This window comes from Haemaphysalis longicornis, unplaced genomic scaffold (assembly GCF_048455015.1).
Source record: "Haemaphysalis longicornis isolate Haplotype H1 unplaced genomic scaffold, Haemaphysalis longicornis Haplotype H1 scaffold_14, whole genome shotgun sequence".
NCBI classification, from domain to species: Eukaryota; Metazoa; Arthropoda; class Arachnida; order Ixodida; family Ixodidae; genus Haemaphysalis; species Haemaphysalis longicornis.
Window position 1 is genome coordinate 25,147,127 of NW_027526245.1, and position 288,358 is coordinate 25,435,484.

At 47.8% G+C, this 288,358-nt stretch overlaps 1 protein-coding gene across 1 annotated transcript; it reads left to right on the forward strand.

Annotated features, from left to right (window-relative positions):
* Positions 1 to 48,297: 48,297 nt before the first annotated feature.
* LOC144165208 (monocarboxylate transporter 9-like) lies at positions 48,298 to 226,861 on the forward strand. Its single transcript, XM_077695327.1, has 5 exons — positions 48,298 to 48,432; positions 142,459 to 142,744; positions 175,225 to 175,368; positions 210,093 to 211,382; positions 226,601 to 226,861. Exons 1-5 carry the CDS (start codon positions 48,406 to 48,408, stop codon positions 226,807 to 226,809), a joined length of 1,956 nt encoding a protein of 651 aa, XP_077551453.1. The 5' UTR covers positions 48,298 to 48,405; the 3' UTR covers positions 226,810 to 226,861.
* The last annotated feature ends 61,497 nt before the right edge of the window (positions 226,862 to 288,358 follow it).

The following is a 288,358-nucleotide window of genomic DNA, read 5'->3' on the forward strand; positions in this document are numbered from 1 at the left end:
TTGTATATGTATTCGGCGGGCGGCGTGTCACCGCGTTAGTGCGGTAACCACTGTCGACCTGTTCGTGCAGCCACCCACAGCACGCAGGAGGCATTGTGGCTGGCTGTAAGCTAGCCTACCGTCAGCATGGTGCTCAGCGCCGGGTCTCATGACAAACTGGTTTCCCCTAGGGATAACGGGCCCGAAGTAACGGACGGGGGCCAACTTAGTGCCACTGATTGCCTGGTTTGACCGTCAGGATCTTCCTGAATAGTTCACTCGTGGATATGACGTTGTGACGGTGGGAAATTTGACCTACTCCAACTAGTTGATTTCATTCATTGTTTCACTGAGCCCTGTTCAACGTGACTCGTATCCTGAAACAAAGTGCATGAAGTGCATTTTTCCCACTGCTTACGCTGAAGGTCACTCCGACTCGACAGGAAGGATTTCCACGAAATCCCTGCGCATGCTAGCACAAAACCCTCCTGAAAGAGCAGTGAAGATCATTTGACTTAACAAAACTTGTTGCTGAGCTAGTTGGTACATATTTTAAGAATGGAAAAAACGTGGCGCAAAATAGACATGGACGAAGAAAACAAGGTGAGACATATACACGCGCCATATACATGTGTGTATATGTCTGTTGGCGCATGTATATGTTTCACCTTGTTTTCTTCGTCCACGTCTAGTTTGCGCCACGTTTTCTTCCATTATTTGGACACCTGCCCACTCATCCCCTCGCGACAATGCAGGGGCTCACGCTCACGGCCGAGATCTTGCTCGCCGGCCACAGCAAGAAGATGACGAGAGGACCAGAGACTCACTTATTACATACAACGACATCATTCAACACCACATGCTCACACGACACACCTTCCCGCCACCGGCAGGAAAATTAACCAAAAAAACAAGTCACCCTCCGACAACTTCTAACAAACACATTTCCACATCCCACACGGCTACGCGCCATCTACCCCACATCATACTACTTCCTGTGCAGGCACTGCGGCAGCCCAGCAAAGCTCTTCCATGTGGTTTGGGCATGCCCTTCAAACCCAGATCTTGAACCAATTCCCTGTCCTACATACGAGCAGTTGAAGAGTGAACTTGCCAGCTCGGACCTAAATAAGCAGCTTTGGTTCGCTGAAAGGGTGAAGACTGCAGGCCACACTAACGGACTCCTGGCCTGAGGACCCCGCCCACTTACAAGCTCGATCTCACTGTGCAATAAACTTTTTTTTCCTACTCCTCCTCCTACCAGCCAAAGGACTTTTCCTGTCCGGGCCAGCAGACAGGCCCCAGGCTTAATAAAAGGACTTACTGGTACCGCCAGAAATCAAATCTGGACCCGAATAGAGTAACGGAGCGACCGCACCCGTCTCCTCATCTTCGAAGCTGCGCCCACTTTTTTTTCTTGATTGACAAATTGGGGTAAGCAACACATGTACAACCTCACCAGCCACAGTGACTGATAAAAAAGGAAGAAAAATGGTGGTCAAGATTTGGAATGTTATGCAGGCTTTGTATTGTGTTCGTATAAATTTTCAAAAGTTTTACGGCATTTTTGAGGTGTCTGTCTGGAATTGAACTTTTAAAATAACTAGTCGTAGCAACCTTTTTAGGAACCTCAAGGTAGGGGGACAAGCTTTGCCCCTATTCTTTCTGAGACAACTTGTGTCGCGTTTTTTTTTTATTGCGACACGAGTCGAACCCGTTTTCGCGCACCTTTATGCAGCTTTCTTTGGGTGATGCGTTACCTGATTTTCTGGTTACTTGTGCTGTTGTGGCCCGCTACAGTGTCAGTCCTTTTGTAAGGGCAGTTCTTTTTTCATATCGATTTCTCATGGCACGCTTTTCTCTTGATTTTCTTTCTTCCGTGGCACGCACGAAATTGACGGGAAGTGTGATCTAAAGGTTATGTCCCGAACCCCTGTGTTGCTCAACACAAGGGTTCGGGACAAGGGTCCTGACCTGGGCCCCATGCGGGCCCAGTGCCGAGGGGGGTGTCAAGACTGTTTCTTAAGATGCACACAGAAACTCCTGCGGATATGACGTGGGGGGCGCCCAAGGAGCTCCTTGCCCTGGGGCGCGGACTGTTTGCTCTGCAGGAAACCGCAGAATGTTGAACATACATTTCTAGACTGCTGGGGCGCAGTATTGTTTTTTGCCGGAGGGGAGTGGGAGGGGGTGTGGGGGGGGGGGGGGGAGAGCGGGAGGGATGTTTTGCAGCGCACACTGAAAGAAGTGTGCGCTGCAAACTTCTTTGAAGTGTGCGCTGCAGAAGTGTGCGCTGCAAACTGCAAGACACAACCCCTTTCCTCTTGTAATCAGCCGCCTATCTTCGGCTCCGTGAACGAGGCGCACCAGAAATCGCTGTGACCGCCCAGCAATGAAGATAGCCGGTTGATTACCAGCCGGAAGTGCTTGTGTCGTGACTGTGGGAAGAGGCTAGCAGACGACGGTTGCACTGGCGGGACCGTCCAGCGCATGCGAACTGTGGGATCTCTTCTCGCTCGTTTCGCCGCTTTCTACCAGGATAAAGCGGTCCCACGAGTATTGGGCCGACTGTAAGTAAAACATTCGGCGACTGTACGTATTGTAGATTCTAACGCACGTTCTGTATGTTTTGTATGTATTGAGTTATGCGGCGAGCCATTTACGCCCACTTCGGGTCATTTGTGTTCGAGGCCACTACGGCTGCCTATGACGGATATAACATTACTTTGAAGTTTTGAACTTTGAAATTGATTTTTAATTTAAATGGTGACATTTTCTCTGCTGACAGTTTTACATTTTTTTATCCCTTTGTTTCCCCGGACACTCGGAAAGAAATTCAGCGTACGCCATTGGCGCATATTTAAAACGCAGATGTTCGGGGCTATGCGACCTACGCACCAGTGCGTGCTCGATAAGTGTCCGGATAAAAGTGGTGGGACGATATATTTGCACCGTTGGGTAATAACAACCAGCTTCTAATAAAGGTGATGCTCACCCGAACAGAGTGGGCAATTTTAAGCCCTCGAGAAGCCAATAGCGTGGAGATCTACGGCGGACGAAGAACGGATGACTTTCCGGCGCACGGGAAAGCGTGTTATTTTCCCCTGGCGTTAATATCATTACCGTGCAACAAACCAAAACGAATTTGTTACCTCTCTCTTATTTTGCCTGTAAGTTACACGGACTTCTCAAATAACATCCCAAAAGGGGCTACTATGCCAGCTCGGGAAGCGGCGAATTCACTTCCGCGCGAGCGGCAAATTCGATGCGAAGCAGACGAGGCGCTGGCAGCGCTGGAGCGAAAATGGCAACACCCAAATGTTGCCCGCGCGTTGATCGCTGATGGCTATACTTTCCTATACTCGGGGACAACTTTCTCTGGCAAGGCAAACAAGGCTACAGATCCGAACCACGCCATTTTGCTGCGCAGCTGGAACTACTTTAACCGAAATAATTTGCTGGGTGTAACCTAAGCACTTCAAAAATATGATCAGAATATGTGAAGAAGACAGCATTATCTTTAGATTTTCAAGGATTTTTTGTTGTTGTTGCGGCGTTCGCAATTGGCGTTTCATAGCTTCTCTTAAAAACAAGCAAACAAAAAAAAAAGAACATGGAGTCCTTTCTTTCCCTCCCGCGCCACTTCATTCGCAGGATAGGATTTTCAAGAAGCTTGAAAACCAAAAGCGGTCAAACCATATGAAGCGAGGGGTCTGCAACTGAGACAGACGCAACCGGGACTCCGCCATTTCCGCATTTCGTTTGGTTAGCCGTCTCGCTAGTGTAGTCCAGCGTTCTGTCGCACGGTTCAAGGCGGAGTTTCTCACTGGTACACTGAAGTCCCCAAGACGTGAAACGGCTTCGTTTGGTGACTGGAAGACAGCCTGAATTTATGGAAGGAGAAGAGTGAAGTGGCGCGAAAGTTTCACCCTTCAACGCACTCAACGCAGTCCAAATGGGATTTTACTTACTTCGCGCCGTAGCGTGCGCCTCCTGCTCTTTCGGTATGCCGCACCCGCGCTATTACACCACGCTGCCCATTTCCGTCCTGCCCCCCAGTTTTCAGGTCCAGAAGACCTTACGTATATCCCCGCATACCCTCAAAACTGCACTACTGACAAAATTGGCGTCATTTGTGGAGGATATAGAGTTGGACGGTTTCACCTAGGCTGTATGTTATTAAGAAGCAAAGGTTATGGCTTGGGCGAGCTGGTGGATAATTTCAAAGAGGGGAACCGCGCAAAACACCAGAAGAAAGTGTGACAACCACCATTTTCGGTCCGTCGGATAGTTCAGCACGTGTTTGTGCCACATGGCGTCGGTGGAGCCACACTGCGTCGGTGCAGACCGGTTGAGTTATCTGCAGCTTTCATGATATTTATGCTTTTCTTGTATTTTTTTACTGACAGCGTAATATGTGACATGGCGAAAAATAAAGTCAGTTGTAAGTCAGCGCTCGTGGCTGTAACCTTCTTCGTGCGTTCCCTCTGTGTTACGTGGTTCCCCTCCTTGTAATTATACACCAGCTCGCCCAATCCTTAACCCTTGCAAGCTTTATTTCGAAAGCACAGGGCCCTTTCAATTGTTTTCTGGTGGATCGCTGCATCCTCGTCACTCTAGTCGCCATCGCTGTAATCAGGCGCCTTTTACACAACTGCATTATATAATATATACGTATGCAAATAAAACATCGCTGATGAATTGGTGTCCGTAAATGGTACACTCTAAACTTTTTTTCCACCCATATACTGCCTAGAGGTTCTTTTTCGCCTGTCCTCTAGTGATCCTCCTTGTAGGAGTTTTTTTACTACATGGAACAGGGAGGTTTTGTTTACCTCCTCAAAACAGGGTGTTTTTAGGTGATAGAAAGGAGGTAGTTAGGGAGTGTTAAGAAATGTTAGGGAGAATTTAAGGAGATCAAAATAGAGTATTCTTTACTTCCTCAAGGCGTTTTTAAGTGATGTTTATGGACTTTTTAGACGGTTGAATAGGAGCCTATTATGGCTCCCTTGGGAAGTACTTATGTTATTTTAGGGGCGTTTTGAGGAGGTTCAAGGGAAGCATTTACTTCTTTTGCATGGAGTTTTACGTTTTGTAGGCCTCGCGAGGGGAGTTTTTAGGAGGTTCAAGGGAAGCATATATTTCTTTTGAAAGGAGTTTTGCAAAGTTGGGGCTGTTTTGTAGGCCTTCCGAAAGGAGTTTTTTCAAGGCCACAAGGGAGAGTTTCTAGTTCCCTGCGGGAGTACTGATTTCACACGGTTTTTCTCGGTTTCAGGTTTATTTCAAACGAACTTTCGCATACAAGTTTACATGGTACATGGTGTACACAAGGAGGCTCCGAAATAAAAACTTAGGGCGACCTCCTATAAGAAAGCAAAAATGGTAAATTGCTAAAAACACGCCAGTTAGGAATGGAAGACAGCAATAGAATGCTAGTTGAACAAACGGTAGAGTTAATATTACTACAAGAACTGGAAATACGCGAAAAACAAAGATAGGCGCAAACACAACCACATGGTAAGTGAAATCATTATATAATAATAGCGGATCGAGAACGCGTCAGTACTTATCAGAACTTATCAGAACGCATCAGCACTCAGTACACAAAGTGAAAAAAATGGTTGCAGTGGTTTACAACAAAAAAATTTCAGTTGGTGGTGAAATGAGCGATCTGTGTGCTAGTTGAACAAACTGTAGAAACAATATTACTACAAGAACTGGAAATACGCGAAAAACATATAGGCACAAACACAACGGCATGGTAAGTGACATCATTATATAATAGTAGACGATTGAGAACGCGTGAGTACTTATCAGTACGCATCAGTACTCAGTACACAAAGTGAAAAAAATGGTTGCAGTGGTTTACAACAACAAAAATGTTTTTCGATTGGTGGTGAAATGAGCGAGAGCTGTGTAACGATTTGATATTGAAAGGTAACGAGCATTTTGTAGATGGTAAAGGCACAAGAGATAAATGATTTAGGAGACAGACAGCAATGAGATGGCTATGGATAAATGAGTAATATAAAGAACGAGAAATATGCTGCGGAAAATACCAGTGCGTTTTGATAAAGACACAAATGCGCCAAGAAAAGTGACCCAGTCTGAGGGGTTAATTGCAAGGATATAGAACAGAATAAGTGGTATCGCGACAGCTTCTTCAGAGTGAGAAGAAAAAGCCATGTAATTCGTGTTTTTCCGATAATTTTAAGTTGATTCATTTTGCACCAGTTGCCCACATTATTTAGATAATTGTTTCAAGTTATATTAGTTGGTTAATATTATTGCTTCACTAAAAGACAGCTGTATTATCAGCATACAGAAGGGCCCATCAAATATCCCCTGCTCAGTAAAAAAAAAAGAAAACGTCAGAAACATAATACGAAATTCTTTAAACTACTATCCAATGATTACAGGATTGAAAACAAATAAAATATTGGTGAGGGATATTGATGCGATAAAAGTTAATTAGTTCTAAATCCTTCACACGTGGTTTGGTGCTGGCAAGGTCCAAAAAGGCATGTTCCACAAACGTTAGAGCTCTGTGTGCCTTTTTGGGATATTGAATGTTGAAAATTCAGAACGATGCAAACAGAATACACAGTCCTCCCAGTAAAGATGATGCAGTCAAGACACTCTGGCCATCGATGCGGAGGCTAATTTTCCCGTTCGCGGAATGCAGGCAGGGAGTCAAAGGAACATCTACCTGAAAAAGCAAAAAAGAAAACAAAATGACCCACATGTAAAATTCAAAACAGACCCTATGGTAAAATGAACTTAATAATTCGGTACAGTAATAAAATTATTATGCCAGGTTCCCTGCGAAGATTCAGTACTTAAATTAGGAATGCAAAGGCTTCATAAAACCAAGTGCCAGTACATTAACCATCGTGGCTTTTGCAGCAATAAAAAAGATATTACTTCCGCACAATATACTCGAGCACAACTTTAAATGACAGTGAAGTTAAAATGCAAGTCTCTCTAGGTTGATAGATTAGTTCACGGAGAACACTATTATACCCCTCTTACACCTGGCATTTTTTTTTAAATAAGGTTGAAACTAGCAAAAACACGTTTTCACCGGAAGGGCTTAAGTGGCCTGACGCGCACAACTTCTTTCTTGGCTGCTGCTGGATGGTGCTACTCGTCCATACTTGGGGTGGCAGTGCCGCTTTCCAAGGGAGCATGCGAGCTACGCATGAGAAAATCGTTCGACGCCAAAACTTGCGGGGCCTCAAAAGGCCAATGTTTTTCTTCAGTGAAGCGTAAATACTGATCACAGGTCCAATGGAGAAACATTTTGCTTAGTGGTCTCGAACGGCAAATGACAGGGGAGTTTGGGGAAGCATGAGCGATTTGACCGGAACTGACCAAACTGCTTGGTACGTGGTAATGTTGTATTCAGTTGCTTGTATACTGCTATTAATCACCGCTGCTTCACTTGCTTCCGGTTTATCCTGATGCAAACAGCGACTGCAGTCGTGTTTGCGTCACGTTTGATGAGCATTTGAACAGCGATTTCTCAGCACTTAAGGCATCTTGGCACTAAATCAATGCTGAAATGGCTATGCGGAGGTCCGACTTCCGTTTGAAACCAACTTGCTGGTTGCCTTCAATGCCCCTTAAACAAACAAGTTACCCTTATGTCTCATCACTGCAACCGATTGTTCCTCCGTGTGGTGCAAAGTGTGTTACTATGAGTATTTTCAAAGTGAAACGAACCGTTTCTGTGATTTGTTGGACTGATTCTGCTATTAATTACTGCAGTGACAACAAGCTATGAAAGAAAATCCCGCCATCTCCACGAAGTGAATGATGATGAGAGGGGCGAATCTAAAATGCTTATCAGCAGACAATGTGACGCATTAAGTGCAAGCTGCTTTCATAGTGTGTGCATTGACATTAGGATATGGCCCCCTGGCAGAATGATGCGCTGCGCGAGATTTTGCCGTACCTAAAAGGACAGGCAACTCATTTTTACGGAGTATAGGATCTGTAAAAGGGTTGCGAGTTGGGCGAGTTGGTAATTATGCATTGCGAAAAATAAACTGCGCGCAAATTAACGAGGACAAGAACACATGAAGACAGCACAAGCGCACACTCGCAACTAGTTTATTATTGCACAATTCAAAGCTTTGTATGCCTAAGCGCCCAAGTGTCGCGCCCCCATTGCGTCACATTCTCGGCGCACTCAGCCGAAAATACTAAAAAACCGTAACAACAAAACCACAAAACGAACTTTGAGGCGCACGAAAGGCGAAAAATCAGCAAAGATAACCGCATCATACATGGATTAAGACCCCCCTCCCACCCCCAACACGCATTCCCAGAAGCACCGAAATAGCGCTCAATGTGCGTCTAAATATGCGACTTCTCGATTAAGCAGGGCGATAGAGGGATGACTGATACATTCGGAACGCAGCTTTTCTGATGTGGCTGGCTTCTACAATTTCTCGCGTTTGCTGGTTCTTATGTCGCAAAAGGATGGCTGTGCGCTCAAACACAGGGACACAATCAGGTCTGCATGCGCGGCAATGAGAAGATAAGTGGCTCAGGTTACGTTGAAAAATGAAAAAAAAAAATATACGGTACTTTTAGACGTCGTACGCTCGAGTTTGTGACAACGTACCCGTGTGCGGCTCTGTCCTGAAGTTTCGGAGAAATGCAGGCGGGTTGTGTTATATTTCTCGTCTTGCATTGCGCTTTCTTTTATATATTAGCGCCCTCTTTCCCGACCTCTCTACCTTCCTTCCCGCTTCCGTCTGACTGCGCTGATTTTCGCCAGCACGAAGTAACCGTCACGTTGCTTTGAAACGACGCCGCGCGCGACAAACGATTTTATCTCGAATGCCCTGTTACAAACCGGCTTACAAAACAATGCGAACGCATACCCCCAAACCCACAAACAAGTAAAATAATACGAGTGTGCACTTTTTTCTTTGCCCGTGCGTGTGAGCTGTGAGCGGCACGGGTACCCGGGTACTTCGCTGTTAACCCTATCCAAACGTTTGACAAACGCATCGACTGATGAAAGACCACTTACCAGCGAGCTTTCCACACCTGTCGCCGTATCCAAATGCTGTTTGCGGCCGTTCCTCGTGTGACAGGGGCACATGAAAATCTTTCCACCAAATGGCACTACTAGTCCTTCACAAATAAGAAAAAACGACGGCCCAAGGCGAGGCTTGAAGCTCCGGCCGCGCCGAGTCGCCGGCCGCGCTGCGTTGATAGCACAGAGGTTATTTACATCCGGGCAGCCAGTCGTGCCGCCAGGGCAAGTTGGGTCGCTGCAGTCGGGTGTGTTGGCGCGCTGGCACGAGAATTTAAATCGACTATGTATGCGCAAGCAAGCGAAGCAGATGAACATTGCAATTGTTTGCAACGGCGAGAACTGCCCCTTCGTTAGCAGCAGAGTTTGACAACACCTATCGCCAAAATAAACAGATTGAGACAACACGGCCGCGCTCTCTGCCTGTGATCGCGCTGGTTGAAGCATCTATACGGGTATACGTACGGTATTGGTTTTGTAGCTGCGTGCAACCGTCGCGTCCTAATTAGCATTAGGCCACGGTTGAAGTGCTTGTGCACGGAGACAACAGAAGACTAACATGGCGACCGCCCGCTTGAGATGATTACCTCAGATAGGGCGTTTATTGTGGACGTGGTAGTATACAAGGAACGGAACGCCATCTCACAAATGGTGTTAAGTCGTTCTAAATCCTCCCTTTTGCTACCCGGATGGGCAACGGTACTACCATGGAGGTTCGTCCACTTCTTTAGATCATGCCTAGGGAGTACATTTTTTGCTATAGGTACTTTTCAGGGCACATTACTTGATTAAAACTCCATTTCTGGCTAGTTTGCGTTTACAGTTTAGGAGTGAATCTCCATGCTAGCTTCCTCACTCGACAAGAATGAAATCCAATTTTAAAATTCCTACTGGAGAGAGGGAGACGATGCGCAGGTTTACTCTTCACGGGTTCGGGGGCGGAATTGGGGCTGCACTCCGCCCCACACGAGAAGAGTACGCGGTCAGTTTTGCTCTTCCTCCTTATGGCGAGCAAACATTGCATCCAACTCCCCGACGCTTTCGAAGGGAGGGCGCCAACGCTTACAAGTGTACAATGACTGTCGGACTCTTCAAATACCCCACCCCCTTCCGATTTCGTAGAGTGTAACGCTTAGCAGCGCAGAGGCGCGCCGGTGGCTTCCCTCGCTGCTGGCACGGCGAACTCTGCGACAGCTGTCATGGGGCGGCTTGGATGAAATTAGAAGGCGAATTCATCCCCGAAGACGATATTGACAAGGAATCGGCATAGAAGAAGGTCTCCAGCCAAAGAAAGAAAAAAAGCCCGCCATCTCTACGATGTGAGTGATGATGAGGGGGGCGGAGCTCCAATGGTTATCGGTAAAACCGTGAAACATTCGCCCACACATCATATAAATACTCGACGCGTTGTTGTAGGGGTGATTGTATATACATTTATATACACGATGTTTATTATTTACATATCGATGCAATTATCCCGCGCCCGCTCCGATTCGGAGGGTGCCTCAATTCACGCGCGTCCCCCGTACACGAAGGCGCCGGCATCAAGGCGCCAACTGTAGGCGCTCATTAGCGTCATGATGCGCTACTTCGCTTCGCCTCTTCTTAACGGCGCGCACCATCTGTATGACTGAAGGACATAAGGCGCGTTCATAGCACATGCTCCCGTCTCGGTTTGTAGCGCAGTGGGAAGAGCGCCACGTACCTCCCGCTGCGGCCAGAGAGTCGTGGGATAGAAACCTGGCGCCGTCGCGTCAATGGCACTTTAACTAGTGGACACGGCGACAGCGCGACGCGGGACTTGCCCCGAGCAAGAGGAGCTTCGCCCCTAATACGAGCGGCGGCGGCGGCGGCGCGGCGCGGGGGCGTGGCGCGGGAGCGCGGCGCGGCGGCGCACAGGTTACCTACGGCGCGATGCGGGACTTGGCTCGAGGAAGAGGATCCCAGCATCTAAAAAGTCAGCCGAGCGCACCGCGATATACACGATGGCGAAGAGAAGGTTAGTGCAGGCCGGCCGTATCCTGTCGTCGTGAATTGGGTGGTAAAGGCCTCATACATGCCTCCCATGAACCGAGAGCACATAAAGATTGTTATACGCCCCAGAGGAGGATTAAATTAGGAGAATATGGGCCCACCGTGGGTAAGGCGATTACCGAAGCTGCAAGCTTGAGCTTAGAGCAAACGCTGCTTGACGCAATCTGCCCCGACATTACGCAAAATATTAAATATTACGCAAACACAAAAATGCCGAAAACTACACTCCCATCAAATTCATAACGCTGGCCGGTAAGGCCTTCGAAGTCAACGCTTACGAGACTTCCCCAGCGATACGCGCCAGAGGATTATTAGAAACGTGGACTTCGCAGACGAGCCTGCAACCCTTGAAAGCAACATTTCGAAGCACCCTTGGTGCTCGCCGTCAAGAGAATCAAGAACTCCGGATCTGTTATTATCGTATTCGGCGGACTTCACGTACCGAACGTTTTGAGATATGGACCAAATCTAGTTCGCTGCTACTTATATCGGAAACAAGTGGACGTATGCTACGCTTACGGAAAGATCGGACACCGGAAGGACGTTTGCCCGACACACGGTGTTTCAGAAGAAAAGGTCTGCGGCGTGCGCAACCCAACTGACGCACATGTGTGCAACCCGAAATGGAGGCTGTGCGGGGGCTTGCATGTGACAGCGGACAAATCGCGCAAGAAAGGCTACTTGATTCCATACGTGGTGCGTACTTGATTCCTCTAGAGCGCGTGGAGGCACCGATGGTCAAGGAAGAGACGCAGATGGTGAGGGAAAGATCAGAATCCAGGGGGTCGAGCAAGCTCGCGCCGCTGCTCTCGGTCCCGACGTCGTGCGCCATGAAAACAGCGAAAAGCAAGAAGGAGGCCCCCGCTCCAGGGGGTCATTGCTCCCGCTCCAGGGGGTCGCAGGCGCATTTCTCGGCTGGCGGGGGTGCGGACTCCTGGGCCGACAAGGTTAAGGGCAAAGAGAAATGCGCGGATCAGCCAATGACCCAAGGGACTCGTAGTCTAGAAAGAGATAGGATTCTATCGATGAAAAAGGAGAACAACAGTGTCAGCGCGGCGGTAGGGAGGGTCACGCTGGAATTGGTCGAGCTGCGCAGGGAGATTACTCGTAACAAGTCCGAGTCATCCGAGCGTCCCTCGGATAGCGAGGTTTCGGGGAAGACGGAGGTTGTTTCGTCAGAGGGTGAACTCATGATGCTGCTGATGATGATTGATATTGGTTTCCCCTCTGTAGCGGGGTGATGACGTGTAATCTTACCAAAAAGATCTTATGTTTTATACTCTGGGTTTAATTCTAGCTCTGCTTAGGGCAGGCACAAAAAACGTATTAGGCACACAATACGTTTTCCTCTGTTACAGGTGGTAACTGGCCTAGCCAATATTCCCCTATCTGCTTTTCGTCCACCGACAGTCTAATCTTTTTGTAGCCTCGACAGCCTTGAAGTAAACTTCCTCTGTGCTACCCTTGAATTCAAGGGCTTCTCGAAGGCGGATATTTCCCTCATGTACATTTAGATGAATACCCTCGCATTCTAACACTGTGCCGCATAGTTTCTGCTTCTTTTCCGAAGACCACGCATACCCCTTCATTTTGTAAACACTTCCCCACAAAGCTCTTACTTCGGAAGCAACCTGCTCTAGCCTCAAAAAGCAAAGCACTGCTCTGAGAATTATCGTGGAAATTTTTTTTTCTGATGTCCAATTTCTCCGCCCTGTACACCTCTAGCGGCGTTTTAGCTTCCATTTTTTCGCTCCATTTATCCGTGTCTATCTGCCTTGCCTCGTTTTGGGTTACCATGGCTGTTTTCGGTTCTACACTGTTCTTTCCTTCTAGTTAGCCTTCTAGTCTTCCTTAACCACTGCGTGTCGACGCTTTCCTAGTATAGGTACCTAAACACCTTAGCTGCCCACCTACGTTGATTCATTGCTCTCAACCTCCTCTCAAAACATATTTTACTCCGCGCTTCTCCAACTTCAAACGACGCCCAACGCCTATCTCCCTGCACTGCATCGTTAGTTCTTTTTCCATGCTAACCTAAGGCCAAATGGCCTACTGTTCTTTTGTTCACTTCAAGGTCTGATAGAGCATCTGATTTTAAGTACAGCGTTCACAAATGTGAGACCCGGAACCATTACTCCTTTCCACATTCCTCTCTCTACTTCGTAGTTGTTATACCCTCACAGAGCTCTATGCGCTATGCTTCCTCAGATAGCAACGTTCCGAGGTCCATGCAGGTTGCTCCGTCAGAGGGTGAAGCCGCAGAGTGTCCAGTTCCCAAGAAGCGGGCCTTTACTCCGCCCAGTCAATTGCAGTTTTCTAGTAATTATATAAGCTACAGCAACAGTATACGCTCCTCAATTTGTATGGTAGCCTAGAATAATCGAGGCAGAGCTTGTGTTTATTCTCTGTGTCATCAGCTGGCCTGTCATAAAAGTACACTGCGGTGTTGCCACTATAAGCTCTCTAAGAGAATGCTGATCGCATCGCACGCCTGCTGCAATCTTTTGGCCGGTCTATTTACACGAGCAGAGATCGAAATAGTCAACGAGTTCTGTTTCCCCCCCTTTGGTATTCAGATGTGTGTTATTTAAAACATTGTTTTGTTTTGAAGAACACATATCTTGAAGACAAGTCTTTATGCTCTCACCTGCATCGCTTTGACAGCCAGCCATTGACATTCTCTGTATGACCTCAGCTTCCTGTGCATGCAATGTTGCGCTCATCAAAGGTTGCATTGCGATTCCATTGCTTCTTCTAAAGATAAGTTTGCGATCCTTATCGGAGAAGTAAGAACGTCATCCCTTGACTGCACATAGCTATCCTTTATTTAAAGCGATTGGTCCTAAGCTTGCTGCCTGTCGAAGCCGCCTATTACAACTTTGCTTTCCGGAAAGCACTCGTTCGAGCATTTCCTTCAGCTTGCTCTAGTCGACCATGGAGTATTGAGTACGGCAGTCGGTATTCCATCACCTGAAAATTTTATCGGTTTTAGGTATGCAGGTTTCTGTCTTGAACTGTGTTAGAGAAGCACAAAATAATAAGTATCCATGCGTTGCCTACAAAACGATCAAAGAAAGCGGCAATGCATATTTTTCGGTGTTAGTGGCATTGCGGCATGAAACATGTTTTATGCGGTATTTCTCACAAAAATATTCTTGTTTTTGCCAAGAGTACCACCACAACGTGAGCAGGATGTATTTCGCATATCCCCCCTGTTTTAGAAATTGCGAATTCGCTAGGTTGAGAAATTAGGGCAACACAACGTACTGGTGTATGATGTATACTCAAGCCATCCGGTTCAGAATTTGTGAATATTTCCACTGCCCCTGATAAGTGGAACTGGTCAGAATGCGCTTTCGTGTGGTTTTATGTCCGTTTTATAAAGCAGCGCTGCGGCGTTTTGTACGGTGCTCCAGACATGTTTTTTCTACTACTCCCTATAAAATTAATGTGTGCACTTCCGTTCATCTCTCGAACTCCTGAAGACCGTGTTTAAAGGTCGAAAAGGTGTCCAGGTTCTGCCATCTTTCAGTAAATCTGGTAAATATTCTTTCATGATGGTCTCCTGTGGATCGTCCTCCACATCGGGATCCTTGATTTTTAGGCAGCGTGAGTGAGTGAGGAAAACATATTTTAGGGGAAGAAAATCAACAAAACCAAGAAAGAAACGTGGGTGGCATTTTGTCATTTTAGAAAGCCGTGAGCTGTCGCTGCTCGGCTCTGGAATTTCATACTGCGATCTGCTCAGTCCACACTGCTTCGTAGATGGGGAAGGGAGGGAGGTGGGTGGTCTTTCACGAATTGGCATGTGGTGCAGAGAACTTCATAAGAGGGGCACTTGTAGGGGTGTTGGGTGGGGTAAATTGGGCATAGAATGTGGGTGTCGTGACAGCGGCCGCCGCCGTGAACGTTTGTAGGTGGGCGAATTAGAAGATATAGTAGAGGCGGCTATGAATGTCTGTGTAGCAAGAGGAAATGCGTTCGACGAAAAAGAATGTGACCGAGTCGTCCACCCTCGACAGGGACGGCCGGAAAAGTAACAGGCAGTTTTAGAATAGGGTAACCCAGCCTTAGGGGCCCCCAAGAAGTTAGGGGAACCCAAACTCAACGCACTCAGGCGCGGCGGGCTTTAGTACAGGAGCTTCCCCAACAGCTGACCACCGACTTGCGTTAATCGGATCGGCTCCAGTGTTGAAAAGTTTAGGCTTAGCATTTTGACAGATATTTGATTGCTTCTCTCAGTACAACTGCGAATGACAACGCCTAACACAACTTTTCACCACACTATCCTCCTTTACCACACTAACTTCATTTTTGCGGTGATTTCCATGTGAGCGATCGATGACGAAAACATCTCCCGTTCCCTATTTCGATTTTTCCTCTCAGGTAGTGCCATCCTTCGGCCGCTCGCCCCAACAGGAGGAGGCCTCTTAGCCTTCAACCCAGCGTGGGGTTATTCTGGTACTAGCGCCCCATCCTGCATGGTGCGCCTGTGCAAATATTAGTGCGTAGTAACTGCCACAGCAACACCGCCGTTAAGTTGGCCTTGGAAGCGTTTTAATTGTCATCACAACCATGCCAAGAGGTGCAGCGGATAAGGGAAGAGGTGATATTCTCGCCCTCTTTGGGCCTTTGATTCAGCTCCTCCCCCCTTTCCGTCCAGCCACCGCCGCAGTTGTTGTGGCCGAGCAACGCGCGGCTAACGCAGACAGGTCAGGATAGTGTACGCCGCTTGGGCAGTAGAGACACTAGCTCAAATCACACTTCAAAACTTGGTCCGCACTGAGAACGCGAACGCAACGGGCGGGAAGAAACACTGATGCACAATACAATATAGAGAGAGCGGTTTGAAATAGGTGCAGCAGTTTGAGATAGGTAGCGAGGCAGTGAAAGTGGTAAGCGAATATATAAGCGAATATATAAGCCAAGCAGTGGGGCCGCATCCCAGCCATGAGGCAGAGATAATTAGGAGGATAACAACGAAGTGCAGTGATTTCAGCAGCATTCTCAAGTAATGAATGGCAGCCTACCATTCTTCCTGAAAATGGAAGTGTATAACAGCTGCATCTTACCGGTACTCATCTACGGGCAGAAGCTTGGAGGCTCACCAAAAGGCTTTAACTAAATTGAGGACGACTCAGCGACAAGGTTTTGCAAGCTCCTCGATAACTATTTAAAAGGCGAAGGCTTCCATAAAGTGTTTTTGAGATGCTTTTTCGATGCTCAACAGTCCAATGCTACGCACCAAGCAGCGGGTCCTTACACGAACATCGCACAGCAGGAAATAAAACGGCTGTCTTTTATTTTTTTGTTGTTGACTTGTATCACAAGAATGTTATTGTCTGCGCCCAACGGATTATTTTTCTTCACCGCAACAGATGTCTTATTAGCAGGTTTGAGGATGTTTGGGAGGATCACAAAGTTTATGTGGATATTTTCGTCGGACTTCAACACATACAGTAGTTTCTTCAGAAATTGGCTTTCGCTGTGGCTGCATACAAGGAGGATCATTTCCGCAGCGTCGGTTGCTTATTCGCAGCAAATGGAATGAAAACGTTTGTACAATACTACCGCGAAACAGTGCAGACAACATTGTCCGGAATGCTGGAAGGCCGCTTTTGTGCCCCGAAATTCTATCGTAACCTTCGTTATCGTAAGCAACTTAACCTAACCCCTAGTAGTTATGAAATGATTTCGCTCTTGAAGGTTTGATATATTCGCTTTCTAACGCAATAAATAGTATACGTACGGGTTTTGAAACTCGGTTTCCGTCGAAATCGATGAATATGACCAAGCAGCTCTTTATTGTTTTGCAACCCCTTCAGGCGTAAAGAAGAAGTCGTGGCCTACTCTGGGTGCCGTTCGGTAAATTAAAAAAAATACCCTCACTCTCTTGTCCTTGACTAGGAAGCACTTCCACTAAACAGCTCGGTTTTACTATTAAATTGAAGTTTTCTTCTCATATTGATCCTCCTCTTCCCTTGAGAGCACTTTTGCTAAAACGCATATCTGAATATTAGGAAAATAAGGCTATGGAAAATCTACCGAAATGTCCATTCAGGTATAAACAAACACAATGTTAATGTATTTTTACCATACACGGGACTCGACTTGCTCAATAAGTCTCCTTACTGGTTAGAAGCCTGGTATAAACCCAGCAGGCGCCTATACACAAAGCAGGTTATTTAGAACTCAACCTGCATTTTTTGCTCCCCATAGTACGTGTCGGCATACGTTGATGCCATGGCAACGTAAAGGAATGTGAGGCAATACTTTACTTTCCAGTGTTCCGTGAGGCTGCAAAAACTGTTTTACCTTACATACGATTAACGGGAATCGTAATGCCTTTGCCAAAGCCGACAGCCCCTAAGGCCTGGCATTTGTTTTCGTCTTGCATTTTCGCTGTTTTCGGTTATTAGACTTGGTGTGCCCTTTGTTCGAAAGATTGCTGAACTGCGAAGCTGGCGCCTAGCCTCAACTCTTTGCGCGCCACACAAGACCGGCTTCGCGGGAATAGGGCAATGCCAGAAATGTTGTTTCGTCGGGAGCGGTATCACACAGTGTACATAAAATCACGCCTTGAGCAAGTGCATGCGATTTTAAGTGCTTTACTAGGATAAGAGGTGGCGCACTGTAAATATCTGCTGGAGACAAGCATCAACAGTCAACCGCCCGCAATTAAACAGCAGGGAGACCGAGCTCGAGTGCAGGAGACGACAAATGCGGGAGTCCTTAAGCCGACGTCACGGGGAGCGCTGCCCAGCGCCTCCCGCTCACCACCAATAGGTATCATGCCCTCATGGACGGACACGTCCGTTGTGCTGGCGGGAGGTTTACATATGTACGCCCACTGCCCAATGGGATCTGTCCAGTGCCCTTAGTGGTCGAGCGTATTGCTTTCGTGTGTTACAGACATGTGGTGGACCGCTGGCCCCTCCAGCTACGGTGCGATGCTCAGGAAGGGGAGCGATACGTCTTAATGCGATTAGGCTTTAATGGAATCTTAGAAAAAGTGGTGCAAGCCGACACGGCCATATCAGCATGCGGCTGCTCGTTACGAGCGTATAAATGAGGATGATGATTAGCGTCGTCTGCTACAAAGAGGAGGTCACAGCCGTCTACCCCGACGACAGAACCCTGACCTCCAAAGGGTTCTGTAGCAGCGCGGGACGCTTCACTGTAGTGCCGCAGGAAAAACAGACTGCTGGACCTGACGGCTCCGTCCCTTCCGCCGATCGACTCTTCTATCCATGTCAAGGTGTACAGATGTCTTGGACGCTACGTTTTTCCGTGTAGCATACTGTCCTTCAGTAAATCTTCGGAACTTTTCTTGCGTCAATCCTTTAACATCCACAGAGCGCTTGCTCCACCATGCGTGTTTATACCGTCGAACTTGTTGAACCTTAGAATGAGTCCCCAGCGTTTTGCAATCCAGGCTCATCTCGTGGAGTTCGGAGCGACAAGGGTTCCTGGACCAAGGAAGTTCGCTGCAAACGAAAACGTGTTTTCAGGTGTCGTATCCTCAGTAAATGTGGGGTTTCGGAGCCTGCGTTTTGGATTTTCCTCCGTGAAAGTGGCGTTTCAGCTGCTGTTCTCGTGTTGCACATCTGCTGGCCGGAAATTTTCTCTTGACACTTCACTCCGGGCTCGTTATGATGTCTGCTAGCTTGTGCTATCTTCGTTTTATGTTTGTGCCTTTTAGACTCAGGTGGTTTTATGCAAGTTCGCTAACGAAGAGTTCCAGTTTTCTTTCACTCCCCGAGGGAGTGACGAAGGTTCTGGGGCTTGGACGAAAAGGTATCCAAGTGCGCGTTTCAACGAGGTCCCAGCAATGTTGGGGTTCCAGGAAGCGAGCAGAAGATTTCTTCCGAAAAAGCCATTCCTTGTTCTGATGTAGGAACTACAACAGGGTCATTGCTGGCCGGTTTGCAAAAGTTCGACGAAGCTTCTTGGCTGATCTGTTTCCTTATTCTCCATCGTTTCTTCATTAATGTGGGCTCCTATGAGCGGATTGTTCGTAGACATCCAGTACTGCGGTGGTCGGTCTGCCTGTGGGTAGCGGTTTCTGGCGGCTTGGAAGTGGTGCTTCAAAGCAGCCGTGATGAGGACAGGATTCAAACTAGCTCCAAAAGTCACCCGAGTCATCCTCCAGACGTCTAGTTCTGGTAGTGGTTGAACTGCTCTAGATGATTTTCTGCACCACAAGAAGCGAAGCGCATCTCTGTCTGATTCCCGGAGGTCAATCTGGAGGAACGCTTTTTCAATGTCGGCAATCATAGCAACTTTGTACCGTAGGAAACGGAGCAGTATTCTTGCTACGTGCGGAAATTAGACTCGGGCCGGCTTCTAGGTTCTTGTTCAATGACTTCGCACCCGATTCGTGAGACAATGCGTCGAACACGATGCGTACTTTTGTTGTAGCTCGGTCCTCACGTATTACACCTCGATGCGGCATGTAATATGGCCTTTCTGAAGAGTGCCCTTTTGTTCGTGGCACTCTCTTTCGCAGATCCCTCCTCGAGGTATTCTCGAATAGTCGAGTCGTATCTTTCTAGGAGCTCAAGGGCTCTGTTGAGCTTCCTCATCAAACTGTGCAGACGCTTGTTTGCAACAGCGTAATTATAACACAGATCGACCTTTCCTTCCACGGTAACTCGACTTCGTATCGCTGGATTTTCTTCTTGATGTCTTCGAAATTCGTCAGCACTGAATCGTTGATCATCGCTAGTTCTTCTCGGCCTTGATTCCAATGCTTTCAAGGTCCCAGAAACGAGTCAAAAGTTTTGAGATATCTTGATCTTCAACGAATGTTCGAAGAACAACGTTGGCACACTGAATGATGTCGGCTGCAGCAGGCAGTGGACCTCGAAGAGACCATCCTAAATTGGTCTCTACGGCCTTCACCTTTTCATGCACAGGACTCACTGCGCCAGTCACTATCTCCCAATAATATTGTGACCCAATGAGGAGCGCAATATCTTTATCCTCCACTCCTTGTATAGCTCCAGAATTGTGTGATTGATTAAAGCTTCAGTGTATCCAATTTTCATTGGGATAAGTGCTAAGTGCTCAATCGCAAATTACAAACAAACGCGTTTAGTTTCATGGATGCCGTCAACTCCGTTCGTCTTCGCAGGTCATCCTTCTTCGCAGAATGGAAGGGCACTAATTTTTGCTCTGGGTGTGGATATTTTGCCAGCAGCCGGCATTTTATCCGTCGCTGATATTGTGCTGCAGCCGAAATTTTACCATTCCCGGAGATTGTGCCGGCTTTACTGCATTTAGTCATTAGGGTGTTTAAAAAGTTAATCAACTCGATCAACTCTATATCAAATTCATCAACTCTATATCAACCCTGCGAAAACCCATTTGGTGCTTTTTCATAGTACAACACCCGATATTGATGCTATACCTTCAATAACGTTGCGAAACGTTGTCATTCATGCATCACCCGCCGTCCTATTTCTGGGTGTACTGATAGACATTCAAATCAAATTGTATCAACCTATTAACTTGGTATCGAAAAAAATTGCTTTTTGGGTTACGAGTAATAACAAAAACAAGACGCTACTTTCCGCACGTCATTATACTATCCTTACATTACTGGTTCATACATAGCACGTACAGTATTGTCTTTTTTCATGGGGAAATACTTAACCCACGTGTACCATTTACAGCATCTTCAGAGACAGGCAGTAAGGCCAATTACCTTTGAGAGTCATTTTTCAGAAGCAAGTGCAATTTTCAGGACCCGCAATGTACTACCATTACACAACCTTCTCCAGCACAAGCTGACAATTCTTTACCGCGTAGTTAACAACGAAATATTGCATAACCTGAGCCCCACGAGATTCTCTGAAAAGAACAATCTGCTAGTACCCAAAGGTAAAACTAACTAAGGAAAATTTACGGTGTAGTTTATGGGAATTACGTTCTGGAATCAACTACCTACTAATATCAAAACCTCTACGTCATCTTAATCATTTATAAAACATGTCAAACACCACCTAGTTACCACACTTGATGACTCATCAATGGCATGAACTCTGCCTAAATAAGTACATATTGCTTATGTTGCTGTTCCATGTTAATGATGTATATGTTAGCAATTTGGTTTGATGATTCTTTGCGTTGCATAATTCTTTTTGCTGTACATTTATTTATTCGATATGTGTTTTCGTGTCTTATATTCTCACTCATGCTGTGTAAGCATGCTTTCAGTCTTGAAGTTATTCTGATTTACTAACGCATTATTTCCATTGCCAGTAAAATTGTACTGTTTCCTTTATTGCTGATTAGACATCCTCGTAGAAGCTGTCTAGGGCTTCATAATCATAGCTGGTTGTTGGAGCATAGGCCTGTACTATGTTTAGCTGTATAGCTAGTTTAGCTTGATCACAACCGCCATGAATCTCGCTGGCCCTGAAAAAATTTGTCACGTTTCCAGCTATTTCGCTCTGAAATAAAAATCCCACCCCGTGTTCTTTCTTTTAAAGGGTTCACTGGAGCGCATATTATCCCAGCTAGTGAGCTCTATGGAGCTTTCTCCTGTCCTTCTAGCTTTGCTCAACCCAGTAATAACCGACGTAACGTTTCAGAGCTCCTCTAGCAATATGGCTAAGCTTCCCTCGCTACACTTAGGAAGTGCGTTGAACGTTGCAAGGCTCAAGTTTTGATGGCGACCTCTCCGGACCTAGAGATTGTTGGCACCCTCCGCTGTATCGCTGTTCTGACCGCAGCAGGGATCCGCGGCGGGATCCACCAAGCCAGGATAAACCAAGATGTGACTGACGTCATATCCGTCACAGAAGTGACACAGCCAGAAAAAAGTTCCACTGACGTGGCTGCGCCACGATTCAAGCCGGAAACTCCATCGCCGCAACGGGAGGTGCCAGGCGCTTTACCAACTGGGGTATGAACTGAAGCGAACGCAACTGTATGAACTCGCCATATATCCATCCTATAGCCTCCTCCATTTAGATGGTGCTGCCTTCTGAGGGAGGTGAAGCGAAGTAGTGCATCACGATGCTAATTAGCACCGACAGTTGGCGCCAGCTGAGCTCGCCGCAACGCAACCGTCTGCCGTACACTCCACGTAACAGGAACGCAGTGGTCGCACATGTGCCAAAGCGACGCGCCATTAGGTCGTCGCTCGACAAGCACACCCACAAGAGAGCACCGCAAATCGTGCTCTTTCGCTGCGGCGGACCGTGACTTTACCAAACGATTCGCTGGCAGCCCGTTCGGTTCCGTTCGCGTGGTTTGCGGGCGCGTGCCGTTTCATTCGGGTTTGCGCAGTGTGCTCCTACGCGTGCAATCCAGTCCAAAATGTTAATGCGTCTGACGGTGTCATACCGACGAAATATAAATAGTTCACTTTTTAGTTTTTACCGAGTGATATGGAATAGAAATCAACCACATTTTTTATATATACGCGCGCTTCTGCAGGAATAATATGAGGAGCTAGCTTCCCCATGAGAGATCCACTGACATCTGGCCGTTGGAAAAGCGAGCCAGTGCTGCCCTCACGTGTATAGATACGATAAATGGCCAGTGCGAAGCTCAGCTGGGCAAAAAGGCCGCTGAAGGTGTATTATAGTCCTTCGTCGCCATTTGAACACTATTTGAGGCCCAAAAAGTGTTTACCGGAAGAACGGTGCCCGCTTCGTAAGGATGCGGGAAAGTTAGGCAACACTAACCTCTCTGAAGTTTGGAAGCCTTGGGACCGGACAGTGGTTCAAAAACTCTATTTCCACATTTTTTTACGTAAAAGCCGATCACATATATAGGTAACCCTTGGTCGGGCGGTCATAGCAAGTGGTTGTCCCTATTTGTGCGCCCGGAGGTTCGAGTTATTCAAATTTTAGCCATGTTACGTTTAAGACTCCGGATCATTTCCGTACTCGTAGCTCGGTATAGGCACGGTGGCTACGACAAAGCGCTGATCTTATTTTGACTTTTCAACTTCGTAACTTAGTGTCCGATGGTTCCGAATGTATTCTTTAGCTTTTTGAACAATCTTCAACCCTGCGTAGCTAATAATTTCCTCCTTTTTTCAAAATTAACTCCCCGGCTTGTTCGGTTAACCTTGTGGTTACTGCAATTTGTTTTCATAGCGTGTCCATGAGCGCTATTATTATTCGGTCTTTTCTTGTTTCTAATTGTCTGTCCGATGTAGTGGAAGCGTTTGTAAACCTATTTCAAGTGTTCAAAGGCCCCAGCGGTTGTATTACTTGCTTATTCTGTTAGTTGTACAGGCGGCACCGCTGATTAGGGTAACTGCGACTATGGTTTTCTTACATTTGGACCGGCTGTAACTTTGGCTGTAACTTTACCAATAATGTGCCTAGCGAGCTCCTTTTACATCCCGAACTATCGCAAAATACCCTCCATAACGCGAGTATGGCGTTTAAGGTGCCACCCTGTCACGGAAGTTAGCTAGGTTTGTTTTTCTGGCCTTGATACCTAACTCAACGCGGCCACCCCCACGCCGACAAAAAGAGAACGTTTGTACTTGTAAAAATAACAGTTCTAGGATGTTCAAGTTTGGCGTAGAGGCCCTCTGACACATTATAAAAGAAATGTGCGAAAGGATTGGAACTTACGTGACCGATTTACGGACAAAACTTTCAATTTTCGCCCAGCTTCATATAAACGCGTCCGTCCTGACGGAAAGCTTCTGGGGCTCAAAATAATAAGAATGATTCTTAGGAGATGAGCAACAAGCATCCCTAAAGTCTTCAGGTTAGAAAACAGAACGCTGGAATATGCAAAAAAATATAACTGAACAGATAATTAGTGCGGACGCCAGTCATGATGGAGAAATCCGGTGCATAATAGGGATGGCCTGGGGAGCAATCGGCAAGCACTCCCAAATAATTAAAATTAGGCTACCTAAAATATTCAACCAGTGCATACTGCCGGTGATACCATACAGGGCTGAAGCTGGCGCCTGACGAAACAACTGGAAAACAAACTCAGGGGCGCTATTCCAGAAGGCCCGAAATAGCTCGGTCCCGAGTTTACAGCTGCTCGAGTTAACAAAGTAGTGGTAGTACAGCATCCGATAAACCTCAAGCGACATCGGCGCGATCGCGCGGAGCATGCTTGGCATTATCAGCGCGCCCAGTTGAGCCCGCTCACGTTGAAAAATCACGGCTTGTACGACCATACGCGTGCAGCGCCTTCTAGAATCGAGATGCAATATTCACTGCGTTATGCAAAGTAGACGACCCAGCTATTCTTTTTAAAACTCCGGCCTGGCCCCAGCCTTCTGTTAAAGCTCCACACTCTAAAAGCGGCTCAGGGCAGCTCCGATTTTCTCGGTGTTCCGTGCTTCCACTGAAATGTGTTTGCTACGTGGTTTGATAGTGGCTCCAGTGCAGCTCAGCGCAAGCCCAAGCCAAGTAAGCGAAGCAGTTCACTGTAGCGAAAGTAACGCGCCCTTCTCCGGACTTTCACACGTGCCCGGCTTTGTTTACTTGAGGACGGCGGGCGTACCAACAGACATAGCCCCAATTTAGGTTGTCATGAGCGTATTTCAACGATTTACGAGGGCGTTTAAGACGTTGAAGGTGTGTCATCTGTCGTCGACGTCGCCTGCGTTTTTGCGGTGTATGAATACAGCTGCCGTGGAAAAATCTTGTCGTCTTGGCCGCTCCATTCATCCGGACTAGAGCTAGCACTTCGTTCGGTCCGAAACCATCCCCCCCCTTTTTGTGACTGCGGAAGCATTTGACTCAAGGTGGCCTGGGGACTTCATTCTTTCATTGTTTTCTGCTAAGCTTTTGCTACCGGAGCATCAAATGCAAGTGACTTCGTGGCTGCGACGCTACCCTACCGGCGATGTGGACGCCATGGGAGCCATAGTTGGGTGGGGCTTCGGTCGCTACGCCGCACCCACGAAGGGGCTGGTTTGTGTGATTGACTCGAGAACTCGGAGAAATCTCGGCAAAGATATTGCACGACCGAGTGGAACTCGTGACGCTCGTGTTGGCGGCTGCGGCGGCATGGCTCATTGTTCACGGTATATATCTATCCCGAAAGAGTTTCTTTCTTTAGGGGCGGAGTGATTTCAAGCCCTTTTTCGTCTCTCTAAAGTACTATGTACTGGCTGTGCAGCCGTCTGAGGCCCCTTCTGTGCAGCCATCTGAGGCCACTGCAGCCATCTGAGGTGAGCCTCACGCTTCCTGGAGAACACAAGGCAGTAGCTTTCTGCAGGACTCAATTTAAAACCATGCTTGTCTTCCCAGCCGGCAAGTTTCTTGACGCGGAGCTGGACCTGACATTCGTAGATTTACATACTACATGGTTTAAAGGAAATCTTGAAAAAGATTGTAGGTGGCAATGCCTTTCCAAGACAGTTCATCTTAACTATGAAAAGAGTGAAGCTCAACACTCTACCTTGTGGCACGCCATTTTCTTGCACATTAACCTTTGACAGTGCAGAACCAACTCTCACACGAAAGATTCTCTCCGACATATACCTACAAAGGATGTTCAACATTTGCCAGAGACAGGGATTGACTGCAGGTCACTAAGTATGCCGTAACGCCAAGCGGTGTCATAGGCCTTCTCGATGTCCAAAAACACCGTAACACAGAACTGCATGTGAACGACGGCATCCTTTATATATTATTCCAACCCAACCAGTTGATCGTTGGTGGATCTCCCCGCCCTGAAGTCAGCCTGGCAGCTCTCAAGAAGACCATTGTACTCTAAGACGTACATGAGCCTCCTGTTGATCATGTTGTTGAGAAGCTTGCACAGGCAGCTGGTTAGGGCAATGGGTCGATAGCTAGTATGAAAGGAGGGCTGCTTCCCTTCTTTCAAGATTGGTACATCTATGGCCTCCCTCCAAGACTTTGGAAGCTGCCCCGAAAGCCATATTTTGTTGTATAGATGTAGGAGTTCTTCAAGAGTGTCTGGGTGTAGGTGTTGTATCATGGTATATGTAATGTTATCTGCGCCTGGAGCTGAAGGTTTGCACGTGCTCAGGGCAGCCCTCAACTAATAGAGTGTGAATTCAGAGTTGTAAGAAGTTTTTAATTTGTCGTTGTCATGTAAGGGCTTTTTCTCTGCAGATGTTTTGTGCTGCATTAAAGTTTTAATGTAATGTGCTGAGCTGGACACGTGTTGGAAGTATTGTGCAAGCGTGTTAGCCTGGTCTTTCAGTGTGTCCACCGTTGTACTGATCAGGGACAGGCTGTGTGTCTGTCGTACTTTCAGTTTGCGTATTCGTGTCCAGAATTTGTGAGTGTCGGTGTATGAGGTTATGGATGTTATGAATCAGCGCCAACGTTTGCCTCACGGCGCACATGTTTTCTTATTGCCTTGGCCCTTTTGAACACTAAAAAGTTACGTGATGCGGGGTAGCGACGAAGGATACCCCACGACATGTTCTGGGCTTCTCACGCCCGCCTACAGTCCGCATTCCACTACGGCCTCTTGTGGTTGCGCGTGCCACCAGAGGCGTGGCGAATGGACTTTTCGGTGGCGTCGAGGATGTGCGCCGTGAGGAGTTGGTTAGCTTCTCCAACGTGTAGGTGCCCTATGGATGTGTGGTATAGTTTGTATGTCTCTGTAAATTTATTAGTTAGCACTAGCTTCATTGAACCTGTTTTGGGCAGATGGACTCCATGGGCCTTTACCTATATATGTTAGTGAGGTGGGGAAGTGGTCACTACCATATGGGTCCGTGCCCACGCCCCACTCGAGAAGAGGAAAGAGAACTGCGGAGCCAATAGCCAAGTCAAGATATGAGTATGTGTTGTGTCCTATGTTATGGTATGTAGGCTGTTTCTTGTTGAAAAGGGATTCTCCAGAGGATGCTAAAAACTTCTCTATCAGGCAACTTCGGGCATCCGCGCGACAAAAGCCCCAAATAGAATTGTGTGCATTAGGGTCGCCTGTTAGGATGAATGCTTCGGGCAGCTGGTCAACCAGCGCCTCGAAGTCAGAGCTGAAAAGTGCAAGATCACGAGGAATGTAAATGGAGCACACCGTTATCATCCCAATTAATATTCTTGTGTGGATGGCTACAGCCTTAAGGACAGTGTGCAAAGTGACAGGGTGGCATGCTAAGGATTTGCGGGTGATAATGGCCACAACAACCGAAGAGTGTGTGGAGCCAACCCTGTCCTTTCTGAATACCATATAGCTATTTAAGAAATTTGTTAGGAATTAAAATGTGTTTCCTGTACACACATTACACTTGGTTGATTCGCATGCAGGATCTCGTATACATCGTCAAGATTATTAAGAAGACTTCTGCAGTTCTATTGAACAATATTTTCTCTTCCCATTATCCAAGGCATCCTGGACTGCGAACGCCTCTCACTGGGCGCCCTAACATCGTGCCTGTTGTCTTGAATAAAGTTTATTCAATCAATCAATCAATCAATCAATCAATCAATCAATCAATCAATCAATCAATCAATCAATCAATCAATCAATAAATCAATCAATCAATCAATCCCAATATGATGTGTTACAGTTGCTGGAGTGTGACTATTTACGTAAGGTCTTTCGGGGATTACACTCTTTAAAGGGTTTTTTAACCTTCTCTGGAGGTTTAGATGTAGGGACCCGCTCCTTCCGCGGCGCGGCAAACAGAAAAGGTCCCACGTCCATCTCATCATGAGATTTGGAAGGGGTACCCGGCGGAACTCACCCCCCCAGACTTGGCCCCCTTTCTGGTGTCCTTAGTTCGAGCCCCGACCACGGAGGGCGTCAGGAGCGCCCCGAGTGGCACAGGCGGTGCTGCGGGGGTGGCACCTACAGCGGTTTCCTCCGACTCCTTCTGCTGCGTGCCCTCACGTGTGCGTCGGGCCGGTGGAGAGGAAACAGGAAATGCAGCGGCATCCCCAACGGACGAGCTTGCCACCACAGCCACTGCTGAGTGCGCAGGCGGTGTGGTGGCGGGTTGGGCCGCCGGAGGCAACCCGATGGGGGGCGTGGGCGGGACCAGGTCCGACTCGCAGCACTGGGTCCTCGCCGAAATCAGACGCCGCTCCTCCCCCCGGCGAGCCGCGTCGGCGTACCTCCAAAGTGGGAAAGAGGTGAACCTCTTTCGTGCTTCCTGGAAGGTGATGTTTTCTGTGACTTTTATGAATAATATTTTCTTCTCGAGTTGAAACTTCTCGCATTTTCTGGAGTACGCCAAGTGTGGGCCCTGACAGCTAATGTAGAAGAGGTGTTGTGAGCTACAAGTATCTGTGGGATTGTCATATTGGGCGCACTTGGCACAGGTTAGTTGGCCCCGACACGAGTTAGTACTATGCCCGAGCCGCTGGCACTTGAAACAGCGCCGCGGATTCGGGTTGTACGCTCGGACGGAGCACCGGATGAAACCAGCATTGATGTGGTCTGGAAGGATGAAATGATCAAATGTCAGGATGATATGCCTAGTGGGTACTACCTTATTGTCTCTTCTTATGGTTATGCTCCTAACAGCCGTGTCACCTTGACGTTTCAGGCTGTAGGCGGCCGATGAGGCGGTGAGGCCGAGCCCACATTTATTTAGGTTGCGCTGGCCGTGCAATGGTCAGGACGATGCGACTAGACACAGGGTGTCTATCCATTCGGAATGCCGAGTGCTGAGTGTCTTCTGTGCCAGCTGGCCAATCTACTGATGTTGATGGTGGCGCTGAAGAAGATGATGTTGGTGGCGCTACAGGGCTCCCCCCTAGCGCGGAACGCGATAGGGAAAACTCAGCTGGGTGTTGTTTTGTGCAGTACTGTACGTTAAAGCGGGGGGGGTGCGGTAGGAGAAGCACTTATTGAAGTGAAGTTCACAAGCACATGTATTGTTTGCCCGTAGCCAGAAAGAGTCCGCGGGCAGTCAGTGGCCTAGTGGCAGGGGTTGACTAGGGGACATTGTCCTGGTCGTCGGCGAGGTAGCGTCCCGGTAAGGGGCAACCTCTGGTGGTCGAGGCTGGGAGTGAGGCCACGGACGCGTTGCGGGGTGCGAAGCGGCTGCTGCAATTGATCTTGAAGCGAACGGCAGGGGTAACTCGAAGGACAGCGACAAGGTGAAGCGTGGTGCAGCACAATGACGACCGGTCTGTGGGATTGAGATTGTCCCGTTGTGGGCTCTGTGGATTCGTCGTTGTCTGGGCTGCTTTCGCAACCGCGGTGGTAGGCGGCATAGCGGAGCCTTGCAATGATGAGCTGCGCTTGAACTCCAATGACGTTGGATTCCCATCCTGAAAGCTGGTTTCTTCTGTTTGATTTGTAGACAGGCGGCTGAGCTCCGGCTACTGCGTCTACCGAACACTGTCCTGGAGCAGGGAATCAGTCGACGTCTGGGGACCAGCTTTTGACGCGTCTCTTGATTGCATGGGGTCATGGGATACTTCTTTCGGCGATGGTTGTTGGGAGGGGCGTCCCGCAATCTTTGCTCCGGTATCACCATCGTAGCCAGGGTGCGAAGGTTGTCAAAGCAAGACGATGTGCTTCGAAGGTAGCTTCGACTCCCTGAGTCCTCGATCTGTCATGGGTTGCTGGAGGATGTTCCACCTGTGGCGAGGAAGACGGCTGTCGCACACAGGGAGTACAGCGCTCATTAGGATCGCTCTCACTCGTGCCGTGCAGAGAAGTCTCGCAGCCACGAGTGGCAAATCAGTCTACACTTGTTGGGGTCGGTGAAGCCAACGCAACAACCAGTGGCGCTGCGGCATGGTATTGCACAGATTCGACTAAGCTAAAGGTCGACTCTGTAGTGCTGCAAGCCATAGCCGGCGCTGGCGTTTCCTGCCAAGGTGAGACTGAACCCTGCGGCGAAGTTGTAGGCACAGTTCGCGTTTGAAGGTGTGGTGGTGTAGAGAATGGCGTCGACATGGTCGTTACGGAGGTGGGCGTGTCATCACAACCATCGCTGTAGTATTGAAATATACTGTCTTAGACGCCATAGTGCTTAACAACAGCTTTCTTTAAGTCGTTGTACGTCTGTCGGCCAGGTGGTGGGAACCGGAGCTGCGCGAGGAGCCCGTCAAGTAGCCGTGTCGCTGCGAGGTGGTAGCGCAGCGGTTGGCTCCTTACGCTGTTGATGAAAAAGTGGCTCTCGAACAGAACAAACCATATGTCTCAGCGAGGTGTGTACACGCCCGGAAGACCACTGACGTCTAGGAGCTCGGGATACGCGCCCATGATCGCAGACCCGTCACCTAGTGAGGATTTGAGTACATGGGCCGCGGGCGGTAGCTGAGGAACACTGGGGGTGGTAACGGCTGCAGGTGCTGTTGGGATTGTCGTCGGCCTGGTTTTCATGTCGTAGTGGTTGAGGACAGTGTCTTTAGGGTCGTCATACGCACTGGGGCCTGGGGTCGGCTGCTGGATCTGCTCAATGAGGTCAGCAGGTAGCTTCTGTAAAGTCACGAGGTACCTGATTTCCGGGGACCAGATGTCATTTACATAAAAATGGCTCTCCAGGATAACGAAGCATGCAGCGTGGTTTGTGATGGAGTCAAACAGAATCAGCAAGGGATGGTCTCGGAGGGCGGGGAACGTTCTTCGCGTGCCGTCCTCCGTGTTGTGGCTGTGGAAGCAGCGTTGCCAAGCCATGGCGAAGCCGCTTGTTCGGGTCACCAAATTGTAGGCGGCCGATGATGCGGTGTGGCCGAGCCAACTTTTAATAAGGTTGCGCTGGCCGTGCCATGGCTAGGACCCTCGTCCTAGGACGAGGCTAGGACGAGGGTGCCTTTCCAGACAGGTTGCCCAGTGCTGAGTGTCTTCCGAGCCAGCTGGCCAATCTGCTGATAATGATGGTGGCAGTGAAGAAGATGATGATGGTGGCGCTACAAGGCCTTCAAGAAGATCGGCGCCTCTCTCGTTTGTAAGATCTGGCTCCGGGATCACGCCGTGTCAGCTGTTGAGGCGTCAGTGGGGCGTTACCTTGATGTCAAGATCCGCCATTCGGGTCTGTTTCAGGAGTTTTGTGACCTGCTGTTGACTGTGTACCTCGACCAAGATCTCGCCGGCTCATTGCTGCTTAGCTTTATAGGATTCCGCTGTAATTCTTTCTAGGAACGTCGAAATCAAGAACACGGACTGTGAAGCAATAGGCCTTGCTCGTTAAAGAGATTCAAATACCGAAAAGTGAGGGTAGTTATCAGGTTTTGGAATTGCCAAGGTCGGAAGGGGTGGAAAGGATACTTCGGTGCGGCCACGTTTAGGGGGCAGATCATTGCATTTGGAAAATTTAAAAAAAATCATTCAGCATGTATAAAAGCAGGGGATGGGGGTACCTTTTTAATCAGCCTTACCCTCACAGCTGAAAAAGTCGCGGAGGTCCCTGCCTGGTAAACAGACAGCGAGCCCATCCGCCGTAGCTTGATCAGGGCTCCGACGGCCACTGTTTGTGGTTTCTGGCCTTCGCCTTGCAACTCGTACCCACGGTAGATTACAGCTTATGGTATGGGGGCTCGGGGTCCACGGTGTCGCCAATACCGTCACCAAGATTGCCGAAGGTGCCCTTTGCGGGGGTTTGGCAAGAAGCGGATCATTGAAACCTTGTGAAGGGAAGATTGAAACCGAAGGAAACAGCGTGACGCCAGAATTAGGGTGAAGGTATAGAGTCCTTAAAAAAACAACTGTGGAGGGCTTCGTCGAACAAGAGCTGCGAAGAGCAAAGTGAAAATAAATGAAAAAAAAATTTTAAAAGCTGTGGTAGTTGCTATTTATTTCTTCAATAGAACATGCCCAATTGGGTGACGACCGAGTGGTTAGGACCGAATGGGCTAGGTTTTGATAGTTCACAACACTCTGAATTGGAAAAGTTTGGAAAAGTAAATGTTGTAGAATAATGCGTGACACGTGAACGTGATGGCGCATGAGGACAGGTGCACACCAGCTGCGCGGAACCCTGATTATAGGGTGACTGTGTGCCTGTCATCTTACGAGTGAAAAAACAGCCCTAAAAAGACAGGACAAGAAGGACACAGGACCACGGCGCTGACAAACAACCAAATGGGTTTTATTTCTTCAGTCAGCATATATACTTCACCACTATCACAAAGCAATGACAACAAATTGATTGGAATACTCAGCCTGCGCAGAGGCTAAGAGGCGATCAATCAGACATGAATTTGATCTCTTTTGGAAGGAGGGAAATCGAGGGGTGGCTAACACATGCCTTGCCACTGTTGTGGATGTGATAGGCTTCTGAAATGAGACGCGCGCATTCATCATGGTATTTTGACAAGAAAGTTGTATCTTCAAAAATTGGGTGGCACTTGCATTTCTTACAATTCTTACAATGAATAGATAACTGACTATCAGCAGCTTGTTTTTTAACCTTATTCGAATGTTCCCGCAAGCGGTCATTCGCGCACCGCCCCGTTTGACCGATATAATAATTCCCGCAAGAAAGAGGAATTTTGTAAACAACACCTTGGCGACATTCAACAAACTTCTGCTTATGTTTCTTAGTACATCCCCTTGTTTTTCCCCTCTCGATTCACTTTCTGGCAGAGACTACCGAGCTTATTTTGGGCAGAAAACAATAGCTTGACGGCTGCCCTGCCGACAACCTTCTTGAGATTGTGCGCCACCTTGTGCACATATAGGATGACGGCTATTTTTTGCGGCGAGTTTGTCTCCGATTGTATGGCAACTGAGCGTTTTTCCTTAAGGCCTGCTAAGAGGCTTTCAGGAATGTTAGCCAAAAGCGTTGCTGGAAAACCTGCAAGCTTCAGGCGTGCTACTTGCGACAGAAAACTTTCATCAACTTGGTGGTCACAAGACCTACTTAGCGCCGCCTTCATGCACGCTGTTGCAATGCCGCGTTTTACAATCTTCGAGTGGGCAGACGAAAAAGGAAGAAGGCTCCTTTGAGACCTTGGCGCATAACGCCAACAGACATGGCTATCTGAGAACGCGAGCTCCAAGTCTAAGAAGCGTAGTTTGTTATCTGAAGGGTGCTCAGTCGTCAGTTCAAAACAACTTAATTCTACGACAAACACGTCAAAGACAGCCTTATCAACAGGCTGGTCGTCAGAAGGGTTAGTGCTGTGAAATATTAAAAAGTCATCCACATATCGCATCACCTTAACCGCGCTCGTCTGACTTAGCTTGCTCTCAAGCTTACGGTCGTAGCTGGCTAATAAAATGTCACTAAGAACAGGGGCGATGCGAGATCCTATGCACACACCTTTCCGCTGTATAAAAAGCTTATCGTCCAGGCAGATGAAGGTGGATTGCATATAGAACTTTAAAAATTCTAAAAACCTGTCTACAGTGGTTGCACATGCGTTCTGAAACTTAATAGCCTCGTATCTGTCAATGCAATTGCTCACTTCGGTACATACTTCTTCCTGAGGCAGCGAATAATATAAGTCCTTAATGTCCACGGAAAACGCACTCACACCCACTGGACACTCCTCCTTTGACGTGTTTGTCGCACAATTAAGCTGTTTTGAACTGACGACTGAGTACCCTTCAGATAACAAACTACGCTTCTTAGACTTGGAGCTCGCGTTCTCAGATAGCCATGTCTGTTGGCGTTATGCGCCAAGGTCCCAAAAGAGCCTTCTTCCTTTTTCGTCTGCCCACTCGAAGATTGTAAAACGCGGCATTGCAACAGCGTGCATGAAGGCGGCGCTAAGTAGGTCTTGTGACCACCAAGTTGATGAAAGTTTTCTGCCGCAAGTAGCACGCCTGAAGCTTGCAGGTTTTCCAGCAACGCTTTTGGCTAACATTGCTGAAAGCCTCTTAGCAGGCCTTAATAAAGAACGCTCAGTTGCCATACAATCGGAGACAAACTCGCAGCAAAAAATAGCCGTCATCCCATATGTTCACAAGGTGGCGCACAATCTCAAGAAGGTTGTCGGCAGGGCAGGCGTCAAGATATTGGTTTCTGCCCAAAATAAGCTCGGTAGTCTGTGCCAGAAAGTGAATCGAGAGGGGAGGAGGAAAACAAGGGGATGTACTAGGAAACATAAGCAGAAGTTTGTTGAATGTCGCCAAGGTGTTGTTTACAAAATTCCTCTTTCCTGCGGGAATTGTCAAACGGGGCGGTGCGCGAATGACCGCTTGCGGGAACATTCGAATAAGGTTAAAGAACAAGCTGCTGATAGTCAGTTATCCATTCATTGTAAGAATTGTAAGAAATGCAAGTGCCACCCAATTTTTGAAGATACCACTTTCTTGTCCAAATACCATGATGAATGCGCGCGTCTCATTTCAGGAGCCTATCACATCCACAACAGTGGCGAGGCATGTGTTAGCCTCTCCTCGATTTCCCTCCTTCCAAAAGAGATAAAATTCATGTCTGATTGATCGCCTCTTAGCCTCTGCGCAGGCTGAGTATTCCAATTAATTTGTTTGTCATTGCTTTGTGATAATGGTGAAGTATATATGCTGACTGAAGAAATAAAACACATTTGGTTATTAGTCAGCGCCGTGCTCCTGTGTCCTTTCTTGTCCTGTCTTTTTGGCGCTGTTTTTTCACTAGTAATCATAAACCAACCAGCACAAATGCGTACCTTATTCCTGTCATCTTGTTGACGAGTACACTATGAGTACGCTACGAAATGAAAAAGAAAAAAACTGACGCTAACGCGGTATACCAGAAAGGAAGCCGGTCGAATGCCAAAATTCATGCCGAAAGACACAGAAATAAAAGCGAGGAAAAATACGCAAGTGCAATACATCAGTTAGGAATTATCCGAAGTACAATTATCAGTTGTTAATAAGTGTCACAAGTGCACTGTATCTGTTATTAGAATCGCCACGCTTTCGCTTTCAAATCACGTAAGCAGACTGACGTGCTTCTAGAAAATTGCGTATCTGAAAGCGGACGGAGGGTTTCGACAACACCCAGCAGCAATTACTTGGAATGTGGCGCGTGTCTATCAGCCTCTTCGTTTTTTTCTGCCAGTAGGCCTTTGTCACGTGGTTGTATTGTCTGCCACCGACGGCAGAAATGGGCGGAAACTGCTTCTTAGGACGACGAATTTTAAACTAAAAAGCTCGTAAGAACGCTTAAACTAAAAAAAAAAAAAAACAAGTGAACTTTGTAGTGAAATACAGATTAATAAAATAAAAGCGCGATAAAGTAACGTAGTTTGATTTGACTGCCCCCAGTAGCTACCAGTGCAGTAGTGGAACGAGAGACAGCAGGGGAAAACGCGCCACGCCCTAGTCCAGCCTCCTTGGAACGCGCTGCTTCGTACCGATTACATCACGAGAATAATCAGAAAATAGCGTGAATTGCATTTTTAAAGCGCTTGGACTAACCCTCGAATTATCATTACATTACGTGGGCTTCGCTAGAGCTCGTGTTTCCCGAGCTTCGCTTAACCTTGGGCCTTCTGGAATAGCACGCGAAATTAATTTCACGGGCGATGCAACACATAGTGATAGGAGTAACACTTACGTACGGGAAACGACCAGCTAGAGTAGCCCATATAATAATTCAAATAAAGAAAAAAATGGACTTAGGCTGCCCATGTAGTAAGACCAACCAAAAATCGTTGGGCAATTACGGTAACAAAATCGATACCAACAGATGGTTCTAGATGAAGGGGAAAGCCAATAACAGGATGAAGGAGTGAAATAGGTGAAATAGGCCAATAGTGAACTCGAGCGACACAGTACAGGAGTGATTAGGAGTCATTGGGAGAGGCTTTCACCCTGCATTGGACCAAAGTAGCCTGTTGTTGCTGCTGGTGACGATGATCTGCAGATAGGGACAGTTTCCTCCCCAATATTGAGAATTCAAGGATGGGTACACAAAGATCAAAATTAGTTCCTTTGCTTTTTTTAAGTTATGCCAAAGATATTTGCATGTATACCAAGATTTCCTGAACTTGTTATGTATGCAGATGTACAAACGTTTTGAGATGTACAAACGTTAGCCCAAACGTTAGCGTCACTGGGCGCGGCGGCACCGCAACAATGTGGTCACGCAGTCCATTCTTGCTTTTTCCACAGATATGGCCGATATTGCTCCTGCCTATCGCCAACGCATCAGCCAACTTCTCTGGCCACGCCAATGCTTCCGGAAGTGTCACGGACAGCCAAGCGCCGCGACTGCGGAATCTGCCTTGGATTCGGGACTCAGGACCAGCGACAGCATGCGGCGCTGACTGTGCACGTGCAAGCGCTTCACCGCCACCAGGGGCTTCGCCTATATACGGCACATCTTGGAGCAGCTCCTTCACTGGGCGCGGCGGCACCGCAACAATGTGGTCACGCAGTCCATTCTTGCTTTTTCCACAGATATGGCCGATATTGCTCCTGCCTATCGCCAACGCATCAGCCAACTTCTCTGGCCACGCCAATGCTTCCGGAAGTGTCACGGACAGCCAAGCGCCGCGACTGCGGAATCTGCCTTGGATTCGGGACTCAGGACCAGCGACAGCATGCGGCGCTGACTGTGCACGTGCAAGCGCTTCACCGCCACCAGGGGCTTCGCCTATATACGGCACATCTTGGAGCAGCTCCTTCACTGGGCGCGGCGGCACCGCAACAATGTGGTCACGCAGTCCATTCTTGCTTTTTCCACAGGTGAGAAAACGCTATGGAAAGTGTATTCGCTCTAGTGACCCGTTTTTGCTTGTGCTGCCGCGCCCACGGCTATGTTCTTTGGTGTTTGAGGTGCTTGCATTGTTGAAAGAATTGTTGTTGTTAAGCGGCGACATCGAGGCGAATCCTGGCCCTGACTTAGCGAAGATTGCCAAACAACTAAGCGAGATCGCTCTCGATATCAAAGATATAAAGGAAAAACGACTCACTGACATTGAAGCCAAACTAGATACCTTATCATCACTTGAAAGCAGGATTGTCTGTTACCAGGATCAGCTTGATTCCATGACCCAGACTATTCATGATCTACAAAGAAAGGTTGACGATTTAGAAAATCGTAGCAGAATGCCCAATTTAATTGTTTACGGGGTGCAGGAAGTCAATGAGGAGACTACAGAAGTCCTTGAACGAGCTGTTAATAAGAACATTTTTGAAGATATTCTCCAACTGCGCAACATTGCTATTGAAAAAATTCATCGTCTCGGCAGGCCAGCACCTAACAAAACCAGACCGATAATCTTGAAACTTCTGGATCTGCGACAAAAAGCGGATATACTGAAGAATGCGCACAAACTTAAAGACACCAACTTATCTATCGGCCAGGATTTTTCCCAAAGTGTACGCTTTATCAGAAAAAAGCTCTGGGACAGCGCTAAGTTGAATCGAGAAAGAAAAGAGAAGGTATCGCTATCCTTCACTACGTTATACATTAACAAAAAAGCTTACGTTTGGGACGAATCTCGGGACGAAAGAGTGCCACTTAAAAAAAACGAACCAGGCGACTCGGCAACTGCAGACCGGCCTTTGACGAGGATGCGCGCGCATTTGACAGCATCGTAAGCGTTTCCCAAAATGAAGAACGTGCAATACCTCCTATTAACACTTTGAGGCCTCAAAAATTGTTTAAGATTCCGAACTCTGCCTCGAAAAAAACGAAGCGGCTAAGAATTATAAATGTTAACGCGAGAAGTGTAGCCAATAAAGCCGAGCAGCTCGAAATCGCCCTCCTGCAATATGACCCACATGTTACAATCCTAACGGAAACATGGCTGCATCAGGATATTACGGACGACGTAGTTTTTCCACCATCATATAAAGTATTCCGCAAAGACAGACAGTCAAGAGGTGGTGGTGTTGCGGTTCTCGTGAAGGAGCAATTCCAAGCTTATGTTCTTGAAGACATTGTTGATCTAGAATGTATTTGCCTGAAACTAACTTGCTGGGGGAAATGCTTAATTCTTTACGCTCTCTATCGACCTCCTGATGTCTCGCCTGATTACTTACAACAGTTAGAAACTCATATGTCCCGACATACGAACAACAAGGTTTTCCTGATAGGAGATTTCAATCTGCCTGGCCTAAATTGGGACAACTTGAACCCTTGCACTACGGGCAACAACCACGTCAATTACTTATGTAATATCATGCTGTCACATGACCTGGTCCAGTTGGTGAAAGAACCGACTCGCGAGCAGGGTAAGAGTAGCTCGATCCTAGACCTGGTGTTCTTGCCGCGGAGTTTTCATGACTTCAGTTTGTCTATTGAGGAAGGGCTTTCTGATCATTATCTCGTAAACATTGAAATTAACATAGACTCCCCTGCTGACAGGTCTCAACAAGACGTGCGCTGTTTTAAAGACTTTTCCCGCTCTAATGACGCCTCTGTGATCGAACATCTAGAAACATGCGTTTTGAGCTTCGATAACCCTGACGCATGCGTACTCTGGGACCAGTTGAAGGCCATTTGCCACTTTTGTATAGATAAATTTGTACCAACAAAACCGAAAAAAGTACACAAGAACACTCCTTGGATGACGCGAGAGATCATTCAAATGAAGCGTAAGATCAAGCGATTAAAAAAAGCGCGTACTGCATCTGAAGTTACCAGGAAATTGAAAAAGGATCTTGCAAGCGCAGTGAAACGGTCTAAAGATTACTACTTCAACGTATCGCTGCCAAACTTTATCAGAAGCGACCCTACAAAATTTTGGAACTACATAAGTGAAAAGAAAAAGCCCATCTCCGAAATAAAAATTCGTGATGAAATAGTTACTGATCAGAGGGCCATTGCGCATCATTTTAATGACTACTTTCACAGTGTATACTCTTGCTCCCAACCCTGTAACCCAACAGCTGCAACTACTCAATCTTCAGATGCCGACTTTATTTCTTACCACGGTATTGTTTCTATGTTACTGAACTTGAAGACTAAGACATCATCAGGTCCTGATGATATTCCAAATGTATTCCTCCGCAGATATGCCGAGTCTTTGGCTAAATTTCTTGTTATTATATTCCGCATTTCGTTCTTAACTGGAAAAGTCCCAAGCGACTGGAAGATAGCAAGAGTCGTGCCCATTTATAAAAAAGGCTGCCGGTTTTCAATAGAAAACTACCGACCTATATCTTTATTATCTACGTGTTCGAAAATAATGGAGCACATTATTGCCAACCACATAAACGATTTTCTCCAACGTAACTCTGTACTAACCGGGCATCAGCATGGATTTAGGAAAGGATATTCCACATCCACACAATTAGTCTCTGTCATACACTCCTTCGCTTCGGTACTAGATTGCAATGGCCAAATTGACGCAATATTTTTGGATTTTAGTAAAGCCTTTGACAAGGTTCCCCATCACAGTTTAATCATAAAATTAAGGAATATTGGACTTTCTAATGTTATTGTCTCATGGATAGCGGACTACCTATGTAATCGTAAGCAATTTGTCTCGCTCGGCGATGAAAAATCTCACTTTCTTCCAGTTCGCTCTGGTGTTCCCCAAGGAAGCGTCTTGGGACCATTGCTTTTCTTACTTTTTGTGAATGATATCGTATATGAAGCTTGCCCTGGTGTGGAAATGCGGTTATTTGCGGACGACTGTGTCTTGTTTTGTAACATCAGCTCTCCAAGTGACCAAGAAAACCTGTCTAAAAGTCTCGGTAGAATTGGTGATTGGTGTTCCCGCTGGGGAATGGTTTTAAACACAGAAAAAAGTGTGATAATGCGCATTACACGCAAGAAAGCGCCTTTAAGCTTTAACTACAAGTTGGGATCATCGCCACTGAAAGAGGTCACTTCTGTAAAATATTTGGGTTTGACATTAACGAATACTTTATCATGGAACGAGCACATTGACAATGTATGTTCATCTGCGTTTCGTAAGCTGTGTTTTTTAAGACATAAACTTAAAGCCGCACCATCTAATGTTAAGCTGTTGAGTTATTATTCCTTGATTAGACCAAAACTCGAGTACGCATGTATAATTTGGGACCCGTTCACATCTTCAAACATCAGTAAGTTGGAAAAAATCCAAAGGAAGGCCACCAGGTTCATATATTCGAAATTTTCCCCTTACGATTCCCCCTCAGACTTACTGCGTGATAATAACATTCCATTACTTCAGGCACGTCGGAAGAAACTCCGTTTAGATTTCCTTTCTCTTGTCGTCAACAGAAAGCTTGCGCTAGACCCCAGTAACTATTTAATTCCTTTGTCAAGAAGGCCTACACGCCACTTTTACCCGGGTATGTTTACGCCATATTTCGCTCGCACAGACCTGTTCAAGTTCTCTTTTTTTCCCCAAACGATAAATGATTGGAACGCTGATATTCAATCCCGTTGTGTTAACTCCCTTACTTGATGTTCTCATGTTTATTGTGCATTGTTGTTTATGTTCTTCCTTTTTGCGTCTTGTTGTAAAGCGCCTGTCCTGCTTGGACCTATGAAAGGTCTGCAGTATGTACATAAATAAATAAATAAATAAATAAATATCACTATGCTGAGCTGATGGCTCGATGATGCCTTGTTAAATGAATTGTGTTTTGGTTATGTTTTGGTTTTGCTTTTGGTTATTCCTTCCTCAATTGTGACTCATGCATTCTTGTATTTTGCAGGTTTCTTGTCCACTCCTGCTTGGGCTGTCAAGCCTGCAGTATTGAATAAAAAAATCAATAATTAAAAATTTCTCCCTTTGGCGCAACTGAACTGAAATATGAGGCCAACAAATACTTCTTTTGTTTAAATGGTTATTGCAAAACAAGCTGGATTAAACGTAAAAAAGGCCCCCTAGGTAGTACAGCTCGTGACGAAAACATCGAAAGAAATTCCTCATTTGATTTTAATGGCGGCACAACAGAGCAAGTGAAGGAATAAAAATTCTTGGGAGACTGGTTTTCAGAAACTCTCACGTGGACTAAGCACATCACTTAGTTACATACGGAACTGTCTACATTTGTCAGTGTAATATTTAGAATTGCACACATGATACCGCTTCGCTGAAGCAAATGTTATATAGTACACTTTTCTATTCTAAGCTCGGCTACGGCGCGGTGGTGTGGGGCACCACAACAAAAACAAACTACTAAATTTTCTACAAAAAAGGATGCTTGGCGTGTATAGCAATTACCATGGTTGCCGCGAGGATCGGCGAACGGCTTCTTTGTTGGAGCGCTTTGCTAGTCTTCGAGCTAATAGGGTATAGTATTTGAAGCTATTGTGTACCCTACGTAGAGGTAACATACAAAATGCAATAGTCAGCACTAGTTCTCACTATTCTCTTAGGCCCATCTACCGAGAAAAACAAGGACTTATTACGTAAAGCAAACTGTCTTATTTCAGTCCACGGAAACAATAAAAATTCTTGTAACACTTCTAAAAAAACATTCGAAAACCAACTATATCTGTTACCTATTTAAGGTACTTAAACAACTATTTCTCACTGACAAAGTGCGGTTTTTTTAAATAGCTCAGACTTTTTTCTATGTTTTGTTTTCTTACTGAGGAAATATGCTGCCCCTGGCTTTGACTGCAAAAAAAGTACTTTTCGAGATGCCTAAAATTTTTCTTGTTTTTTCCGTTGTTTGGCTTGCAGTTAGTATTTGAACGCGTTTTGTTTCGTTGTAGAACGGCGTAGAAGTGCGTATTTGCACACGTAGAGAAATATCCATTTGCGCTGATTTCTATTGACTCAGAGTTCTCTGAACTTCTGTACTGTTTTTTCTTGTTCGTATTTCGGCTCACTTCATTTCTCATACTATCTTTATCATTGTTTTATTGTTCCCATATTGGTGAAAGCGATTTTGTTCTGTTCGAGTGTACGCATAAACAAGTGTACTCAGATATACTTTGCTGGCAGTGTGTAGGGGGCTGAGGACCTCCGTCAGCCCGTCTGAGCCTTTAGTACCAGTCTCCTGTCTCTCAGACGAGAAATAAAGATTTTTGAATTCGTTTGAATTGAAAAATGTTTACTTCTAGTCTGAGGATGTGCCAGACGTACCACGGAGTGCCAGTCTCCTCTCCCTCAGATGCGAAATAAAGATTTTTAAATTTATTCAAATTAGAAAAGGGTGACGTATTATTATATTCCACCTGGGGTGGGGCCCGAAGCTCTGAGCTGGGCAGGACCCTATAAGAAGGTACTCGCGTCTTCGCAAGATTGAATTGGAGTGTAATTTCCATTTTCTGTGACGTCTAAGATCGCAAACGGCGAGGGGCATGCACAGATTACGCCTGGATGTCGCATAAGGTTGTAGGTTTTTGTGTGAGATGGGCTCGGTAGAGTTCTCATTATGCTCACTGAGAAAGAGGATATTCAGATGTCTTGGTTTCCGGCTAGCGGTATAATGCAGAACAGGAAACTGCGATCGTGCGACTGAACGACGATTGATTGGCTGAAATAATTTTATCGCGTGAGGTAGGTCACATCCTAGAGTGGGGTAAAGAAGGAAAGGGAAAGAGAAAAGCGAAATAAGCAGCACTCGTTCACATTAAGGACTCTACGATGTGTTCAGGTAGTGACAGGACAGAATCTCAAAGATGTCCACGGGCGACGGTAACCCGCTTTCACAATAGTGGATCTTGTTGTTTATTGAAGATGTTAATATACAGCCATTCGTACGAGTAATCGTTTATCTAGTAGACGTGGGTGGAGTGGAGGGTGTGGAACGATAAAAAAAAGCGGTGGCGAATAAATGTGGGCCGTGCGCAGACCGAATGCCTGATGTCGGCCGGGTGGGTTGAACCACTATAGGGGCATCGGAACGGACGGTGAGGAGTGTACCATTCGAGATCTTTTCCTAGTGTACACACGGTGCTTGTGGCGACTTTGTTGATGGAGGTGTACAGGGTAAGGGAGGTAGGCGTTTCAGTTGTGTACGGAGGTCGACTCCGCAGCGATGGATACGGAAAGTCGGAGGTGTTATAGGCGAACTAGGAAGTTCCTCGCAGTGAACCGTGGATTTTGAGTTAAACTACGTCCACGTGAGGCGCTGGAATACCGAACACGTTAGCAGAGTAACATGACATCGTTGCTTTCACGCAACGCTGGGGACAAGCTCTCTTGGGTTTTCTAACTTCTGGGTCACAGAGGGTCTGTTCACCTTGAGGCTGCTCACTGTTTCGGCCATCGGTTGCGGCGTACACAAAAACACGTTGTGGCAAAGCGAACTTTATCTACGTGCTCTAATTACGACGACAACGAAGAAGAAGATGATGATCCTCTTGAAGTGTTTGGAACATATCCACTGGGGGGATCGGTCAAGGGATATTGTGTTGACTGTACCCCTGCTGGTGCTTGGACGAGCTCTCGGCAGCCGTCCGCACCTGGAGCGGGCATGCGCACACAAGTGTCACGCTATAGCACGCCACAATGGGACCTACAGAGCATCGTTACTCATTCCTTCATTCATTCCTTCTATCTTTATTTCCTTTTTTCCGCATTACGCCACCTAGCAGGTGCGGTGGCTCGCTCTCATCGGGTAGTAGACATTCTAGCGCGGCATGGGTAAGCCATTCGTGGAAGAGCGGCAAGCTGTTTCAGAACCTAAACGTTTCCTCGAATCGGTGAAGAATGATCTAAATAACGTATACCAAACATTTGCGTTTGTGTACAGCTTAGGGAAGTGAAAGGGTTTTGTTTTCGTCGATGGTCAATTAATTTCTTCGCGTTTTTCGTTGTCATTGTCTTTTGATTACGGCAGAAATGTTTTCGTTTTTGCTTTGCGGTCATTGCGTTTCCATTTCCTTGTTTTCGCTTTCACTAAGGTAAAGCTCCACACGCCCCGATTTCCAGGAGGGGTGGGGTTATAATTGTAATGGTCGAGCCCTTTTGCGCCCGGCACCTGGGTTTTGCTGCGGTGCTGACTCCGCGTAACCGAGTGAGCAAACGAGCCACTCCAGCAGAAATAAGAGGGATAGGAGCGTCTAGCGAGTGGGAGGGCGGCCGGCGATGTGAGGGAGCGGGAAACCCGTACGTGGCAGCAGCGCTGCTAAGGCATCGTATCCGCGATCGTCGTCACGGCTCACTATGTATCGTTGCCTCCCCCTCACACTCAAGAAAGCTACAGGCTCAGCAGTAACGGGCAGTCTAGATCGCAAACCAAAAGCCGCTTTTTATTCCGTACAAACACGAGCTCAGACTGAACCTAAAACGCATCGTTAAGCATGCGGTGGGAAATGATACATTCTCTGCACCTGACGAGGTGTCGAAACCCTGTCGCAAAAAGGAGAGAGTGGGTGTCGCACAACCACCAGAATTAGTTCGACGCCTCTGCGGTTGAAGTGCTTTACAAACTGCCTCTATAAATCGGCCACACCGCGACATGTAAAACGATGAGCATCGGGAACACGAGAATAATGTCACCAGTTCTACTGACGAGCATTTTGGCGTACAGTGCCGTGAATGCAAACGTAGTCCGGTCTTTATGAAAACTGATCTTCTAGTCTCCTGTAGCACCGCCCGGTATATGATGCTGAAATCTTCAATCTTGATTCTTCAGGCTTTCCTGGACGGGATGAATTATGGCCACGGTACGTTCCCGCTGCGCATCGTCCCGCTGCGCACCACTTCAAAGACAACAGCGGTGTTTCACCAGCCCGTGATTTCGGTCATCCTGGCGACAACGATGCCGAAAACGACACCTCCCGTTGGTGGCGTATCTTGGCCATCTCGACTCTTGGCCATCTGCTACTCACTATGTGGCCATCAGCCACATAGTGAGTAGCAGCATATCTATCAAATTGCACTCAGTACGTATCTCTAAACAAATCGGAATCTGACCGTCTTAATGTTTTTTTTTTCAGGTGTCCCGCAGGGTTCCGTACTGGGCCCTTTACTTTTTCTCGTATATGTTAATGATGTTGCTGATAGCGTTAAAGATGGAGTTACCGTGCGACTCTTTGCCGATGACTGTGTTGTGTACACTAGTGAGCATGGTGTTGCAGATCAAGTGAGGGTAAATTCTTCCCTCTTTAATTTAGCCCGTTACTGGGATTTGAAAATTAACACTAGCAAAACCAACTGTATCAGCATAACTAAGAACAGATCACTTCTCCAATTTAACTACATGTTGAAGGGCTCCCAAGTGTCCCGAACAAATTCCATAAACTATTTAGGCATAACAATCACGCATACATTGGAATGGGATGTTCACATTGAACATACCTGCACCAAGGCCTTCAAACAATTGCGCTTTATTCGTAGAAAACTGTCGGCAGCCCCACTTCATGTCAAGTTTACGGGTTACAAGACTCATGTGAGACCCATACATCAACAATATCTTGTACACAAATTAGAAAAAAATTATAAATAAGGCATTTCGTTTTATTTAGTCTAAATATTCTAGACACGGAATTGTAACTTCGTACGCATGCTAGCGCGCATTCCAACCTTGTCGCCACGTCGTAGGCTATATAGTTCATCTATCTTTTGTATCAGGAAGCTATAAACATAAACAAATGTGATTACCTTAAACCTCCTCACCGATACTCAACAACGACGAATCATGACAAACCTTTTTTTGTTAATTACATTTTCCACACATAATACAAGTCACGGATAAATTAAAAACCGCCTGCCAAACTTTGGCTGACGGAAGGACTTAAAATAAATATCAAAAGTACACAGCTCTTCCAAAACAGGAAGCCATTCAAGTTCGGGGTCCTGTAACTTGCACACTTCATACAACAGCCCGACATTTTGTGCAAAATACTTGCTTACAGTGAGCGCCTTCGGGTCCGCATGTCGCACAGCCATTCTGGACCTCCAAAAGGCATGTAACCCTAGCGCCATGATCAAATCATACCGGACTTCATCTTCGCGCTCAACCGGAAGGAACCGAATGCCATGCGCCGAAATGGGCAGGTCTTTCTTTAACGTTCTCTGTAAGACGTCTAAAAAAATACGGCGTCCCAGCACTCCGCGAAAACATGGTCCACTGTTTTGGCTTTCACACACAGCGTACAGCTGTTAGACCAGCCAATAAACAGCCCCTTCTCCTCTATCCATGTTTTAACTGGCAGCGTTCTTGTATGTAACTTGAAAAAGAAAGTTTTCACGGATGCTGGGACTGCCATTTTTTTCACACGGATTAACACATCCTGCCCAGGACCAGAACTAAACCTTTCACGATAACGTGGTACACGGAACAGCATCTTCCTAAAAATATTTGTAAGGGTTTTTCTCGAAACAGTGGCTAAATGCTCTACTGAAAATCTCACAGTAAGACAACAAAAGGACTCAACCACTTCCTTCATATAGCCTTTCACGGCACCACATCTATCACTTACAGAAGAAACAATATACATAGGCAAGGCATTTACTAATGTAATCTGCATTAAAGTGCAAAGAAATGGATGACGTGTATCACGCAGAAATATAAACCGGTTTGCAAGCTGACGAACAAATACATGACACAGGCCAACACCCCCATGCCTTACTCGGCGAAAAAGGTTACTCCGACTGGAACGCTCGCACAGCGATGACCAGATAAAGACTGCGAATACTCTGTGCATTCGCTGCACGTGTCCTCGTGAACAATGAAGCACCTGCAGCACATACCACAGCTTTGCCAAACGAAACAGGTTGCATACCGTAGCTTGTGCGAAAACAGACACTGCGCGACCGTCCCACTTCGTTGTTTTGTTCGCGCAGCTTCGCCGTCTCGGATTCCCAGTACTCGCCGCTATCCTGATAGCGATCCAGCGCAACTCCGAGATAACGCGCTGGTGTACGCGACCAAGACACGTTTTCAAATACAGATGGTGTTGACCCCCACTCCCCGTGAAAAAAACCTGCACACTTGGCCCAATTAACACAGCTGTTAGTAAGACTACAAAATTCCTTCGTTATCGATATGGCTGCGCTTACACTCTCCTTGTCTTAATCATGACAAACCTTTCATGCCATTTAGCAGCCGTACAAATACATTCAAGTATTCTTTTTTCCGCTGGAATGGATTACCTTCCGATGTTATCGACGCCACATCGGTTGATAGCTTTGTAAGGAACGCGGAATTGTGGTTCACTTCGTCTTTGGAACAGTAAAGGCGTATGGGAAAAAATTTTTCTTCATCTTGATTTTGTGCCAAACCTGAACAAAATTACATTGCAAGTGAGTTGTTACGTCTTCTTTGCGCATGTTTGAGTTTACCCTTTTGCGTTTTATTTTACCCTATCCCGTATTGCGTCTGTTTGCAGGTGTTATACTGCATTTTTTGTGTTAGATGTGACCTATTTATCTACACCGTCTTTGCTGCCGGTTCACTTAGTATTGTCTGTCAAACTTAAAACACAGCGAAGAGCGTTCTTGCCTGTCTAAATAGGCATTTCACTTGCACCTTAATTATATGTGTGCGGCAATATGGGTTTATGGTATCGCGGTAATTCATCCAGAATATTTCACGCTTTTCGGAGGATGGCCCGATGAACCGCTGCAAGGGATATCTGGGTTCGCTCGTGAATGCTTGTGACGCTGAATATCAGGAGTTCAATGGCCATAAATGATAGCTGATGTGCACAACTATTACTTTTCGCGGGATTTCTTAGCAATTATGCGAAAGTGAAAATGCCTGTCTGCCAAGTTATCGGCTGGTGTTAAAGATCCACAGGTCGTCCAAATAATTCCGAAGCCCTCCACTACGGCGCACCTCATAGTCCAGGCTCGTCGTAGTGGAGGGCATCATATGTGTTGCGTTTTCGTTCGGTCTCTAGTCATTGTGAATCTCGTTGTCCGTTTGGCAACTAAGGATGCCTTATTTCGTAACATAAGCCGTTATTTTGAAATAGGCAGTCACAGGGAGCATATAACAAGGTGGACTAACTTTCGGAGCAACCGGTGACAACCCATAGTGCAATGACAGGTCCACTCTCATAACAACGGCAACACACAGGTACACAGTCCTTGTCAAAGTGGTTCTTTTTCTTTGTTGAGTTTGGAGGAGTGTTAGTACTACTTTTCTAAAGTATCAACGTTAGATTGAGAGTTGCAGAGCATTCGGGAAAAATTTGGTTTCGTTGCAAAGCGTTTTCCATCACCAGGCAGAATTTTACCATTGAGGGATGGCGGTAGGCAGCTTGGATGTCGACGGCACGTGTCTGCGAGAATCGGGCGAATGGTGCGCACACAAAGGCTGGAGCGCACACAAAGAATGGAGCGCACACAAAGGTCAATAATGGGAAACGGCCCGCATCATGCAGGCCAGGCATGGCTCTGGTGCGCATGGCGTTCTTCCACTCTCGCACGTAAAGAACATTTCGTCTTCGGTGCTGCCTTTGTTCCTTCTAAAATCCTGATCGCTCTAACGTAGTTCGCCCGCTCCGGCTGTTATTGACGTCACGCATGCCATGTTAAATTCAAATCCAATCGCGAGACGGCTTGGGCTTCGTGACACCCACACACGGCTGCGTTTTCCGCCCAGCTGTTCATATCGAGTTGAAACGAGGTTCAAGGCGGCGGGCTCCTGTTCGAGCGCAGGGTCGTCGATTCACACGGCGGCCTCGGACGAGAGCAGCGTCTCCGCTGAAGAGCAGCGCTATGCGCAGGGGATCCAGCTGGAAGCCCGTATGTAAAGGCCGCCTTCATTGTTCTTTTTCACCGGCAGAGCGACGCATCGACACGAAGTAATCGTTCACGCACGCCTTGGCATTGGTCGCCATCAATGCATGCCTTCATGCACGTTTCTGGGGCGCTTAGTCCTGTTTCTCGCTTAATGGTACGCAGAAGGATAGAGGGCAGACGAATGAATGCCACTCTGACCTTTGCCTCAAAGCATTCTTCTAGCAAACTCTTCGGAGTCGCAGATTGGTTTAAGCCACCAGGGTTCGGTTGGAAACGTCCGATAAGTATATATGGGCGCCTATTTTACGCATTCGAGTTACCAGGCTGCCACCTCGTGGGACGTAATATTTTCAGTCAGAGGAAGCTTTGAAGACACAACAGAAATACTGTGTCGCCAACCGTGCGCTTCTCCCCCCAGACACAAAAAAAAGGAAGAAAAGAAAAGTCATTGTAGTTTTCTTATTGAATGCGCATGTTTTGTTTACGTCTAAATACTCTTTTTGAGCATATGAGCGGAGGCAGTTAGAAGGCTGGAGGGAGCCAATACGGGGAAGTCCGACTTGTTTGAACGTTATTAAAGTTTGGTTCAATTATTGTATAGTGAAACATCTCGCGGCTTCCTTCCTTGCTTATTGTGTGTTCGATTACACCTGGTTGAGTCGCCCGCGTTGTAAAAAATAATTACTGTTAGAAGGTTTTCTTTGCGTTGGTGCATTTTTCTAAGGCCAGGCATTTATTTGACACTGTCAATTCTTCTTACCCACCAAGCAAGGTTCGCGTATCACCTGAGTTTTCGATATGTGCTCTTGGCAACACTGAAAACCACCGTGAGAGCGCCCGCTATGTGTGCCCATGCACCCCATCTGGCCGAAAAACAAGAGGCCCCCGCGTTCAGCTTCTGCATCGTCACCACCCGTGCCTCGGCCGAGGCGGCAACAGATATGAATAACCGCAGTGACATTGTGTGGTGATGCTGCACTTTCCCTTGAGAATTACGCCCCTTCACCGAAGCACGGAGCCGAAGTTGGGAGAAAAAGCTGTACGACGCACGAAACGTCTACGCAAATGATTATCGACACGAGTGTGTCCGCGACTTGCCCACGGCACATTCTCCGCTCCTTTTATCTCAGGTAACGGCCGTATAATGCGTTGTTTAGAACTAAAGCCGTATAATGCTCCCGGAGAAATTGTGTGTTCATCCGCGTGCCGATTGAGATACGACGTCAGTGTACCAGTGAGTGCATGAATGAGAGACCGTAGTCATGCCACGCTCCCAGTACCCAACGGTGATATCGCAAGCTTCATTCGAACAAATTAGTTCAGTGAGGATCCCATAGAATTTTTCAATAATGCCTAGAGGGTGTACTCTCCCGGCAATCGTACGCGGCCATGGGAATTGTGGGTACCGGGAGAATCGGGTTGGCAGCAAGTTGCTAGTGCGAGGGGCTACCGAGTACACTTTCCGGCTCTGAAGTTTTATTTTTGTACTGCTTTGGTCATGCCGTTTCGTTTTCGGCATGCCACTTTCTGACATTCAGTGGCTATCACATATATATGCCTAAATAACAACGGGATTAGCCATTAGCGCATGGCTCTCGTTAACAGGGAAGGAAGGAATAAAGGTAAAGGAAAGGCAGAAGTGCCTACCAGGCTGTGGCCTAGTTCGCAGTTTCTCAACCTTAAAAGGGTGACCACCTACTGCAACGGCCACAAGCGATGCGGAAAACGTAACTTGACCGGTGCAACAAACACATATTGTGAACGACAGCGTCAAGCGAAAACAAAAGAATATACTGCTGCCGATATCCTGTCACCGTCGCTCGTCTCTACAGTTCACTGTAGTGTGGCTGCCGCCCGCTTGTGGGCTGCTTTTCTCTCTCTCTCTCTGACCCGCAAAAAACGAGCGAGGCTCCCGGCGGCCTGTCTATGCAGCTTGCCGCTTTCGCCCACACTATGCCTTCGCTGTACCCATTCAGTTACGATTTTTGCGTCGCTCATCGCCGTCGGCAAGCCGGTATTTTTTTTTACATTTAAAGCAATATTGCGATTTCATAATGCTTTGCCCGCGTGCTTGAAGACTTACTTGGGGTAATAGGCTTCGCTTAGAGCTTTATCTACTTGGGCGCAACAAATAAATTTAACGTGGCTTAATCACCTTTGCAACTCTAGCTGTTACATTAGCTTCGCCGGCCATAAGCGAAGCATATGATAATAACGCAGTTTTGAGAGGAAGCACGAATTTAATTCAAGGCAATCTAAATAATTTGTTTTCATCCCCAAAAATATTTCTCAAACTAAGCACTCCAACAGCAGTTTTAGGCGAATTAAAAATTATCAATCACGGCTCCTTTGCGGCATTGTAAACAAAAACTTCATTTGCGTAACCATGCCAGGCCGAACTTCTGGCCGGACTACCGGCTATGGCGGCGCCCATAGAGACATGGAGAGCTTTCTCAGAATCACGCAGGTAATAGCGCCAGATTGCTCTTAGGTAAGGTAGCCAGAAGCTCAATTGTGGATCCCGCTCTGCAAACTAGACTTAGAAAATAGTGTCGTTTTTATTGTGCCCTTGACGGTCACAAGCACTGCCGGCACGAATGCGATCACTTTTAAAAGAACCAGGTGCGCATACGAGTTGTCCAAGTACACAGGATCAGAAGGTTTACCGTGTTATTAGTCTCGGACGGCTGTGTATTGATGTTTTCATCAAAACAGTTACAAAGACAACAATCCGCTAGGCGGGGGGCGGTTGTGGTCAGACGCTGTATGCCTCGCACGTCGTATCTGTGTAAAAAACAAAAAAGAGTGTCATATGCTTTGTTCTGTTATTAGATCAGTCATGACGGTCACTTAACGGCTTTGCTTTCTGTTGGCGCGTGCTTTCACACGACGAAAGAGTTTGACTTTTTTTGCAATAGTATGCCCGTTGGCATAAATACTACGTCACAGGTATAGATTAATCCCCGTTTCGCGAAGCAACGCAAGGAGGGAGCGATGACGGGGTCCCCAAATCCACCAATGAAGGTGAGGTGGTCTGCCAGGGTGGAGGCCTGTGCCTCCGAGGTGTCTTGTTCTCGCCGCTTCCAATGAAGGGCAAGTCCACAGCAAATGTTCAGTTTCCGCATCTTCGGCAGGAGCCGGGCAAAAGGGGCAGTTCTGTGCGAACGGGGCATGGTAACGTGGTGGCCACTCCCGGGTAACAGCGGGAGAGAGGGCTACACCAACACGAAGTCTTCGCAGCGAGACCTCCTCCCTGTGTGCGAGTTTGCTAGGGAGGTTCGTTCCACACGGTGGAATTAGAGCTCGTGGGGCACGACGGAGATCGTCTTTCTTTTGGAGAAACTGTTTGGGGGGTGTCTAGTGGCAGTAAATGCAATGGTCGTTTAATAAATGCAGTGTGGCAGGCACCATCCGCCGCAATGTGAGCGGGGAGAGTATTTCGCCGGACCCACGAGAGCTTAAAGGTCACGAGTACGTGTCCAGTATGTCATGAACGTCTCTCAAGAGAATTGAGTTGTTATTTACTCGACGTAAATCACGTATGGCCGCCTTGGGGTCTGTATAAATTGGTAAAGTAGTACCTCCAGGGGCTTGATGAAGAGCAGCAGTTAGTGCTGCCAAGCCGTCCCAGATGACCGTAAACTCAGCCAGCATAGACGGCAGGGTGCGGCGTGTTTCGTAGAAGCACGTTGGACAGGACTCTGGTTGTGAAGGACATTACAGTGTTGTGGTCACCACGTCGCCCTTGGAATCAGCGTCCACAAATGCCTGCACCACTTGTGGTTGAGAATCAGCCGCCAGTTCTTGTGCGACCGTGAAAAGCGTGTCAGAATGTCTGTTGGGTCGATTGTGCAGTCGCGTTAGTGGCCTGTTGTCGGTCACCTGGTGGTGTAGCCAAGGTGGCCTCGTAACGGCGCAGGTTAGAAATGTGGGTAGCGAACGACCCATGTAGTTTCCTAACGCCGCTGTCTCAGCAACAAAGGTGAGTTTATGCATGCGGGCGGACCGACGCTGATGGACAAGCTCCTCCAAGGTGTTAACTTGAGCTTCAGCCTGAAGAGCAGGGATCGGTGTTATCCTAGGGAGGCAGGTAATTGTACGCATTGCGGCTCTGTTAATTGCCTCAAGTCGAACCCACACCGCCTGGTTCAGGTGTTGGAATTGGGCCTGGTAAACAAGCCGACGCTAGAGTACAGACCGCACCAATAGACGGGCCATTTTAGATCAGGAGCCACCAGACTTCTGTGAGATGCGTCTGATGAGGTGAAGCATCTGTCTCGCTTTTTGGCGAGCGGAACGTAACCACATAGACGCTGACCCAGACGCATAAATTTCTAATCCCAGCACGCGAAGTGAAATGGCAGTGCTTACAGGTCAGCCGCAGAATTGTAATCAGATTGGAGAAACCTCCAGTCGGCGACGGCCCCAAGCACTGGCTTCAGGCAGAATAGCTGTCTTTTTGGCAGAAAGTGTTAAGCCAGCACATTCACACCATTTCTGCGTGTCACACAAGGCTTGTCGAAGGCACGTGGTTTGCCGAGTCACGTCTGAGTGTGCAGTCCACACTGTGATGTCGTCCGCGTACATCAGAAAGTGCATGTCAGGTATAGAGCCGAGATGCCAGGCAATCGGCAACATAATACAGTAGAACCCTGCTGTTACGTTCCCGGGTGCTGCGTTTTCCTGCCTGTTACGTTGTTTTTGGCCGGTCCCGGCATACCTCCCATTGAATCCAATGTATTGAGAACCCCGCCGTTACGTCGCAAGTGTAGGACCGTTCCCGCGTGTTACGTTGCGAATTGGCGGTCGGAGCTGGCCACGGAGAGCGGCCATGTTGGCTTTTTCCGCTGCTTTGCCTGGCTTGGCTATAGGCTTAGCCGCAAATGTCGCCGGGGACTTGTTTTCGGTTGTCGCCTGCCTGTTGTCTTGGCGTAGACTCATTGTCATCGTCATTGTTGTCATCGTCAATCGCGATCGCCATCGCCAACCAGTGCAACTCGTGTGCTTTTTGCGAACTTCTCGCATGTGTTTTTCTTTGTGTACCTGTCGCGCCGGCCGTGGAAGCGTGCGTCTGCCAAGTGCTTCCTTTTACTCGTTTAACACAGGGTGGCGTCAAGAAAGCGGAAAGCGCTTTCGCTTCAAGAGAAGTTGGACATTATACGCGTCGTGAAAGAAAACCCTACGCGGAAAAGGGTAGACATAGCGAAGGAGCTAGGACTGACGCCCTCCACATTGAATTCCATTGTAGCAAAGAGAGGCGAAACTGAAGACAACGCCCGCGTCTTCGACGTAAAGTGCAAGCAAACCCGGATTTCAGAGTACACTCATCTTGATGAGGCCGTATTCACTTGGTTTCAGCAAGCCAGGGCAGGAGGAGTAATCTTCGACGGCACCATCCTGCGGGAAAAGGCTTTGGAGATCGCCGACAAGCTCGGCATCGATGGTTTTACTGCATCTAACGGCTGGATCAACCGTTTCAAAAACAGGCATGGCATAACTTACCGTACTGTGAACGGCGAGGCTGCAAGCGTCGACATAGCAACCGTCGACGCCTGGAAAAATCACCTGGCGTCTCTGATTGAAGGTTATGAACGAAGAGACGTGCTCAACGCCGATGAAGCGGGGCTTTTTTTTCAGGGTACAGCCGGCCAAAACACTGAGCCTTAAGGGCGAGGCTTGCCACGGCGGAAAGTGCACTAAAGAAAGACTGACAGTTTTGCTATGCTGCAACTCGGATGGTTCCGAGATGATGAAACCGTGGGTCATTGGAAAGTTAAAAAACCCGCGCTGTTTGAAGAACATCCACCACCTGCCCTGCCATTATAGAAATAATAGCAAGGCATGGATGACATGCTCGCTTTTTGAAGAGTTATTGAGCTACACGGACTCAAAGATGGGCTGTCGAAACAGGAAAGTCATTCTCTTCCCCGATAACTGCTCGGCGCATCCCAAGGAGACAACGTCGCTGCGCAACGTCAAGGTTGTGTTTCTTCCGGCGAATACCAGAAGTCACCTTCAGCCCTTGGACGCCGGAATAATTAAGAACATTAAACACTTCTACCGGAAGTGTATTGTGAAGCGATCTTTGGCGAGCGTGGAGAGTGGGGAGCAGCCGACTGGTGTCACGATTTTGGATGCTATGCATTATTTAGCATCGGCATGGAGTGCTGTTACCGCCGTCACGGTTAAAAACTGTTTCACGAAGTGTTTCGGAGTGTGCGGTGGTGATGCAGCAGAAGCTGGTGAAGTGTGTGGCTTCACGGACTGCGACGAAACTGAACTCCGCCATGGAGACGGTTGGCGCTAACGGAATCGCGTACAGTGATTACGCTAGTGTGGATGTTACCGCCGCAGTGTTATCCATCGACGACATCGTGGCAGAGTATGCCGGTGCGTGCTCCAGTGACGACGAAGTGGAGGAGGAGCAGCCGCCAGAGCCGGAGCAAACCTCGTCATCGGCTGTAGCGGCACTGGATTTATTAAGAAGGTACGCGCGGAGTGACGATGCCGAGACCCACATGGCGCTGCAGGAGCTTCAGAAGCGCCTTGTGCTGCTCGGACGTGACAAAACGCGCCAAGCGACGCTGCACGATTTTTTCGAGCGCAGGTAATGAAATAAAATTCTGCACACGCTTATTTCTTTCATTTTCCCATTTCTCGGCTCTTGCGTTTCCTGGTTGTTACGTTTGTTTTCCGCATTCCCGTGAAAAACGTATCAGTGGGGTTCTACTGTAATATTAAAAAGGAAGGGAGATTACCGATCCCTGAGGCACTCTGCGGACAGGTGTAAAGCGACCGTAACTTGTCTCACCAAAGCGAACAGAAAACGATCTTTTTGTGAGGAAGTTCCGGAGGAAAGAGGAAACGTTGTCCGGGAGCAGAGGGCTTTGGAGAATTTCCAAAATGGCTCCGTGGCTAACGTTGTCCGGTTGTCCTTTGTTTGTAACGTTGTTCGTTGTCTCCGTGGCTAACGTTGTCCGGACCGGTCCGGTATGCCTTTTGTATGTCAATGGAAAGCACTGTGCACACTTTGTGTGACCGGCCACCTAGTAACACCATTGACAAGAAGTGGCCAAGCCCATCCTCGGTACCAAGACCCGATCTGCGCCGGGTGATACCACCGGGAAGTGTCCATCCACCATTGAAGCCGGGTTGCAGCATGCGCTCCAACAGTTTGCACAGGGTGCACGTCAAGGCTATTGGACGCAAATTAGGGAGCTGATCGGGTGGCTTTCCAGGCTTCGGTATCGCGACTATATCAGCGAGGAACCAAGATTCTGGTATGTGACCAGAGAGCCACATCTCGTTAATGGAGTCAAGGAGAATGCTGAGGGCTGGATCGTCGAGGTTCTTTAAACCTCCTACGTAAGGCCATCTGGCACTGGAGCAGTCCGATGTTTGGCATGATCAATCGCTGCAAGGAACTCGGCCATGGTGAAAGGCGATTGCAACCCACGCACGGCGTCATCAGGAGGGGAGGTACCGACGTGACTCAGCAGGGGAAACGGACACGGGCTGCTGGCCGGAAGAATGTCGAGGGAGGGAAGAGGGCGCTGGCAACATCGGCGGCAAATTGAGCAGGATCCCTGTCCGATGCCGGACATGCACTGGCCACCGCACCTGGAGTCGGGCCTCCACTTTGCATCGCACGAAAGGTGCGCCACATGGATGAAGTAGTCGCCGATGGGCCGAGTGATTCACACCAGCTCAGCCATCGCTGCCTTGAAAGACGCTTCTCATGACGGCTGGCACCCGCAGTCACACGTTGCAAGCGTATTCGAGCCTCCACAGACGAGGGATCTCGGGAGGTAGCCACTTCAGCTTGTTTGCGCTCGGCCCACACCTGTAAGCGTCGAAGGTCAGGCTTCGGCCTGGATTCCTGTACCCATGTGTCCTCACAGGCGCTTCGCAGGGCTTCCTTAACGAGAGTGATGTGGTCCGGACTTCGCGCCTTGAGCATTGTGTTGATGTCGCAGTTTGTTATCCCAGTTTGTTACCGCACAGCGCCGTCGTAAGCGATGCGTCGACGCCTTCATGCGGTTTACCGCTAGACGAGGCATTCCATCGAAAATATACTCGGATAACGCCTCGGCCTTCCAGTACTGCGCATGCTTCCAGCGCTGCGCAAGACCCCATTCTTGGTCTTTGCAGCGGCCCCAACATTTCCTGGAAATTTAACGTCGGACGAGCTCCGTGGTGGGGTGGTTGGTGGGTACGAAAGAGTTGTGCAGACTTTACGACTGCGTCCAGCTTAATGTCCGCTGCCTCAACGTTCTGGACGTTCCAACGAGCAGTTTAGCTGCGATGCTCTACATTTTGCTCGAGGTCCTGCCGGGAGACATCGTTGTTGTACTTCATCATCACGTCCGCCTCCAGGAGAAAGCACCGTGCACGGCATAATCTTCTGGCGAAGAAAATGTTACGGTTTGCCGGCAACTAGAGCAACTCTTGAGGTACACGCAGATCGAGCACGAGGCGACAGAGCAATGCATTCCAGTAGGGATTTTACCGCATCGAGTGACCCCGTCCAACGTAACGGCCAGTCAACGTCGGATCTGCACGCCTCTCAAGCATCGATGCCTGAACGTAACGAATGCTTCTTTCGCAAATCGGCAAAGCACAACACTCAGGCATACAAGGCTTCCTTGAGCATCGAAGGCAAAAAGAAGTGGCTTGCAAATCAGAGGCAATGCTATAGATGCACGGTGGTGGGCCATCGATGAAACAAGTGCCGGTAAAATGTATCATGCAGTATATGCAAGAGAAGGCACGCAACCGTCATGTGCTACCCTGGCTACAAGGCTAGACAAATTGACGTCCAAAGCGAAACCCCCTCCAATTTCGTGGTGAAGATGCCGGCCACCAATTTGGCATCTCCTGCCCGCGCTAGCTGCCAGCAGGACGAAGAAGTCCACCTCCAGACATTAAGGTCATGTGCCATCGGTCCCAATGATGCAAGATACGCACGAGGCATTTTAGACGGTGGCAGCCAGCGAAGTTATATTGAAGAAGACCTCGTTGCAAAATAGAGACTAAAAGTCGCGGGAGAGACGAGCCTAGCTGTAAATTCATTTGCGTCGGCTGTTCCGCCACAAGTACGACGATTTCGAGTAGTTGAACTGGGACTACGTAGCCATTCTGGCGACGCAGAGCATGGTCTCCAGGCAATTTCTGTACCAACGATTTTCCCGACTGTCCCAAATAGAGAAATGAACAGTGATGTCGTCAAGCATCTACGAAATTTGGGCTACAGAATTGACGATGAACGATCCGTTCCTCAAGAATGTGAGAACCGAGGAATCGATCTACTGATAGGATCCGACCAGCTGTGGACGATAGTGAAAGGAGACGTCATTCAAAGCTAGCAAGTCCTAGTTTTCTAGTTTTCTGGTTCCCTTTCGTCACACTACACATTTTAAAGTGAAGCTTTAGTGTTCTCTCTGGTGGCGTCTTCAACGTGAAACTGGCCTGAAGGAAAGCAAACTTTCTCTGACGGTAATGATGAATGTGAATTGAAAGAAAAAAAAAACGCTTCAAACCTGGGTCCCCCGCGTTTTAAGGCCGGCGCCTATCGCACTGCGCTATTGCGACATGGTCAAAGCGGTCTGGAAAACTCGAACTCAACCGAAGAATCCGTTACGAGAAAGCTTCGTGTTGAACCATCGTAATGATTACACGGAGGGGCGCAGGAGTTTATTGCAATGAACAAAATATAAATAGGGATCGTAGCAAAATACACAGAAAAACCAGTAACTAAAAAACCTTCGTGTACTCTTGCACCCCTCCATGTAATTATTACGATGGTTCAACACGAAGCTTTCTCGTGACGGAAGCGGGAACATTCCTCACTCACTCCCCTGACCACCAATGTGTGTCCATCCGCGAAGCGACAAGATACCGCTTTTCAGCCTCTGCGAGAGCCACCTGCGGGTGGCTGACACAACAGTCATTGCTCCTGACAGAGAGAAGGAACGCCTTTACCATCTCCCGGGTCTGCACATCTCTGTTCCAGTACAGACTTGTGGCATCCGTAAACTTCGAATAACAGTGACACGTGCGCCAAAGCTGTCATATATACCGTATTTTTGTGATTCTAAGCACCCCCGATTCTAAGCACCCTCCCCTACTTTTGCGAAAAAAAAAACTGGAAAAAAAGTTTTCATGCGAATCTAAGCACCCCCTTTTCTAAGCAAGTATCGCCAGGTGAACTTAAAGGGGCCCTAAGGGGGGGGGGGGGAAGGAGGGTGAATGTTATAAAGCTTGGAGCTTTCCCCCTTTCCTCGCACCTCAAAGCGCTGTGGATGCTACGAGCTGATTAGTTCGAGCAAAACTACCTCGATGCACTTGTGTGGGCGCTTGCGCTCCGAGGTATGTGGAGCTATTGCCTGGGCTCGGTGGTTTGTTGGGATTTTAGGTTCGGAGTACCTTAGGACCACATAATGTACTCCCGCGTCCGTGCGCATAGCATTTACAATCGCAAAAAATCACAAAGGTGCCGGCAGGTCTGGAGCCCGTGTCTGGTAGACATGATAGAGAAAGTGTGAGCCGCCTTACCCATTGGGCTACGACCTCTTCTTCTTTTATTACCATTCTTCAACACACACGTACAACACAAAAGTAGCCGCACGCTGCATGGGGTACAACACACACTGACATAAACATAGCAGCCTTGCCTTCGCGTAGGCTTTGTCATTTAATCATCACTTTAGAGTAATTAACGGCTCTAGAAAATCCAACCGACCTGGCACTGGTTGCTGGACTCTCAAGCTCCTCAACGAACTGCGTGACACTCTCCCGCAGAAACTGCCGGGACAGTCGGGCATCCACGTCGCCATGGAGCCACGCTATGCGCGCTCGCCATATGCTATGAAGGCCCCGTAGCATTATTAAATCGTACGGGACTCCTTCGTTATTTTCTGTTGGTAAATGCCGTATATCATGAGGGTTAAGTGGGATGTCTTTGTGTAAAGTTCGTTGCATAACACCCCAAAAGTGGACCGCCATCCAACAGTGCATAAAAACGTGGTCTAGGTTATCCGGTTGTTTACAAATTGTGCAGTCACTACCCCTCGGTGAATCATGTCTTTTTCTTTTTAACCTTTTCTTTTAACCATATTTGCACAGTAAGTGTCTCCGAATGAAGTTTGTAAAAAAGGACTTCATCCCCGGTTTTACAGCCATACTGTTAACTCTAGTCAGTACACCCTGCACTGGGCCTTCATTGTACAGCTGTCTATATCGTGGTACCGGGAACAGACTGTCGCAAAAATCTTTATATAATTTTCTGTGTCACAGTATACTCAAATAGTCCATCGAAAGGCGACTTGACAGAAACCTGAGTGACATGAGAACTTCTGTAAAATATCTTGAAATCCGTCCCTGCATTTGCAAACTGGATACGACAAATTCAGGCATCGCTTGAGACAGCCGCACCCGGCAAACTGTTCGTAAAATAGGATCGCTTGTATCGCGGAGAAAAACGAACCTATTCACCAGCTGGCGGACAAATAGGTGCGCCAACCCGAGACCGCCCCCCTTGACGCGTCGAAGAAGGCTATCTCTACTGCACCTTTCCCAAGTTGATGACCAGACAAACACAGCAAATGCACGATGCATTTTCTGTATATTAAAACACGAGCAGTAGAACACTTGCATACGGTACCACATTTTGGCAATAAAAATAAATTACAAACGGTCGCCTTATCAAACATTGAAAGAAAAACCCCTTTCCACTTTTCTACCCTGTCGCGTATATCCTGCGTTCGGGCACGCCAATGCGGTTCGCTGTCCTGATAGCACTCCAGTGGCGGCCCTAGATACTTAACGGTACGGGTTTCTCAGCCCACGTTGGCGAAAAATTCCGGGGCCAAAGACCGGTCCCATGCCTGAAATCCAAACATTCCCCCCAGTTTACCCCACTACCTGTGATTGACCCAAAACGTTTAACAATGTCCACCGCTTCTGTAACACTTTCCTTGGTCGTACAGAAAACAGCAAGGTCGTCTGCGTAGGCCAGAAGCTTTACCTCTGCCTCGCATATCAGAAACCCGTGAATGTGTTCCCTTTGAAGTATATTCAAGCAGAATGTCTTGATATACAGACAGAAAAGAAGTGGGCTCAAACGGCAGCCCTGCCGCACCGACCGTTCCACGCTAACGGGGGCCTCCAGCGTGTCGTTTACAATTAATCTAGTGGTGCACTTCCGGTACGCCAGAGCCACCCCCTCCTTGATGACTGTTCCAACGTTCACATGATCATCAGCAGCAATAAATCATGGGATACACAATCCCAAGCTTTCTCCAAACCAAGCATGAGAACAGCCACGGGAGCTCGGGCAGCGTCGCAACACTCCAGCGCACATCTCACCTTGTGTGTGTTTGAAAAAATAGTGCGCCCGTTTATTCCACACGTCTGGTGTGGCCCTGCAATCTGCTTAATGATTGTTTGAATTCTTTGTGCCAGCACCTTCATAATAATTTTGTAATCGACATTTGTCAAGGATATAGGGCGATATGCTTTAATGTGTTTTCCCGTGTCCTCTGTTTTAGGAAAGAGTATCGTGTGCGCGTCTCCGCAAGGGGGTAGCAATGCCTTCAGATCGAAGGCCTCACTAAATAGTGCTGTCAAGAGTAGCGATAAATCGTTCTTGAATACCTTGTAAAAGGCTGCACATAACCTGTCTTGACCCGGTGACTGACCGTGGTTCAAACTATCGATCGCACATACAACTTCAGCAACTGCAATAGGCTGGCTTAAACTGTCTTTGTACTCTTCATGGATCCTTAGAAAAGCACTCATACACTCGGTTTTAAAGGCCTCTAACTCAAAGGAGCCATGAAGAGAAAACACAAGTTTGGTTCATTCAAAAGATTGTCTCGTTAGAATCATACTGACACCACGTTTAGCCTAAACTTCGCTCCAATAAGCTACATAATTAGGAAAAACGGGAATGGTCATGCGACCCACCAGCTCATTTCCCGCAACAGAACCTGTGATGTCACATGAGCTAAGCTCTGCGATTGGCGGAGGCTGGCAGAAGCAGACGCAAATTAGGTAGAGCTTACAAACTAGACGAACGAGCGATTTGCGCTTAAATTTAGGGCACATTCTTTACAAAGCAATAAGAATGATGGGACAAACAGTGGAAGGTACGAAAGCACATGTAAACATAGAAGTACTGATGCGTTCTGCTGTTCGTACTGCGCACAGCATGCTTGGTTTAGCTGCACAGCACTACGGGGCTTGGGGTTGTCTCAGACGACACTGGCCGATTGACGCAAGCAACGGTGTCTTACGTGACCCCATTTGTCGAGCGAGCACTGTTTCAGGGAACGAATATTTTCTCCCAGAACAAAAACAAGCCAGGTTTAAATGCGGGCAAAAACAAACCAAACGCTTGCCACAGTATGGTGGCGCCATCTAGGTTACGGAACGTAAAGAAACGCGGGAACAAACCAACACCGCTGTACAGGGTGGAGACAACCTTTGAACGGTCCCGTGCCGCCGCAATTGGGCCAGCGGGCTCAACGCGTTATTCTTTTCGTTTCCCACGAGACCTAGCAACGCTAAACAGACAATAGGATTCAAACTTCTTCAGTAAACCGCGTTGCGGCGATAATTTTAGCGCGGTTTTGACACAATGACTTGCTTCGGCGGCGAGCGAACAACCGAAAATGGCGGCGCCAGCGTATACGTGTCTCTACCCTGTACGGCGGATGCGTGAATGAAGGTATTCTAGGCTGCAGAGCGGTCGGTTCCTGTGGTGTCATTTGGGACCACGAAAACGCTCGATTGAGCGGGGAAATCAAAATTTTAACCTAAATTGTTTAATTTCTCAGTGAATAAAGCAGCGTTTGTATCCGGACAAGCGCTGGGGCACTATAAAACACGAAATCTTTCGAATAAAACCAATTTGCATTTTCTCTTCATGGCTCCTTTAACCCTCCGGAAGGCAAACAATTCTTTGTAGTAATGATGAAAAGCCCGTTCAATCTCTTGCTGATCGCCCGTCACCCGTCCTTCCCACTCTATCTCCCTTATATGATTACGTCGAGCGTTCGTGCGTTCTATACCCACAGCACGCTTGGTAGAGGCGTCTCCACCGGCTAATCGGTCCATTCACGGTCTCACGAGGGCTCCCCGATAGCGTTCATCGTCAAGCGCCACAATTTTCCATTCAATTTTTCTGATATCCTCACTAAACACCACAGGCGCATTGCACTCTTCACGGATAAGTTTTTCTAGGTTTGACCTCAGTGTCTTTTTTATAATTTTCTCTTCGTATCGGACGACGGTGCACCTCTCAATGGCCCTCATTTTTACCTCCTGCTTACACAACTCCCACTGTTCACCGATTTTATCCCCTGCTATTTTCCGAATCATACCACTCACTTTTTGTGCGCTTCAGTTTTACGAGAAGAAATAAGGCATAGCGATGCCATAACCATGACATTTCAATTTTATTCCAGGATAAAGAAAAACCAACTTTATAACACTGTACAAAATCAGAACGTATGGAAATAAGTACGAAATGCTCGTGGACACTACATACATTATTATTTTCTTTACGCGCCGGAAAAAGAAACCGATGATAGAAAATATGGTAGGCCCTGCATTTTGACGCACAAAACCGGTCCGCAGGAATGCCGATTCTCGCAACTGCAGCAAGCACACAACTCTGAACCGCAGCTGTGCTGCGTCTTATCGACTAGACATGGGTTTATACAGAACTTCACTTGGGATCATGCCTGCAGTTTCACGGTAGCATTGTTTAGGCAAGGGGTACAATAGATCAGTAGAAAGAGAAAAAACTGGATCAATGCAAAAGAAAGCGACGTCAGTCAGTAAAAACACTTAGCAGCAAAGATGTGGCAGCAGGGCAGCACAGGGCAGCACAACACACTACTGCGACGGAAAGATTGTTGCGCATGCAAGCGCGGGAAGCAAAGGTCACTACAAGCGTTGTAATGCAGTAGAGAAGGCAGTGCGGCAGACAAATAAAGCTGGGCGTTTGCATCCGAGTCGCGCACAATACTTGGCCTATTGTAATACGCTGAGAAGTCCTAGAATATTTGACACCACTTGTCCCGAGCCAACCCTGAGCTGAAACCAAGCGATAACTGTGACATACCATAAAGGTTTACACCATTTTTTTAAAGCAACATGACGTGCGCTTACACAACCCCCCGTGCACGTATTAACAGTACCATAGTTTTGCCTTACCTTGTGGAAATCACAGAAAAATGGTGCAGTGAAACGCCACGCGTGCGGGAGTTGCTGTTTCAACCTTGTACAGCACATCGTTTTCGTGGGTACCGAGGATAGCGCTCTGCGCCAACCATTGGCAGCAGCGCCCCGTAGGACACGCGCACCCGTCGGGCACGGTAATGAACGTGTTCACCAGCGATAGAACACACGCACAGCAAAAATTAAGTACACACCAAATTAATAAGAAAACACGAATGCAAATGCGCAACACCAAAACACTTGTGGGGCGTTTCTAGCAGACGAACTTTACGCGCGCCTTTCCAAATACAACAAGGACTGCATCGCGGAGCAATGACATCTGGCATTCTTAAGAGGCCGCTACAAAAAAGGTTCTGGAGAATAAAAAATGTTTTCATAAAATCTTTGCACACCGTGCCAAAATAAATGTGATTCAGAAATAAATCTCTTTCGTAAACATAAACAATTCTTTCATTGCTGAATAATACCTGTTTTTTTGTTATTAGTGTTTGTTCTCTCCACACCTAGTCCCGCTTCCAACGCCACTCCCATAACGCCCCGTGTTGATGACGCTGGCAATAGGTTCTGAACCGCTTTTCGCCCGAAGCTTCGCTAGCAGTTACATTTACCTTGGAGCAGACGCCGCGGAATTCTTTTTGCCGAGACTAACTGCTGCTTCGCCGCTTGCGTACTTTTTGAGTTGTTAGGGGAGCACAAACCCGATTCAATAAACTTGTTTTTCCTTCAAGCCAGCTGCGCCTCGGAGACTCGGCTAGAGTCTGGTTTGAAAATCTGGTTTGAAAATCACAAGAGATCGCTAATATGATAGACCATTTTCAAAACGAAATATTTGAAAACGTTCACAACTGTGCTGAGCTACTCGTATTGTTGCAGACGCGAGTCTATTTTCTTGCGGCTATTTTCTGGCTACAAAGACATCTCTATTCTAACAGCAAAGTTAACGAATGATCTTGAAAAGGTTAACTGCTGGTGCCAAAATAACCTGTTACAAGTTAACAGGCTAAAAAGCACTTTCATGTTCTTTCATTCCACTCGCAAAGAACTTAAAAACACACCATATATCATTTTTGAGAATCACGTCATCTATTTATCAGAATATACTACGTTTTTTGCAGTTATCCTAGACAAAAATATAAAATTTGACAAACACATAGGATCGGTTACATCTAAAATTGCATTCGGCATTCGTGTCCTCACTAAAGCCCGTTATTGTTTATAATTGTCCTTCTACGATCGTTATATTTCTCGTTCATTCACAGCCACCTTACGTATTGTTTGTCTTCTTGGGGCAACACGTATAATACCCATCTTGCACCACTATGTCGTCTTCAAAATCAAGCTGTTCGTCTGCATACATTTAGTGATTGCTGATCTACTGGAAAACCCATCTTCCACCACCTTGGCATCCTACCCCTCTCTTTCGAACTTGATCTTTAGCTATGTGTACTTATTTCGAGATAATACTGAATTTCTCCCGGCCTTTGCCAGAACATGTTTGCTTAACAAAAACAACACCAGGTTTTCAGTGCAACATAATATATTACTTCCTACTGAACCGTTCTAACTACGGAAAACAAACACTGTTATTTTCTGCTGCCATTATTTCGAATGCCTTACCCTCTTCTCTTAAATCGTACCCCTCCCAGTACTCTTCTTATAGGTCTGTAAAAAAATACATACTTGGTACACTCTCATTATCAAACTCTGATCGCCTGCTTCTGCCCCGCTTAACCTACGGTATAGTTGGTGCCTCGTGCTTACTGCACAAGAAAAAAAATATACATGATGACTTTTTGAACTACCTACTGCGCACATCCGAAGTACTCGAATTTACTACTTTACTACCAAGGAGTAACTGTTTGTATGAATTTGGTTCTGTGTGTTCTATTTTCACTGTTGTGTATACCGCCTCTCCAATTATATTGTTGTTTGCATTATGAAACGGGAGGTCCCCGTGTCGGATTTTTTACAAAAACCCTGTTTTTGTAAAAACGGTACAGAACTACTTAATAAAATAATGTCAATGTCAATGTAAATGTCAACGAAGGTGTTTTAGTGTTAGTTGAGGAAATGAAGATGCTGTTTCGACGAGCTGACCCCGAAATGGCAGAAGACAAGAAGTGGCGCTATCTGATGAGGGGTGTGAAACAAGAGCTCTTCGCGGGACTCATTCGCAACCAACCAAAAAGCATCGCTGAGTTCGTGACCGAGCCTTCCATGATCGATAGGACCCTTGAAATCTGTTCGAGGCAGTACGATCGACCACTCAACGCGCTTTTGGCGAACCCGGTCAACTCCCCTAAATTCGCAATGGAAGGCTTACAGGAAACAATCGGCGTCGTCGTTGGCGAAGAGCTGAGGAAAGGTTTCTCAACAACGCTGCAACCCCAAGTCGCCTCCCTGACGGACGTGTTCCGAGAAGTACAAAACGCACTGTGAACTTGTACCCCGTCGGAAGCACACCGCGAGCCCCAAGATACGGCCTACGCCGAAGCTGTTCATGGTACCCGCCTACCTCCAACCTGTTCGCAAGAGGCCCCGCCGTACCGCCGCCCACTGTCGCCCGCCCGACACCCTGCAGCCTGAAACGAGACGGCGAGGAAGACGGACGGTAGGCGAACCGCTGATAACAGTCCTCTGTGCTACCAGTGCGGAGAGGCCGACCACATCTATCGTCGCTGCCCATACAAGAAACTCCGACTGCGTGGTTTCCCCGTCGACGCTACTCCCCCTATCCCTGGCCAACACCCACGTGAGATTGAGGAATATCTATCTCAAACCAGCCGTGGCCCTCCCCGTTTCAACCGTTCGCTGTCGCCCTATTCATACCAGTCACCGAACCGCCGTAGCAATGCTGACTTTGCCCGTGGAAAGTCCCCCAGCTCACACGGAGGAAACTAAAAGCAGCCACTTCTGCCGGTGAAGTTGCGCATTGTGGGAAAACGAAAACCCACCCACGAGGCAAGGACGTACCGAACACCGTGATTTAGGACATGACCTCAGCCCGACGACCCGATCTAACCCTGACGTGACGCCCGAACGCCACGACAGCCACACGGTGCGACGCGTACCCGGCATGACCGAGCCTTCTCGAGAGAAGACGACGACAACTACGGCGCATAGTCTTCTACCGTCAACACGGACAACCCTAGATACGACGCTCAGATGCACCCGGAACTCGAGCAAGGCGGCGTCCAACGTGCAGTTGTTCATCGACGGATTTGATGTAGTCGCCCTCATAGACACGGGAGCCGACTACTCAGTAATGAGCGGTTTATTGGCGTCTAAACTGATGAAAGTTACGACCAGATGGGATGGCCCGCACATGCGCACATAAGGTGGCTATCTTGTTACGCCACGTGGAACGTGCACATCTCGCGTCCCCATAGACGGCACGACGTACCCAGTTGCGTTCGTAATTTGTACGAACTGCCCTCGCAAGGTAATTCTTCGAATGGACTTTTTGACTGATAATAGTGCAATAACTGACCTGCAGACTAAGTCGATAATTTTTTTCCGATCGCTCCATGACGCCGGAACCGAATCCCGAAAACCGTGCTGCTGTAAGGATCGCCGATGATCATGTCCACGTGCCACTCCACGCAAGCTTGACGATCACCGTATACTGTGAAGATGCTGCTCCTGACGTCGACTACTATCGTAGAAAGTGACTTCTTTCTTCTTCTTGACCATGGTGTCTCTGTCGCAAGAGACATTGCGCGCTTTAAGCAACACCAATCCCACGTTTTGGTCACAAATTTCCCCGAGGAGTACCAGAATTTAAACAAGGGCACTGTAATTGCGTTCCTCGAAGAAACGCAGGGAGCAAGTGACGGGATCGCGATCGCCGACTTTGAATGCGCACCTCAAGATAGCTTTAAGCTTCCGAATCCCTTCGACGTGAATCCGGGACAACAGCAAGAATACCGGGACAAATTATTGGATTTTCGGCGTCGCTACAGTGCATGTTTTCGTAAAACTCAAAATTACGTCAGACACCCATAGCAAAGGACCGAATTATAACTGAAGATGGAACCCGGCCTACCCGACAGTCACAGTGTCGCGTGTCTTCACACGAGCGGGAAGCCATCCGGACACAAGTCCAAGACATGCTCAGCGACCACAATATACAGCCATCGAAAAGTCCCTGGGCTGCTGCGCTCGTACTCGTGAAGAAAAAAGACGGCACATTGAGGTTCAGCGTTGACTACCGGCGATTCAATAAGGTCACCAAAAATGACGTTTACCCCCTGCCACGTATCGGCGACTCCCTCGAGCACCTCTACCATGCCAATTACTTCGCATCGCAGCACCTTCTACGAAAGCTGCTGCGAGCAAGCCGGTATAAGCGGCAATACATTCTGGTAGCTATTGATTTTAAAAAGGCTTACGACACCGTATCACACGCAGTGGCACTCGATGCCCTAGTAGAGGCGTATCCGGGTAGGTGGCTACGCAATTTTGTACGACGCTTCCTGGCTATCCCCACATACGAGATCCGATCGGGATGCCACGAAACCATTTCGTTCATCAATTGCTGCGAGGTGCCCAACGGGCTATCATCTCGTTTAGTGTTTTTAATTTGGCTCTGAGAAGTCGATTCATGGGGTGTCTGCTGTGGAAGGTGTTCCTGTCAGGGCCTATGCCGATGACATCACAATTTGGACTGAGGCAAGTGACCACCCCACAACCGACTCCGAGATGCGTCAATTACAGAAGGCCCTAGACACGTTCAACGCCTTCCTGGATCCCACTGGAATGAAAATATCCCAGGCGAAAACACATTTCCTGGCCATACGGGGCCCACCTGCAGGGCGCTCCCGGATTCATTTACACATTGAAGGCGTTTCGCTCCAGCCTGCTCCACAGGCTTCGGTACGTGTCCTCGGAGTGCCCGTTCACCAGAACGGTTGTGCTACAGAATGGATCAAGCAACTTCATTCGCCGAATCTTATTCAGATTCATTCTCTCAGATTCATTCGCCGGATCTCCAACATCTTTGGCGGGACATCTCAGGACGTAGCCCGGCGCTTAGTCCATGGTGTCCATGGCAGTCCAAAGCCGCATGTGGCGCCACGTTCTATTAACTAACCAAACACTGATCCGCCAAGTGGAAGTCCTTTACCAGGAAGCACTTCGAGCTAGAACTGTGCTGCCATGACACAGGCGAAGCGAAGAGCTCTATCAGTACGCTGGTCTTCCCACTCTCGAAAGCATAATCCAATCCGGGGCAGAGGGGGCCAAAGACCATCGCAATCTTACTCACCAGGGCCGCCGCTTTCTGTGCCATGCCGGTAAGGATTTCTACACATCTGTGCCTGCCATACATAAGCACATTCCCCCTTGGGAGGATGACCTCATTACTGAGCAACGGTCAGCACCCACTCCACGTCCTCAAGGAGTTTATCCGTCGCATAGAGATTTTCCTTCGGTGAACCGAACTCCCTTGGACAAAGAAGATTCAACAATACTTTCTGTATTCGTGGGTGCTTTGTGGCGGCGCCATTTCCAAACGGCGTCCCTCACCGCCGTTTCACACGTACTGGGCGTAGACACAACCCGCACCTTCAATATGAGCATACCACCTACCGCCACAGCGCTGGAGCTTCGCGACATCGAGGAATGGGTCCAGCTGGCTGTAAGCCTACTGGAGACTGATTCCGGCACGTACCGAAGCGTGAGCATATTTACAGACAGCGCAGAGGCTTTACGGGATCTCATTGAACAACCCGGGCGGCACTGTGTGGCTCGTAGCATTAAACGTTCCTCTGCAACGTTGCGACTGCGCACTGGCGTTACTGTGACCGTTCGCCTATCACCCGGGCACTCACAACACCTCGGTAGTGAGTGGGCCCATGAGAGGGTGAGCGAGGCTTGTCGGAATTTCCGAGCGCAGCTTGACGGCTCCCGCACTAATTAGTTCTGCTTTGATTCCGATTCCGAACGCCACTGCCGCAAACAGCGCCGCCATCAGGATATATTTTCAACAGTGCCCATCAACGTGGACCCAGTGCCTCCTGGGCTTCCCCGCACCGCACATGTCTTCCTTAACTAACGCTTTAACTAACGACGTCGTGGCCAGGTGGAGGCACACCTCGACCAGAACAATAAGGCGCGGCAATTTAACGGGAGCAGCTACCGTAGACCTTTCATGTTCCGCGGCATCACCATCCCACCCTTCGTACACACTAAACTTTTTTACACAAAAGGGTGTAGCATAAGTGCAAAAAGGGTGTTGGGAGGCCTTTAAACCCTTTTTTTTAATCTCAACACCCTTTTTGTGTGAAAAAAGGGCGTTCATCAACTTCAACACGCTCTGTTTTTCTTAGGGTGTTGACAGGGTGTGGAAAAGGTGTTCAGCTGTTCATTGAATAAGGCCATGCTCGGATGCATAATAGCACTGTAAAGAAGAAGACATCCCCTTACATACTCCTCTACTCGCCAGAAATTTTCAAACGCATGCAACAGAAAAATAATTGCTCGTATGCAATGATCGCTCGTTTCCATATGCGGCGCACCTCATGCCCCAAGTTTAACTTTGGCACGTGAAACACCAATTTGAACCTTCAAAATTAAAAAGACTATACAGTCGTGTGGCGAAAAGAGTGTTTACCGAATGCAACACGCTTGGCTTTCTGTAGGTTGTTGAAAAGGTGTAAAATAGGTGTTCAGTTGCAAAAAAGGAACAGCGGAGCTTGGGGTTGACCTAGTTTCTTCCGGTGTTGCTAAGTTTGGTTATGATTGCTAAGCTTTTCAACGTTCTTGCTAAGCTAGGATGACCACTCAGAGGTGAGGCCAAGTTTAACTGCATTTGACAAGGCTGTTCCAGTGCGCCTCCATCTCCCCACTGCCAGGAGATCCAAGGGGGAAACAAGCTCCCCAGCTATGCTGTTTCTCCAGCCTTGCACCAATATTGCAAGCATCTTCAATTTTTTTGCCTTTCTGAAGCCAAAAAAGACTAGTACCTTTGAAATAGTACAGTAAGAGGTTTTTTCATAACCGTTTTTTCCTTCTTTCATAAACGTTTTTTCTACAGCAAGAGTTGCGCAAGGGGCATACGCCCCTTGTGCTCACACTCTAACAAGCTCGAAAGCCGACTTCAGTGTTATAATACCCTATCTGCGGTGGTGCACCCTTTACAGGTGCCGCAGCTCGTTTTCTTTATATTTTTTTGGTGACGCCACCGAAACTAGCTCAAGCTTAAAGAGCTTCACTTGTAATAAATTATGTTAATTCTTATTGCTTTAAACAACGTGAGGTACAAAACACCCCCGCATCTACAAAATGTTGGTCCACCCGTGTAAACAGGTACAAATGCCTCCAAAGATGGAGGTCTCTTCACCTTTTTTCTTAGTTCGCAGTCTTTTCTGACACCCTTTTTCTTAAACCTTTTTTCTTTACGCCCTTTGCTTAGTTTCGAACCCCCTAATTTGTAGCTTTACACCCTTCTGGGAAAAAGGGTGTTGAAATAAGGAACAACCTCTTTGAAGGGTGTTGAGGTGGCGGGAACATTTGTTCGGTATTTAATAAAATTCTATAAGTTATGGAACACAAAAACTACCTCGTAATAAAAAAGTTTTTTTCAAACCCGCGTGTTGATTTGGACAATCTCATCTTAAAATGCATACTTTCAAAATTACCGTTGAGATATCTGTTTTTTGCGACAAGCCCACCGACTCGATCGGGGGGCTTTCCTTTGCTGGATATAAAAGCAAGAACAGCACATGTATTACTAAGTAAGTATTCACTCCGTGTACCGCTTGCATCCCGTTGGTTTTCTTGGTCAATTCATTTGTGTTCCACCTTTTACTTGTGCGTATTGACTGTTTGTGTTGAATGCTGAGCGCTCCGCCGATTCACATTGCCACCGCGCATGCCACTCCGCCCCCCCCCCCCAAAAAAAAAAAAAGATGAGGCTCAACATTTTTTTAAGGGTGTTAAGCTCAACACCCTTTTTTCATCGTTACTATTACGAGCGATGTGAAATGGAACACAGGAACGCGTCGAAAACAGCCTCAGACCCAGCTGTAAGTGATACGCAGCGGCCGCCGTCGGAAACAAAGTGGTAAAGGCGTTGCTGTTCTAACAACTGTTCCCATTCCCGCCGTTCGTCTTATCAACTGTCGGACGATACCATATTATCGGCGAAATGACGTAAGCTGCTGCTTTGTAGAAATGCCAGCGTGGTGGGAGTGCCAACAGTTAGTGTAAGAGCGCCCTCCTTTCCCCCTTTGGTTTTCACAGCGCCATCCGCGTATCGCTCCGAGTCTGTTTCGAGGCTGTTTGCCACGCGTTCCTGTGTTCCCTTTCATATTGCTCATAATAGTACATCCTTTTTTGCCAAAACACCTTTTAAGGGTGTTAGCCATGAGACAAAATATTTACACCCTTCTCGGCCAAAAAGGGTGTGAAAAAGTTTAGTGTGTACGTCTGCTACACGTGTGGGGAGTCGCTGAAGCCAGCCATTCATCACTTGTATGAGACTGCATAGGTCTGGTAGGGGCACGTGAGACGCATGTGGCTACCTGGGTACTTGCTTACAAAGACTGGATCCGTCCGAAGGGCTGCATCAAACAGATTTTATCCGCACTATGGCGGTTTGTTCTTGACTCCTCCATATTGGAACACTATTCAGGCCTCCATCTCCTCTCCCGCCCGCCCCTTTCCCATGCGGCCTTCAGCCATTCCTTTCAATAAATGTTCGTTTGTTGTTGTTACGTGTACGGTAGACAATTCAGGGTTGTGACAGACCACCATGTGTTGTGTTGGCTCGCCAATTTGAAGGACTCTCTGGACGTCTTGGGCGATGGAGCTTGCACCTGCTAGAGTTTGACGTTACGATCATCTATAAATCCGGCAGGCCGACTGCCTGTCCCGCCACCACCACAAGACTCTGATGAAGACAGCGTGTTCTTCGGGGTCGTGACGGAGAGCGACCTAGCCATGCAGCAGCCTGCTGACCCGGACTTACGCGTCATCATCGACTACCTCGAAGGACGCAACGTCACCGTGCCTAGGGTGTTCAAACGGAACTTACCAGTATTCACCCTGAAAAACTCCGTCCTCGTGAATAATATGTTCAGCCTGGGAACGAGAACGACTTATCTGTTTGTCATTTAAAGAGACCTTCGTAAAGAAATTTTGTAAGCATGGCACGATGACCCGTCTTCTGGACATCTCGGCACAGGTGCCACTATTGTAAAAATCAATACGGAGTACAGCTGGCCCCGCCTTACATCCGACGTCACTGAATGCGTACGGAGTTGCCGTGACTGCCAGCGACGAAAAATGCCGCCGACGAGACCCATCGCACTTCTGCAGCCGATCGCCGTCCCATCGAGGGCATCCCAACAGATTGGATCGGACCTTCTGGGCCCGTTCCCTGCATCACGATCCGAGAACAAGTGGATTGTAGCGACAGTTTACATGACGTGCTACGCAGAGACCGCCGCTTTTCAGAGGGGCACTGCACAAGATGTCGCGAAATTCTTCATAAACCAAACTTTGCTGCGACACGGAGCCCATGAAGTCCTAATCACGGACCGCGGAACGGCCTTCACTGCGGAGCTCATGCAAGAAATCTTACGCTAAAGCAACACGGATCACCGAAGAACAACGGCGTACCACCCCCAAATGAACGGAGTAACGGAACGTCTGAACCATACGACCGCGGGTATGCTGTCTATGTACGCCGACATTGAACACAGGACTTGGGACGAAGTACATCCGTATATCACGTGTGCGTACAACACGGCAATGCAGGAAACAACGCAGATGACACCGTTTCAGCTTGTCTACGGAAGACGGCCGACTGCAATGCTTGACGCGATGCTTCCGCACGTAGAAGACGACGACCTCACCACCGAAGCCGCGGTGGCTCAAGGGCTAAGGCGTCGTGCTGCTGCTGCCTCCACGCGTGCTTGCGCCCACGCGTGGAGGCCATACTTTGGATCTCATCTTAACTAACCAACCGGAGCTTGTCGAGACTACTCTAGTTATCCCGGGTTTGAGCGATCACAGTGCTGTTTTGTGCGAATTGAGCATCCAATATGTGAGAACTACAACTGGTGCTAGCAGACAGATTTACAATTACGAAAAAGCGAATCTAGCCGCCATCAGTGAAGCACTAGATGCGTACTTCGTAGTATTTGAAACCGAAGCAGAATGTAAAACAGTAAATGAGATGTGGCTATTGCTTAAGGAGAAACTGTTTGAACTGCGTCAGCAGTTTGTGCCCTCATGGGTGCTAACGCCGAGACAAAATAGAAGCAAGCCTTGGTTCTCAAAAACATTACGAAACCTATCAAATAAAAGGCAAAAGATGTATGGTACGTTTAAAAGGGCACCTACAAAGGAAAATCGCATAAAATTGGCAAAAATAACGCAGGAGGCCAAAGTGGCCATTCGCTCTGCCAAAGAGTACTTTTTCAGGACGATGCAATCGCGATTAATACAAAACCCAAAGGATTTTTGGAAACACGTTAAAAGAAATGGGAAAGACATTGTGTCCATTCCGTCCTTATCTGTAAATGGTATTGCCGTACATGACGATGTAGGAAAGGCACAGTGTCTTAATCAGTACTTCAGCTCTGTTTTCAGTAGCCCGTTATCAACCGGCGGTAAAAATAGGCATATTCCTTATAGTGGTCTAAGTGAAATGGGTGACATCGAGATCAGCACGCGTGGTATTGAAAAATTATTAGAAGGATTAAATATTTCCAAATCGGGTGGCTCTGATGGCTTATCCAATAGCTATCTGAAACTTTGCGCGCGATCACTTGCCCCATACTTGAAAATTATCTTTGAAAAATCGCTAGCTGAGTCCTCAATCCCACACGACTGGAAGCTTAACTGTATAGTCCCATTTCATAAATCGGGTCCTAGAGACAATGTTGAGAATTATCGACCGGTATCTTTGACGTGCGTTGCCTCTAAAATTCTTGAACATATCTTATATAAGAACATTGTACAGCACCTAAACGATAACTCCCTGCTTAACCCTGCACAACATGGTTTCCGCAAAGGTTTCTCCTGTGTAACTCAACTGACCGAATTCGCTCACGATATCGCTCAAGCTTTAGATAATAAATCAACTGTAGACTGCGTATTCTTGGACTTTAAGAAAGCTTTCGACACTGTGTCCCATAGTTTGCTTATTGACAAAATGACTACATATAATATTAATCCGCAGGTAGTAAACTGGGTAAGAGCGTATCTTGACTCAAGAAGGCAATTTGTCGTAATAAATGGAGTACAGTCAAACTTGGCGGACGTTACATCAGGCGTGCCACAGGGTTCAGTTTTGGCTCCGCTCTTATTCTTAATTTTCATAAATGATATGACCTGCGAAATTAATTCTAGAATAAGGCTTTTTGCAGACGACTGCGTGCTGTACAGAGAAATCAAAGCAGATGAAGATTTACATGCCCTTCAATGTGATCTTGACAAAATCAGTCAGTGGTGTTTAAAATGGAACATGACTTTGAATTTACGTAAAACAGTTCATATGAGGTTTACAAGGAAAAGAAGCCTAAATGAAATCTCCTATGTTATTAACAACGAACCGTTATGTCAAGTAATGGAATACAAATACTTAGGTGTTTATTTTACGTGCAACCTTACCTGGCAGCGCCAGGTTGACTATGTGGCAGCTCGAGCGGGTAGGGCATTGGGTTTCCTTCGTAGGAATGCAAAAGACTTCCCCTTAGAATCTAAAGACCTGCTCTACAAGGCAAACGTAAGGTCCATCATGGAATATGCATGCACAGTATGGGATCCGCCGACAGTCCGCGATAAACAGAAACTGGAAAGGTTACAAAATATAGCTGCGCCCTTTGTTTTCGGCAGATCGGGGGTTGGATTTAGTGCGACCGTAGCGAAAGACCAGCTAAACTGGGATTTGTTGGAAACCCGCCGCAAAAAATTTCGATTAAAACTTTTTAATGCAATTTATCATTGTCAAACAGGCATAGTACGTGAAAACTATCTCTTGCCTCCCCATTATACATCAAAACGTACCGATCACCCATTTAAGGTAAGGGAATACTTTTGCAAAACTCAATCGCTTCGGTCGTCCTTTTTCCCCCAGACTATTCGCGACTGGAACAAATTGCCCTATGACATTGTATCGGTTATACCAAATGATTCGTTCTTTTCGAAGTTGGTGTAACGCGTTTGGTTGTTTTGAGTGTTTTTCTATTTGCGTTGTATAAACGTAACGATTTTATAGGTGCTTATTTGTGGTGTATATCTGCATTGTACAGATGTTTTGTGCGCTTGCAATACTGTAAGGCCGGTGTGCGGCGAACTGCAACCCTGTGTTATTTTGTTGTGTTCTTCCCCCCCCCCCCCACTGTAATGCCCCTGGCGCTGTGGGTATTAGATAAATAAATAAATAAATAAATAAATAGAACGAGGTCACGGGTTCGATTCCCGGCCGCGGCGGCCACTTTTCTGATGGAGGCGAAAAGCGAAAATGCCCGTGTGTACGAGATTTCGGCGCACGTTAAAGATCACCAGTTGGTCAACATTAATCCGGAGCCCTCCATTACGGCGGGCCTCATCGCCTGCGTCACGTCGATGCGTTAAACATCACAACCAATCAACGCCGAAGTCAAAGGATAACTTCAGCATCCGGAGGAGGCCCGGCAGCTCGCTCGAGTTCGCACAACGGAGCAGCAGCTGGTGGATGCCGGACGCTAGACTTTCTGGCGCCGAGACGCCGAGTACCGCCCATGTGATCGTGCGAGGGTTTGGACTCCCATACGACGTTTTGGAATCAGTGAGAAGCGTCTTCAACGGTATTTCGTACCGTACCAGATTTTACAACATCTTGGCCAACTTGCCTACGAAGTGATCCACGATTGTGATTCCGGAACATCCCGACGACGCACGCGGCCCGAAGTCGTCCACGTGGTTCCGTCAAAACCTTTCTACGCGTGATGAGGGAGTTTATTTTTTTTTTCAGAGTGTCGCTTTATTTTCTCATCGGGGCGATGCACGTTTAGAGGGGGGTAATGCCGCGAACCATGTATTTACTTTGTGTACTTACGTTTTTGCTTTTACTTCACGGCTGCGCAGGCTTACGTTACCTGTGTCCCTGGTGGAGCGAATGCTCCATTCTTCCGTTCCTACACCGCATGGATTACCTCATTTGATAAAGAGAATGTTTCACTTTACTGCCACTAGCCCAGTCTACCGCCACTAGCCTAGTCATTTTATTTTATCTACAGTGTTCCCGATGTAATTCGGCGGTTCGAGACGCGCCCGCGCCGAAAGATAAATGCCCACGAGGCAGATGCCGCGGTGCTCTTTTCTCCGAGACTCGCCTGCGCACGTCACTTTGTTGACTGCTGATTCGCCGCCTGTGTATTTTTTTATTTGTTAGCATAGAAAAAGTTCGCTCCAATTAATTTGTTTTCCCTTCAAGCCAATTGCGTCGTCTTTGGCTTCGTGACAATATGTTAACCCCGTATCGCATTCCACTACCTTTGTTCTGTGTGATAGCACACTCTCTCCCTCCTGGTCGCCATCAGCTCTCGGACTAAACCGATTACCTTCCATAGAATACGCCTCAATGAGCTACTCGAGCGCCGAAACGCGTCCCCAGGTCCTGTAAACCATGCGACACTTCATTCACGTACGGGAGAACAACCGGCCCACCTTCTGCCGCCGAAGAGCGACCTGTACAAACGTTGCTACGCACGACCGCATTAGGCTTCTCGTTAGGCTTTTCAGGAGTTTCTTACGTGCTCAAGAAATCATGCGTTCTGGATACGCAGCCTTCCTAAGCGTAACCAACTTGCCCGCAACACTCTCACTTTATGTGTGGTGACACGACTTGCATAGAGAGGACCAGATGGACGACATGGTAAAGGCGTTGCGCACAGTCTTAAATTGACCAGACCCATTGTCTAATTGGAGTCTCTCCGAATGAAGTTCGTAAACGCAGCACACATTATCCTCCTGGAACCATAATCTCAAGGTCAAGGTCTCGTTAGACGTTGGAAGCTATAACTCAAAGTGAACACCCAACCTACACTCCCTGAACACTTTGAGCACGTCTACCCCCATTTTCGGAACACCGTGGTTACAGGTAAACACGACAGAATCGTCTACGTAACGCAGTATACTATACTAGCCAAAGCCTGCTCGAAAGCCCTGTCGACCCGAGCCAAAAAAATGGAGCTGCGCACAGGTGCCACCATGGACAAAATGCAGACCCCGGACGTCAAGGCCATAGAGCTCCCCTGCCATTTGACAACAGTGCACTTTAAGTAACAAGATATCAGTCCAAAAAACGCTGACCACGGTACACCACACCTGCTGACGAAAAAACTTTTCGTACAATCTAAAGAAATGCTGTATTCCACCTCTTCTGTGCATGCTTTAAAGCCACATTTGTGCTTTTTGTTGCCAGTGGCTTAGAAGATAGGCTTTGGTTTGTCAGTCTGGAAAGCTTGCTCAATTGATTTGATTCCGAAAGCACAACCTTTAGCCTTCATCGCGCAGCTAGCCTCCAGCGCATCTACAGAATCCGAGGGAGGCACGGACAGTGAGGACGATTCCGCCGTGGCTTGCAGCCGCTGCGGGAAGCGACCAACAGGAAGAGCAGACTATGGCCGGCCAGTGGATCTCGGCTGCCCTCGAAAAGCAGCCCCCGAGCGAAAGCGCCAGGTTCTCGCTACCACCCCAGCACAGGAGCAGGCGCGGGTGCTAGAAGAAGGCGGGAGTAGCGAGGGCTGCTCGCCGAGGAAAGGACGCCGCGCTGAGATGATGTTTGGCCGCATAGCGATGACCCACCCCTGGTAGGGCTAGGATGGTCGTCCGCCGGGTGATCAAATAACGTCTTTTCAGTCACTCACTCAATCACTCGTACCCTGGGCGCTTCGCTAGGGTTTCGCTTGGTATGACCTTCAGTTGAAGTTGCCAGAAGAACTCTGTCGTGTTATGCGCTAGGCGCAAATACTCCCACAAAAGCTGATAGACAAAAACGCTCTCTATAAATCCGGGCCTGCGTATCTACGAAGCCTACATGCAACAAAAAGCACAAAAATCGGAATGTATCATGTGCAGCAGGCATCGCGTACAGCCTTCCGTTAGATTGTGGGAAAAGCTACATGACCAAACCTGGGGGTGCCTTAATGAACACCTCAGAAGGAACAGCAACAATGTGAAGATCAGCACAGGGGGATGGCTGGCGCTTAGCGTTTCTTGCTAGAGAGGAACCTGGCGCTAGCGCCTATGCGGCTCACATCAAGGCCGTCTGTGTCGTCATGGGCCTTTTTTGTATGGAATGCGCCACGGACCACGCAGGCAGCGAGACGAACGCTCGTTAACACGCTGACGACTATATTTAACAGCATGAAGTAGGAGCTCAGGACGTGAGCATAATAACCGACGGGGCGTTAGAGATAGTACGGTTTATGGACAGCACAGGTAATAGTTTGAAACGCACAACGCAGTCTGACCGATGGGAAAGTCTGAGAACAGCTCGCGCAATAACCAATTAACAAACAGTCTCACGTTCCGTCGGGATGCGTTTCTAGCGGGCTGGACGAGTATACAAACGGCGACGAAGCTTCTAGTACACGTAAGGCTCGAGCACGGTCATGCTGACCCAGGAACGGCAGCACCCAATAGAAAAAACAGAGCGTCAGTTGTCGGCGCACCAGCGCCAGGATGACAGCACCCAAATACGCTCTCGAGCCGTGGCGACAGATATCGACGGTCTTGTTCAATGAAACCCGTGGGAGAGTCGTCCCACGGGGCCGTTTCCACGTAACCGTGCCCTCTTCCACAGCTTGGCTTCTGGCCGTCTTCGTTCCCGCTCGGACGATCACTTCGCTCACGCCCCCACTTCCTCGTTCGTTGTCGTCGCTGTCGTTCTCGCCTGCTCTATTGCACGGGTTATTCTATTAGGGCGCCATTCGTCACATTGATCGTGGTGTAAGCTCACCTCAGGTTCTATTTTTATTTGTGATAGAATGGTCGCTGGCCTAAAAATAAGCTATTTACAGGTATAGAGGTGGGCACCCATCTCTCTGAGGAAGGCAAGAAGGGAGCTTTTGGGGGGGTCCCCAATGGCCACAGCTGGAGGTTGGGACGTCTTCCAGGATCGAGGCCTCCACCTCTCAGGTGTCGCTTTCTGGCTCAGTTCAATGAATTATGCGGGCCATATTAGATGGTCCGCATCAGGTTGTTCGGCAGGAGCTGTGCAATAGGGGCAGGTGTCATCGAATGGGATGGTAGCGTGGTGGCAACGCCTGGATAACAGCAGGTGAAAGCGCCATTCCAACACGAACCCTGTTCAAGAAAACATCTTCCCAGCGACGAACTCTATTGGGGAGGTCCGTTCCACACGGTGGGATGAGGGCACATGTAGCGCGACACAGATCGTCCTTCGGGTGGAGGAAGTTTTCTATTGGACCGTGTTAAGTTCGGGCACCTAAATTGATTAATATCGCCTGGCAAATAGGTATCGTTCACTGGGGTTAGATTGTTTAACTATCTTGTGTTTGTTTTCACTACCGGCGTGCTGACTTGGGCGCGATGGACGTGGGGAGAAACCGCTGAAGCTTCTTTTTTGTTCGCCGCACTGTTGTGTTCACACGACGAGCGGGCCCGGACAGGACTTGTGCAGGCGCGTTGGTCACCTCAAACTAGTTGAAAGCGATGTTAGCTTTCAAAGAAAAATTTCCTTTCGTTCATTTGGAAACCCGGTGGAGGGGGACCGTTGACATGTTAACGACCGTGATTACGGCCATGAGAATGCGCGAACCGAACGGGAGCTGGAGGTCCCTCAATGGGTCAAAGATAGGAAGCGGGCACCAGACTTTCTGTCTACCGCAGTTGCACTGTTCAAAGCTACTGGGCGAAGTTTCCGTTCGTCACACGTCTGAACCTGCTGACTCGGCTAGGATGCATCAATGGGTAGGCAACCACAATTTGTTAGGTGCTCCACAAAGGAAAGTAATTTTTGCGGCGTACGACACAATTATGGGCGCACACAGTATGGACGATACTTATAGGCGAGCTACCCGACAACCGACGGCCGGCGCTAGGTTGGCGTTTATTTGGGTGATTTTCCGGAGAGTTATATTTGTGTTTTGCTGAACACCTCCGGGTTTCTGCCTGAGAGTGAGTTGGGTCAGGTCACTATCTTGAACCCACCTAGCTGTGTTTGTGCCTGTGGCCAATCGGTGGCCCAGTGGGGGCAATTTAAAGAGCCATCCTCACTCTCAAATTGTGACGTCTTGTAGGCGGAGTTTTAGTGGTAAAACCGAGGTGTTTGATGTTTTGTGGGGGAACAGGAGAGAAGAGCGCGGTGAGCCCCGCTCGATACGGGCCTGGCCCGACCTCTTCCATGCGATCATGAGCCTTGACACTAGTAAATACGTAATGTTAATAAAGTGTACATATTGAACCTTTACGGAACCCTGCTTGTTCTTTAGGTTGACTGAAATCTAAGGTTGCAGAGATTCGGTTACCGATTACCTTGGTAAATACCTTGTAGACGACTGACAGTAAGCTGATCGGCCTGTAATTTTTCAAGTCCTTCATGTCGCCTTTCTTATGGATTAGGATGATGTTCGCGTTCATCAAGATTCCGGTACCATTGCGGTCATTAGGCATTGCGTATACAGGTTTGCCAGTTTTTCAAGTACAATTTCTCCGCCATCCTTCAAGAGGTCTGCGGTTATCTGATCCTCACCAGGTGCTTTCCCCCTTTCATTTCTTTCAAAGCCTTCCTTACTTCTTCGGTCGTTTCTGGTGGGATGTCTATCTCCTCTGAACTACTGTATCGTTCGGCATTATCCTGTATGTCCCGGCTACTGTACAGATCCCTATAGAGCTCCTCGGCCACTGTGACTATTTTATCCCTATTTGTGATGACATTGCCTTGCTTATCCTTAAGTGCATACATCTGATTTTTCCCCACGCCAAGACATCTCTTCACTGCTTTCAGGCTACCTCCGTTCTTTGCAGCGTATTCGATCCTCTCCATATTATACTTCCGTATGTCAGCTGTCTTACGCTTATTGATTAACTTCGAGAGCTCGGCTAGTTCTATTCTGTCAGCTGCGGTGGAGATTCTCATGGTTTGCCGTTTTCTGATTAGATCTTTCGTCTCCTGAGAAAGTTTACCAGTATCCTGTCTAGCCATAGTGCCCCCGACTTCTACTGCACACTCCGTGAGAATGCGTGTAAGGTTGTCGCTGGCTTCCTGTGTCGTAAGCTCGGCTTCCTCGTTAAGGACGGAATATCGGTTCTGCAGCGCGATCCTGAATTCTTCTACTTTACATCTTGCTGTTAGCTCATTTCTCGGCTTCTTACGTACTAGCTTGTTGCGGTCCCTCCTCAAATCTAGCCTAATTCGAGATCTTACGATACGGTGGTCACTACACCTTACCCTTCCGAGCACTTCCACATCCTGCACGATGCCAGGGTTATCGCATAATATGAAGTCTATTTCATTTTTGTGCTCCCCATTCGGGCTCCTCCAGGTCCACTTCCGACTCTCCCGTTTACAGAGGAAGGTATTCATTATGCGTAGGTTATTCCGATCTGCAAACTCAACTAGTAGGTCCCCCCTGCTATTTCTACAGCCCAGACCATAGTTTCCAACTGCCTTGTCTCCAGCCTGATTCTTGCCTACTTTAGCATTGAGGTCCCCCATAACTATGGTATACTGCGTTTTTACTTTAGCCATTGCCGATTCCACATCTTCATAGAAGCGTTCCACTACTTGGTCGTCGTGGCTGGATGTGGGCGCGTAGCCCTGCACCACCTTGAGCTTGTACCTCTTATTTAGCCTAATTACAAGACCTGCTGCCCTTTCGTTAAAGCTATAGTATTCGTCTATGTTGCCAGCTATGCTTTCATTGACTAGAAATCCCACTCCCAGTTCTCTCCTGTCCTCTAGACCACGGTAACATAGGACGTGTCCATTTTTCAGCACCGTAAAGGCTTCGCCTGCCCTCCTAACCTCGCTAAGCCCTATTACATCCCATTTAATGCCCTTTAATTCCTCGAACAACGCCTCGAGACTGGGTTCGCTAGATAAGGTTCGCACGTTGAGCGTTGCCAGGTTCAGATTCCATTGACGGCCTGTCCGGATCCAGGGATTCTTAGCACCCTCTGCTGCGTCACAGGTCTGACCGCCGCCGTGGTCAGTTGCTTCGCAGCCGCTGGGGACTGAGGGCCGAGGGTTAATTGGTGTATTCATGGGAGGTTGTGGCCGTTGCTACACCAGGGTGGCCAATCCTGCTCTGGTGAGGGAGTGGATTACCGGCAATGGTCGCCGGGATCAGGCCGCACCCCAAGCCCCTTTTTGCAATTCCATCAATACGCGGATTTTTTTTTAAATCCGGTGGGAATTGTCTGGCATCGTGATTCGAACCACGGTCCTTTTGCACGTGAGGCGGGTGTTCTACCTCTACGCCATCGCCGCATCAACAATGGACCATATTCACACGATCAATCAGGTGATAGAGAAGTGCGCTGAGTATACTGAACCTCTATATAAAGCCTTCATAGATTATGAGAAAGCATTTCACTCGGTCGAAACCCTAGCAGTCATTCAGGCATTACGGAACCAGGGGGTAGATGAGCATTATGTAAGAATACTAGAGGATATCTATAATGGGTCTACAGCTACCATCATCCTCCATAGGGAGAGCAGTAAAATACCTATAAGGAAGGGTGTCAGACAAGGAGACACAATCTCTCCAATGTTACAGCATGCTTACAAGAATACAGCAAGCTTACAAGAAGTATTCAGAACGTTGGATTGGGAACAGGTGGGAGTAAGGGTTAATGGAGAATACCTCAGTAACCTCAGATTTGCTGATGACGTTGCCTTGCTAAGTAACTCGGGGGACGAATTGCAAAGCATGCTTTCCGCACTGGACGAACAGAGTAGAACCGTGGGCCTGAAAATTAATATGCAGAAAACTAAAGTAATGATCAATACCCTCGGGACAGCACAGCAGTTTGAGATAGATGGCGAGGCAGTGGAAGGGGTAAGCGAATATATATACTTAGGCTAAGTTGTGACCCCAGATCCCAACCATGCGGCGGAGATAATTAGAAGCATCAGAATGGGGTGGGGTGCATATGGCAGACATTATCAGATAATGAATAGCAGCCTACCATTGTCGTTGAAGAAGAAAGTGTATGACAGCTGCATCTTACCGGTACTCACCTACGGGGCAGAAACTTGGAGGCTCACTAAGAGGGTTCAACTTAAATTGAGAACGACTCAGCGGGCAATGGAGCGGAAAATGATAGGTGTAACATTAAGGGACAAGAAGAGAGCGGAGTGGGTTAGGGAGCAAACTGGTGTTAAAGACATATTAGTAGAAATTAAGAAGAAGAAATGGACGTGGGCAGGGCATGTAATGCGAAGGCAAGATAACCGCTGGTCATTAAGGGTAACAGAGTGGATTCCTAGAGAAGGCAAGCGTTGCAGGGGGCCGCAGAAAGTTAGATGGGCAGATGAGATCAAGAAGTTTGCGGGGATAAATTGGTCAGAGTTGGCACAGGACCGAGGTAATTGGAGAATAATGGGATAGGCCTTTGCCCTGCAGTGGGCGTAGATAGGCTGGTGATGATGATGACATATTGTACATCTTGTTTTGCTTGGAGTAGCTCATTGTTTGCCACGCGCTGTCGACCACGAGCCATGGTTTCTTCGGATCATCACTTCGATCAGCGACTTCGGCGACGGATCCAACCGAAGTGGGTTGCAGCTTCGGGAATTCAACTGGTGCCGTGACCACGATCGGTCGACATGGTTTTTGGTGGACGACTGGAGGCTACTCCAAGGCTGGGGCGACATTTTCGTGAGTGGCCCCAGGGAGCAGATGCTCCGGGCTGCAGCGGCAACACCAGGCTAGAGTCCGGGGTGACAGCTTGGTGGAAGACCCCGGAGGAGCAGAAACTCCTGGCCGCAACGGCGAGGGCGAGCTCGGACAACGGGAGAAAGCTGAGTTCTCAACGGCAGCACCCGGCGTCAACGACGTGAGGCGTTCGAGAGTCCGAGGCGAAGTTCGGAGGCTGGGGCGACATCTTGGTGACGGGCCCTGTTAAGTTCGGGCTCCTCATTTAATTAATGAAAGTCACCGAGGGCATTTCAAAGATAAAGACTGTATTCTTTCTAACGCAAATAAGCTGAGAAATACTACGTACAGCGTTTCGCAAGATTACTCTCCTAACACCCACTTGATACAAAAGCAGCTGATTGCGTTTGGCAAAGCCCAGTCACGAACCTATAAACTTGCATACCGAAAATTAACCATCGATAAGTTCACTTACATTCTTGATCCGACTACGCAAACGGTAGTCCTACGTGCCCCGTAGCTATCTACTACATTCCGTGCTGAGTCTTATGTAAACTATATTTCGCTCATCTACCCAGGCAGCACGAGCATGTGCGGCCAATCTTTGCCCAAAGAACATTGGCCAGCCCTTTTCCTCCCGGCCAATCTTCGGCCAAAGTGTTCGGCCCTTAGTCCAAAATGGTCCTTGGCCGTGTAAGGCTGTAGCTTGGCCGTCATTCATTGGCCAATCTACTCTGGCCGCTAATACCATTGGCTGACCGACCATTGGCCAAAGAAGTATGGCCTGCTATTGGCCAAGCATATATGGCCTACCATTGGCCGAGCATGTATAGCCTACCATTGGCCGAGCATGTATGGCCTACCATTGGCCTGATTCAGATTATTCTCTGCAGGCTAGAGGAAGCCCGCCCAAGGTGCTGCCATGCATGCCCTACAGCAGGCCGTTATCCTTGGATTAACATCGAAAATATATATTTAATGAATTTTAATTGCATTAAAAATTATCAGAAAATGTAATTTTAAATACGTCCAAAATGCATTAGTAATGCATTTTAAATGCACAGAAAATACTGCTTCAAATATACTCAAAATGTGTTACTAGTGTATAGAAAATAAAATCATGAATAGATTGAGACATGCCTTGCAATGTGTCTTTGGGGGAATTGTTAACGTTCAACTAGAAAATTTCATGTTGTGGTTTCGAAAAGATTAATAGGCTCTAGCCTCAAGATATGCTCCATTGTGAAAATATAAACCGGCCGTGCTCTGATTGCGGGCCAGCAAATGACTGAAAAGAACAGCATGTATGAGCAGGATTGGCAGTTTGAAATTTATTGTACACCTCAGCAAAGTGGACAATTTCGCCATTACTAAGCAGCAGGAATGAATGCCTTTCAGCTACCTCTGCAGCCAGTGCAGATGCAGCGTTGTGCATCAGAGGCCTCGTACTTCGGATTCTCCACGCGGCAAATTTCACCGGCACCTGCAGTGAAAAGAAAAGAAAACAGGCGAAAATATTAGGGAAACACCTCTTTTTAAAGCAAAGCTCTACCCCCCTCTACCTCTACCCCCCTCTACCTCTACCCCCCAAGGGTTTTTTCGCGACCGTTGGTGTCACCAAAAACCTCCAGCGAACAAATAAAACAATTTACTGCCAACGCCGGGAATCGAAGCTGGAACTAATAGACTAACAAAGCGAGAGCCCGTTGTCTTACGGATTTAGCTACGAGCCCACGCGAAGACTGGGAAGACAGGTGGTGTACTCACCAAGCACATCTACGTGTTTACCCCCTGCGTTTTTGCTGAATGCCACTTGAAAGCGTCACGCGACCACTCACGCCCGTCTAGAGGCCCTGTGCGCACCTTGCTCATGTGCTAAGAGTTACAAAAATAAAAGAAGCTCACACCAATGCATGGTATCTCACTTCTAGTACGCCAATGTGGCCTCCAGTGTTCACGTAAACAATCACAGCTCCTTGTCGTCCGCCCTCACGCCACACCAAGAAATACATTCAAATACCCCTTGATGGCCAGGCCATCACTCCAAGCCCCAGCATCAAGATCCTGGGCCTACATCTCGAGGCTAACACCAAGAGTTTGGTCTCCTTGCAGCGCCTCAAAAACAGCATTAATCAAATCATACACATGATCAGGCGAGTTGCCACCAAGAATCGAGGCCTAAAGGAATCCGGTACCTTTCGATTAATTGAAGCTTTTGTCCTCTTGAGAGTTACGTCAGCCCCCTGTCTTCTTCTCGGCAAGGAAGACATAGAGATGCTTTATATAATGATTAGAGAGGCGGTCGAGCAGGCCATTGGTGTTCTCATGAGTGCGTCCACACAGAGGCTGCTTAGCACAGGGCTCCACAACACGGTGGAAGAGCTGATAGAAGGCCATCTTTCTAACCAGAAGGTCCGACTCAGAACCGCGATGGGTAACCGCATGCTTCACCAGATTGGCTAGGCAGCCCAGAATGTCACTCCGCTTGACGTACTCCCAGACACTTTGCGGCTAAAACTAAAGATGCTCCCTTTGCTTAGAAATATGAACCCCTCACATTAGGAGGGCCACCGAAAAGCATGGGCTCAAGCGCTAAACACCATCATCGGTGGGGATCATGCAGTTATCTACACAGACGCCTCCAAACATCAAGGGCAGCAATACGTCATCATCGTGGCTACCTCCAGAACCAACCTCCTTGCGTGTACCTCACTGAGCACCCAAGAAATGACGGCAGCAGAAGAGGCAGCCATCACCTTGATTCTCGCTCAACCAGGGGTTCGGAGGGTAGTCATCGATTCCTAGCAAGCCTACTGGAATTACCAGTAGGGTTGGGTGACCTGACGTGAACTGCGCGTGCTAAAAAAAACCACTCCCCAAACGGTTCCATTCAGCTCATCTGGACACCCCCTCACGCGTCAATAGAGGGCAACAAATACGCCCACCCAACAAGCCTGCGCTTTTACCTGACGTCCTGGTGCAACTGCAGGAGCTCGTGATGAAGGAAACCACTCGGAGCTCGCCGCGCGGGATACTGGCCCTCGACTTAAAGGGGGCATTTGACAACGTGTCCCACGCGAGCGTTCTCGGTAACCTCAAGAAGACGGGATGTGGCCAGCGCACGTTCGGCTACGTTAAGGATTTCCTGAGCAAGCGCATGGCGGTCATACAGATTGGAGGAGAGAAGTCGGACCCGATACAACTGGGAGACTGCGGCACCTGTTATGACTCACTGGCGCCATGTTTGCGCGGGTCAGTCGCCCGCCGGTCGACCACCCCACCGCTTGTCGACGGAAACGAAGGGAGGCCGACCAGACGCGGCGGCGGCCACTGATTGACAGCGGCTTTTGAGCGGCGTTGAGTGTTGTTGCCCCAAAAGGGATTAAGGAGCCGCCGGTATTCCCCCGGCCTGAGCAACTGAACGCGTGTGCGCGTGAAAGCCCAGACGGCGACGACCGGACAATGGGACCCCGTGGCGGCGGCAGCACAGCGAAGAGGGCAGTGGCAATGGTCAAGCCATTAACCCGTCCCGGAGTGATTCCACGAACCTTGTTAGCTCCCTGGGAAGTATGTGTGAGAACCCCACCGTGGGAACGCAGCGCGCGGCGGACACCAAAAAGATACGAGGCGCTCGCGCGTCTTCCGTTCTTCCCCTCTACTACAGCAACACCGACTAGATGCTCCTGACGAGTGGAAAGGGTGTGTGAGTGTGTGTGTGTGCCGTGCATCTGTCGACATACCTGAAAGGCGTGTCCCTACCCGAGGGCGGTGCTTCACAGCGAGGAACTTACACATCACCATTGGTCCGCATTGTTTTGTATGGGGATCCCCAACCTAGGGAACTAGGGATCGGGGGTCAACAAAAAGGGCGTGCTGCGGCCCGCCAAGAGCTGTCTTCTGTCTTCATCTCGAAAACTCACTGTAAAAATGTAAATAAACCCGTTGAGTTTGCTCTAAGCTCTCCCCTAGTCCTGGCTCGACGGAGCGACGGCGACCGGCCCCGCTACCAGCAGACTGCGGTCGCTACAACTCGCAACAAGACGCAACAACTGGATGGCAAGCGGTTGGATCTGAGCCTGGAGGACGGAGAATGATCAACACGCCGAGATCACGGAGACTGACAGCTGTGAACTGGTGAGTGCTGGCTTTGGTTTTTTTGGTTGCCAGGCTGATAAGATAGAAGTGCAATCTTTTCGCTGGTAGAGGCTACCACAGAAGCAGTTGTTTCCGGAACTTCTGGGTAGAGAGTGAGCCGCACCACACTAGTTCTCTGTCAGGGATTGGAAGCGTTTGTTGAAGAATCAGCTGCTGATTCTGGGGGAGGAGCTGGGAGCAGAAGTAGATTCGGGGATGAAGAAAGACGCAATTGTTCGCGCTATCGAGGGCTTGAATCTGAGCAGTGAAGATATCAAAGAAACGTGGAACGAGATTCAAAAGCAAGAGGAACAGGAGCGCGAGAAAAAGCGTGAGGAACAGGAGCGTCAGGAAAGGCGAGAGCAACATGAACGCCAAGAAAAACGGGAGCAACAGGAGTACCAGTTAAAGCAAAAAGAACTGGAGGTAGAACAGTTGCGCCTGGAAGTGGAAGCGAGGAAGATGGCTGAGGTTCAAGGAGTGGAGGTAGCAGGCAGACAAAATCTTTGTGATTTATCTAAGCTAATGCAACCCTTCAAAGTAGGGCAAGATGTGGGCCTCTTTCTTGTGAACTTCGAGAGAACCTGTGAAAAAGCGAAGCTTGGCCGTAGCACATGGGCTCGAAACTTGTTAAGTTTGCTGCCATGTGAAGCAGCGGATGTGATCGCGCGGCTTCCGGTGGAGGATTCGGACAATTATGACAAAGTGAAGGAAAGCCTTCTAAAGAGGTTCCGACTTTCGTCAGATGCGTTCCGGCAGCGGTTTCGCAATCTTGGCAAGAAGCAGGGCAGCACGTATTCTGAGTTTGCCTACGAGTTGAAAGTCAACTTAGTAGAATGGATGAAGGGAGCCAGCGCTTTTGGGAACTTCGAAAAGGCTCTTGAAGTAGTGGCTCTCGAACAGTTTTTTTCTAAGCTTTCAGAGCCAATGAAGCTGTGGATCCAGGATAGGGCCGGAGTAGTAACAGTGCAGGCAGCTGCCGACTTGGCTGATGAGTACGCGTCACGCCGGGGAGAAAGGGACGAGGTTCCTCCAGCAAAAGCGGGAGATAAAGGAAAACCTTGGACGGCGAAGCAGGGGGCTGGCGCAGGTATAACGGCACAGAAAAAGGCGGACTTCGCTGCAAGTAGTCAGGGATCACAAAACAAACAGGAGGGAAAGGCTTCGGATAGTTCTCCCAAAAAGAGTCCGTTTGACGCTAGGCAACCACCTACCTGCTACAAATGCAAGGAGGTCGGTCACATTGCCATAGGCTGTCGTAGGCCCAGGCCAGCCCTTTCGTATACTTGTGACTCTGCTACTGGCGAGGAGCTACTTAGTCCGTACCTTTTTAACCTAACAGTGAACGGAAAGCCATGCCGCGTCTTACGAGACAGTGGGGCAACCATTGATCTGGTGCACCCGGACTATGTGGCACAAGCAGATTACAACGGCAAGTGCGCATGGATTAAACCGGTTTTGCAGGAGGGAAGCATTTGTCTCCCGGTAGCTCGAGTAGTCATCACTGGGCCGTTCGGAGAAGTTGAGACGGAAGCGGCGGTGTCAGACAAGCTGCCCTCGCAGCACTCCTACTTGTTCTCGAATCAGACCGACCGTCTGCTTAGAGAACAAGGGAAAAGTTTTCAGGAGGGAACAGTCCAAGCCTTGACTAGAGCTAAAGCACGCACGCCAGCAGCCGAACTAGAGCGGAAAGAACCTAGTTTCACCGGAAGTACAGCAACGCCAGCTGGAGTCAGCACAGCGGAGTCTACTATCCCGTCGCCTACTGAAAAAAAGAGAGAGGGGTCAGAGGAGGAGACTCGCGCTGATATAGCTGAAGGGGAATCGGAAGAGGGGCTGCTCGTGTTGCCTGTATCCAAATCACTAGGCAATGTACAGGGGAAAGTGACAGGAGACGAGCTCATCGAGCAGCAGAAAAGCGATCCCACCCTTAAGGAGATTTGGAACACCGTCAGGGAAGGGGTGGCGAGGAAGAATGTCAGTTTTCCCGTCAAAAACGGCATCTTGTACCGCCACTACCAGGATGCCAAAGGTCGCACGTTTGACCAGATTGTAGTTCCGACTAAGTATCGGCATTACATTGTTGATCTCTGTCACGGGTTGGTCGGTTGGGGCATTTAGGAGCTCGGAAGAGCAAAGATAGGCTCCTAACGGAGTTTTATTGGCCAGGATGCTTCACCGAGGTTGAGAACCACGTAAGAGCGTGTGAAACCTGTCAGAGAGTGGGAAAACCGCACGAGAAGGGAAAGGCGCCACTTGAGCTTCTTCCGCTCATTTCAGGGCCCTTTCACCGGCTGGTAATAGACGTTGTGGGACCACTCCCAGCGACAAAATCAGGCTACCGGTATTTGCTTACCGCTGATTTTCTAGCAACCAAATTTCCAGAGGCAATCCCAATAAAGGAGCAAAGCTCAGTAGAAGTAGTTAACGCACTACTGTCTGTTTTTTCGAGAGGGGGCTTTCCTCAGGAGATACTGTGCGACCCGGGCTCAGTGTTCACCAGCGTACTGACCGCGGGCTTCCTGGATAAGTGTGGGATAAGGCTGATGAGCCGAGTTCTGCAGGGGGCTGAAGAATACCCTGTTCTCTACTTAGTCGACCTTGCTATGTACTACAATACTTGGGAAGACCACCTGTACCATCTTAGCGATGTCCTTAGACGTTTGACACACGCTGGACTGACAGCGAAGCCGGCTAACTGCCAGCTAGCTCGCGCCGAAGTACGGTGCCTAGGGCACGTGGTAAGGCAGGGCAGGAGGCGACCTGACGAGTTGAAAGTAGAGGCGGTTAGCGAATTCCCGCAACCAGAAATGGAGGGTGCTTCCCAAGGCCTCAAAACGGCTCTTGTTAGCTCGCCCGTACGGCATGCACCGAACTATGATCGTCCCTTTACTGTGCAATGCGATGCCCGCAACAGAGGCTTAGGAGTAGTACTCTGCCAGGAGGATGAGAACGGGAACGAGAACCCGGTGCTGTACGCCAGCAGGAAACTCTCGGTTCACGAGGAGGCCTACAGTGCGTCAGAAAAAGAACGTACCGGCATTGTGTGGGCCACCCAAAAATTGGCCTGCTGCCTTTACGGAACTTCTTTTGTCTTCGTCACTGACCACTGCCCACTAACGTGGCTGTCGCAAATGTCGGGAAAGAATCCGCGACTACTACACTGGAGCCTTGCGCTTCAGGAGCTTAACTTCACTGTGAAGTATAAGAAGGGTTCCGCCAACGCCAATGTTGACACATTAAGCAGAGCCTTTTAGCTTTTTCGCTTTTGCTTTCTTTTGTTTTCAGTTGAGGAACGTTTGTCTGTAGTGATTTTGAGTAGTGTTTTAAGTAATTCAGTCTAAGTTTTTAGCTGTGAGCAAGAGTATTAGTGTGGTTGCCATATGTAAAAAAAAAAAAAAAACGTAGGTGCACTGTAGCACCTTTGAAAGAGCAGCCTGGTTGCCGAAAACTCATTGCCGGCGCTTGCTGGTTCGGGGAGGTTGGTCTTTGTGGTTTCAATGGTGCTGGAAGAATGCTGCTACTGTGATCTCTCCCGTCGAGCAGCTGATACTACACGACGTCCGAGATCTTCCCGTCGGCGGAGGAGCTGTTATGACTCACTGGCGCCATGTTTGCGCGGGTCAGTCGCCCGCCGGTCGACCACCCCACCGCTTGTCGACGGAAACGAAGGGAGGCCGACCAGACGCGGCGGCAGCCACTGATTGACAGCGGCTTTTGAGCGGCGTTGAGTGTTGTTGCCCCAAAAGGGATTAAGGAGCCGCCGGTATTCCCCCGGCCTGAGCAACTGAACGCGTGTGCGCGTGAAAGCCCAGACGGCGACGACCGGACAATGGGACCCCGTGGCGGCGGCAGCACAGCGAAGAGGGCAGTGGCAATGGTCAAGCCATTAACCCGTCCCGGAGTGATTCCACGAACCTTGTTAGCTCCCTGGGAAGTATGTGTGAGAACCCCACCGTGGGAACGCAGCGCGCGGCGGACACCAAAAAGATACGAGGCGCTCGCGCGTCTTCCGTTCTTCCCCTCTACTACAGCAACACCGACTAGATGCTCCTGACGAGTGGAAAGGGTGTGTGAGTGTGTGTGTGTGCCGTGCATCTGTCGACATACCTGAAAGGCGTGTCCCTACCCGAGGGCGGTGCTTCACAGCGAGGAACTTACACATCACCATTGGTCCGCATTGTTTTGTATGGGGATCCCCAACCTAGGGAACTAGGGATCGGGGGTCAACAAAAAGGGCGTGCTGCGGCCCGCCAAGAGCTGTCTTCTGTCTTCATCTCGAAAACTCACTGTAAAAATGTAAATAAACCCGTTGAGTTTGCTCTAAGCTCTCCCCTAGTCCTGGCTCGACGGAGCGACGGCGACCGGCCCCGCTACCAGCAGACTGCGGTCGCTACAACTCGCAACAAGACGCAACACACCCCACAGGGTTCCGTCCTGTCGCCCCTGCTATTCAACCTGGCCCTCCGCCCGCTGCCAAGTCTACTCAAACAGATCGACGGCGTGGACCACGCGTTCTACGCCGACGACATTACGGTGTGGACGAGTCGCGCGGGATCCGAAGTCTGGACGGAGGAGGTTCTGCAGAGGGCGGCAACGACGGTCCACGAATACGCCAAGACCTGCGGGTTGTGCTGCGCACCGCAGAAGTCGGAGCTCCTCATCGTGCAGCTCAGAAGACGCAAGAACGATGCCGAGCCGAATGTGGTCGTTACCATCGACGGCGTAGACGTCAAGCCCACGCAGCAGCTACGCATCCTCGGTCTCTTGCTACAACGAGACGGCAAGGCGACAGCGGCCATTGCTAAGATCAAGATGGACTCCGAACAGGTCACCGGAATGATCCGACGCGTTGAGTACCGGAACAGAGGGCTTAAAGAAGTCGACGCCTTCCGCCTGGTGAGAGCGTTCATCGTGTCTCACATCACCTACTCGGCCCCGTACCTCCAGCTAACGAAGGCGAACAGGAACACGCTAGACACGATCATAAGGAAAGCCACCAAGACGGCTATGGGCCTGCCCCAGTACTCGTCTACGCAGAAGCTGCTGGACATGGGGGCACATAATACGGTAGACGAGCTCATAGAGGCTCATCGTTCCAACCAGAGAGTGCGACTGAGCCAGACCGAGCACGGCCGAGCAGTCCTTCGGAAGATTGGTTGGCCCATGGAACCACAGATACCCAAGCACCCTCTACCTCCGCCGTGGAGGGAAGCGCTCAAGACCAAGCCCCTGCCGCGCAATATGCAGGCCGGCAGGAACGACGAGAGGCGTGCCGCGCGGGCACAGGCACTCGGCCGACAGCTGGAAGCAGACCCCCGGGTCCTCTACGTGGACGCCTCACTTCCCCAGCACAGCAGCAAAGCAGTGGCTGCCGTCACGACCATCAAAAAGCTGGTGACCAGCGCGTCGCTATGGACGACAGATGCCAGCCAAGCAGAAGAGATGGCCATCGCTCTCGCCCTCACGCACGGAGACGTGCATACGATCGTCACTGATTCCAAGACGGCTTACGGCAACTACCGCAAGGGGATCGTCTCCCACGCGGCCATAGCAATTCTCACAAAGTGCAGCCCACCGGGACGAGACGTAGAGCTCGTGTGGGTTCCGGCACACTCGACAGTGGAAGGCAACCCCCTCGCCGACCACTACGCCCGCCAACTAGCAGACCGGGCCGAGGACGAGTCGGAGCTACCGCACCCAGTCACGGGCTACCGCGAGATTACCACGCTGTACAGTAGCGCCAGGTGCAGGCTTCCCGTGCCGCACCAGCAACTCGACCGCAAGCAACAAACAATAGTGCGCCGCGCACAAGCGGGGTCACTGACGCACCCAGCTTTATTGAACAAGATGTTCCCGGCAGAACACGACGCCATCTGCCCGTTATGCAAAAAGACGGAAGGCACCCTGCCGCACATACTGGCGGAGTGTACTGAGCTCAAGAATCCTCTACCTTCCCTCCCCCTTCCCCCCCTACCCGAGCGATGGGAGATCTTGATGTCCAGCCACGACCTGTCGACGCAGCAAGAGCTCGCGTCCAGGGGCCAGGAGCTATTGGACTCATATGGGACTCGTGACTAGGGTTCCACCCCGTCTGACGCCGGCGAGCGTCACCTGAAATGGGCTCAGCGAAAGTTGTTTCTCTCTCTCTCTCTCTTTTACCTCCCGTGCTATGGAGCTGCACGAGGACAGTCACCCACGTGTCACGTTTAGGGAGATAACCCAACATTATCGCCTTCTGAGACACACCGTACCTTCGTCTTACGCTAGCCTTTCCAGAGAAGAACAAACTACCGTACGGTTCCTACAATCCGGGCTCCTTCCCACAGCCTACGCGTCTTCACTTAATGCATCCGAATCGCTACGACGCTGAATGTGAATTTGGCTCATATGTAGGAACACTCCGCCCCATAATCGGGGTGTGCGACTTTAGCCCTAAGCACCCTCTTCTCTTTCCGTCAAATACCCAACAAGAGCAATGGGAGATGCTGCTGTCCAGGCCCTCTCTACCTACCCAGCTACCTACCTACTCTACCTACCCTACCCTACCGAGGGTGGATAGAACAGAGGCCGCGCGGACTGCGTATGGGCCCCAGAGAAGAAAGAATTCCTCCCCTGGGCTGCACTCTGGGCCGTTCAGAAATCTGAACAGAAGTATTTCTTCCTCCTCCGCCTCCTCCTCCGTCTCTGCCGCAAATCTCGTTGCCTCCGTCCGCGGCGCACAGACGGAGAAGTCAGATCGTCTAACACCGTGTTGGAGCTTACTTTAATTTTATAAAAAAAACTTTTCCCTCTTGTGCTACACCAATGCATCTCAACCAACCACCTTTCATGCATCATGCCTTGATTTAACCTTAACAAGAATATCTCTTTGAAGTAATAAATGGTGTGGCAAGTGCATTTCACTTCTCACTGGTTTTGCTATTTGTAGAGCGATGCATGTGAGTGAATTTAAGTGACGTCGGATGGGTAATCGTTATGGGTGCCGTTTACAGCTTTGCTTTCCAACCACATTCACGGGGTGGATTGGCGCCATTTTTTTAGAGGCAAATAAATGTCAAATCAATCAGGCCTTTTCTCTAGGCGTACCAACGTTCCTCGTGAGCAAGGAAGGTTTTTTTTAGTTTCCCCTTCAAAGAAAAAAAAAGCCAAAGACTAGCCACGTTTTCTGTGCTGCCTGGGTACAGGCAGCACAGAAAACATGGCCAGTCTTTGGCTTATTTTTGGCCAATGCTTGGGCTGTTTGGCCATTGGCAAAGTTTGGACTGCCAGAGAATTTATGTTCTTTGGCATGCATTTGGTCACGGAATACTTGTTTTCTGTTCGGCCAGCCGACGTCTTTACACCAAAGGCAAACATCTGGCCACAGAGAACATGTTTTTTCATTGGTCACCACATGTCCGACGACGAACAGCACGCGTCCGGCCACAGATTACTTGTTTCCTTTTTGGCCAGCTGAGGTAGGAAGACGAACTGCAAGCGACTGGCCACGGGGGCCGCGTTGTCTGTATGGCCAGTTTAGGCCCCCGGATGAACGGCAAGCATCTGCCCACGGAAAACACGCTTTCTCCATGGCCACCATACGTCTGATGACGAACAAAGAGCGTCTGGCCACGCATTAATCGTTTCCCATTTGGCCAGCGGAAGGCGGAACACGAACGGCAACAGTCTGGCCACGAATTACTTCTTTCCTGCTTGGCCAACAAAGGTCCGAAGACGAACGACAACCATCTGGACGCGGAATACTCGTTTTCTCTGCGGCCACCCATGTAGAAAAGATCTCCTGACAGAGAATTGCGTGTATGTACGTGACGAAACTCTGGAAGGAGGGGTCGCGGTTGACGGGAAATACAATTGTGCGGGAGAACGAGCCGCTTGTCCGCGGGGACTTTATGGCATGCAGTAGCATGGTATGTAGCTTCGCGAGGGCCTGGCGGTGGCAGTAACCTCTACGGCGAATCTCCCTTTCTGTGAGTCAGCTAATGAAGGCCATTATAGGCAGAAAAATCTCTCCTTTAGTTTATAAGCTCTGATAAAGCAGGTAGCGCTGCTGACATGAGGCTTGCTTTAACCGAAATGTTAGTGTGTGGGATGCTATATTCAACTTCAAACATTTTTTCGCGCCGAAGATGGCTTAAACAAAAAGGTATACCTAACTGCTACATTTACATCACACGAGGGTATTAAGTTAGCGCCGCAAAGGCGACTTCAGGGCATTCTTTTAAAATAAACGAAAAAAAAATGGCAGCTGTTGCAATTGATCTAACTAGCATTCGTGTGGTGTTTGGAAGCACCGTGCCACTCTGGTTACTTTAGGCCTGATACCCAGGAATAAAAGCAAAAACAGGCAATGACCATGTAGACAAGTCATTAATTTTATTTTCCCAGCCTACCAAGCACATACATATGCTCCTAGCATACAGCTAATTGCCCGTGATACACGTGGCGCTACTGATTCACATCAGCCTTTCATTTGAGACATGTGCTGTGTTAATAAATATTATTAAATTTGCGTCGTAATAACAACATACCCCTTAGCCCTGCTATGCATGACTACATACTTCCTTGTGCCACAATGTCTTGTGACCCAGCTACTTCGCCGAAAACACGATGTTTCGTCATTGGTGAGTGGAACAGCCTTGACGCTTCATTTCGGTTATATTTCCTATAAAGTTCAGTATTGGGACAAAAAAAAAGAACCCTTCGAGGATTCGAAATATGTATTTTACGATAGCTACAGGTTATGCTGAGGTTTTACGCTCTAATGTATATTTATATGAAACGCGAATGCTCTGAAACGACGTGAGTTATTCATGAAAAGTTGTGGGAACCACGGAAGTTGCGAAGCCCTATATTTCTGGCACCCAGGGCATAAGAACTCTCCTGACATGCACAGCGGATAATACAAGCGTTACGAGGTTGCACGCAGGTTGTTGAATCCAAGCTATACGACGATTGTGAATACCTTAATAGTACAAAATCACGTGCTGGGCGCGTCCTGAATTTGGAAATAATTTATTCCGTGGGTGTGATGAAACGCGTATGCGTGTTATAACATGCAGGAACGTTACGCGCCGTTTCCCTACAACGTCATAGCATGCTTTCAATTATCGCTTTAATAATCTTGTCCATGTCGTTACCACAAACATATTCTCACACAGGCAACGTATCACAGCTTTTTTTTTTCAAAGTAGCGAATCTAGCGCATTTGAACGCTTTCTTCACGATTTTCAGTGCCGCCACTTTTGCGCAGCCGAGGTGATCAATCTGTCTCCAAAATAAATTATTACGAGATCATTACGAAGAATTACATCCGTACAATTTCCTTGTGAGGCTAACAGTTGGCCAAGTACTTCAGTAGTATATTCAATATCGTCAGCGACAAGCCATCTATAAAATGAACAACACACCAGTGGAGGTTACAGGTGACACTGCTGAAGGAAGATCCGGTATGAGGTCGCGTCTTGCCTAAACACAAAAATGTTTGCCCCTACGCCTCCGTTCCCCCCATCAGGTTTCTCCCACATGCGCTCTACTCTTGCACCGGTCGCTTCCTATTTTTTCACGATCATTTCTGGCCTAGCGGACCTTTGTGGTTACTAAAACGCTTTTGAACTACTTCTATGGATTTTTCCTTACTCGAAAGATAGAAAAAAGAAGCGCAGGTTCTGTGCGGGACTATATGCTTTCTTAAAAACTTAGGCAGGAAGTGAAAGTCTACTGTCAACCGCCGCAATGGCTCAGTGGCTAAGGCGTTGCGCTGCTGAGCACGAGGTCATGGGTTCGATTCCCGGCCATGGCGGCCGCTTTTCTGATGGGGCGAAAAGCAAAAATGCCCGTGTGTACGAGATTTCGGCGCATGTTAAAGATCCCCAGGTGGTCAAATTTATTCCAGAGCCCTCCACTACGGCGTGCCTCACCGCCTGCGTTGCGTCGGCGCGTTAAACTCTACAATCAATCAACCGAAAGCCTACTGTCGGCTCAAACGTCAGGCTGAGTGTAACTTAGGAAAGAGGAGGGATAGGAGAGGGAGGATAAGGGCCCTTAGCGAAAAGTAATACGTTTGAAATACCTACGAGTATGCTTGAATTGCACTTCAAATATGCCTTGTATTTGTACATGTATTTCAAGTGCATTAAAAATTGAATTTTCTTAATGTTTAGTAAATATTGAAAATACATTATTATAAAAGCGGAAAAAGTACAGTGCTTTTAAGTACCCTACAAATAGATTAGGAATGTACCGAACCTCATGAATGCGCGCTTAAGGCATTCAGAATATATTGAAAATGTATTTCTTCCCGCCAAACGATCTACGTCCAAATGCAGTGTAAATATTTCAAAAATACGCTTACCTAACTACATTTAGAGCAGCACTCTGAGTATACTTTAAAAGTGTGCTGAAGCATAGAAATATACTCCGAATGTATTCGAAATATATTTCAAATGCATTGTACGTTTGTAGAATGAACATGGTAGAGATACAGTCTCAATGCAGGAAAAATATTTATTGAAAATACATTTTAAATGTGTTAAAAAAGCTTTGCCGAAATACATTTCGAGTACACTAGAGGCGCTGCTTCAGTTGCTGAATCGTAGTCTTCACGTAAAGCATATCTTAAGTGCCGGATAAAATACATCTCAAATGAATAAACGTACTGAGAATTTCTGCTCGATGTTTACTTATAATAAAAGAAACTGAGGGAGACACTTTCACTTACTGCGCTGTCCAAGCCAGGCATACATATAAGCTCTCTGTATTAGAGAGAAACTCGGCGTACAAATATGTAAGCGGCGGCGTTCCAACGTATTCGGCAAAGCAAAAACATCTCATTCAACGAGTATATCTATGTATGAAAACACTTGCACTTTGCCAGCGTTGTTACGACGGTATCGCTGTGGAGGCTGTGAAAATTTTCTTTTTCTGAAAAATATCGGCCTTAGATGGACAACGCTGGCTATGCTTGCGAGGGCGAGCAGCTCGGCGCCTCTCACTGCCGCTCACTACCTCCTCCTTTGTGCCCGGTACCTGCGGGGAGCGGCGCAACCCTCCTTCACGTTTTGTCTGCCCTGGCTGCGTTTCTTTTGCCTGTCTTGTGGTGTTACAAGTTTTCGGACGCGCGGTCGTCTCAACGCGCGGTCGTCGTACGGACGGAGCCTCTGCTTGGACGGCGCGTAGCAGCGGCGTTTTTATCAGGATTGCCGTCTAGCCAAGGTAAGTACGATTTAACAGCTATTTGCGCGTACGGTGTCGCACAACAATTAATCTATGTATGTTTGCCTTGCAATCAAAGTGTGTTAACGCCTTTTTTAAATCTTCACGTGGTTGTTAAGCTTATCTTTACCTGCGAGCAAGATTTCCTACCGTAACTACTCCGTGCTAGGCATTGTACTCGGGTCTGGCTGAGTGGCCGGGGGACTGTTGCTACGAGTTTTTCTGTAGATAGAGTTATTCCATTGTGAGCTTATTTAGGACTAACACTTGCAGTAAACACATAATAGCCAGGAACGTTTTAAACACAGCCTGTTCACAGAAAGTCCGCCGTCCATGTTTACGCGTTTGAGAAATTTGCGAAGTGTATTCATGCTGAGAACGAGGTCACGGGTTCGATTAACGGCCGCGGCGGCTGCTTTTCTGATTGAGGCGAAAAGCAAAAACGCCCGTGTATACGAGATTTCGACGCCCGTTGAAGACCCTCAGGTGGTTGAAATTAATCCGGCGCCTTCCGTCGGCGCGTTATACCCTACAAACAGAGTGTGAAAGGGGAAGAGGTTCCCCGCCTGCACTACATAAGTATCGCACCCTACAAACAATCAAATCAGTGTATTCAGGGACGCAGCTTTTTTTTCTGTTCGCAGCAGCCGCTCACAGCTGCGCATGTTGACAGCAGCCGCCGTACGGGGAAGGAACCCAGTTTGTGGCATACATGCATCCGATTAATGCGCATGCCCGGGCCATACGGCGAGAAGCCAGGTAGCCTTCGCGATTTTTGTCCGTCGCATGTCGCCTTTCTGTCGACTAAAGCCATGAAAGAGTTTGTGCCGTCTGTTCGGAAGTGACCAAACGTGTTAAAAGCCACACACGTAATCTTCAGTGCAAGTGGCTGTAGCGACACTAAGTGCTTCATGCCCAGGGACTTAAAATGATTTGTCCCTCTAAGACAAACTGTATCAGAGTCGCCGCTAAGTTACAATCAGTTTCCGTTCGCAGAACCAAGAACCAGCCAAGGAAAGACGGAGAAGGAAGGGGGGATGCTGGGGGGGTAACCAGTTCCCCGCACGAGACCCCTCGGTTCCCAGAACGGGTCCCCCAGCCGGGTTCGTCTCTTTTTGTTCCTTTGAAAGCTCCCCCAAAACTTCGTGAAACATCAGGACGTTCCACCTTTCCTCTTTTGTGTGAGTTCCTAGCAATTTTCCCCCTGCTTGCTGTATTCATTTTGTAGCGCATTCACGAACACGTGTGCGCGTTCCGAGGGGCCCTTAGGCCACTCGTGGCCGAGTGAGAATTTCACAAATGTGCCAAAGGCACCGCAAAACAGGAAGTCTAGAGCGGGTGCGCGAGGGCTGCTTGGCAGTTGTGTGTGTTTAGCAGCCGCAATTGCTCATTTGCGTCTAAAGGGTGTACTCAAACGAGCTTCTTTTAGGTGTCTCGACTATTTATGAAGCCACTACTTTTTACTTGATGGTCCCTGACGCTAACAGGTGTTTATCTGTTTTTTGTATGTAAACGACGCGATCAATTACAATCATTTCCCGCGTCGCTCCCTAATAATTAATTACGTTGTCTGTGTACAGCTAAAAGTATAAAATTACCGGTTATGTGCGACGGAGAGCAAGAAAATTACATATGTGTGTAACCAAAAATACACTTTTCCTTGCTTTGCTTGTTTTAATCGCTTAGGTTACGTGCCTACCATATCAGAGCTTGTAATTTTAAGGACAGCTTGAAAGTTGTCTTTCTTTTTTGAAATAAACTTACTTTGCCGTTCCTTTGAAGGCATTGTTTAGTGCTTACGCCAATCTAATGACTTTTATGTAAGCTTTCTACTACAATCCTGCCCATGCATTTTTAAACTGTTTCGCTGCGCACTATTTTTTAGCACGTAATCTCCGAAGAAGTTGACGCCGAAATACGGAACACATAACAATAATTATAGTTAATAAGATTACTATTGGCAGCACGGACGACGCGTGGAAGCACTGCGATGACACTTCGAAATTGCTTTGCGCAGGTTTTTGTTGTAACGCGTCCTTGCACGTGTGCCTTCAACGTGGGTGAATCCGATCCAGCACAGCATCGTCACCACTGGTGGTCATCATCAAGCAAGCGGGCCTGTTTCGTCGACTGCTGATCACCGCAAGGGGGTCTGACGTCGAATTCAGCCTTTATAAACCGCCTCTGCTCTTCGACCAGCACTTGGCAGCACGGACGACGCGTGGAAGCACTGCGCTGACACTTCGAAATTGCTTTGCGCAGGTTTTTGTTGTAACGCGTCCTTGCACGTGTGCCTTCAACGTGGGTGAATCCGATCCAGCACAGCATCGTCACCACTGGTGGTCATCATCAAGCAAGCGGGCCTGTTTCGTCGACTGCTGATCACCGCAAGGGGGTCTGACGTCGACTTCAGCCTTTATAAAGCCGCCTCTGCTCTTCGACCAGCACTTGGCAGCACGGACGACGCGTGGAAGCACTGCGCTGACACTTCGAAATTGCTTTGCGCAGGTTTTTGTTGTAACGCGTCCTTGCACGTGTGCCTTCAACGTGGGTGAATCCGATCCAGCACAGCATCGTCACCACTGGTGGTCATCATCAAGCAAGCGGGCCTGTTTCGTCGACTGCTGATCACCGCAAGGGGGTCTGACGTCGACTTCAGCCTTTATAAAGCCGCCTCTGCTCTTCGACCAGCACTTGGCAGCACGGACGACGCGTGGAAGCACTGCGCTGACACTTCGAAATTGCTTTGCGCAGGTTGGTTCCGACGTTATATTTTGGGCTTCCCTGTTTGAGACAGCGTCGTCAGTGCTGCCAAATACCTTGCTTGTGTTGCATTGCACTTCTGTACTGTTTTAAAAAGTGGCTCTACTGTTCTTTTTGCAATAATGAAAGATGCAAATTCGTCAGACAGGGGCAACCGCAGTGAAAACCGTGATTTGCGGGCAGAGTTCCGAGAGATGGTGAGAAGCATGGAATTCATAAACGCACAGTTTGAAAATTTCAAAAAGGAACTGAGTGCAGTCGTCGCAGAAAATAAGAAACTAAAGGAGGAAAATGAGTGCCTCCGCCAACAATGCACTGAAAATGCACAGCACATTAAAGATCTCGACGCAAAGCTTACGCAGTGTGACCAGTATTCTCGAAGATGTAATCTAGAGATGAAGGGTGTTGCCGAGACGGATTCAGAGGATGTTTTGGAACTTGTGCAGAGGGTGTGCGCGCAATTGGAAGAGCCAGTATTGCCGTCAGACATAGACGCATGTCACCGTGTGCCCACACGTGGGACTGAAACAAATATCGTCGTCCAATTCAAGAGCCGTCAGCAGCGGGATCGTGTGCTTGAAAAGGCACGGAAAAAACGCATCACCAACGGCTCCTTGCGCCTGGCTGGTGAGCAGGGTGACAGCACTAACGCTGATGGCGGTACAGGTGGCGGGGACCCCATTTACATTAATGAGCACTTGTGCCAGAGTATTAAGCGGCTGCTGGGTATGGCCATAGCAAGGAAGCGAGAGCACAACTGGCGTTTCGTCTGGACGCCGAGCGCAGTGCGCTTCAACACATCGTCACAGTGGCTGATCTTTCCAAGATCGCGTAGCTAATTCAATAGCTGCACGGTTTTTTCCGTCTTTTTGACCAAATGTTGTATCAAGAATTTGTTGATCCCGAATCTGCAACGCTATGTGCTCTGCCAGAAAGGACCACCTCTATTGTTCACCTGAATGCTCGCTCTCTTACAAACAAATATGACCAATTCACTTTCTTTCTTAGCCAATTCGCGTTTCGTTTCAACATTATAATGCTTACAGAAACGTGGTTTAGCTCATTCAATATTCCTCCTTCTTTACCGGGCTACAAGCAACTTTTAGCGAACTGATCCGACAAGCGTGGGGGTGGTGTTGCCATCTTTACATCCATTTCTAGTTGCTACGACCAGCTACCGCAATTTACTGTTGTATCCAAAGACTACGAGGTGCTGAGTATTGAAGGCACGAACACACTTGTATCTGTTCTATATCGACCACCCAGCGGCGATACAAATACTTTCATAGAATTTGTGGACGAGCTGCTTGAATACGCTTCATTTAAAAGGCTTCGATTAATTCTTGGTGGAGATTTCAACATTAACCTTCTTGCTGAGACCACTCATTCAAAAAAATTAATAAACGTTTTGACTGCCTGTGGCTTTACAAATGTCATTAAAACGCCAACCCGCGTGACGTTAACAAGTTCAACAATCCTTGACCTTCTTGTGACCAACACCGACACGCCCGTGACAGCAGCTGGTACTATCAATTGCGACTTAAGCGACCACTGTCCGATATTTATAGCGTACTCCTCTTGCGATAATCGTTGTAATCCCTCTCCCCCCAAAGTAACTTACCAGAGCATAACTGAGTGCAGGTTGGAGCAGTTCAGAAACAAAATTCGCGAAAGCGCCTGGACACCCGTTCTTAAGCATGGTACCGCAGACGGCGCTTACAATGAATTTTTAGCAATCTTCGGTAGAAACTACAACGCCTGTTTTCCGATAAAGTCCTTCACAGCCAGAAAGCGTATCAGAAAACCGTGGATTGGGCGTGATCAACTAAAAATGATCCGAGAAAAGAACAAGCTTCATCGCCTATTTTTAAACACGCGCACCTTGGCGGCGCATAAAGCATTTAAAACACTCCGCAATCGTTTGACCGCCGAACTACGGAAGGCCAACGCCCAGTATTATCAGCAGCTATTTTCTGACGCATCCCGTCCTGATCAAACATGGAAAATTATAAATGATGCACTGGGAAAACGCACCGGGACGACGGAAACGTCAGAACTAACTGTTCGTGGCGAGACCCTTACTGCTACAGCACTTTCTGAACACTTCAACGATCACTTCATCAATGCAAATGCTAACATTACGTCCCCAAACCCCATGTCATGTACTCTGGAACCCCACGTTCCCGAAACTGCTTTCTTGAAACCAACAGACATCTCAGAAGTTAATCAAGCTTTTATGTCACTTAAAAACAGCAAAGCCCTCGACATTGAAAGCATGCAGATTAAACCCGTAAAACACGTCCTGGACCTTGTTTGCCCGTATCTAGTCTTTATATTTAACCTTGCAATCGAGTCGGGTTGCTTCCCGCACAAAATGAAGCGCGCTAAAGTGTCTGTTATATTTAAGGGTGGTGACAAAAACAATGCCTCTAACTATAGACCCATATCTGTCCTACCAGTGCTATCAAAGGGTTTCGAAAAAATTATTTTGGCGCGGCTTGAAAGCTTTTTTTCTAAGCATAACATTTTGTCCGAACGCCAGCATGGTTTCAGGAAAGGCTGCTCCACCGAGTCTGTACTGCTCTTGCAGAAAGAAATAATATTAAAAAACATAGAAGCCTCCAAACTTACACTTGCAATATTTATCGACTACAGCAAGACATTTGATTCTCTGCATCATGAAATTCTTCTGCAAAAGCTTCAAAAGTATGGAATCCGTGGTGTCTCGCACTCGCTTATGCAATCCTACATGTGGAATAGGGAGCAATGTGTTGTGCACAATGGCTACCAGTCTTCATTCAGAAAGATATTGCGCGGTGTACCGCAAGGAAGTGTTCTGGGACCGGTTTTATTCAATGTTTATGTTAACGACGTAATTTCTATTGATAAACGAGCCGAATTTGTGTTGTACGCAGATGACACTAGTTTATTTATTAGCAATGCTGACGCAACCCGCCTGTTTTCCGCCGCCAATTTTACCTTAGCCCAATTACACGTCTGGTCGAACGAAAACGGTTTAAAATTAATGCAAAGAAAACCAAATGCATTTTATTCGCGCCTAAAAATAAAAATGTAAATGTAACCGAATACTTGATCTTGGGGGCCTCGCAAATCGACATTGTTAAGCCGCACAAAGTGTTGGGGGTGGTGCTCTCGCACCGCATGACATGGGACGCCCATGTTGAATTACTGGCCAAAAAGCTCTCATGCGCAGTGGGTGCATTGTACCGATGCCGCGATTTCTTCCCGCTGAACATTAAACTTAAAATATACCATTCGCTTTTTCGGTCACACCTTAATTACTGTACGTTAGTTTGGGCCACGACAACCAAGAAAAATATTAACACGTTACTGCTGTTAGAAAAGAAAGCTATGAGATGTATAAATAACGTACCGTATCTTCATTCGACTAAGCAATTGTTTGAGCAGCATAGAATAATCAATATTAGGCAGCTTTATTCTTACCGTCTGATATATCAGTTACACTTTTCAAATGATAAATATAAGAAATTCTTAACACAATTATGCGGTCTAGATCTACGAATTAGCACTTATACAACTCGTGGCTCGGAAAAATGGCTCGTTCCACGCCCACGAACCAATTATCTTTGGCAGTCACTGGCATACAACATTCCAAGCATATTAAATAAATTACAGGGACTTAGCGACAATTACGGAACACTAACACGGGCTTCCTTACGTGATGCGTTTGTCGGAAATGATTGTTTTTGAATTCCATTTTCCATATTGTTGTGTAAATATGCGTGAATTGTCTCGTCTGTTCTTTTTACCTGTATATGATTATGTGACGCCGAACCAATGCGTTCAAACTCGCTATACAAGTATTTTAATGTTTTTATTATTTTTATATTTTTTTCGTGATGTTTATCGGCCTTCTCAGAGGTACTGTTATGCTATATTCCTTGTTTTAATCGCATTGTACAGTCGTCATTGAGCTGCCAATTTGGCTCCCTGGCCCCGACAAGCTGTAGCAACAGCTTTCTTGCCAGGGAGACCATCGACATTGTATTATGTTGAGAGAAAAAAAATAAAATTGAATTGAATTGAATTGATTTATCTTATTTTATTAGCGTCCTGTGAGGCCACAGACCAGTTTTTTCCAAGTTAATTACAAACTAGAATGGCCACCATTTCAAGTTAACTCAAGCGCCTAAGAAAGAGAAGCAGCGTAACGCTAAGAACTCTGCTGCATGTTTGGTAACGTTGTTAGCTGTGTCGTTTTTGTACTAATTTTTGCTAATTTTTATCCCTAGACAATCTCCATACATAAGCCTCTCCCTCAACCACCATCTTTTTTTTTCTATTGGTATTGAAGATCCAATGTCGCCGCTGCATGACGATGTAAACTATGCTTAACATTACAAAAATTGCCTTACGTCCTTCAAATGGGCATTGTTTTCATGACGCTTTTTTTTTCTTTGAAGGGGAAACTAAAAAATCCTTGCTCACGAGGAACGTTGGTACGGCTAGAGAAAAGGCCTGATTGATTTCACATTTATTTGCCTCTAAGAAGTGGTTCCCTAATATTTTCCCCTGTTTTCTTTTCTTTTCACTGCAGGTACTGGTGAAATTTCAGGCGCGGAGAATCCGAAGTACGAGGACTCTGATGCACAACGCTGCATCTGCCCTGGCGGCAGAGGTGGCTGAAAGGCATTCATTCCTGCTGCTTAGTAACGGCGAAATTGGCCACTTTGCTGAGGTGTACAATAAACAACTTTCAAAGTTCCAATCTGTGCTCATACATGCTGTTCTTTTCAGTCATTTGCTGGCCCGCAATCAGAGTATGGCCGGTTTACATTTTCAAAATGGAGCATATCTTGAGGCTAGAGCCTGTTAAACTTTTCGAAACCACAACATGAAATTTTCTAGTTGAACGTTAACAATTCCCCCAAAGACACATTGCAAGGCATCTATTCATGATTTTATTTTCTATACACTAGTAACACATTTTGAGTATATTTGAAGCAGTATTTTCTGTGCATTTAAAATGCATTACTAATGCATTTTGGACGTCTTTAAAATTACATTTTCTGAGTATTTTAATGCAATTAAAATTCATTAGACATTTTCGATGTTAATCCAACGTTAACGGCCTGCTGTAGGGCATGCATGGCAGCAACCTTGGGCGGGCTTCCTCTGGCCTGCAGAGAATAATCTGAATCAGGCCAATGGTAGGCCATACATAATTGGCCAATGGTAGGCCATACATGCTCGACCAATGGTAGGCCATACTTCTTTGGCCAATGGTCGGTCAGCCAATGGTATTAGCGGCCATAGCAGATTGGCCAATGAATGACAGCCAAGCTCCAGCCTTACACGGCCAAGGACCATTTTGGACTAAGGGCCGAACACTTTGGCCGAAGATTTGCCAGGAGGAAAAGGGCTGGCCAATGTTTGGGCAAAGAGTGGCCGCACATGCTCGTGCTGCCTGGGTATACCAACATTAGGGGCCTACTGCCCGAACGCGATGCCTTGCACAGCCGAATTCAAGCAAGCGACTGTAACTTAGTTCTGCTAACCGAAACATGGCTTAGTGCATCTATCTTGGACTCTGAATTGCTTCCTCTGTTGAACGGCTTCGATATTTTCCGTTGCGATCGCAATCACAAGCGGTGTGGTGGAGTGTTAATCGCCGCTCACCACAGTTTACAATGCTGCGCTGTCGACATTCCTTCGAGTCTTTAAGCGGTCTTTATTCACTGCAAAGCTGCCGTTCCACCCATTACCATTGGCGTCTGCTACCGCCACCCTGATTCTTGTTCTTCTTTGGCGAGCATCATGATGCTCTACAACTATTAACGTCAGCCTCGGATAACGCCCCTCTTCTCCTCCTAGGTGATTTTAACTTCCCAGCGATAACTTCGTCTGACCAAGCATTAGTGATGTCGAAACAGGACACTGAAAGTGACTTCATAGATACTTGCCTTACTTTCAACTTATCTCAAATGCTTAGCTTTTCTACACAAACGACTTTTAATTCATCGAGCTTATTAGATTTATTTCTAACGACCCAACCAGATAAAGTTTCTTCGGTTTCTAGCCCGAGCAGCCTGAGTGATCATTCCGTCATTCATGCCACTTTTCAATGCAACTTGCCCAATCAAAAAAAAAGTAAATTTATTTATTTATTCACGTTACCTTACAGGTTCCCGTAGGAACATTGAGTAAGGGGGGCGAGAAAAGCAAAAAACACAAAATATAACAGAAGCAAACAGAGTACAAAACATTACAATGTGGTAATATAACATAACGTAAAGAGGAAGGGCCTGGAAAAACATAATGTAGTTACAATGATGGTGTCTAATACAAAGGTCTAGAATACGACAGGTACTCAAACAAATAAATGGTGCCAAAAACATGAGCACTAGGTACAAAGTCAGTACACATATACCCCCGCACGGGGCACCTTAAGCAATCCTGGTGACGGTACTGGCGATACCGCGGACCCCGAGCCCCCAAACATAAGCTGGATCCAACCGTGGCGATGTGTTTATAGGTGGAGGGTTAGAAACCACGAACGGTGGCCGTCGGAGCCCAGGTCAAGCTCCGGCGGAGGGGCTCCCTGTCTGTTCACCAGGCAGGGAGCTCTGGGACCTTTGTGACTACCAGGGTAAGGTCAAAGAAGAAAGTACCCCCGTCTCCCTGCTTTCCAATGTATCATATGGCATTTTCCAAACCCCCCCCCAAAACGTGATCGGCCCCCGAAAAGGGGCCGCACCGAAGCTTCATTCCCACCCTTGCCAACAATTGCATCCCAAAAGCCAGATAACTATCCGCGCTTCTTGATTGTTGAATCTCTTGACAAGTCAAATCCTATCTCCTCCCAGTCAGTGTTCCTTATCACCAAATTCCTTGAAGGCATCCTTGGCAAGTCTTTCCAAGCCAAGAAACTGAGAACCGGCGAAGTTCTGGTCGAGGTGAACACTCGCCAGCAAGCCACAAGCCTCCTTACCCAGAATCGCATGGCAGATCTGGACATCAGAGTCACACCCCACCGTAGCCTCAATAGCTCTCAGGGTGTGATTTCTGAGCCAGATCTGATAAATGAGACGGAAGCCGATCTGCTCGAAGGTCTGAAAGGCGAGGGCGTGACGGCAGTGAGGCGCATCACCATGCGGCGAGATGATAAGCAAATCATGACAAAGCATATAATCTTGACATTTCACCGTTCCACACTCCCTGAATCCATCAAAGCGGGTTTCATTCATTGTTGTGTCCGGCCTTACATCCCGAACCCGCGGCGCTGTTTCAAGTGCCAACGGTTCGGGCATGGCACCACCTCCTGTCGTGGAAAAACAACGTGTGGAAAATGTTCATCTCAAGATCATGATACAGATAACTGCCAGGCTCAACAATTAATGTGCAGCAACTGTCATGGACCTCATGCTGCGTACTCCCGCACGTGTGAAAGGTTCCAGATAGAAAAGAAAATAATCAACCTCAAAATCACTGAAAACATCACCTTCCCAGAGGCTTGGAAGAGGTTCGCCTCTTTCCCTCTGGGGAGGTACGCCAACGCGACTCGCCGGGGGGCGGAGCGGCGTCTGGTTTCCACAGGGACCCAGTTCAGCGAGTCTGACCTGGTCCCTCCGCCGCCCCCCTCTGGTGTGCCTTTGGCAGCCCAACCCGCCATCACGCCGCTTGCTGAGGCAGCAGCGGTTGTGGTGGCAACCTCTTCCGTCGGGACCGGTGCCGCTCCCGCCTGTCTCCCCATCCTCCAGTGCGTTGGAGGGTACCGAGGTGATGGACACCACGGGCCCCGCACCGGTTCCCACCGCCACCGCACCGCCCGTGCCACCTCTGGCGCCCCGGACGCCCTCGGCGGTGGCGGCTCAAACGAAGGGCTCCCGAGGGGGGGCCAAGTCCGGGGGGCGCGGTCCGTCGGGCACCCCTCGGACATCCGACGACGACATGGATGTCGGGCCGTTCCTGCCTGCAACGCAGCGCGAGGAATGCGTCCCGACGGCAAAGCCTCCCGATAAGCCAAAAAAGGCGAGAGTCACAGCCCCGAAAGACGACACATAAACAAATACACACACTCCAGTAGCTCTCACACTAAATTATGCGAAGAGAAAACATAATTCAATGGAACTGTAGAGGCCTTCTTAAAAATCTTCACGATGTATACGAACTACTGCATGCTAATCAGCCAAGTGTAATGTGTGTTCAGGAAACACATTTGAATTCCAAGCACACAAATTTCTTGAATAGTTACATGGTCTTCAGAAAGGACAGGGATGGCTGCGCACACTCTTCTGGCGGTGTGGCCATAATTGCCCGGAAATACTTAGCCTGCCACCCTGTCACTCTGAACACTGTCCTCGAGGCTGTAGCAATCCGTACGATAATATTTAATAGGTTGATAACGGTATGCTCCATTTACATTCCTCCTGATTTTGCACTTCTGAGCTCTGATTTCGAGGCACTGGTTGACCAGCTGCCCGAACCATACATACTAACAGGCGACCTTAATGCGCACAACTCTCTTTGGGGCTCCTCCAGAACGGATGCCCGAGGTCGCCTGTTAGAGAAGTTTCTTACATCCTCCGGAGCATGCCTTTTCAACAAAAAACAGCCTTCATACCATAACTTAGGACACAATACATACTCTCATCTTGACTTGGCGATTGGTTCCGCAGTTCTCTTTCCATGTCTTGAGTGGGGTGTGGGCACGGACCCATATTATAGTGACCATTTCCCCACTTCATTAAGGTATATAGGTATAGGCCCGAGCAGTCCATCTTCCCATAACAGGTTTAATGAATCAAAAGCAAACTGGAGTACATTCACAGAAACATCTAAACTACATCACACAACCATAAAACACCTACACGTGGAGGAAGCAGCCCAACTCGTCGCGGCACACGTAATCGACGCCGCCGAAAAGTCCATGCCCCAGGCCTCCAGTGCGTCCCGCACCCCAAGGAGGCCCTGGTGGAACGAGGACTGTAGGCGGGCGCCGGAGGCCCAGAACAAGGCGTGGGGTGTCCTTCGCCGGTACCCCACGCCAGATAATCTCATTTCTTTTAAACGGGCAAAGGCTCTTGGGAAGCGTGTGCGTCGTGAGGCGAAAAGGGAGAGTTGGCGCGCCTTCCTCACTTCCATCAACTCATACACCGACACTCACAAAGTCTGGACACGAATACGCAAGCTAAAAGGACAACAGACACACAGCCTGCCCCTGGTTAGCACAACAGGGGACACACTCGAAGACCAGGCCAACACGCTTGCACAACACTTCGAACACGTGTCCAGCTCAGCACACTACACCAACACTTTCATTAAACACAAAGCATCATGTGAGAAGAAGTCCTTGCGAGACACTAATAAGTCGAACTCATCCTATAACACCCCCTTTTCAATTCATGAGCTGAAGGTCGCACTCGGTACTTGTAAACCTTCAGCTCCAGGTGCAGACAGGATTTCATACACAATGATACAACACTTACATGCAGACACGCTTGAAACACTTCTTCACCTCTACAATAAAATATTTCTTTCGGGGCACTTCCCACGCTCTTGGAGGGAGGCCATAGTAGTGGCTTTCCTAAAGGAAGGGAAGGACCGTTCCTCTCCTGCCAGTTATCGCCCCATTGCCCTGACAAGCTGCCTGTGTAAGCTCTTCGAGAAGATGATAAACAGGAGACTCGTGTACTTCTTAGAGTATAACGGTCTTCTCGAGAGCTGCCAGGCGGGCTTTAGGGCGGGGCGATCTACGAACGATCAACTCGTTGCGTTAGAGTCATATATTAAAGATGCTTTCCTCCATAAGCAGTACTGTATGACAGTATTCTTTGATCTTGTAAAGGCGTACGACACTGCTTGGCGGTACGGCATCCTCAGCGATTTGAAGTCCTTTGGTATGTCGGGTAACATGTGGAACACGCTTGCCAGTTACCTCTCTGAAAGAACGTTTCGCGTGCGAGTTGGAACTGCACTCTCTAGAGTTCATGTGCAGGAAAACGGTGTTCCGCAAGGTGGAGTTTTGAGTTGCACTTTGTTTATTGTAAAAATGAACTCTCTTCAGAAGGCTCTGCCACCAACCATTTCCTGCTCAATCTATGTAGACGACGTGCAATTATCCTTTAAGTCCTGTAACCTGTCTATCTGCGAGCGCCAAGTCCAGCTTGGTGTTAACAAGCTAGCTGGCTGGGCAGATAGCAACGGTTTTAAATTTAATCCAGTGAAGTGTACTTGTGTTTTGTTTTCGAAAAGGCGTGGCATTCGGACGGATCCAGACATCAAACTCAATGGTGTCTCAATTCCAGTCAGAAATGAACACAAGTTTTTAGGTGTAGTCCTTGACGAAAAGCTCTCGTTCATTCAGCATATAAAACAACTGAAACATAAATGCTTAAAGGCCATGAATATACTCAAGGTTCTCTCCCACTCTTCATATGGTGCTGACAAACAACTTCTTTTACGTGTTTTTACTAGCCTGATAGGTTCACGATTAGACTATGGAAGTGTTGTTTATGGGTCAGCAAGTAAGACATCCCTCAAAATGCTGGACCCAGTGCTTCATCTGGGGCTCCGGCTGGCATGTGGCGCTTTCCGGACTAGCCCGGTCGAAAGCCTCTATGTGGAGTGTAATAAGTGGAACCTACAACGTCAGCGAGCATACACAGATCTCCTTTTTGCTTTTAAAATTTCATCTATGCCACACCATCCTTTTAAATCAGCTTTTTATGATACGTCTATGGCTGCACTACTCCTAAACCGACCATCGTTCTCTGCGCCCTTCTCTTACAGAGTTAGAGAGGAAGCGTCAGAGCTTTCTGTCTCCTTTTTAGACACCATACAAAGTTCTCAAACAGATTTTATAGCACCATGGCATCTCCGCCCTGTCTTATGCGACACATCTTTCACACATGTAGATAAAAACCGAGCTCCCACATGTGCAATTCTGCAGCACTTCTTGTATTTGCAGCAGAAGTATCAATTTTCTGAATTTTGTACGGACGCCTCTAAAACTGCTACCTCTGTGTCCTGCGCGGCGCATGGGCCCGGCCTTAATGTCACTAGAACTCTTAATAGTAATACCAGTATCTTTACGGCAGAGGCTTATGGTGTACTTCTTGTTGTTAATCATATCCTTCAAAGTCACATCCCACAATCCATTATATATACAGACTCCCTCAGTGTCGTGCGGGCGTTGTCGTCAACAAATTCTTCAAAAAATCACATTGTAAATCTAATAGTCAAGGGTATTATGTCGGTGTATGTACGCAAATTTGAACTGGTTCTTTGCTGGGTCCCTGGCCACAGTGGTATAGACGGGAACGAAGCAGCGGACCGAATGGCTGCTGCTGCTACACTCTCGAATACAGTAGACATAACCACATTACCCTACACCGACGTGAAACCACACATCAGACAACAACTTCGCAAAACATGGCAAACACACTGGAGCGAACAAACAGACAACAAGTTACACGTAATAAAACCACACTTGGGACCATACACCACCGACACACGCAATAGATACACTGAAGTCGCCTTGGCTAGATTAGGGATAGGGCACACTCATGCAACACACTCGCACCTTCTCACTGGGTCTCCAAGACCTCTGTGCAGCAGGTGCGGAGATGCCCTGTCCGTGATGCACATGCTCATACAATGTAAGGCACTCGACACTACACGACGCAAACACTTCCCTCAACTACACACACGACATATTCCACCACACCCATCATACTTCTTAGGAGATGATGCCATGTTTTCTGTTCAGCGCACTTTTAAGTTTCTATCAGAAGTTCACTTTTTACAACTAATCTCATACCACCCATAGCTTTACCCCTGGTCCTATACCCCAGCCGCCTTATTTATCTTTTAACCACTCTTGTTCTTCACCCTGGCCCTTTACACCAGCCGTGCTCATAGTTTTTAACTGATTTTATTTCGTGTTCTCCTCATCAAATCACTTTGTGTTTGGCGCTCTTTGCCCATGTCGGCCTTGCGCCAATAAAAAACAAACCATCATCATCATCAGTACACATATACAGATATTTACAGATATACAGAGCTACATTTTTATGGTAAGTAATGCCGGTATACTTGGTTGCGTAATAATGTGTGGTCATTGATTGAAACTATTGTGCTAGGAAGATCGTTCCAAAATGTTACGGCTGTGGGCAGTGCTGATAAGTTAAATGCTAGGCTGTGGCCATAAATGCGTTTGAAACTTCGCTGGTTGTTTAGTCTATTAGACATGCGCACGGGAGCTTCTAGGGGAAGGGGGGGGGGGGTAGATAAAAGCAGTTTACATATTTGTGAAGTACCATAAAATCCCGAGAGATAGCCCACCTAAGATCGAGAGCAAATCGAGTGAAAATATGACGTGGGCTAACTTTCGGTGTGCAGTAAAAAAAGATGAGAAATGTATCGCAGCCAAAGAGCGAACACGCGTTTATTAGCACTGTATTAATTCGTCGTCAAAACCGTCGATCGAACAGTCGCTCTCACTGTCAAACAAAGGTCGACCACCTCCTCACGCACAGAGTTGGACGCGGTTGGCAGGCAGCAGAAGGACGGATCGCCGAAACGAGCCGCTCATGAAGCTGTGAGTCTTCTTATCCATCGAGGGCTGTTGATATACCGCTCCTTTTCCGGTTCCTGTGACCTGTGACCTGTTATCTCACCCTACACACGCTAGCTAACCTCGTTTCCCCGGGCGTCATCCCCGGCTGGGATGATGCTATTGTCAGGGGTGGGTTATCTTTCGGTGTTTTTGAAAAAAATGGAAAATTGTGCCAAAAACAGGGGTGGGTTATCTTTCGGGGGTGGGGCATCTCTCGGGATTTTACGGTAAGCAAACGATGGCAACAGCGCGACGTGTTTCCAAGGGTTCGAGAGAGTTATCAATCTTTATTTGAGTTGCACTAAAATAACGGCTATATTTCTGAGAGATGAAACGTTCAGCTCTGTTTTGAATTGCTTCGATCATAGAGATTAAGTATTTTTGATGAGGGGACCAAACAGATGAAGCGAACTCAAGTTGAGGACGGACGTACGTTAAATAGGCCAGTTTACGGACATTCGTAGGGCAGTGTTTTAATTTACGACGTAAGTATCCCAAGGTTCTGGAGGCTTTGGCACAAGCAGTAGTTATATGCAGGGACCAGGAAAGATTGTGAGTTAGATTCACGCCCAGATACTTGTATGAGGAAGCTTGGGAGACAGGTAAGTTGTTTAGGACATATTTAAAGGTGGAAGTGTTACGCTTGTGACTGAATGATACAAACTTGCATTTGGACAGGTTAAGGGACATAAGCCAGATTTCACACCAATGGGGAATAGGGTTAAGGTCGTTTTGAAGAGCTATGTGGTCAGCGGCGTTAGTGATGGCGTGGTATACAATACAGTCATCTGCAAATAAACCCATTCTGGATGATATATTACGTGGTAAGTCAATAATATAAATCAAAAATAAAATGGGTCCGAGAACACTACCCTGAGGAACACCGGAAGTTACATGGCACCGTGAGGAGGAAAAAAAATTCCCCGCATTTCCCCGAGGGGAAGAATGTGAAAGTGCGAATGCACGAGTTGAATTTGCGCGGTTCGGTAATGTTCGCGAAAGAGAGATCACACACACACACACAACTACAAAGAAAGAAAGATGCATTTATTCACAGACATCTATTTGTGTTGTCGTTGTACTTGATTGCTAGAGCGGATCTCAGCTTTGAAATTTCGTGTCAGTACTCCTTTAAGCGGGTGCATTAGCCCTTCTCACGCCCGATTCCTGGCCAATCCCCCACGTGGGTATGTGCCATGTCAGCAGGAACAACAACAAGAATGAGCCATGGGGACGCGGCCAGGCGGCGCGCGCCCATCTCCCCCCGTTGCTAGGGACGACGAGGAGCGCGCGCACCCGCAGCTGTTGCTATGCGGACTACGGCGGCGGACGATTCAGGCTCGCTTAAGAAGTGCATTCGCACTTAAAATTATTAACTACTGTAAATTGTTGATGGAGAGACAGGAAGTTACGTATCCAAGTTAAAGATAGTGAGTCTAGTTTAAGGGCTGATAATTTTGATATTAGTCGACAATGGGCTACGCGATCGAAGGCTTTTGAGAAGTCCAGGAAAATGCAGTCGGTTGGCTGATTTCCATCCATGTTAAAGTGTAAGTCGGTAGTAAATTCTAGTCATTGCGTGACACAAGAAAAGTATTTCCGGAATGCATGCTGGTTGGAGAAGAAAAAGGTATTACCTTCTAGAGGACTGAAAACATGCGACGCAATGATGTGTTCGAGCATCTTACAATTGTATGTGAGGGCTATTGGATGATAATTATCTGGTGAGTGCTTGTTTCCGCTTTTAAAAACGGGGACGACTTTAGCAACCTTCCAATCGGCCGGTAGGTTCCCTGACTCTAAGGATTTATTAAACAAATACCATAATATCTGACTAGAAATTGATGAAGTGTTTTGCAGTATTTTTGAATTGATGTTATCAATACCGGCGGATGTAGAGACCTTTAGGTTAGCAATGAGACGTGAAATGCCATCAACAGTAATGGTAATGGGTTCCGTATAGCGCCAGTCCAGTTCCGGTACAAATGGTACATTGAGTAGTCTTCACGCGTAAACACAGAAGCAAAAAATTATTAAACAGAGCTGCAAACTCGCCAGCAGACACTGGTGCTTGGTTATCATCGTGTAATGTGATGTGATGATTATCCTGCTCAGGGGCAATAGTCCGCCAAAACTTTTTGGGATTGTGCTGAAGAGAGGGCAAGTCGCTAGAGTAGTACTCTTTTTTGCGTCACATATTGCACTGACGTAAGTTTTTAGGAATTCTTTGAATTTTATGAAAGCCGAAGGATTCGAGCCACGTTTTGTTGCCCTATACAAGCGCTTTTTCGTGTTTCGGAGTCTATATAGTGATCGATTAAACCAGGGATTAGTCTTGTCGTTTGTAATGGTTATTATTGGAACATAAAGATTGATCAAAGTAGCCATATAATTCCTGTACAGTACCCAATTTGCTTCGATTATGCGGTCAGTGAAATTGGGCAGAAGTTTCTCATGAAAAAAATGTTCTAGATTCAAGTTCATTTCAACATAATTGGCCCTGCTGAAGTCGCGAATTTTTTTCGTAACGGTGCCGGCGTGAGCTAGTGGGATGCGAAGTGATTGCTGGAGTAATTTGCGATCAGAGAAGCCATCCAGGCAAGATATCGTGTCAACCGTTTCGGGTGCAGGGGTTAAGATGAGATCGAGTGTATTAGATTCCCGAGTTGGTTCATTAACTACCTGGAACAAATTGAGATCTTACGAAAAGTTAAGACAATTAATTGAGTTTTGACATGATGAAGACAACGTAAGCCAGTCAATTTGAGGAAAGTTGAAGTCACCGAGAAGGTATACATGATCTGAAGGAAAACTGTGGGTTGCCATTTCAAGGCACTGACGAAGGTTGTCAGCAAATTTTGGATCGGCCGCTGGTGGGCGGTAACAAGCACCAAACAGTATTCTTTTTGTTGCAGTCGTGCATCCTGCCCAGGCTATCTCAAGGGAAGAGTTTGTAGGAATAGAAAACGAAGACAGAGATTTCTTAATGCCTATCAGCACACCGCCTCCCCGTCGTCCCGCACGATCTCGCCGATAGAGGTTGTAGTTATTGAAGTCAGGAAAAATTTCACTATCGCGCACATCTGGGTGCAGCCAAGCTTCAGTTAGAACCACAACATCCGTGCCGTTATCTTCTACTAAAGAACAAAGGTATTCGCGTTTTGGCAGTAAACTACGTATGTTAGTAATTGTTACCGAGAGGCGTGAAGCTGATGTAGCGGGAAAGGGTTTTGTGCAACCTTGCTGACACTTCTTCCTTGGCTATCTTTGCAATTCCACGACAGAATCGGTTTCACGGAAATAGATATAGGTTGCCTTTCCAATGTGCAGCTTATCGACAGAAAGTTTGAACGACTTTTTGAGTGGTCTCGAAAACTCAAGAAGCTTTTTCCTGGCTTGCCGCGTACCGAGCGAAAAATCTTCCCGGATAGAATAATCCGTATCCTTCAGCTTTGGCGCAGCCGACAAAATTGCCTGTTTGTCTTTGAATGTAGTGAGTTTCGCTATTGTGGGCCTGGTTTTGTTGGCCGAGAACCTGCCGAGGCGATGCACCTGCTTAAACTGATCGCTTTTAAAGGAGACATCAAGGTGCGCAGAGCAGAACCTAATCAATTTTTGTTCAGACGTCGCCCAATCTTCCTTATCGTCGTCCTCTAAGCCAAAGAACAGAATATTCGACCGCCTCAGCCTGTTTTCAGCATCCTCGCACCTGGCCGATAAATTCCGTAATCGATCATATACGTAATTGATCATATACGTAATTGACGTAATTGATGGAAGTGTTTTAGCAGAGTCGGTGCCACCGAGTGACGCAACGGTTGTTTCCAATTTCACGACCCTTGTAGTCAAGCCTTGGATTTAGCGGTCAGTAGCTTCCTGTTTGTTTTTTTACACCTTTCAACTCACTCAAAATTGTCGCCTGCCCAGACCCAAGTCTACGCATTGATTCAAGCATAGAAGACATAATATCGTCACCAGGACCCGGATTCACCTCAACGTCACCAGAAAGTAACAACAGCAGACTGCACAAGCGAACACAGGCACATAACTACAGCACAAATCGTTTGAACTTAACGCACAGATCAAAGGGATCAAAGACGATAACCCTATACGACAAAGCAGATTATCAAGGTATGAATGATGAACTAGCTTTCTTTTACGATTGGTTCCTCGTGGTTTTTTCAAACGTTCTGTTGACGAAAACGGGGAGCTCTTCAAAAACAAAATGCAGCAATTAGTAAACATGTACATCCCCACAATTACCATCATAGAACGGCCTACTTCGGCATAGTACAATAATAATTTAATACGGCTTAGCAACAAAAAAAAAAAAAGACAATTCCGGCCAGCCAAAAAATCTAAGTGCAATCACGCTTGGGAAAAATATCGTGAGACCGAAAAACTTACGTATCCATGATCTCGGACGCTAAGCGGACGTTCTTCTCGTCAACCCTACCAGACATACCACGCACAAACCCCAAAACGTTTTGGAACACTATACCCTAAAAACCCGCGTATAATACGAGGTTTTTTTTTTTCAAAATTTCACTATGTAAAATTTGTGCCTCGTATTATATGTGGATCCCAAAGTTTTCAGCCAAAAATGTGCACTTTCAGTTTCGGTTTCAGCGGAGGGTGGGCCATCTTGCGGTGGCGTTAGCTGGCTGCTGCTTCTCTCAGCCGGCGCCATTTTGATTATTTTGACCACGCGAAGGATCGGCACGTTCACCGCAGTCTATAACGATGTCGGGTGCACGAAGGCAGTATTAAGCGGCAATTGAAAGAAAAGCTATTTTATGTGCCGTGACCATCAGGAATTGCGCCGCAGGACGGCAGTTCGGCGTCACCGAAGGCAGCATTCGCGGGTCGAGAAAGCAACTGGTGCTTGACTGGAAAAAAGTCTGTGTGGTGTCGGCGGCCTGGAGCACTGTGCTCGTGTTGGACGCCTTTCGCTGCCACCTGGCCGATTCCGTGAAGAAGTTGTTGTGCGAACCCCGCACCGAACTCATTGTCATTCCAGGAGAAATGACATCCCAGCTGCAACCGCTAGGCGTTTCCATCAACAAGCCTTTCAAAGACTGCATCAGGTCCTGCTACCAAGAGTCATCCACTTACGGGTCTCCTGACCTCATCCAGGTCAGGAGACCCGTAAGTGACAGCTACCGGATGGCTGACGCGGGCTTCTCCAGCGGTGCTTTGTGGCTGGATCGCGGATGCGTGGGCCAGCATCCCAGAGGAGCTCGTCAGTCGCTCTTTTAAGAAATGCGGCATCTCGAACGCCCTTGATGGCACTGAGGACCACTTTCTGTGGGAGGACATTTCTAACAAGGCGACTTCAGGAGACAGCGGCAGAGAACCTGACGATATTTTTTTTCGCTTTACTGTGCTAATACAACGCGTACGTGTGCTATGTAACCCCCCTTTGTAATACTCCCTCACGGGGGCCTTTAGGGGTATTGTGAATAAATAAATAAATAAATAAATAAATAAACAAATAAATAAATAAATAAATAAATAAATAAATAAATAAATAAATAAATAATAAATAAATAAATAATAAATAAATAAATAAATAAATAAATGACTGAACGGGCGTCGGGAGACAGTGCCAGCGAAAACTGACAATGACTGAAGGATAACTGCAGTGCAAATAAATTTTTTCTGTGCTCGTATTATATGCGGATGAAAACTTTTTTTCTGATTTTGCTGTCCCCGAATTACACCTCGTATTATACGCGGGTCCGTATTATACGCGGGTTTTTACGGAAAACCCAACCCATGCTAAACCCATTTCGTTATTGGGTCAAGAAAACATTCCAATCCTGCAGTTCAGGGTCACCGAAACACTAAACTCTACGTTTTGCTCAGTGTTTACCGATGAACCTGACGATGTATTTCCATGTGTAACCGATGTATTTCCAAGTGTGCCGTCCCAATATTACCCCGGTATGCCCGTTGTCATTTTCGAACCAAATGGCATCACACAAGTCATTTAATCCTTAAAAGTGACGTCATCACCTGGTATTGACTGTATACAATCTAAAGTTTTAAAAACACCAAACATCTCTCTGCTGTCATGTTGTCGCACATCTTCCAGCAATCACGGTCATCTGTAGTGGTACCACGGGAATCGAAGGTTGGCAAGGTCATCCCGATACCAAAGAAAGGTCCGTCATCCTCACCTTCAAACTACCGCCGAATATCACTAACATGCGTGTGCTGTACAATAATGGAACATACAATTTATTCTTAAACAGTCAAATTCCTCATCTTTGTAAACTTTTCCCATCCCAGTCAGCACGGATTTCGGAAAGGCCCTTCCTGTGACACACAACTAGCGCTCTTTATTAACGACATAAGCTCAAGTATCGATCACAATATTCTTGTAGAAACCTGCCACGGTGGCTCAGTGGCTAAGGCGTTGCGCTACTGTGCATGAGGTCACGGGTTCGATTCCCGGCCGCGGCGGCCGCTTTTTTGATGGAGGCGAAAAGCAAAAACGCACGTGTGTACGAGACTTCGGCGCACGATAAAGATCCCCAGGTGGTCAAAATTAATCCGGAACCCTCCACTACGGCGCGCCTCATCGTCTGCGTTGCGTCAGCGTGTTAAACCCTACAATCAATCAATATTCCTGTAGATGCCCTTTTCCTAGATTTCGAAAAAGCTTTCGATAAAGTACCTCATCAACGCCTTCTTTTAAACTTTCTCGATTAAAGATTGACCCAGCCGTTCTAGAATGGATACGAAATATTTTATCAAACGGGGAACAGTTTGTTTACTCCAACCAGATATCATCTACCATGCGTCCCGTCCTTTCAGGTGTACCTCAGGGTACGGTGCTCGGTGCCCTTCTATTTTTAATTTATGTTAACGGCCTACCTAGCAATATATCGTCCCAAATCCGTCTATTCGCTGACGATTGGGTGATTTATTGCCGTATTAACTGCCCTAATCACTCCCAGATCCTTCAAAATGGTCTAATAACTATTGAAACCTTGTGCAAAAATTGGCTTATGACTCCACAATTAGGAAAACATCCGTCATTTTTTTTCATCGCAGGAAATCCCACCCGGCTCATTCATACTTTTTTTCTGGTTGCGAAATATCCCCGGTGAATTCCTACAAATATTTAGGTGTAAATATCACAAAAGATCTTACTTGGTGCTCCCACATAAGCATTTATAAAGAAGCAAACAAAGTCCTTGCATACCTAAGAAAAAATCTAAGACTTGCTCCCCCTTGTGTTAAACTTTTACCATATCAAACACTGGTCCGTCCGAAACTTGAATACGCTTGCGCTGTCTGGGATCCCTACCAATCTAATCTGTCCGAAACATTAGAATCTGTCCAAAATAGAACATCTAGGTTTATATATTTAGATTACTTGCGCCACTCAAGCGTTACTCACTTAAAGATCAAAGCCCACCTTCCCCACCTTGAACTGCGACGCAAAGCCGCTAGATTAGCTCTTTTTCATAAATATTTTCACTGACTGTCCGATGCATCTCTTATCATGCCTGCGCATCGCATATCTTCCCGCACTAAACACAACAACCCAGTTTACCCTGCGCATGCGCGTACAACTGCTCACCTTCGGTCATTCTTTGTTCAGACAGCGAAGGATTGGAGTGACCATCCGCCCCACGTCGTGCGCCACTCCAGCCCCATACTTTTCAAAACGAACATCTAAGAAACCCTGTATGAAATGCCCTCATGTAACACCCCGCCCTGGGGTTTTTGAGGTATAATAAATAAATAAATAAATAAATAAATAAAATGTATGGGCGTTGCCTCCGCTTGTAACTCCTTTCATGCAGCCGCAGGGACGCGAAGTTGGGGACGCGGAATGGATAATTTGTGCTTCTTCCTTTGGTGTTGTAAATGACGGGAGTTGTTAGCCCAAGTACCTTTCTTGCGTTGACATGCGGTCAGCTCGACCGGGAGGTCTCAGTGAACGGCGGATGGTTGCGCAGCAGTGAAAACAGCTTTGGTGCGGGGTTCCCTCGCACACCGCGCACGCCACTATTATGGATTGCCGACATTGGGAGGTGGCTCGGTCGTTCGTCATGACAAGCTAACGAGAAGAGAGAGGATAGTGTCTCTTAGTGTCGAATAGGCGTGTGGCATAGTTTTTGAGGATTTGCGAAGCCTGCGTCGGTGTTGTTTGTTGATGGGTCATTCGCCTCGGGAATACTCACCTGGGGTTGAAGGAGCTCTTCCCGGTAGTCAGGCGGCGGGCAGCTGCGTCCCTTATTCTGGGGAAAGTATTAGCTTGTGACTTCCTTTGTGCCGGCGAGCGCGCGGACAAGTGCGAGGCGGCCAGGCGAGGACGCTATAAGATGTTAGCCACGCGAAGACCGCCCTAAGCGTTCGGCTTTGCTTTGAGCAGGCGCCGCCCGATTAACGTAATGGTTCGACCACTCCACGCAGTAAGTGACTTTAGGTGGCAGATGTCTTGTACTTGCTTGTCGGTTGCCTTAACGTGCGCGGGTAACGTACTAGGAGTTGCATGAGACCGTTGGGTCATGAGACCACAATTGGAGACGTGTTTAGGATTGGTTGGTTCTTGTGGCCAATCTGTGCTCTATATGAATCATGTTGAAAAAGGTTTTCGCTCTTTCTTGAACGCCCCCTTTGGAGGCGCGGTTTTTGTGATACAAACCAGAGTGTTGGGTTTTGTCCGGGGGTCAGCCGAGAGGAATGTAGTTCAGTATCGATCTTGGCCGAACAGGCTGCTGCGGGCAGAGTGACACTGTAACCATCATTCTGTCCAGATGTAAGTACTTGGAGTAATGAAAATAGTGTCAATAAAACTAATATCCAGCTAGAAAGGCAATCCTCATCCCTCATCTGCTTCAAGCATCGGACGTCGGTCATTGTAGCGACTCGAGATCATCCTCTCAGCTCGAGCTTCTTCAAGAACCTCATTATTTCGTCTTCATCAGTCACGAAGAAGTTGGAGGGGCTAAATCTAACTGGCCCCAGGGAGCAGACGCTTCACACCAGCGAGGCGACTACCGGACCTTGAGAGAGCGCATTTTCTGAGGCAGCACCCGGATCCAGCGGCGATGGGCGTTCGAGCTCTCGAATGAACGAGAGTCGTCGGCGAGGCGACAACGAGGACCGCCGGCGAGCGCATCCTCGAGCAGAGCGACAGCTTAGTGCGAGGCTCCGGGAGCACGTATGCAACACATCGGAAAGAACGCGCAGCGGCTGCAACGACAACAGAGAGTTATAGCAGATAGGAAAAACGGTTCCGGTACGGTAACGCCTACCGTCTGTACGCCACCGCGCATGCGCAGAACCCTACCGTATACCGGAGCGACTTGGCCGGACGGTACCGAGACGTACCGTGTCCGTCGTTCCGAAGCGGGCGGCCGCTTTGGAAGAGTTTGGGAGGCGCCTAGTCGAACGGATTGTAAATATCACATCGTTTAAGAAAAATGAGGTTGTAACAAGTGAAATCCGCGCGATTCTGACAGCTCAAGCAGCAAGCGAAACACGGTCCCGGCCCAACTGCCGTGGCTTGTGTCGTCGAGCGACGCATGTCCGATAGCTTTCTTTTAGGTTAAATAAGGGCGATACAGCTACATAACTAGTATTAACAGCAACATGGGGCCCGTCTGCAAATCGGCGAGTGAGGAACAGGCGGTATCAGTGCGAACAAACTAGAAACAGCCAGCAGTATGTACTGAGAGCCCAGCTGGACCTGCTGGCGCCATCTATTGAAACGGTGTAGAGGTGAAATGCCCCCTTCACGTTCACGCAGTCGCAGTTCGAATCTCCGTAGGGGCGTTGGGTATTTTTTTTTTCTAATACTGTCTTTAGCGCCTTTGAGAACTGAAAACTAATATTTCAGCACAGGAAACGCCACAGACTCACGAAAAATTGCCAAACGACGTACAACACAAGTCGCTCCCAGTCATGGTAGCATGGCCGGTAGTTACGGCCTACTATAACTCTTAAAACGAGCTTTACCGGTACGGTCCGGTAACGGGTACCGTATACCGTACCGGAACCGTTTTTCCGATCTGCTATAACTCTCTAACAACGCGACAGGCAGGACGCGGTGTGAGCACAGGTGGGCCCTGATTTGTTTTCTCCAGGGTCACCATGGCCACTACGCTAGCGGGATGTCGGGGCACCGACCCGAAGGATAGTGCCACTGTGCTGGAAATTGCAGAGCTGAGAGCTGAGTAGCACCGAGAAACACTTTGTATGCGCTAAAAAAAGCGAGGCTAGTGGGTATTGGCGGTCCTCCAGATTGGTCAGCTGATGAGCTTAGCGCTCAACTGGCGGTAGGACGGGCAGAAATCGCTTATGAAAAATGCGAAGCTTCGCCGGATTGTTCAGCTCACATAGGATAGCCTACAGCATACCCGGTTATGGACTGTGAATTCGCTCCATCGTGGGCCTTTTGATCGCCTCACAAAAATGAATCTGAGGCTGGAGCGACGCGCAGAGAAGCTCCTGAACAGCCGGAGAAGGCAGGTGAGGCAGCTGCGTCCGTTGAGAATCCAACTAGGGCTCCCATTGTTGTGGAGGCGACCAATGAGTGGTTTTCAGTTGAGGAGGGAGCCGGTACAGTTGCCCAGCAACTACTTAGTGTGCCCGTTGTGACGAAATAGGTCGTAACGTCTCGAAGGATAGCGGCCTTAACATCCATCGACATTCCAGTGGACGAGGGTACTGAGCAGCTCTCGATTGGTGATGCATCACAGCCGCGCTTTGGGCATAGTGCCACTACATGCGGAGACATAGGCGCAAGCGACTGATCGCGAAAAACCCGTAGGAGGCGGACTGGAGCCAGGACTAGCGCTGAGTGAGCGTGAGGGGGAAGGCACGCATATTCCTAGTTGAACGGAAGTGAGCCACAGCTCGGTCATCGTAGCGAGTCGAGACCGTCCTCTCGGCTCGAGCTTCTTTACGAACCTCATTATTTCGTCTTCATCAGTCACCAAGAAGATGGAGGGGCGAAATCTGACTGGTCCCAGGGAGCAGATGCCCCACACCAGCAGACGCTCCACACCAGGCAAAGTGCCAAGGGGTAGCGAAGCCTTAGAGAGAAAGTTTGGTTCCAACCAAACGGAGGCGGTGCATGTCGCTTGCAGTGAGACTGGCCATCTAATTGTCACCTGGAAGTGCAGAAAAGTCGAAAGCCCTGGCACAGCAACGCAACTTGCCCGTAGGTCAGTTGAAAATGCGTAGGAGGGAGCAAAGTGCAGCGTCGCAGTTTCGGCAACGGTACTCGTTTCCGCAGAATAGGGTGCTCCTTTTTTCCCAGGAGCTCCGGACACCGCGATCTACAACAAGGTGTGTTTAGAATCAGCTGGTGGTGCATGGAACGGAATCAGCTTCCGTGCGACGGTCGGTGCGTGCCGCCGTGGAAGGTGGGTTTGCGCCGAATAGTGTGCAGTGGTAAACAGGAGTGGTCAGTGTCGAGGGGAAGTGTTCTCATGTTTTGGGTATAAAGCGAGATCGCTTTTGTGTGTCGAGGTGTTTAAAGCTGTCGAATTTTTGGAGGCTAGTGGGTAGTTTGTTGATGCTTTTTTGGTAATGAGTGTCCTCTGGGAAAATTTGAAGGTTACATTATGTGTGACTAAGCCTTGTCGTTTAGTGTTGGAGTTTGCGGAAGGCGCACCTTTCGTGAGAATAATGAGGCGTTTGTGGTTGTATTTGCTTTTATTGTTTACAAGTGTCTTTTGTCACAATTAAGATTTTACGTTTTGTTCCTGCGTAGCGTTTAAGCTACAGTACATCTGGGAGTGTTGCATGCTGTGTATTATGCAGCGAGTGGTTTGAGTGACTCTGTTGGTTGTTCTATATTGGGTTACTAGAACCCACAGCCAGTGTTTATGTTGTACGTACAGCTAGTGTACGGAAAACTTTCATGGTGGGGAAGTGTTAAGTTCGGGCACCTCACTTAATTATTATCGCCCGGCAAGTAGATATCGTTCGCTGGGCTTAGCTTGTTTACTTGCATTGTGTTTATTTCACACCGGCCGTGGGGTGAAACTGTTGAAGCTTCTTTTTTGTTCGTTGCGTTGTTTTGCTCACCCGAAGAGCGGCCCCGAACAGGACTTGTACAATTGCGTCGGTCACCCCAAGATAGTTGAAAGCGATGTTAGCTTTCAAAGGAGGATCTCCATTCGTTCGTTTGGAGAACCGGCAGAGGGGGACCATTGACATTTTAATGACCGCGATTACCGCCAAGAAAATGCCCGAACCGGAGGGGAACTGGAGGTCAGTCAATGGGTCAAAGATAGGAAGAGAGCACCAGACGTTCTGTCTACCGCAGTTGTGGTACGGGGTGGGCTTTTATTTTATAGTATAGCCCTTTAGCTTTATGTCTACCGCAGTTGCACTGCTCAAAGCTACTGGGCGAAGTTTCCGTTCGTCACACGTCTTACCCTGACGACTCCGCAGCTGGGATGCCTGAATGGTAGGCGGACAGGCTTTATTAAGTGCTCCACGTGTTCACAAAGGAATAGAATTTTGGTTGCCTGGGACACAACTATGGGCGCACACAGTACGGGCAGTACTTTAATACCCCTGTCACACGGCAGATCTAATGACATTTACAGCAAATGTCATTCGCTCTAAGTGTCATTAATTCGGCGCTACACGAGAATACTGAATGACATCCAAGGCGAATGACATTTACCGGCTAACTGAGGTCCCGGACCTCAGTTACACCTCAGTTGGCGGCAGAATGAGTAGCCTCGACAGCAGTAGCGCGTCCCTAGACAGGAAAATTCAATAACAAACCAAAGAATACTGTTTCTAAAAACTGTCAGTAAACTTATGTTTTCTTTTTTGTATTGTTGTTCTAATAAAAAAAAGACTAGCAAGTACTAACAAAAAAGAAAATCTCGTCCCCGGTGCGCGCGCTACCCTAATCCGGATTTTTTGCAGACTTGTCTCAGCTTGTGATGTCTACTGATGTCACCTAAATCGGTGCTTTTCTTGTTTTTATTTAAAAAAAATATTCCTTTGTTACGTTTTTTTAAATATTATGTGTGAAAACATTCTGTATGCGCTTGAAATGTAATTTTGCGGTTTTGTGAGCTCGCTAATCGTCACCGCTATCACAATCAAATGACATTTGTTCCGCCGTGTAGACCCGCACGGCCGAGCCGAATTTCATTTACAGCTAACGTCATTCAGTTTGAATGACATTAGATTTGCTGTGTGACAGGGGTATAAGACGAGCGGCAGGGATAACCGATAACCGGCTCTAGGTTTGCTTTCAGTTTGGTGATTCTCATGTGGGTTATACTTGTGTTTTGCGAAATACCTCCAGGATTCTGTATTAGAGGGAGAGAGTTGGGCCGCGTGACTATTTTAAACCCCCCTAGTTTTGTTTGCCACTGTGTAAAATCAGTGGTCTAGTGTGGGCTAATCAAACAGCCACCATCCCTTTCAGCTTGTGACGTCCCTGTTGTGGGCGGAGTTTTAGTCGTAAAACCGAGGAGTTTGATGTTTTTGGGGGGAACTGGAGCGAAGAGCCTTGCCCGACCTCTTGTATGCGATCATGAGCTTTGACAGTTGTGAATACATAGTTTAAATAAAGTGTACATAGTGTACATCTTGTTTTACTTTGAGTAGATCATCGTTGGCCACGTGCCGCCGAGCAGAACCATCGTTTCCTTTCATCCAATCATCGCTTCGATCATCAACTTAGGCTACCATTCGAACAGAAGTAGGTCACATCTTCGTGACTTTAATTGACCTGTTGTTAACAATGGCAGCGGCCGAGGAATAGACGTAGGGTGACAAGCCCTAACCGCTACAATTTGTGCGGGCAGCGTATTCCGCCAAGCCCACAACAGCCGGGGAGGGCAGGGGAATGTGTGTAGTAGTGAGCGGATGTCCCTTGAAATTGTACTAATTTTTTGTACTCAGCGTAAAGCCCGTATCGTCGCCGTGGATACCGTAAAAGATTGCAGGATGGAACCTACTGCGTGCGCTGTAAAGCCGGCGTTGGTGCCTAGCGGCCATCCGGATGGCTGTGAGCTCCTTCATTAGAGATGGGAGGGTGCGCATAGTTTGGTAGAGGCCAGTTTGAGAGGCGTCATGGTAAACGGGACAACGCATTCCAGTAGAAAAAACACCATCGTGGGCCCCAGAATCCACGAAGGCCTGTACAGCCTCGTACTGGGTCTCAGCCACCAGTTAGTGATCCTCTCGCACATGCTTTTCCAGTAGATCTAGTATGAAGTCGAGTCAGTGGTCGATTGTCGGTAATCTGGTGATACAGCCATGGCTGCCTGGTTACAGGGCGATCAGGTGAAGGAGGTAGGGAACAGACCATCGAACTAGTTAAGGCCACTGCTTCCGCAATAAAAGCACGTTTGTGCATACGGGCTGAGTCACGTTGTTCGACCATTTCGCCAAGCGTGTTCAGCTGAGCCTCAGGTCGGAGTGATGGTATCGGGGCATCGGGAAGTAGGTGATGGTGCACATTGTGGCGTTGTTAATATCCTCAATTCGGGCCCACTCCATCTGAGTAATGTGCGTCAATTATGCCTGATAAACCAGTCGAGGCTGCAGTACTGACCTCACCAGGAGACGAGCCATCTTGGAGCTGGAGCCACCAGACTCTTGCGAGATGCGTCTAATCAGGTGAAGCATCTGACCTCCTTTTTATCGGGCAGATCAAAGCCACATGACAGCCGACCGAGAGGCGGAAATTCCAACACTAGCACGCGAAAAGGTGTGGCAGGGCGTACGGATTGGCCGGAAAGTTGGAGTATGAGGGGAGAAGGTTCGTCATTGGCTTTAATCAAAACGTGTAGATTGCCGTAAATTCACATACACTGCCACAAATACGGAAAAAAGAGTGTGTGGTTACATCATTTTAAAATAAAGCCAACTGTTTTAAAGCTAAGGCAATTGAGCCTAAGGCGTAACGGTTGTGTCACCTATTCTGCAGACCAAGCTGTAGTTATTGAAAAGTAAGCTTTTATGAAACCCATAAAATACTTATTTTTCCAATATTTCCTACAATAAATTGTTTGAAAAAACATTGCCTGCGCGCTGAGCCCATAATACCCACAATGGCATCCACAACCATTGCCTATACCAAGTCACTTGAATTCCCACACGTGGCTCTACAAAGAGTGAAACCAGAGATCCTGCCAGCAGTTACCTGGAATTCGTGGGGGTGGCGTCCCAAACGCTACAGAGTCGGGCGCGGCCAGGCTAGAGCGGCGGACGCCGCCGCTGTAACACTGCCCTGCGTCGGCGGAAAGAAAACGCAGATGAGCGTGTTTCTAAGGGCGAGACAGCGGAAACTAGCCATCCTGATGTGCTAGCTCGCTGCTACAACACCGAGCGAAACAAGCGCAGACACCGAAACAATTTGGCCTGTGAGCTAAGGGATTGCCATTTATACCGGTTGACACTAGTTAGTTATGTAAGTTTGACAATTGTGAGAAAGCTGAGGAAACTTTTATAATCGCTTTTTATCAGATCCAGTTGCTCCTTTCGAATTTTGAAATACCTTTTAAAACACAACTGAATTGTATTCACCAACTTAGAAAATGGAGCCCGATTCATGGCAAGCAGTGCGCAAAAGGTAGGGTTCCTCTAGCGGCCAGATGCCCGTATGTGGTCTCTACGTTTTTTTTTCCCGCCCTGCAAGCCTATCTTAAACGTATCTTTGCCGTACGCTTACTTAATTCCATCGGATCCGGGTTACCCAGCAGGTGCTGTCGAAAAAGTTAATCAAGCCGTGCGAAGACAGCAGGAAATAGACGCGAAGCAGCGCCAAAACATCCCCAAAACAACTGTCGCTAAACCAGATGACAAAGCCGTCCCGCCGACCCACCCACATGTGCGAAAAGTCACCTGCGTCTGATGAACGCTGGGTAATAGCGCCCTATCGCCGCGCCATCTATCCTGTGCTCAGTGAGTGAAAAGCGTCCTCCCATGCTTAGCTGCGTTGGGAGTTTCTTGTCAAGTAGAGGTAGAAAGGTTTGCTTAAAAGAAACAGCCGAAGACATGAGCGGATAAACATCGCATGTTACTTTCGAACTTATAATTCTAGAAACTGCGTTTGCGAAGTTTGGTGTTCGAGGGAAATTTACTCGCTTCAACAATCGAAAAAAAAGAAATTCGCGATATATCTATGCACCTGCTCTGAAGTAAATTTATCGCTGCTTGCGATCTGACGTACGAACAAAAATTTAGTGCCCTTCCACTCTGTGAAGATAGATGACCTGCAAAGCAGCACGCCCTGCACAGAGTACACGAAACAAAATAAGCTTTTTTCTAAGTAACGACTGAGCATGCTTCCTAGCAAATTACCTGAATTAAATTTGGAGAAGGCCCGAGCTTTATGCTAGCGTACAAACGTAGAGCTGTCTCTTTATCGCCAAAATTTATTTATCGCCAAACCAATCCCCTCTACCCCGGAGAACTCCGGACCGGTCGCATTGGGCAGTTTGACGGCCATGTTGAACCCCAGGCCAACACGAGGGACATGAAATGAGTAAGGGTAGGAAACCTACATGTGTGCGTGCCCGCCTCTAACCTATCGCCCTCCTATGAAATCGGTGCATGCATAAATCGTCAACCGGTCATGAGCGGGTCCTTAGAAGTGAGAGATACTGTCGAACATGTCGCTCTGAAAGCCCTTCAAGCTGAACGAGGGATATTAGTCTACGTAGGCGTCCTAAGCGAGCCAGTTGCTCTTCACTCGGGAGGGATTGGCGGCTACACGACCAGCTGAAACGTGGGGAGGCAATGGCTGCGGCAGCGGCTTTCCGTGGTTTTCGGGCCCATCCACGCTTCTGTTCGGGCTGCCGTTTCTTATGTTTCCGCTCTTCTTCCTCCGAGCGAGCGACATGCGTCCGTCCCTTAGCGAGTTGACACCTCGAGGGCTTATATCTATATACTAGAGGACACCCCCGTGGGTGTACATTTCGCTGCCCAGTCATAGGCATCTAAATGTCTGTGCAATTAACCAGCCTAGACACAAACCGCTCGATTGCGGAGGACAGCTGACTGCGCGCATTGAGCCATGAGGCTGCTACGGTTAAATGTGCCACCACCACAACGGGCACGTCATCAATAGCGGCATTAAGCCCAGCTGTGCATGCATGCCCCCTCGCTTCACTCCAACTCGTGCATGCCTAAACCGGCAACGGGGAATAGGCACCTAATTAGGCGTGAAATACACTGGCGAATGGAGAGACAAAAACTTTATATGCGACCAGACTAAGGTCTAATACTACTCTTACCCCAGTAGAACTATGACCAGCTGCTAAACGAGAGCCGCAGACGCGACAATGTTGCTAGGAATGGCTTTCAAGCTAATGAAGAATAATGTGCTCACGCCGGCTTTCAACGGGGCAAGTTGCTTTCAACTGGCAGAGGCGCGCAGCTATTGGGCGAGGTGGAATTTTTAGCGGCTATTGCCGTGGCTACGTTCTTGGCGGCGGCTTTCAGGCGTCTTTACACCCAATCGCACAGATATAGTGAACTAGTATTCTAGTTCACTATAGTACTGGTGTTGATTCTCCGCCATCATCTGAGAATGGCGCTACGGCCGCTGTCAGGGTACTACGCAACTTGTGAATAAGGCATCAGTGGTGGCGAGAGGAATAATTTTTGGGATAACTGTTGTAAAAGGAGGGACGGCGGTGGCGAGGAGGAGACCTGGAGCAGCGCTGTGTAATTCTGTCTCACCGGAATGAAAACGGGTGGGGGGGGGGGGCGGGGGAAAGGGGGGGGGGTGAGACATATACTGCTTTGGAGTAAAAAGAAAGAACGTACATGCACGTTTCTCGGTGCTTTGCCCTAAATTACGATTGTTCGAGCCCCGTGTATCGGTAGAGCAGCCTAATCAAATAAGAAGGTATAGACGACACAGTGCCACTGGTAATCTCTCTAGCGCTAAGCGTACGCATTAAGCGCAACAACTCAACCGTCGCTACACAGCAATGTCGTTGACAATATCGGAACTCGACGGCTGGCAGTGAGCTGATCTGTGGCCAATATCGGAACAGCGCAGCTGGCATTGAGGTGAGAGGGAAAGTGAGAAAAGACTTCATGTGGCCAAAATGAAAAGACTGGTCTTACGTATTCTTTCTTGCTGGGGTTCGGCCGACCCCATGGGAGTCAGCGGCCTCCATGCTATTCGGACTGCGGTCTGTTGATCTTCAGCAGCAGGGCTGTGCGGCGCGGCCTCCCACTGCACATCTATGTGTATGTTTAAGAATGTGTGCCGTGGTTCTCTGGGTTTGTAGTAATGTGCGGTCACACCATGTGTTGTAGTGTGTTGTAGTAGTGTTGTAGTGTGTAGTTGTAACATAATTCTTGGTTCATACAGATCGGTATACACGTGATGAAAAAGCCAAGGATTTGGAGAGAAATTGGTCTGCAGTAATCTTAGTGCTACAGGCGGTTTTCTGTGTAAGGACTGGTGCGGCCGTGATATGATCGACCGGCCTCCATGTAGTAGCTGAGAATTTGCCGAGAAGTGAGAAGCGTGCCGCCGGGCCGAGGAGTGTACGTAGATGCGACTTGCCTTGCAGGCTTGGTTGGTCAAAGCGCGAGCCAGCTCATGTGCATACTCGGTGCCGTTCAAGGAGGTAGCGTGTGCAAGGAGCCACAGTAGCGTGACTGTGGGTATTGTTGTTGGTCACGTGTCTCACTATGGCAAGTGTGTTGGGCGATGTACGTCCACTAGTGAAGTTTAGAATGGCGGCCTGCGAGTCTGTACTACCACTCCAGACGTTTGGATGCTGGAGATCGCTAGGCTATACTCTTTTCCTCCGCTTTCACCGTGTGCGTAGTTTCGAGTGTACCAGCCACTTTCTGAATTTCTGGATGGCTGTTTGCAGCTATACACACCTTTTTCTGCTCGGTGGCGGCGAGGTCACTTCTATGTCTCGAGAGGTAGGCTGTAGTGCACTGCGCGAAACAGCACTTGGAATACAGTACAGTACAGTAAGAGGTACAGTAAAACCACCGTAATTCGGCTCCCGTTAAACCACAAATTCTGATAATTCGGCATTCTTACCGCGTCGCTTCGAAAATGTACATTGTCCTATGGCCGTGGACCATCTGTATTTCAGCGAATATTTTTGCGCGCTCTGCTTGATTCGGACCAACGTCTTCTCAAAACGTTAGCCAGAACGCTCCATCCTCCGGCCATCCTCCCTCTTTTCACAGGACACTATGGAATCTATCTGGGTCGGGGACACCAAGTAGCGCTCTCTTTACTTGTCTCTGGGTGGTGAAAACCACCCTAGCGATTTCCTAACCCTTTAGCCGACTTCGTGGAGACGCTGAGTCAGCGGCTAGATCCCCCCTCCCCTGGCTTACACGCTGCCATCACGCGGCCATCAAGTTACGCTCCGGCGGCTACAGACTGGCACCGTCCTTATCTTTTGTAGCGCTTCCGAAGCAAGGAAAGCATCCGTTCGCAGGACTAAACCAACAATGGAATGTGCAGCCCGTGCGGCAGCCGGGGCGGCCTGGAACACCTGCTTTGGTCCTGCCCAGCTGTACTCGGCTTCCGGAGCTCCGGCCCTGGTCTCACAGCCGAGACAGATAAGGCGGACTTCCCTTCAGAGGTAGGCTACACCATAGTCGGGTACAACCGCAGCGGTCACCGATGCGCTTTGGTGGTCGTTAAACTAGTTTATGGCTGACGCAGGAGCTCCGGCCACCAGTTGCCGGCTCGGACGCACTGCCAGAACGACAGCTTTTCACGGTGGAAGCCAGTGATCAAACGACAGAATGTTTACCTTCCATGGACTTTTATTTCTCACGTTTTTAATTCTTTTACAACAGCTTTAGATTGGCATAAAAAACGTGAAAAAAATGTGCTCAACAACAACAGGAGCAGCAGCAACAACTATGCTCTAGACGTAATGAGGATGTTGAGCGTGCGTCGGGGCCACTCAACACCGGGCAGCGCCCGGCTGCTGACTAAAGACGCGTTTTCACAGCATTTCACGCACCATAGCGAAGCGACACGCGCCCGTCTTTGGCGTCGGTGGGTGGGTTCGCCGGTTTGCCAGCAGAGCACGATTAATGGCTCTCATGAGGAGGTTTACGGGTGTACGGAAACTCTTTATGCTGAGATAAGTCACATAATGCAGATACGGTTACCTCGTCGCGAACGTTCGCACGGACGGCACTGCAGTACACCACGGCCTAATAGATACTAGCATGAATAGCTAGCCAAGCCAGCCATGACTAGCTCGTAGAATAATCCAACGCAGCGTGCGGCTCACATAATTTAAGTGCAGCCGAAGCACAACGCTTGCTTTGCCTACGGACCCCCGGTCTGCCGGCCACTACCGCACGTAACTCACTGCCGTCGTTCGCGGTACGTAAACGCTACGTGCGACGACGGGCGCGTACCGCTCACATCTTTGTCAACGCTTGGGCAAGCGGCACAACCTCCCTAAAACGGTATTACGTACGGCTGAAATGTCTCTTACGCATTTCCAGTGCATTTCTTAAGCTCTTATTCTGAAGTCGCAGAAGCAGACTTCACCAGTGATGTTCCGTGGGGGGAATTTTGCGTTTTTCACGGAATTTTCGGCTGTAATTCTGGCCGAAAGGGGAGAAGAAAACCTTTAAGAGATACTGCGATTTTTAGGAGTCGTAGAGTAAAAAGGAAAAATAATGTCAGTAAACCGGACCTCGGATTGTTTATTACTTTGTTTGCTCGCGTTTATGTTGAAATATCTGTAGTCGTGTTTCGGCTAGCCACAACCATCCAAGACCGCTTCCAATCCAGTTCATAAAACAGGAGGGAGCATAGAAGAAAGAATATTCCATGAGAACGATTTAGCAATGCCTGAAGCGACAGCGGCTGACGGCGTGAAGCCTCTTCGCAAGTGTGTCTGCGCAATATAGAAAAATGTATTTTTGGTGCGCATTAGTCTGCGCGCTGTCAACATGAGATTGCGCCAGCAGTCCTAGCGCTGAGCTAAATTTACCGCATTTACCCAAAAACGTCTTGTTCTCTTTCATACGGCCAGTTTTAACGCAGAAATTTAGCATGTAAAGAAAGGGTGCTGTTTGCTCCAATACGCGAAATGCGTAGTGGAATGCTGCTGAGTGGCAGATCTAGTGGAATTCAGTTCACGCTGGAAATATAATTCCCTGAACGACGTCTGCATCCGGAAGGCTACGTAAAGTACACCAATGTGGCGCTGTCTGACGCCCAAAACCGAACAGTAATTTACGGAAATATATCAGCTGCCGAAAGAAAACGCGCGGAATTTCGTTGAGAATTTTTGAGAAACCTGGGCGGAGGAAATGGTAAAAATAGGAAATTTGTAAACCTGGACATGAGAATTTTTCTACGAGGGTGCTGATTTTGGCCTGTTGATAGAACGTGACAACGAATTGAAGCACTGCGATAACGCGATTTTCTCCTCAGCAAGGAACATCACCGCATTTCACTGAAGCTACGCGATGGTCGGAGCATGTGAAAGTACAGGGAAAACGTAAATACGATACGCCACCCTAGCTCTTAAAAAATTAAAGCCGTTCCACTTCACCTCAAAGCTGTCGGAAGTGCAGAGCAGTGATTCGCCAAAAGGGCTGTAGCGCCGTTACCCGCTGACTGGTACAACCCAATGCAATTCAAATTTCCCGCCTTCGGAGCACTCGCGCGCCCCTTGCCTGAAACTGCCCTCAGCGGGAGTTGTGTTCTTTTAGGGGCGAAGCTCCTCTTGCTCGGGCCCTGTCCCGTCCCTCGTTGCTGCCGTGTACATAACGCTGATGATGATTGTGGCAGGATGCCCCTAGGGATTGGCCAACCAAACATTGGCGGAAGAGGTCAAAACGTCCAACGCGTTCGTTGCTACCTAACAAGGAGGAGATGAAGAAGAAGAGGTTGTCGTTCGTGGTCTGCAAGCTCAAGACACGTACCGGGGGTACGCGACACACCACGCTCGGCAGAACGCGACGGCCAATGTGGCTAAAATGTCACACACCGAATTTACCAACTTACCCATGGAGATTCTCATCGTCCCAAACAAGCCCTACATGATCACCAGAAACATCGACGTCGACGAAGGGCTTGTCAACGGAGTGGTGGGAAGTCTCAAGCTTTGCGAACGGGGAGTGGTGGTCTTGACGCGGCGGCGCCCGGCTTCGGTCCCACGACTCTCTGGCCGCGACTGGAGGTACGTGACGTTCTTCCCACTGCTCTACAAACCGAGACGCGAGCATGGCTACGAACTCGCCTTATGTCCTTCACTCATTCAGATGGTGCGCGCCGTCAAGAAGACCTATAAGAACGTGTCGAGTCTTTATATGGTGTGTGGGCGAATGTTTCACGGTTTTACCGATAAGCATTTTAGCTTCGCCCCTCTCATCATCATTCACTTCGTGGAGATGGCGGGATTTTTAAATGCGAATGCATTTCTTAGCCGCGGGTTGTCTTGCGTCGTTGAGCGGCGTGCGCCTAGCAACCGGAGCAGGTGCGGAGTACCGGAGGGCAAGGGGAGAGGAGGAGCGCGCTCGGCGTGTGAGGGCGCTCGCCTCGCGGAGCTCGGGCGGAGTAGCGGAGAGTGAGTGGAGAGGAGGAGCGCGTTCGGCGTGTGAGGGCGCTCGCATCGCGGAGCTCGGGGCGGAGAGCGAGCTCGCACGCGGGCTGGCGCGGGTCTTTCTCTCCTCTCCGCGTACCCCTCTCCGTTCGCTGCGCATATAAATGCAGGGAGCGCGCGCCTCTCTCCGTGACTGCTTGCCGACTGGCGCCTTGATAGCGATGGAAGTCGGTGAAGTCGAATCCCTCGCGGCAACGATACCGCAAAGAATTCGGTGCACCCAATGCATTCGCCTTTCCGCACGATCCCCTTCGGGGAGGTGGGGGGGGGGGGGGGGTTGTGCTCGCTTTTCCTCCCGCACGTGGCGGCGTTGCACGGCCACTTTTTTTCGCTCACTATCGTAGAAACCAACCGAACGGGCTCTCCTAACTAGATGGCCGCGCTCGCTGCCAGTTAATTACGTATATTTTGCCTGAAATATACCTACAGTTTTCTTTGCGCTAAACAACAGGGAGATGTATGACAGGCGGCAGCGGTTCACGAGTTTCGAATGCTTATGACTATATAAACCTGTCAGAGTGGCCGGCTTTAGTAAGGACTTGTGTTGGAAAGAGATTAAACTGTGTAATGACAGGAAAACTGATTACATTGCGTTATAGGATCGGGGAAATAGCACTGAGAACGTCCGTCGCGATACGCGGTGGTGGGGCGACTCTCTGCGCACGAAGTTCAGTTCACCCTCGCAAGTGAGAGTCCGAAATCCGAACCCACCGTCTCGGGGCCACGTGATGGTACGTATAAACACTGGCGGCGTCTCGGGGAGGCGTTGGCGGCGTAAGCTGTGGCGGTGTCGTATACGCTGCAGGGCCGTCTTCTCCGCTTTCCGTTCGTACTGCTTTTTTCTTTCGTTCGTCAGCCCCCAGCGAATTCTTCGTATCCCCTGACAAACCGCTTGGATTTCGACGCCTCGAGGTTATGCCATGACAACGGAACGCAGTGTGGGTCTACTTGGCTCCAGTGAGCGAGCTACGACGACAAGGCGAGTACCTAAAGTGCTCTGCACTCTCAAAGAGTCACCCATCGTTCAGGGTGAAAAATCGATGCCGGGAAGAAGGCACTAGCGGTTTCTTTCTCCACGACAGAAGTTAGCACGAGTCTGCAGAAACGCACGTGAAAACGCTGGCGAAAGTCCGAAATGGATGCTTATGATTGCGGCTTCGCAAAGCTTGCTTTCATATCGTGCATAAATAAGCCACAAAAATGTTCATTAACAACAATTCAACTTGTTACACAAATGAAAGTGTGTAGTCTAACAATAAGCATATGTTTTTAAAACTATAATATTCCGGGTTAACCTAATTTAAATAGATTTTTTACCCCTTGCGCCAACTGCAAAAGGTTTAGAAATTGGCGTTCGCGTCACAACAAAGCCATCATTCGGCCGGGATTTGCGTGAGTGTCCACTCTTAATTTTTTTTTTCTATATGCTTGAGATTCATTTTGTACCCGCTGTCCCAGTTCAGTGAACCCGTCGGCGATGCACTGCGGCGCCGGATATTGTTGCTACGTGTCGACACTATCGAGGCGATAACATAAGCCAAGGCTTTCTGCTACTGCTTCACTAATTGTCACGAGTACGTTTTGCTCACTGACGAAGAAAGTTTCATCCGTCTGTTTATTGTTTGCGGAAACCACTAACTTCTACTTTAAATTGTGCAGTCGTTGTGTGGCCAAAAAAAAGCTCGTTAACGGGGGGCTCAGCAGGCTTGATGCGTCTTTCTCGGAAGAGAAAAAACATTTTGTTTGGAAATCGCGTCATAGTTTGCCCTGTATCAAGCTCGCTGTCCATCGGACGGCCTTCAAGGGACCCTGCAAAACTTGCGATAAGTGCTTTCACTCTTTCCTTCGCGTTTGGAACCACTGCGAAAGCTATAGTTATCGCAAGGACTTAGCGGCACCGCGTGATTTGCTGGTCGCACCAGAGACGCCTTCAATATCTGCTTTGTTTTTGTGACTTTTTTAGCTGGTATCGAAAAGAATTCATTGCTGCAACTGAAGGAAAACCATCCTGCAGCCGCTACATGGCCTTAGTGACGTAATTCAAGCCGTCGAAGAACGTCAAGACCGGGAAAGAAAGAAATATTTTGAGCGAGTTTACAAATTATCTGATGGGCATAGAGCAATAATTTTCGGCTGAGGTACTTTCTGACCCCCTAATGCATGTATGGGAGTATTGGGTGCAAGCGTTTAAGTCCTCCACATTTCCACGTGCTTTTCCTTTCGGTGGTCAGCGGCCGTTGCGGTGAACTTTGTAACCGCGTTTGCTACACGGCATTTTCCCTCTGTCCTTGCGCTTACGGCTGCCATTTCAGCGTATTTAATGTTGAAATGTATCTGCCCAAATTGCTGTTCGACTTGCTCGTGAATGCGGCAGGTTTTCACAACTCTTCGCTAGTCGATTCATGACGGTGGGTTCATGACGATGGGTTCCTGGATGTCTGCGTGCGTGCGGCAGTGGCTCCATCTTTTTGTGTGTGCGTGTGCGGGGGGGGGGGGGGGGGGTGGCGCTGCTTACGGTATGGGTATTTCGCAATGTATTTCGCAATGTATTTCGCAATATGGGTATTTCGCAATGTAGTGCATAAAATAACCCTCCATGACTCCGAGCGAACGAAGCAGAAAAATGGCCATGACCTACCGGCTTGCCCCGTTGCAAATGTCGTCGGCGCCGGCCATTTTAACAGTCTCCCCATTCATCGCACACCCGCCATTATGAATGCAGTGAGGGCTTGTTCAATTTAGTTGAGCTTCCTGGCTAATTCGAGCTGGTTTCGCGCCCTCGGCTGGAACGTTTTCTTTCTGAACTAGAACTTGTTTAGAGGGCAGGCGGTACTTGTTAACATTGAAAACAGGGCGGCGACTGAGTTTACGAAAAGGAACACTAGAAAATCATATGATGCATGCACGCGGAAGAGCATGTGTAAAAAATTACACATTCGTCCCATAGGGGACCCTGAGTAGTACGCGAAGCAGCCATGGGGTCGACAGAAGTTCCCATTAGTTCTTCAGCTTCGCGTGCCTCCGTCGTATCAGAAGCTGATTGACGTAGTTTGAATGAGTGAAGGACATCAGGCGCGTTCTTAGCACCTGCTCCCGTCTCGATTTGTAGCGCAGTGGGAAGAGCGCCACGTACCTCCCGTTGCGGCCGGAGAGTGGTGGGATCGAAACCGGGCGCCGCCTATTTCTTTTAAGTGCGAATGCACTTCTTAAGCGAGCCTGAATCGTCCGCCGCCGTCGTCCGCATAGCAACAGCTGCGGGTGCGCGCGCTCCTCGTCTTCCTCCTCGTCTTCCCTAGCAACGGGGGGAGATGGGCGCGCGCTACTCTCCTCCTCCTCTCTCCGCTCAGTGACTGCGGGTGTTGGGCGCCTCCTCTCCACTCCAAGATCACGATATCCACCGTAATCGCACGATATCCACCGTAATCGCGATATCCACCGTAATTCGCACTTACACACTCTCCCCCTCGGGGAAGTGCGAGGGAATTTTTTTATAGTGGAAGAGACGTGCATGCGCAGTTGAGTACGGACGGCTGACAACGATAACAACGAGGGAGGGAGGGAGGGAGGGACACAACCCCAGCATGGGATTCTTCGCACCTGAAAGGGGGGATCCGTCGAGACCCGTTCTGATGAGTGCTTTATTGGAACATGATGATGATAGCGATTATGATCACGTCATCTTTTTCAACAATGAGTTTGTGTGCGCGCATAATGTGTTCTTCTAGCGCTCGTTTACGTAGACTTTGTCAGGGCAGTGTTTTCAAACTAAAGTATTGTTTATGCTGTGCGTTGAAAATGTGGAGCGTCATGTTTTGATTTATTGGCTGATTTTAGCTCGTGCTTCCTCTACACCATTTTTATGACGTTGTTTTGTTGACGTTGTCCTTCCAAATGAATTACCATTAGCGTGTATTTTCAGCTAAAAGAACGATGGCACTCTTGGACGGCGCGCTTTGAATATGCGTGAGCGTTTCTTTGCGCTGAATAATGTGTATATAAATCAGCAGTTTCAGCAGTTTTTATTTATTTATTTATTTATTTATTTATTTATTTATTTATTCAAGATACCTTCATGGCCCCAGTTTGAGTAGTTTGAAGACAGATTTCGGCGCACGTTAAAGATCCCCAGGTGGTCAAAATTAATCCGGAGCCCTCCACTACGGCGCGCCTCATCGCCTGTGCTGCGTCGGCGCGTTAGACCCTACAATCAATCAATCAGTAGTTTGAAGAGGTCTTCCGTGTATATATTTCTTGTTCAAGCATTTTTTTAAGGGTTTTTGGCCAGGTGGTTGAAACGAGTGGCAGAGAGACGAAAGGTTTGCTTTTAGGTAGCCAAAGAAAGACTGCCGCGTTTAAAACATCCGCATTGAGTCAGAAGACAACCAAAACTTGGGCAACAACTTGAGCAAACTGACATCATAACCCCTTGTTACGAAGCGCACTGAACTTAGCCGCAATCCTAAAATGACGCTCTTCACATAGACTAGATAAATTATAATTGAAACATGACGTGGTGTACGTAATAGGTGTGGGTTCCTGGTAAATATGCTCTTACACAGACGGACGCAAGGTTGGGGAGATATGCTGTTTTGAATCGAGCGTTGGGCAAGTTGGAATGGCCTGACACTTGCCTTTTCAGGAGGGCCGGGCTAGCGGCTGCTTCACGAGCGACAGCGGAGGACTGACTTCCGCGGATGACGAGAAGACAGCAGCTGGTGCTTCTGCAGGGAGGAACGTGATGCCGCAGCCGGACGGCCCGCTCAGCTGGATGGTGGCCGTGGTGTGCTTCCTGGTGAACTTGATTTCGTCGGGCTTCTCCCGCTGCTCCGGACTATTCTTCAACGCCACCCTTTCCACCTTCGGCGTCTCCCGCGGAGACGCATCTATGCCGCTCTCCATTTACACGGCTTTCCTCGACCTGTCTGGCAAGTTCTAAATACGTGTCTCACGTGCAGCGAAGCTCCCCGAATGCATTCTTAGAAGGGGCTTTGGGAAATCCTTAGCCTCCTTTGCCTGCTCACTAACGACTTCAGAAAACCAAATTCCGCGCTTATTTGCACTTTATGATTTATTCTTGTCAGAAAAATCATCGTTCATGACTACGTGCCTGAATATAAAGCCTCACGCAGGTTAAATGGCTCCAAACTGCCCCCACTGATGGAATGTTTTGTACGTGTGCACATTGCTTAGCATCTTTGGGGAGATAATAAACGACAGGAAAGGAAAATTATCAGTGCCTGAAGTGTATCATCACCATAATTTATAAAAAAGGTGATAATAAGGACTTGAAAAAGTACAGGCCGACCAGCTTACTGTCAGTCGTCTACAAGGTACTTACCAAGGTAATCACTAACAGCTTCTCTGCCACATTTGATGTCCGTCAATCTAATGAACAAGCAGGGTTTCATAAAGGCTATTCAATCATGGGTTATATTCCCATGATCAATTAGGTGATAGCGAAAGCGTATATATAGCCTTCATTGATTATAAGAAAGCATTTGACTCTGTCGAATCCTCAACAGTCATTCAGGCATTGCGGAATCAGGGTGTAGACGAGCATTACGTAAGAACACTACAGGATATCTACAATGGGTCCACAGCTAAGATCCTACTGCAATGGGAGAGCACTAAAATGCCTATAAGGAAGGGCGTCATACCAGGATGCACAATCTCTCCAATGTTATTCACAGGGTGTTTATAAGAGGTATTCAGAACATTGGATAGGGATCAGGTTGGCATAAGGGTTATGGAGAATACCTGAGTAACCTCAGATTTGCTGATCATGTTGCCTTGCTCAGTAACTCGGGTACGAATAGCAAAGCATGATTACCGCACTGAACAAGCTTCGTGGGCTCCCAAATTATTATTCAGGAAAGTAAAGTAATCCTTAAGTACCTCGGGAGGGCACACCGGTTTGAGATAGGTGACGAATTGTGGAAGCGGTAAGCGAATATATCTACTTAGGCCAAGTAGTGACCCCGGATCCCAACAATTACATGCAGAAGGATAAGAATGGGGTGAAGTGATGTCTGGGCTAATGAATGGCATTCTACCATTTTCACTGAAAAAGAAAGTGTGTGACAGCTCCATCTTATCAATACTCACCTACGGGCAGAAACTTGAAGGCTTACTAAGGCGGTTCCACTTAAATTGAGAAAGACTCAGCGGGCAATGTAGCGGAAGATGATAGGTGTTACATTAAGGGACAAGGACAGAGCGGATTGGGTCAGGGAAAAAGCGCGTGTTAAGTATATATCAGTAGAAGTTAACAAGAAATGAGTCAGGGCAGGGAATGTAATGCGAAGGCAAGATAAGCGTTGGTTACTAAGGGTAACAGAGTGGATGCCTAGAGAAGGCAAGCGGGGCAGGGGGCGGCAGAAAGTTAGATGGGCAGATGAGATAAAGAATTTTGTGGGGATAAATTGGTGGTAGTTAGCGCAGGATCGGGGTAATTGGAGAATATTGCGAGAGGCCTTTGCCCTGCAGTGGGCGTAGATAGGCTGGTGATGATGATGATGCATATACATTGTAGTGAGGTTTATTTAGAAGGCAAAGGAACAGGGAAGATCAAGTAACGGAGGCCGAAGAAGTAGGGGAAGCCAAAACTTTCCACGATGGTTCTGGGCGTACTGAGCGCGTGCTCGATGGAGACTGTCCGGGTTCAGCTTGGGTTTCGGCCTGAGCTTGAATACCTTGACCTGGAGCTCTCTTCTTCATTACAACCACTCCAGGGGACAAGGAGCCATCCTGGCGACTTTATGGGGGGGGGAGAGATGATGGGCTCGTGGTTGGGCTTCAAAGGGTTGGCTTGTACGGTCTCGAAACCACGGTGACGAAGATCGTGAGGCGGTGTGAGCGGCTCGACCACGTAATTGATGGTGAGTGCTCTGTGATGCGATGCGGGCGGTGATATTTAGCGAGGAAATTAGAAGACAGGCCAGGCGTGTAAGCGGTATTTATAACGAAACATGAGATCCAGGGGGAAAACAGAGCGGAGATGACCCACCTAGGTCGTGTTGGCGCTTTTGGCGACTTTTTTCACTGGACATGAAGGAAAGAGATAACTGGCCGCATTCTTCAGCGCGTCGCGCGATCTCGGAGACGGGCTTGCTTTCCGAGGCATCGTGGCTGTATGGGAGGATGGTGTACATATGGTGCATGAGGGCTCGCGTCCATGAAGAAGGAAAAGGGGATAAAACCCGGTGGTGATTTGCATTGCTTTATTGTACACGAAAGTACCGAACGGAAGTGCCACGTGCTAGGTATAGTGGTCGGGAGCTATCTACATGGCAAGCATGTCACCAAGCGGGCGATTGAATTGCTCCGTCAAACCGTCTGTGGGTTGTAGACAGTACACGTCTGGTGAACAATCTTGCATTCAGTAAGAAGAGCTTCCAGAACTTGGGACAGAACGACTTGTTCTCTGTCGCTGAGAAACTCCTTAGCGGAACCATGACGTAGGATGAAGTGATGAATTAGGGACAGGGCCACGTCACGTGCCGTAGCGCTGGGAAGCGTTGATGTTTCCACGTAGCGCGTAAGACTGTCCACAGCAACGGTAAAGCAAGTGTTCCCCGAAGGCGTAAATGGTAAGTGTGCGTTGCGTAAAGGTCTATTGAACAACCCGAAGAAACGGGCGTGAAGGGCACGGTAGAGGTTGAAAATCTCCAGGATTTCGACGGGGTAGCTTGGGTCGTTGCCAGGCCTCACAACCACGAATGTGCTTGCGCACAAAGCTGTACATTCCCCTCCAGTAATAGCACTGACGAAGCCTAGTATAAGTTTTCAAGACGCCAGCATGGGCGGATTTGGGGTCGGCGTGGAAAGCTGCACATATTTCGTCTTGTAGATGGCGTGGTATCACGAGAAGCCATTTATCTCCGTCGGAAATGTAGTTACTACGGTATAGAAGCCCTTCCCGCGCAGTGAAATGAGCCGCTCGCCGTCGTAGTGCTCGAGCTTTGGAGATGGCCGTCGTGGCGGTAAGGCATGTCACAATAGACGCGACCCTCGGGTCTTGTTGCTGGTGAAGGCTCAGGTCGGTGAGCGTGAGCACAGAGACGATGGACTCCGGTGAATCAGGGCACGCCGCTGAAGCCGGCAGAGGCGAGCGAGAGAGGTCACCGGCGTCAGAGTGTTTGCGCCTTGATCTGTAAACGACGCGAATGTCGTATTCTTGAATCCGGAGGGCCCAACGTACAAGCCGTCGCGTGGGGTCTTTGAGGTACAACCGACATAGGGCGGGGTGCTCGGTCACAACGTTGGAAGTGCGGCTGTATAAAAAAGACCGGAATTTGCTCAAGGCCCAAACAATGGCCAAGCACTCTTTCTCCGTTACCTAATAATTGGACTCGACTTTGTTGGCGGTTCGGCTGGCATATGCAACGACGTATTCCGGATAACCATACTTTCCCTGCGCGAGAGCAGGCCCGAGTCCGACACCACTGGCGTCCGTGTGCACTTCAGTAGGGGGCGCTACGGTCGTAGTGGCGCAAAATAGGTAATGATGCCAACAAGCGCCGTAAAGTCGAAAAGGCCTCATCGCAGTCTTGCGACCACGAAGTTATTCCATTGTCACTGCCGAGTAGTCTTGCTAAGGGTGCTATTATGTAAGCGATATTTCGGCCAAGCCGGCGGAAATAAGAGCAGAGGCCAGTGAAGCTGCGGAGGGGCGGAGGGCCTTGAGTGACGCCGGCTTCAGAAACTCCGCGACTGCCTGCAGCTTGTTCGCGTCAGGTAGGACGCCCTGCTTGAACACCACATGACCTGAGATGGGCGATTTGCGGGCGCTGAAGCGACACTTTTTTTAGTTTAGCTGCAGTCCAGTGGCCGTTAGGCAGGTCAACATTTGTTTCAGCCGAATTACGTACCTCTCGAAGTCTTTAAAAAACAGAACAACTTCGTCCAAATAAGACAGGTGTCCCACTTGAGACCCCTTAAAATATTGTCCATCATCCGTTCAAATGTTGCGGGTGCGTTGCAAAGGGCAAACGGCATTACATTAAACTGATATAAGCCGTCTGGAATAAGAAAGGCTGTTTGTCGTCGGTCAGATTCGGCCATCGGCGCGTGCCAATAGCCGGATCGAAAATCTAATGAAAAGAAAACTTCGCACCCTGCAGTAGAGGGCATCGTCAATGCGGGGCAATGGGTAGACGTCTTTGCGGGACACCTTGTTAAGCCTCCGGTAGTCAACGCAAAATCGTATGGAGCTGCCTTTTTTTAGTGAAGAGCACTACCAGCGATGACCTCGGGCTTTGCCATGGTCGGACGACACCTCGCCAAAGATTGTCGTCCACTTGCTCACTAATGAAGCGGATATCAGACGATGATACCTGATGTGGGCGCTGGCGCAAAGGTGGCTGTGCACCAGTGTCGATGTGATGAGCAACAGTTGACATACGGCCCGAGGCAGTTTGGTGCGAGTCAAAAGAAGAATGTAGGACGCTTAGCAGTGGGAAAAATTGTGTGCGTTGCGTTAAGTTCAACCTACTGTCCAATGAAGATGCGAATATGTCGGCCGGTAGCGGATGGGCTGGGAGGACAGAGTGGTGACAGCGTTGATGCCCGGGGCAGATGTACACTCGTCATCGTCGAAGTGGAGAATAAAGTCTCAATGAAGGTTCAATATTGCCGAGGGATTCGCCGCGCAGCAAACTGAAAGGGCAGGGGGTCAGATTTGAAGACCACATCGATGTGCAGCCAGACTGGATGCTCCAAAACAGCAAAAGGAAGCCGTAGGTTTTTCCGGCTAAGGAATACTTCGGAAGGAGTAAACAGAACCGTGTTATCAGAGAGAGAGAGAGTGAGATTAGCAAAACACAATTACAAGAACAGAGATGTAAGGCGAGATGTGAGTGTCTTGGAGATGATGATTTTGACGGGGGAAGAGGACGAACCAGAAACATTGCACAAAGTCTCATACCATTGGGCAGAGAAGTCGACCTCGGCACGGGAAAAACGATGATCGCATGACGTCGAGACAGAAAATCCAGGCCCAGGATAATGTCATGGGAACACGAGGCCAGGACGACGAGCTCAATGGGGTGAATGATATATTGAATAACTACCCGCGCTCTACACGTCGCAAAAGGTTCAACTTTTTCAGCGGTTGCGGGACGAAGCGAAAGGCCTGTGAGAATTGTAACTTTTTTTAATGAGCGACAAAATTTTCCACTTATCACAGAATTAGCGGCTCCTGTATCTACGAGTGCGACTGTGCGTATACCGTCAACTGATATGTCCATGCCATTTCTTGGGGGCAGTCGATGTCTTGTGCATTTCAACGGGTGCGTATTTCGTGCCTCGGGAACTGCGCACGTTAGTTTCCCTCTTGGACATCTTCGGGGCGGCGACGCAGGAGCGACAGCGAGTGGCGGTGCGGTGACTATGGACGGCACGGGTGGACGAAAACCGATCAGGAGTTGGACCAGGATGTGCGTCCCGATGAAGCGGAGGCGGCTCATAGATCGACATGGGATGGTGTGGCTACGCAGCGGCACGAAGGGCGTCGGGACGAGGTGGCGGCATACGGCGGCAATAACGTGCGGTATGGCCCGGTGGGCGGCAGGCGAAGCAGATGATTGGCCGGTTGTCAGGTGTTCGCCGAGGAGTGGCGACTGGCGGCATCGTTTGAGAAGTGGGGGGGGGGGGGGCGATAATGTTCTGCCCAACGTTTATAGATACTTTTTTATTTTCGGAACTGCGCCTTCCAAAGAGGGCGCGACTATTACGATAGGCGCTGAGAGGGCGCTCCGGTCGCGAGTTGCGCTGTGTCTGCGGCTCCGGCGGCGGCTCCGGCGGCAGCGTTGACGGCGTGCGCGGCCGGTCCGCTGGGCTCAAAGTTGCGGCCGCGGTGTAGTTGCGTGTCTGCTCTACGAGTTTCTTCTTTTAGATGCAGAGCATCTGATTCACTCGCCTTGTCCCTCCAGCGTCGTCGTCGTCGTCGGCGTTGTCCGCCCCTCCCCCATTCTCCTCGCCGCGCCAGCTGCGCTCTCCGCCGCTCACCCCCTCTCCTCTCCGATAGCGAACACTCTCTCGCGAGGGGCATTGGATTGGATAGGATAGGATTGGCTTGGATTGGATTAAAGTGGATTGTGTTGGATTGTGTTGTGTCATAGCCGCGGCACGTTGCGTCCTAGCCGCGGCAGACGCGCTGAGGCCGGCGCATGTGCAGTACTCTCTCTTCCGCGGTTTCCTCTCCTTCGGGCGCGCTGCGCATATAACCGGTGTGGCGTTCTCCGGCGAAGCAACATCCACGCTTGGCTCGAACACCTAGAGTCCACGCCACTTTACAAGTACGCCAACGTCGTCATCGACTGGGACCGGCTTACGCAGTCCCCTCAACGTTATGCGCGCTATAAAACGCGGTCCCTTCGCCGCTCCGGTCCATCGTTCCAGCGCCGTTCCTCCGCTGTCGAACGCTGCAACGTGGACCCCTATGCGTCGCATCTACACAGGGGTTCCCGCGAGGGGAGGTGGGAGTTTTTCGCTTGCGTTTGTCTTCACCCTTGCGCGAGAAATGTGCATTTTCAGTGAATTCTGTTTGGGATGCTTTTGAACACGGCGGCCGCGGGTGAAAGCATTTCGTGACTCCGTCAACATGCCGTGTTCCCTTCCATGTGCTCGGCTTGGTGCAATGCCGACTTGCTTAATTCGCAGTCGGCTGTACGAGATTTTCCAGCCCACTTTAGCAGTGATGCTTGTGATGAGGCTGGGCACATGCATCATTAAGGGGGCACGTGCCCTTTACAAAATGTACAACTGTGAGGAGGAGGACGGAATGTACAGTCAAATCCGGTAATAGCGAACTGTAATATGCGCCGCGATTAGTTCGATATATCCAATAATTCGATACAGTCGAACACAGATATATCGAACTCCAAGGGGATGGCGAAAGAGTTCGATATATCGATAATTCGAAATATAAAATATGCCTGTCTGAAGATTATCTGACAACCGTGAAGATCACTTAGAGCTCTCAGGAATTGTGACAAACGGTTTCTTATAGATTTGTCCCCCCCCCCCCCCTGCGCAGAAAGTTCGAGCTAATGCACGACTACCAACGCACTTCATTTAAAATGAACGAAGTCTGTCATGTTCGCTTGCTTCTTCTTCTCCGTCATTAGCTTTACCACACTGTTTTCACGCTTACGAATGCCGTCCAAATGAGAAAACCCAGCGGTGTACACTGCACCGCAACACTGACGCATGCATGCTCCATTGCAATCGGCGGTTGGGAACGTTTCAGAGCCGCTATTATGTCTGCTTTTTCGGCATCGGTGATGTCCGCCACAGCCTGCACACCGCCTTCAGCCCTTATGAACTTGTGTGACCTTGCGTCATATAAAATGGCGCATGGGAATGCTGACAGATCTCAAAATTCACTCTCGAGGCACACAGCGCCCTCGTCTTCGCTATCAGAACACCTCAAGTCTGGAGCAACGCAACAAAGTCGCTTAGCACACGACTCGTTCCGTATCGGCCCGTCCTTCATCGTGCTGCCGTCGCCTTTACGTCAGGTTTGATGCGATGTATCGCGCTGAAAAATGCTGCTAGAAATGTCGAATACCTCTGCAGCCGGTACACATCGATATCCACTTGTGTCTCTGAATCCAAATTCTTCCCTTTATTCGTGACTATGACTCCGGAACCCGCGCCGCGGACATAGTAAAACACGCACCACGCCGCATCGGTCGCCCTGCGCGAGCCACCACTGGCAACCGCTCAAGCACGCAGAACAAAATGCCAGAAACCGAGCGTTTCCGGTCGGTTTCCCCTCCTCCTCTATTGCCTTTCGCACCCAATGACTCCCCGCATTCTCGCCAACGCGTGGCTACCCCCCATTCTCCCCATGCTAGCTGACGCTGAGGGGTTGAGGGCCCTCGAAGCATCGCGACACTGCCCATGGGCGTCGCCTTCTGCCATTTTGCGTTCCCAATGTCTGGATGACTAATTGTCGATTCTACGCTTCCGCCTTTTGCGGCAGGTTTTTTCCGCTCCTTTGGAGGGAGATTCCCAGTCATCATCATCAGCAGCAGCGGCCTATCTACGCCCACTGCAGGGAAAAGGCCTCTCCCGGTCCTGTGCCAACTGTGACCAATGTATCCCCGCAAACTTCTTGATCTCATCTCCCCATCTAACTTTCTGCCGCCCCCTGCAACGCTTGCCTTCTCTAGGGATCCACTCTGTTACCCTTAATGACCAGCGGTTATCTTGCCTTCGCATTACACGCCCTGCCCACGTCCATTTCTTTTTCTTAATATCTACTAATATGTCTTTAACACCAGTTTGCTCCCTGACCCACTCCGCTCTCCTCTTGTCCCTTAATGTTACACCTATCATTTTCCGCTCCATTGCACGCTGAGTCGTTCTCAATTTAAGTTGAACCCTCTTAATGAGCCTCCAGGTTTCTGCCCCGTAGGTAAGTACCGGTAGGATGCAGCTGTCATACACTTTCTTCTTCAGCGACAATGGTAGGCTGCTATTCATTATCTGAGAATGTCTGCCATATGCACCCCACCCCATTCTTATCCTTCTAATTAGCTCTGCCTCATGGTTGGGACCTGGGGTTGCAACTTGACCTAAGCAGATATATTCCCTTACCACTTCCACTGCCTCGCCACCTATCTCAAACTGCTGTGCTGGGGTATTTATGTCAATGTAATTTTTTCCTGTGCTTGGGGCTGGTAGCCAGCGCCACTCTGACTTCTTTATCTTTATCTGTTTCAATTACCTACCACATCCTCCCCTTTGTTTCCGAGGTTTTCTTGACTGCCAACCCTTATTTCTGTCTTATTTCAACGAGCCCCTCATTTCCTATTCTGATTCGCTATATGCATAGCCAGGGTCTCTGTTCTGGCAGTCTTGGTGCCATAGGGATCTTAAGAGGGTTCAACGCTGGTTGACCACTATCGACAAGTCGTAGACACTCGACTCACAGCGCGGGGATTAAAAAAATTCACAGCATATCCACGGGGTGAATGATGATGACTGGGCGAAGCTCCTGAGGGGAAATCATCGGTAAAACCGTGACTCTTCAGTGAAAGTTCGCCCACTACATCTGTGTCCGAACGTAACGTCTAGAAAGTCTCGCTTAAACCGCGCGTCGGCACCTTGGGGCTGAGCTCGCCTGATGCGTTTTGCAGACGCCTCACGAGCTCTCACTGCATCGGGGTCTGCCTGCCGATACGCGCGCTTTCTCGCCGCTTCCCGTTCTCCGACGTTTTGGAGATCCTCTTCGCGCCGCAGCCGTGCCGCTTCGCGTACGGCAGGGTCCTCGCGCCGTTTCCGTGACGCTTGGGCCTCTCGTTCTCGAACGCTGGGATCTTGGCGGCGGCGTCGCGCAGCCAGACGACACGCTTCGGCCTCCCGCTCTCGTACGGCAGGATCTTGGCGGCGGCGTCGCGCAGCTTCACGGAGCGCAGCTGCCTCGCGGGCTCGCACATCTGCAGCCTTATCCATCGGGCGACTCCGAGCGCGCGCCAACAGCGAACGGATTTTATTACAACGCTCCCCGCCATCTAGTAAACAATCCAAGAACTAAACTAGAGGTAGCCATGCCATCTAGTAAACAATCCAAGCGCATCTTTTCATCATATACAAGTACCGCCATCTAGTAAACAATCCAAGAACTAAACTAGAGGTAGCCACGCCATCTAGTAAACAATCCAAGAACTAAACTAGAGGTGGCTACATACATACGTCGAGGATGGACAGACCCACGCCTTAAGGAGCTTCGCCCCTAAAACAAGGTCCCCTTCACCCCGAGAAGTCAGAGTGGCGCTGGCTACCACCCCCAAGCACAGGAAAACATTACATTGACATAAATACCCCGCGGGGGTAGGGGGGTGAATCGCCCAGCCGGTAACGTAGTGGTTATCACACACACCAGACCGGTATTCTGGAGGTCGTGGGTTCGGATCCCACCTGGCGGGCATTTTTTCTCCGCTTTCTTTCTTTCTTTCCAAATTCTTTATCTGTTTCAATGACCTACCACAACCTCCCCTTTGCTTTCCGAGGTTTTCTTGACTGCCAACCTTTATTTCTGTGTTATTTATACGAGCCCCTCATTTCCTATTCTGATTCGCTACATGCATAGCGAGGGCCTCTGTTCTGGCAGTCTTGGTGCCATAGGGAGCTTAAGAGGGTTCAACGCTGGTTGACCACTCTCGACATGTCGTAGACACTCGAGTCACGGCGCGGGGATTAAAAAGAAGGTCCCCTTCACCCAGAGAAGTCAGAGTGGCGCTGGCTACCACCCGCAAGCACAGGAATAAATTACATTAACATAAATACCCCAGAAAGAGCGGGGGAGGGGGGAATCACCCCGCCGGAAGCGTAGTGGTTATCGCACCAGACCGGTATTCTGGAGGTCGTGGGTTCGGATCCCACCTGGCAGGCATTTTTTCTCCGCTTTCTTTCTTTCTTTCTTTCTTTCTTTCTTTCGAAATTCTTTATCTGTTTCAATGACCTACGACAACCTCCCCTTTGCTTTCCGAGGTTTTCTTGACTGCCAACACTTATTTCTGTGGTATATATATATGTATATATATATATATATATATATATATATATATATATATATATATATATATATATATATATATATACATATATATATATATATATATATATATATACATATACATATATACATACATATATATGTATATATATATATATATATATACATATCATCATCATCATCATCATCACCAGCTTATCTACGCCCACTGCAGGGCAAAGGCCTCTCCCATTATTCTCCAATTGCCTCGGTCCTGTGCCAACTGTGACCAATTTATCCCCGCAAACTTCTTTATCTCATCTGCCCATCTAACTTTCTGCCGCCCCCTACAACGCTTGCCTTCTCTAGGGATCCACTCTGTTACCCTTAATGACCAGCGGTTATCTTGCCTTCGCATTACATGTCCTGCCCACGTCCATTTCTTCTTCTTAATTTCTACTAATATGTCTTTAACACCAGTTTGCTCCCTGACCCACTCCGCTCTCTTCCTGTCCCTTAATGTTACACCTATCATTTTCCGCTCCATTGCCCGCTGAGTTGTTCTCAATTTAAGTTGAACCCTCTTAGTGAGCCTCCAAGTTTCTGCCCCGTAGGTGAGTACCGGTAAGATGCAGCTGTCATACACTTTCTTCTTCAGCGACAATGGTAGGCTGCTATTCATTATCTGAGAATGTCTGCCATATGCACCCCACCCCATTCTGATCCTTCTAATTATCTCTGCCTCATGGTTTGGATCTGGGGTCACAACTTGGCCTAAGTAGATATATTCGCTTTCCACTTCCACTGCCTCGCCACCTATGTCAAACCGCTGTGCTGTCCCGAGGTTATTGATCATTACTTTCGTTTTCTGCATATTAATTTTCAGTCCCACGGTTCTACTCTGTTCGCCCAGTGCGGAAAGCATGCTTTGCAATTCGTCCCCCGAGTTACTTAGCAAGGCAACGTCATCAGCAAATCTGAGGTTACTGAGGTATTCTCCATTAACCCTTACACCCACCTGTTCCCAATCCAACGTTCTGAATACTTCCTGTAAACATGCTGTGAATAGCATTGGAGAGATTGTGTCTCCTTGTCTGACACCCTTTCTTATAGGTATTTTACTGCTCTCCCTATGGAGGATGATCGTAGCTGTAGACCCATTGTAGATATCCTATAGTATTGTTACATAATGCTCATCTTCCCCCTGGTTCCGTAATGCCTGAATGACTGCTAGGGTTTCGACCGAGTCAACTGCTTTCTCATAATCTATGAAGGCTATATATAGGGGTTCAGTATACTCAGCGCACTTCTCTATCACCTGATTGATCGTGTGAATATGGTCCATTGTTGAATAACCTTTACGGAACCCTGCTTGTTCTTTAGGTTGACTGAAATCTAAGGTTGCAGAAATTCGGTTAGCGATTACCTTGGTAAATACCTTGTAGACGACTGACAGTAAGCTGATCGGCCTGTAATTTTTCAAGTCCTTCATGTCGCCTTTCTTATGAATTAGGATGATATTCGCGTTCTTCCAAGATTCCGGTACCATTGCGGTCATTAGGCATTGCGTATACAGGTTTGCCAGTTTTTCAAGGACAATTTCTCCGCCATCCTTCAAGAGGTCTGCTGTTATCTGATCCTCACCAGGTGCTTTGCCCCTTTTCATTTCTTTCAAAGCCTTCCTTACTTCTTCGATCGTTACTGGTGGGATGTCTTTCTCCTGTGAACTACTGTCTCGTTCGGCATTATCGTGTATGTCCTGGCTACTGTACAGATCCCTATAGAACTCCTCGGCCACTGTGACTATTTTATCCCTATTTGTGATGACATTGCCTTGCTTATCCTTAAGTGCATACATCAGATTTTTCCCCACGCCAAGACGTCTCTTCACTGCTTAAGTATATATATATATATATATATATATATATATATATATATATATATATATATATATATATATATATATATATATATATATATATATATATATATATATATATATATATATATATATATATATATATACATATATATATATATAATACATACATACATACATATATACATATATATATATATATACGTGCAGGGTGATCAAAGTTAGGTCGACAGGTTTCTTTTAAATGGGCAATTAGATTTACGCGAAGGCGACCTCTACAGTGAGGTTATTCGCCCGGGGGGACACATAAATAGAAGGTAATTATTGATTTCGGAGGCTTAATTAACTAAAATTGTTTAAATAACTTTTTAGTGGCTGCAGTCAGTCTTGGGCAGTAACTAGTTACTAGTAACGCGTTACCGGTAACTAGTTACTTTTTGCAGTAACTCGTAACTGTAACTAGTTACTTTTAAGTTAGAGGAACTTGTAACTGTAACACTGTTACTTTTTTGTGGAGTAACTGTAACAATAAATATTGTTACAGTTACTTTGCTTCTATAAAAAAAAATTATCCAACAGCAACACTCATTAACGACCGTTGTACAGTTTGCGCGTTTCACTTTTTCGGCTTTTACTCCCGAGAACCTTCGTCTACTTCATCTATGCCAGCTCACTCCCTTTGCATGGGTGCAAAAATCTGGACTAGAAATGTTTAGGCATGCACGTGTGCGTGGTGTTCCACGTGGTCTACTAAGGGCTCGAAGTTTCTAAGCTGCAGTATTTTCCTCAGCAGCGCGACATCGCTCTCACCCACACCCTGCGACACGCGCCCGTTGACGCTCCAGAACCTATAGTCCGATGCGCGGCTGCACCATTTTCGCCACATCTGGAGTGCAGTGAACAGGAAAACAAAGGCGAACCGGAATACAAATGCGAACAGGAAAACAAACACCCACAAACGCCGCACAGCGCACAGAAACCTCTGCACTTTCGCGGAAGCCTGGAAAACTCCGGTGAGGGCGTCTCGTTCTCATTAGCGACGTGCAGCCCCGCTTGCAGGGTCAAGTCTAGTCTGTTTAAGTACAGCTTCTTCCCGCGAACAATTTAAAAATGGAACCTAGTACCAGGTGAAATTAGGTCATTGCCTTTGGAAAAATTTTTGCACAATTTAAATTGATTGTGTTATGTCAGTTTTGCATAAATTTAATGTCTTGCTGTACTTATTATCTATTATGTTTAAACTTTATGAATAAGTAAATTTAAATGTGTTGTGTTTTTATGTGTTATTCTGTGCAGGAAATTGTTTTGCATTCTATGTACCAACCCACTCCTGCGATAGCCCAATTGGGCTGCAGTATGTATAAATAAATAAATAAATAAATAAATAAATAAATAAATAAATAAATAAATAAATAAATAAATAAATAAATAAATAAATAAATAAATAAATAAATAAATAAATAAATAAATAAATAAATAAATAAATAAATAAATAAATAAATAAATAAATAAATAAATAAATAAAACGACGCGGGGTGTCTTTCGGCAGCCTCGCGCTCGTCCAGCCCTAAGCGCACTCTAGAGTGTTCGATTCACAAGTCGCACTTGCTTGCGACCATTGTGCGAGACCCCTGGCCGTATTTGGGACCACGCGTTTGGGACCCCTGGTCTGGAGGCTTCTTAGAGCTGTCAACAGAGCTCAAACGAGGTCGAGGAAGTAATAAATTTTATGCCCCTCCACACATACGACGACCCCAACAATGGTGGCCCCCGGCTGCCCTCACACCAGCCAGCATCTTGGCCGGCAGACGTCTGACCACACTGCCACTGCACGAAGAAATGTTCTTGGAAAGCCTCGCGACTTCGTTTGGAGGGCTGTGGCCGAAACGAAAACAGTAGCTACAACTTCTGAAGGTTGGGTGCAAGGAGTACTTCGGCGCATACCTCGGCAAAGTTTGAGCGGCTCATTTAAACTAACTCACAAATTTTGTTTTTGAATCACCACTCACTCAAACTCAGAGTCAATGCTTAGCAGTACATCTGCGCTCACTCAAACTCAAACTCACAGTGAGCGCAAAACTCAGAACTCACTTGGACCCAAAACTCAAAATGTACTCAGAACTCAAAATGTACTCAAACTCAAAATGTAATCAAACTCAAAATGTACTCAAACTCAAAATGTACTCAAAACTCAATATTGGCCTCAGAACTCACTCGGTCTCAGGAGTACTCAAACTCAGTCGGGCTCAAACTCACTCAAGCTCAAACTCACCATGCCACACTAGCCTTGCGCTCACTCAAACTCAAACTCACGTGTGAGTTTGAGTCCAAATGAGTCTGAGTGAGTGAACTCATGAGTGATTCCGCCAACCACTGCTTGGGCGAACTTCGTTCGGCCTACGCCTCAAAGCAAACGAATGGAGGGGTTCCTGGGATCGGCGACGTGATTGCTGTGCAAGGCTGGGATTGTGAAAGCAGTGTTTTCCGGTCGAGACGGCAAAATTCGCCTTTGTGAGGACAGTGGGGAGGAGGCGGAGGGGGAAACATTAAAGCGTTCATTTCAGTTTCTATTCCCTTTGGAAATATCTTGTCTCATTCCGGGGATGGGGTTGGCGGGGAGTTGGGGCGAGAGAACGACTCCGAGGGCCCACGGACAAACGTCGCTTCGGCAACGGCTCAAATTAGTCCCCGTCTCCGACCACAAGTACGAAATAAAAAGTTAACGAAGCACTTTCAAAAACACCTCCACAACCGGAGTACTCCCACGTCCATTTCCCCATTCTTCCAAGGACCTTCCGTCGATCCACCACCTCCGCCCCTTTTTCCCATTCTCTCTCACTACGCGGGGCAGTCACGCGACGGCATTGTAGGAGAAAATAAATTAAGTTGACATTGAAAGATTGTTTCGGCTGTGTCGTCCTCCAGCTCTGTATAGTATAAGTTCGGCCTCTCTGATTCAAACTTTGAAAAACAACAAATTCTATGCTACAATCATGTTTCCAAATAAATTTCTTGCAGCGAGAGTGTAGCAACAAAAAAATAAAGTTCCTTATGATGGATAGCAAAACTTCCATAATAAAAAAAATGAGGCGTACACAACGATTGTTTGTTTGGTCATGAGAGTGCATCACTTTAGGTTCCCCTCGTGTAGGCTTTACTAGGTGTAATTTTTACTACCTGCATGCCTTCGTACGTTTTAATGAAATAAGCCAAATCTTTTTTAGCTATTACTTAGGTTTATACAGTAACGGAAAAGTAACGACGTTACATTTTTGCAGTAACTGTAACTGTAACTAGTTAATGTTGGAAAAATGGTAACTGTAACTGTAACAGAGTTACTTTTTTGGATTAGGTAACTGTAACTGTAACACTGTTACTTTTTTTCGGTAACGTGCCCATGACTGGCTGCAGTAACCAGGAATGTTTATATTGAAAAGTTAGACGCAGTCATGTTTCTGACGAGGTTCGATTGGCAAACTCTTCTAGCGTATCCGTAGTCCGAAGTATCAAACGATGAAGTTTAATTGCCGTTCGCATGATTACGCATGCATGACAGTCTGCACCGGAGCAAGCTCCTCCCTTCTGTGACGTGCGTTCTGTGTGCGGTGTTTAGTTGGAAAAAGGGGTGGAGGCACAGGAAAAAGTGATAACTGGCCCCCATTCATTCTTGGTTGGCGTTATCGCAGTCTCAGTACTCGGAACCGCTATGGAAACACAGAACAAAAGGGAGGAGCTATCGCCGGTCTTGACTTCTAGCATGCGTAATCATTCGAACGGCAATTAAACTTCGCCGTTCGAACTCTCGGTCTACGGATGCGCTAGAAGTGTTCTGCCAAATGAAACTACGTAGAAAGGAGATTGCGTCTAACTTTCCAATACAAACATGTCTGGTTACTGCATCCACTAAAAAGTTAATTAAACAACGTCAGCTAATTAGGCCACCTACATAAATAATTACCTCCTAATTATGTGTCCCCCTGGGCACATAACCTCACCGTAGAGGTGGTCTTCGCGTAAATCGACGAACCGCCTAGTTTTTTAAAAACACCTGTCGACTTAACTTTGATCACCCTCGCTCTCTCTCTCTCTCTCTCTCTCTATATATATATATATATATATATATATATATATATATATATATATATTGTAGTGCAAAAGATTTTCCCACTTAGAGTATGCTATCAGGCACTGCGAAGGACGCACTACGCCCCGTGTGGGTATGCTCTCATACGGTGGCCACGGGCAATAATGGGTACGTACTGAATGGGGACTGTGAAGACGACGAGGAGGTAGCACAGGCCTCGGAGAGAACGCGCCACGATCTCTGATAGCTCGCTGCAACGTGATCATCGCTCCGGCTAGTCTCAGTGCCTACCTGAACACCGTCACCTGGAACGCTACCATTCCCTGCCAATAAACACCTCTTTAATTGGTGGAGTGTGCGGGTTCCCGTCCTCACCGCAGCCTGGAGTTACGAAGCAGAAGTCTCCATCGTGTCCTCTCCACTGACGACCCTCGGGAAATGACATCTCCCTCGCAACCCCCGATCGTCTGTTCTGGTGCAATCTGCGAGCGCGACCCACCCATGTTTTATGGCGATGACGACCAGGACGTCGAGGATTGGCTGTCATCGTATGAAAGGGTGAGCGCACATAACAGATGGGATGACAGGATGAAGCTCAACAATGTCCCATTCTCCCTCAAGCGACTCGCTGAGACGTGGTACCTGAACCACGGAGCCGACTTGCAGTCTTGGTCAGCTTTCAAGACCGATTTTCTGAAAGTGTTTGGCCGCCCAGCCGTGCGGAAACTTCTCGCCGAACAACTTTTGCGAGAGCGGGCGCAGAACAAAGGCAAAACATTCACGAGTTACATAGAAGACGTTATCGGCCTGTGCAAGCGGGCAGACCCTTCTATTAGCGAGGCTGACAAGATCAAGCATCTCCTTAAGGGGATAGACGACGACGCCTTTCAGATGTTGCTGAGTAAGGATCCACAGACTGTCGGGGACGTCATCAACTGGTGTCAGAGCTTCGACGAGCTCCGCAAGCAGCGGCTTCTCACGCGGCGGTCAGCATCACAGCCGGGAGAGCCTCTTTCGGGATTGGTCGTCGGCAGCGAGGAGTCTTCCCTGATGCCCCGCATTCAAGATTTTATTCGCCAAGAAATCGCGCGTCAACCATCTCTTCTATCGTGTGCACCCGCTACGGTGTCAGCGCCCACATTGTCTTCAACACTTCAGCAAGCGATACGGGAACAAGTCGCCGACGCTCTCCCTTCGGCCTGCCCATCCGGGCCTGTGGCTGCTCCCATATCGTCGCCGCTAACCTACACAGCAGCATTGTTACGACCTCGCCAGCAGGCACCGCTTTGCGCCCCATGATCGCCGCAGCTTCCGTCAGTGTCGCCGCCCCGACCAGCACCTCATGCGCCCAACGTGTGGCGAACGTCTGATAACCGCCCTATCTGCTTCGTGTGTCGTGTCGCCGGCTATGTCGCCCGTTACTGTCACCGCCAAGCCGTCTCATACGATCAGTCGTTTCATTCGCCGTCCTACGTCGTGTATGAGCCGCCACTTCGTCAGCAGTCCCCCTTGCCGCCGTCGAACTCGCCTCCTGCCGCCCGACCGACATTCAACAGCCGCAGGTCGTCCTCGCCGCGTCGCCGATCTATCTCGCCAATGCGTCCCCGCGTTGACAGGAAAACTAGTCGCCGCAGTTCCTGAGGCAAGAGCTGCGTCCACGTTGAAAACCTTAAGTCCTCGATTTTCACCCCATAATGCCATTAATGTTATTGTTGAAGGACTCGCCGTAATCGCCCTTGTCGATACCGGTGCTACCGTGTCAGTAATCAGCGAAACGGCCTGCCGCAAATTACGCAAAGTGACGACGCCAGAGTCCGACCTCACACTCCGCACCGCCAGCGCACAACACATCCGGCCTGTTGCTGCGTGCACAGCACGGGTCACCATTGAACACATCACTTACCCCATTGAGTTTATCGTGCTCACTTCGTGCTCCCACGACGTCATTCTCGGTTGGGATTTTCTGTCGACCCACCACGCCGTCATCGATTGCGCCCGTACTCAGCTGGAGTTATTTTCAGTTCAAGATGCCTCATCGGACGAACACCCTGCCTCTTTTCGCCTAGTTGTCGCTGAAGACACCGACGTTCCTCCTAGCTCTGCCGTACTTGTACCCGTTCTGTGCGACTCAGTTCCGGACGCCACAGTGCTGCTCAGCCCTTCCGAGCTGTTTTGCCTCCGACAATGCTTCCCGCTGCCGTTCGCAGTTTTAGAAATGCAGCATGGGTTCAGCTCCATGTTTATTTGCAACCCCTATTCCTCTCCAGCTACACTGTTTCGTGGTGAGTGCCCGGGTCGTGTACAAGAGATTGACACCCTCCTTGTTACCGACGTTCCCGATAACTCATCGGACGCTTCACTTGCTCTCCTCGACCCCTCCGCTCCAGCCCCGGATACCTCGGTTTTCCTTCGCTCAATCGACGAGACTCTTCCTGTGCCTGAACGAAACCGACTTCTCGCCATGCTTCAAGAGTTCCTCTCGTCTTTCGACTGCCAGACATCCTCCTTGGGACGCTCATGTACAGTTACTCACCACATCGACACAGGAACTCACCCGCCATTACGACAACGGCCGTATCGTGTGTCAGCCAAAGAACGGGGTGTTATTGACAGTCATGTGGACGACCTGCTTGAACGTGGCGTCATACAGCCTTCGAACAGCCCGTGGGCGTCACCGGTTGTTCTCGTCACAAAGAAGGACGGATCCATTTGCTTCGGTGTTGTATCGCCGACTCAACAAAATAACACGCAAGGATGTGTACCCTCTCCCCAGAATCGACGACGCCCTCGACACTTTGCAAGGAGCCGAGTTCTTTTCTTCCCTTAGGTCCCCATGGCGGATGCTGATCGGGAGAAAACGGCCTTTGTAACACCAAATGGCTTGTACGAGTTTACCGTCATGCCTTTTGGCCTTTGCAACGCGCCTGCAACGTTTGAACGCATGATGGACAATATTTTGCGCTGCCTAAAGTGGAAAACCTGCCTCTGTTACCTTGATGATATTGTCGTCTTTTCTTCCGATTTCGACACGCATATTAGCCACCTCCGACAAGTCTTGAAATGCCTGACTGATGCAGGACTTCAGCTTAACCTCAAGAAGTGCCGCTTTGCTGACCGCCAACTTACAATTTTGGGTCACGTTGTGTCCAAAGATGGCGTCAGTCCTGATCCTGACAAACTTCGTGCGGTAGCCGAGTTTCCTAAGCCCACCACCACCAGGCAGCTCCGAAGCTTTATCGGCCTCTGCTCGTACTTGCGACGATTCGTGAGGAACTTTGCGTCGATAACGGTACCGCTAACGAAGCTTCTGAACGTGAACGGGTCCAACGACATCGCTCATTGGTCTTCAGACTGTGACGAGGCTTTCAAAAAGCTCCGTTCTGTGCTTACGTGTCCACCGATCCTCCGCCATTTCGACCCGTCGGCCCCCACTGAGCTTCATACTGACGCCAGCGGGGTTGGCCTGGGCGCTGTGCTCGCCCAACGGAAATCAGGCTTCGACGAATACGTCGTTGCTTATGCGAGCCGGACACTCACAAGAGCGGAGGAAAACTACTCTGTCACGGAGAAAGAGTGCCTGGCTATTGTGCGGGCCATAAGCAAATTTCGTCCCTACTTGTACGGCAGGCCCTTCGACGTAATCACCGACCACCACGCCCTATGCTGGCTATCTTCTTTGAAGGATCCGTCTGGTCGTCTTGGAAGGTGGGCCCTTCGCTTACAAGAGTACGATATTCGAGTGCTCTTTCGATCTGGCCTCAAACACACCGACGCCGATGCGCTCTCACGCTCTCCTGTGACCGCCGACAGTGCCTTTTTGTCATCCATAGACGGAATTCTGTCCTCTCTGTCACTTGACGACATGCCTCGCGAGCAGCGCAAGGATCCCTGGATCACTTCTCTTTTGGACTGTCTGACAAACCCCGCTTCGCCAAACGCCCCTCGCGCTGTACGGCGACAGGGCACTCACTTCGCTATTCGTGACGAGCTTCTGTACCGGCGAAATTATAACGCAGACGGCCGGAAGTGGCTCCTCGTTATTCTCCGCCATCTCCGTTCAGACATTTGCGCATGTTTTCACGCCGATGCACAGTGTGGTCATGCTGGTGTACTGAAGACATACCGACGTCTCCGCATGCGGTACTATTGGCGTGAAATGTACACTTTTGTCACCAAGTTCGTCCGTTCCTGCGAAAAATGCCAATGCCGCAAGTCCCCACCAAACCAACCGCCGGCTCCGTTTCAGCCCCTGCCGTGTCCAGTACGACCTTTCGACCGCGTAGGAATCGATTTGTATGGGCCGCTCCCCTACACGGCTTCTGGAAACCGCTGGGCCATGGTCGCGGTAGACCACTTAACGAGATACGCTGAAACCGCCGCACTACCAGCCGCTAACGCCCGCGAGGTCGCCTCATTTCTCCTACGCCGGTTCATTCTTCGTCACGGTGCCCCTAGAGAGTTGCTCAGTGACCGAGGCCGTGTGTTTCTATCTGAAGTAATTGAAGCCCTGCTCGCAAAGTGCAACGTTATCCACCGCACCACTACTTCTTACCATCCACAGACCAATGCGCTCACGGAAAGATTTAATCGGACACTGGGCGATATGTTGGCAACTTATGTTTCGGCAGACCACACCGACTGGGACCAAGTTCTTCCGTACGTAACTTATGCGTACAACACCGCCACTCAAGCAACTACGGGGTTTTCGCCTTTCTTTCTTCTCTACGGCCGCGAGCCGTCATGTCCGCTCGACACCATCCTGCCGTACCGACCGGATGCATCTGAATGTACCCCCGTGTCACAGGCATCTCGACACGCCGAAGAGTGTCGCCAGCTCGCCCGGGCCCTGACGTCTGAGGAGCAATCTCGCCAGAAGCAGCGTCACGACGATGGAACACCGCCACCTGAGTTCGCTGCCGGTTCTCTTGTGTGGCTGTGGATACCCTCGACTGTTCCTGGTCTTGCTCAGAAGTTGCTATCCAAATATCATGGTCCTTACCGTGTAATCGAGCGCGCATCCCCAGTGAACTACGTAGTTGAGCCGCTCACGTTGTCTCCGGACCTTGGTTGTCGCGGTCGCGAAACTGTGCACGTTGACCGTCTCAAGGCTTACCACGACCCGATGGTTTTATCTTGTCCTTAGGTCGCCAGGATGGCTTCTTATGTCCGCGGGGGGTAATTGTAGTGCAAAAGATTTGCCCACTTAGAGTATGCTATCAGGCACTGCGAAGGACGCACTATGCCCCCTTTGGGTATGCTGTGATACGGTGGCCATGGGCAATAATGGGTACGTACTGAATGGGGACTGTGAAGACGACGAGGAGGTAGCACCAGCCTCGGAGAGAACGCGCCACGATCTCTGATAGCTCGCTGCAACGTGATCATCGCTCCGGCTAGTCTCAGTGCCTACCTGAACACCGTCACCTTGAACGCTACCATTCCCTGCCAATAAACACCTCTTCAATATATATATATATATATATATATATATATATATATATATATATATATATATATATATATATATATATATATATATATATATATATATATATATATATATATATATATATATATATATATATATATATATATATATATATATATATATATATATATATATATATATATATATATATATATATCAGGGTGTCGAACCGAAAAAAATACTGGTTCGGTTACGGTTCGGGTTCGGGTGAAATAATTTCGTTCCGGTTCAGTTGCGGTTCGACAAAATCACGTACCGAACCGGTTCGCGAACCGGTTCGATGAGTTGAATTATCACTGAAATTAGAAAAAATCACTTCGTAGTTTAAAACGACCGTCAAATCAAAACACAAACAAAAATTCAAAATGCTGCTGTTCCCCAAAGGCAGTGGCGCCATTGCAAAGCAAACTTTAAACAATCAAGATATATTAGAAAAAAAAATTGGCCGGGTATCTGCTTCTTTCGTTGCAAATATCGTCAAAAGACGACAGTCTTTATCGACTTTTGCCAAGTAAATGACTCCCTTCGCTTTCCCGCTCACCTCTAATGTTGTTCCTCTTGCGTCGCGCTCCTCCCAAGGTAAAGACTCCTAAGGTTTGCTTAAATCATTTTAAATTTGCCGCGTTCCACTGCTCCAAACCGGGTGTCTCGATGCCAACGCTGGTTGGTTGGTTGGTTGGTTGGTTGGTTGGTTGGTTGGTTGGAACCAAAAATCAGTGGCGCGTACCCACTCTGGGGGATTGGCCAAGTCAGGTTGGCGAAACTGGTCAAGAATACAAACTAAGGGTAAAATAGAGCTGTAGACTGTGAGGGAAGTGATGTTGGCAATTTTGAGGGAAGACGCGCGTGAATCGAGGCGCCCTACTTCAACGTTTATAGAACCGCTTTTCCCTACTCCACTGCGTTGCAAGCAGAGCGTGGAACCTATCTAGTGGAACCTTTCGTAACTGTTGCCAGTTGATTCCTTAAAATGCCGCAAGAAGCTATAGTGGCGCGGGCGACAGCAGGCGACAGCGAAGTGAATTTTTTTTCTGCAGTTGATGAAGTATTTAATTTCGCCAAAGTCAAGCATGTATGATTTTTCATAAAGGAACACTGCAGACATCACTTCTGTATTAATTTGTTGTCTTATATTTGCGTAATGTCTTGTTCTTCTTCAACAATGTTGACAGGTATGAACATTACACCGGACTTAGATGGGTAGATTTAGCTGTGACTATATAAGACTATTAAAGACGATAGTCTTTCTTGGGCTACTTAAACCCAGAAATTTTGGTCTGTCTGTATGTCTGTCCGTCTGTCTGTCTGTGACTCGATTCAGCCACCCTGCCAAAGTAAAACGATGCCCGCGCAATAGCATTATATAGTCACAGCTAAATCTACCCGTCTAAGTCCGGTGTAATGTTCATACCTGTCAACATTGCTGAAGAAGAACAAGGCATTACGCAAATATAAGACAACACATTAATACAAAAGTGATGTTTGCAGTGTTCCTTTATAAAAAATCATACATGCTTGGCTTTGGCGAAATTAAATACTTCATCAACTCCAGAAAAAAAAATTCACTTCGCCGTCGCCTGCTGTCACCCGCGCCACTACAGCTTCTTGCGGCATTTTAAGAAATCAACCGGCAACAGTTCCGAAAGGTTCCACTAGATAGGTTCCACGTTCTGCTCGCAACGCACGTGGAGTAGGGAAACGCGGTTCTATAAACGTTGAAGTAGGGCGCCTCGATTCACGCGCGTCTTCGCCGTACGGCAGCGTTGGCATCGAGACACCCGGTATGGCGCAGTGGAACGCGGGAAATTTAAAACGATTTAAGCAAACCTTTGGCGTCTTTACCTTGGGAGGAGCACGACGCAAGAGGAACAACATGAGAGGTGAGCGGGAAAGCGAAGGGAGGCATTTACTTGGCAAAAGTCGATAAAGACTATCGTCTTCTGTCGACATTTGCAACGAAAGGAGCAGATACGCGGTCAATTTTTGCGCAGGCATTGTTTTACTTTGGCCGGGTGGATGAATCGAGTCACAGACAGACAGACATACAGACAGACCAAAATTTCTGGGTTTAAGTAGCCCAAGAAAGACTATCGTATTTAAACGATGAAGCGGCGACGATTCACCCCTACTTTCTCGCTCAGACTTTATGTTGTTCTAGCGACTATTCATAAGGCCACCGCCAAGAGATATGGCGGTGGGATATATTTTCTGCCCTTTCCTTTTTTGTTGAAGTCGCAATCGTCACTATGAAACCGCCGATCACCCTAACCTTGAAGCCCTAAATTTAGGCCTGCGTACTGGTTCGTTCAAATGCCAGTGCGTGCTTAATACCAATGACGCACATTTTTTATATTTCTAACAAAACAGAAAAATCCTACCACAGGCACATAAACAGGCACATAAATACTGCTAATGAATTAGATTATTTGGTCACCCTGAATAATTTGTTAGCTGTCACCTTATCGAATTGTTTGCCACACTTTAGTTAAAAGTAAGCTTTAGTTAACGCTTAGTGACTGCATTATTGCTCTGACCACTGCAATTCTTTTTGCGATAGCTATACTGGATGCGCGCATTACAATCTGTAAGTCATCGTACCGCCTGACCCCGGCCATCGTTCCGTGTGCTACATTGCGAATCTTAGAACAGATTACGCTGTTACAAAACGAAAGGGAAATTTGACGCGCGGAGTATGAGATGGAACTTTTTTGGTTAGGCGCTCTTTAATTCGCGCACAGCAGTACTCCCCTCCGTAACGAGTAGCAGTAGAAGTAATGTAGCGAGTTGGGCGGTCAGTACAAGTGCACCTTCGAAAAAAGCAGATCTGAAAGAGACAAAACTGCAGAAAAAGCAGAAAACATGATCGCTGGGCGAATGGGACAGTGTGAGGTACCGGCCTGCCTTTCTGCACGTGTCATCTGCTTTCTTACTGTTTCTGCTTCCAAGACAAGGTCCAGGGTTGCAGTTTCTTGCGAAGGGATTAAGTGCGCGCCTTAACAGTTTTGCCTGACATATCTGTTTTTATCTGTATCTGTAAAAAACGGAACTTGTCCACTGTACTGTCCCCAAAAACTGACCACGGAACTCACTTCCTTCGCATTGATGACACGTTTGGTTGTGAAAGGCAGGGCAAATAAAAGTATAGAGCAATATCCACGTTTTGGAGTTTTTTTTTACATATTCGGTTTTACTTATTTTTTGCTTAATATTTTAAAACAACGTGATTCGCCTTTTCCTTATTGTTGTTTTCCGTGTAAACACATTAAAAAAAACTGCCGCATTTGATGCCCCGTGCTATATCTCTGCTTCGAGGAGCAGCTTATGTTGCAGGTCAGCAGACTTATTTTAACCAGCTGGTGATATTAAACGTGGGTCAAAATCTCGATACACCGACGTTTTTGATTTCCATCTACTTCAGAAAAACGGTAGTGGGGAAGGGAGATCGAGACCACTTGTGGTCAGCAGCAAACGGCTTAGCCACTGAGCAGCTCCTGCGGTCACGCTTGTCAAGTATTAACAATTTGCAGGTGTCGGAACTTTTAAACAAATTATGAAATGCAAAAGGTTTGCGCATATCGGGTGTGTGCTTTTGCTGTTGCGCAGTGGAGCACTCCGGCAGCCTGATTGGTACGATAAAGTCGCAGCTAGGGAAGGGCAAAGTCGTTTTATATCCCCTGCAAGCTGCCGAGAATGAAATTTCGTTTGGTCAGCTTGCACTATGCTCGCGGTTTTAGCAGCAACAGACCATTGCTACATTGTTTCATAGAGCGTGATAGTGTTCAACTGTCTGGCGTGGAATGTGCGCGAGCGTTTACGAAGTTGATGGTACGTGAAAGAAAAAAGACCTGAATTGCTTTGACTGTGCAATATCAAGAACGGAGGGTCGAAACGTTTCGGCACGAACCGGTAACCGTTATGTCTTTTTTCGGTTCAGGTCCGGTTCAGTTCCGGTTTTCGGTTCGGTTCGGTTCCAGTTCGACACTCTGATATATATATATATATATATATATATATATATATATATATATATATATATATATATATATATATATATACTTGTGTTTGTGTGTGTGTGTGTGTGTGTGTGTGTGTGTTAGGGTGACGGAGCAGCACCAATACGCAAAAGCGCAACCGTTGTTTTTTGAGCAGGCTTAACCAGAACCACCCAGACTGATTCAAACAACTGTTACCAGTTTAGTATATAACGGTACGAACCATTCCTTGTGGGTAACGGGGTGGTCAATGTCATTTGTGCGTTTTCTCTATCGTGATCATCGTCATCATCACCAGTCTATTTATGTCCGCTGCCGGTCAAAGGCCTCTCCCATTAATATCCAATGATCCCGGTCCTGTGCTAAATTCAGGGATGTGAGTGCTAGTGTTGCGAAGTAGGCCAGACTGCGGACCGGTGACGATGAAAGGACGTTTATTCCGGGCTACATCTTAACGAAGAAGGCCCCAGGCCTTTTGTCGTTCGGACGAGCGTTCTGTAGACAGCCGTTCTCTGCCGCTGCCCAAAAACGACTGTCCCGTTGCCCTCTCCTCCGGAGGTCCCGAGTCGCTGGCACCGCCGTGGCCCCGCGGTTCCGAGAAGCCGGCCTTCGCTCTCCTCTGAAGCCGCGACCCGCCGTCCCCCCGATTCCGCCGGAGCGCACACGTGTTCCTGTTTTACGGCCGGCCACCCAGCCGACGGTCTAAACACTCTCTTCTGTTCGGCCTTGGGGAGGACTCCCCCCCTCAGAGTCCCGCACGCAACAGACTCCTCCCCCCAATAAAGTCCTTCGCCGAGGCTGCGTTCCCCGATGCAAGGTCGAGTGAAGAATGTTCACGCGTCGCACCAAACACTCTCGGGCCCACACCGCACGCACACACGCTCAAAAACAACACCAGCCAGCAGTGCCCGAGCGACGCCGCTGCCAGACAATACACAGAAGCACTTCCTTGCCTATCCCCTTTTGTGTTCAGCTCTCGCCAAGCAGGGCAGCGTGGACACAAAGTAAAAGTCACTACTGAAAGAAATACTACCTGAAGTAAACAAACACTCATAAAACACTGCCTTTTCTTAGAAGCCTCTACTCAGGCAATCCGCATTCTTGCTTTCGGCACCTTTCCTGTATTTAAATGTGTACTCTTCAAGAATGAAGCTCCATCGCAAGAGCCTACCATTCTTATCAGACATTTGCTTCAGCCACGAAAGAGGACAATGGTCGATTTCTACGGTGAATTTGGTTTCCTGAATATAACAGGCTAGCTTTTGGACGCCCCAGATGATACACAAACACTCCTTCTCGGAGGTGCTGTAGGCTTCCTCACGGGGCGTCAATTTTCGACTGAGGGCGTCAATTCCTCGCCATTTTGGTGTTCCTCAATGGTGTTCCTCACCATTTTGATCAATCTGTGACAGAACGACACCTAGCCCATGGTTGCTCGCGTCGCACTGAACTACAAATTCACGGTCGAAATCCGGTGAAGCCAACACTGGTCTCGAAGCCAAAGCTTGCTTCAGAGATTGAAACGCTGCTTCTTTGGCCGCCGTCGAAGTTACCACCTCAGGTTGTAGCTTACGCAAACTATCAGTTAAGGGACTGGCCACGTCCGAGCAGTTCGGGATGTAGTGCTGATAATAGCCTGTCATTCCCAGGAAAGACCTCACATCCTTCTTTGTCAACGGCTTGGGAAATTCACGGATGGCAGCAACCTTCGTTGCCATAGGCTCACGCTTTCCCCGGCCTATCGTGTGTCCCAGATAAGTGACACACGCCCTTCCTAACTGACATTTTTCCGCCTTCAGAGTTAGGCCCGCAGTTCAAAAGCGTTCCAGTACCTTTCGTATATGCTCCAAATGCGTCGGCCAGTCCTCCGAGAAAACTGCCACGTCATCGAGATAGAGCAGTGCAAATTCACTCAGCCCTTCCAGGACCCGATCCATCAGCCTTGAAAAACAAAACGGCGCATTTTTCAGGCCAAAGCTCATGGTGACGGGCTGCAACATTCCGAACGGCGTGATGAACGCGGCGTACCGGCTAGCTCGTTCCGTTAGAGGCACCTGCCAGTACCCGCGCACCAAGTCAAAGGTGGAGATGAACCTTGCTCCACTAACGAGCTCTACCCTCTCCTCAATATTAGGCAAGGGGTAAACTTTATCTTTGGTGATGGCGTTTAGTCTCCTGTAGTCGACGCAAGGTCGGGGCTCTTTCCCAGGCACTTCGACCAACATCAAAGGAGAGCAATATTCGCTGTAACCTTCCCTTATCACACCGATCTCCAACATCGTGTTGATCTCCGCTTTCCTAATCTCCGACTGCTTGGCAGACACCCTATAGGCTTTTGACCGGAAAGGCGCTTCGGAAGTGAGCTCGATGTCATGCATGATCAAATGGGTTTTCCCTGGTTGTGCCGCAAAACATTCGAGGAATTCCCTAATAACACCTTCTAAATCCCGCACCTGGTTATCGTCTAAGTCACTTTTGTCGACGGCGCCAAGCACAATTTCCTCTACCGACGGATTAACTTTGCTCCCACAACTGGGAACCTCGACCGAAACTTCCGGTAGAGTGTTCAAAGCGATGCTGACGATTTCCGTTCTTTCAAAGAATGGTTTCAGCAAATTCACATGGTAAACTCTCTCTTCACGTCTCCGCCCTGGTAGTCTCACTGAGTAGTTAACGTCAGAGATGCGTCGGATAACTTCCGCTGGCCCATCCCAGTGAACCTCGAGGCGATTCTGCCTATTCGGTCGCAGGATCATCACCTTGTCTCCCTCTGCGAACGACCTGCTTTCGCATTTCCGTCATAATAGCGCTTTGAGACTTTCTGCGCCGCTTCCAAGTTTTCTCTCACCAATGTACGGGTCTGACTCATCCTTTGCAGTAGTTCTACTACATACTCTACCACAGTCCGGTAAACCCTTTGATCCTCCCAAAGCTCGCGAATCAGTCTTAGGGGCCCCGAAGATTTCTCCCGTACACTAACTCGGCAGGGGCGAACCCTGTTCCCTCGTGTGGCACCGTTCGCAAGGCAAACAAAGTGCCCGGAAGGCAACAGTCCCAGTCCGCTTTCCTTTCGTGACACAAAGCCTTCAACACTTTCTTGAGCACAGCGTGCCATCGTTCCACGCTGTTGCTCTGCGGGTGATAAGCTGAGCTGCGATACATCCGGATTCCACATTTTTCGAGGAAAGTGGTGGTTAGCCCACTCGTAAAAGTCGTGCCCTGGTCTCATTGTATTTCCGCAGGAAATCCCAACCGCGAAAATATCCCAAGCAAAGCATCGACCACTTCGACGGAAGTCGCTTCCTTCAACGGTATGGCTTCCGGAAACTTGGTTGCCGGGCGCAGTAGCGTCAGTAGGTACCTATACCCCGACTTAGTCTTTGGAAGTGGCCCCACCACATCAACCACTACTCGGTGCAATGGCTCGGAAATGATAGGAACACCCACCATTGGGGCCTTGCGCCTATCATTCGACTTTTCCACCCTTTGGCAGGTCTCGCAAGTTCGCACGAACTGCTGCACGTCTCGAAAACACCCTGGCCAATAAAATTCCTGTAGTAACCTTTGTTTGGTCTTGTTTATTCCCAAATGGCCTGCCCACGCGTGATCGTGGCACAGAGCGAGCAAACCTTTTCGATACCTATCTGGCACCGCTATTTGATCGTATGTTCTTCCGCGCTTGTCTTCGTACTTGCGATACAGAAGTCCCTGTCTTTCTTGGAATGTGATATTCTTAGATGCCACACCCTCCTCTGAGTTAACTGCCAGAACCTGCAGTGACGGATCACTTTTCTGCTCCGCTATAAAAGCTTCGCGGTCAGTATTCAGCAAGTGTTCGTAAACGGGCGCAGTGGGTGCTAACACTGTTGTCTGAAGCTGCCCCTCGCTTACCCTTTCTGACGGGCCCCCTTCCGGAGCCTGGGATGCCCCTGAGTCACCGTCGTAAGTTTCTGTTATCTCAGGAACAGAAGCATCAGATTCTGGTTGCGCAACCATCTCGGCCAAACTCTCCGACTCGTCTATTTCCACCTCACTTGGCTCACGGCTGTAACATAGCTCATGCGCAAGTTTCCGCGCCTTAGATCGTGTCAGTGCCATTACTCGCGCGTCTGTGAAGCCGCATCCCCTTCCGTTTAGCAACGCCTCGGAGCTGTTCGAGAATAGGTACGGATAGCTTTCCGGCAGCCCCTTTGAAACAGCGGCAATAGTCTCCAGGACCCCGAACGGTCCTTCGATTTTCACCTTTGCTGTAGGTAAACATACCGAATCGTCACTCACTGCCTGTCTTATCCACGCACACCCTGACACGTAGTCTTCCGCTCTCACGTAACTCGGGTGGACCACGTCCGTGGTAGCTGCCGAATCCGTAAGCACCCTACATTTCTGCCCATTTACCATGACTTCCTTAGTGTACCGTTTTAGCAGGTAATGGTTGTTTGGATGGCTGCTCACACACGCAAAAGCCGGCCTCTCATTTCGGCAATTTCGAGCAAAGTGTCCCGGCTGTTTGCAGTTGTAACACATTACAGGTCGCCTGACATCAAAATTTCTCGGCGGGTCTTCGGGCTCTCTGACGACCGTTTTCGGTATCGTGTTCGGTGCACCATTGCTCCCCCTCTGTCCTTTAGCCTCCATGAAGCGGTTCTGTGGCGCCGGAAAGAAATTTTCCTTTCTCAACTGGTCCTGGCGCGCATCATGACTGACTCTACCTTCTTTGATGTTTCGGCTAGCCACGTATTCATCCGCCAGCTGGGCTGCCTTCTTCACGGATACGCCAACCTGCCGGTCCTTAACCCACAAGCGCATGCTTTCCGGCAAGGTCTCGTAAAACCGCTCTAAACACATGAGGTCCGTCAATTTAGAAAAATCCCCATCGGCGTCAGAGCCTTTGACCCATTCTGTGAAGTTATCGCTCAGTCCGCAAGCAAACTCAACGAAGCTTTCGTTTGGCTTCTTTTTGTCTTGCCGAAACCGCCTTCGAAACTCCTCTGCTGAAATCTTGTACTTCGCGAGCAGGCTCGACTTCACCAAATTGTATTCTTCTGCATCGCCAGCACTTAGGCGTGCCACAACCTGCGATGCTTCACCCGGAAGCAACGACAACAACCTCTGTGGCCAGGTATCGCGGCTGAATGATTGCCTCTCACACAATCTTTCAAAATTTACCAGGTAGAGACCGATGTCATCGCCCGTCTTAAATGGCTGAAGCAAATTTGTAATCTTAACTGCGCCTCCTTGGGCGACTTAGGAATCCCCATTTGCCAGCCTAGCTTGCTGAAGCTTTATTTCCTCAAGCTTGATCTGGGCATCTCTGGCATCTTTCTCGTCCTGCCTCTTCCGTTCCTCATCCTGCCTCTTTCGCTCCTCTTCCTTTTCCTTTTGCACTCGGCAAATTTTGGCCCACACATCTGAAATTTCGTCCTCCTCAAAATTGACCTCCTGAATGGCACTGCGAATTTCCGGTTTTCTCATTCTTGCATTCACCTCTAGCCCCAACTCCGCTGCTAGCAGCACCAACTCATCTTTCGTGCACTTTGCTATGTCCATGCTTGGCGAGAGCTTTCTGCCCGAAAGCACAAATTAACTACACACCCGGTGGTAGTCAATTTAGCGCCTGATTTGAACCCTGTTCAAAATCGTCTTGCAAGGCGTAGTCACTCAAGCACTTACCAGCGTGCGGTGCCTGTGTCTCCCGGAGCCACGTTGCGTCAGTCGATCCCGGATCGCCGTTGCCGCACCTTCTCCACACGTCAGGAAGGCCTCGTTGTCTTTCTCCTCGAGTCTTTCGTCCGCTCTTCACTCGCACCTTCTTCGTCGCTCGTGTCTCCCGGAGGCCACGATGATGAATCCGGGCTGATCCCGGATCAGGTGGTTCTTCTGCACGAAGTTCTTTCGTCCGCCTTGGCTTATCCCGCCGCTGCCAACCAGTTTGTTGCGAGGTAGGCCAGACTGCGGACCGGTGACGATGAAAGGACGTTTATTCCGGGCTACATCCTAACGAAGAAGGCCCCAGGCCTTTTGTCGTTCGGACGAGCGTTCTGTAGACAGCCGTTCTCTGCCGCTGCCCAAAGACGACTGTCCTGTTGCCCTCTCCTCCGGAGGTCCCGAGTCGGTGGCACCGCCGTGGCCCCGCGGTTCCGAGAAGCCGGCCTTCGCTCTCCTCTGAAACCGCGACCCGCGTCCCCCCGATTCCGCCGGAGCGCACACGTGTTCCTGTTTTACGGCCGGCCACCCAGCCTACGGACTAAACACTCTCTTCTGTTCGGCCTTGGGGAGGGCTCCCCCCCTCAGAGTCCCGCACGCAACACTAGGTAATATTTTTTCGCAGGTAAGCTACAGTGGGCTTTGCGATGGCCATTATCTAGTGGATATAGGATTCCCATTAACAAATTTTGGCGATGTTATTTAAGGTACGTAGAAGCCGTACCTGAATGCTTTTCTCTGCTGATTTTTGCAGGCCTTGTGTCTGGCGCCATGGTTAAAGCACTGGGTGCGCGCAAGGCAGCTGCCATTGGAGGTGTCATGATGTCTGCTGGCCTCATGATGTCTGTTTTCGCCGATGGAACGCTGTTCCTCATATTTTCTATTGGATTCCTGGCTGGTGAGTGGAAGGGATTGCCAGTGGCCCAAAACGAGCTTGTTGAACATATTCGGCTAGGTGGCCACAGGAGGGAGGGAATATGTCGTCACCACACCGCTGGCGGTGAAAAACGTCTATGCTGGGCTCTCTTCGTCCAAGTTCTGCAGTGACTATCGCTGCCGTGCTGTTCAGGGTAAACCTATCCGCATACAATGTGTCTGTAGCTCAACGTCCCTTTCGAATTCTTCAAGCACACTGCAAGATCGGTCGACAAGCTATTGTGAAGGGTTATTATTTACGGGTTCGTAAAACACCGAGCGCTAAGCTCAGGAGGGGCATAAAAAGTTGTTCGTCTCTTTTGTAGCGCAGCTGTGTACAACTGCATTTCTTCTGCCCCTTCGGACAAAATTCCGAAATAAACTCCGGGGCGTGTGCATGTCTTCGAGTGCGAGGAGTTTTTAGCCAGATGTCTTTGATACCAAAATAGGAATAGCGATGCGCTTCAAAAATAGAAACAGCACCAAGAAACTACTACACCCTGTTTACTTCTGTTTCTTTGTCCACGTCATTTGCTCTTTTTATTCTTTGAAGCCCTAAACCAACTCGCCAAACAAAGCATTTTATTACGCAACGGAAAGGCTGCCGTCCATGCCACACAAAAGATGAAGACGGGCGAAAAAAACACAGCAAAGCGAGCTAACAGGCAGGAAGAGCTATCGCCCAAGGCCTTCAACATTCGCAATAAATAAAGAAACGACCAGAGGCGGAACGCGACAGATATGGCTCAAAGAATCCGAAAAGGTGATCATGTCAGGCGGCTGGAGGCAGAATACTCGAAACGACGCGCGCTAGAGTAGCGTCGGTGGCCTTAAAGTGGACATAAACGCGTTGGCATTCAAAATCTTAAAGTGTCCTCGGACTGGCCTCATGCCATGAGTTAGTTTTGACGACACCACGCAGTGGCCGTAGTCAGCGATTTGACTGAGCATGTGCAGGGCCCAAATAGGCAGTCGCTTACGCATTTAGCGTTGCAGGTACCTAGCTTGCGATGGCCACTGATCCGGCCGAAACGACCAGCATCCAAGAAAGTGTTTGCAGTTCGGAGTGCGCTGACAAGCTCCACTGGTCATTTAAGTTCTCCTCCCTGGGTGACCTCGTCTTTTAAAGCAAAGCTTGTATTGGCTGATTTCCGCCACCGATGGCGTTGGCCTAAAACCACCTCTCTATTCCTCCACTGCCGCAGGGGTCACTCACCCTTCGCAACTGGCGCGCAAAATCCCGCCATAATGGCTTGCGCCATCGCTGTCACGAGGTTAAATTGCGCCACTGTGGATTCCGCTCTATCTCCCTCCTCGCTCGTTTCCATTGCTTCTCGGCGCAGCTCACGCACGAGGGCTATGGCGGCTGCGGATCGCGCCGCATCGCCGCTGCGCTCCTAAAGCCCGTTCTACATGGTGCGTTTTTCCTTGCGAATTCGCAGATGCGGCGCTGCTCGAGCGGCAAAACGACCTTTTTTCGTTGCTGCGGCAAAGTGCCAAATGTTTAGAACGATCGAGCATCCCCGGCGAACGCCGCTGTTGCGGCATGGAGGCAATAGAGGGGCCGGAACTTGCAGCCAATAGGAACACATCTAGGTGACCGTCAGGGCCACGTGTCATGGCATCACCATTTGCACGCTTAGCAACCAGATGGCGTTGCCTGCATACGCGCGGCGTAAGCGCGGGCGCACCAACACAAACGTACGCTTGTGAACAAGACGATGTCGCGCGCCGTTTTCAAAATATGCTTAATCGGTGTCCGGGCATGTCGCCGACATCACAGTAGTTCAGAAGAAGTAGATAAGAACCGAAGTCCCGTCGGAGGTACACCAAAATTATTCTAGTTCCCTATACCAAAATGGGCTAGGCACGCACAACAAGCGAACCCAGGGTTGCTTGCTGTGTTGGTCTTCTCTGCTATGTCTGCGTATATTGAAGAATAATTGGCGACTGCTAAATGAAACCGCTAATAAACTCATATTTGCTGCAAAACAAGCTCAAAAAAATTTCCCCCGAAAGTACAATAAAACCCATTTTTTAACATCACAACAAGCGTTGCTCGCGGCAGACCTAATTCGGTCTGCAAACAATGTGTTTCTGAAGTGCTAAAATCGCGACGTTCGTACGCCATGTAGACGACATTTCAAGGCGTTGCGAACTTCGCAAGGGCGAATGTTCGTTCCACCGAATTTGCAGGCCATAAACGCACCATGTAGAACGGGTTTAACGCGAGTCAGCCAGTTCGCCATCGCCATAAACGCACCATGTAGAACGGGTTTAACGCGAGTCAGCCAGTTCGCCATCGCATGCAGCATGCGCCGCTTGATTTGCTCCACCTTGCGTTCGGATTAAAGTCCCTGCATCAGCATTAGCCAAGTCGAAACAAGTTCCCCCCGAAAGATAGTTAAGGCTCGTGCTGCCATATCTTTAATGCAGACAGGAGACGTTAGGAACAGTGAATGCATCATTATGTGTTGGGCATCATTGTGCAATATAGTAGCTCACCAATTACTCTACTGCTCAATTTTCTCATTTCTAAAGTAGAAAACTGTAATAAGCTTCTCCCAGCAGGTAAACCTTTTCCTTCTATAAAGCCCCACAGAGGTGCGAATTTATTCCTTGAAGGTATACTTCCAACACTAGTGCCAATCAAAGCCTTGGTTATTTTGTGTGTATGTGCCATAAGCAAACTAACATCTACCGTACTTTACGAAGCTGCAATGCTGGCAGAACTGAATATTCTTCGTATTTTTAGTATTTATTTCGCGACCGGAAAATATTCCCCCGAGGGAATATTTACCTGCCACCTTATAAAGAATAAAGCTAAGCGGAATTTGAACAGTCCTTTGTTAAGTCTCTGTATATATTTTCCTGTATAAAATGCGGGTTTGTTTTCTGGATTGTTTTTCTCGATAATATTTCCTGTGTTCCTCGTACTTGATATACCACAAGTGATGGCAATTGTAAATTTAGGGAATTGTAATTTCTTCATAAAGCTAGTCAAACCGTATTACACAAAAATATTTTTATGAAGGCTGCTTATTGCTAATTATCGAGAAATGCGCTCTAAATGGAGCCTAACACAATCACTGGGTTTCATCTTTAAAGGAGTACTGACACAAAATTTTGACGCCTCAAAATGATATAATTGGCTTCAATAGTTTGTACAGATGCCTCACAGAACTTTTTGTTGCAGCGGTCCGAGGCCGGAATCATATCGAAAATCGAGTTCAATTGTCACCCGCCGCGGTGGCTCAGTGGCTAAGGCGTTGCGCTGCTGAGCACGAGGTCGCGGGTTCGATTCCCGGCCGTGGCGGTGGCTTTTCTGATGGAGGCGAAAAGCAAAAACGCCCGTGTGTACGAGATTTCGGTGCACGATAAAGATCCCCAGGTGGTCAAAATTAATCCGGAGCCCTCCCCTACGGCGCGCCTCATCGCCTGCGTTGCGTCGGTGCGTTAAACCCTTCAATCAATCAGTTCAATTGTCCCGCCCGCGCGCCACCGCAAATCGGCAAAACTAGCGAAATCGCTATCGGCGTGACGACACTTTGGCCGTCGTGTCTGGCCGGTTCGGGGTGACGCCATAAAGTTGTTTCGGGAACCGAAAACGATACCCTGTGCTGCTATTGTCGGTGGTCTTCGTTTCAGCAGGAGGCCTGGATGTGCCTCTGTGAGCAACGCTTGTAAACTTTGCTCACTTCGCGTGTTCGACGTCTTTGCTCTTCCGTTCGTAGCCTGCGCATGGTGTTCCCTTGCACTAGTACCGGAAACTACGCGGTGACTTATCTGAGTGGCCTGTGCGTGTCGCCGAAATCGCCAAACTTCTCCTATGGCAAGCTCGCGGAATGCCAAGTACTGCTCAGTGGAAGCCTGTCCGAGAAAATCGAGGGAGACGCCGAGATGCCTTATTTTCCGCATGATTACGTGCAGCGCGAAACGTGAACTGAGTTCATGCGCGGCGGCAGCCGCAAGAATTGTCCCCCAAGCCAGCGAGCAGAATTTGCTCGTTGCACTTCTCGGCGGCTACGTGCACAGCCCGAAGTTGACGGAGGAGCTGCAGTAAAAGCGGAGTGGAAGCGATTAGGCAGTTTTAGAAAAGAGGAAGGTGGCGTTGGGGCCCCCGAGAAGTTAGGGTAAACCAATCGCAACGCGCTCGCGCGCAGCCAGTTTTAGAAGAAGGGAATCCCGACCAGCCCCGCTCTGCTCACGTTGCTCGGGTCAGCTTGGGTGTTGGGAACTTTAGGCTCAGCATCGAGGCAAATATTTGACCGCCGCTATCTGTACAACTGCGAATGACCACCCCTTACACAACTTTTCACCACACTATCACCCTCTTTTCAACACGTGGAACTTTATTTTGGCGATAATTGCCGTTTGAGCGATCGGTGACCAAGAAATCTGCCCTGGCTTGTTTCCATTCTACCGCGCAGGTGGCGCCATCTTTCGGCCTTTCGCCGCACCGTAGTGCCGACGCTGCCGGGTCGACCCACCGAACCTCCGCTACCGGTCAGCGTAGGGAAATATCGCGGCAAATATCTGGTCCCCGCTTTTAAATTCAACACTGATTACACACCCTAGCACAGTTTTTCACCACGCTAATATCTACTTTCTCGCATGTGGAACTTCTTTTCGGCGATCAGATTGATTGGAAGAGTGGCGACAAGCTAATGCTAGCACGGTCTGCGCCGGTTCGGGCCGCAGCGATATTAAAACACGGACGACGGCGAAGACGTCTCCGGCCTAATCGCCTCATCTGTGGCCAAATAAAGTTCTGTCCGTCTGTCTGTGTCGGTTTCAGACGACATGTCGACTGGGCGGGCGAGTGCGGACCATGTGCAATTGTAGCAGATGATGGGGCAAACGTCCTGATGTCACAGAAACCATGACGTCACATTCTTCGTCCTGCATTTGAACGGCCATTTGATTTGATTGATTGTGCGGTTTAACGCGCCGACGCAACACAGGCGATGAGACGCAGCGCAGTGGAGGGCTCCGGCTATAATTTTGACCACCTGGGGATCTTTGACGTGCGCTGAAATCTCGTACACACGGATGTTTTAAATCCAGAGCATTTCTTTAACTCACGATGTTATGCGTCCGTAACTCGGCGTCCGCAGCCAGCCAGCACGTGCTCCCCTCCCCCGCTCCTCCTCGCTCTCAACAACAGGTGCGGGCGCGCATGCGCGTGCTCCGGCGCTGAAAGAGGCGTTTTTCTTGATGTTGAATTTTTTGTTGATGTACGGTGACGCAACATTTCCGCCTGATGTGTGGGGTCCAAGTCATGGTGTTGTTATGGCCTTCCTCTTGTTGCTGAGTGATGATAAGCGCGAAAAAACAAGACGACAAAGGCGAACACAGAACTATCACTGAGATATGTACGAACGGGTCCGCTTACATTGATATTACACCGGCCGTAATTTAAAAAAAAAATTATTCGGCGATCATTGTATTAAGCCTACAGCTTTTCATTGTTGCTGGATGAACTCTCCTCAGCACGAAAGGTTGCAAAGCTTATCTGTAAAAGCTTTGTGCAAAGGATCATCCCTACTGACGCAGGCTTGCCTGCCACAACCCGGAAATGCGAACTTATGCACACAAAAACCGGGCGGTTGCGGTACACATGGCTATCTCATGCACACACACGCATGAGGCCGGGCAACAGAAGTTGACTGCTTGCTGCAGTAAGATATCAACTTAGCTTGCATAGTTTGCTCCATTTTCTAGGATTTAATGATTTTAATCCTGTATCCCGCATCCAAGCTTTCCTGCGTTCGGCATTGAGCTTGCCGAGCGGTGCAGCAAACAAAGCTTTGCCTTTACCCTACTGTGTCGGGCAGTCAAATGCAGAACGGACCCCCATGTCTTAAGTGTCATGCATTGGGGGGAGAACAGACCGTCCGAGAAATGAAACATCCACCTGAAGGTGCCGCAAAGTCACCGGTGATTATGTCTGGCGCCCACAAAAACGACGTCCGCTTAACCTTTGGAGCCCAGCTTGATCGTTCATGGTCGAGCTGAAAGGAAACGCAGGGCGGAACCAGAAACTTCCCGCCGGGGGCCAACAGCAGCGCCCGTCGGCAGATAAACTGTTGTGGCTGCTTGGCTAAGCCATTGAAGGGGTTGTATTTGGGTTAAAGCGCACCCAAATGTGTGTGGGTCCATGCTTTTGCGTTTTGATTTTCTAAGAAGGGACTAATTTTTGTTTTCACTGAGATGGAGGTTAGCGCGCATCCCTGTTTCTGGTGGGAAGACGCTCGTTAATGTTTTCTACGGGGAAACCAAATTGGCATGCTCTGGAAGAATGGGAAAACGGAAGTCAACGAAACTTGCAGCGCAGGTTGAATCAGAAACCTAACAAATTCAGCACAGCCTCGTGTCTTCTTGAGTGCGCCCTAGTTAATTGCCCTCATTTTTCAACTCGGGCATAAGGGATCCGCACAAGCTCTTTGATGAATGGGGATGGGTTTCTACGGAAGAAATATTTGGCCCTTCAAGGGACGCCCATGTTGGCGTGTGAAGCAGGAGACCGACATCCACGACCGAGAAAGTTTAGCGCGCTGTGCACGCGCGGTTTATTAAACATAACAGCTCCTGCGCTCCCAATGTTGACTTCGTGTATTGTTATCCGCTTTGCGGCCTTGTAACTATTTCAAATAATAATGTTATGAATGACGAAGAAAACAGTGTTAACTCTGCTAATGATAATACAATATAAGCCCGACAACAGCACCCATATTAAGTTTATTCCTGTCGAATGGCAGATGACACCGACGGTATCGAAGGCAAAAAGCTTGATCAAAGCCCCTCCACTGAACCCCGTGGAAAGCCAGCAAAGAAGAGCAGGGAACAATTTTTAGAACACTGATGGCACCGTAAATGCAGGTAGAGGATACAAGAAAGACGGCAACACACAGAAAAAAAAGAAAGCTAAAGCCGAAAAAAAAACCCTGTTAGCAATGCGTGGCTATAATTAATGGTTTAAGTAGGACCTATTAGAAAATAGATACCAGATTCACCACTAATGATCGGCGCGAATTTCGAGAACACGCTATACAAACCCAGAACGCAACAAAACGCAAAGCTATCAGAAAGAGCGAGCGAGCGCGATATATATATATAAGGTTAGTAGAGACAGAGACACACGAGAAGGACATTAAAAATAAAAATAAAAGTTTACTTACGTTTTAGGGAGAGGACTCCCTTTCCTCAGGACTCCCTTCTTCACTCTGAAGAAAGGAAGTCCTCTCCCTGAAATGTCAGTAAACGTTTATTTTTATTTTTAATGTCCTTCTCGTGTGTCTCTGTCTCTACTAACCTTATTTTTTCGCGCTCTGTGTGAGTTTTTGATTCCACACTATATATATATATATATATATATATATATATATATATATATATATATATATATATATATATATATATCATAAGGGGGATTAGAGCTGGGGACCAGCAAGACGCTTGGAAAGAGGCAGAGACGGGCAAGGCAGCGCAGACCGATGCAGACCGCCACATACCCCGTCGGTTGCACAGTGGAGATTGGCGCACACTAAGCGCCAGGTATGTCGTCGTGTCGGGGACAACTATCTCCAGTACAATATATATATATATATATATATATATATATATATATATATATATATATATATATATATATATATATATATATATATATATATATATATATATATATATATATATATATATATATATATATATATATATATATATATATATATATATATATATATATATATATATATATATATATAAAGAAGGTCCCCTTCTCCCCGTCTAGTCAGAGTGGCGCTGGCTACCACCCTCAAGCGTTAGATACAGTTCTAGTGAATATAAATACCCCAGAAAGTAAAGTAGAACACAGTCGCCCAGATAGCCGAATTGGTACGGCATTCCAAATCTAATCGAAAGGCGTGGGTTCGGTCCCCACTCTGGGCGCGTGTTTTTCTTTCTTTCTTTCTTCCTTATATTAAAAAAAAATGTTAACTTCATTAATCATAGTAAAAAAAAAGAGCCTAACAAAACCCCTATGCCTCCTTTGGCGTTGTAGACTGCTGACCTATCTTTCTGTATGTCCTCAACGAGCCCCTCATTTCCTAACTATGTTATTCTGCGAAAGCTTAGCGAGGGTATCGGTTCTGGCAGCCTTGATGCCAAGGTAGCATAAGAGGGCTTCCCGCCAGTTACCCGCTCATGACAGGCTGTAGACATTCGCGTCTCGCCCCGGGGGTTAAAAAAGAAGGTCCCCTTCTCCCCGTCTAGTCAGAGTGGCGCTGGATACCACCCTCAAGCGTTAGATACAGTTCTAGGGAATATAAATACCCCAGAAAGTGAAGGAGAACACAGTCACCCAGATAGCCGAATTGGTAAGGCATTCGAGATCTAATCGAAAGGCGTGGGTTCGGTCCCCACTCTGGGCGCGTGTTTTTCTTTCTTTCTTTCTTCCTTATATTTAAAAAAATGTTAACTTCATTAACCATAATAATAAAAAAAAGATCCTAACAACACCCCTATGCCTCCTTTGGCGTTGTAGACTGCCTACCTATCTTTCTGTATGTCCTTAACGAGCCCCCCATTTCCTAACTATGTTATTCTGCGAAAGCTTAGCCAGGGTATCGGTTCTGGCAGCCTTGATGCCAAGGTAGCATAAGAGGGCTTCCCGCCAGTTACCCGCTCATGACAGGCTGTAGACATTCGCGTCTCGCCCCGGGGGTTAAAAAAGAAGGTCCCCTTCTCCCCGTCTAGTCAGAGTGGCGCTGGATACCACCCTCAAGCGTTAGATACAGTTCTAGTGAATATAAATACCCCAGAAAGTGAAGGCGAACACAGTCGCCCAGATAGCCGAATTGGTAAGGCATTCGAGATCTAATCGAAAGGCGTGGGTTCGGTCCCCACTCTGGGCGCGTGTTTTTCTTTCTTTCTTTCTTCCTTATATTTAAAAAAATGTTAACTTCATTAACCAAAATAATAAAAAAAGAGCCTAACAACACCCCTATGCCTCCTTTGGCGTTGTAGACTGCCGACCTATCTTTCTGTATGTCCTTAACGAGCGCCTCATTTCTTAACTATGTTATATATATATATATATATATATATATATATATATATATATATATATATATATATATATATATATATATATATTGTACGATGGGTTTATTGCGGAAGGAAATGCGGCAGGATGCTCAGAGAAAGCGGTCCAAAGCAAGCGGGGCACACGGCTGGCTCTCACGCGCTCCTCTCGCGGTCCACGCTGAAGATGATGCCTGTCCAGTTCACCGGTGCTTCATCTTCCTTGCCGTTATTGCACGACGGCCAATCTCCTTGCAAGGGTAGGAGATAGCATAGAGCTTTTGACCACTGTCACCTCTTCACACTACAATCACCCCCCGCGGCGAAGAGAGCCACCCTGGCGACTTAGGGGCACGCCACGACAACAGGGTCATAATAACGCTTGAGGCGCTGCACGTGGACTGTCTCGCGGCCTCGGCGACGGAGGTCTGAAGACGGGGTTTGCGGCTCGACAACGTAGTTGACAGGCGACGTGCGTTCGACGACGCGGTGGGGGCTATGATACTTGGATAACAGCTTGCTGGAGAGACCAGGAGTAGTAGTCGGTATCCAAAGCCATACCAGCGAGCCGGGAGAAAAAGTTGCTTCTGGGCGGTCGCCGTCACGATGATGTTTTTGGTGTGACTGGTCTTCAGAAGTGAAGGCGCGGGCAATCTGGCGGCATTCTTCGACGTGGCTGCTGAGTCGAGAAATAGTCGTGTTCTCCGAAACATCAGGACGATAGGGGAGGATTGTGTCGAGAGTGCAGGATGGTTCTCGACCGTACAGGAGGAAAAAAGGAGAGAATTCTATGGTGGACTGTACCGCGGTGTTATACGCGTACGTCATAAAGGGAAGAATCGCGTCCCAGTTGGAGAGGTCAGAAGAAATGTACTTGGCGAGCATATCGCCAAGAGTGCGGTTGAACCTCTCCGTCAGCCCGTCCGTCTGCGGGTGGTAGGCAGTAGTGGTGCGATGAGTCACCTTGCATTTTTCCAGGAGAGCTTCTATGACTTCCGACAAAAAGACACGCCCTCGATCACTCAGAAGTTCACGTGGTGCTCCGTGACGGAGGATGAAACGATGTAGTAGGAAAGAAGCAACTTCGCTCGCCGTGGCTGCCGGTAGCGCAGCGGTCTCAGCGTAGCGCGTAAGATGGTCGATAGCAACCACGGCCCAACGGTTGCCGGCAGCAGTAACTGGCAGCGGCCCATATAAGTCAATGCCGGTCCGGTCGAAAGGGCGCGCTCGGCAGGGTAAAGGCTGCATTGGGCCGGTTTGTTGTTGATGCGGGGACTTACGACTCTGGCAGTTTTCGCAAGCCCGGATAAACTTCATCACGAAGGTGTACATGCCTCTCCAGAAATAGCGCTGCCGCAGTCTTTCGTACGTCTTAAGCACGCCTGCGTGGGCACAATGCACATCCGCGTGGAAGCTTTCACAAATGGCAGTCCGCAAGTGACGAGGGATCACGAGCAACCACTTGCGTCCTTCTGGACAAGAATTGCGGCGATAAAGAAGTCTATCACGGATGGCGAAGTGCGCAGCCTGATGTCGCAACGCCCGGGGAGCGGTATGCAGCGTAGGATTGGAAAGGAGGTCGCAGAGTGAGGATATCCAAGGATCCTGCCGCTGTTGCCCCGCGATGTCCTCAAACGGTTGCAATGTCGGGGTAGAGTCAATGGCGGTAAGGTCTGCTGTATCCGTGCCCAGAGGTGAACGGGACAGGGCCTCCGCATCGTTGTGTTTTCGCCCAGACCGATATAGGCGCCGGACAGCGCCCAGAGGGCGACACACAGCCCGCGACACCCAGCGCCCGCTTCGGCAGATATGCGCCACACTGGGTCCGTCCCCGCAAGCCAGTACGTTCCTGGCTGGGGGGCGCTCCTCTTTTTGCAGCGGGGATGACGCTTATTAGTCACCCCTTTTGGGTTTAAAACGAAGTAAGAGATTCCACAGTAATCCTGCCACATAGTGCAGGTGAATGGAGGAGGATTTAGTCGGTTGAACTCAGTATGAGAAGGCATATAAAGGCAGCATAGGCGTGATGCTTAGAAGAGAAACGCTTGTACAGCCTGCCTGCGGGCAAAACGTTCTCAAGGTCAGCATGTCTCGCTTCAAAAGAAAACGTAATTTATGTTGTTCAATCCAGAAAAGATGAGGCTGTCTGCAAATATATCAAACGTTGCGCGATGTTTCCGCGCGGGGTATTCCATCCATGTGAGTGCACTTGCGATTGCAGAATTAACTAACTAGACCACAGGGGTGTTACATATGGGTCTTTGATCCGAATGTGATGCTCCCACATGTTAGGGTATGAAATTCACATTTGTTTGCGTATAGCGAAAGTGTGCACGTTAATTAGTGCCCACTCCGCGGAGAAACGTTTGGGTTTGCAGGTGTAGCCCAGTACGCCAGCTGTATACAAACACGCCCCGAAAAACGAAACTCTTCACGAGAAGGCTATCACAAGAAATTCCATTGGGCGGGGATGGGGTGGGGGGAGAGCAGGGATCTGTAGAACATATAATAGGCGTATCGTAATAAATTACGGAAAATTCATGTTCGAGTATTTTTTATCTCCGCGCCAACGGGTCCGGCATGAGACCTCTGTTAGAAAGAAATAGTGGCGCTTTTATTACCGTCAACACCTTCACAGTAGAAGTCACGAGAGAAACATTTAGTTCCCTGAGGACTGCGACCGCAATCACAATGGAAGGGATAAAGTTTGTCCTCCTCGTCGTCCTCCGCCCCGAACGGGAAAATTTCGTCCTGCGTTCATGTATTTCCAACTTTTATTGCGGCGCGTCTTCTATATAATTTTCTTTGCTTTTCAGTGGCTTAGACAACAATTTCATTGTTTCTTTTGCAACAAGAGGCGGTGATTTTTTGCTATGCAATAGCTCGCGAAACATTTGGGAACGTTAACGCCTAAAAGTGTCCGCCCCATATGTGGTTATATATATTTACTATGGCGATGTAAGCACGTGAAATATTAAACAAAGCAGAGTAGAACCACTGGGTGATAAACGAAGATGCTATGGCTGTGTTTGGGGCCCTTTTTGTTACCAAATGTAATGCGAAGCTCTGTGTATTTACCGCCTGCTAACCAGCCTAACAAGCTGCTGGTACACCACGTCAGCACGTACGTAATCCGCACGCATTGTGTTGGCTTTTCAAGATTCGGTAACCATGCTTCGTATCTGTAAAAAAGAGTAGAATCCGAGGGAGGATGCAGAGCCTTGAACACACACTTCCCACTTGTGTTAACCGACCGCTCGGCAGCAAGGCGACAGCATTTTATTAGCGCCCCGTTTTATTTGGAGGCTTCCCCCTACTATATAACATTTCTGCATGACTTTGTTGCAGCATGTACTAGATATACACGCAAATAACGTTATGACACAAGTTTTTGCAACGTTGCGCGTACGGGCGCTGAAGGCGGTCGGCGCGGCGGGACCGACCCAGTGTTGCGCGGGTCTGCCACAGCTGGCGCTATGCTCGCGCGGCTAACTTCGCTGTCCGGAGCCTATATTACGCAAATGTCGTATTTCCTGGAGGCGTAGAGCCCATCGGGCAAGGCGACCAGAGGGATCCTTCAGTGATGTCAGCCAGCAAAGGGCGTGATGGTCTGTCACGACATTGAAGGTAAGGCCGTAAAGGTAGGGACTTGGCAATAGCCCACAAGATGGCCAAACACTCTTTCTCCGTGACGGAGTAATTGGATTCGGCTTTTGTAAGCGTGCGGCTCGCATAGGCAACGACGAACTCTTCAAATTCTGGCTTCCTCAGGGCAAGTACAGCTCCCAACCCTACGCCACTGGCGTCAGTATGGATCTCGGTGGGCGCACGAGGATCGAAGTGGCGCAGTATAGGGGGTGAGGTGAGCAACTGACGTAACGTTAAAAAGGCTTGATCGCATGCAGGAGACCAGGTAGACAAGTCATGGTTGCCGCCAAGGAGCTTTGTCAAAAGTGCAATAACGGATGCAAAATGTGGAACGAATCGCCGGAAATATGAACAAAGGCCAATGAAACTGCGCAGGGCTTTTAAAGTGGTCGGTTGTGGGAAGTCGGCAACAGCTTGTAGCTTGGCAGGGTCAGGGAGCACACCGTCCTTCGAAACCACATGACCTAGAATCGTCAGCTTGCGGGCCGGAAAATGGCACTTCTTAAGGTTTAGCTGTAGACCGGCATCCGTTAGGCACTGCAAAACTTGCTCTAGACGAGAAAGGTGGGTGTCGAAATCGGGAGAAAATATAACGATGTCGTCCAAGTAAACATAAACATGTTTTCCACTTGAGGCCACGCAGAATATCGTCCATCATGCGCTCAAAAGTGGCGGGCGCATTACATAACCCGAACGGCATTACGTTAAATTCGTATAATCCATCGGGGGTCACAAACGCGGTTTTTTCACGGTCATCGTCTGCCATGGGCACCTGCCAATAACCGGAGCGCAGGTCCAGCGATGAGAAGAACTCAGCTCCTTGCAGATAGTCTAAGGCATCGTCAATCCGGTCAGAGGGTACACGTCTTTCCGAGTGATCTTGTTAAGTCGGCGGTAATCGACACAAAATCTGATCGATCCATCCTTCTTCGTGACAAGTACGACGGGAGAAGCCCAAGGGCTATTAGATGGCCGAATGACGCCACGCTCGAGCATCTCATCAACATGGTTTTCGATGAGAGAACGTTCTTTGGCCGAAACGTGATACGGTCGCTGGCGCAAAGGACGATGGGAGCCAGTGTCGATTCGATGAGAGACAGTCGTCGTGCGACCCAAAGAAGTCTTCTGGCAGTCGAAGGTGGATTTGAAACGCTGAAGAAGGGTCAGAAGCTGGTCGCGCTGAAGGGGCTCGAGACTGTCATCTACGGCGGTAACGAAGGCAGTAGAGTCAAAAGGGAGAGGTCGGCTCATTGAGTTAATAGACAGAGAAGATGACACATCCGGGAAGTCCACAAGGTGGCTGCCAATAGCTTCCACACGGCCAAGGGACTCACCACGATGTACAGTTAGAGGTGATGGAGATGAATTACAGACAGCCATTTTGCCAGCCCCATTCTCTATAGTAAGGACGGCGTAGGGAAGAGGGGTACCTTTGCGACTGGAAAAAACATTAGACGGTGTGAACACGACTGTTGCCTCGGAAATTGTGTCACATGTCACTGGTAGGAGAACGGCAGAAGCTGACGGAATTGTGCAATCGTCGGCTGCGCATAACTTAGAAGAAAGCGCAATACTCTCCGATTCATCGTCAAACAGAGGAAGTAAAGCAAGCTCGGCTCGGGGACAGTCAACAATGGCGCTATGACGGGACAAGATGTCCCACCCTAAGATGATGCGATGGGAACAAGTTGGCAGGACGAGAAACTCGATGATGTACAGCTCAATTTGTATTAAAATCCGGGCGGTGCAAACTGCGAGGGGCTCGACCTGATGCGCTGTGGCAGTGCGGAGATGAAAACCGGAAATTGGCGTCCTCACGTTTCTTAATTTGCGGCAAATCTCTTCGCCCATAACTGATAACGCAGCTCCAGTGTCAACCAAGGCGGAAGTGGGGATTCCTTCCAGCTGGACTTCAATCGTGTTTGCGGGGGACAGACAACGGCTTCGGTATTTCGACGGCGCCGCAGTTCTTGCCTCCGGAACTGCGGCAATCAGTTTTCCTGCGGGGCATTCGGACGACGCCGCATCGGCGAGATGGAACGACGTCGAGGGGAGAACGACCTGCGGGTACCAGAAGAGAGGTCGTCACGAGAAGGCGGTGAGTAGGGCGGCTCGGCATTGATTTGATTGATTGTAGGGTTTAACGCGCCGACGCAACGCAGGCGATGAGGCGCGCAGTAGTGGAGGGCTCCGGATTAATTTTGACCACCTGGGGATCTTTAACGTGCGCCGAAATCTCGTACACACGGGCGTTTTTGCTTTTCGCCTCCATCAGAAAAGCTGCCGCCGCGGCCGGGAATCGAACCCGCGACCTCGTGCTCAGCAGCGCAACGCCTTAGTCACTGAGCCACCGCGGCGGGTGGCGGCTCGGCATGGGCGTCGTTGTAAGGGCGGCGAGCAACGTACGAGTTATCAGCGTAGGCCGGCCGTCGGTAAGCGTCTCCTGGCGGCGGAACCCCACGGCGGCAATAACGTGCGACGTGGCCAGGAATTCCACAGGAAAAACATATCGGCAGGTTATTAGGCATTCGCCAGGTGTTGGTGTGGAGCGACGGCGGTCGAACCTGAGTGAGATGCGGCGGCGGCTGTGGGCGGCGGCGAGGCACATAAGCGTTAGTCGGGAACCGTGCCGCAACTTCAGCGTAGCAAAGTGGCGCCGCAACAGGTAAGGGCTCGGGAGCAGCTGGGATAGCCGCTGCGACTTGCTCTCGAATCATCTGATGGAGTGGCGACGACTGGGCAGGATCTTGTATCGGCGACGGCTGCAGCGATAAACAAGGCAAGAGCGAGATCTGCCTGGCGACCTCCTCCCGAATCAGATCTTTAATGCGCCGCAGCAGGGACGGGTTTTCGTCAACTTCCAGTGCACAGAGCGGATCGTCACGCTGTGGCAGTCGGCGACGAGTCAAAGTGCGCTGCCTGCGCAACTCGTCGTAACTTTGGCACAAGCTTACGACTTCGCTTACGTTTTGGGGGTTTTTCGCCAGCAGCATCTGGAACGCGTCCTCGTCTATGCCTTTAAGGATGTGCTTGACCATGTCGGGCTCAGGCATCGACGGGTTCACGCGGCGGCAGAGATCTACTACATCCTCAATGTAGCAGGTGAAGGTCTCACCGGCCTGTTGAGCCCGTTCTCTTGAGCGCTGCTCCGCGAGAAGCTTGCGCACAGCTGGGCGACCGAATACGCCAGTGATGTTCGTTGTAAATGCGGGCCGCCTTGCCCTATCAGCTGGGTGGTTCAGAAATCACTGTTCGGCCACCCCCCTCAAGGAGAAACCCGCGTTACTGAGCTTCGTGACATCGTCCCATCGATTGTACGCGCTTACTCGCTCAAAAGAAGAAAGCCAGTCCTCGACGTCCTGGTCGTCCGCGCCATTGAACTGCGGTGGGTCACGCTGGCGGATCGCGCCGGAGCAGGTGATAGCCGGCGGGGAAGGTGACGCGGTGTGTTGGGCATCACCAGGCATGGCTGACTCAGTGGGAGATGGCAGGGTGCGACTTCGGAGCTCCAGGCTTGAGGGTACACGGGGTGAGCTTAGGCGGAGAACCCGCACACTCCACCAAACTGTAAGATGGGTTTATTGCGGAAGGAAATGCGGCAGGATGCTCAGAGAAGGCAGTCCAAAGCAAATGGGGCACACGGCTGGCTCTCACGCGCTCCTCTCGCGGTCCACGCTGAAGATGATGCCTGTTCAGTTCACCGGTGCTTCATCTTCCTTGCCGTTATTGCACGACGGCCAATCTCCTTGCAAGGGTAGGAGATAGCATAGAGCTTTTGACCACTGTCACCTCTTCACACTACAATATATACATACATATAAGACAGAAAATAAAAATTGGCAGTCAAGAAGACCTCGGAAAGCAATAGGGAGGATGTAGCAGCTCAAGCTAAAGAATTTGGAAAATAAGAGAGTGGAGAAAAAATGCCCGCCAGGTGGGATCCGAACCCACGACCTCCAGAATACCGGTCTGGAGCGGGCAGAGGCGGCGGTTGGTCGAAAGAAGGAAGCGTCTCGGCAACCTGTTGTCGAACTAGGCGGCGCACAGTCGGAGGCAGTGGACCCGCAGGCACAGGAGCACTGGGGAGCAGAGAAATCTGCCGCGTAACTTCTTCCCGCACGAACTGCTGGATGTGGGGTAAGAGGCACGCAAGGTCAGGAGGCAAGGTTAAGGATGATAGCGATCCTCGGGAGAAGTCGTCATTCGGCGACGGACGCTGGCGTGTGAAAACGCGCTGCTTTCGCAGCTCGTCGTAGCTCAGGCACAAATTTGTGACTTCGCTCACAGTCTTCGGGTTCTTTCCCAGCAGCATCTGGAATGCATAGTCTTCAATGCCCTTTAGAATGTGTTTGATTTTATCACACTCGGGCATCGCAGGATTCACTCGCCTGCATAGGTCCACGACGTCCTCTATATAGCTCGTGTATGCCTCGTCCTCTTCCTGGGCTCGCTTGCGTAGGCGTTGCTCAGCTTGAAGCTTTCGCACAGCAGGTCGAGCGAATGCTGCCAGGAAGCGGGCCTTGAAATCCGTCCAAGTGCGCGTATCAGTGGTATTGTTACGGAACCACAACCTTGCGACTTTGTCCAGATACAAATCGACGTTGTTCAGCTTCATGGTGTCATCCCATTTATTATGAATGCTCACCCTTTCGTAGGAGGTCAGCCAGTCCTCTGCGTCGGTATCATCCTCGCCGGTGAAGTGGGCGGGTTCTCGTTGGAGCAGAACACCGGAGCACATGATGGGTGCGGGCTGCGGCGACACCATTTCCTCCTGGTCAATTCCTCCGGGTACGGGCCTAAGCACTCGCTTGCTGCGTAATTCCAGGTTGGGGACCTTGCAAAGTGTAGGACCTCCACCAAAATATAGTGGGGTTTATTGACAGGGCGTTATAGCGAGGTCTTACTGCCGTGAAGTCCAAACGGGTCAGAGCGAGCTCTCGGCGGGTCTCAGAAGCAGTCTCGCGCACAGCACTCTCGGTGGGGCTGCCAGTCCCAGATCCAGGCACATACCCGCTTGTGGCGGATTGTCCCACATTCGAGCACATACCCGCTTTGGGGGAATTGTCCCGATACCACGCACATACCCATTTAAGGAAGTGCCCTTGCTGCTCGTAGTATCTTCATTACAATATATATATATATATATATATAGAGAGAGAGAGAGAGAGAGAGAAGCTTCATTAAGGAGACCTCTAAGCGAGGGCGTGGCCGGCCGCCGGAGTTCAGCGGCGACTTTTGTAGTCCGGCTATTATGGTTGTCTGTCTCTGCGGGTCAGAGCAGCTCAACGCTCCCTCCACACACACTGTGTTTCCAACAGCTCCAACACACACTGTGTCTGGACGTATCAAGTACTTTTCTGCAAGCACTTTTGCTGTCTCCTCCCTCAGTTCCCGGTGTTCACAAGGGTGCATGTTTCGGGGGAGGGGCTGATTTTATGCTAGCGGGAATTGCCAGTGAGATAGCAGATTTGGAGCTGCGATTACGGGTGCTTTGAATCACGCACGTTCAGGCAGATGCTGTACTGGAAGTGTTTAACTTGTAGATTCAATTCGCCGATACGGTGAGCTTCTACGAGCTCGTGTGCCACGTTGTGCGTACCCGTGGACTCAAGCGAGCCAGCGGAAGTGCCGGGAGGGGGTTTATGATTTTCCGTATCAGACCATTTATTTTCGCTAGGACCGCGTCAGTAGGGAGGAGGTACGGCAGGTGGTATGTATTATGGATGATGATAAATAATTGGGTAAAACAAAGTCGAGAACCTTCTTTAGTGATGTTACTTCGGGTAGCGACACGTTCAATTAACCCGAATGTTTGGGGGACGTGAAAACAGAGTTGCGTAATAGAGTCCGGAGTATTTCTAACAAGATTTATTCTGAGTCCAAATATTTTGATTTTAGAGACAGAGAGAGAGAAAGACTCTTTATTACAGAGAAAACAGAGAGGTTTGCCAGCATGAATTCGCTGACATGCTACTCTGCGGGGAAGGGGGGAGAGGGAAACAAAGGAAGAAGGGGGAAGAAGAAGAGTAGGAGGCAAAAGATAAGAATAAAAAAAAGAATAAAAATTAAAAATGAATAGAGTCCTGTTTAAGGGCGCTGAGTAAAAAACTTGACTGCACATGCTATGGAGATGGCTACAGTGTTGTAGCAACGCCAATGTCCTCGAGGTACTCAAATAATGCAGACAGGGCTTTGCGCTGGGAGGATGGTGAGTGGAATGGTCCAAGCATCAATCTTAGTGTTATTGGTCCAGGTTGGAGACATTCAATTCTTTGCTGTAAACGGGCCCTTGATTCAGCATAAGCAGAGCACTCTAGTAGTATATGTTCGATGGTTTCGGGTGAGCCACAGTTGTCACAGTATGGGTTGGAAGCCTGGCCTATACGATGAAGGAACGAATTTGTAAACGCTGCATTAAGGCGCAGTCGATGGTACAGTGTCTCCAGTCGGCGAGGTAGTCGTTCCGGCAGCCTCATTCTCATGTACGGGTCTATGCAATATAGAAAGGCCTGATGAAACTCCGGAAGGGACCATAAGCGGTTTCTCTCAGCCAAAACTACTGCCTTAGTCATAGCTGAGGCATCATTTTTCGTGAAAAAAATCCTTCTCCGTGTTCTCAATTCTAGGCCCCTGCGGGCAGCCTCATCCGCTTTCTGGTTACCCAATATGCCACAGTGGCCTGGGAGCCACTGTAGTGTCACACGATGTCCAGAGACGAATGCGAGATGGTGGAGATACATCACTTCTCGCTGGGCATGTTCATGAAGGCTGAAACAGCTAGCGCGTTGCAGGGTCTGAAGAGCTGCCCTCGAATCGCAAAAAATGGTCCACTGTGTCGACGGCTGGCGAAGAATGTATCGGATGGCTCCTTTAATCCCATGAAGCTCAGCCGACGTGGACGAAGTCGGTCGCTCAAGGCGGTATGACAGGGCTTTCCCAGCTGATGGAATAAAAATTCCTGATGAACTGCACTCAGATGTTGCCGACCCATCAGTAAAAATGTGAGTTGTTGCAGTGTAAAATTTGTTAATGTGTGCGAGTGTCATCTGAAGTAGGCTGATTTGAGGCATTTGCTTTTTTGAATCAATTCCAGGTATAAATGTTTTTATCCGAAGGGGCGACAGAGTCCAGGGCGGGAATCCCAAGGGCATTGTCTGCGATGCTTGAGTTGGAATTTGAGCTTCAATAGCCCTGATTGCTTGCCCAAAGCTGGAATTGCTTCGATCTGCGATATGAGCCAACGAATGCGTTCTTGTATGTAACCTGTGCCTCAAATGAATTCGTAGTGTTTCTTGAAGTCGTAACACGTCTAAGGGCAGGCAGCCGGCTTCAGCAATTGTCCCAGAACGCGACGATCCTTTAGGAAGGCCGAGTCCTGAGACAGTTATTCCTCGCCGCTTCAAGCTGTCTTTTGCTTGTAGGGGACAGCTGCTGCAGGACAGGGAGGCTGTAGCGCAACACGCCGTCAACATACGCCTTGAAGAGAAGCACCATGGAACGACAATAGCTGCCCCAGCGTGTGCCAGCAAGATATCCAATAATTTGGGATGCCGTGGAAATTCGCATACGTAGTCTCTTTACTTCAGGAGCCCAGGAGAGGTTTCTGTCGATTGTAACACCAAGATACCTTTGGGTACGGACGTATTTCAAGGGCCGGCCACCGAGGATTAAAGGATATCTATCCATGCTCTTACGGGTGAAGGCCATAGCGCTGCTTTTTTCTGGGGAGAGATGAAGTCCTTTAGGCTGTAGGTGTGCTGATATTTTTGCAAGTGACGTCTGGAGCTTCTGTTGCGTAACTAGACGTGATCTCGAAGCACTGCAAATGCAGATATCGTCCGCGTACAGAGTTATCTTGACCCTACGGGGGAGAACACGCTTCAGGTGAATGAGCACGATATTGAATAGTAAAGGACTTAATACAGCTCCTTGAGGTACCCCTCTTCTTACTTCATAACATGGTGTAGGCCCTTCTTCTGTGCACATGAAAAGTTTTCTTCCTTCAAGATAGCTTGAAATCCATGCGTATAATCTTCCGCCTAAGCCAAGTGAAAGAAGGGATGCTAGAATTGCATCGTGATATACGGAGTCGAAGGCTGATTTAATATCTAAAAACACCGCAATTGGTATGTGTCCGCAATTTAGTTCTTCTTCCAAAGACGATACGAGGGTAATAATGCTGTCAATAGCCGATCGGTTCTGTCGAAATCCATTCATTTGAGGTGGGTACAGTTTTTTAGTTTCTATGTACCAAGTCATCCTTTTGAAGATCATCTTTTCCATTAATTTCCCAACACAGCTAAGTAAGGCTATCGGTAGAAACGAGTCGTAAAGTGTTGGTGATTTTCCAGGCTTTAAGATAGAAATAATTTTCGCTAATTTCTAATCAGACGGGACGGTACCATGCAGCCACGTTGCGTTGTAATACTCCAGAAGACGCAGGCGGGAGTGCTGGGATAGATGCGAGATTGCCTCATAAGTGATTTCGTCGTAACCAGGAGAAGACCGTTTCTTTACGTCGGAAATCGCTGCATTGAGCTCCTGTATCGAGAATGGCAGGTCCAAGGCAGGTAAGGCAGCTGCCGGTGGCGCAGAAGGGTTGGAGTGTGCGCGTATCTGAGTAGATGAGCTTGCAGACAGGAGCTTGCAGTATTCGTTAACTGCTTCCTTCTGGGAAATGTTTTCGTGCAACGACAGCGCGCTGAATGGGTGTAGCTGCGGTATATGGGTACGCATTCCCTTTACAACGCACCAAATGTGCGATGACGGCTTGTGAACATCTAAATCTTTCCATTGCTGCCTGCTCAACTTTTCCAGATGGCGTCTTACATGTCTATATGCCCTGCGAGCTTGTTGCAGGTCTTCTAAAGTTTTGGTGCGACGCGCCTTTCGCTCCGCACGCCTGCGAATGGCTCGTAAACGCTCATACTCCCCATCTTTCTTGATGTTTGAACACCTTCGTGTGACACACGTTGATTCCCTGAGACATCGAGCCATGAAGGGAATGAGGTCGTCATCTGAAGTCGCTGCAGTGATCCTCAGGCCCACGCTCTGTTCATAAGCATCCCAGTTTGTGCACTTTACCTTCCTTCCCAATCGGAGTATATCTTTCTCGAGATAGGATAGTAGAACTGGGAAGTGGTCGCTCCCCCTCGTTTCCAGGTCTGTGCACCAGGAAAATTTTTGAGCGATGCAGCTTGATACGAAAGAAACGTCAATACAGCTGCTCACTGTCGCGTTTTTCATGTATGTGATGCTGCCATCATTAATGGGCCCAATATAGTTTCTGATAAGCAGCTCCGCTAATTTCGTTCCACGGGCACTTGAATGTGCGCTACCCCAGATCTCATGGTGCGCGTTGAAGTCACCGCAGATTAGGTAAGGCGGGGCCGTGCTAGTGAGAATGCTTTGTAGCCTCGAGGCGTCAAAGACATTGCCTGGCTCTATGTAGGCAGCAATAAAAGTAAATTGCTGTCTTCCAATCATGGTTTTGGCAGAAACATATTCTTCAGTTTCATGAGCAGGCACAGCAACTCTGGCTACTGGCAAATCATTGCGGACACCAATAAAAAGACGACTGATGCCGTTCGAGCGTTGAGAATGCAGCAAATTGTAGTTTTTTAACTTAAAGTCATCCTCAACACGAGACTCAGATATTACAATAAATGGAAATCGATATGTACGCACAAGTTGGCGAAAATCGGCAAGTTTTGAGCGTAGACCGCGAGCGTTCCATTGGAAGATTGTACAGGTCTTGAGATTTTCGTTGATGAGCGGTTTCGGGGAAGGGGTGTCCGATGAAGTCAGCTTCTGTGTACTCCGGACCCATATCGCGAAGTTGAAGACGCAGCCACGAGAGGTTCCAGGGACAAGACGGCTTCAACTTCAGGGATATGTCCATACGAGGGATGGGCACGTAGTAGAGCCCTGATTGCTGTGAACAGCATTGGGATCAGCATACCGGTGATATCGGCCTGCGTGGGCTGACCTGTCGTCCGTTCCTGTTCTTTGCGGGGACGTCGAGTTGGTGGGGAGGCTGCGTCCTGTGGGCGCGCGTCAGGTGTGACCTGAGAAGCTTTGCTGGAAGATTTATCCCGTGTAGCTTGCGCGTAGGACTTGTTTGTGGGAACTTCACCATTAAGCGGAGGGTCACTTGAAGGCACAATAACAGTTGAAAGTACGACTTCAGGGTTCGACGGCGGCTCACGTCGTGCAGGAGCTTTCCCTTGTATTTGCTCGACACTGCGTGCAAGAGTAGCTGCCTTTTTCTTCGGGCAAGCACCAAACGACGCGGGATGTGGGCCGTTACAGTTCGCGCAGCGGAGTTGGTTGCGCGAAGTACAGTCCTTGTGGGAGTGGTCACCAGAGCATATTTTACAGCGAAGCTTTCCTCTGCAATTCTTGGCGATGTGGCCATGTTTCTGGCACTTGAACCACTGTGTGGCAGATCCGATGTATTCTGCCACGGGGAAGCTGTAAAAACCAAGGAACACCCTAGCAGGCAGAGGGGAACCCGGCTTAAACTCCAAGATGACAGAGCGTCGGCGGGTCTCAGCGACGACTTGATTTTCATCGCGTGAGTAGGTGATTTGCCGACGGGCAGATACCACACCTTGATCGCTCAGGTAACTCGCTAGTGCCTCATCCGTGTACTCCAGGGGCACGCCTTGGATTTTCCCATACGTCGCCATGTATGAACGAGGCACGCGCGCCTCGACTGTCATGCCAGCAAGGGAGGAGACGTGAAGAAGTCGGTTGACAGCGGCAAGGGACGACACAGTCACAATAAGACTTCCATCCTTGTTTAGGCGATGGGTTAAAACCTTTTCTTGTGCCGTTGCCACGACTTCTGACGCCAATACGTTGGGGTTGACTCTCCACAAACTGCAGCCTTCAGCTGGTTCAAAGACGACGGGAATCCCAGCGGCTCGCTTTTTTTTGTAAGTGACCAGCGTGAACTCTCCTTGATTTGTTTCCATGTCAGTGGTTTCTGAAGACACGTTCTGACCATCAGGTTGCTGGTCAACAGCACGCTTTTTAGGGGCTGGTGGGATTTCTGGGTTGTGATCGGGAGTGGAGTCGCATGTACTTGTGGGAATACCTTGATGTGGTCCGCTTGGAGGAGATAGACGTTGGTGAGTTCCGTCCATTACGACAGCATGAAGCGCAGGCGATGGCGGCACCCTGCTAGGCTGCAGGGTCCGCTCCCAGCTTCGCTGAAGCCGTTTGACACGGCGAATCCGGCTTTTTGAAGTCACTGGGTGGTGGTAAGGAGGCAGCGCAAAGGATTGTAGGCACTGCGTAGAACCACCGGTACAAAAAACGGAAAAACTGAAGAGCAGCAAAAGCAACCAGCCGGCGAAGCCGATCTTCGTCTTCTTCCCCGATTTTAGAGACAATCGATACGGTGGTTGACTTAATGTAAAGTGTACATTGGGATTCCAACGTTGACTTTTCTTTGTGGGTAGATTTAATAGCTCGTATTTCGTGGGGTAGCATCGGAGGCCAGTGAGGGCGGCGCCCTATATAACAGCTGTCGCACCAGATGAGAGAATTTCTTGTATTTCCGTGTCAGTGCCCTCTCGGTCCAGAGTATAAAAGCGTCCGCATAGAGACTGTGGTCAAGATTTGGCATTTTGTTTAGGGCTTTTTGAATTTAAAGTTCTGGATAATTTACAGAGTAGTGGTGAAATCACTGCTCCTGGCTGTTTTCCCATTGACGGTAGGGTAAATTCTTCCGTTTCTAGATGGACAAGGCGAATTATCGCTGTTCCTGAAGTGAGGAAGGTGAAAGTGCCTTTAATGGAGTTGTATGTTTTTATTCCAATGGAGGTAGTGGAAAGGCCCTGTAATATTGCCCGATGCGTGACTCTATCGAAGGCCTTGGTAACGCCTCAGGCTAACATTGCAGCTGTGTCCGCCGTGGTAGTATGGCTAGGATGCCACGATGAACATAAAGGTATTGTTGTTGTTGTTGGTAAACTTTATTGACACACACACACACACACACACACACACACACACACACACACACACACACACACACACACACACACACACACACACACACACACACACACACGAAAAAAGACCCCCAAAGTCGGAGGTTCTGAAAGGAAAAATAATTATCTATACAGACGGGAGGACCTGACGAACGTGAGCCACCAGAGCTCGCCACCAGGCCGCTCGGTCCGGTCCCTCCGGCGGCGCGAACCAGTGTTTGAAAGAAGAGAGAGGAGGTGAAAGGGATTTAAGATGAGTTGAGAGTGATGGTTGCGGCCAGAACGTCCCAAAGAACATAACGTCATAAGTTCAGACCATAGCACGATAGCGAAATGTTGTGGATAGGGGAGAGTTTCTTTGATTTATGCGCTGAGGCGAGCATGGAAAATATGCTCTAGGAAGTTTCCCATACAAGATGTGAGTGATATCAGTCTAACGTTAGCGATGCTTAAGCGATTGCCAGGCTTACGATTTGAGACATCATTGCGTGGGTTCACATTTTAGGCAAGGTACCTGCGTTTCAACGTTGGCTAAGTAACTAAGTTGATGTGGTATCGGAGTTTTCGAGTAAATAACGCAAGCTGTAGTTGGTGACCATATCAGGAATTGAATTAGGGGCTGAATTAGTTTTAAGATCCACAAGTGCGGCACTGACTTCCGCTTTTGTGATATCTGCATCAATGAGCTCATTAGGAGCTCCTTGATAATCTGGATAGGGGCGTTCCTCAAGAGTGTGTATCTCTTTGAGAGTTATAAGGAGTTATAGTAGCTGGGTACCTGGATGTTAAATATGCCATTCGATTAGTGTGAGCTGTTTTGGACTGAGATGCGCCTAGTGGGCGACTAAGGAGGGACTGTGTGCGTTTGATACTGACCCCCGTATTCTGAATCCCTCCTCCACTCAAAGTGCTTCCTCCACTCCGTTGAGTGGAGGATAGGGCAACACCTCCACTCGAGGTCTCCAGGCATTTCATAAACGTGGTGACGCCGACCCTCCGAGGAAATCCTTCGTTTGGAGGGACCCTCGAGATCGCAGTTTCGGAGGAGCAGCGAAAGGCATCTGGGGGCGAGGTTATGGCAATTTTTTTATTCAAGACATGAAAGTACGCTTAAGAAATATAACTTTTTAATGTTTTTATTTTTTGTTAAGTAATTATACAGCTATTTTAAGAAATATTAGTTTGTATGGTTGAGAGGAGCACGAAAATAACATGAACCAGGTGGCCACAACTAGAAATAACTGTTTTCTGGTCTGGCCACACTGCACACACACTTCGGTAGCAGACGATAAATCTGTTTTGTTTTTGTGCACGCTGCTCCATGTCTCCTCGTATCCCGTTGTGTCTCCTGTTCTTTCTGATCCTATCGATTACTATAAGTTTCAGGGCCCCCCCTACGGATGACAGCCAAGATAACGATATGTCAGCGGAAGGGCTGGAGGTATAGGGCGGTTTGCTTCCATGCGTGACGAGCGCATATCATAGACCGGAATTGCCGACACAGTGAGCGCCTAATTATTTGTTCTTTTCGGTTCACGCCACTATCGGCAGTTCAAAGCCGACATAATGTTCAAATTACAAAGTAGTGCGTGTGTAATTTTACAGGCACCACGGTGAACCCGATAGAAATGTCCCCCTTCGACAGCACGCAAGGACGCAAGCGCGAGGTAGCAGGCGAGCACAAAGCGACGGGCACTTGGAGAGGGGCGAAGCCTCGCAGCGCAGGCGGCTCGAAGAAAAAATAAAAAAAGAAAACTGGGCTTTGGAGCAGACATCACGCTCGCTCGTTTCCATACGGCGATCGTCTGCTTCATACGCACTGTAAGCAGCTTACGGTAGCCGTGTCATAGGTTAGTGTGACACCTTCATTACAGAGCGATGACTTTCGGTACATGACAGCGACAACCTTGTCATTGCGAGGATAAAGACAAGTCCGCACAGTTATCTCGGAGCTCGCCCGCCGTCGCAGAAAACATCACGACGCTTCGAATTACGAGTTCCAACCAACGCCTGACGACGCGGATTGTCGGTGGCGAAACGTTGACGAAGGCACCCATCACAACTTTAAATGTCCCGGCGCCATAACATCGCAACGTTACCAGCAGCCGGAACGCAGGGAGCAGTGGGTGGCCGCGGTTGCTGGCGTTTGGCTCGGCAGCTCAGCGTTTGGCTCGGCAGCCACCTCAGCAGCTCCAGCAGTGACCGATTTGGGAGGCACCGCGACACGAATTCGCCCTTGCTGAAGTGCTCAAGCGTATTCAGCCAGTACCTTATGCGCTGACATGGCAAATTCACGGTGCGGAAATCCCCTGAACCTTCACTATATGCCTCGTCAATGCGGGATACATGCTCCGGAAAAGAGGCGAGCGAGCACAGCCGGCTCGAACCGAGAGGAGCGTAGTACTGGAGGGCTGCTTCAAGGTAGCACAGACAACACCTTGGAGTTGCTCCTCCAAATCGTGAGCGGCTCCTCCAAATCGCCGAGCGGCTCCTCCGTTGGAGGAGACACTCGAGTGGAGGTTAGTTTATGAAACCGAAACTTGCTTTCAAGGGTCCTCTCGAGCGGAGGCTCGAGTGGAGGAGGGACTCAGAATACGGGGGTGACTGTTACTCTTGATTGATTGGAGCGTTGCCCGGGTGTAATGGAGGCGTGAGTCTGGCATTTCTCCCTCAATTGCTGATGCAAGCGGCTGACCACGCGCTTTCTTATCACTAAGTAGTGTTCTGCATCGCATGTGCCTAGGGTTGGTTGTTCGTCAGAGTGTTTATAACATTCATTGGTAGTTCTTGTGAATGCATTCCGTTCAGTTATTCGCACTTTCCAGCAACGGTGGCGCCTTCGCGCGCCTTTTTCCCGAAGCTGTTTGTAGATGATCGGCGTCCCGGGCGAAGGCATCCGGAACGTTCGGAAACGTGGGGATTAAGAACGCAAAACGAAAAAGCAATCGAATGTGCTGTGTACCGCAGTATAGAAATCGCTCAGTGCCGGGAAAAGCCAGCGTTCATACCTTTCTTAGAGATTAGAAAGCCCGAAAGGTTTGGATAACTATGCTCCGCATTGGAAAAGGTGTCAGCAACAAAATGGGGTTTGCAGTAGTCACTTCACGAAAGCTGGCTTCTGGGGCGGTATTCTCGTAACTGTCCCTTTTGAAAACGTCCCTTTTGCGTCCCTTTCATCGTGACGTATACTTCCGGTTAAGAAGTGGACGTTGGCAGCATGGAGGAAGGTTGGCAGTAGGTTTGCCGCGCTTGCGTTATGTCACTTCCGGTTGTTTGCTTTTAGCCAATCAGGGCTCGCCAAAAGGGACACTTTTGAAAGGGACGCAAAAGGGACAAAACTCGAGAATACCGCCCCTGGAGCAATATCCGTAAGTTTAGTTCGCTCTCTCATTATTGGTGGTGTGTTTTTCGTGCAGTGTTGGGTGTGTCGTTTATTATTAGATGGTTTGCAGCCACTGAAACCGCGGTTGAAGAAAAGCACCATGACTACATACAAAATTCCTATGCGCACGCACGAGAAGACAGTGAAGCCAACAACCAACAGGAGAACGCCAACGTTCTTTTATTGGCGTGCTGGTTTCTTTTAATAAATGCCGCATTCCAGTCTCCGTTAGCGATCATTGAATTTAGGCGTTGCCTCGTTTCGCTGGCGTACTCCATCGGCTCGAAGGTCGGTGACTCGCAGGCGACGTTGCAGTGCGTCGCACTTTAGTCTAGGCTGGTTCCATAATGTTCGCAAGGAGCTTCGGTTGTCGGGAAGCACTTCACATCCATTCGGGCGACCGCAAGTTCACACCGACAATAAATTTTCGGGGACGCTAGAGCTCCCACGACACGCGACAAGAACTGGCAGTCATTCTGTAAGGAGGCGTAAAGGAAAAAGGGGTGGAGGAAGTGTAGCAGGAGGCGTGGGAGTTTTTATACTTCCATTAGGACAAACGTTGTATTCACGCATATATACTGCGTTTTGTGGGGAGGTGCAATCGTGATAAATGTGCCTTTTTACGACAAATCATGGTCCCCGGTGTACACTGGCAGTTTTTACACCATGATACTACCCACATGTGGGAGCAATCCGCCTGCCGTGAGGAGTTTCAAAATCGTTCATTAAAGCATTCTGACGGTCTAGTTGGTCTGACATGATGGAAATAAAATTTGCGCTACATAGACGGGATGACAGAAGAGGACACACCACACAGCGCAGACTAACAAACTGCGTTGATTACACGCGCATATATACTACTACCAAGTAGACATGTGGAACCCAGGAAAGTTTAAAATGCACAACTAAAATCACACGCAAAAATTAGGAATGAAAAAATATTAAAACACACACTTTTACCCTGACACATGCTGTCTCAACCAGAATAGACACCATTGAGAAACGCGATTTCCTTGCCCCACCGCGATATTGAAGAAACAATAATGCAACCATCCCCCCCGCACAATCTCACGTGCCTCCATTATCTCCCGCGTTACCGATTCACGGCTCCTAGCGAGAACCTTTGTTTTTGTTTTCAAAAAATGGAGCGCTCTTACAGTCACGGCAATGAATTCCAAGTGGCCCGCTTATCGCGTTACTAGCATTATTTTTGTGCTCACGGAGTCTGTCATTAATAGACCTGCCAGTTTGCCAATACATACCTTTTTGCAGGGTGACGGAACCAAGTACACCACTCCCTAAGTGCAGGCAACGAACTTACTTTGGTGCTTCGTGCGGCACCCATTCTCTTCTTTTCAAGTGCCGTTGATCTGGCACAAAGCGTTGCAAGCTTGTCGGGTGCAGAACAAACCACATTCGTCCCTGCGCGTCGAGCGATACGCTTGAGGTTGTGGCTCAGCTGGTGGATGTAAGGAATCACCGCGATCTTTCGTTTGTCCTCGGGATTCCTGTCACCTGCTGGCCTCGTGTCTCCCTCTGCCAGCTTAGCCTCTTTAAGCACCTTTTCGACTACTGACACAACCAGGTGTGGGGGTAACCGGAACTCGATAATCGCTCAGCTTGCTGAGCCAGGCTCGCCTGCATCATGTGCGGGCATGATTTCGATAAGGCACTCCTGACGTACAGGGTAGCAATGGCTCTCTTGACCAGCTTAGAGTGGGAAGACCTAGAGGGAAGGAGTGGTTTGTTTGCCCTAGGAGCGTAACATTAGCAGACATGGTTGCTGGCGAAATGTTGGTCCAGTTCTAAAACCCTGCTGTGGGCTTTGTGGGGTAACTCGCTACTAATAAGCAAAGGCTTCAGGTGCTCGCTAAAAAGCGAAATGACACGCTCTGCAGGGGCTTCCAGGCTCTGGGCCACACAGTCTACAACAACAATGCAGTCGTCGACGTATCGGAACTCTTTCAACACTTTCGAATCATCGAGATGCTCGTTAATTTTTCTGTCCAGTTTTGCGAGGTACATACTGGCGCTATACACGACCCAATGCAATGCCGTTCCTCTGCATGAAAGTCTTATCATCAAAACACACATACGTGGACCTAAGGTACACAGACAGGAGCTCCAAAAACCTACCCGCAGGCGTGTATGCGTTGTTTAAGAACGCAACACCACGTTCGTCAATACATTCCTGCACACAAATAAGCAGTTCGTCATGGGGTAGAGAGTAGAAAAGGTCTTTTATGTCTATTGAGCAAGCGTCAAATCTCCGCTACGAATTTTGTTTAAGGTAGACAATAATGGAATTAAAGAGTCAGTAATTGGACACCGACAGTCACTTTGACAACATCGCTTCGTCTCCGCTGCTTCGTGCGTGGACTTACCCGAGTTTCGGTTAAACGTCCTTTACGACGACGAAACATCTGCGTACTCGCTGCTGGTTTAATCCATTTGAGAACAGCTACTTTCCTTGTATGTCGGGGCAGTGTTTCGGCAGCGGACGCTTTTTTGCCGCTGCTTGTACTGAGTAGCTGTGGCGAGCGCTAAGGCGGCTTTCTTAAAATTATTGTCTGCCCCACCGGCCGACGGAACCGATGAAGCCACGGCAAGCAGACATCGACTAGACGACCAACCAGTCGCTGCCGAGAAGACTCAACGGAAGCTGCCGAAAAGGCTCGACAAGGAGCCGAAAAAGACCGGAATACCTCCGAGTGGCCGGCGCTCGGGCAGATTTTTTGTCTGCCGCTGGAGGGCGGTGCAGTGAACCGCTTCAGCGGTGTCAGTTTGGGGACTTTATTGAAACGACGAGTAGACGTTTGTTTTGCAAGGTGTGTCCTCACCTAATAGCACATCTTACACCGTTGTACAGACCATGTTTTATGTGCACCTTTGCCATAATGGACGGTATAATAGAATAGAACAATTCATCTAGCATCATAGGGACATCATGCTGGAGGCCTCGAGGAAAAGCTGAGGAGAAACAGCTTGATGGAGCCGCAGGCCGCCACATTGGCCGTAGTACAGTGTATATAATACATATGCAAGCAACTCCTATAATACAACATACACTCACAGCTTGACTGAACCGCAGGCCATCGCGTTGGCTCGTGTACAGCGCATTGAAAACATGTGCAAGCACTTTCATACTATAACATACACTCATCAACGCTACAGATAGAAAAACAATATAGCAATGGCACGCAACAAACTGCACGAGAAAGATCTCGAAAAATAATATTAAAGTACGACGCAGGGTCTACAAAAGTAATTACTAGCAGCAGGTGTTTTATACATTGTAAGAGCTGTCCCAAGCATGCAAAACGATCCAGCTAACAATTACATATCAAGCGGGAGAGGTGATCGCTCAATTGATTTATTTGCAGAATTCTAGTTTTGGGTTTCTTAAAAGAACAAGAAAATTAAAAAAATAAACTAGAGGAGAAACAACATCATACATGTAAACGGTAACTTGGACTTAAGAAAAACGAATGTTCTTTCTTATAACTACGTCTGTTATTAGCGTGGTAATTTTTTACATAAAGACAATAAAGTCGATATGATATGATCAGCTACCTAATTTAGGAATGTAATGGTTTGATATGACACTGTTTCCATAATTGGTTCTGGTTCTGGGGGTATGCCGATTATCAATAGTACGTACGTTCTGTCAGGTTCGTTGTATTCGATCTGTGCCTTATTTTAATACATATTCTGTAGCAGTCTAAAGTAAAAAAAATCTCGTTCGATCGAACCATGCAGTATTGACGGAATAGCGGGGCCGTTCAAAGGTCGCTGATGTAGCCTTTGTAAGTAACGTAGATCCTTGGCATTCGTTTCTGCAAGGCGGAAGTTTGTTTGTAATTTTGAAGAGTTGTAGTTCCCCATACAAGTGCACCATAGCATATCTTCGACTAAAAAACGGTGCCAACAGCTGTGTCTTTAACAACAGTGGAATAATGTGCGCGATTCGGTACAACGTTGCAACAGTTCGGGCTAGTTCATTCCTTAATTGTTTATGGCGAGTGTTAAATTTTCGTTGAACCATACTTCTACAAATTTTGCTGCCTGGTCCTGTCAATTGTGGTCCCTTAATATTATACTGTTGGCTCTGAAATGGCCGGTTTGTTTGTTGGCTTAAGTATTACATATTTTGTCGTTACAGAGTTTGGTTGCAGATCATTTTGCGGAAGCCACAAGGAAAGCAATGAAACATACTGGTTAAGGTTTTTTTGAATAGTTTATCACAATTGTTGGTGTGAAAAAGGCATCGGTGTCATCTCCATACTTTATTAGCTCGCGAGAATGCGGAACAGACGTGATGTCATTAATATAGGCCAGAAAGAGGAGGGGTCCCAATATTGATCCATATAGTACACCGCGCTGAATTGTTAAGAAACCTGACCTAGCCTCTCCAAAACATACAAGCTGTTTTCAGGTGTTTAAATAACTTTCTATCAATTTGTTGGCTGCGCCTTCAATTACATATTAGTCGAATTTTTTAACAATTGTGCTTAAATCAAATTAAATCAAATGCTTCCCTCAGGTGTTGTAATAATCCCAACGTAAAATTCTTCTCTTTTATGTTTTTGATTATTTATCTGTTATTATAACGAGCGCCGGCTCTGTTGACCGTCATGTTTTGAAGGCACATTGGACTTTGCTAATAATAGTATGGTGAGCAAAGAAATTGGATGACCTATCAAAAAGGACATTGTGGGCACGCGTCTGACTCGCACGATCGCAGACACGCTGCTGCCGTGTAAAAGGCGCGGGCATGGTATGCAGACAAGAAACAAAGGAAACCGACGCCGGCCAGCAACAGAGTTTACCCAAAACTCCCCTAGCGCTCCCGTCTTCGTCGCCGTCGTCGGGTCCCGCGTTGCTCGAGCGGCCGGAGTATTTCGACTCCCGGCGCTACGGGTGGACGATGGTAGGACCAGGCTGGAAGGGAAGCGCCGGATCGCTTCGCCGCCGCACGCCTTGAGCTCCCCGCTCGTAGCGGCCGACCGACCACCGCCGCCGCCGAGCGCCGCAGCCGCCTCCCTCACCACACACCGGTACAATGTACATCTACACCGACTCTCAGGCTGCATTCCGACAGCTTCTCTGCAACAGAATGCAAAGAAATACCGCTCACATACTCAAAAAGGTCATCGCTTCAAGTCAGAAGTGGTACAAGGTAATCTGGGTACCTGGTCACGAAGGCATGCCAGGAAATGAGAGCGCACACGCACTCGCCCGAGCGTTAAACCACCGGGCGCCTGAGAATGCACTTCCACATTCAAAGGAACGTAGGACACAACCAGGACCTCAAGAACCAGTTGACATCAAGGAACTGCTACGTACAGCGCGTAAAAACAGACAAAAGCACCCAACACCAAACAAAACACTCAATCACCGGGAATCCGCTCTACTAAGGCAAATTCAGACAAACACGCTACCTACTGTACACCAAACACGCCAATTCCAACGATTACCTGGTAACCCCAAGTGTCCTAACTGCGGGGAATATCACCCTCTTAGCATCTATAACACTCTCTGAACATGTACACAGAACCCTAACCTTCCCCCAATACCCAATCCTACCCACACTTGATCAGAAAGGAGGCTGGCCGACTCTAGCGCGGAAGTTCAAAGGACACTCATTGACCGCGCAGGGAAGCCCCTAAGGGCTATCCTGGGAGCTCTGGACTAGGGTATCCTTGTGAAAATAAAGTTATTTTCTTCTTCACCCGCGAAGCGACTATCCAACTTCCTGATTCCAAGCCCGCCATCTCACGAGGCGCAAGCAAACCCCTGCAGTGTTGCCCTCCTACTGTTCAATCTAGCGCAAGCTGCGTCGTCGTCGAAGAGCGGCGCGGGTAGGGGAGCGCTGCAGCGTACCGAGTCGGGATCGCGCGTATCCACAATTCCCATAACATCCTGAAATATTTTAGACAGCAAAGCAGAACAGAGACTGGCATGTAATTTCTAAGCTTATTTTCTTCCCTTTTCTCACCTTTGCTCCCCGGCGTCACTCGTGCGACTTTTAATTCTTCAGAAAAAACACCTGTACTTAATCTTAGGTTTATCACGTGTGCTAGTACTTCACCTATGCGGGTGGACAGAAATTATGTTGGTTCTAGTGGGATCTCATGAATTTCTGCAGCTGTGCTATTACGTAGTTTTTATTAAACAGCGTACTTCTGCAGAAATGTTTACCCTTATACTGTATGCCGCTTTTACGTTTCATTCTGTGAATGACGACGCCATACACTTACAAGTGCACGCTTTACACTTAAAGCGATGAAATAATGTCAGCCCCATCAAGTGTGATGAGTTCTACCTTGCGGTAGTTAAAAGTTGAACAGATTTTTCAGCTTTGTATTCATTTTCTATCTTGAAGCGGTTTTTAATACGCCAATATTGCTGCGAAGTTTCCTTGATCATCTTAGGGACGGTACTGTGTGGCTCCCGAAGAGCAAACACGTAAATGATCATTGAAACTCCGAAAGAGGCGGCGGTGTCCCATATGTGTGCAACATAACTGATATTTGAAGTTACACTGCTGGCTGACTTGATTGTGGCCCTTTCTTTCTGTCTGTTTAGGTACTGGCCAAGGGATCATACTGAACAGCATCATTGTTTGCGTTAGCCAGTACTTCGACAGACGGCGGGGAATCGCCCTGGGCATCAATATGGCTGGGGCTACGGTGGCATCGTTGGTGTTCCCTAACGTGTACGAACTGCTGCTGTCCGAGTACGGACTTCGAGGAACTCTGCTCGTTATCGGGGCCAGCCTTTTGCACGTGCCTGTCCTGTCGCTGCTTATGCGCACTCCGCCGTGGGAGAAGGCGGGCCTGCCGCAGGACCCGTGCAGGACAGCAGCGCCCAGGCGCGTGTCGCTTGTGTGGAGCAGCACATGCGGGGACCACGAGGTTGACCAGCTGTCTGTTCCGCCGCAAAGCAGGAAGGCCACCGTGGTGAGCGTCGCCCAGGGTGCGGGTTCCACAAGGAGGAGCACGATAAACAGCGTTCCAGATCGCAGATGCCCCGTTGGCCCTCGCAGAGGCACAATTGCGAGCTTCACTGAGCCAGAAGCAAAGGCGTCGCGGCGAGGCACGCTCGTGTCCGGGCATCTTTCCGTCATATCTAGACGCGGTACTCTCAGAAGCAGCGACGGAGACTCCGGGCCGCCAGACCTGAATGAGTGCCTGGCCAGGAGAGGCACCATGCTGAGCATCGCGGGCTCGCTCCTGGCAGGGAGGTCTGGTCGCTCGGACGACTGCAGGTCTGGCCGCAGGAGATCCGCAGTAAGCGTCGTCAACTCGTGCCACCAGCTAGAGGTCCCGTCGCTACGAAGAGAGTCACTGAAAATTGTGCTTCCCACGATTCAAGAAGAGGGCGAGTCGGCTTCAAGTTCTGCCCTACAAAGCGCGCTGAAAGTTCTCAAGACACCTAGCTTCTACTTGCACGCTCTGAGCTACACGACCTGGTCCTTCTTCGTAGACTCATTACTGACAGTGATGTTCGATTACGCCCAAGACATCGGCGTCTCTCCCAATGCGTCTGTGCATGGGCTGACGTTGTTCTCGGCCATGGACACCGTGGGCCGATTGTTCGTGCCGTTCTTGAGCGATTACGGAATAATTTCCAACTATGGTCTGCTAACAACGGCGTACCTTCTGCTTGGCCTACTTCAACCGTTGGCGCCATTCATTCGTGGCAACCTGGCCTTCTGGGCTCTGGCTGCTTTCATGGGAATGCCGTCTGGCTACATCGTGGTTGGAGCACCGGAAGTACTGGCTACTGAAATTGGAACTACTAACCTTCCCATAGCATTTGGATTCATGACAACACTGGGGGCCACAGGGGGCTTTCTGAGACCTCCCGTTATCGGTGAGTATTGTTGTCTTCCACAAAAGTTTGAGGCACCGATGAGTATCATTCAGCATCAAGTAGACATAAAAATTGTTTTTGTGCCTCATTATTAGGCGTGCCCAATCTCTTCCCACGTAAAATGCAGAAGCAATGAAGCTGTCCTAGAAAAAAATCAATTGTCATTAGAAAGTTGTGTTCTAGAGCGTTTGTAAGACTAGTATGCCAATCTTGAATGGGATAAGTTAAATTAAATTGGTGTTAATTCGGTTGTTTTTGAATTGGCGCCCCCTCGATGACCCGAGAACCGGTGGTGCAGTCGAAGAAAACAAAGCCTGCTCCACGGGCAGTAGACTTTAATGTGCAGAGAGTCATGGATATAAGCAATGCGGGAGACGACCACGTTCACTCCGGTGTGCACCCACACAACCGTCCTCCGCGTCGTCCCACTGCGCTCTACCCAAATTTGCCCCGATGAACATCAAATACAGCATACACAACTCACCAATTCATATGCTGCCGAATCACACCTAAGAACACAGATACATCCCATTCGCCCCGACTATTTCTCTTCCCTACTGGTCCTCCCGAATCCCGTCATCGCCTTGCCCTACTGCCCCTTTAGGCCGAGGAAAGACATTCTCACTGGAGGGGAAGAGTCAAAGCCCTGACTGAGCGTTGGCGCGCCGCCATCGCCGGCGCCTGGGTTATTGATTGAGGACTAAGTACTACTAGACAAGTCCAGCTCCTCAGATTAGCCGCCACAAACGCGCGCCGCGTCCGTTGTCAAACGGCGTCAAACGTAGGTCTACACGACGACATCTCATCCCGCTTACGACGGAAGGACTCTGCGTGTGGTAGTCCCCTTGTAATAGATCTCACCGCATCGCGCCCCGGCACCGTCCTTCTCCGGCTACAACAACAACACCGGGAGAAGCAGCAAAGCATAGCCTCTGCCGCCGGCTTTAGGTGCCGGGTACCACTCCTGGGCAATTTTCTTTACAAGCAGCCCCCGTCAAAGTGAAAGTAGTGGGACGCGACCAGTGCCCTCTGGCGTCGCGTTTAAAAGCGGCTCGGAATACAGGAAGGACGTACACTGTCCCCTACTCGCAAAACATGCACAGCAATGAGGTAACATACATTAACAACATACATCAACCTAACTGGATCCACCTACGCCCTTGCTTCGGGTAAATGTTTCTGGTTCGGGTGCGTGGAGCATCCAGAGCTGTTTGAAGAAAAACGTACAAAGAAAACAAACGAGTCAATGGTGGGAAACAGGTTGAACTACAATGCATCGCTTGCAGTGAGCTAATATCCCAGCTATCTTTTATTTGTGTTAAACACGTTGTGAGAAGGCTAGACGGTGGATTAGTCAGGTGCTCTTTGGATAATTGGTTAAGCATTATGAACTGCGCTAGTTGCTAGTCGCGACGACATAGATAATATTGCGCTGGAAGAAGGTTACTTCAACGAATATATCGCAAATGGAGCAGGGTAAAAATTTGGGTAGGCGTGGTTAAATGAATTGATATAACTAATGAAATGAGCGAAAAAAACAATGGCTCCAATCCACACTGTGAAGGTGGTTAGAAAGCAAAGCTTTAAACGACACCCACAACAATTGCCCACGCAACGTCACTTGAATTCACATACGTGGCTCTACAAAGAGTGAACCCAGAGATTCTGCAGCCGTTACCTGGAATTCGCGGAGGTGGCGTTCCGAACGCAGCCGCGGCGGCCACAGCCGGGCTAGAGCGGCGGTCGCCGCCGATGTAGCCAGGCCGGGAGTCGGGAGAAAGAAAACGCAGAGGAGCGTCGTTCGAAGGGTGATACAGCGGAACCTATCCATCCTGATGTCTAGCTTGGGGCTACACCCTAGTCGAAATCATTCCACATTCTTAAATTTTCAGCTTTTCCTTCTATGCATAACGCATTGCAAATCAATGTGATTCCCATAGCAAGTGGAAAATCGAACCAGTTTGTAAGAATGAAATGTCAAGCCATGTCATAATAACAGGGTTTACAAACTGTTATCTTCTCTTCTTTATCATGTATATATTATTCGACCAGGAGCATAGCCTGAAAGGGAACTTTCAGAGACTGAAAAAATAAAAGAAAAAATTATTTTCATAACGTATAAAACGAAATGAAAGAAAAACGGAAACAGCATGTAAATGACACGTGCTTGGAGGGTTTTATTCATAGTCACTGGGATCTTCCACACTCAAGTCTGTAACACGGCTGGACGAAGCTACTCGGGTGCCCATTCATTGAGCTTACTTGAAACACGAAAAAAAATGTTTTTTTTTTCTGCAGACTGTCTGCACTACGCTGATACTAAACATGTGAATAATTGTCATTCATATGCTGAGAGAAAAGTTGGGGGGGGGGGGGAAGAGGGGGGGGGGGGGCTGGAGCATGTAACAGTCCGGCGGTTTCTGTCTTTGCATGGGGTGTTTTCTTCTGGACATGATCAATTATACATCGTCACGAAAGTATTTTTGGGCAAGATCATGATGGTTCAAGCACAGCTATAATGGCTCTTCGTTAAACAGCCATCGCCTGCTTTTCAATTCTCTCGCGCTAGCATAAAGCATGCCGACAGCATTTAGGATTGCGATTTTTCCGTCTACCGACGATAAATTGAGTAGCTTCAGCAAATTAGATGAAAGCACCTAGAAGCTCAGCAATAAAAGACGAAATGTTGTAGGTATATTTACAAAGGCAAATAACAGTGACTAGAAGCGACACCATCGCGTTCCTTTCTGTCGTTTCCTCCTCGTAATAATGGCTCTCTGTTTTTCTTTTCTTTTTTTTTGCGCCCAGTGTGGCGCCGCTTTGAGCTGTCGTTTTGCTTCTCTTCAGGAGCGGCGCTATTTTTTTCGGCTGTCTACGACCAGAGGACTCCCGAACCAAGGAAAACACGCATTTCTAACGCCAAAACCCCGTCATTCCCAAAGACGGCCGTCAGTTTACAGAATCCGGACCATTGTATGACTAGAACTTGAGTATGCACAAACCGGCAGCGGCTTGATAACTGCTAATTTTATTACGTCTGGTGTGCGTGGACGCAACACTTGACACGGGGGAAACAGGACGATCCGCAGACAACGATATGTCGCACGCTGCCGAACAATCTTTCACGCACGTGTCTAAAAAAAAGGGAAAGGGGGAGAAAGAGCACTGCACGAAACGCGAAGTTACCGTAACGGCTGCAGAAATAACAGTCAGAGCAGGCAATACTAGCTACAGGACATTCGTAATTCAAAATAAATCTAATCCAAACGAGAGGCTTACCTCCAACAAGCTCCCAAGGCAAGTCTGGTCCTTCCTCTGCGAACCTTCGGTCTTTCTACAGCGAAGCTGTATAACTCTCGTTGGTGAGAAAATGTCGTGGCGTAAATACAAAACGCACTGCAGGAAAGCCAACTTTCACTGGCGATGGTGATGATAGTGGGTGAATTGAAGAAAAAAAATTCCGCCACCTTCCCACGAGGGGATCCCTGGGGTGATGCAAGGCATCTCACCGGGTTCAATTCGCGTTTCCGTTGTGTTGGTTACCCAAATGTGGTTGAAGTGTAGTGAACCTTAAATGATGCTCAATCACACGTAGAGTTCCAAGTACGTAAAGACCGTCTTCATCGGAAGATTCAATGGAGTCGTCGTCGTCAAGCGAAGCACGAGCAAAGTCAAGCGGAGTAGAGCAACTGTGTCAAGCCAAAGCGTGCGCTTAACTGAACGGGCGCCGAGCGCTCACCGCTTTATATGCGCGCTTGAAGGAAAGGAGACAGCGGAGGAAAGTTGCGCACAAGCGCGCCGGAGCACATGCGAACGCAGGCAAAGAGCGCCAGCTTTTGTTATGATAATGAGCTGGGGAGAGCGCATAACGCACAGCTGTCGGAGAGAAGAACGGAGGAGAGTTTGCGCATGCGTAATGAGGAGTGCGGACTACGCCGCTCAACGCGGGACAGGCTGTGTGTAAGAAATGCCTTGCATCTAAAATGGTTCCCGTGTTCGGATTCGAAACTGGGTCAATCGCGATATGTAGCCGACGTCAATATGATTGTGCCATTCCGACATAGTTGAAGCAGTTCGGATTTGGAGAGGCGTACATGGACGTACCAAGTAATTAAACATTTTTATTTATTTATTTATTTATTTATTTATTTATTTATTTATTTATTTATTTATTTATTTATTTATTTTTACAATACTGGAGGCCTTGGGCGGCCCAAGCAGGAGTGGTTTGTTTATACATCAATGATGAAAACCAGTTTTAAACATAAAAAAGAAAAAGGAAGAAAAAAGAAATATAAATTGCCAGCACGAAGAAATAAGCAATGAACAATCGAAGAAAACACCAGAGAACAAGAGAGGGCAAATCAGTGCATATTTCAGACATATGGCACATAAGACAGTAGGCACCAAGGCAGAAAAAAAAACGCGAAGCAAGGCAGCAATGATTATGCACAGTAGCGTAGCTCAGATTTTACACAACTAGATACGAAAAACCAATCACAGGATAATGGCACCGTTATATTTCATTCTACTAGCTGGTTTAACAACTGAGGAACATCATTTGATAAGAAGGTTTCGGCTTCAAGGCATTGCAATCACTTATGGTGCGCGGAAAAACAGAATTTTTGAATTTGTGCGTGCAAAAATCGAGTTAAATTTAAGAGGGTAAAAGTTCCTGGTGGGTCTGTGGGGCAAAAGGTTTAGATAAGGAGCGGGGTCGAGTGCAAGTTTACGGTTCCAAAGCTGATAAAGAAATTTTAGTCTTGTTACTTTTCGGCGGCTCTGTAACGCCACGATGTTGTTTGTTTGCATTAAAGGGGTAGACGAGTCATGTCGGCGGTAACGATTATGTATGAACCGTGCAGCCAGCCTCTGAATTCGTCCAAGTTTGTTAATGTCGTCTTTAGTGTACGGGTTCCAAACGATACACGCGTATTCAAGACGAGGCCTGATTAGCGTGTTATATGCAAGAAGCTTAACATGGGAGGGGGACTTTTTCAGTTTGTTGTTCTTCAGTTTTTTCAGTTTTCAGTTCAGACGACGTGTTGATGCACAGATTTTGTCAATATGCATTGACCAGGTTAGATTATATGTAAACGTTAAGCCGAGATATCTAAAGCTATTGGTGTGAGAAATTTTTCGACTCCCTTTACAGAGTAACTGAACATAAGAGGACATTTTTTATTAGTTATGTGCATGTACACTGTTTTGGTTTGGTTAAGCTGCATTCCCCAAATGTCTCACCAATTAGATATTGAATTCAGGCTGTCGTTGAGGGTAATTTGATCATTAAATGATTCAACAGCTCTGTACAAAAGACAATCGTCCGCAAATAAACGAATACGAACACTTTCGTGTACGCAAGAGGTTATGTCATTTATAAACACCAGAAATAATAAAGGCCCCAGGACACGTCCCTGAGGCACCCCGGAGTTAACGGATCCAAGATCTGAAACGTGACCACTGAAATCAACAAATTGTTTTCTATGTTGCACATAGAAAACAACATAAATATGCACCGCCCAGTCCAATGACGACGAAGGTATAAAATTTGTTTCAATAAGCATCAAACTGCATATGATGGATGATAAGGTCCTGTGAACAATAGGAACACCCGCGCACGCGTTCCCGGTAAAGGTTAAGTTGCAGCTGCTTTCGAAAGGGCCGTTTGATCTCATTCGATACTCTCGTGTGAAGTGCAAACCACACAATGGTTTATTACCACGCCTGCGGCAATGGGAGCACGTTTTTTCACCCGGCGTGTGTTTCCTCGTTGCATAAGAATGTAGCGAAAATGGTCGCAGAACCAATCACGGTCTACCACAGTGACCACAAAGCGATTTTTGACCTGCCAAGATTGTTTGCTGCTCTAAAAAAATGGCGACCGCAGCACCAAGATGTGAAACATGCGCGCCTTCGCTACACGTGGGGCATGAAACATCAGGCGTAAGGAAAATGTTTTCCGTCTGTATGGTCAAAGGTAAAGGCCAACATGCGAACCACGTAGAGATATCGTTCCTCTCGCATGTACCCCCATGATGAGAGCTGTTGTTTAGCGCCGACCTTGTAACTTTCCTCAACTGTGACATTTTTATTTCACGTGAACTGCGTAGATGACCTAGCAAAATTATTGCTGAGACCTCTATCACTTCTAATATTTTTTGCAATTTCTGAACTTTTTCGTTGGTAACTGCTGTATGTTGAATAAACGAATGAGCCTGCTACCTTAAGATTGCATACACACACAAAAAGCATTTAAACTGAGCTAAAAATATTTTGCGAGGAACTTTTATCCCTCATAAGCAGAGAAAATAGGTTTTAAAAGGATATCTGGACAAAATTTGTAAAGAAAACGAGCGAGGTACAGTAGGTGTACAAACGTTTGTAACCAAAAATGTCGTACTTGCACCACCAGAGTAAAATCTGAAAAAGAAAAGAGCTTTGAGGTCCGGAATCGACATCCCCTCTCGGAAAAATGAAACCAACCCGAAGTGCCTGAGGCAAAACAGCTCGGCCATCGGCACACAGAAGTGCTGAATGAAGATAGCGTCTATGTAGCTGCTAGGCGATAGCAGTGACATTGTGTCAGAAATTTTCAATTTGGAACGCTTTATCGTCCGCGGGATGACTTTTCGTTTGCCCGCAAGAAAAGCCAAGTCCCCGCTCTAGATATATCCGTTAACACAACTTGCACTTCAGCCACTGCGTTGTCACTGGGCGCGTTTTTGTGGCTGAAAGGTGGCTGAAAGTGAACCCAAATTTTAGCTGCTTCATTAGGCTCCCGCTGTTTAAACTTCATTCGCTGTGGGAACAACTAATATTGCGTGCGCAAACGTGCTGTGGCCTTTAAAATGTTCGCAGTGATTCCTGGAAGCGTTCCCCGTCCTCACAAATTTGATTTAAGCACTAATTTTGAATTACATTGAAAAAAACAGCCTCTTCTCATTGAAAACGCGCGTGCTTCGCTTCGTGGTCACTCGTTGCTTCGTGTCCCAGATTTCTGGATATGAGATGGCTGAGGATAAACGGAATGGCGGTGATCCTCAACAAGAGGGACCAACACGTGCCAGACCTTCTGAATGGAATCCGTCTACGCAAGACGAGATCGGCGCATCTCGGTGTGCAGAACGAACTTGCAGCAGCCCCTTTAAGACAACCTCTAAAGATCAGCCTCAGCGATGCGACGGCCACTGGGTACGGCTTCACCAGTTGAATACAGTTCGCTAACCCACTGGTCTTCATTGTGCAGTTGTGCCTCATCCAGCTGGGCCCCGCCAGCAACGGCGACAGTAGATGGCGTAGGATAAGCTGAACGGCGGTGATCTTGAACAAGAGGGACCTACCAGTGTCGGGCCTGCTGAATGGAATCCGTCCACGCAAGAGGACATCGGCGCATATCGGTGTGTAGAACCAACTTGCAGCGGTCTCCTTAAGGCAACCTCTAAAGACCAGCCTCCCCGATGCGACGGCCACTGGGCACGGCTTCACCAGCGGAATGCGGTTCGCTAACACATTGGTCTTCATTCTGCAGTTCTGCCTCATCCAGCTGTGCCCCGCCAGCAATGGCGACAATAGATGGCTTAGGATAAGCGGAACGGCGCTGATCTTGTACAAGCGGGTCCTACACGTGCCGGGCCTGCTGTATGGAATCCGTCCACGAAAGACGACATCGGCGCATCTCGGTGCGCAGAACGAACTGCAGCGGCCCCATTAAGACAACCTATAAAGGCCAGCCTCACCAAAGCGACGGCCACTGGGCACGGCTTCACCAGCGGAATGCTTTTCGCTAACCCATTGGTCTTCATTCTGCAGTTGTGCCTCATCCAGCTGTGCCCCGCCAGCAATGGCGACAATAGATGGCTTAGGATAAACGGAACGGCGCTGATCTTGTACAAGCGGGTCCTACACGGGCCGGGTCTGCTGTTTGGAATCCGTCCACCAAAGACGACATCGGCGGATCTCGGTGCGCAGAACGAACTGCAGCGGCCCCCCTAAGACAGCCTATAAAGACCAGCCTCACCGATGCGACAGCCACTGGGTACGGCTTCACCAGCGGAATGCGGTTGGCTAACCAACTGGTCTTCATTGTGCAGTTGTGCCTCATCCAGCTGGGCCCCGCCAGCAATGCGACAATAAATGGCGTAGGATAAGATGAACGGTGGTGATTTTGAACAAGAGGGACCTACCTGTGCCGGGCCTGCTGAGTGGAATCCGTCCACGCAAGACGACATCGGCGCATCTCGGTGTGCAGAACAAACTTGCAGCGGCCCCATTAAGACAAACTATAAAGACCAGCCTCACCAAAGCGGCGGCCACTAAGCACGGATTCGTCAGCGGAATTCTGTTCGCTAACCCATCGGTCTTCATTCTGCAGTTCTGCCCCATCCAGCTGTGCGCCGCCAGCAGTGGCGACACTAGATAGCTGAGGATAAACGGAACGACGGTGATCTTGAACGACAGGGACCTACACGTGCCGGGCCTGCTGTATGGAATCCGTCCACGCAAGACGACACCGGCGCATCTCGGTGTGCAGAACCAACTGGCAGTGGCCCCCTTCAGACCACCTATAAAGACAAGCCTCACCGATGCGACGGCCACTGGGTATGACATCAGCAGCGGAATGCGGTTCGCTAACCCATTTCTCCTCATTCTACAGGTGAGCAGGAACTACGGTAAATGCTTTCGCTCAAGTGACCGCTTCTTGTTGGTGTTGCCGTGCCCACGGCTGTTTAGCATGGCGTTATACAGCGCGAAGTTTCTTAAGAAACTGTGATTGTTTGGAGGAGACATTGAAACTAACACGGGCCCAACCCTTGAAGAGTTTTTAACCAACTGAAGGACAATGCAAGCGACATAAGGAAATAAAAAGAACGTCTACTAGACATTGATAAGAAACTTGACGCTCTGTCAGTCCTTGAAGTAGATATAGGGCTCCGCAAAACGCCACTTAATTCAATTACTAGGGTAATACAAACCTCAGAATAAAGAATAGACGACCTCGAGAATAGGAGCAGAAGATCCAATTTAATCGTATACGGATTGCTGCAAACACAATCTGAGACAAGTAAAATCCTCGAACAAACCTCAAACAAGGACGTCATACAGGATAAACTACAACCGATTGTGATGGAGCGCATCCACCGGCTAGGTACACCCGCTCCCAATAAAACCAGACGAGGTGTCTTCAAATTTGTGGGTTCGCGTCAGAAGGATGCCATACTCAAGATGAGAAAGCATCTTAAGGGAACCAATTACGGTATTGGCAAAGATTTTTGTCGCAAAATTCGCGAAATCCGAAAAAAAAACAAACCGAGACAAAAAAGAAAAAGTCGCGCTGGCTTTCGAGAAGCTGTGAATAAATGTCTGTGCGATCGTTTGGGAAGAGGAGAAAGGAGAAAGGGTGCCCTTGAACGAACAAACAAAATAATGAAATACCAACTCGGCCGAAGACGTGGAGTACCGCACAAAACAAAAAGAACATTACTAAACGTCAATGCTAGTAGCGTCGTGAATAAAGTGCAGCCCCTTGAAGACTTGATGCCTTCTTCATGAACCAGATATAGTCGCAATCACAGAAACCTGGCTCTCGTCAGATGTACTCGACCGTGAATTCACTCCCCCTAACTACGCTGTCATCCGAAAAGACAGATCATCTCGAGGCTGAGGCGTCGCGTTGTTATTTCGATGTTCAATTTCAGCGAGTACCATGCAACACACACTGCTGCCAGACGTTCCGGACAAAGAAGCAGTTTTTCTGCGAAATTTTATGCAATAGCAGAAGGAAAGTCCAGATGTCAGGCTCCTGGCCTAACAATCAATTTATCCGACCAAAGTTAGACAATGCACGCGTAATAATGGGCCCGTTCACATAGAAAAACGCCAACCAACTAGAAAGAAGCCAAAGAATAGCTGTAAGGTATTCTCTAAGATTGGTCGCACTGATTCACCTTCTGATTTAATTAGAGCTGATGGCATTGAACTCATTGAGTCACGACGGAAGACATTTAGGCTTGATTTTCTTTCCCAACTTGTGCACAGACAAACAGCACTAGACCCGACGCAGTACATGACACCCGTATCCACAAGACATACGACAACCATGACCCCGGAACCCTAACACCTTATTTTGCACCGACCGATACATTTAATGTTTCTTTTTTTTCACGAACACTGGAAGAATGGAACTTCCTACAAGACTCTATAAGATTTCACTTTGGTTGTTTTGCTAACTTTGTATTGTTTGGGCCTGTAAACGTGCACTTGTGTGTCGAATTCTTTCCTTTTTTCTTTTTCATGTCTAGCTGACTTCAGTGCCTGTATATGTACTTTTTGCTTGTAGCGTGCGCACCTGCTTGGACCTGCAAAGGTCTGCAGTTTTCAATAAATGAAATGAAATGAAAATAAAATAGTGGCGGGTTGCTTTTATTGTAGCCCATCCTCTGGTCAGGAATGCATAGTTTCCATCCACGATTTTCTTCAGCAGCATGACCATAGCTCTGCATTCATGTGAATGGGTGATTTCAACCTTCCCGATATAAATTGTAGTACAATGCCCCACATCTCACAGGGTTAAGAGGATTTGTTCGATTTAGTGTTAAATTTCCACATCCATCAAATTGTTTCCTGCGCAACTCGTGTTCAAGTAATAGCCACAACTGTACTGAATTTAATAATTATTAGTAGTCACCGTAGCCATATTGACACTCAAGTTTATGTAGTAGAAATCCATTTCAGACCACCGAGTGGCTATTTGCCGGTTAACACTTGATCACAGGTTACACCTGTAATCAACACAAAACCACGTTCCAGACTTCAGTAACGCAGACGACTACTAACTTATTTAGATCATGAATTTTACGAGTTTGTGGAATGGAACTGCGATGCCACCGCAACTGTAAATAACCTCTGGCTAAGGTTCAAGCACACTGTTCTATACGCGCGAATAAATTTATTCCATTGCGGCCTACATGGCGGGAAAGAAATAACCCCTGGATCACAAGAGGAATTCTACACGCGAAGCGGAAACTTAAACGACTACGGAAAGCGGTAAAAAACAGTGCTGTAGTGCGAATACGTCAAAACTAAAAGCAGGCATTTCACACTTTAAGGCCAAAACAAAGCAAGCGAAACAACATTATTTAAAGCAACGCTGCCGTCATTCATTACTGGTAACCCACAAAGGTTATGCGAGCATTTCAGTCCTAGAAAAAAAAACAGTCCTGAACTTTTATTGCAACAGAAAACGTCACAGTCCAATAAGTACTACAAATTTTTGCACTCTGTTTTTACAAAAGATGAAGCAAAAATCCCACAGCTGGCACATACCGATAATACTGGAATCAGCCCTATATATGTAGCTGACGAAGTAATATTTTGTCTTTTGCTCGATCCAGACCCCCAAAAATATTCGGAGCCAGACGCCGTCCCCAATTCCTTTTTTAAGCGATATGCCGAATGGTGCAGCAAACACCTCGGTTTGGTTTTCCGCAAATCTATCTTAGTAGCAAAACTTCGAGACGACTGGAAAAAAGCAAAAATAACACCGATTCCCAAAGCAGAAAATTGCGATAGCCCTTGAAATGTTAGGCCTATATCTTTAACCAGCCCGTCATGCAAAAAATTGGAACATGTATTCTTAAAACACTCAACCGTTTTTTAAAGATGAAGAGCGTTTTGTCATTTTGGCAGCACGGATTTCGCACAGGATTATCTAATATTACGCAACTAACAGAAGTTGTTCATGAGTTCGCACTGTCTATATAGTAACAACTGCGCGCAAACGGATGTCATACTACTAGTCTTTTCAGAACAATTTGATTCCGTATGTCACAACAAAATAATTGGAAAACTTCGAAGTACTATTGGAGATGGAATGTTAACACATTGGGTTAAGGTCTTCTTAACTGACCTTTTGTAATATGTCCTGTGTGACCAAGTACCATCAGAAGCCTTGCCTGTTACGTCCGGAGTACCGCAAGGCTCCTTTTCGGGGCCTTTGTTATTTATTGTTTTTAATAACGATATCCCTGACAATCTCTCTTCAACATTAGGCTCTTCGCCGACGTCTGCCATATACACAAAGAAATGGACAGTCATTCTGATCACCTTGCACTAAGCGATTCCTTACACCAACTGGTACGACATGTGGTAAATGTCAATTAAGCGACCAAAAACAGTGTGCATGACCATAACCCGAAAAAGAAGCCATACAGTATGATTGCAGCATTAGAGGCACCATGCTTGAAAAAGAGACTGAACAAAAATATTTAGGCGTCACGGTTACTTCAAAGCTAAGATGGGATGCGCACATCTCTAATATTACTTCTGTTGCTCTGCGCGAGCTCTTTTATCTTCGCACATGCCTTTGCTTGGCCCCTCACTCAAACAAGCTTTCAGCCTATACCACCTACGTAAAACCGGTATTAGAATATGGTAACACAGTATGGTTTCCTTATGCAGTCACTAACATTCAAAAGCTAAAAAATGTGCAGAGGAAGGCAGCAAGATTCATCTGCAACAAATATAAGCGCACGGACTCTCCCACAAATAGGTTAGCAAGCTCTGGCTTCCAAACACTAGCGAATAGAGCAAAACAAGCGCGCCTAAATTTATTTTTAGCTACTTCACAGCCATTATAAAATTGACCAATCATTGTACATCCGCCCATCAGACTCCCGCTTTATCAGGCACAAAAAATTCGCACACACTAAAAGCGTACTCCTACCGCAATGACATGTTCAAGCACAACTTGTTTCCACTTGCTATAAGGGAATCGAACAGATCGATCCTTAACTAATGCAAAATCGTCATCTGACTTTGCATCAAAATTAGAAAATATGTTGTGTTAATGCGGTAACAATCGCATCCCCAGAGCCATTGCGCCACCAGTGTGAACTGGAATGTTCGCAAGTTTGCTGTTACTTGCCTGTGTACCACTGCATTTCATGCACAGTTTCTCTTGTTTTTGCTGTACGTTTGTCTCGTCAGAGGTTAGAAAGTGTGACTTGATTATGCTTTTTGTATAAGTATGTATATGTTATAAGTTTTACAAGTGTGTTGTTCAAGAATTTCAGCTCCGTATTATTCCTAACTATAATGAAAAGAAAACAAATTAGTATATTGTCAGCTCTTACACTTTGTGATGACGGTCATTTCACTGCATTCCTGATTGTTTTCTGTGCTGATATTTATTTATGTAACACCTGCATGTAAAATCTGTACGCCGACCTACTATGGTCTCGGAATGATACTGGCGGTATTCAAAATATTTTTGTGTGCTTAAAAATTGCAACAGGTATGACAAAGGGTAGAGGGGGCTAAGAAAAGCAGCAGAAAATACTGTTTAGTATTCACGGCATAAAAGAGCTTCTAAAGAGCAACCGCAAGTGCCGGGAGGAGGGACATTAAAAATTACCGTTCCTACATACCTCCTTACGTGTACAAACATTTTCCACGGCATACCTCAGTATTCCGTTTGTTTTGTGCATCAAGCTAAATATAAATGATTTAATTAAAAGCGCGCACATAACAGAAAACTGTGAATTGTAGGAATAAAAATCATCGCACAGTTGTGTAAGCGCTGCGGAGTAATGTTTCCGTACGGCAATTTGACACTATACACATTTCACCATCCCTCCCAACCATCTTTAAATGCTGTCTTTTCTGTAGGTGCAATACATTTTGTTTCACCTTAGGCTCACAGGTGTAATTTAACAAAAAATTGCTCATATACGGTGCCAGCAAAATGAGATTCATGGCAGCATTGGTGAGGAATATCCGCGGCGGGGAAGAGTGGCCGAGCGTGCTGCCGTGCGTTCAAGCGGATGTACGGCCGCGGATGCGACCGTGGTCGCGTGCAACACTCGCTTGCGAGCGTGTTCCAAGCGAAAATATAGATGGCGGTCGGTGCATACGGGTGGTGCGCCGCTGGCACATATCTGGTAACATAATGTCGTCTCCATCTTCAAGGTTCTTCCATTCGTATTCAGTTGCACACCAACTAATCAAATTTCCCAAATGAGGAAATAAAAGTGTGCTACAAGGACTGGCGCAATTTTATTTCCCTCATGTCAGACCAACTAGCCCGTCAGAATGCATTGATGTTCCTAATGAAGGCAGATCGATAATTATTTACCAGCCTGCGGAGGACACAAGGCCGAGAATCAAAATGTGCCTGCGATATATCACTTCACCTGTTTGCATTCCTTTCTTACTAGAAAGCAGACTAGAAATAACACCCGCATTGCCTCTAAAACTTTAAGAATATGTGTAAATTTGCTTGCTCTATGTATATCACTGAACCTTTGCACCTGGCTAATGAGTCTCTTAACACTAAAACCGTTGCCCTCTTTCTAAAAATAGTTGGCATAACTTTAAAAAAGCAGAAATTCTCATATGTTCGTATTTATCCTTGAGGCAATAGTTAAGGGTAAGGGTATCGTTGAGTGGAAAAGGACGCCGACCAGTGCAAGAATTCGCAACTGACGTTTTGGCTTCCAGCACACAGGGCTTGTTCATTATAAATACTTCAGCAGGAACGGTTCCTTTTTCATTCAAAACGAGCTCCTATGAAACTGGCGCAGAAGATACACACGGTTTCCAGAAATCGTGACTGATTTGACTTCATTGCGGATTGGTCCTGTGGCCTGGAGTCAAGCACTTATGTCAATGTTAATTACAAGGACTCGTTCCGCCGTGAGAGAGAAAGAGAGAGAGAGAGAGAGAGAGAGAGAGAGAGAGAGAGAGAGAGAGAGAGAGAGAGAGAGAGAGAGAGAGAGAGAGAGAGAGAGAGAGAAACGTTTATTCGAGCTTTCTAAAGTGGGAGTGGTTCCCTACTCCGGGAATCCATCAAGTGAGCAGAGAGCCTTCGCTCTGTATGCCAGGAGCTGTTGGACCTCCAGATGGTCGCTGGTCACCAGGTTCTCCCACAGCTCAGGGGTGGCAAGAGGGGATCGGAGAGGTGGAAGCTTGGGATTGCACACAAACTGTATTATAATATGAGCTAGACTTTCGGGTTGTCAACAAAACTGGCATACAGCAGAGATGTGTCCGCTTCCTGTCTTTAACATACAAAAGTCAAAATAGTAGTTCATGTGCCTTGAATTGTGCGCTTTTGGTGCCTCCTAGATCTTACCCGTACGAGAACGCTTGATTCATATTTTTTGTGCCAATTATTAATTGAATTTCGCCCACGGTTTTCTTGGTGTCCTGTTTGTCAGGTTTTTTTCGGGACAACTACGGCACGTACGATGGCGTGTTTCACCTAATGGGAGGATTACTGCTGCTCGCATTCACATTTACCGCCGGCGTTTGGATCACCGGACGCTGCAAGAACAGAAAAAAGACCACAGTTGTAGTAGCAGACACCACAGCGGTCGTCACCGAGCTGCCGCCAACACTACAGGAGGAAGATACCGTATGTCGGTAGAGACAGTCATGTACTGTGGAACGCGTGTACTAGAAAAACGTTTTCCTTTGTTCCTTTGTGTTTTATTGCCTGCGCTTGCGTCCCACTTCAGCTCACGCAGTTACTTGTCAGGTAAACAAAGGTAAAGAGTGTTCTTAAAATGAGACGCGTGGATGCACTGGACACTTGTTACTGTAAAAGAGAACAGCAGCAAAGGGAAAGTGAACGAGCAACTTTTCAGTAGGAAATGAAGAAAGGTTTTTTATGTCGGCAAACTTTCCGAATGGACGTCGTCCATGTTTAATTCACACAAGCTTCTATGGAGTGGTCGCGGAGATTTTAGACAGTGCTCGTCTTTAATCAACATTTCGAAGGAAAGCGCTAGGGAGACGGGCCACAAAAATAAGGGCCGACAACACAGCGCGTCCGCCCTTCTGCCCTGTCTTCTTAGCGCTGCTTTTCAAAATGATTAGCCTCAGCAAACTTGCTGTACTTGTTTATCACACAATCTTGAAAGAAGCACTCATTGAAAATTCGCAATTTGTCATCTGTCCAGCTCACTATGAACTGGTGGTGGTGACGGTAAAGATGGCGGGGAAAGCATTCTGCACACAAACAAGGGATACAATAGGGTGAAGGGGTGTTTTCGTTGTCTCCCTCTGCCAGATGACCGCTGGGAGCCCACGGGCTCTAGCGATGTCTTCAGCCATTTTGACAGAGTATCTGCGATGTCTTGATAACAGTTGAGCAAACAGGCCCCGATTGCTTTTGTGTCCTAATGATTAATCTCTGTAGTCTTGGAAGTACAGAAGGCATAACCATGTTGTGTGCATCAGTGTAGCTTGCTCGCAGCCATAGTGACATTGGTCACTATGCCCGTCGGGGTAGTTGTGACTGCCCATTACGGGATTAAAAAGGTATTCGGCGGCCTTAGTCACCATATTCCACACTGCCACCGTGTGAGTGATGAATGTGCAAAAGAGAATTTCTAATGTGGGGCGACGTCGTTTATGCCTAAAGCCGATTCTTACGCCCTCCCCTCATCAGTACTGGAGAGGAGCTCAGCTTCACAGGAAGCGTCGGGCTGCTTCGTGATTCATTCGTTTTTTCGGAGAGATGAGGTGGCTGGCTTCTCGTGTTTGAGTTGGGAGCTGGTGTAGGGGGTGATGATTTGGTGAGGTTAATGTGCGAGTAAACTCGAAATTTCTGACGTACCCGAGTCACTGATGTAGACAGGAGCGCAGGCACGATATCAGATTCCTCGCAAATTTCGCACTGGAAATCGTACCGAACCGTAAGCTCAGCTCTTAATGCCGATTTTGTGAGATAAGTCTCGATCGTCAACATAGCGCAGTGGTGTCGCATACTAGGCGTCTTGCTGGGGTCCTCTCGGGATTTTTCGCTCTCAACATTGAACTCAAAGTACATTTTTTCCAGGGACCGGGAGGTATAAATACCCGAATGAGTACGAAAAGCTCTGAATACGCAATCGTTCCGAATAACTGAGGGTTTACTCGTCTCTGTGTGGGGAGTGGTAGAGATGCGGAGAGTCGCAGATTGTGTTAACAGGTGACCCTACTGGGCCACCTCTGGGCTGTGCAATCACTTTTGCTTCACTAAGCTCCTCGGGGATGCTGTTACGCCCGTGGAGATGTATATTGGAATGCCCAAATCCTGTTTGGTGGCTTTTCGTAGGACAAAGTTAAGCTTATCTTGTTCTGTCATATTCAATGGTAGGCGAGGTGGATATTCCACGCTTGCTACAACACAGGCATACATAGGACACAGCAGTTAGCTTGTTCAAGATTATTACCAAAACGGATTATAAGTTGGTCTTTCGGCTTGAACGCAGGGCACGTGAAATGATGGGGTGACTTTTTATAGCGTCTCAAACTTCATTTCCGGCATTTACTGGCAGCACGGCAAGCATTTAGAAGTAACGTAGTTGTAAACGATATATACGGCACGCTGAGACATGTCATGTAGCTTTCAATCACGCATACAGCACTGGAGAGGTTGACGCAGTCGGTACAGATGCTGTCATTTTTACTTTGGATAGAAGCCAATTGTTGTGCCTACTTAATCATAGCGATATTAAACGGTAGGGGAAACGACAGCGTTACGGTCGTTTCCCCCACCGTTGCGGACGAGAATGCCTTATATGCTTACACCCCAGGAATGCGCGGGGTGCAGTTCGCAGTGAAGTCATTGGGGTAATTGTAGGATCAGTGGCTAGGCTGCAGGTCAACGGGGCTGGCGGCCAGGGAATCGTAAAGGTCGCAGCCAAAGGCTTTTGTTGCATCCATGACCGAAATCGCAGGGGTGTTGGTTAGAGAAGGATATCGCGGAAGCTGCAGCGAGTCAAGGATCCGGAGCCCTAGACAGAACACTCGTGCTTCTTTATTGGCTGCGATCGAACGGCTAATAATTATAACTAACGATGATAATGCGCCACGTGGCCCTGCCTGCTTGCCCGTCTTCCTTTTCAAAATTTTCCCGCGGGCCTAATGTGGTGTGGCGGCAAATACAAAACATCGAGTGTTTACGCTGGACAATTGCACACGAACTTCTCCTGCAGCCATGACACTTGCCAAAGTCCCCATAGCGTTGGCGGTTCGTTGTCCTTGAGCGCGAGCGCAACTTCGCCTACCTTCAACTGCAGAGTTCGACATCCCTAGTCTTGCGCTTGTCCACGGAGGCGATCTGCCAATTTTACCTAGGTTTGTTTAAATTCGAGGGCGTGTAATGGTTATTGCTTTTCAGTTAATTGATAAACTTCATGCTCCTCGAGGTTCTTTTTCCGGATCCATTCTCATAGGGTACGTGGTATTGCGCTGACCACTGGCAAGATTCCATTTCGAGATTGCCTTTGCCTTCCCGTAGTATACGGTGTCTAAGTTACTTCTCCGTGCTGCAGCAGATGATCTTAGAGGCCTCGACGGAGGACTGTAAGTTCATCTGGTGCAACCTCTTTGTTTGGCTTGGGGGCGGAGAGGCGGTGGGAGCATTGTCTGTCTATCTGTCTCAACCGGCGTTCCGGTGTCATTTGAGCCACTTGAAGGCAAACGTTTCCGCTTCTTCGCTGACGCAAATTTTGTTGCGTTTCCTCGGCTTCTCTTGGTGCTCGAGGGCCTGCATACGGCCCTTTTGGTCTGTTTGTCATATTTTTCGCTAGTGCTGTCCTAGCTTAGTTTCTGGTAGTCCTTAATGTCCACTCTCACATGGTTGGCCCACGTGCACATTTGGGGTGTACATTCCGTCCTCGCCTTTTCCTTGGGGTGCTGCCAGAAATAACCGAATTGAACTTCACTTTTGCGGCCGTTTGTTTGTTTTGATGCTGCGATGTGGTTCGGCGTAACATTGCCCGGCTCATCATTTATCCGGGCCTGTTCAACCCATAGGCTTCTCTTGCATTCTCTCGTTGGCTCCTTAGCGCCGGTAGCTGTGTGACTTTTTTGGACCTTCCTTTTGCTTGACCTGCACGCCGATGAATATCGCTGTGGTTGACGTCCACGTGCTGCCTTTTCAGTGGCGTTCTTCGTGCATTCCCGTTCCCATGATGCGAACATCGACTTGACTGCCTTGTGGGCAGCTGTACGCCCGGATGTCGGCTGGCTAGCACAAGATATATATTCGGTTTCGTCATTCGTCTTGACGTCTTCAGCTTTTCGCTTCACTCTTGCCGTCTTACGAGTGCTCGGATGGGCCTTAGGAATTTTTTTTTTCAGGCGGTGAGCAACAGGAGCTCTTTTGCCTATATTTAAGTAAATGCTTCGAAGTCCAAATGCCTCCGTGTGCCACCAGGCAGACACATGGCGCTTGCTAATCTGCGTGCAGGATATTCGAGCATCCCCAAAACCGTCCAACCCAAAACAATTTCCACAGCTGTCAGATCTTCGTTCATCATGTATATTTTAGCCGTGGCCACCATCCAATGGCGTAGAATCCAACCGGAAAACAGATCTTTCCTGCTTTTCATGTATTACACTGGAATGTGTCGGCGGTGTCGTGCCGCTTTTCATCAAGAATGTTTGCAGAAGCTCTGTCTCTCTGCGGAATTGTCAAGTTGCAAATCTCAGGTATCTCGAAGGCTTCCAAAGTGACTAGATTTCCTCGAGCTTGTCCACGTTGTGTTACTTCCCCTCGCCGGCAGCATAACATCTTGTGAGCCTTTGTACTGCCTAACGTGACGAACGCTAGCTGTTCCATGACGAGCACACCGCATTTGAGGGCTTTAGACACTTCCTGGCGGAAGAACGTCCGTTGGCTGCCGGTGTCAAAGAAGCACTCGCACTATGAGGCGTCGCTGTGCACTCTGCCCATGCTCGGACCGGGTGTAGTAATACTGACGTTGTCCCGGATTGTCCGCTCGAAGCCGTGACAATATTTGCAGGTGCACCTTTTCCAGCGTGTGCTTGCGGCCTCGTTCTGAACGCGCTGTAGTGAGCCTGCCACATCACCTCACACAGCACGGCGAGGTGACGGCCGTTGCAGGTACTGTGGGTCAGGTTAGGCGACGCTCTGCACTGACTAGCCACATGGTTGCGTTTGCCGCACCGGAAGCAGCAGCGAGCGTTGCGCCATCGCGTCCTCTTCTCGGTCACCTACAGGTTGACCGACAGTCCACCACCTTAAGACCACGGCTGTCACCCAGGGAACCCACGGGTGTGGCCGAAGACTCAGACTGCAGTCAACGCCAACGCTGAGGGAACGGGTGTCTCCGATAGTCACGGGGATCAAATCGGCGATCTCGACGGATCGACGAGCTGAGGTGGATAGACGGTGCCCTTGCGTCCCTTCTTCGTGAATTTCAATTTCGGTTTTCAAGAATTCTAGCATTTCCTTCACTGGCAAGCTTGTCCTTTGCTCCCCGCGGATTCCGCCACTGATCCAGTCGTCGACCCTTGGCCGTATTTTTTAGCCCTCTGCGCGTACATCAAGGGTATGCAATCGGGGAAACATTGTAGGAGCACACGGCTCGGAATCAGGGTATATTGCTCTCGCGGAACTTGCAGGGCTTCGAGGGCACTGAGGGGGAAATTTACATTGTCGTACAACTCGCGGACCCTCTCGATAACCATGGAGCTATGTCGCGGTTTACATGCCAGCGGTTAAAATGTCACGGGATTTTGGTCCCAGCCTCTGCCCAGAATTTTTGCATTGCGAAAAATCGCCTTAACATCGTGAATTGTTGCAATGAGCGCAATCATCTTCTTTTATTTTGCGCAAGCTCAATTGACCGGTCATTAAGGCAGCGGCCAGTCAGTGACACGTCAATCTCTCGTTAGAACTGCGAAACGACATGGTTTGACACCGGCCGACAGTGTTGAAGAAGTTCAACGGTCACATGAATTGGCCAGCAATAACGATGTTCCACCACAACACACTTCGTAGGGACACGTGAGGGCCAGAGGACCATCATTAATAGAAGTGTCTGTCATTTTCACCAACGTCAGAAGCGTACTTGACAAACGCAGATCTTTTTCATCCGGAATAGACACATGTACCGCCTATATTATTGTCCTAACCAAAACTTGTCTTTCTGCACAGGTGCGCGATTTTGAAATTTTTCAAGACGCCCATCGGTATGCAATATATCGGTGTGACCGGACAGCGCGGAGGGGAGGTGACGTGCTTCTGGCCATATAAAAAGAAATCCCTTCATAATGTGTTCAAAGCAACGGCGCAGTTGAAATAATCTGGGCAACCATCAACCTCGGTCACCAAAATCTCGGTCACCAAAAACTCGTCTTAGGAGCATGCTATCACGCCTCTTCATCTCCCTCATTTGCGCGCGAACTACACGACGCTGTTAACACTGTTGCCCCACGTTTTCCTTCTTATCCAATATTTTTGGTAGGCGATTTCAATTTCTTCAACATACTTTGGAACCCCGAGCCGGTCTCGTTCTCCCCCTTTTCTTCGGAAGCTGTTGAATTTTTGAATTTTTGCTCTACCGTTTCATTCTCTCAACTAGTAACTAACGCAACCAGAATATCACCCTTTTCTCCCCAAACTTTTGATTTAATTCTGACAACACATCCCGATTTTGTTTCGCTAATTACATACATGTCATGAATTAGCGATCACTCGTTTCTCAGCTTTTCAAGTAAGATTTCAGTGCGGAAAACTACAAAACCAGTAAAAACCATACCCGACTGAAAAGCACGAATTTTGAAGCAATTAACATAGACCTATCATCCTTCGTTGACGTTTACGTGGCACATTTTGACGAACGCTCTGTTCAAAAGAACTGGGATCTGTTTGCCTCCAAAGTGCACGAACTAGAAGATAAATATATTCCGCAACACGTCATCACTGGTAATTCGTCAGCAACATGGTATAACTCTCATCTACCCTCGTTGCAGTTACCGCGTCCAAGATAACCCGGTGCCTGTCTCATGGACCAAGCTGCAGCTCGACGAAGATCGCCGTTGTAACAACGATTCGAAGCCATCGTTCCCGAATTGGAAATCGGCAGACGTTTCTGCGGAAGGAATCGTCGGACGCTTCTGCGCCGGCGCGGCCTGCAGCTTCGGCCCAACATAAGCGACGAGCTTCCTGGCGGCGGTCACTTGGCAGCAGCGGCAGCGGCCTGTTCGCAGCTCTAACCAGACATCTACCCTCGTTGCAGTTACCGCGTCCAAGATAACCCGGTGCCTGTCTCATGGACCAAGCTGCAGCTCGACGAAGATCGCCGTTGTAACAACGATTCGAAGCCATCGTTCCCGAATTGGAAATCGGCAGACGTTTCTGCGGAAGGAATCGTCGGACGCTTCTGCGCCGGCGCGGCCTGCAGCTTCGGCCCAACATAAGCGACGAGCTTCCTGGCGGCGGTCACTTGGCAGCAGCGGCAGCGGCCTGTTCGCAGCTCTAACCAGACATCTACCCTCGTTGCAGGTTAGTGCCTACTGAAAAATGCGTTCTTAATTCACGTTTCTGCTGCTATTGCTGCCGCTGCTGCTGCTGTTGCTGCCATTGACCGATTTTTCATTTCACTGTCAGTGTGTATGGTATAAAAATTGAACCAATGTCTGACACTTGTTCTTCGTGTAGGGCCGTCTTTCACGAGGATGAGCCGAATGTAAACTGTGCTGAGTGTTCAGGCACGTATCATTTCGGAAAATGCGCTGGTGTGACAGAAAAATCTTTCAAAAGAAAGAGTAAAGCTGCAAGGAAAACTTGGCGATGCCCTCAGTGTCGCGATGTTGGACCCCGTGCTAGCAACAGCGAAGGTAGCGACTCTGAATTGGACATCAAATCGGCTCTTGCATCCATCATCGAGAAGCTAGACAGCCTGCCTATCCTAGCGCAAAAGGTTGAAAAGATGGAGCAATCACTCCAGCACATATCGGACAGGTTTGATGAATTTGAAAAACAAGTTGGCCGTCAAGAAAGTGAAATCAAAGAACTGAAAAAGAGAGTAGCGGAGCTTGAGGCAAAAGAAGACATGAACCAAGTTGTTCAGACACAGTTGCAACAAGAAGTAAATGAACTTGAGTTCCGAAACAGACAGCTTAACTTGGAAATTCATGGTATTCCTGCTGTGGCTGGTGAGGACCTGCTCGCCTTGTTGAATAGCGTAGCGGAAAAACTGGAAGTTCCGCCCCTCGCAGAAGCAGATATCCAGACTGTTCACAGGCTTCCAACAAAGCCAGATAAGGTTCCGGGCGTAATCGTCCGTTTTACGAAACAGGCTGTGAGGGATGCTTGGCTCAAACAAAAAAGCAAACTAAAGGGGAGCGAACCACCCATGTTTATTCAGGAAAACCTTACGCGTCACAACAGAGAGCTGCTTCGAGCTGCAAAGGAGCGTGCCAAAGATAAGGGGTACCGTTTCACATGGCACATTAATGGAAGGATTCTTGTTCGCAAGGATGATGGGACGCGCATCATTCGTATCAAAACAACGACCGACCTCGACCGCCTGTAGATAATATGCTTCGTATTTGTAATGCCAGGAAAGCATTAAAATGACTCAATCTCACTTTTACCTTCCAACTGATTTAAACCGTATCGCTTCGTATTTTCCAACTACGTCGGTCAAGGCAATACACCTTAACTCGCGCTCGGTTAGAAATAAAATGCAGTCTTTGGAAGAATTTTTCAGAGAATTCAATTTTAAATTTTCTGTCATAATGCTTAGCGAGACCTGGAGCACGGGCACGCATGATGTCTTTATGATGAATAGCTATAAAACACACTTTTTGAACCGATCTTCTGGTCGTGGTGGAGGAGTTGCATTACTTCTTGAGGCCAGCCAAAATGGTCAAATATTGAATTCTTACAGTGCAATCACACCCGACTATGAAATATTGTCACTCTTGGTGGGTATATCGGTTTACTCTGTGTGCTACCGCCCTCCGAATGGGGATATACCTGTGTTTTTGGAGTTTTACGATAACTTTCTGTCATTTCTGGCAGAGAATAGCTACTTTTTTGTTGGCACAGGAGACTTTAATATCGATGTGAGCGCGAAAAATAGATTTTCAAAACAATTTACCACCCTCTTAGTTTCGAGTGGTTTTGTTAATGTAATTAATGTGCCCACCAGGGTCACCGCTGATAGCCAATCCATTCTAGATTTATTTATTACAAATGCCTTACCACCAAAAATTGAAGCTGGCGCCTTATCCTGTGCTATTAGTGATCATCTTCCTGTCTTCCTATGTATGGACAGGCCTCTAGAAACAGTAAAAAAACAAGAAGCTTTTACTTATCAATGCATAACACAAGGTGCCCTTGAGGCTTTTCGAATGGCTGTAATTCAGCAAGATTGGGCCAGTATCACTACAATTAATAATGGTAACGAGGCCTATAATGTTTTTCTTGATATATTTACGGAAATATACAAAACTCACTTCCCTTTAAAAACCCGTAAAATATCTCGCCGAATCCGAAAACCATGGATTACGCCAGATCTGAGGCAACAAATTAAACTTAAGTACAAATTGTACAGAACGTTTCTAAATACACGTTCAAGTGGTGATTTTAAGTGCTTTAAGCAGTTTAGAAATAAGCTAACACAACAACTGAGGTTAGCTCGGAAAGAATATTACTCAGCCTTGCTTGAAGCCAAGAATGTCGGGAATGACTTAGTATGGGCACGCTTAAACTCTCTGTTGAAGCCTGAGAAGCCCCAAAATGAACTTTGCAACCTAAATATTAACGGGATAGAACTCTCTGGAATTGAACTAGCTAATGCCTTCAACAAACATTTCACGACCATAGCGGCTAGCGGTTCATCGCAGGATGCATGCAAGTATATAAATGTGCACAATGATAAAACAATATTTCTTGAACCAGTTAGTGTAGAAGAAGTCATGTCAATAGTTTCGAATTTGAACAACAGCCGGTGCCGTGACATTAATGACATCCAAGTGAAGCCCGTTAAATATGTCGTGGACGTAATTGCGCCAGTTCTCGCACATATATTTAATATTTGTATAACTACAGCTATATTTCCAGAACAAATGCAGATAGCAAAAGTAACTGTGCTTTACAAAAGTGGGGATCGCAATGACCTTGGAAATTACAGACCTGTGTCTATTCTTCCTGTTTTTTCTAAAGCGTTTGAAAAAATCTTGCATTGTAGATTGTCTAAATTCATTGATCAACATAACATCCTTACGGAAAATCAATTTGGTTTCTGCAAAAACAAATCAACAGAACTGGCGCTACTGCATCAAAAAGAATATATCCTTACACAATTTGAAAATAAGGCTCTGGTCATAGGAATTTTTGTAGATTTTTCCAAAGCGTTTGACTTAGTGAACCATGAACTGCTGATCAAGAAACTAGCGTGTTACGGTATTAGGGACACTGCTGGTTTGTTGATAACGTCATATCTGTCTAATAGAACACAGGTTGTCCACATAAATGACGCTTACTCCAGTGTTAGCCCTGTGGTCTCTGGTGTCCCGCAGGGCAGTATACTGGGGCCTCTGCTGTTTAATCTTTATTTGAACGACATTGTAAATATTAGTGACACAGCTACACTTGTTATTTATGCAGACGACACTAGTATGTTTTTTTCTGGCGATAATATTGATGAACTTATCTGTACATGCAATCTCACGATGGAGGCGCTGCACAAATGGTCTGATGCAAACTACATGCGAATTAACGAAAATAAAACAAAAGCAGTTATATTTCGCCCTAAAAACAAACCGGTTCCCTCTCATTCTCCCATTAAACTAAATTCGCAAAATTTACAGTTTGTGGATAGCTTCAAATGCCTAGGTGTCGTGTTTTCCGCAAACATGTCGTGGGATAATCATGTTGATCATGTTATAAATAAGCTGGCTCGAATCACTGGTGTCGTTGGTCGTTTAAGGTACATTCTCCCCAAATCTGTGAAATTGCTTCTGTACAATTCTCTTTTTTATTCTAATTTAAATTATTGTCAACTTGTCTGGGGTACCGCAAAGTATTCCTCTTTACATAAAGTTTATTTACTACAAAAAAAATTTCTTCGTCACGTTTATAACAAAGGTTATAGGGAGCCAACCAGAGACCTCTTTCTTAAAAGTGGTGTAATCAAAATCTTCAACTTGTACAATTATCGTTTGAGTAACCGATTCAAAATAGAAACCAAGATAAACATAAACTACATGCGTAATTTGGCCCGGTTGAAACAGAAAGAAATCAGTTACCCTTTCAGGAATAAGGAAACTTGGGCGGTCCCTACATCCCGTTTAAACACTGGGAAAGAGCGCTTACAGTGTACCCTGCCTTCTCTTTTAAATGTATTTCAGTGCGCCGATTTTGATATCTATAAATGTTCTAAACGTCAATTACGTGTCATGTGTACTAAACTGCGTTAACCTTTCTATGTCTCTCATTTGCTTTCTTGTTTAACTGTTCTTTTTATACCTGTTGAAAATGACGGGTTTTAGCTTTTATTGTTACTTTTTTTCGGTTGCCTGTATAACTGTGTTTCCTTTTGTCGCGATGCTGCTGTCTGAGAAAAAAGGGGGCTGCGGCCTCGTCAAGCTGTCTATGACAGCTTTTTTCCGCGGTTCCTTTTTCTGTATCTGTGTTTCTGTATCCATATCTGTGTTTATGAAACAGAAATAAAGTTTCATTATTATTATTATTATTATTATTATTAAAACGTCTGCCTATTAAGAAAAAAACACCTTTTTCGGTCAGCACGGTGGTCTCCTAGTAATTCGTGTTGGCTGCCTATAAGACCGCTTCGGATGTTTGCGTGAAAACTGCTAAACACAACTTTTTGTCAATAATCCTCCCATCCACGCTGGACACTATCGTTAGAAAATTCTGGAAATCAGTTAACCCTCTCCGTGACGACATGTAGTCTTAGAAAATTCATCAGGTAATAATGTCATTCCATCTCACCATGCGCGTCTGTGTTGAATCACTCATTTGTTAAAAAATTTTGTACCACTTCTGAAATTGTGTTCCCCGCTGCAGATTCCTTTGATTACATCACAATGCCCGTAGTGCTCGTCGAAGCACCGGGTGTCGCTTCATTGATTTATAGATAAAAATACCGTTTATCTTCTGGACACGACCTCTATAAGTACAATTTCATTTTGTTCTATTATACTAACCAAGATTTTTCAGAAATATTTGGATACATCTACTCTTCCTGGTCAATGTAATATAGGGAAGGTGGCTTCATTGCAGAAATTCGGAACAACCCGCCGCGGTGGCTCAGGGGCTAAGGCGTTGTGCTGGTGAGCATGAAGTCGCGGGCTCAGTTTTCAGCCGCGGCGGCCGCTTTTCTGATGGAAGGGAAAAGCAAAAACGCCCGTGTGTACGAGATTTCGGCGCACGCTAAAGATCCCCAGGAAGTCAGAATTATTCCGGAGCACTCTACTACGGCGCACCTCATCGCCGGCGTTGCGTCGGCGCGTTAAACCCTACAATCAATCAGTCAAATCCGGAACAAAATACTCCCCATCGAATTACCGCCCCCTTTAGTTTGTTCACGTACATGTTACAAATTGTTGGAACACGTAATTTTCACAGAGCTTGTAAATTTTTTTCAACCTAACCTATTATTTCATCAGCGCAACATGGCTTTCGGAAATGTTTTCCTGTGAGACTCAACTTATATCGTTTACTCACCATTTACACCGTATTTTAGACCATTCTTCTCCAGCTAATTGCGTTTTTTTATTTTCTAAAGCTTTTGACAAGGTATCTCACCGACTTTTACTGTATATATTAAACCGGCTTAGACTAGACGATATCATGATTAAGTGGATCGAGTATTTCCTTCTTAACCATATGCAATTCCTTTCTGCTAAAAAAATTCCTTTCTGCTAACAACATTAATTCTTCTTTATGCTCCGTTTCTTCTGGAGTTCCTCAGGGATCGGTTATTGGGCCTCTTGTGTTTCTTATCGATATTTACGACCTTTCATCCCTCGTATCTTCTAACATCCAGTTATTTGCAGATGATTGTGCTATCTTTCGCGAAATTAACACTGACAGTGACACTAACATCCTTCAGTCCGATCTTGACAAGGAAACTAACTGGTGTAATGAATGGCTCATGGAACTAAACGTGTCTACATGTAAAGCCATGCGCATATCACGGAGTACTAACAGCCACCCTGTATACTATTTGAACAATGTTTCATTACAGCCTGCCTATTCTGATAAATACCTAGGTGTCCCCATTTCAGCTAACCTAAATTGGACGCTCCACATAGAACATATCACTAGGAAAGCTAACCACATGTTCGGCTATCTGCACCGTAACTTTTGAATCTCCCGAACCTCATTCAAACGTTTCATTTACAAAACATCAGTTCAAAACTACAGTACGCTACGCCAGTCTGGGACCCCCGTCACGATGATCTAATTACTGGTCTTGAGATGGTACAAAACAACTCTGTTCGTTTATTCACTCCAACTATAACCCTACTGCAACTATCTCGTCCATGAAATCCGTTATCTGGCTTCAAACTTTTCGTCTTACATTGTTTCACAAACTATACCATCACTACACCCTACACAACCAACGCATTAGTCAACCGCAATATATTTCTCGCCAAATCGATCCCGCTCACAAAGTTGGCATAGAACACAGCAGCACACAAGATTTTTCCGAATCTTTCATCCTTAGAATATCGCGTGACTTTAACCACCTTCCCCCACATGTCGTGGCGAGAAATTTACTTACAATGCAATAGCCAAAATTGTCAGGATAAATTGTTTTGTTACCATAGTTGTATTCTCATTTATTTTCGCTTTGCTTGTGTAACCCACTCCCCTCTGTAATGCCTGTGGCCCCGAGGGTATGATAAATAAATAAGTGATTGTGTACAGTTCTGCGCACAGCTCGTCTGCCCATTTTTCTCCTGTTACTGCGAAGCAGTATATGTCTAACACCCCCCCCCCCCCCCTCCCATCTCATTTTAATTGCGGTGAAGCCGATTCACTCGGTGCCACTCCGGGGCGCCGCCTCGTCACCACCGACCCCTCTTTCACAATGGTTATTCCCCTCGCCCCCACCAATGCGCCTTTCACCATGTCCGCAATCGGCTGGCAACGGTGATAGCACATTTTAGCAAATGATTTCTGAGAATCAACCGAAGCGCGAATTGGTGTAAAACCGAACGAAAGCCGCTGCGGTTGCCGCCTCTAATCCCACACTGCCGAGTAGCTGCGAATCCTTTCACTTAAAGCTGTGCCTACCTGGTTGGAAGGTCGGCGCGAGTCCAAAATTGTTCTTCAGCTTTAAACGAGTTCCGAAGGGAAGTGCGCGCCCATCACCAGTTGTCGGTTTATGCGTGCCCGGGATGGGTGTACAAGGATAGAGCGTGAACGCACCCGTGGGCTTCATGTTACTACCGATGGCATACCCGTAGTGCTGGTGGGAGATTTAAACGTACAAGTTTCATTGGGTCAAACTGCCTGTCAGCTGTACAACATAGTAAAGCGGTTTGGGTCCGTGTTGGTGTGTTACAGAGTCAGAAAGATGCCTTGATGGGGAAGAGAAACGGACAGCCACGTGCTCGTCCGTTAAAATAAATCTGGAGGCTTTCCAGGTTTTAACTCGCCATGGGTCGGACGCATATGTAGCTCGCCTAAACGAAGAACAACAGGAATCGAAGGAATGTCATCCCAAGCAGAAGCGCTAATGGGTGCGAAACCAGCGGAAAGCCACTGCCACTGCCGTTGCCGCCTCAAATTGCAGCTTGTTGAGTATATGCGATTCCCTGCCGGTTGAATAGCAACTTGCCTGCTTGGAACGCCGACACGGCACAATATTACTTGTTCACTCAAAAGGCTTCAGAGCGACATTTTCGATGGTGTCGTTCACTTCTAAGTCCGCGCACATAACGGTTGCCTGTTTTGCGTGATCGGGTTGCGAGTAGAGGGAGGGGGGTGCGTTCACGGGCAGCTATAGTTGTCATGCTCTTACTGATTAACTGTCCATTTTGCTGGCGGGAGGTTTAAACGTGGAAGTCAGACGGCCCAATGTGACCTTTCCGGGGTCCTGAGTATTCGAGCGGATTGGGTTGGTGTGGTACACAAACAGCAAACAGACAGCTTAGGAAGAACAGCACTAAGATGGCGCGATGTGAAGAGCAAGAAACACGGGCACTGAAGAACAACTGTTTATTTTGAAAAGAAATTATATTATGGGGGGGGGGGGACCAGCACGGCTATCTGTGTGCGCATTGTGGCAAGCGGAAAACAGATAAAACAGGTTGAGAAAGCCCGTATTTAACAGGGACGCAGTATTTAGGTGAAACATAAACTCCTATCTCGCCAAGTGAGTTATTCCATTCTCAAGCAGGGCCACGGGCGGTGTGCTGATGACGATCATCTCCTATGAAGGAAGAATGCCTCGCATATCTCACGTGTTCGCTGGCCTCCGTGTAAGAGGCAGCTCCATGTCTTTCCGCAAGAATAAAGGTAGGGTCCTGGCAAGTTTAAAACAGCGAATTGGCTAGGAATTATGCTCAATCGCAAATTGCAATCGAAATTGTATGAACGCATGTATGTATTTGTCTCCTCTCTTCTGTAAATGTTGCATGTCGCCAATATTGCAAAAACGACCTCGTGCAGTGAAGGTATCTTGTAAATAAAAAAATGAATAAATAAATAAATAAATGTACATGTTTTGCTTCGTGTGCTTCGTGGATGGCGTCCACTGCAGTTTCGCAGGTCATCTATCTTAACAGAGTGGACGGGCACTAGTTTTTTTATTATGAAGCATTTTTTACTGTATCACCAGCTCGAGCAAGAGTTTTCTTCTACATATCCCCAAAGCCTAATTAAGCGGCTTGCAATTGAAAAAGCGTCAATCAAACAATCCAGCAGTCTGTGCGGACACGGCAACACAATAAGACAAAGGAATGGGTACAAAAGCATGATTTCGGCTACAAAGCTGCAAGAAGAGCGGCTGATTAGGTGTCATTTTCAGGAAAGCGTTGCCGGGTCCATTAAAGAGGGTAGATGATTGTAGTTTTTTTAAATCCGGCGGCCAGGCGTTCGGCTTATCAGGGAGGGACGTCATCGTGGCTTTGTGCATTCCTCCGGGGGCGTCATAAACGTTCGTAGCTGGTGAAATTACTCCATGAAAATTCCCTGTCTGTCAATTTTAGTAGCCCTTCAACCATGTCGCAAAGTTTCTACAAATTCGCCCAGCAGCCACTTCTTGAATGAGCTTCTACTTTGAAGTCGATGCTGGAGGCTGTATTAGGCTTCCTACAAGTGGAAGACAATAGCGACTACCTGCAATGGTACGGTTTGTTCAGAACTCGCTCGAGTGGGCATGCTCTGTGATTTCCTAGGCGATTCGGGTGATTTACCCGTGCTTCTACGTCTTGGATTCGTGTGACTGCGATTCGTCGCCGTTCAACCTAATTGGCGGACAACAGAAGTTGCTTTCTTTAAGTGCTGCCGACCGCTGGACCGGTACGTAACACATTTGTCTGCAATGGCCATGAAGTTATAGAGCGCTGCCGAGATTTTCGTAGTTTGCGACATGGCGCTCTTGGCGTTCCTGTATATGGCGAGATTACCGATGTGAGTTGGATGTGCGGGATCGAGGATCAGGGTGAGTCGCAATGCTTTTGGCTTTTACTGGAGGAGGAGCACCTACCTTGCATATTTTGGGCAGGCCCACGCGGTGTGGGTGAAGTGGGAATGCCTGAAATTATCAAGGAGTGCTTCTGCGCAACTGCCTACGTCTCGCGAAATAGATGTGCGAAGCACAGAAATTTGTTGGGGCTGCTGTATGTATTCAAAACGAAGAATCGGCATCTCCACCACTTCTACCCGAAAGGATATTGTCAGGTAGCCAAAGACAACGCAATTGCCTTGAAGGAAAGGCAAGTAAATTGGAGCGAACTTATGCTCCCCTGACCACTCAAAGGCGGCGAAACAGCAGTCAACAAAGTGATGTGAGCACGTGTGTGCCCGTGAATCGTATGCCGCGGTGACTGCGCAGGGACTATTTGTCCTTCGGTGCGGTTGTTTCTCGTAACGTCGAATTAGAAGGACAACACTGGAGATCAAATAATATTATTCTACTCCGCTGATGTGATGTCCAAAGACTCGCCCGTGCAGCATTTAAAAGAGAGGAAAGGATACAGTTTGCTTGAAACACTGTTCACACAACCGGGCGCCGCCGGATGGTAAAAACAACAAAAGCATAAAAAAGAATGCCCGGTTCGCGGCAATATCAATCATCTTTTCACAGGGCGCAGCAATGCTGTGTGGTGTAGGATGGCATGTATATTATGCTGTTTGACAAGGGTTGTTTGGGAAAGTTGAAAGAGTGTCGTAGTAGGGGTAGTGTACTGTGAGTTTAAATGGGGTCGTAAGGTTCTTGAACGGCAATAACATCTAAGTCCTTGTGATTGAGAGTATGGAGATAATGAAGAAGTTTTCCCGTTACACCAGGAACCCGTCACACGTCCCTTGTGGATACTCGACCAGTGGCCAGAACGGTAGGGCCGGCTCCGTATGGGCCCCGCAAAACAACTTACCTGCCAAATTTCTCTTAGATACACCTGATTTTCTTTCGTTTAACGGATGGGGCAAGAGCCGTCTGCCAACCCTTTTCGTGTCACGCTGCGGCTACCACGAGCGGACCGGCAACAGTCATTTCTGAGCCTTAATTGTAGTAAGTGTTTTTGCGTTTACATCTGTCCTGCCTACTGTCCTAGGGTACCGAGGCCTGGTCAGGCTTAACCGCCTTTCGAAATGGTCCACTGTCTGCTATGACAAGAAAATAAACTTCAGTTCACTTCACTTGACAGAGACGTGAAGTCTGTTTTCTTTTAACTCCGAGACATCCGATCCGGGATATAGGAATAGTACATGCTCCAAAAAACCGACCATGTCGGAGGAGTCGTATCCTTAGCATTCTAGAGCTGGACTCCGGCAAGAGTCTTGAGATAATTATGTAACGCAACTCCAGCGTTGTGATTGGCTCATCCGACGTTATACTACTTTATATGTCTCTATTTCTTTAATTAGTGCATATTTCAGGCCCAGCTTGGGCCCAAGCAGGATGGGCAATACAGAGTATTAACGTGAACAAACAAACAGCCCATATGTGCACTGCTCAGCCAATTATGACAAACATAAAATGTCAAAAGTAAAAACAACAAGACATTGATTGATTGTGAAGTTGAACGCGCCTACGCTACACAGGCGATGCAGCACGCCAGAGAAGAGAGATCCGGATCAATTCTAACCACCTGGGGATCTTTACGTGCGCCTCAATCTCAAACGCACGGGCATCTTCGCTTTTCGGCTCCATCAGAATAGTGGCCGCGCGGCCTGGAATTGTACCCGCGTCTTTAGGCTCAGCAGCAGAGCGCCATATCCACTGGCCCACCGCGAACAGTAAAAAAATACAAGGGTAGAGAATAAATATGCAAATCGAGCACCCACTAAGCAGAAAAGCATCACTTTATGAGGTCAATGGTATGAGTAAATTAATTAGGATAAGGCAAGTTGTTTCAAACCGTTATCGTAAGAGGGAACAGAGAACATTCACAAAGGTTAGTTCTGGCATTAGCAGGTGTCAATACTTTTTCATGTCGGTGTCTTCTTAGTCATGGCATCCATGGTTGCGTGTTTCCAAACGCTTTGCTACACAGAGCACCCAGGTGACATGTGTGATGCCAATGCGCACGTTATTGTTTTGAGTGCCTGCTAAAACGATGCCACGGTTATGGCTCTGTAGCCTTGACGTATAGAGAACTGAGTACTAGCGCTGACGGCTAGGGTTCGAGCCCCAGCAGGTCTATCATTTACTTACTTTTTTTCCATTGCCTTTTTTTTCTAATTTTTTTTTCAAACTCCAACCCACGCGTCGTTTTTTGTTAATAATGGTGATTTGGTGTGTTTTAGGTCGCTTTAGGTTTGAGGCGCAGCTAATAACCACGCTGAATCACTGTTCTCCATCTCGCGAACAGACATGTCACGTGGGTGCTCTGTGCAGCGAAGCGTTTGGAAACACGCTCCATGCTTGTAGGTACGGCTCACTACCCAATGACAACTGCCGGTTCCCTTCTTTTCGCGCAATCTATTACTGCCCAGCTAAACGGAAATGTAGCGCGTTTTTTTCTATTGTGATATATTGTATGCTGAAATTTCGATATGTCATATTTTTGCTCAGAGTGAAACAGTGTGTACATAAAATGTAACGCATTTTATGAATATAGCGCCTGTGTTTTCATGCCTTCGAATCACAGACGTCCTGATATAAATTTGGAATAAAAGAAAAGCAAGAAGAATCTTTGTGCAACGCTTCAATTAATACTACACTAACAAAACCGCCACCAGCCAACAGACTATTACCTGCATGTTTTCTTCGTTCGAATAGTAAACGTGATACTTTACAAACAAACTAAACGAGGGAGCAGCCATTCCGAAGTACCGGCCGTGGCAACCGCCACCCTCACGCCCAACTTTAGCGCCTGCCGCCGGTCGCAAGCGGCCCACGAGGCAGCGGCTCGCGACGAGCGGGTAGAAACTTTACTGGGAAATGTTCGCATGTTTTGCCATTCGGCGAGCGGCTGTTCCAGTGGGCGGCGCGAGGTGGCCGGGCCCGGCTGCTGCGGAAAAATGACATCGGCAGCTCCCACGACCTGAGCAAACCCCTTTCCCCCGTCGCCGATTAATGTAACGTTTTCCAGACACCACTTGCCACAAGGGGAGGATTTGGTGCTGTTGGTGCGAATTACGAGGCATATCGGCATATCGGGCCAGAATGATATCGGGCATATCGGACAAGCATATCGGGCCAGAAGGCGCGGCACCCTGATTGGTCAATTGAAGCTAAGCTGATTGGTCGGTTCACAAGGGATGTGACGTGTAGTTATATTGGCAATTTTTTGTTCGCGGCTTTTTTTTTTTCGAAACTGCTTCCAGCGATGGAAGTGGTCCTTGCTGCTCTTTATGTGTGTTCTCGCAACAAAAAAAAATCATGTTTCAACGCGTGAGGAACGTGCACGGCGCAACTTGGACACCGAGGTTGTAGTGCTGCAGTTTCTCGGCGGCGCTGGAGGTAAGGAAACGGCCAAGTTCGCTTTGTGTAGTGCAGGGGTCATTGGTTTGCTATCGCACGAAGTGTCCATGGGTGGTGCGGAATTATTGAAATGTAGATATGAGCTTGTGTATATTGGTTATATAATCGAATAAACGTTATTAATGTGTAAACGTAACAACTGTTTTGTTTCATCTCTTGCTGATTTTCAGGTTTCTATTAGCCACACCACGTTAGCGTGGTACTCAAGTGACAGCTTCGCGTTTCAAGCGTTGATGCAACGCAATGTGACGCATGTTTCACTCTGCTAGGTACACCAGCACGGGATACCTTGGCTTTCACAAAGCTTTCTCTTTTTTTCAAAACGTCAAGACGAGTACCCTAACCAATTCAAATCCAACCACGTCTGTTATGATCTTTCTAGCGTGCGAAATTGTCACGGTGTATCAATTCGAGCTTTTAATGTAGCCCCAGCCTGAAAGGTGCAATGTAGCCTAATTTTCATCGGTTCGAATAAAAACATCACAGAATTCGCGCAGTTACTGTCGCATCACGTAAATATTAATCCCTAAAAATCCCCAGTGAGTTGACTCACTAGAACGTTTTACTATTATTGTGTTTTGGCTCTAGTGTTAATAGTAGCCATGCATGCGCAGGCATTATACGCAATGCACATTCGGCCTTTTCATGGTTTACAGTCATTGGCTGTCATGAGGCACCATGATGTGTAGTGCTTAGTGTCACAGTTACCTGTAATGAAACTTACCATTGTGCTTGGGCCACGTCTAATGCATCGGTATACTTTTTCTTTCCTTGAAGTTACAGATATTAGACTAGGAAGGCGAGTCCTTCTGCTTAGTGAAAGAGTCAGCTGTGGCACCTCAAGCACCGCCAGCGGTAAGTTACGAGCCCATAGCTGCCGCAGATCAAAAGTGGCTGAACCGGGCCAAGAGATGCAAAGAAGCACGTTTGATAAGTGGGAAACTGTAAAACTGACAAGACGTTTCTCTGGCCTTCATAAACTTTACCGATGGAACTATTTACACCTCCAGGGCTTCTATTTAGGCATCGCATCAAAAGCAACACTATGGGCACAATACAGGTATGACTACAGAGGAAAGACCAGGGGATCGCAAAGGAGATCGAGAAAGGTGTGCCTATCAGCACCATTATGAACAGGATCAGTGCAAGATTATCTGAAGGGACGAGGACAGAACTCCTCTACAGACTACACAGCTCAAGCAGTTGCACATTACGCGCGACCTAAACCATTTTTCTCCAGAACGGTGCCACCCTAATGGTGCAACTAGTGTGCAGATGCGGGGGGAAACCATCACGATCAAAGATGAGTCAGTTGCATGAGCAGCACGGGGAGCAATAGAAAAACAACTTTCATCCAGGAAGATTTCGCTTTGAAGAAAATGTAAAAGAAATAGATATAGTATTGTGTACATTGACTCCACTCATCAAACTACTGAGAGCAGTTTTTATTTTTCTTGCTTTACAAAACTGCCCGTAGCGCAGTGCAGGTTTCTGGGTTAATTTAGACCACCTAGGAAGACTCGACTAGCGTGAAAATCTGAACTGCCACTGCTGGTGGGATATCATGCGTTTTATTGTTGTAAAGAATCCATTCTACATGTACTTTACAGATTATTTTGCTTCCACAGGCAAATGCATGCGGGCTCGCCTGCGAGCTTATGCGATGTTTACACGATTGCTTCTTCCTCAGAGTTGCATGCTAGATATCTGAAATTATGTGTCCTACACTGTTCTTAATGCAAGTCGACATTGATTATTTACGTTGTCTGAAAGGACTAGCCAACAAAGGAAGCATGATTGCATATTAAAATTCATGCCTTATTTATTTATTTATTTATTTTATTTTCCTCAAGGATCCCTAACCGAAGGAACATTACATGAGGGGCGGGTGTACAAGGCATTGGTAAAGGCAAAATTGGATGTTCAACACAATAAAACAATAAAAATTGTACTATATAGCTGAAGCGAAAGAAACAAAAAAAAAGGGGGTGGGTGGGGGTGGAACAGGTACAGTTGTTTGTGGACTGTGGAAGAAATCATTTTGCAGTTGCAAAAGATACCACTTAAAAGGTACAAAAATTCTATATATATATATATATATATATATATATATATATATATATATATATATATATATATTTATATATATATTGTGAAGGCGAAAACCGAAAGCCAAGCGCGTTCCGCGGGCAATCACCCACGAAGGAGGTGCATTCGAAGCCAAGCGGGGAAGGAGAGGAAGAGGAAGCGGGAGCTCGAGGGGAATAAAGCGGACGAACCTGCCTACCGGTCGCAGTTTCTTACAATGGCGCAGCCGACAAACTTCCGAAGCCCAGGCGACCCCGCCTGCGGAACCCATCTCCCTCGCGGCGATCCGGCCTCAGGGACTGTACTTCGAAGCGGCAGAGACGTTCCATCTCTTCAAGCGCCTTCATCCGAGGGCAGCGCGCACGGGCGCGAATTGAGTACCAACACGCCGCCTAACGCCGCTACCACCGCTGATCTTCACGCCGTCGTCGAGTTGACCCGACGATTGGCAGACTTCACCGGTTCCGTCTCGGCTTCATTCCTGAGTGGGGCGGCTTCACCTACGGTGGATTCCGCTGTCCCAGAGTTTCATGGCTTCCGCGACGATCCCGTGAGCTGGCTGCAGAAAATAGACGCCTGTGCCGCTCTCCATGCGTGGCCTGAGAACGCCAAGCGGTCATTCGCTGAATCTCGACTGCGTGATGCTGCCCGAGCGTGGCATCTTTATGATGGCCACTTGCACTCAACCTGGGCAAGCTGGAGTGGGGAACTTATGACGGCATCTAGTGACCTGCCGGCCGCTCACGATGACCGCCTGATGCAAATGCGCGCGCGCCGCCAAGGACCTGGCGAAGACGTCGCAACGTATGTCTATGACAAACTGCGGCTCCTCTCTGCATGCAGCCTTGCCTGGGAGACTCCTGCTGCTAGGCAGTATGTTTTAGATGGCCTGGCGGACCCTCTTCATGCTGCAATTTTGACCGTGCAGCCGCCAGATTTGAGCCCACCGGCATTCATCCGTCTGGCTGCAGAACTGCAGGACGATACCGCACGCCGGCTTCCTGCCGCTACCACAGCCACTGTGGCACCGAACGGCCCGTCAACGTCAAGCAAAGGCGTTCTTCAGCCCCAGGAATGTCGTTCGCGCGGGCGCCCTGGCCCTATAGGAACAAGGCTTGTCCGGCGCCACGGCCACAGATACACTACCAAGTACCTCCGCTGCCCATGGTTCAGGTGCATACAGAGGGGATCGGCGACGTAACGGCCCTGGTTGACACTGGGGCTGAGCGCACTGCCATCCACCGACGACACGCCCCGGACGACGTTATGAAGCCGTGGACACAACCACCGCTGCATGGCCTCGGGGGCTGTGCCTTGCCCGTAGGAGCCCTTGACCTGACCATAGGGACGGGGGCTGGCCGCCGGTCTTTCACTGCAATCCCGGTCTTTGAGGACCTGCCAGCAGACGTCATCCTGGGGGCAGACTACCTCCTTTCAAACGACGTGGAGGTACGCATCGAGCGTGGGCAAGTGCACCTGTGTCCCACTACCATCGGACAGTCCTCTCCGGCCATTGATAAAGGCGAACCAGCCTTTGCGGATGCTCTGTCCCATTTGCTGGAATGTCACAAAGGTCTTTTGGCGGACGACACAGCGCACCTTCCCGGCACTAACCTCCTCGTACACACAATACCAACAGGCGATCACCCGCCAGTCTGTGTACCGCTACGTCGCTATGCTGAAAAGGAGCGAGCCGTGATCGACGAACAGGTTCTTGAGATGCTCAACGCAAGAATCATCAGGCCCTCGTCCAGCCCGTGGGCTGCTCCCGTCGTCCTCGTGCGCAAGAAGGACGGAAAGCTTAGATTCTGTGTTGACTACCGGGAGCTGAACAAGCTCACCGTACCGGACTCATACCCGTTGCCTCGCATCGACGACGCTCTCGACACGGTGCATAAATCTGCGTACTTTTCATCACTGGACCTACGCGCCGGGTACTGGCAAATTCCCGTTTCGGAAGAGGACAAATGTAAGACAGCTTTTCGTACCCCGTCAGGACTTTTTGAATTTAACCGCATGCCATTCGGATTGCGGACGGCACCCAGCACTTTCCAAAGGGCTATGAATTCAGTCCTCGGGTCCTTGAAAGACCAAGCTTGTGTCGTATATTTGGACGATACTCTTGTTCTTGGGTCAAACCCCGAAGACCACCTCCGAAATCTGGATCATGTATTAACACGGCTGTACGAGGCTGGATTTCGACTGAACCGTGACAAATGCCGGTTCGGGGCCACCTCCATCCCGTACCTGGGGTACAGGATTTCCACCGACGGTATAGAGCCGCTTCCTGAACGAATCGCGGCCGTGGTGAACTACCCCACGCCATCCTGCCTAAAAGACGTGCAATCATTTCTTGGCGTTGCCTCGTACTTACGTAAATTCGTCCCTCACTTCGCTTCTACCGCTGCCCCCCTTACAGACCTCACAAGGAAAGATGCAAGATTTGTTTGGGGTGCTGCTGAACAAGAGGCTTTTCAAACGCTCAAAGAGCAGCTCACCCATTGCCCGGTGCTAAGCCATTTTAACGAAGACTGGGAGACAGAAGTGCACACCGATGCAAGCCAGGTTGGCCTCGGGGCTGTACTTATGCAGCGCGATACAACCGGCAAGGAACACATCGTGGCGTACGCTAGCCGGAAGCTGTCCGACACCGAGCGGCATTACCACTCGAATGAGCTGGAGTGCCTCGCCGTTGTCTGGAGCGTCGGCGACAAGTTCCGGCATTACTTGTTCGGACGCGAGTTCACGGTGGTGACGGACAACGCCGCAATGACGTGGATGTTCACCAAGCGCCATCTCAAGCACAAGTTCGCCGGGTGGATCATTACTCTGCAAGAGTACACGTACCACGTACGCCATCGCCCAGGGGCGCTGAACCAGCTCGCTGACGCGCTCTCACGCCACCCCACTGGTGAATGCTCGCAGTCTCGCCGTGGGGACAGTTGGATCCTATTTGCGCAGGAAGACGTTAGCAAAGCACAGCGTGACGATCCCGACCTGGCTACTATTATTGGGGTTCTGAGCACCTCATCAGGAAACCCCAACTTCGTTCTTCGCAACGGAACGCTATATCGCCGCGTGTGGTCCAAAAGTCGCAACGAGGAACACCTCGTCATTGCAATCCCTGCGGCGTTGAGGGCTGAGATTTTGCGCGCCGTTCATGATTCCCTCGAGGGCGGACACATCGGCCAGCGTGCAACTCTCCAGAAAGTACAGGAGCGCTTTTGGTGGCCGAAGATGCACAGCCAAATTCGCTGTTATGTAGCCAGTTGTGAAGTTTGCCAGCGGCACAAGAGAATTCCGAGAAGTCATCCAGGCTTACTCAGCCCCATCACGCCTCCAGAGGCAGTATTTAACACCATTGGCATAGATCACGTAGGGCCGTTGCCCACCATGGCTGACGGAAACCGCTACATCATTGTCGCCGTGGACTACCTCTCAAAATACGTCGAGGTAGCCGCTGTGCCCTCCCTAGCTGCAAGTCACGTGATCGAGTTCCTGAAAACGAATTTCCAATGGAGACATGGAATGCCCAAAAAGCTAATATCAGACCGATAAACGACTTTCCGCAGCCGCCAGCTACGCTCTTTTCTTCGCCGAGTGGAAGTCGAACACCATTTTGCGTCACCGAGGAGGCTCCCGAAGAAGGCTTTATTCGTTTTCTTGTCCTACTGCTGCCGTGCCAATTTCGTCGCATATGCTGGAGGTACGCCCCTAGAAGCAAAAAAGGGGTGCTGCCATATTCCTCGGCCCATTCCAAGCTTACGAAGAATGGAATCGCCCACTCCGCCCTGTTGAACGCTTCGGTTCGGTCGTGTCCTCACGAAATGGAGTGCAGCCTGGACACGCAAGTGAAGCGGTTGCGGTCGCAGGCTACACACAGGCCTTGGTCCTTGGAATTGCTGAAGCGCTCCTGAATAAAGTCCGGTCGACCCACGAGACCCAAGAAGACAAGCCGAAAAAGCCCGTAACCGTCATACCGTACATCCACAAGGTATCCCACCGGATCAAAAAGGTCGCTGAAAAAGCATGTGTGCGGACCAAGTTCTCGGCCCCGAAAAAACTTGGAAGTTTGTTTGCAAAGGTGAACTTGCCTGGGCGCACAAATGTGTGATGCATGACAAAGCACGCGAAGCCCTTTGTGGCTTGCCGCGACAGCGTCGTGTAGGAGATGCCCCTCGCATGTGGTCGTGTGTATGCGGGTCAGGCCGGGCGTTACCTTAACGAGCGCCTAAGGGATCATGCGTACTCTTTTAAAACCGGCACAAGAAGCAACTTGGCAACGCACTGCAAAGCCTCCAAGGCCTGTAAGTGCTCTCCGCGTTTGGAAGACACTAAGGTACTCAAGAGGTTTCGCGACACACGCGCACGCAAAATCTACAAGGTGTGGGAGATCGTCCAGCGTGGCGAAGATTGTGTGAGTACCCCTTCCGTATCTCTGTATCACAAAGAGCTTGTGTACTCGAACATATAATTTCGAGTTATCTTTGCATAGCAGATGCGCCTGTGGTTTGTTTGTGGTTCTTTTTCTTTTTCACGCACGGGTATGACGTCATTGTACTTTTCCTTTATATTTCCGCAAGCAATAAAATATTGCTCAGTTGATAGTCAGCGCTAGTGTCTGTGTCTTCTTCTCTCGCTGTCCTCATTTAAAGCGTTGTTTGTCAGTTTAATTATTAACCAATTAGCCAGAGCCCAAACTTTAGTTATACAAAAAATATCACGGGAGGTCACACGAAAAAAAAAGTACGTTAGAAAGATACCTGGCAATTTACTATGGTTCAATGATGATTGTCAGGGAATTTTTAAAGCTTGCCGCATCCAGAATGCTAACAATGGTATCTGGTAAGACGTTCCATTCCTCAGCTGTCAGAATAAATAAAGATTTGGCAAATGTGGTAGTTTTGGGTCGAAAATAATGTACCTGCATAGTGTTGTAACAACGATCAGAGAAGTGGGGCGTGGTGTGACGTGAATGCTCGATGGGGATGCGTGACAGAATTTGTGGAATAATGCGAGTCACGCAGTTTTTCGGCGGTGACTAAGAGGAATGAGTGCAGCACGTTCCTTTAAGTCTGTTACACTAGTGAACGATGAGTAATCGGAAAAGGCGAATCTGGCAGCGCGGTTTTGGATGGCTTTTAGGTTTTGGATGAGATAATTTCGGTGTTTGTCCCAAACTCCTGCGGCGTACTCCAGTTAGGGGCGTATTATTGTGGTGAAAGCTAATATTTTTAAGTGGCTGGGAGCAAACTTTAGGATTCGTTGAATATACCCTAAAGGTCTAGCTGTTGAAATGACGTGATTGATGTGGAGGGCCCATTATAGGTCACTTGAGATATGTATTCCAAGGTATTTATAAGAGTTAGTCGATGGTAGAAAATTGTTATGTAGGGTGCAGTTGTACGAAAACGGAATAGTACGTCTGTGAAAAGACACTGATCTACATTAAAAAATGTTTAAACTCATCTGCCACTTATGGCACCAATTTTGAGCGGCTCTTAGGCCTGCTTGTAAAACTACTTGATCTTCATGACCCGCGATTGTTGCGTAAATAACGCAATCGTCGGCGAATAATCTTATATTGTTAGTAATACAGTGTGGAAGATCGTTGATGTAAATCAGGAAAAGAAGGTGGCCAAGTACTGTTCCTTGGGGAACAGTGGAGAGGACGGGAGAGAATTGGGGCCTAGCTGTATTTATGACGACTAACTGTTTCTGACAGTGAGAAAGTTATTAATCTAGGACAAGACATATGGGTTGAGGTTAAGCAAAGAAAGTTTTGTCATAAGGCGGTGGTGAGGAGCTTTATCAAAAGCCTTTTCAAAGTCAAGAAATATGGCGTCAGTTTGGATATTCCGGTCAAGATTTGTGTGCAAGTCATGAATGAAGGCAGCAAGTTGCGTTTTACACGACAGGCGTCTACGAAAACCATGTTTGAAGGGTGAATGAAGTTGTGCTGTTCGAGCTGATTAATGATGTTGGTAAATAAAATGTGCTCGATAATTTTGAATGGGACACTTGTAAGCGATATGGGTGGGTAGTTATATGGGGATGATTTGTTGCCATTTTTGAACAATGGAGTGATTTTACCGAGTTTCCAATCGCTCGGCACCTGACCCTGTGAAAGTGATTGGTAGAAGAGGAGCTCAAATGCTGCGCTAATTATCAATTGTGTAGTCTTTATATTTTGCTGTTTATGTTATCAATTCCACTTGCAGATGAAAGTTTCATTTTTCTAATTGCGTTACTTATTCCATTTGCAGAAATTTCAATAGGTGACAATGGCTCGCTGATGATAGAATCAAGGGTTTCTCCGAACTTCTCACAAAACCTATGTTCACGCATGAAAACAGATGAAAGGCATGGTTTAAGGCATTGGCCGAATCTACGTCACTGAGCGGTTTGTCATTAGTATCGGGTGAGGTTATCGGCAAGATGTCATCGGCAAGTAGACAAGTGAGTTTTCTAGAACTCGCATGGTGTGGTCGCCACCTCACATTTAGGTTTCTGTAATGTTCAACCCTATCGGTGAGGATAATACACTCAGGAGACTGAAATAATGTGTGAATAATCTGGAGAGCCTGTTGGAATCGGCGAGCGTAAGTTGACGGTTTTTAACTTCTGCGTGCGTTTTTCGTTTGGCATCGACTGCCTGGCACAAATGTCATAATCAATGGCATATACCACCGGCCATTTCACAGTTGCATGCTAAGTAATGACCCCCACCCACTTAAAACTATAGGCGGGCTTGCCTTTTTACTCCATGTATGCTGAAAATAAAGGTGTTGATATTTGTTTCAATTCAACCATTTCAGATGTGGCCTTCCCGAGTATGGCCATTCTTGCTGTATTTATGCTGTTGCGCCCTCTTCGCTGACTGTTGGTTATTTTCTGCACATTGCTAAATACAGGTGAATGGCAAGTCATGCAACACCCTCACCGCTTTCATGCCGTGGTGTGAATGCAGCGCAAAGGGAGTTGGACCACACACACCGTATTAATGGGCCCCACTATGTACTTCTACTACTCCAAATAGGCAAGTTTAACCTGGACGTTTTGCCTCAGGCTGTCTCCGCTACCTCTGTGCAATGTTAGGCAGATTGCGAAATTGGAACTGTTAGCATACGGTGCATGCTGAAGTATAGCACAAGATGATACGTCGATGCAGGCACGGCCAACAAACAATAGCACCTGTAGGTACCCCGCTTGGGCAATTGTTAATTCTCCAGGCGGTGGTTTGTGCAGTACTGCATGGAAAAGCCAACCGAACCGAAGGCATGATGGGAACAAAGCGCTTGTTTGGGAAATGCAACTTTCATTCCACATTTCAGGGTACTTTTTGTGGTGCTTTAAATGATACGCTGCGCTGCATTTCAACAGCACACTACTCTCGATTAAAGGTGGTTATGAACTGGAGATGCTGCATAGAGAATTTTAATGGTGCATGTTGGTTGTCACATTTATTTTGAGCTACAATGACTAAGGTTTGTGCACAGTCAGCTTTTGGCCTTTGTCCTAGGTGGCCATACTTTGAACCTCGTGCAGTGTGTCCAGGGCACGGTGTTAGAAATACTTCTATCACCCTGGTCCGAGGTACAATATGCCTCACCCGTACCACCTACCATGTGATTTCACGAGCCGACCAGCGCAAACTGAGGGTCCGTTCGATTCGCCTACAGCATGTCAACCAGTGCAGCTGGTGCAGCACTTTGCCTTTTCTTTTAGCAGTGCAAATTGTGGCACCCAACCGCACCATTAGATTCACTGGCTGTGCAGACGAGGGCAAAAAAACTCTATTTCGTAGATTGATTGATTATGGGGTTTAACGCGTCGACGCACCGCAGGCGATAAGGCGCGATGTAGTGGAGGGCTCGAGATTTATTTTAACCACCTAGGCATCTCTAAAGTTTGCCCAAATGTCGTACACACGGGCGTTCTTGCTTTTCGTCTCCATCAGAAAAGCGCCCGCCGCGGCTGGAAATCGAATGTCCTCGTGCTCAGCAGCGCCATGCCAGCAGCGCCACAACAACGTTTCTATTAATATATGTACAGATCTATAGCGGTATCCTAACTGCCAGGGCAAAATCGTTTTGCGATGACAGACATTGAGCCAGAAAATTAATAAATAAAAATCTATCACCACATTGCTTGCTTTACAGGTCAAATTTCACACAAAGCAGAATATGCATTTATTTAGTTTTTTCTGCCTGTATTCAAATAGCCAATATTATTTTGCGGCAGTAAACGAAAAACTCCTGCGAAATTTCAGAAATTTTCTGCTCCTTGTATGCGCAGTCAAGAAGCGTTACGTGCAGCTACTAGTATTCTACTGAACACATACAGGGGCGCCCTTTGTTACCTCTGCGTTCAGTGCGCGAGGGTCTACTCTTCAGCGACTTCATATGCTTCTTGCTGAGAGAACGACGCTTCGAACACGCATCCGCAGGGTCGAGGTAGCGGGCAGTACATTGAACCTATGAACCACGCCGCGGTAAAGCTAGATCATCAGGGGAAAATATTCCGCGGACACAAACTAAAAAAAAAAAACAAAATCTCATAAACAACACGTCTAGTTTTCTGCTATATGGCGTCATTTTAACCAGCCAATCAGAGTGCCCCGCCTTCTGGCCCGATATGCTTGTGAGCCACCGTGGATGCTACGGAGGCCGCCCGCTGGCGAGGGTGTGTGGGCACATCCGGCCGGCCCATCACAATGTTCTGACGCTGGCTTTACCGCCGGCACAAACGAAGGCGCGCTGCTTCCACCAGTGCTCACCAGGGGCGCTTCGAAAGGTTTATGCATGGATCTGTTTGCCCGCGTCTGGAAGAAAACTGTCTTTAGCTGTGTGCGCTTTCTGCTTCATCGTGGATGCCACCGCTTTAAATATGCGTGGCTGCTGTGGATTGGGATTTGCTCGATGTTGAGTTTGTTGGAAGTAACTGTGGCTAGCATTGTTCTTTGCACAAGAAAATGCATAAAAACAGAACAAAAAAAACAAGGATTGAATCCGTGTACAGGCTGCATTGCTTCGATGGTTCTAATGGGCGCTCGAGAGAATTGAGTTGGTGAGGCGATCGGAGGAAAGTTCTTTCAAAGATAACCGGCTTTATTACACAAACAGCAATAAATTATCTTGAAAAAGGAGGGTATCCCAGCTTTACACGTACGCGATTGGTCGTATTGGAGCGACTGGTTCGAATACGCTGCTGTAGCACCTAGGTTCCCGCACTGACGTATTCCAAGCTGCTGAGCCTCTAGGTTAGTTTTGTTTTTTTCTGGCGAAGACATTTGCTTGCATATCAAGGCATACGATTGCAAATATTGCGCTATTTATATTAAAACATGAAAATACCAAGACACACTTAGGGGCACATATAATACTAACGAGGGTATCCCTGGACTGCAAGAGGCTGACCCTTGTGTTGCCCAAAACACCAGATACTGTAGTTTTATTTAAAAAAAACCACCTTCAAACAGCAGGCACAACAGAGAGTTACGAGGGATTAGCAGTTACTATAGAGTGAGGAACGCCTAAACGAAGTGGAGTCAGTTGGCGTAAGCAATTCTTGTTTTATGTTTTCTTGGGCCAAGCATGATTCTAGCCATAGATGCTTGCAACAAAGTAACATTCGAGCGAAGAGATAACCACGGCATTTACGCATATTCAAAGGGGTGGCATTCCTGGCGAAGCAGAAAGTGTACAGTCTCAACCGGAAAAATTGGCTCAAGTGATTCATGACCGGAGCAGAATAATCGCGACAGGCGGCGCTATTGTTCTCTAGCGCTCCTACAGCGACAGTGGACGCACATTCCATTGTCTAAAGAGGCGCTCGGCCCTAAGCACTGCAACAAACAGCTTGCATTTGAAATGATAGCTTGCTCGCAGTTTATCCATAAAATCATGCGGCAACGTTGCGGCGGACCTACCTTCATTTCTTTTTAAGTGGGTATCACTTTAGGGGATCACCTCGTCGTCGTAGCTCGCTTGCTGGACTCAAGTAGAGCCACATGGCATTTCGTCGTCGCCACGTAATCTAGAGGCGTAACGAAATGCAGAAAGAACTGCAGAGGTTGCAATGCTAATGCAACTAACACTTATGAAAATTTCTATGTCCAATCAAAAGACAGTCTACGTCCCGAAGGAAATAGACTGTGTGCGTCCTGTGTTTCTTCTGTGTTGGAATTTTGCGACTGAATTTCCTCGTCCTCCAAGTGTCCTATGCGTTTCCGTCCTCCATGCATCCAGTCTATCTCCCAAAGGCAACAGACAACATACGGCCTTTGTTTGTCCCCTGTATGTCTCGAAGGCAACAGACCGCATTCGTACCTTGTGTTCGAATGCATTCGTACCTTGTGTCCGCATTCGTACCTCGTACCCTGTATTAAAATTTCGCCACCGACTTTCTGCTACCTCCAAGAATCCTTTATGTTTCTGTCCTCTACGTGTCCCACAAGCTCCCACCTTTTGAGTGCCCTTTGCATGCTGTCAAATAAGAGCACCCAACAGGTAGATGCATGTGAAAAATGTCAGGCGGCTCCACAGTCACTCGTTCATGCTGTAGTTGTTTCTGTGAGGGCAAGCTGACGAAAATCACATGAATCACATACGGCTTTTGCAAACCACACTATTTTATTCAGGTTGGATCCATAAGTGCTACTGCCGCCTGCCACACCTGGTGTCTCATCTTTACCCCTCACAGGACGGGATAGCCACTGCCACACTTAAGCCTGAAATGACAAACGCATTGATCGCCTACGAAGGGGTTTAAACAAACATGTCTCTGGAACGTGTGCTGGTTATGCTTATAAATATGAGGGAGTTTTCCCATACAGAATTGAGCCAAGTATCCTGAAAGAGAAGGTACAACTTCCAGGTTGCAAAATTAGCCACAAAAGGTAAACCAAATAAATTAACTAATGAGCTTACGAACATCACATATGACGCACTGTTCAGGGGTGGAACAGGGTTCATGGGTTTGGGATCAGTCCTGCGAGCAGGCAAAAGTGCCTTTTGTAGCAGGCTCGGAAAGCAAGAAAGGCATTTTTGGAGTTGGTTTGGAGCAGCCAGAATTGCCATTTGGAGGACATGTAACACCATTTCACAGCATTATGGTGCCTCCCTAATCTCCGTACATTCCGCTGAGCAAGTCTCCTGCCACAGTCTCCTGCCACATACTCTACTATTCTCAGGCGCTCTACCATACACTAGAACCTACTCTACACCAGGAACGCAGTTCTTGTACTATATCTGGAGGTTTATAAAATGCGGAGCCACCTACTCTCGGCCCCAGTGAATGCGTTGTATTATTCCAATTCGAAGGCCAAACCTCATGCTCACACAGAGTTGAAAGAGATCAGATAACAGGCCTTGCTTCGTATGCAGCAAACGGCAGTGTTTATGGTGGTGGGGGAGGAGGATTCTGTGTATGTATAAGTAGTTACGTCTTTTCCAATAAATCGAGTTGAAAGTCAGCGCTATTCCTGTCCTCTTCTTTCTTATTGTGTTCCTGTTAGTTCGCGCTGTTCCCCAAGATGCAAGTGTTTATGCGACCCCAGGGTGGCATTCCGTAAAACATAGGTGTTTGGTTGCATTTTTTTCTATCGAACAGTGGTTGCAGTGCGTGCAAAGCTGAACATAGCTTTTTCTTCACTCGTCACAGGAATGCAAGAGTCTACGAACTTTACCCGCAGACAACGTACCTAACGCGTGTCAGAAGACTCTAATAATATTAGACAATTCTCTGCTAAGCAAAGCTAACCCCAAAGTTGAGCTAAATTGCATTTAATTGAAGTGCACTTGTTCTTTTCTGAATACAAAAAACGGGGTTGAGGCAAAAGGCAAGGAGTTTATTTCAAGTTTCAAATTCATGTCCGTTTCAATTTCACGGGGAAAATGAGAAGATCCATCAAAGCAAAAGTGCACCGAATTAACATGAGAAGGCAAATCGTCCAAGGCTGTTTGTTCAATACATGCAGCAACACAAAGTTGCGGCAGGAAAGCTAGGATCGCCGAAAATGGGCGACAAAATCGATTTTAACCTCCAATAAACCTCCTTTTATGCGGATATTATTCTATTTGTGATGAGGCAAAAACATTTTACTTTTGGCTATTTTTTATTGATTGTGGCGCAGCAGCCGACACCGGCAAACACAACCATGCAAATGCAAGACACAAAAATTTCAAACAAAATTTGAATGGCCAAGCAAAAGCCAGGTTTGATAGCTGCTCATAGTCTTGATGAAACAGAAACTATAAACGCATTGATGAAACCGCAAACACGATACTTAAGCTAAGTTTCAGCTATGTTTCAGCTAAGAAGCCACGATGCAAATGCGCGTGAAATATTGGAGGCTTTTTGCATCAATAAACATGGCACTGACTGTGTCAGCGATACTTCAGTTGCTCTTTAATTTTCTGAGTTGGAATTTTTATCTTGTATGACATAGTGTTGACGGCTGTGGTTATATATGTATTTGTTGCGACGATTGGTTGGGAGTTCTCCTTAAAATTGTGCACGCTGCGCATGATCGAGTCTGTTATTGTATAAAAGCGAAGATCTTGCTTGGGAATAAATCAGTTGAAGTAGCGCCAGTCCTGTCCGTTTTTTTCTTACGTGTGCCCTGCTCTTTAAAGCGCTAATCCCAGTTGTTATGATCTCGTAAGGAAGAGCGTGATTTCCCAAGATAAGGAACTGCAGAGGTGCAGGTTGACTTTAACTTGGCGATCAATCTCAGAGTGATACAAACAGCCTCACCTGCTAGATCTAATTATTGCAAATGAAATGATACCAGTCTTATCATCGTAGGCCAAAAGCCAGATAATGAAACACTCCGTAAGGGAGAGCATGATGTCGCAAAATATTTTCTATTGCTACAGCATAGCCACAATATAAAAAGCCCCGTGTCACTCTGCTCCTCAAGGGGGAAAAAATGCGACCGTACCAGAAAAATAACCGGAAGAGCTCTATGCACGCAATGGAAACCTTTGCAAACGGCGCTAGACAGCTACAATTTTTGCTGAACTTCACAAACGGTACTTGCAACTTTGCACTTCATTCAACGTCTATGCAAATTAAAGAAAAGCACAAACATATTGTGCTGCCAGCTTTTTTTTTCACAAATAAGACCAAAGCATAACAGCTACCTAAATCCGGACGCTCCACGCGGCGCTTCTGGGACCTGATTCGTACGTAACAGGCGATCCCGGCACCGCCGTTTACTGTGTGTTCCGTCGTTTTTTCGTGCGCTTGCAGCGCGTAATTCGTTGAGCTAAAGGTGTCCAAGCGTTGCGGCTCGAGACAGAAAGACGTCGTGACAGAATCGCAGTCACTTACTGCAGAGAAAACGCACCCGAATTGAAAATACTGCGGCGGGCGGCGAACGCGCGCCTGAAAAAACAAAGCGAAAGAAAAATGGCGGCTCAACCGCGTTGGCCAATCGGAGACGCGGAACGGGGGGCTTCCGTCTAGCGCGCATCCTGCCAATCAGCGGCTCGCAAACGATCGTCGCTAAATCGGCGGTAACGCCCGTTCTCTTTACAGTGAACTAGAATACTTAAGTATTCTATAGTTCACTATAGTTCTCCTCATGCGACGCCATTTTAAGATAGCGCAAAATACCCACAAAGAAAGCAGTTACCAGGCTAGCCCAAGAGGGCCGCCGCCAGCAGACTGCTTCGAGTGTGACGCGCGCGGGAAGTTCAAGCTTTTTTAGCCCAATTCTCGGCGTTTTGCGGCTCGGGCTGCGTTTACAAAGTCAGTTTTAAGAATGTTTCCGACCAAATTAAGCGGTGAAACGTTTAGAGCACGTGCTTGAAGGTATACAAAATTCAAAAGTGTGTTTTTCCGAAAAGGCATTTCTTCCCGATGTTCGACCATTCTAGGACCCGTATCCCCCTTAATTCAAGCGGGTTTGGCGCCACAGGGGCGGTTCGGCGCAGGATGGCGCAGGTAAACTAGTTGGGCGCTCAGTGGCGCAAATGGCGCAGCTGTTCCACCCCTGACTCTGTTACATAGACAACGTAGCGCAGAACTAAGTACTGTTTAGATTCATGGCCTCTTCATGACGGGCATCGCAAGAACATTTGAGAGATGAGAATATTGCAGCGGCACTGTGGGAACAAAGCAATACGGGGAGGGGGGGCGGGAGGCGGAGAAGGCAACATAAAATTGCATGAACATGCCAATACAGGCATTGATCAGTCGTCATGATGAGTGGTTTCTTGTGTCTACGCGTTCTTTCAACCCTATAAAAGGAACAGTTTTTTTGTGCATTTCGTTTACGAAACAGCACTTGAATTGTCTGGTTTGTTTGTCTGTGCTTGCTGTCAAAAGCAGGGTGTCGAACCGGAACCGAACCGAACCGAAAACCGGAACTGAACCGGTATTTTTGCCGGAACTGAACCCGAACCCGAACCGTTATTTTTTGACCACGCTGAACCCGAACCGGAACTGAACCGAAAAAAGAAATAACGGTTACCGGTTCATGCCGAAACGGTTCGACCCTCTGTTGTTGACATTGCACAGTCAATGCAATTCAGGCTTTTTTTTCCTTTCACGTACCATCAACTTCGTACCTGCTCGCTCACTTCCCCCTCCAGACAATTGAACACTATCACGCTCTATGTAACAACAAGGGAAATGAATGAGCACCAATGTAGCAATGGTCTGTTGCTGCTGGAAGCGCGAGCGTAGTGGAAGCTGACCAAAGGAAATGTCGTTCTCCGCAGCTTGCAGGGGATATAAAACGATTTTGCCCTTCCCTAGCTGCAACTTTAGTGGAGAAATCAGGCTGCAGGAGTGCTCCAGTGTGCAGCAGCGAAAGCCCGATGTGTGCAAACCTTTTCCATTTCATAATTTCTTTAAAAGGTCCGACACCTGCAAATTGTAATATTTGAGAAATTTTACCGCAGGAGCTGCTCAGTGGCTAAACCGCTTGATGCTGACCAAAAGTGGCTTCGATGTCCCTTACCCACGACCATTTTTGAGGACATTACCGTGGACAAGCTCCGTTTTTTACAAGTACAAATAACAACAGATATGTCAGGGAAAACTGTTAAGGTGCGCACTTAATCTCTTGGCAAGAAACTGCAGTCCTCGACCTTGTCTTGGAAGCAGCAACAGTAATAAAGCAGATGACACGTGCAGAAAGGACGGCCGGTACCTCACACTGTCTCATTCGCCGAGCGATCATCTTTTCTGCTTGTTCTGCAGTTTTTTCTCTTTCAGATCTGGTTTTTTTTCGAAGGTGCACTTGTACTGACTGCCCAACTCGCTACATTACTTCTACTGCTACTCGATCCGGAGGGGAGTACTGATTTGATTTGATTGTGGGGTTTAACGCGCCGACCCAGCACAGGCGATGAGGCGCGCCGTAGTGGAGGGCTTCGAATTAATTTTGACCACCTGGGGATCTTTAACATGCGCCGAAATTTTGTACACACGGGCGTTTTTGCTTTTCGCCTCCATCAGAAAAGCAGCCGCTTCGGCCGGGAATCGAACCCGCGACCTCGCGCTCAGCAGTGCCTTAGCCACTGAGCCACCGAGGCAGGTCAGAGGGGAGTACTGCTGTGGACGAATTAAAGAGCGCCTACCCAAAAAAGTTCTTCTCATGCTCCCGGCGTAAAATTTCCCTTTCATTTTGTAACAGCATAATATGTTATAAGATTACGCAATGTAGCACACGGAATGATGGCCGGGGGTCAGGCGGTACGATGACATACTGATTGTAATGCACACATCCAGTATAGCTTTCGCAAAAGGAATTGCAGTGGTCAGAGCAATAATGCAGTGACTGAGCGTTAACTAAAGCTTACTTTTAACAAAAGTGTGGCTAACACATTCAATAGGGTGACAGCTAAGAAATTATTCAGGGTGACCAAATGATCTAATTCATTGGTAGTATTTATGTGCCTGTAGTAGGGTTTTTCTTTTTTGTTACAAATATAAAAAAAAATGTGCGCCATTGGTATTAAGCGCTGATATTTCAACACGCCAGTACGCAGACCTAAATTTAAGGCTTCAAGGTAAGCGTGATAGGCGATTCCATAGCGACGATTGCGATTTCACCAAAAAATGAAAGGGCAGAATATATATCCCACCGTCATATCTCTTGGCGGTGGCTTTATGAATAGTCGCTAGGACAACATAAAGTCTAGACGAGAAAGTAGGTAGTAAATCGTCACCACTCCATCTGTTTTTCTAATATCTCGTGATTTTTTAAAGTTTGCTTTGCAATTGCGCCACTGCCCTTGGGGAACAGCAGCATTTTGAATTTTTGTTTGTGTTTTGACTTTACTGTCGCTTTAAACTACTAAATGTTTTTTTTCTAATTTCAGTGACAATTCAAATCATCGAACCGGTTCGCGAACCGGTTCAAGCTCCCGAACCGGTTCGCGAACCGGTTCGGCACGTGATTTTGTCGAACCGGAACTGAACCGGAACGAAATTATTTCACCCGAACCCGAACCGTAACCGAACCGGTATTTTTTTCGGTTCGACACCCTGGTCAAAAGGCAAAATGTTCAGGGTTAAGGAAATGCACATCACCATGACTGACCAACCTCTAGGTTGGGTCCTCACTTTTTATATTTCTTTGTGTCGATGGGTCGACCAGAACAAGGGTAAATAAAGCAGAAGGACGTGTACACCCCCTTGTGAATTCCATAATTATTGCTAGATACAAATATAAATTCATCTTTTGGGCGTTAACCCAGGCGGCACAGAAAGTGTGTTCGAAGACGGGCCCGTCTATGGCCGCTTTTTGGCATGTCCGGCCAGCATCCAGGTTCTGGAAGCTGCTGATCATACGACGAGCGGCCAACATTCGGCAACCAGCGCTCCGGTATTTCTCTGGCCGCCCGTGTTCAGACGCACAACGGCAGCTGCCAGGCTGCCAGATATTGTTGCCTTTCGGCTGCTGATGTTGAGAAAGAAATCGGCCGGAGTACCGCTTTAGGGCATCCGTTTTTCTTTCGGGGAGCGGTGTTCAGCTGAAGCACGGCAAGCGACCGGCCACAGGATATCCGTATTCTTGTGGCAGTTGGTCTTCGAAAGGAGACCAGGAGTAGCGCGGGTGCCGCGCATCCGCTCTTTCAACGGTGAACCGCGCGTCCGGCAGATGAATATTCGTTTTCTGCGGGCAGCCGGTGTTATAACGAAGACCGGCCGAATTACGGTCTCAGAATGTACGTTTATCATTTGGTCAGCGGTACTCGGCCGAATTACGGCAAGCGAACGGCCGCAGAATTTTCGGCAACCGGTGTTCAAGAGGAGACCGGCCTTCGTAAGGTATCAGGTTATACGTCATTATGCGAACGGCGCGCCTCTGGGCGCCGAGAATTCATGCGCAGACGTGCTTGGAAGAAGACCCGCCGATGTAGGACCGGTTTTTCCCTGGGTGGAGAAAGAGCCGTTAGGGAGTCGAATGGCGCAGACACGTCTTTCTGCCGCTCGGTGTTTCTACGTTTTAAATGAACTAACTACGTTTGTCAAACAGTAATCAGTGCTCTAGGTGAACGGGCAAGGTGCAAGGACTCACTGGACATTACCAGGGAAACGTTTAGGCCATCGAAATGCCATTTATTGCCACAAGAAGACTGTGCCACACCGACGGGTGAGCTAAGCCTCGCCAGTCATAGCCGCTACGGGGGGGCTCGCCCGTCGGCTTCGCCGACGCATCAGCTCGAGGCTACTCGCCCCCTCAAGAAATGGAGACCATTGGAGACATCGACCCAGCAGCGATGTCCGACCCGAGATGGCGGTGGTTCACCAAAATAAGTGGCCTTAAAGGGTGTCGAGCAAGCGGTCACCACGCAGGAGCTCAACCGTCGCCATGTCAAGGACTCCCCACCAAAAAACGGCAAGGGCGCTCAAAAGCGCAAGTTTCTGGCTATTCTTCTTACAATAATACTGCGAAAAACAATGTGCACTATATTGTTTGTGATAAACGTAGAAGAGGCTAAGCTCGTGCATTGGTAGGCTCAACTTCGTGCCCTGTACTATGTTAATTCATGGGATTTAATGGCTGCCTATTTAGAAACAAGTGTTAATTTGAATTTGCCATAACAACACAGCCTTGTGAATGACGAAGCATGGATGTTAATTTAGTTTCGGTGTTTGAAATTGAGATTAGCTACACCTGGGATATGACTCATTTGGTTATACATAATCGCCAGCATCCTAGCAAACACGGATTTAGTCGGGTTTTTCTTGCTCAACGCAGCTTGTTGAGTTCACGCACGATTTGGCTCTAGCAATAGATAAGCTTTTCTTGTGCGGCAAAAAACCATTTGACGGTATTTCATATCACCTTCTTGTTAGTACATCGAAGGCAATAAACTGAACGAATTGGTTATTGCATGGATAGCCGAGTATATCTCTCTAAGACAGCAGCTGGTCGCTCTCAATGGTTGTTCGTCCGGATATGTTCCCGCGACCTCAGGAATTCCCGAAGGCTCAGTTGCGGGCCCTCTTTTGTTTGTGTGGCCTCAAATCGTTGTTAAAAATGTTCGCGAATGACTGTGTAATTTACAGGACTACAGCGAATGAATGCGATTCCGAATACTTGCAGCATGATTCAAATTAATAACATCCTGGTGTGCTGATTCAGAGAAGTCGTTGAATCTTAAAAAGTGTGTTAATGTCAACTTTACAAGAAAACCTTCATTCCAATTGAATGCGTATACAGTAAATACACTGCTTTATGAACGGCCGGGGAATATAAATAATGAGGAGTTTATTTAACGAGTTGTTAGAGAAATAGGCACGTTCACGACATAAAAGATACGGCTGCACGTGTTTTTGGCGTTCCGAGATAAAATTTTAGCGAACCTCCACCTAACTTAAAAGAACAACCGTATTTCACTCATGTGCGCTCAATGTAGGAGTGCGCATGTGTTTTCTAGGATCCCTACAGCAAAGAGCTGGTTGATACGCTCGAAAACATACAGAATAGGGCAGTGCGATTCGTATTAGGTATTGGCACTGTCAACTTAGGATGAGGGAAAGTAAAAGTAAACTTAAATGGTAAGACGGGAAAGATCATAGACGAAACCTGAGGTTGAAATTTTTTCGTAATATCTATCATTCGAAAGCTGGAATAGAAACGGAGAAGTATATCCAAGCGCCATTCTCCATATCCCAAAGTGGGATCGCTAGCTTGAAACAAATTATTAACTTTCCTTTAAGGTGACGCCTTGAGCGATTCATTTTATTTTAGATCAAGATGAGACTGTAATTATCTTCCACGTATGATTTTATCCACTCTTTATAATGACGATTTTCACACCGCTTTGCAGAATTATTTTGTTATTTGGTCTCATATTTGATGCTTATTGTTATGTATCTCCCTGCTGTAATGCATGTAAGGGCAAGCAGGTATCAAATAAATAAATAAATAAATGAAATCAAGAATAAATAAATAAATAAATAAAGTTACGGAGCCGCAAGTTCGCCTCCGACGGGTTGAGCACCCTACGCATTCAAACTTGACCAATGAGATATTTATTGCTTTATTCGTTGCAGTATGCAAGGTTTGCTGTATGAATACTACAATTGCTAAGTTATTTGTATGAAAGAAAATATGAAACTCTTGTCTTACGCCTTTCTTTGCGTGAACACAGAGGGATACAACTGCAGCCATCTGAAGAAGGGCGTGATTCGCAACACGTCTAGAATTTTCTTAACGCGGTACAACTTTAGAGGAGAATTAAATTCTTTTAGACTATTAAGGAGTGTGCACGTAACTCATGAAAACAACATAAAAATGATATTGAAACTGAAAGTACTTCCTTGATCTCTTCTAGGCTCAGCCCTGTGAAAGGTCATCAGAAAAGTTGATCGAGTAGAAAATTTCTTTACTAGAAAAATGGGCAAATACTGGATATACTTTTTGTGTGAAGTAAATTAAGTTAAGGCTTTCAAAGGAGCCATGAAAAGAAAACACAAGTTTGGTTCATTTAAAGGATTGCGTTGCTAGAATCATACTGACACTATTTTTAACGTAAATTCCACTCAAATAAGCTACAAATTAGGAACAAAGGGAATGGCCATGCGACCCACTAGCTCATTTCCCGCAACAGTACCTATGTCATACCAGCCAGCTCTGCAGTTGCCGGAGGGCGGTAAAAGCAAACGTGAATTAGGCAGAGCCTATAAGCTTGCCGAAGGAGCTATTTGCGTTTAAATTTTAAGCACATTTTTTTACAGCAGTAAGAATAATGGGACAAACAGTAGAAGTTAGGAAAGCACACGCAAACCACACGTAAACATAGAATTACCGATGAGTACTGCTGTTGGTACTGCGCGCGCTTTGCTTGGTTTAGCTGCACAGGACTGCGGGGCTTTGGGGTTGTCTCAGACAACACTGGTCGATTGACGCAAACAACCGTGTCTTACGTCACCATATTTGTAGAGCGAGCACTATGTTTCACGAAGCGATTATTTTCTCCCTGAACAAAAGCAAGCCAGGTTCAAATACGGCCAAAAACAAACCAAAAGCAGAAAGCGGCTTGCCACGGTATGGTGGCATCTAGGTTCACTAACGGTAAACAAGGCTTCCCAATCGGCTGCAGAGCGGTCGGTTCCTGTGATGTCATTGCAGACCACGAAAACGCACGATTTAGCGGGAAAATCAAAATTTTAATTTAAAATATTTAATTTCTCAGTGAATAAAGCATCGTTTGCATTCGGACAAGTGCTGGGGGCACTATAACAGACTAATTCTTTCGAATAACACAAACTTGTATTTTGTCTTCATGGCTCCATTAAAATTCTCTCAGAGTCACATCGTGAACGTCTCAGCATGCCAATACCACCAAGAGGTAGGCAAGTTGAAATGCTGACGAAACGAAAAAAACGGGATGGCGAAGGGGTACGGTGGCAAGCCCACACCGTGGTTATTATTTTTCGCACCGTGATTGCACGCCCACCACATGCATATTTGTAAGAATCAACACGTTCAACCCATGCTCTACACGTTACGGTCAACACAGTTTATGCAAGCCAGCAACAAATAACGTCACACCACACAAGCATTTCTGTCTGATCATGACGATGCTGGATGAGCTTAGGAACGTGGAAAAAATTTCTTGCATTTAAACAGTGAAAGCTGTCCTGTGACTGCACCAGCAATGCAAGCTGGAACAGCATGTTTTGCAGCTGCGATGTCTAATCAAGCATTAGGTCAGATGTTCACTGCCTAAATACCTTGTGCATGTGGTACTACTTATAAAGGTGCTAGCAATGCTTAAATGTTAAAAAGTCAATGTATATGCAAATCCCATGTATTAAAACTGCAACTGTAATCCAGCCTCCTTGCATTTCTTTGCCCGTAAACGAAAACGACCTGTTAGAAAAATGCTAAGCTGCCGATGTCCCGTAAAAAATATAGTGCGGGTCAACTGCCTCCTAAAAAAAAGCATTGGGGAGTGAGCGCTTTGTTTTACAACCATTACGTAGTTTTTTCTTTTTTTTTCATGCAACAAGCTTTAGCGCCTGAACCCACCCAAGCCAAGCGGCGGCCGGTGGGCTGACAGGATGGGCCGAATTCTCTAAAACGACGGGGCGTCGCTTTGAAACGACGGGGTGCGAAGCGACACCCACTGCCCCCCGTCGTTGAACTTGTCGCTTCGCGCCCTAGCCACAGCGCTTTTCTGCTGTGGCACGCACCTGCAGGGAACCCCAAAGCGACGGCCCCAACCCCACAACACATGCATTTGCATGGCGCTACCCCGTCGTTTCAAAGTGACGCCCCGTCGTTTTAGAGAATTCGGCCCATGATAACATTTTCGTGGCCGGCAATGGCAAGGGGGTCGACCACTCACACAGCTTACTGGCCGCCGCTCCAGGAAACCCATTTATGTGACCGCACCACCGCAGCCGGTAATTTACGATAAAAGAAGCGCGCCGAGCAGAACACCAAGGAAAATACTAAACACGTTTAACAAAACGGCGCTGCGGCAACACGGACGAAAATTTTAACATGCAGCACGATAAACAATCACTTACGGCAGAACACGCAGCATTTTTCACGCGTCCCGCTGACAGCCTGGAACTTCAGTACAGACTCCTGATTCACGTAGGTACGCACCACTTGTCAGGTGTATTGTCAAATGGCGACCTCGATGTGCGTTTGGTACAGCAGCGCAGGACGGCCCCAACACAGGTGCTTTGCCAGCACTCACGACGTTTCAGGTGGTACAAGAGCACTAACAGGTAATATTACGGCAGGAGGAGTACGTAGTAACTCACGTAACACCAGCAAATCGAAATCAAACCACCAAAACCACGCACAACGAACAATGAGCCAGGTACGTTTTTTTTGCACACCGCACCTATGACAGTATATATGCTAGCCTAGACTAGACTTATTACTACAGTTAGCAGTTATTCCATGATCACCCCTGAAGCAAACTAGGCGGACGCCATTATAGTATTTTGTTAAAGTTGATAATAGCAAACATATAATATAATGGCAGTATGTTTTCTTGATGCGAGCAACGTCTTTTGTTGTCGTAAGTTGTTGCTACTCAAAAGCAGATAATAATGGATTAACAAAGTTATTATCATCGTCATCTACATCATGATCGACTGTTTTGTGTTTTGTTCAGCGTCCAAGCATTCACTTTAGTTTTCATATACAGAATGGGCGGCTCAAAAATGATTCCCCACAGACAGACAGACAGACAGACAGACAGACAGACAGACAGACACACACACACACACACACACACACACACACACACACACACACACACACACACACACACAACCACACATGCACACGCACGCACACACACGTGCACACGCACACGCACACGCACACGCACACACACGCACGCACACACGCACACACACACACACACACACAAACACACACACACACAAAAGCACCGTGCGTCAAGTTATTCACGCAGGCAAATAGTTCACTGAAATGGAGGCTTAGCAAGGCTGGGCAAGCTGGAATATTTAGACCTACGTTTAAAAAGTCCTCGCATTCCGCTTTCGTCGCTTGGAGGTTAAGTGTTCGCTTTACTGATCCGAAGGGCGGAGGTTCGAAACCAGCCCAATGACCTTTCTTTTTACTGTGTGTTTCAATAACTTTTCTTGCCTTATGTTGTATTTTGACGCTGTTGTTGCTCTTGTTGCTCCTCTGGCTGTGTCCCTTGTTTTTTTGTTTTTTTTGCTGTCGCAATATCTTTCTACCGGAAGCGCTACCCCAATAAATAGTATACGGCTTCACCATTTAGTTGCAAGGATAAGCCAGTTTACAACGACCCTGAAGGAAAACACAGACTAGGACAATCGGAAGCCACTTTTTAGGTTGTTTTTGTTTTCATGGCTTTTTTTCTATTCGTATCTTTGTTTTTTACTTTTTCTGGTCTTTATATTCTTCTCCCTCCCATTTTTTTCGTAAGGGGAGCAAGGAGGCACTTCAAATTGCCTCGTTCGATATGTATCCTTCTTACGCCACTGTTTCATACAAACGTACCAGTTCGTAGTAATAATTCTACGAATATATCGGAACTCACAAGCACGAAATAACGTATACAGTGCTGCAGAATCTCCACAAACCATCGGCATTGTTTCTTACCATCTCTATCCAACACAAAAAACTTAACCTTTGGAGTATAATTATTGCTTACATGCTCGACTTGATGTTTACTTGAGGAAGCACAGCAGGATTGTTCAGTTTACGACACTTCAGAAAAATAATGTAAGGCAACAAATAGTTATATCTTCCCCCCAATGTCCTAGAGGCAATACAAAGAACATAATTCAATCTTTTGACTTCATTTTGCCTTCAGTACATACATGAGCAACAGCATTACGGCACACAGTAAAAGAATTAAGACAGTAAATTTACGATCTATCTTCCATCCAATGTCCTAGAGGCAACACAGGGGAAATAGGCCAAAGTCTTTTGACTTCATTTTTCCTTGAGTACACACATGGACAATAGCATTGCGGAACTGAGAAACAGAAGAATGCAAGTCAGTTTTAGAGTTTTATACTTCTCGTCAGAAATAAAATGTTCGTATGGCAATTTCAACTTCATATTACCATAGTACATATAAAGGTAAAACATCATGGCTGTTTGGGAGTCTATAAAAAGTACACAGCCTGATTATGTCCTAGAGGTAACAGAAAGTAAAAGTAAAAAGAAAGGCCACGTAGTCAACATGCAAGAGACACAAAGTAAACAGAAAGGAAAAATTCATTTTCATAAGAGAAATTAAATACCGTCTTCAGTTGTACGAAACGACAAGGACATTCAAGCTTTCTTGCACATTCTGGAAACTGCATAGCACGACGATGAATCTGCTTGTATATATCTGCAGCGAAGTGGGTAAGGTCAGCAAAAAAAAGTCCTCCTGCTGTGAAGAAATACTGAGGGACTGCTATAGCTTTGAAAAGCATGCTCCCCAACGGCTTATAACTACAGGGGCCTGTCATTACCTTTTTTGTGGTTATTGTAGGGAAATAAACACCGCTATCAGGCTGCCGTTTTATCTTGTTTTCGTGGCTTCGGCTCCAAGAGCACCGTCCCCAAAGTGAGGACGTTATGAGGATGTTACGCAATTTCAATTGCACCTGTTTTGTTTTTACGTAGGAGAATGTCAATCTGAAGCTGAAAGCTCCGACTGTCAGTGACCTCTCCGGAGATTAAGTACATAATGTTTTGAACCGTTCAAAACAGGTCAATGGGAATGCAGTAAACGCATAAGTATGGAACTCTGTGGAAGTGTGTGCTATTGAAGTTTGTAACGTGGAAGATTGTTCAGGCTCTCCATAAGGCATTTGTAGCCGCAGAAAGCTTCATCTTCATCACTGGCCAACTACATTAACACTCAGCGGCTAGACGAGTGCCCACTTTGCGCTGTTAGCAACGAGGGCCCTATTAAAAATGTGGAGATGATAGAAGCCATCAAACATCAACATAGTGGATTATGGTAATGCCTTGAATGATGGCACTACGGCAGATGACAGCATGATGGCACGATGGCAAGGGGATGAGTGTCGGCATGCTGGTAGACGTCGGCATGTTGGTAGCTGACGGCATGTGATAATGGTAGTGTCGATTACACAATCTTTACCAACTCAATACAAATTTATACGCACATTGCATATGCCTCCTTAAGCATCCTGACATGGTGATTCTGATGTGGTCCCTTGCTTCTGCCATTTCTCTTCGCAACAAAAATCGAAAATCTGAAGAAAAAGAATATTCTCAAGGAATTAAGTGGAAACCTGCCTGCTGGGACACCTTTCAGGCCATGGCACTGTGCTCGTGACCTGCACTTCCCTAGGAGGCATCGCATGGTGGCAATGCCTTTTTCAGGAAAGGATTTTAGTAATAATGCTAAGAAATGATCCAGTTGAGTAGTTTGTACTCTTATTTCACTCCTCTGACAAAACGGGCCTTTAAGAAAATGGGCTTCTGCCAAATTTTATCGGCTTGACCCTCCTTTTAAAAACATAAATGCAAATATTTTCACAATTCATCACCTCTACAATTAAGGAGACACCTTTGAAACTATTACTTCTAGGAAAAGCTCAAATGACCACGCGATAGTGTCAGTCGGAAGCATAACTACCACGACTTCATGGTCATCAGAAAAAACTCATTTCAATTTATCTGACAACTTCAACTGCCTGGGTAACCATATTTTGACACACTGTCTGTTTGCAGCGTTTTCGTACTTGTGTTTCTGCTCTCTTCAGATTTCTCTTCAGAACTTTACCTTCCCAATGTCAGACGTCACAAAGCCACTTAATCACAACAAAAAAGACAATCGGAATGGAACCGGTGGCCTCTGGGCAGGCATGAATATCTTAGCCGCTCGAGTAGAACCAGGAGAAGCGTGCAACACCGAAAAATGCTGCATAGACGCCCATTTGCATTTGTAGCCCGGAACTTCAGACTTCGTTTTATAATTTCTAATAGCCTTAGAATTTTAACTACCAACCTACTATTGAGCGCGTCTACTATCAGTCATACAAGTGCATATCCAGCAGACTGCACATCCCAGCATTACTTATTAGAGGAAAGCAATACAACTTGGTGCATAGGTTCCTTGTTCCTTATTTTCACGCTTCGCTAATAAAAGATGCGTTGACTTTAATTTCAGAGTGCGTGAACATCCACTGATAAACATGTTCAAGCAATGAATTGCAATTCTACGTTATCAGTTGTTTTCTAGTGTTGTTAGGAAGTTTGTTTTGTCAAATTAAAGGGTTGCGCAAGAATATTGGCTAGTGAAACGACAGTCTGTGCACAATGAAATTTTAAATCCACCAGTGGGATAGGTGAGGGTTGTAGCAGAGTGAAAATCACGCGCAGAATCAACGCGCAAACTGATATGCCAGCCTATAGCGTATGTACTTATAAAAATATAACTGCGAGTAGGCCAAGGATATTAAAATTTTCACCCATCTAAATGCAGTCGATGTCTGAAATGGAAAGCTAGCTTTGACAGCAGCTTGAACGTTAGCAAGCTTGTCCCAGTTCAGGCGTTTAACAAAGAAATATTAATCTAGCAAAGTCACTTGACAAACTGAGTTGACAGGCAGGATGGCCATTTGTCACTAAAGCAACATTTTTTCTGTGCAAATTTATTTCCACAGCTGTACTATATATTTGAGTGAACAATTTCTCTTTGTTTGGCAGGACTGGGCCGGTATATTATATTTAACTGCAATTCACACTGCGGGCTATTTCGCCCACTTCTGGTTGCGTCGATATCTGCGTGTTTTTCTCGAGCAAAATTCAGAGTCTTCATTACTTAACGTATCTAAACATTGGTAGTTGTTTTTGCACCAGGAAAAGCCGCTGCAATATAAAAACCACGGATTAGGATTCAGTCCAACCACCCCACAACTTTCGCTGGAGACTGCCACGCATAGAAAGGAGTGGTGACGGGATTCTTTTTGCGGGTGCTTCTAACCACATGAGGAGGAGGGGGGCTCCTAAAATTTTTAAGGTGGGGGGATGTGTACTAACTGTATGTATAAATAACTTACTGTTGCAAGCTACGTTAATAAGACTCTCAGGCTAGTCCACTTTTTCCCATAACGATTAGCCATTTTTAAATGCCCGCCCCCCAAAAAACACATATGAAAACAAAGTAAAGTTGCGTATATTATCTGTACCACATCAAAATATTCTTCCTAATTTGAATGCGTTCATTGTTAAGCGTTCTCTCCTTGCCTTTTACATTTTTGCCTCCGTCAGTGTTCATCCCGCCCAAATGAAGCCCTGCATCCACCACTAGACACGACTAATTTAGAAACTTCATGGTGGAAGCATGAATAGCTCTGATTTTAAGCCAGCTATCTTGACTATCACCCAGTTTTCTCTCATTCTAACTCCTTACAAGTGAGTTTCACAGAAAGTCTAAATGCTATCAGTATTGAAAAGCCACCGTTGTGAACTAAGTGCTAGGCGCATGTTCCAATATTAGATTGTTAACTCAGCTCAGATGGCGCTATTTATAACACGTATTTAACAGAACTTTTTGCTGAGCAAGTTGGTTCATGCTTGAATGTATGGTTGGTTCATGCTCTCAATGTGGGGCTAAACAGACGTAGACGAAGGCGAGATACGACAGACAAAGGCGCGAACTTGCAACTGTTCCTTCAAAATGAACACGACCTGCAAAGAAAAAAGAATATCAAAACGAAGGTACAGTTCAAAAAACAAGTGTAGGGGGGGGGGGGTGAGGGAGAATCGGTAGTATGCACAAGTGCAAGTTTGGTGAAATGATAACAAGGTAGTTGCGCAGACCTGAAGTTAAGAAGCCAACGTGCACAGCAATGTCATTTACAGTATCCCTTGAAGTACGGTAGGGTGGATATAGGTCAAACAGGATGCTGCTTCAATGAACGTGAGAGATAGCATTGGTTCGCAATCGCTAGCAACATAGGTGAGCACCTAGAAAACCACTGAAAGCGCTGTGGGTGTGAGCTATTACTGGAAGAGACGACCTCTCTAAAAACAGCCAGAACCGAAAAAGAAAGGGAGATAATCGAGGCTATTCATATAAAAAGAGCACGTAAAATGTGCGTCAGCATGCCATAACTGTGATTAAGCGACCAAGAAATCGCTTTCATCATGGACAGTGCGCAAGAGCTTAGTTTTTTATGTAGGTGGTCATTCCCTGGTTGCGGACCGTATTGCACCTGAAATACGTGCGCGCAATTCGGTTTGTTGACCTCAGGCCTGCGCATTTATCTTGTTGTGCTTTCACAATTGTTGCACTTTTGCGTACGAAAGATTGCCCCCCCCCCCCCTGTTACCTTGTTTGTTGAACTTTACACTCGTTTTGTAATTTGTTTGTTCTTTACAAGTCGGGTATTGATTGATTGTGGGGTTTAACGCGCCGACGCAACGCAGGCGATGAGGCGCGCCGTAGTGGAGGGCTCCGGATTAATTTTGACCACCTGGGGATCTTAATCGTGCACCGAAATCTCGTACACACGGGCGTTTTTGCTTTTCGCCTCCATCAGAAAAGCGGCCGTCGCGGCCGGGAATCGAACTTACAAGTCGGGTATATATTTGCGTGGTTTTCTTTGAATAAACAGTCCGAAGTTGGCGCCTGTGTCTGTCGTATCTTCTCTTCGTCCACGTGTGTTTAGCGCCACATTTTTTTTTTCGTTTAACACGTAGCATTCTTGGTGGAAATAAAATTGCGCTACAAGGACGGGACGACAGAAGCAGGTACACCATACAGAGCAGACTAACAAACTGAGTTGATTTCCACGTGCATAAATACTACTGTCAAGCAGACACCTGGAACTAAGAGAAATTAAAAATACAAATACATTCTTGGTCTATCAACCTGCTCACCACCCAAGATATTAGAAGACACTCCTCCGCTGTCTACAACAACACGTGACCAGTCAGTGCAATGCTGTTGCCACCCAGCTGTACTGCAGGGATGGGAAGGCGCAAGTGCGCCCCACATATTCTTTGTTCCTTGAATCAAAGTTTTGGGTGATGCTTAACCAGCTTGGAATCGGTTTCCTGTTATATCACGTTAGCATGTACATGTCAGGTGTGGAAAATACAAATGGCTCTTCTCTCTAAATCCACATATTTTTAATACTGATTGTCTATTTCACTGAGAACTGCAAGCTTTGTGCTTTTCTTGCAGCAGTCCAATGTAAAATGGCAGAAAGGTTCGGGTTAAACATTACATAAACATGTTAAATAAAATACGTGCAAATTCACTTATACCAAACTCAAAGAACGAAGAATTGCTGAAATGAAACCGACCTTCATATATATAAAGTGCTATTAGAAGACCACAACACCTGTTATTACCCACTCCCAGTCGAATCAGGCAAGTTCTGGTAACTGCTCTCGTCATAGCAAGACACTATCATTGCAGAGAACTAGGTGCTCACCGAATGTAACCAACCTGAAAAACAGCCAGTGACGTCTGATGACAGGTCCATCCAGATCACCAAGTAGGGCATGCCAGCTGATCTCCACTGTAAGGTGTAACAGTCAGTAAGCCTGCAAAACGGAAGTTATTAGCAAGTCCACAGGAGACCCATTTCGTGTTTTCTTTGAAGTATTTGCACTTCTGCGGGGTGCACTCATCCAGAGTGAGAGCCCAACGCAAAAAAATATAACTGAGCTACACGCGTAGCCGCGGATTATCCGGAGACGGCAATGAATGTAGTAGTGCCTAAACGCTCAAGACATGCGGCAAGCATTGCTTATGCCTGTGCACCAGACGCACAATACGCATGTAGTTTTGACGTGGTAGCAAATTCGGGTTGAATTCATGATATTGGTGATACTGACACACGTGCACAAACGTATATGCGCATTATCGAACGACCGGAAACTGAAACATTCTCTGCAAGTTCGGGGCGTGCGAGTGTGACGTCAATTTCAGCCATCGTACCGTCAATCGAAATGCAGAGAGCGTTGTTTGTACCAGCGCAATTTACTGAGTGATCGCTGTGAAAAATGCGAGTCCCTGAAGTGTAGTGTACACTGCTATGTGCCTCGGCCAGAAGCTACCTAAAGCGTACCATCATACTTCAGGTCCGAAAAATGATGCGATGAAGTACAATTTCGCAATTCCTTAAAAAGAACTACCTACAAAAAATCTTAACTGTGGCGAAATCAACCGTGAGCAGCGTATTGGTAGAACGCGCGTAGTGGCAATCGGCTGCGAGCAAGAAACCGTTTAGCCAACTAGCAGTATGATCCCATTTCGTTCAACAAAGAGCCTGCAAGCAGCGCAAAAACTGGGTGTCTTCGAATTGCACACTCGAACTCACCGAAGATAATTTGCGGGTGTCCGAGGATTCCCGGAAGCCATAACAATACATAAGAAAATGGAATACCTTGCTGCTTCTCAGGGAGCCTGCGGTAAGTCCAAGACTGTAAATTGAAGAGCCCTGCTACCGCAGCTCCTGCACGCAATATCCGTGGTCGAAAGGCGCTCTCAAAAATCTACGTAACCCTCAGAATTAGTCGCTTTCAAAAAACATTACGGCTAACCGGCGACGCAAAACTCTAACACGGAACCGAACAGCCCTGCCTGTTAAATACACAAGTCAATTACACAAAGTTGACTTGTCGCATACCTTAAATCACAGGCGGCATATCTTCATCGAAACGACAATCCATTATCTCCAAAGCAACTAAAACAAAGGCAGTTGACAAGTGTGTACGACTCACTGCGGGTGAAACTCTAGGAACAAGCCGGCCACGGGGAAGTTAAGGAAATGGAGATCATGCAGGAAAGCGCAGTGGAGTACTGGTGCCAGGGTTTTAAATTCTTCTGTGCATCTGTTTGTTGAATTGAATTGAATTGTTGTTTATTATTCCAAACGGTGAGAAATACATACAAATTAATATACAGACAAGGGTCCCATAGTCAATAGACTGCAACGGGACCCTTGATTAATTAATACAAAATGAAGAATACACAGAAAGCAGCAAAATGAAAAAAGAACAGTAACTAAACGCAATGAACACACCTTAGGCAGCGCTAAAGTAGAGTAAGAAAAAGTCACGAAACCGGTGAAACAAAAATGCAAAAAAATACACGTAGCATATTGCTATCACAATACTAATTTTAACAAAGAAAAAAGGTAAAAAGGTTGACAACAAAAAAAAACACATGAAGTATACAGTTGCATTACAACTACAATCAAGCTGGACTAAAAAAACTTGGGCAACGAAATAAACATAGCAATACAGATAATAAAAACAATACATTCATCGATTCAACAAAAACGTTTTTAGCAAGTGTTTGAAGGAAAAGAATGATGATGAACATTTTAGTTCTACGGAAAGACTATTCCAGAATGAGATAGCTGAAAAAGCGGATGTCATCTGACCATAGTTAGTATGAACTATGGGTAATAAATAATTTTCGTTGGCTGCAAATCTGGTGGAGTTGTTATTTTGTAATAGTTGCCTGTCAGTAAATTGGTACGATAAATTATTAACACGCAGCTAAAACAAAAACGTGGCTATGTTGCAATAGAATAAATTTTTGAGCGATAAGACATTATTCTGTTGAAGCAAAACACAGGCGTTAGCACGAAATGAGCTGTTAGTAATGATACGAAGAGCCTGATTTTGAATATGTTGTAATGGTGCCAGATGACAATCATAAGTGTTACCCCATGCAACAATACCATATGTGATATGACTATGAACGAAAGCAAAATAAAGAGACATAAGGGCTTGACGTGAAAAAAATTGGCGGGATTTTATCAGAGCTCCAATGCCAAAAGCAGTCTTATTTCTAAGGTGATCAATGTGTTTATGAAATTTCAGATGCGAGTCAATTAGAAGGATGCTGTCAAGAAAAAGGACGCACTCCAAGAAAAAGGACGCTGTCACATGGGGTTATGGTACTCGAACAGAGAGAAATGGTTGGAATATATGATAGGCGCTTCTGGGGTGGTCTAAAAATCATAAATTTAGTTTTTGATGGATTGATTAGTAGGTGGCTGATGAGGCACCAATTAGTTTCTTTAGCCAAAACAATATTTAGGTTAGACGTAAGATTGGACAAAGATTTATCAGCCGAAGATACTGTGGTGTCGTCAGCATATAGAAGACAGTGTGAGGCATTAATTGAATCAGCAAGGTCATTAATATAGATAATAAACAATAAAGGACCTAAAATAGAACCTTGCGGCACACCTTGATTAATCGTTTTAGTCATAGAATACGCATTATTAACCCAAACACTACCTCCTCTGTTAATAAGAAAATTCTTTAGGAAATTTAAAGCTGGTCCGGTTAATCCATTGGATTCAGGTTTGTGAAACAGAATATCATGATTAATAGTATCAAAAGCTTTAATAAAGTCTAAAAAAACAGATCCAACAAACATACCTAAGTCGAACGATTTTTAATAAAATCGGTTAAAGACAAAAGTGCAAGATTAGTCGAACTTTCAGAACGAAAACCAAATTGAAAGGGCCTAAGAATGTTGAATTTAGTTAGATAGTTATTTAGTCGATTAGCAAACAACTTTTCGATTACTTTACTAAGAGAAGAAAGGACAGAAATAGGCCGGTAGTTAGATATTAGGTGCTTGTATCCTTTCTTAAAAACAGGAATAATTTTAGCACGCTTAAGAAAGCTTGGAAAAATGCCGAGAGCGAAAATCTTGTTGATAATGATGGAGAGAGGAAGAGAAACACAATGAGCAACAAGTTTTAGATGATATGCACACACGTTATCTAAACCAGCAGAAGTATTCTTAATGGTAAGGAGACTGGCACGAACTTCATCGGGAGTTCATAGAACTTCATACAACTAGGCGGGGACTGAAAAAAATGGGCCGAAACAAATTTTGGCTTGAAGTTAGACGCATAAAGGATTATAAATAGGTCAGGTGCCATACCCAGCGAAAAGTTGAGTTTTTTTGGGCTATCCTGTCCATGAAGAAGTTGTGGAAATAAACCTCCGAAGTCACTTATGGAAATCACTTTTGGTTAAACAATACCAAGAACAGGCACATTTTCTGCTTACAGGCAAAGGATGTGCATTCGGCGCAGAAAAAAAACGACCCAGTCAGGATATAAACCTAACCATTGCAACAAAAAACGAGTGCATCGCCACTGCACCACTGCCACAAACAGAAGCGCACTCCCAACAAGCCGCATTGATCCGGGGCCCCCCTTCAGCCATTTAGGTAGCCATCTCAACCTAAAACAGGTATCGCACATCCCTGTCCTCCCCGACGAAAGCCAACGTAGCTATGAGTGAAATGGCATGCGCGCCTGAATTCAAAATTGTGTTGTGTAATAATACTGTCGTTGAATCTGTATCAAGGCAGATGATTACAACTGAGAAGGATCGGCGAAGCGCTAGACCCGTACTCTGCCGCATACAATTTAAGCCACGCCACGGACGGCTCTGTCCGCGGCCTCTGCCCGCGGTAAATGAAAGCGCGCCGAAAATGAACATGGTTTGACCCTGTCGCAGGGGAAAAAAAAGCTGCCTATGTTTTGAACGTAAGGTTCGGCACTGCCTCCCTCACACAAAAAACAGCGAAAAAAGGGCGTACAGTTCGATACCATTCCTGCAATTTCTGGATTAAAAAGAAAAAGCGCCACTCAGAGTTGATTTTCTGGAATATGCCAAGTTTTCGGCAGCACCTTTTCAACAAGGCAGTTATTATAATTTTCTCGAAATGTTCAACGCCACAGCTATGTTTCTGTTATTACATCCGCTTCGAATTACTTTTGGCTTGCTGCCATCATTCGTTCGAAAATGCCTTTCCATCAGCAGTCAGCTTGCAATCACGCCAACATCTCCCGTCATTGCGCAGCGTGCCTGCAACGTTTTCGGCAACCCCTTTTCAAAAAGGTAACTGTTGTAATTTTCTCGAAACGTTCAAAGACACCGCCATGTTTCTGCTAGTACAACCGTTTTGATCTCAAATGAATTTGGCTTGCTGCCATCATTCATTTGTAAAATGCCTTTCCGTCATAAATTCAGCAGTCAAGCTTGCCGTCAGGCCAACATGGCCGCTATTGCGCAGCGTGCCTGCCAGCACCTTGATGCGTCATTTTTCAGCGGCCTTCATTACAGTTAGTCCCATAGATCAGCGACCAATGCGACCATGAAAAACAAATCAGCCTTGCCAACAATGAATCTTGGTGGTTGGTTGATGGAATTTGCAAGTGCCTAGATTAAGGCGCGTCTGCATTACGGTGGCGCTGGCATCGAGGCACATTAGCTTTCCCCGAGCGGTAACGTCGCGCGGCCGCTGACTGAACTAAACACATGACGCCATTTTCGAATCACGTAGCAGGCCGCACCTTGCGTGCGCTTTATCCAAAGGCCATGATACTTGTCTCAGCCATAGAGTTTCATACTAATATATACTAGAGCGAAATCTGCCGCTGCAATCGCGGCGGCCGTGGGCGGTGGCCCGCAATTGCAGTTAGCGGTGTTTCTTGCCTAGTTGGTTTAGCTAGCCATATGGCTTCTTTTTTTTGTCGAAACCAAAATCAAGAAAGAAGGGTACCATTTTTTTTGTGTTCATCGTGCGTGATGCTGTTAAATAATCACTGACAGAAATATTTTCGAAGATTCAATTTTATAATAAGAAAACAAACTTTAATAAACTTTTACAGTAACATTGTTGCTTATGCGCAGCCTGAGCCATCTTTTCAGCCTGTTCTTCAGCCATGCCAATGACAAGTGGAATGTGCCTGCCCTGATCATGACTCGACGGTGGCTGAAGCGCGGCTTCGCTAGACTGGGACGTCAGATTTCTATTTAGTATATATTAGTGTGGAACGCCATGGTCTTAGCGATGCCGCTGATAGCAGGCGAGCACATGGCAGCGTTTCTCGCACTCTTTCAGCCCACGCAAGCTTCCCGATAGGCGGCGTGATTAGAGGGATCTAGAGTGACAATTTTAATACATAGCCTTCTTTGCCGAGTACACCCACAGGCAGGACCATGAAATGCCCTGCCTTTCCACAAAAATGCAGATGGTGCGGCCATACATACCGAACTCGAGACGGTGATTCAAGTGCCAAAGTACGGCCATGGCACTCAAGCATGCCGGAGCAAGTTGAAATGCGCCAAGTGTGCCGACACTGACCACTCTTCCGATGGTTGCCAGAGCACCACAGCCAAGTGTCCGAACTGCAGCGGTGCGCACGCTGCATATATTCGATCCTGTCCGACTTTAAAAAAAATGAAATATCACAAATTAAGGTTACTGAGAACATCAGCTTCATTGAAGCGCGCCGGAAACACAGGTTGTTTTCGGCAGCCTTCTATGCAGATGCCGCCCGCCTGAGTTTGGGGCAGCGTCTGGTTAGTACAGCGACGTAGTGTAGCCTTGCTACTGCGCCGCCGTCTCTTCATCCTCCTCAGCGGCTTCCGATCACTCCTGCAATGCCCGCAGGGGATCTGGCTGCCTCTCCCCCTCCTGAGCTGCCTTTGGTAGCCCAAGCCGCCACAACGAGTGCGGATCCCGTGGTTTTGGCAATAGCCAACACAACCGGAAGCCATGCCGCACCTCCGGCTCCATCACCCACCTCTGATATGCCTGATTGGGAGGTGAGCATGGACACTGGCGGGCCGGCTCCCTCAGCCACGTCTGACGTGCCGGGATCCACGCCACCAGCGCGTGCGGCCGGCTCTTTGGGGTGCGTGCGCGCCCCAAAGAGCCCGACTCATCAGGTGCTGGAGGGGCAACGCTTGAAACAATGGATGCTGTGCCATCTCCTCTGCCACCAGAGGTTCCCAGAGTTTGGCGCCTATGCTTTGAGCGCAAGAAAAGGCCACCTAGGGTTGAAGGCCCGTCAAGCAAGAAATAACTAAACAAAACACACATACACAAGTACTCAATCCTCAAATGAACAGTATGACTCAAAGTATAATACAATGGAACTGTATAGGCCTGATAAGAACTCTTGATGACATTAATAAAATCCTATCAGAATGCAATCCAGATATAATGTGTCTTCAACAAACTCACCTAAATTGGAAACAAACTTCCTTACACAGCCTACTGTATTCATAAGGACAGGGATGGCTGCACCCACTCCTTTGGAGGTGTTGCTATAGTTGTGAAGAAGTCAGTTGCATGCCATCAAGTAAGCGTATATACTAACCTTGAGGCCATTGCGCTGAGAGCAATTATTTTTGTTGGGTTAACGACAGTCGTGTCTTACCCGCCGTGGTGGCTCAGTGGCTAAGGCGTTGCGCTGCTGAGCACGAAGTCGCGGGTTCGATCCCCGGCCGCGGCGGCCGCTTTTCTGATGGAGGCGAAAAGCAAAAACGCCCGTGTGTCTGAGATTTCGGCGCACGATAAAGATCCCCAGGTGGTCAAAATTAATCCGTAGCCCTCCACTACGGCGCGCCTCATCGCCGGCGTTGCGTCGGCGCGTTAAACCCCACAATCAATAAACAGCCTGCTCTTTATATGTCCCTCCGCATTACCATCTCGGGGCTGCTGCGGCTGTTAAGCCGCAGTTTTCTGACGCGCCCGCTTCTCCCGTCGATACTGTAGTGGGTAAAGCGTCGGACTTCAATGAAGGCTGGCCGTAACGTTTTCCTGGTCTGGCGCGCATGGTCACTTGCGATGCACCTCAAAACAAGAATTTCAGAGGCGTCTCCTAAATTCCAGCAGCAATTATTGTGAAAATAGTTGGTATTTATGTTCTTTATAGGTCGTTCAAGCAGACAAAATTAAGCGAAGACTTTCTTTCATTTTCTTTTCACGGCCCCTTAATGACCAAATTTTGATTCTCCTCCTGAATCATGTCTTTAGTGACGTTAGATTATGTGTCCAGGGCCAGCCTTTCACTTCAGTGTCTGTTTAACTTCATGTCACTTCAGTGTCCCTTTAAAAATCTTTACGATGTGTATGAGAGTCTGCATGCTGATCAGCCAAGTGCCATGTGTCTCCACGAAACACACCTCAGTCCCAAACAAACAAATTTCTGAAATAGGTACATGGTATTTGTTACGTCCACACAGTCCGTGACAAGCTGACGCACGGGCACACCTAACAATGTGGTTTATTCAGCCAAGAAGAGCCCGGCTTTTCGACTGATCTGAAGCGCGGTCCAAAGCTTCACCCCGTCCGTTGTCCACTCCCCGCGGAGTCCGGAGCGGCGTCGGCGAGGGAAAGGGTAGGCCCTTTCGTGGAGTACACTAACTGGGGCGCTGCAGGAGGCACTGACGCAGAACTGCGCTTCCACTTGGTAGCACCAACACAACATTTCTTCCCCCATTAGAAGAGCACCTGGTCACGGTCAGGGGGGTGGCGTTGCCATGTGGATTCGCGTTGGTCGACGGTAGAGCTGTGCACGGGCCGAAAATTTGGGCCCGAGCCCAGCCCGGTCCCGGTGCGTATCGCAGTAGGCCCGGACCGACCCGACAAAGAAGGCCGACGGGCCCGCTCGGCCCGGCCCGAGACCTTAACCTTATGGCGCGGGCCTAGCCCGGTCCGGCTGCGTGTTTCCAACCCAAATACCGTAGGGGCCCGCGTCTGATTGGGGCACGGTTGAAAGCGAAAACTACCTAAAGGCGGTAAAATGCATCGTAAGGGCAATGATAACAGGCAAAACCAACATTAAGAGAGAAGAACAACCGCAATTAAACATAACAATCATCCGCATATCCCTACCGCAGCTGTCCTTCGCTCAGCTACATACGAAAGAATTGAAACCGACATGAAGGTGACCGAACCGCCCAACCTAAAAAAAAAAAACACGTGAACCAAAAACCCCTAACAGCGGACAGATTCATAGTAATATTGAAAACTATTCAAGAAAAGTAGCCTAAACCGAAATGGCCGAAACCCCTGAAAAGTAAAAAAAAAGACCCGGAGCTCACATAAAGGGAACAAAACCACTCGGAAGTTTGTGTAAAATCTCATAACGCACCATAAAAAAATTAAAACAAGCAATTAAAATAGAATGGCACCTTGGGCATCTCAACCTGTTTCTTGCGACTGGTATCCAGAAATGGAACCTGTATGCCAGCGGACCAGCCGGTTCGTGTTTGTTTGAACAGGGTGTGTACTTGCTTTGTTGTTTCGTCCGTATACGTTTCCTTTTCTCAAGAGTATATGGGCTGTCGGACTCGGTCCCTTCTGTCGAGACGCAAAGTACACGCGTGCATTTATGCAGATTTTATCGTTGCCGCTTCACTACGTTCTATACCGACTCATATCGCTTATCTATACAGTTTCAATCATAATAATTGTTACTGTTTAGGTGGCTGTTGGTGCATCTAAACCACCCTACTCCCCTATTGGGCTTTTCCTTTCGTCTTCGTCTGCCGGCCACGACGCCCGAGGGCACAGGCCACCTCCTACCACCAGCTACGCCCGCCGCGATGTTTTCCCGCCGAAACAAAGAGCAAAACTAAAGTTGAATTGTCACCTCAGTCTTTGACATCTTCACTTTTATTTATTTATATTTTTATTTATACATACTGCAACCCGTAAGGGCTATGGCAGGAGTGGGGAACAGGCCGGTACAAAAAACAAACATGGTGTAATACTTTGCGAAGGAAAGTAAAATACAATGTGGCAAGACATGGCATTACATGGTGGCGTAATGAAGACATGGTGGCAAGGAACAGAACACAGCAAACATACTGTGCAAAACTGTGCATACTGTGCATACTGTGCATTACAAACATAAAAAAAACTGTCAAGGGGTATTTATGGATAACAAGAATTCGTTTAAGGGCAAAGAACGTACGTCACCGGATAAGTTATTCCAAAGTTCAACAGTTCGTGGAAAGAAGCTAAATGTAAACGTGTTAGTACGGGCGTAGAATGGTGTCATATTCGAAGGATGGTAGTGGCGTGTTGAAGAAGGTCTGGAACATGTTAAGTACAGATATTTTGAAAGTTTGCACGTCGAAAAAATTATATAATGTAATAACTTGAGAGACTCAATGTTCCTTCGCGATGAAAGTAGAGATAGGTTCAAAGATGGTAATGCTGACGTAGGTGAAAAAGCAGAGTCATATCGCCTGACGATGAATCTAATGGCCTTTTTCTGTACCGATTCTATTTGTTTTACTTCGCACTGGTTGTAGGGGTTCCATACAGGTGACGCGTATTCGAGCACTGGGCCGTCAAGGGTCTTGTACACAGTTAGTTTTGTATCGCTAGGGGCCGCAGATAGTGTACGCCGGAGGAAACCAAGTTTTTTTAGGGCTTTAGAAGTAATGTAATCAATATGGAGGGACCAGGACAGGTAAGGATTAAAAAGCACGCCAAGGTATTTATATTGGTAAACTCTCAGCAGGGACAGTCTATTAAATGAGTAGTTGAAATCTGAACGAACTAATTTATTAGTAAAGGACATGAACATAGTTTTTTTGTAGTTGATATTCATTTGCCAGGAACGCCACTAGTTGCAGAAAGATGCAAATTAATCGTTGAGAAGGTTGTGATCATTGGGCGAGCGAATTACATTATATAAAATACAATCATCAGCGTACAAACGAATCTTAGAGCGAACAATATCAGGCGAGTAATTAACATAAAGCAAAAATAACAGAGGCCCGAGGACTGAGCCCTGCGGAACACCAGAAGTGATTTTGGCCGGGGAAGAAGCAACGGAATCAAAGTACGCAAATTGAGATCGGTTCGAAAGAAAGCAAGAAATCCAGTGAACTAATTGTGGGTTATTGAGGATCTTATTTAATTTGTGCAAGAGTTTTGAATGAATAACAGTGTCAAAGGCTTTAGAAAAATCGATAAAGATGGCGTCGATCTGATGTCCTGCGTCAAGGTTCATGGAAATGTCATGTAAAAAGGCAATACGTTGCGTCACCGTGCTGCACTCGCGTCGAAACCCATGTTGAAAATTGGACAGAATGTTATTAGACTCGAGGAAGTTCATGATATGTTTAAATATTATGTGTTCAAGCATTTTACAAGAGTATGAGGTTCC

What these genes read in the sequence shown, in the direction of transcription:
- LOC144165208 (XM_077695327.1), top strand. Translation starts at nt 48,406, where the DNA reads ATGCGCAGGGGATCCAGCTGGAAGCCC. An exon ending in GGGGATCCAGCTGGAAGCCC is followed by an intron (nt 48,433 to 142,458) that starts GTATGTAAAGGC and finishes TTGCCTTTTCAG; the next exon opens with GAGGGCCGGGCTAGCGGCTG. An exon ending in GGCTTTCCTCGACCTGTCTG is followed by an intron (nt 142,745 to 175,224) that starts GCAAGTTCTAAA and finishes TGATTTTTGCAG; the next exon opens with GCCTTGTGTCTGGCGCCATG.